A 288,358-nucleotide genomic window follows, 5' to 3' on the forward strand; every position below is an offset into this window, starting at 1 on the left:
AAAAATATTGAGTGCGTGTATGACGAATTCTCCATTCTTTGTTGAAACTGTCATTCTCATGACACAAATTCTGGCACATTGAATAGATAACAATGAATTAATAGTAAATTATACACTGTATGATTAACGCAGATTGGTGATATCTCTTCATTTTTACTGTGATAATAAGCTCCTCTCATTTAGGCTACATAATTACATTGTCAGCAGCTAAGCATGACTATCTTTTTGTTATTAACACATGAGATAAAAAATATGGAAATCTGCACTCACAAATGAAGGCAAAGAGCCATATATCTACGGAGATTTGTACTGAATTTGTGACTTGCATATATATTACACAGATTTAAATATAGGTGAAATGTAGTACAGCTGGTAAAGAAATACCAGTATTTTTAATGTTTTGCCTCTACGGTGACAAACCACTAACATCTGTATGTATCTGAAATTTGACTGTGTCTGAATATGAACAATCATCTTCCATCTGTGCCTGGATATTCTGACTGAACAAATACCTCATGAACACAAGCTGTATATATAATATTCAGTGAGGTATTAGTCACCTGTGACGTTTCCTACCTGTCACAGGCATTGTACACTTTCTCTAGCCCCCCACCCCCTTTGAGGAATGTGACAAATATGTGGGGGGGGGGAGCAATGATTTGGTATGAGTCAATTTCTTTTACAAAGAGACAAGGCACTGATCCACATGTTGTCTTCAAAATGAATGCAAAGGCACAATTACTGCTCGGCCTTCAGGAAAGACACGCCTTCGAGGTCTCTCATCTTGTGGCAGTTCTACACTGAGTCATCTGGCAGTGAGGAGCCAGGGTGAAGGGAGGGTGTGTTCTGAAGGGAGTCATTTCATAGGCTGTGAGGGGGGAGGGGGGGGGGGTGTCCTCGTACGGTGTTCAACAGGCAGCTTCGTCATGCTAAGGCATTTTAATCCTCCCCCCCTTCTCCCAGCACAGTAAAATAGGGATCACTTCTCATTAGGTCCACAAGACTTTTTAGCCTTGTATTTAGTGTATTCTGTCTGTAGTCTGAATGGGAATGTAGGTTGTGGTCAGGGCTTGGTTCAGCTTCTGGTCACTGTTTGATCCCGTCTGTAATGCTCGCCGGTCTGAATTCGCCAGTGTTAGTTGTTCTATTTACACTAATGGACTTTCACTGTCCTTCCCCATCCTCCAGTGGAAGCCAGTGAGCGTGGTCTTGGGGAGTGGGGGCGGGGCTACACTGCCGATAGGTCAATGCGATTGGCCGAATTGGTGCTTTTGTCCCACGTGTGCATCTTGGTGGGGCTCACTCCTGCCTTGTTTCCATTCATCTGTGAGGTCAAAAAAAGAAGAGAAGAAAATGGAAGTGTGTGTGAGTAAAAAAAGGGAAAGACAGGGGTTCTGAGAGGAAGGGGTGACAAAGGAAATAAAGTGGGAAGGGTTACAGTAAGCTTCCCTATGAAAATGAAATATATTGTAAATATGAGAGATAAAAAATGTGAAAATATATAAAATTGAGAAATGTGATGGTCAGCCCCAGAAATATTGCAAATATATTTGAAATTTTTGGAAAGTGGAAAAATATTGCAATATACCTAAATGGCCATAATTTACATATTTTCAATACATTAATTGAGCTAAAAATACATATTCTCAATATATTATTGTATGGGCTTCAAGAAAGAATTTGGAGATAGGGCATAGAACAGTGTTCAAACAACATGAATCTAATTTAGGATCAGGTAAAAAAAACCATGATGTTTACTTTGCTTAAATCCAGCAGAGATGTGACACAATTCAGCATACAGATGCTTTTTCCCTTCAATGAAACACCAGACTCACATAAAAAAAGCTCCTTCATGGAAAATAAATTAGCCTGGGCTTCAAATTCAAGCTGAAAAAAACAAGCTGCTTTTGGCAAATAATTGAGAGGTTTATTTCCCAACACATCCAGATAAAATGACACACAGTAGGACACATTTTATATTAGAGATTAAGTCCCCTTCTAATACTGGCATTCATCCAAGTAATTTTGGCTTTGTCAGATCACATGGACCTGTCTTTTAAAGGTTTCTGACAGATCACTCTGGCAGTGGTATTGGCAGATGCTACCCTCACCCTAACCATTTACCAGAATACCTTACTGTGTAAACTTGGTGCCCAGAGAACCATACCCCAGCATAAGGAATTACAGAGTGATACTTTATCTTCTTTGACATGAATACAAAGGATTTTCAGACTGTTAGAAAAACTGAAAAAACCCATGCCTTGGGCACAAGGACTTGCAAAAGTGGAGGAGGTCCTTTTGAATACTCACAACGTCTGAGTTGAAAGGCTTCACATTGATGTTACGGATGGAGCTGCTGGTGAGAGACCACACCTTGGTTTTGTGCTTGAAGGCAGCTCTGACCTAAAGTAATGAATAATTACATTTCACTCGATAAATACCAAAACAGGTCGAACAAATGTGTTCCTTAATCCCAGAAGTTTTCATGGATGAGATATTCCATTCAATACCAGACAGTTTGCAGTATCTAAATTGTAAAGAGGCTCAGTGAATACTGAGGATGAATGTTTAATCTCTGTGTTTACACAGCAAGGCCTTCAATTGTTAAGTCCATAATTAAATTTCTGAATAATTATATGGTTATTAAAAATGTGAATTAGGACATTCCTACTAATTTATTTTTAAACAGTCCCCTTTGATGTGGCAGATTTATTTTTCCAAATCAAATTAAACTAAATAATTAATGACCTTTGATATTCTCTGAGGTTCTAAGATGACTTTTTTCTTTTTAAGTCATTAATTCTGCAGTGTTGTACAACCCATTATTGAGCAATGCGTCACACATTCAAACACATGAACACAAAGACCACTGCATGAAAGACACACAAAATGCATGAAAAATGAAATGAACATTACCTCAGAGTTGAGAAGACAGTGGAACAGGAAAATGAAGAATCCCTTTCACAAAAGAGACAAATTCAAAGTCAGTTCCACTGAAAACACTATTTACAAGTTGCAGCTTTTCTTTTACATATCAAATTTTATTCTAAAGTTCACATAATTTAAACAAAATAAAGAGCAATCAATGATATAACAAATACCAGTCATTACTGCATTACTGCAAACAGGGATATAACTAGCCAAGGGAAGTTTTCCTGAGCAATTCAAAAAGCAGCATTTCATACGTATGGTCAATGCCATATTCTGGATATTCACCCCCTTACTGTGCTAAAGTGAAATGTAAAGCTGAAAAAACATGCATAAAAATCAGATATCAGGCAGTCAGTTTATTGCAGGTGGAAAACTCATTTCCTATTTATGGCTTGGGGGCAGTATCTTATCTACAGGCATTATCCTTGGATATTTCCAAGCCAAACATGACTGGAGAAGCCTTCCCTCCCTGGATAGTTGCGGTTCACCTGGTATGTTGCACGTATTTTACATTAGGCCTACATACCAACAGGAAACAGACTAGAACTGGTTCCAATGACCAGGTCCTTTATAAAGGCACTTTTATCAAAGCATAGGCTTCTTAATGAACTACATTACATTATTAGCCTTTTAGCAGGCACTCGTAACCAGAGAGATTTATGTAGGCTAAACTGTTACATGCTATCCATTTATACAGCTGGACATTTACTGAGGCAGCGCTAGGTACCTTTCCCAAGGGTACAGAGCGGGGAATCGAAGTAGCAACCTTTCGGTTACGACTTCTACTCCTTATCACTCCGCTACACTGCCATCCCAACTACGTGTTTTTTTTTTTTTTAATCCAGGCATTATATCCCAGTCTTGCTGTGTCCCCTGGGGTGCTGTGGCGTAAGCTTGCCTACCTGTAAGGAGTTTAACACAGCAAACATGTACTGGAAGAATAGGGAGTGATCATTAATGGCCAGCACCCCAAAGATCCAGGATATCCCCAGGATAGGCAGGAGAACAGCCACGGCCTTGGCGGTCAGTCTGAAAACACACACACAAACACACAAACACACACGTGATAAACTCTCAGACACTTTAACATTAACATTAACATTTGCCACAGTAGCAGTAACATTTACTGTGTGTCTGCCAACATACCATGTTCTGTAAGTAGTATGTCTTCTGTTCAAAGAGCCTTTTACTGTTACCATTAATTACGCAATTAATACCATTAAAGAGGACACAGTCCATGGTGAGGATGATATATTTTCACCATTTTTCTTTCATATAAAAATTACAAGTTTAGTGCAACAGTAGAAAGCAATCTGCCTTAGCATAGTGAAAGCATGTCCGTTATGATCCTTGTCCTCAGCTGGAGACAAAAGTCGTAGTGACGACACCGTCACCAATATAATGTTGTCAGAGCACAGGGAATGCTGCCAAGCATGTCTGGATTTTGGAGCAATATATATTATCCCCAGTACCTATATCCACTATGATCTACAATAAGGAAAATAGTATCTAGCAATGCTATGGCGTCAACATTGGAAAAAATAGATGGAGAAAACACATGCTTCTTTTAGAGTTCCCTCAAGAGTTCTCCACAGACTGAATACCCATAATTCTCCCTGCAAGTCTGCGAGTCACAATCAGCAGCTTTTTTATCTGCTGCCTGTTTCATTTGATTAGATGTGACTGTCTACTTAGCTCTGCTGTGGCGAAGGTGTGAGTAAGGAATCCCTTTAAAGTGAGGATAAAACACCAGACGGATCACAAACCTCAAGCTCGCCCGCTTGATCTGACAACAGGGAAGAATTCCTATGACAAATATGCACAGTCTCTGAAGCAGGCTGCATCCGTCATAACCACACTGCCTAAACAAATATCGCAATTCATTTGCTTCACCTGTAACCCAAAAGCATTTATTTCTCCTGTAGGGCAGGAGGCACGTGCTGTAGCCCTTGCTTTATCTGCCTCTGAGAGCTGAATAATTTCAGACACTAAGAACATTTGTTCTGTTTGCATTCCCATGAACCAGAGCTTCCTGTTTCTCACACCCCCCAAAGCTAGTGCTGTAACCCAGCTTGTCAACAACTTTTTAGCTAGAAAGCAAAGAATGAACAACCAACTTACTGTGACTTTAGCTTGGACTTCATGACAGTGCCTGCGCATGACCATATAAAGCAACTAATTTCCCAAAGAATATGATACTGCCCTCTGGCTTCCATGACAGCGAGCCATCAATAGCATTGTCCTGGTGCCTCACTATAATTTCATTATGGGTACCCTCATAAAAATGTCCTACAGGAAATACTGATTTACTTTACTTAAGGGGTAAGGATATGGTTTGTCTGAGGCCAGCTTGCAATACGCTGTTACAGGAGTGACAGATTGGCTGAAGGCCAGAGGTTTGCTATGGCTGCCAAATATCGATTTCCATCCGAAAGGAAATTAAATGTGCTTCAGCAAAAGTGCAGTGAAGCTCCGGCTTGTGAGTGAATAGTCAGTTTTATCCACGCTTCTAAAATCCTGTCCCACCTGGCTTATATCAGGACCGGGACACATTATTTGGCTTTATACTGTACCCTCTTTCACCTCAAATTGTACCAAAATGACTACAAAAACTCTTCCTGTGAATAAGCCACCCCCATTAGCAGCATGCAATGCTAACAGACAATATCTGCTATCAAAGTGCCAATGAAAGCCCACAGCAAGTGAGGTGAAAAGGTTACTGTGGCTGATTAGTCAAACATCAAAATACTTCCTTTAAATTGTGGTCTGGATCCATGCTCAGAACAATGATATTCAAAAGAGGCCAGCCTGCTTCAAAATGAGATGTGTGAATGAGTCACAGCATTCAATATACAGAACCAAATGTACTTTGTGAGGCAAACATATTTTTCTTTTTAAACAAAAGACAAAAAGTTACAAAGGAAACTGTGATTACCATGACAACGCTAAATTACTACTTTTCATGTTAAAAGGGGGGCCCGGAAAAAAGGCTGTTTTCAGTGTTCACATTTCCATTGAAAGAATACAAATTAGATACAGACCCAGTACGTGAACCCTCTTCCTCATTTGATCTCATCCAGGAAGGTAACAGCCAAAAACAAATTATTTACTAATTAAGTCAAGGACGGATGTCCTTGGATTAACAGCCTTTTTGCTACACCTACATTTATTCAAATATAGTAGATGAATTTTAACAGAATAAGAAGCCTTGCTGTTGATCAGAGGACAGGGGTATAGTTCTCTGGCTTTGAGTCCAAGGAAGGGAATACACCTTGCCGTGGGCTGAGGTTGTTGACCCCCGGTTTGGCCATCATACATCGGAAGAGCAAAAAGGAGGAGATGGGGAGGAGAAGGGATGCTGCAAATAGTTTACATGAGAAGGAAGTGGTGCGTGTTTTGTATACTTGACGATGAAACAGGTTTATTAATTGTGTAGGCATCTTTGTCTGGAGCTTCACTTGGTTACATCAGAAAAATTGTGTTTGGCAGTTCAGAGTTTTTGTTGAGAAAAAAGCTATCAAGCCCAAAAATCTGTTTCAAATAACACTCCCTTTTAGAAATAATGCTGCCAATATGTTATGTCTTAAAATTACAAATCCAAAAGATGTTTTTCCAACAATAATAATAACGTCTACCTTGAAACGTTGTCAAAAGAAAGTGGGAGACAGAAACTTTCAAAAACACAAATGCAGTCATCTTAAGTGAATGAGTCTTTCCCTCCCTAACTTTTGTATAATTTATGACTGTCTCCATGGTAATGTCTATTACAAATGTAAAGCAACATTGAGATTGAAGATGCAGTCAATACATTCTTAGAAGAGTGCATTCACAATACACTGTATTGAGTAGACTGAGGAGAGTTTTAGATGTAGCTGTACAAAACAAACTAAATGCAAATGGATTCCATTATCCCTAATCCACCATGAGATGCTATCTGATTGTGTGTGTGTGTGTGTGTGTGTGTGTGTGTGTATACACACACACAAAAGTTGTATGCTCAACTGCTCTTGACCCCAGACATAGATGTGCCTATGCAGAAGGCTTAAAACCACTGAAGAATGATGTTTCTATTCCTTAGTGTAAGGCTCTGTGCTAGGGTTTGACCTTTAAAAAGCATATCATGTACTCATAATTAAGTAATGGACAGGTGTTCTTGGATTTAAGAGACTTTTTGCTGCACCTACATTTATTCAAATCAGTTTCCTATGAAGTGTTGTTTCAGCATCTTCAGTTGTTTCAGAGTTTTGGTTCATAAAAAAGTCATTAAGTCCAAAAAGGTGTTTTAAATAACACCCTGAGCCATTTAGGCTTGCAGCGTGTGACACCGTTGAATTTCAAGTCCAAAAAGATGTTTCTGCAGAAATAACAATGACTACTATTTCTAAACTGTCAAAAGATAGCACAGATTCTGACAGTATCTTGATAGAATTTCGGCTCAGACTTAAGGCTCAAACAACATTTATTCTGTCCTTCCTACGAATGAGATCCATAAGAAGGGGTGTAATAGTGGCACAGGGCATTCACATATTTGAGGTACTCACTTGACTGCATTGGCATCTCCGTGCACCTTGTAGTTCTCAGCGCTGATCCTGGATATTATCCTGGTCACGGCAATCAAAATCCCGATGTTCACCTGTCACGGAGAGAGATGACGGAGGGCATCGGTTCCAAAGCACAATCACGCAGATGAACACAGCCATAAACTGGCCACGCCACATACAGAGACGGCCAACAGTGCACTGCTGCTGTACCCTTGGGCAAGGTACTTAACCCGCAATTGCCTCTGTAGATGCCCAGGTGTATGAACTGATAAAAAAAAATGTAAGTCGTTCTGGATAAGAGCATCTGCTAAATGACAATGATGAAATGAAATGCAATGTAACGAAAGCAGGTTGCTGCAGGAGGTGGAGCTGGGACATAAGCAGAGAGAACGCTCCCCCAGTGCTGTTAGGGGACACTGTGCTGGAGGATGTAAAGCCTTTTTGATGTAAGATGAAGGCGCTTTCTGTGATGATCAAAAATCCCTTGGTTATCACTCTTCAGAAACAGAACCATATTTATGAAAATTGCAAGAATTAAACTCGAAATATATATTTTTTGAGAACGAATAAGGGCTAACACTATCAGAAGTAAAAGCCACAAGTAAGGGCATTTCCTCAGCAAATGCGTAACTAAATGCTCGTCAGAGGCAAAATGACAAACTGAAGTTAATATTACGGACTATGAGGCACACAGTGAAAAGAGGCAGATAGAGAAAATATAGAATATCAGAGCTTGAAATGCGCTTAAAGGTTGCATTTCTGCGATGCAGAATATGTACACAATGTACACTGCATAAGCCCCCCAAGATAAGAGTGTATGATAAATAGCTAAATGCATAACATAACGGCATGGTGGTGATTAAGACTAGCCATTGAAAACATCTGTTATCGATATGCAATTGCGGAAGGGAGAACAGCCATTAAACTGTTGGCTCCCTTGCAGCTGGGTTATCTGCTTATTAAAGGAAAAGGAGGAAATAGCACATTTGTGATTCTATAACTATTACCTTACTGTAGACATTTTTCAAAGTCAAAGCAGAAAATAAGGGACCACAGGGTGGGAGGGCAAATACTGATAATAAATTGTACTATCAGGATTCTATATAAAAAATACAATATATAGGAATACAAAGAACAATTACATAACATTGTCTACGGGTTTTCCATAGACCACATCAGATAGCAGGCAGGGAGTTCTGTAATCGCAGCCAAAGACATATTTTACAAATTCTATCTCATTCTCATGAGCAGAGTTGGGAGGAAAGGGGGTGTAAATCACATGTACAGTAAGCCACTGTGTGCAGTGATCGGTTTTCCAGTGCAGTTGAGCTGTGGGTAATTGACCGCAGAGGGGAGGTCACTACATGAAGCCAGTCATAAAGAGGCCATGTTCGACTGTATGCGCCGCAGAGCTGTGTGACTAATATCCAAACGCAACTGCCTGATAGAAAAAGGGAGGACAGGGGAAACACTGGGCTGGAGAGTACATGAAAGAAGCAGCAAATGATGTATACGAACAGAAGGACAAAATAATGTACAGAAAAAGAATATAATGAAAGATAAAAGACATAAAAGAAAGAAAGAATACATACTATTAATAAACCATGCCACCAGAGGGGAAAAAATGAACCGGAAGTCTGCCTTATGAAAGGGACTAGAGGAAGGAATGAAGAAACCTCTGACAGTGGAAGACAGATTTTCTTTGGTCCTTCGGTTCTTTCTTACCACTATGACGAAGAGTGCAGGTGCCACGAAGGCCCAGATGGCTCCAGTCTCCAGAGAGAGCCAGCAGCTGTGAGAGAGGAAGGAGAATCACATCCAGCCAACAGAACTCTCTAACACACCATTACATTACGCACTTCATTTAACATTAAACAGCCTTGTAGAACGCAAAAAGAAAACTGCTCAGTGCTTTAACTAACGCGTAAAGATAAATGTGTCAGGAGTAAGAGCACATTTTAACTCTCAAACACTTCTGAAAGATTAACCACGCCTTTCACGGTGACTCTGCTCAAGAGGCTGCATCTGGCAATGGGCCCATTAGGGGGCGATGGTGCTCAAGTGAAACCTTCCCCCTCTTCCTATTCCAGACCTTAGCTAGAGGATCAGTACAATTTAACTTGAACTTTTCTACTGAGAAAAAAGCAGTGTAAGTGGGGTCTGCATGCAAGGTCTTTCCTGAGTGCACCGAATAAGAGGGTCTAAATCTTATGCTTGTACATGCTTGCCACCATCATACACAGATACTTTATTTATGCTTACCTGTTTATTCAGTGATTAGTTTAACCAGTACATGAATTTCTGAAAGGTAACACAGTGTAATACCCTCAAACCCCTACGCCCAGGCCTTGATAGTTACCATCACCATCACTCACCCAATGATTGTCTGATTGGTGCATATGCATATAGAGGACAACATTTCACAAGAAACCGTATTCAACAGTCTGACCTCATCTCAGTAAAGATCTCATTAGATCATTTCAGTGCAGATCTCATTGAATTGGCTGCCGAGCTTCCATGGCAACTGGGTCATGGTCTGGCCCAAGCAGTTCCATATAAGCTCTACCCTGACAAAAGGATGGTATCTTATTACTGCCCATAGATGATGCAATTTACTACTGAAGCCTTTGCAGACCTCCACTTCTTTCTCTTGTTTCCGTCTGTTTTCCAAAGTTTTGACTGCATTGTAATTGGTGTACAAGGTGAGTGTTAATGAGCTCATCCTCTCTGGAAGGTCTCCACTCAACAGAGGGAGTTTTCCTAGCCTACAGACTTATGTGAGTCCAAAAATCCCACTCTCAGCGCTGGTCTTCATTATCATCTCACCCGCCAATTCACGATGGCCCCATTTCCTAAGGCTAAGGACTGTGTTGAGAACAATGCAGACAAAACTCCAAAGCAGACATTTTCCACTACACAGCGTATAAAGCCAAAAAAAAACTTTCCAATAAAGCCTTGTATATAAATCTTGAGTTGAGCACAGGTCATTTTGGCTCAGCATCTTTAAATAATTAATCTGAATACTGTGGAGAATGGGATGCTACAATACTACTAAAAATGCTATTTCCCTCAGTTTCTTGGATTAATGAGCTCCTCTTACTCGATGTGGGAAGTCCTTGGGGCTGTAGCACCACTAAAGACAAAGTTTTAAACTTTACTTAAGACTCTGTGTAAAAGAAATCCTTGCTGCAACTCTTGATACACTGAAAAAGTTGCTCAATCGAAATTCCTCATAGATAACATACTTAAGTGTTGTCACTTAGGGTGTGATATCCTGAAAGGTATGTTTCCACTTTAAGTTGTAGAAACTATGCACGAGGAAAGAGACATCAGCCTTCATAGATTTGTCAATCGCAGTTTCAGTTATTAATGCCAAGGAGCATTCCATGTTCCTTGTTTCTCTCTCTGCTCCCCCAGCAAACAACTTCCCTTTCTGATTTATTTTAAATATTACAAATTACTTTACTATGTTAATAGTTATTTTCTTATTTATTGTATTTACCTTAAAATAAAAATATATTTTTTGTGCACATTAGGAACAAGTTGCCCAGTGTGCATGCGTCTGTCATTGGTAGAGTACTGTATGGCCAGATTTCTCCATCTGAGGGATCTCAAGAATGAATATGTGAGAATGAGTAGGATCTCCTGTATTAAGAATGCTCATGACATCAGATCAAGCTGAAAAAAGCAGCTGCCATCAATGGGGCTTTTCACACTTCTAGGATGTCTAAATAAAACTTTCCCAATATACAAGTACAAAAAGTTTTTTGTCCCTATAATGGCATGGCAACCCACTGATTTGCACTTGATTCATGGGACGTTTGAGAACAGGAAGCTTATACCCCACTGAGATGGATGGTTGTGAAAAAAGTTCTTTGGGTGTGGCTATGTCCCTGATACTTACTTCCCCACTTCACCGTAGCTGTCTAAGGCTGAGGTCACAGACACCACGCAGATTACCAGCGGAGATCCTGAGAGGGGAGAAGACATTCCTTTATTTAGGGAAGAAAATCACTCCAACCCTGCCTTCCATTTACATTACATTTGGACATTTGACAGACCCTCCTTTTCAGAGAAAGAGAGTCTGAGAGTTACCAGAGTTTCAGAGGGTTACAAAAGTGCAAGTAATGGGGCTACAGGAACATTAGTGCATACAGGATATGACAGACCGCATCTGAACATGTGCGAATCCACACACAGTGCTATAATAACCAGTGACACACAAAATATGTGCAATACCATGTTGTTTAACTTACGTCTTAAAAAAAATGGTGGTATGTACCCTAAGATGTTCAGACCTTCCTAACACAACACAGTTTTGGGGGGAAAAGCTATACGATCCAGAACATTCGCTACATCAGCTATAAATACACGCTTCAAAAGGCAGACCGGTCAGTGAGGTGAATGAGAAACCATACAACTGCAAAAAATCACTAGCCATTAGCGGGAGCAGCTGACCAAAAAGCCTGCTTCATTTGCCGTCGACCATAAATACGCAACGCCATTTTGCCAAAAAAGACCGAAAATCTGCAGGAAGAAAAAAAAAGAGCCTCCTCCTGCCAATAATCAGCAGAACATGTGGAGGAGGCCCTCTGTTCCCAGACCAGCTGCCAAGCAGCGTTGCATTCCTCCCCCTGCCCAGCGCGGGCCCGCAGAGACCCCGCTGAAGCCAGGCCATTCACACATTCACTCCATTTCACAATCAGGCCCCCACCGTGGAAGGCCTGCAGCGGGGGGGTTCGGGGCCCACAGTAGCAGGAGTTTCACGTAACCTGTGCAATCTCGCCGCACTCAGGTTAGCGGCCTCGCTCCCATCCCAAAGCCCCTGCCCCCCGCCTGAAAACCCCCTGCAGCCCCTTCGAGGCTACAGAGGCCAAATGTGTGTGCTTGTGTGTGTTCAGATTGCGGATTGGAACCAGATTTGGAAGAGATTAACGAAGCAACTGCAAAAAAAGCAAAATTAGAATCCTATTGAAAATATGTCTAATTATGAGTCCACAAAATAAGAATATTGACACTCGGTGATTATGCCTGCTGGCCAAATGGCAGAAATGGATGAAGAGAGTCTCATATTTGGTTATTTAATCAAAATGAATCCCTTTATGTAATTTTATTCAAGGATCTAAAATGCGCATGCAAGAATGTATTTTACAGTAGAAATATATATAAAAAATGCATTTAAATATATCACTTAACCCATCAAAGTATAAAATATTACATCAAAGACTTGTAATGCATGATGTGTAATATGGGACAAGCAACACATCTGTTGATCCATATAACACAGGTTTTAAAAGGTTCATAATGGGAGAGGGACTTGAAGTCCCTTTTGTTTTTTTTGGCATTGGGGTAGCTTCTGTTTATTTTGCAGAATGAACTCTGTTGACCTACAACATTGCAGTTTTATGTTATATTCATCATCAAGATAGTGCAGAGGAAGGCTCTTAAATTTAAAAGGATATATTTTGATAAGTTTAGTACTATTTTCCTTTCCCAAGGACTTACAAAAAATGAATCATTTTTCAGTATTATTCTACACGTTCAACCTTATGATGATATGGAGCATAAACATTTTGAAGTGATGGAAATGTGTGTCATGTGTTTTGAATGATGTAGTAATTTGACCCAATCAAAATGTTTTTATTTTTTTTCCTTTGGAGAACAAAGTGGAGAACAATGTTTTGATTGGTTCATTTAAGTCAGTGAAGCACAGCGCTTTAGAGAGCGAGCCATTTTCGTTTGTCAAATGTGACTTTAATTTAGGACCGCATGTTTTGTGTGATGCTGTGTTCAAACACTGCCAGTGATGTAAATTCGGGGGGGGGGGGGGACTTGGAATCGAGTAAAATGCAGCATTTATTAAGGCCTTTTTTTCAGAGAGGGCGAATTTTACTGAGACGAAGAGGAGCGAGACGAAAACTGGGTTTGAGCCAAATGTAAACCAAATGCAGAGCGTTTGCACATCTGTGCGTAGATGACTAAATTAATAAAACTTTCATTAAAAACAGCAGTAACCTGGAAGCCACACTCCCTGTGCCCCAGAGATTCACTGCAGTGCACTGTGATGACAAGGCTCCATCACACTGTTCCTTCTAAGCCATACAAACAAAAAGAAAAATATGAGGTCTTTCCACATCTGGATGAATACAAATTTCAGAACTGTTGCATAAGGTACTTAGTTTATTTAATTTAAAAGATAATCTTAATTAGACTAACATTCTTGGACCCTAAGAATATAGATAAGTCCTGTCCTTCTTTACCTCTGACATACTAAAGCCAATGCAACATGAAGCAATTTACTCACAACCAAAATCACTCTAGCTTGCTTCCTGTAATGTTCTGTATCACCTAGTGTAATCTGTGATTGGATATTGCTTAATTCTTTGATTGTCATATGATGAGGTGGTAGAATATCTTGTTATCACATCGTACACAGTCTATGTATACAGTTTGTATTGTGAATTAATTTCTAAATGTTACAAATATCTAACTCGCATGCAGCAACCATTAAACTGGATGACAATAACTCAGACACTTCTACGCCACTTTTGAAAGTTACAATGACGTAGGACAGACTTAGAACAAGTGCATCTATTTTGTTTCTAGACATACGGAAAAACATCCCTGGAGATGTACTCATTTTCTAAAAGCAAGTCTAGAACAAGGACCCCTGATCCTGTGCTTTCAACCTCAAGAGGTTTTCCACGCGAAACAAAATACCACATAAGAGAAGAAGACGCACAGCCTCTGCAGTGAGGAGCCCGGCTCTGTCTCTTGAGCCTGCGGCCTGCCTCTTGTGTTTCCGACCCCTGCTAAAACACGCTACCGCCAGTCTCTGTTGTACTGATGTGGGTCAGCCACCGTAGATAACCGAGTCCGTCTCATTTGCTTCCACAGTCCCTCCGCCGCGCTGGAGTAGAAGAAAGCGGAGGGACAGACGGAGATCAGAGACGGGTGGAGTGTCATCAAAGCGCGCCCGTATCACAGAACTTCTGAGGCAGGCTCCTGTCCAAATTTCAATGTTGCACACAACATCAAAGGCACCACAGAGTGTCTCACAGCTCAGCGGGTCCCAGAGCCGCTCTCCTTGCACATAATGGGCAGCAGTGTGGCACACTGGTAAGAAGCAGGGCTCGTGGCACCAAGGCTGCTGGTTCGAGTGGTGGGACACTGCTGTTGTATTCTTCGGCTGTACCTCAGTAAGCATCCAGCTGTACAGATAGGCGGCATGAAAAAACTGTACCCAACATATGCTGCTCTGGGTGTGAGCGCGTGCTAAGCTAGTGCACTGTACTGTAACATAATAGTGTATTCTAGAACAGTGATCACTGGAATTTAGTTCTATTGTCCAAATGTACGTGACCCACTTCTTTGTAAACTTTTGCAGGACTATACAACTGAGCTATAAAGAAAAATTAAACTATATGAGTGAAATAGAAGCAAGCACTAACAAGCCATTAGTTCATATTAAAAACCAGTTGTTACAAATGCTAAGATTCACTTTGTGATGTCACTCTTTTGCTTTTGGACCCACAAATGAAAAACATGTTTTTCTGGGTACTGAACCTTACTCCTCCTGCGCAATATTAGCTAAGCACCCCGCCTCACATACCTAATAAACCCAGCTGATTTATTGAAAAATTGACCAGAATGCAACACTGGGGCTTTAATGTGGAGGAAGCAAAGTAATATTGCCTTTTTTTATAAATAAAGGGCACAAATAAAAAAGCTGAATCTAGATTGATTCCAGAAGTTTTAGAGCAGGAGACTCAGGCAGCTTCCACCATAGGGCGTGTGAGGGGCGGGGCTTACCCCAGCCAATCCCGTAGTAGTAGAAGTGCTTGCTGCCCTCGGAGCCGAACACCTTGATGACCATGCTGTACAGGTGTAGCCCTTCCACCAGCATCCAGGCAAAGGCACTCAGGAAGAAGAAGTGCAGCAGGACGGCCAGGATTTTACAGGGAAGCTGCAGGGGAGAGAGAGAGAGATGAGTAATGCTTACGCACTCCAGCCAGGGCATGTAAATGATCAGATAATTAGACACAAACAAACCGCAGTTAGCAACCTCCTTAAATTGGCGTATTGTTCCGCGGTTAAAACAGCACCCCAGCCCAACACATTGTGCAGTGTGAGAAAGTTCGCCCGGTTTGGCAGGGGCTTCTGAGAGCAGCCTAATGAGTCTGGGATTCTGCAAGGGAGCTGACCACACTCGCTGCTTCCTCTCCTTAACAATGGCGTGTTCAGCAGATGCTGATAGACCTCATTATCTCATCAGGGCCCGGCCCCACATTTGACGAGGGCATTTTCGCCATTTGCGTAATTGCCGGGCCACCATTTCGAATCCGCGTCACGCTCGACGGCTTACAGCTCGTGTCTGGGCGTCGATTGGACGGAGCCTGATCCGACCTGGGGAGCGGACCCGAGCCCTCTAACCCGCCGGGGCGCACACAAGAAAAAAACGCGCTCGGACAGCTTGTTTTCCGCCCCGCCGAAAAAGCACAGGGGAACGTAGGGCGTGATGCAGATGGACGGATAACCGAAAGACAACACGAGGTGAGGACACGGAACGCCGTGATTCATGAAATGACCCCTGCTGCGCGCTAGGCTGAGTTCATTGTTTAGCACTGAGGTATGGGTGAGACGGACTGCGTTTCCACGGTTGCGGAGGAGGTCGCTGTGACGACAGGAACACAGCTCCAGATCCCCTCAGCCTCCACCGTTGCCCGGACAACATCTGCAGGGTAGCAGCGCAGCGTGGCGATTAGGGAACTCACAGCCAGGAGATTACGGCTCAAAAAATCCCATTGGGGCACTACTACAGTGCTCTTTAGCAATGTATCCATTGGATATCTGGCTGCATAAATGAATAACACATAAAAACTGAGCTATATCAATAATTCTTGATAAATGCATCCAGGGAAGTCATAATATAAAAGTGCCCTGCTCTTTATCTGTAGGGAGGCAGGGATAAGCAGTGTTATGTGGACACAGGAGGGGTAATAAGACCTCTCTTGCACTGGTTTCAAGAGCTGATCCTTCTATTAACCTATGTGAACTTTAAAGAAGTGTGAATGCAGCCCTGCGGTAGAGGTGGAACAGGTACTATCGGCAGAGGTTGCGCAGAAGTCATTCTAAGCGTTCTGTCTTTGTATCACCCCACCAGCCCGCAGGTGCTTGACCGGCCGCGCAGCAGTGGGAGGGCTTACCGTGCCCGGCTCGAAGCGGAAGCTGACGAGGAGCAGGATCTGGGCCACCAGGATGGAGAAGGACAGGTTGGCGTGGATGTGGTAGCGCTGGTTCCGGATGGTGCTCACGGATCTGCGGAACGGGACAAGGACGAGCTCCCATCAGACGGGCAGATTAAATGCTGAATACTTCATGAGGCCTCACATTAAATCTTAAAGACAGGATGCATCATTTCTCTACAGGGATAAAGTGTGCCGCTGCTGTGCTGCCCAAGGGGATAATTACACTGCACAACCTCGCTGTCGAAATCCGAGGCAGGACGTGCAGCAGTCTCGGGGTTTATAATTGATGTGATTATATTTGTAATTGCCAAATAAATGAGGTGTCCATGAAAAATATGACATGGTTGTAAAGACAGTCTGAATTTGGGCAAAATACAAAGATATAATAAAGTATTACTGAATAACATATCATTTTGCAGATAATTTAATTTGAATTCAATGTTTTCTTCCTTTTCTCCAATGCCCCCCCACCCCTTTTTTGCTTTAAATGTTAGCACCCTAATGTGAGGAGGGAAGGTCCAACCACCACAGAGAACACAAGTCTGGCAGGGGGGTGTAAATTCCGTGGCGCACAGTGATGATGTCACGAATACAACAGGACACTCACGACAGAATGGCAAAGGTCACCAGCGTGATGGCAAGGCAGAAGATGGAGATGGAGCAGCCTATGTAGCTGATGGAGGAGAGTGCTACCTGGTGGGCCTTGGTGAGCTACAGAGAAATAAGACATCACCAATCAAAATCACAGCACTCAATAATTACACACACTACAGAACAAATACAAGAAATATCAAATTGCAATTATTGCCTTAATATCCTGGGTCGTTTATTGTCTCTATGAAATTATATGCATTCTGAGCCTCTTTTAGCAGATTTATCACCGATGTTGACTGCTCATATTGTACTCACACATTGTAACAACACATTCTGGCCAACACCTGAAACTAACACAACCAATGCCAGATTTTATGATCACCTAAACTACATTTTGATTGCATTAATGCCCATAAACAACTGCAATTAACACTTAAAACCGCTCTGTCAGCCATTAGCCGCCCAAGTATTATCATTGTTTTGGTACATTGTGTTTTTGCAGTTTTATGTGGCAATGCTTGGCTGTTCTGGTAATGATTGATCGTCCTCCCAAAGTTTCTCACATTACCGTATTATTGCCCTGGCCAGATTAGCTCTGATTAATTAACTTTGATTAATTGCAGTTATTTGCTAGTGCCTTAGCCATAACAGTTACAATTAATTATCTCAATTAATTATAATCATGGTATATAGTGATCTTTCTACAATATCTACTTAACGTGGGGCTCTTTTGCTTAACATGGGGCTCTCAGATTGAACAGTGCCAGCAGCAACCACTCTATAGACAATTTTGGGTCTCCTGAGGTGCTGCTTAGGGCAACATTCAGGCCTCAGGTTTTAAGAGTAGATCTGGGTGTTGATCTTTGAGGCATGATGGTGTTGGAATTGACTGGTCTATAAACCTGCTTCTGCTCTCGACCTACAAGCTATAAGGAGGAATGGCTGGGTACACACCCCTCTGGAAATCCAGGCTGATTAGCTCAGCAGAAACACCGCCAAGCTGGTGATAAGTGAGTGATACTGCGTACAGGGGGCGTATGTTGGGCAGCCTCGTCTGGCCCTCTGGCACCCTGCCCTTTCGTCTGATGCTTTCCACTGTTGTCACTCGGGTTGTGCATGTGACTCTCACGCTACTGGTTGAGCGTTGACAGTACCCCCCCCCCCCCCCTTTTAGAGAAGCCTGTCTGTCCTGACCGTGACATCGGCGACCGTAACCGTGACCGTGCTAATGGCCATTCCTTTCCCCGAGAGTAACGTCTAGCTGCCTCGTCAGCCGGTTCCAATCCTTGCCGTGTCGTGTTTCTTGTAGATTCTACTTTAAGCCTCTGGGTGTTCTGTTGCTCAATGAGTTGGGTCGAACAACTGCATACATGTTGCTGTTTTTTCCCCTTTGGGGCTGGACCCAGTGTTCCCAACAGGTTGGGCACTGGGATTCCCCTGACTAGGGAGCCCCATACTGTTGTCCTCACACCTCATGTCCAGCACATCCCTCAGCATGGGGCCGTTAAAGCGCCCTGCGCTTGACTCTTCCACATTTATGGCCCTGCTGAAATTGAGATATCACCGAGGAGACATCCCAGCAGTATGAAATACTGCTCCTCAGGCATTACCTCTGAGAGAGAGAGGAGGGGAAATGTAACAGTCACAGCCAAATAACCTTGATTTTCTGAATGAGGGACACTGCCAGAACACCTCATCACTGTGAAGGGGAGCGTTTCCCTTCAAATATGAGAAACGGCTCTGCTTGATCACCTCTTAAATAAGATTTGATGAGGGCGAAGGAAGAATTTTCTCGTCCCATTTTTCAGCGCAATCAAATAATGTCGCGCATTATGAAAAACTGCTCCTCTGGCGATATCCTCCGCTGCAAGGGCCAAGCTTATTTTTCTAATCGCTACGATCTGTAAAGAATTAGAATATTACACTAGAAATTAAACTAAGCTATATATTTCATAATTGAATTAAATATTACTTTATAGGCCTCAAGATCAAAATCCTTTCCTCTTGATAAACATAACTGTTATTGACATCAGAGCCCTGTATTAATAAAGTGTTATTGGTAAGTAATTGAATTATTTATATGTAGCATAACCCTGTGTTTACTTCCAGATGTTTTTAAGACTGTCCATTTTTTCTCTACCAGCAAAATGGATGAACAGAGAGGGTTCTTCTTGAAATGCAGCAGTGGCAATGCGACCACCATCTTGGCATATGCGGGCCATTTCTATGAATGAAAGACAGCCTTTCTTGCAGTTTTAGCCTTCCATTAGCATTGACTGTGGACCCTTTCTCTCCATGCATGCCTTCTGGACCAGTATACCAGGTTAAAAAAAAAAAAAAAGTGAGAATTTTTTTTTTTTTTTTTTACTGAGAAAAAGTCCCAATCTGTGCAAGCTCCCTAAATATTTGCTTTGTACAGCAATCTAAAGGATTAAGTCTAAAGGGTTCCTTATCCTTAAATACACTTCCCTGTATGATAATTGTGTTTGTGAGAGTGAACTTGAATGAATATGGTCTTTTATGACTAAGGCTATTAAAAATGAAAGAGAAGGCTGCCATCGATGCATTTTAAAAAGACACAAGAAGGTCCACTTAGCCATAGACTTATCCCTTGTATTTTAATGGTGTCTATTCTGTTTCATCTTAGGAAATACAGTTTCTTTGCTTATATCTTGGTAAACTCAGGTGTAGGCAGTGTTAAAAGAAAGAACAGCTAATCCTTAACCGGTCGAGGGTGGCAGGGAAGTTCAAACACACAGCTGTTTTAGTATTGGTTAATAAAAAATGGACCTATGTTTAGCTCATTTGTAATACAAAAGGAGCCTGCATTGTGTGAGAGAACAATGAGTCTAAGGTGAGCTAAGGTGAGTAACATAAATCTCCCAGCATCCCAGAAATTGAAATGAGCTTTAAGCCCTACGGTCCAGGATATTAATCTTGATACTTTAATATATTGCTTAAAAACAAAATATGACACCATAAAAGCCTAAATTAAATGGGTTAGGATATTTTTACTCTATAGGGCAGTAAAATAAATCATATGTATATATATTATATATACAATATGAATATATAAATATATTTATACTTGGCATAAAGGATGTTTTTGACTATGTGTATCCAGAAACTGGAAGATACTAGAAGATGATATTTTTCTGAATTTTCTGGCTATAGAAATCGACTATGAGGTAACAGCATATTTCGAAGGTATCATATGTTACATATTCTTAAATACACATGTGAGAATGTTGGTACAAACTATAAGAACTTGCTTCCCTTATGGATTTATACTGATTTTGTATATGTACCCCATATTGAAATGTATGGTTATTTACATTAACCTCATAGCCTCATAGCCTTACCACTAGCTATATCAGGCAGGCTCTTTGTATATTTTTAAGTCATGAAAATTTAAGATTTGACAGTTCGTTCAAGGACTATTATTCTGCCTGAGTTGAGTAACTGTGTCAAGATGATTATGGGAAGGCTTAACATTACTCATAGACACTGAGCACCATCTACAGGACACCAAGGGAAAAACCCCTCGCCACACCCACAAAAGCTGGTTAGAATTCAAAAGAGACCAAGGGAGAGAGAGAGAGAGAGAGAGAGACTAGCAGAAAGAGACCATGCGAGAGAGAGAGAGAGAGAGAGACCAACAGAGAAAGAGAGAGTGACCAACAAGGAGAGACCAAGTACAAATGACTCTGTACTGGATTCCTGCCCTTGGCTGTGTTTCTCTCTCAGCAGTCTGTTTGTACTCTTTGCTCAGCAGTAAAAGTGTTCACCAGAGGTTTCAATGAGAACAGAACCCCCAGCCCCCGCTGTAGCTCCCCGTGGGGAGAAAGCCCATCTCTGGTACGGTTCTGCCGAAAAGGCTCCTGTCAGAGTCAGGGGTTGGGTATTACTGTGTGCCCTGCCCTGAAGAAGGTCAGTGAAGACCAATAAGATTGGTTAGTGCTGCCGGCCAACTCAGCCTGGAATTGGACAGGTTCTAACAATCCCATTTTTTCCATTGGCTGAACCAAACTGTGTTACTGGAACCTTGCTGGGCTTGGCTGCTAAAATGTGGTTGGCATTCTATTGTAGTGCCCAGGCTGTAATGTGTCACATGAATTTGAAATGGGTGAGATACACCTGTATACTCATATGCAGGGGAAATGACATAAGTTTACAGAGTCCTAAAGCTTTTGCTCCCCTAATGAACATGGGAAAAAGCTAAATTTTGTTAGAGTGATGCAATTTACAAGGAGCTTTAGCAGTACAGTTTAACAATAAAGAAATAAAGTGAGATGTAATAACATGTACAAGGTGCTCTGTAACTTACTCTGTAAGGAACTTCCCTTTTACCGATTACTGTTTCATTACATTTGTCAAACATCCAGAAAAAATGACAAGTAGCAGGTGTTATAATTTTGACTACATACCTTTCACAAATTAATTTTTAACTTTTGTCACAATAAGAACATATTTCAGCCTTTTAACTTCGCTCTTAGGCAAATGCCTAATATTAAGGAAAGCTCCCGGTTTTTGTGAGAATTTTCCACAGTGAACCTTCAATCAATTATTCATTGACATCTTCACAAATGTTTAATGTACACGGGCCTCATTGCTACAGATCAACTGATGCCCATTAACACATAGCAAGAGACAGGCATTTATGACCGTATAACACTTAACCATACAGTGTTTTATGGCATAAATGTACTGTCAAAGATAACACTTCTGGAAATGAGTGCATTTGTTTACACATGCCTGCCTTATGGTTTTTTTCTTTTGGCAGGACCTTACTGTGAGACTTCGGTTTGGATTCTGCATAAACTTAGACATGTGCCTTGTAATTAGGGCAACCTAAAAACAGGAGCTTTCCAGAAACGGCAAGCCGGGGAAGTTAACTTGCATTAGGAGGATGGAGGATAGCCACTAATTAGGGCCTTTTTTTGGAGGAAAGCAAAGCATCAAAGCTGAAGGAAACGATCGCTTCACTGAGCCGCGAAACAGCGAAGAGTTTTCTCCATCTCTTCCCTGGAAGAGACTGCAAAATATTGTGGAGATCCTCCAAGCATTTTGCTCCATTTTTGCCACATTTTGCTCAAATAGATCTGAATTATCTTGTACATGACCACCACACCCCAACACCAAATACCTAAGCAAAGATAAGTGTGTTCTGGATGTACTACGGGATTTGTCACTGATGGAAACTGATACATCTTCAAAGAGGTCCAGAGAGTTCATAAACTTTGTGTTCCGTGCAAAATATCCTTCTTAAGAAGTAAAATCCGACATGCTGGTGCAGAGAAGGGTTACAATAAACAGAAATAAAATTACCAAGTAAACAGGAACTTGAACATCAAACAAACAGGTTGAATTAAGAGTCCAATTGATAAATTTTTTTCCTGTAGTTGGAGCCAACTGGAATGGCATGTACCACACGGTATTACAAACATTCAGAAAAATAAATTTCTGAAATTTTTGAGAAAAAACAATGATTACAGTCTTAAACGTCCAAAAATGTGGAAGCTTTGGTAGATATAGGTGCAAAGAAATGAACAAAACATTTCGTTCTTACTAAAAATCAATATTAAACATCATCAGTATCAAATCATTGAAAAGCCACAGCTAAAACCCACTGCAAATATAATGGCAACAGAGAACACTCAACGGCATTGCAGATCATTCTGGTTTGTTAGGAAAACAAAAAACACAAATTAAATTTAATCCAAAAGACTACTTAATGTGTTATTTTCCTTGGCATTAAGCTCCCTGTAATTCTCCAACTCTGAGTTTAAGTTGTCCACGTTCAGATGTTGGCTGTGCTGCCAAAGTGGCAGTCTCGGTTTGGTCATTTAGAAGGCCTGCTGCTTTTGATTCAGCCATTCCTCTTCAAATAGGGACCAAAGCAAGTTGCACTAGCTTTTACAAAGATGCACACAGTACTCTCAGCTCATCCCTACGCTCCGAATCCTCCAGTTTTGATGGAGGAGTCCATGTTCACGGTTTTGTGAGGTGCTTTGGGGGTGTGATGTGACCAACTTGGGGCACGGTTGCAGAGTTGGATCAAGTGCATTTGAGAAAGTGCGCTACCATCAGAGGCTGGGGTACAGATAGAGTTGTGTGGTTGAAGGGTGGAGAGCACCAGTCTGTGAGACTGACACAAACAGCTGACCTCAGAACAGCAGGGATGCCAGAGCCACAGTCCCCTTACCATCAGCTATAAGAGCTGGCATCTGACAGCTGACTTCTCTCACTGCCTGTTCAGCTTCACTCTCCATCTGCTTTCACATGTATGCGGTTAACCCCCAATTATTAATTTGCACGGAGCCTTTCCTTTTTAGATTTGAAAGCATGAATGCAGACATGCATTACTCATATTCCGTCTTTAGTTTTCAGACTAAAATTAACATTACATTAGGCTTCAGTGCCTTCACATAAAATTCATATTAGCATTGTCAGAATCCCTGCAATGTCATAAAACTAGGCTTATTCACTACAGGGACATATTCAGGCAGACATTTTCCTGGCGTAGTGCTGGCATCAAGTTAGAACAAGGGGTTTGTTTGCCAGTAAGCTTTTTTCACCTGAATAATGCGCTATGTAATACTTGTCATGCTAGGTAGCTAGCTTTGGTAAAGTGATGGCAATGAGCTTTTCTTTATTGTTGCTGTTTACAATTGCAGTCATCTTTTCAGAACTTCATCTCCTGATGGTTCCTTTCTGAATCTCCACCACCCCCCATCCCCATGCACACGCCCAAAGAGAGAATATTATTAATAGGTGCATTATTTTTGAAGCCAAAAACCGCCCACTACAGACATAAATTGCATAATGCATTCCTTTTCAGCGAGCCTTGCATTACTCAAAAACAAATGTGAATAGACCATCAGGGCCGAGCTCTTGCCGACCCCCTTACAACAGCCTCTCATGTGGTTTCTATCACTCCTCTTGTCTAAATTCACAGGGAAAACACAGACTTGACTCTATATATATAGTATTTGCACATGGAAGAGGGCTTTGTAACACAATACAGCTCTTCCTCACTTTAAGCCTTTTCACCTGTGAAGGTTATATAGAGCGCGTTTTACAGGTCTTTTAGTCATGAAGCTTGTTTATATGATGTGAACACAGTGCTCTCCATCTCTGCCCAAGTCATCGGTTCAGTTAATACTCTGAGTACGTCCTTGAGAGAAAAAGAACATGAGATGAAATACACAGCAGAAATACTTCGGGGAAAATGGTCTCTGGACGAGACTGGGGCCTTGTGTCCAACGAGAGTCCCCACAGAACCCCAGGAAGCACACTTCATCATGGTAGACCACAGCGATTAAATAATAAACCGCTGCTAAAACCGAGGGTTTTTTTACTACATGTTCACAAATGGCCTGAGGGATCTCCGGCTTACACACTCGGGGGACTCAGCAATGCCCAAGCAACAGCGCCATCTAGCTCCTGTCTCGCTCCTCACTTCGACGGAAGAAAAAACCAAAGTATAGGTAGTGAACCTTGAATATATAGAAGTTAACCTTGTTTTTGGACTACTTCAAACCTGCAACCTGTTTAGATCACTAAATAACACTATACTGTCTACCCTGAGCACATGGTCACAGGAGTTAATGTTGGTGCACTAATCTGCTGAAGTACTAAATTAGAAAGACAGAAAGAATGAAATCAAGAAACATCTATGGCATTGCAGGAAAAGGAAATTGCCCACCTCTTATCTACACCATCAGAACCCAGTAGAATCAATGGAGCATGCTGTTTAAAAATGAACAAACCTCAAACACAGCAAAATGACGATACTCACGTGACAAATTTCGGGGACGAGAGAAGCTCTTACCTCCAGCGGCACCACTTGCATGAGGATGGCGAAGTTGGTGAGGTGGTTGCACAGACAGACGGAGTAGGACAGGTTCCCCTCGGACCGGACACAGCCCTCGTTGGACCACACGCCTTCCTTGTTGCTGACGGACGGCACACAGACAGCTTGGCTCAGTTCACGCCTGCGCGTCTAAGACTTCCAGATGCAGGCCCCCGAGCAAACGAGGCCTCTCCAAGACCGACTAATGAGGGTCAGATATCTTCCACGTTTTTTACAGAAGAAGATTTTCACGGGGGAAGAATATCTGCCTGTGATATTTCATAAGCGTGTCATATTTTTGGAATTGTTTTCACGGCCCACATGGGGGGAAGTGATGGAGCGCTTTCCCCCACCAAAATGCACACAGCAACATTTAGTGAATTATAGTGTTTTAAAAGAGGAATAAAAAGAGCTCTTTTTGTCAGAATTGAATTAGCTCTCTTAGGTTATTGCTTCCCCGAACACAAGGTCTGGAGACCCATTACTGAGTTAAAGATGTGCAGGATCTTCCCTGGATCATGTGGAAGACAGATAGCCATGTGCGAAACAGGCCAAAGTCCATATTTGTATTAAGATTAATGTATACTTCCCAATCAGTCATGATTCAAAAGTTTTATCCTTTCAGTGAACACCCTTGGCTTACTTCGATCCATGTGATAATGTCATTGTATCATCTATTGCTTTTTACATGATCATTATAACTATATCACTTCCTTTTGTGAGATAAGCCCCCGTGAGAACTAACCTGTAGTCCAGGAAGGCGCAGTAGAGGAAGACTTTGTTGCTGCGGTTTGAGGCGAGACTGTACTGTTCCTTATTCTGTAAATAGGAAATATATGTTATGATTTTGCTATTTTTTGGTCTACTTATGCAAATGGAAGCATACTTCAAAGCTCTTTCCAGACACAAGTTTTCATTCGTTGCTTACATTATTTCCATTAGTTTCCATCCCATCGTTGCAATAAAAAAGGCTTTATGCAGTGGTTATTCATCTTCTTTTTTCTTCAGGGTGAAGTCACCCTGTTGTAGCTTTTATGAAGCCTTCTGATGAAATATCATTTACAAAACCACCTCCAACAATGAAAAATTTCAGGACACAAAAATGTGATACTTTCTGTGGAGAAAAAAAAAATTCCTTGGTGCTAAAGGCTGGGATAGTTTTGCCTCCAAAGGTTTCTCGCTGAAAACACTGTGAGTCTGTAGGCACAATGGTAATGGTGCAGATAATGATGTTGACACCTCTAATTGTCAAACTGTGTCTCTGTTAACCACGGCCATGGTCCGTGGTGGTCTTCCTGCTCACATTACACTAAGGCAGCGTAATTAACCCCAGGAACCATTTCACTTTGAGCAAGTAATTATCTCAATTTAAGCAATTCAGAAATGGTTTGGAGCAAACGCAAGATGTCCCCGCAGTTCCGCGGTGGATTTAACCGAATTAACGATTTGCTGAAAGGATCGATGGGCGAAATTTTGTTCTTGGGTGGGGTGGGATTGGTGGGGGGGGGGGTTCTGTGAAAATCAGGTTAATTATAGTTGATCTGTAGCTCTGTGTGCTTCCTAAGCGTGGTCCTGAGGCCTTGCATTGACCCTACGTTTGACGAGTAGCACGTTAACTGTGTGGAGTTGCGGGGTGGGGACGAAACAGCAGCAAATCATCCAAAGGGGCCTGCAAATGGTACGCTTTAGTGGTGTCCCACAAATCAAAGGGAGACACTCTTGGCCACTGGGAGACTCTTGCCTCACTACACTCCCCCCACTGCGCTCCCCCCCCCCCCCCCCCAGCCTTCCCTGTGCTAACAAGACAGTTTGGCTCTTTTCTTAGCCCCACTTAAGTCATGGCCCTTTTTAGCTTCGGACGAATAAAAGAACGCACCCCTTTACTTTCTCGAAATTAACTGGTATTGCTCAACGGCTGCCGTGAGACCAATAAACATCTAACGCGGCCATCGCCTTTAAACGGATCATAAGCGAGAGTGGCGTATCCTGCGCTTTCTGAAAGGTGATTATTGCATTGTGTGCCATTGTAGCGAGACTCCCTACTGTCTTAGAGCATTTCATTTGACTATAACTCACTTTTTCCATGTAATTCCTTTAAATCTGATTTGGACTCCCCCTGGGACAGTGAGCTAGTGGTTGAAAGAATGTGAACGTGGTAATTAGGGCTTGGCCCAGGTTTTGGGTTAAATCTCTTGACTCTCCTGCTCCAATTTCTGAACAAAAACAGGATTTTCAAAGGGCTGGCGTATTAGGCTGCCCCGTTTTCCATTTTTTTTCCCTCTTTATATTCACAATGTCTTAATTGAGAAATTGGATTAAGCGCAATGTGAGGCGGTCTCTATTACCTTCTTCTGCTGGAAAAAGTGAGAGGGGGCGAGGGGTGCGGGCAGCAACAGCGGGATGCCTCGTCGTCATGTCTGCGGCCCCGCCTTTACAGAGCAACCCCCCCCCCCCACCCACCCACACCCCACCGCACCCGCGCCCCACGTCACATGGTGTCTGCGCTCTGCACTCCTGGACAGACGCTGTGTCGTAAGCGTGCGATTTGTGCCTACAGATGTAGCCCCAGTACAGACTCCGCGAGTTATACACACACGCGCGTTGTCAGCCCAGCAAAGGCCCTCTTTAAAGAGGTGCGAGGGACTCTCTGGGCAGTTTCACAAGGGCCCCGTGGGACTTAATAACTTCAGGTCTCTTGTCATGGCTAAATACAAACAGATGGAGGAGTAAACACTGAGCATTTCGTGACGGAGGACAAGAAATCACAGCATCCGCGACAAAACATGCCCATCGACACCTTTGTTTTTTCGCTGAAACCCTTGAGGGGTGTCATTGTGGGAACGACTGATTTTGCTCATCCAGACCGCAAGCATTCCAAAACAAAAACCAACGAGGGACCAAACGTGTCAGAGACCCATCACAAAGTCGTTTGTCACGGCGTGGCGGGGCTGAGAGGCGTCATAAAATGCCAATGCCGTGGCAGCGAAGGCTCTCGGCGCGTCTGACATTTCCACATCCCAGCGAACACGGATCTACGAGACCGAACAGAGCCCAGAATCCCCCCTTTCGCCATTTGAATGAAAGTTGATCCAGTTCTGCGTGTTACTGTTCTCCACTGCCCTTTGTCTCTGCCTCTTGCCAGGGAAGCGTTGCCTGCTCCAGGAGTTTATTAACAACAGAGGTCCTACGGAAAGGACTTGGAAATGACTTCAAACCTCCGTCAGAGAAAAAGGGAGAAGAGGGGAGGGGGTGGGGGGGGGGGGTGATCAACTCCTCAGAGCTCATTACACTCAGTAACAGCTCAGGGGGGTGGAGAGGGAGGTACGCCCTCTCCCGCTGCATCACTCACAGTCTCAGACATGATGCTATTCATGCGCTCGATTAAGTTTACAGTCGGGCTTAATTACAAGGAAAGGTGCTCGAGTGAAGCAGAAACCTGTAGGAGTATGAGTCCAACAGGACTGAAAAACCATGGATCGGAGGTACAAGCGTACAACCGCCCCGGGTCACAGCAAGTGGTTGTTTTTCACTGCTTCTCAGCCGGCGCTGCACGGGTTAAACGATGATGTCACTCATTTCAGCCGGGCACGGGATGGCCGTCAGTTGTGATGACTTCATACCTACTTGACTATCACATAGCTGCCCGTTGCTTAATGTCACTTCGGGGAGATTTTTCAGGCCCAGCGCGGCAGAGAATGTGCGGCATGCATTAGTAATTAGCTGCAGAGTCGTCTCTCCGTCTCTCGTCAGCACGCAGGAATGGCCCTCGCCAGCGGCCGCTGCCAACTGGCTGAAAACGCTCCAGCGCTGATACTGTATGTCTGCTCCTATAATCTCAGAGCAAAGCCGCGCGCTGCCGGTTCTTTTCACAGAGAGGACGCTGAGCATGATGGTAATGGAATGGCACATCATGGGTGGAATGTTCGCGGGGGCAACAAAACCACCCGCCTAAATCTCCTCTGCATTGTACTGCTGGTAATTTATCTGTAATCTATTGTCTTTGCGCCTCACCATTGCCACTTTTCAGACCCCTGTTATGGCTGTCAACTATAAAAGTCCCTGTGTAGATCATAGCACGTTCTATGCCTTTCAGTTCCTAAGGCCTCAGTTTCTTCAGGCTGTTTAATCCCAGCCCTGAACAACCAGCCCCACCTCTCTCAGACATGGCAAAAAGCAAGCAGGTGACCTTAAAGGAGGTCTGAACATTCTGTCTCATTCATACATCATATCTGACTATTTTTTATATTTATGTCACGGGTATCTCATCTCATTACAAGTCTAAAAACATCACTATGATTCTTGTTAACAAGGTGTAAGGGAAGAGGGAGGGGTCTGCGGGAGTAAAATGAGTTGGGAAATAGGGTACTCCAGTGGGGTCACAGCCAAGTATGGAAAGTACAACCATCTGGGCTTCAAACGAGGGAAACAACTATATAAAGTTGTCTGATATTGTATATATCTTTCAGCTGGAATGTGAAACCGATGTCCTGACTCACTGTAGTCATGTATCCCATGACACTCATTGCAAAGAGTAGGAGGTTCCCTGGACTCCTGACAGAAGTACCTGTCGGATCTCTGTCTGGCCATCTAATCATCCTCCACTTTTACTGGCTAAATACACCCCTCCATCTCTAGATCAGCTGATGTGCTTTGAGTCAAAATAGCTGCCATGGGATTTGTGAAAGGATATATGTACAGAAGTGCAAGCTATCATCATCATAATTACCAGATCATTTGTTATTGTACATTATTTACGTCATTTATTTTTCTAACAGACACCCACATCCAGCCGTTACATATCTTAAATAGCTCGGTTCAGCATCATCCATTTATACAGCTGGACATTCAGTGAATTGCTTAAGGGTACAACAGCAGCACGCCACCTGAGAATGTACTTTTTTTGGGGTACTACAAACCAAGATCTCCAGCATTCTCCATTGAGAGGTGGTTTTTGGGGTGTGGGGGGTGGTGGGGTGACGGTGGCCGACAGTAATCTGGCTCCCCTCAGGACTTCCTCTCTCTTGGTCCGGTGCTAATACTCCCCCCTGGACTGGACATGCAGCCTGCGGCTGCCGTGAGGCACGCCGGTCGACCACACTGAGGTCGGGCGTATTTTCAGAACCCCCGCCATCTAAATAAAGCGCGCAGCTGGCCTAAATTTGAAAAGGCCTTTGGAAGCGTCTCCTGAACACGATGAAGCAGAGATAAACGTAAAAATAAATAAAGGAGCACAGCTGTGTCCTTTTGCTGTCTCCACATGCTATGTGCTACGTCCTCTAATTAAAGACGCGAAAAAGACAGGGCTGTAATTTGCAGAGTTTTCATTTTTGTCCCCGGATGAATGTGGGAGAGAGAGAAGAAAGAGAGGGAGAGAGAAAGAGAGAGAGAGAAAGGGAGAGCGAGAGAGAGAGAGAGAGAGAGAGAAGAGAGAGAGTTGTCCTCCCTCCAGTGAAACATTGTTTTATCATCCGCATTCCCAGCACAATGCATTAGCAAGCATCGCCACTCAAGACACATGTAATTAGAGACATTTCCTCCTCTGAACATAGTCAGGGAACTTGTGGCGAAATAAACACACGCCATAAAGTGGAAAAACAAAATGACGAAGTCTCATCTGAACAACAAATGAAGTTTCCTTTCTTCTCTGTACGCGGGAGATCGGAAACGCGTAAACAGGCGATGGCGTACAGGGCCGCATCATCTGACATTCGGAAAAGTGAAAACACATGCACCTCCCCGAAAGAGACGTTTTCTGCAGTTTAAAATGAGCTATAAAAGGAAAGGTTTTATTGCTCTGCTTCGGGGACCTGAGCACAGAGGTGTAGTGAAACGCGACACGGAGCAGCAGACTCAGACCAAAGAAACAACAGTCAGGTTATCATTGCGGAGGCTTCTCGACACATCCCCCACCAGGGACTCATTAGGGACCTGTTACGGGTCCTCAAGGGCAGGGCATGCGTTTCAGAGCAGGGGGTCTGCACCAAATTGACTTGGAGTGACACGGAACCCCCTGCTACATTTTGGGGTCCAGAGGTGGGGGGGGGGGGGGGTCCCGAAACGCGCGTACGTGCGAGGGGGCCGATCTGGACAGAACTCACCGGCCCGGGTGAGGTCATGGCGTCCAGGGAAATGTAAGCCCGCACAGCTGTGGCTTGAGCGGGGCCTCGTAGGTAAGGCTGAGAAAACAGTAAAAAAGGCGCGGTGAAAGACATGTGGGAGGAAAACGAGGCAAAACTGTCGTAAGGCCGTCTTTTCCTCTCAACAACGTCAAGAGATCTCAAACTCCTTCGCTCCGTAAACAGGACAGGCGCTCCAGTGAGAAAACCATATAATAGAGATATTGAACGCCGTACACACAAGAAGGGATCCTTCACTATGAGCAATGCTTGGGTGTGCTTTTCAGAGCATTGAGAAAGTCAGTCTTGCTCTGTTGTCAGTTACATGTAACTAGGCAGAACTCGGGGGGGTGGGCAGGAAATTGCATTTTTGAGATTTCAGGAAATGCTGCAGTCTCTGCATTTCAGAAGAGGAAAGGACATTTTAGAAATACCAAATACGTGTCAGAGGCTCACAGAACTTAACTTAGGGGACAGAGAATTTAATGTACAGAATCCCAGAATTCCTGGCGCTGTTAGCAGCCACGTGACATGTCATGGACCACATCTGAATCTCCACAGCCGCATCAGAAACATACCATTCGGTCATGAGCAAGGAAGCACTAATATGCAATGGCAAATTGTATTCATCTGCCATCATCATCTTTTTTTTCTCTCTTTCTCAGGAAACGATTAGCACATTTTTTGTATTTCTCTTCTGTTGGTTTTGTTGGAGGTCGTAAAAGAAACCTCTGCATATTCCATGCTATTTTTAATAAGTGGGTAACTCTCCCAAAAATAACAGGGGAGCCGTAATTGCAGCCTGTAAAGCTGTCACACTTGCCCGTTTTGTGAATGGCATGGGGGTTAATGCATCGATGGCGAGTGGCCCTTAACCCCCCAGCATTTGTGGGCGAAAGTGGTGAAGGACTGGCAGTCACGCTGCCTATTGCTCTCTGTTCAATTGCACAAGCCACCACCAAGGAGGCAGGGAGAGAGAGACATGACAGAGAGATGAGAATGAAAGATGAGAAAGATGAGAGAGAAAAGTGGAGAAGAATGTGGAGAGGAAGAGTGAGAGTGAGAGTGAGAGTGAGTGAGAGCGAAAGAGAGAGGGGGGTGTTCTCAGAGAGAGTTCCTGGCAAAGGCTACATTGGGAAAGCCAGGCCTCCATCTGCAATTGATCAGCTTGCTGGCTGAAGTGAGAGAGCGCCTTACCCACAGGATTTGGGTGTGTTCTGGGAGTTATAAAAAGCCCCTGGCAATAAAGACTGGTTATTATTGTGGTAAAAATGACTGATACTAACTTTGGCTTGCTTGTTAAAGAAAACAGGGAAAAAAAATGGGAGTTTAGTTACAGCTCTTTTTTCAACCATCAACGCGTAACAAAAACAGTATACCTGTTGATTGATTTTTTTTCCGTTTTTATTAATTCTTCCAAGCTTCTCCTCTACCCCATTTCTGTACTTACTCTCCCCTGCTGCTGCTGCTGCTGCTCCAGCCAATCACATCCACCCTGGAATGTCTTTGTAAGGATGACAATAGACATTCAGTCAAGATTAAGCCTTCTTTACATCGACCTGACGGCCCCCATCTAGCCAGACCTAAGGATTGTCTGGATTTTATCACCATTCTTTATGGCACAAAACAAAGCAGACCCACCGGAGTGACATATACCTTCCCGAATCCACTCAGCCTGAGAAGAACAAAATGAACACTCATGAAAGCAAAGAGTCAGCCTCTTTGCTCTCACCTCCGCAATCCAGGGTAAGGGCACCAGTTCAGGTCAAACTTTGCACATACTTCACACCCCGGAGTCAACAGATGTAGGTAATTGTGATTGCAGGAAGGGAAAAGCTGTTAATGGAAGAGTTGTTAGAAGTTAGCTCAAAAACAGGTCAGTTTAATTCCGTAATTTAAAACACCAGCCCAACCATTTGCTCGTGATCGTACGCCGGCACGTACAAGACCTGCAAATTTGCTTAGACTTATTTTTAGGACGGGTGCTTGCAATAGTGCTTCCGCTCATTTTTGGATCGTGAGTGCTGAAAACACTGCTTGCAGCTTTTTTGTAATTTTTTTTTTTTTTTTGCTTCGCGTGGAAGCTCGAACGGTCCTCCTGCTCTCTGATTGGCTCAGCCCTCAAAGCCTACTTGTTGACAGCTGACCAAGATCCAGCATGTATCAGGGGAGACAGCTGCTGACTATGTCTGCTCATGACCAACCCATGCCAGATGTGGCAGATTTTTGGAGCTGGCCATCTGGTCACCTACAGTCCTAACAGTTTACAACAGCCTTTAGAGTGTGGTTTAAGGCTGACTTGTAAGAACGACTGGCACCATGATCATAAAGTTATTGTGAATACTGCAGTAATTAGTAGTTAGTAAGCCTCTAAACCAATGCTCTTTAATCTGGTTTCTCAACAATGCCCACTTAAAATGACCTTACAGCACCCCAGTAGTAAAAAGCTTTCAGAATACTTGTTTTTACACACTGCTTCTTTTCAAGTTGCAGTGTGTCAGTTTTTTTCTGACAGAATTGCATGATGGAATCAAAAACCTTTCTGGGAGTGAAATTCTTTAAGCTCCTAAATCCCTCCCACCTGTGCCTCTATGGTCCACCAGCTACAGGGCCGCACCAGCTGGTAAGTAGGGGAGCATGGCCTGGAACGTGCCACATGCCTTCATATGATTGGCTGATTCCTCGCCGCCTGACAGGTGGACACCCAGAAAGCAAAGGAAAGGAAGGGGTAGGACTACCCAAGGTTCTGTTGCCAATCTAGTTATTTTTTCACTACATTTAACAACTTTTCTCTGTGACTTCTTTTTCTGAAATCAACTGCAAGTGGGCTGGAAATCGATCCAGTTTGGACGCTTCTTTCTCATAAACACCAGTGTCAAAACTCAGACCTCAGCTAACAGATTGCTCCCTCCCTTTATATTCACATCATATCATCTATGCTAGCCATCATATGACATAATGATTCAGATGTGTTTGTGTGCCTATGCGTGTGTGTGCGTGTGCGTGTGTGTGTGTGTGTGTGTGTGTGTGTGTGTGTGTGAGTTTTAATAATAAGATCTGTTTCAGTAAAAAGCTTCCGGAATCAGCTGTCACAGAACAGCATATCTACATTGGATGCCTTGCTATATTTTTAGTATAATAAAGACCAAAAAACTTTGCGAGATCCACAAATTGTTGCAGATTAAATATAGAACCCAATAAACATTTTGAGAATGTTTTTGATAGCCAGGGTGAAATGCCCTCCTTATTACCGTGACCACCCCACCTCCTCCAACCTCTTTTGACCTTACTGCCCCCAATGAGTAGTCTTACCACCCACATTAAGAAACTCTAAACAGTTAAGAATCCAAAAGAAATTATGAACTATCCTTAACATCATATCTGTTTCTTCAAGAGACAGTTCACCTGAACTCCTACATGCACCATCTGCTACTTCCAAGCGCCTTTCTTATGAAACCTGCATGCAAAAGAAAGCTTTATAAGGCTTTAAAGCAAGTCCCTGCTTGTCAAAATCTTTTTTTTTTTAATCTGTTCGTTTTTGACACTAAGCAACACAGGCATTCCTTGTTGAAATCACTCTTTCCATTTCTTCACCTCATACCTCTTCTCTAAGGCTTTGAGTGCAGAGGCACCAGCTTGTATTTATATATGTATTAATGTTTAACTGTGAGCCCTATCCCCCCAAAATACACACACACACACACACACACACACACACACACATAAACAAGCGCACACACCCATTTCAGGGCAATAAATCACCATTGGAGCCAGGGTCCAATCAACACCCCAGGAGAATGCCGTGAGAAAGCTCCCAGAACTCAGACAGACCTGATAACGCCTCTCTGGATTAGATTTCGGATCACTCAGCGGAGCGAACTGCATTGTCTTTGACTTCACCGATACCACCCAAAGACATCGCCTTCTGATCAGATTGAGGCTCACATGAGGTGAGGCGCTTAGCAGTGTCACTCCGCGGTATCACTCTGCTAAAAGGGGTGACAGCTGGCTAAATGTATAGACCAGTTATGTGTTTGACCACTCCTGGGACAGCCACAAATCACCCAGATCCCTCTGTGGTGACCAGATGCAGTGCTAATCGGTTCCAATGAGTTTAAGAACTGGGTGGCTGGCCAGCTCAGCAGCTTGGGACACCACCAACTGAATTTCAGTTGCAAGTAAACAAATCTAGAGAAAGGAACTTGACAGATTTTGCTAGAATTTTGCTTTTCTTTGACAGTCTCATCACAAACCTTCCCTGGAAGTTTTCGGGCCACCTTCTTCTGAAATAAGCTGGATGCTGGTCACAAGTGACCCCCCATTTCAAGACCATGGAGCAGACAGCACGAGATTGATGGCATGTTGTCCTTCTGCGTTATAAATGGTGGGAGGCTCTGGTAACCATGGTGAGGTTAAAAAGGTTGAGAAGCATGGGATGTCTGACTGAGGTGTGTCGCTGGTACAATGCCCCTCCTCGGCTTTAATGAAGTGCCTGGATTTGTCTTTTCAAGCTTGCGGCCTTTGGGATCGCAAAAGGGGTCAAAATGAATCATTTTGCTCACAGTAGAGGGCAGGGGCACGGGACTAAGTGCCTGTGATTTGGGCAGACGGTACAGAGCCGAACACACAAAGACTGGAAAGGTCTCCCCCTCACTGTGTCGGTGGTTCTCCTTTTCTCACCGTCTGGAGGTTGGTATGCACCCTGCTGTGCCAAAGTGCTGGGAATTCCAAAAATAGTCCGTTTTGGCTAATATTCCACCATTCTCTGCCCTTAAAGACAAAACTACAGAATTGTGATTTTTTGTTACTCCGTTGTCAATGAATGTATATGTGCATATGCTCACACCCATATCAAAAATTCTGTCCCCTGGCTGTGTTTTAGAATTTGGTGTAAAACCCTGAATATGCAATGGCTTTAACAAAAACCCAACACAAGAAAAAAAAAACATTTCTGACACCGCTGCCAAAACGTTCCTCCTAAACATTCAGATCAGTGCGGAGGTCAAGCCAACTGCAAATCAATCTATTTTATGAGCACAACGTATTCTGAAACATTATGTGTGGCTTATTGAAAAGAAAAAAACAAAAACAAAAACGACAACACTCCAGGAAGAATCAAGTCGCATCATCAGATTTTTTAGTGATGAGGACTATGCTTTGCCCCATGCCGGTCGTTAATGAGGGTCCTTCTCTTGCCTTTCAGCCTATCGTAGCTTTCATCATAATGTGGGTCGTTTGCAGGTGACCCGCTCCAGCCAGCCCCCACAGCCTCCAGCCCTCCTAAGGAGGGCGATTCTTCCCTGGCATGCCCTCAAAGAGAGGAGAGTGGTGTCTGGTAAAACTAACACAGTAATCATCTAACAGGAATCAGGCCAGATAATTGCAAAGTAAACATTTCTCACACAAGGGAAAAAAAAGGAGGCAAACAAAACCCATTGCCATGGTTTCGGGGAGCCGGCATGGTTTTCATTTGAACAGTACGGAGCGTCTTTACTGGAGCAAGAAAAAAAGCCTTTTGATGGCGATTCATTTTAATAGCTGGTGAATATTTTCTGCCTTGTGGAAGCTCTCGTGGCAGGAGAGACACATTCTTAGGGAGTGAAACGGACTGAATCCGCTATGAACTGTGAGCCGCCCGTACAAAAAAGACGACACACGTTTTTTTTTTTTTTCCCCGTTGCGATAACTTTATAGCCTTGCGTCTGGTCGGATTGCCCTTTAGCTTAACCCCGTAATGTTAACTCTCCATAAAAAATGTGGGTCCAGTATTTCCTTCAATCATTTCAAGAATTCAGCCTCCGCCTCTGGTGATGTGCAGTGATTAGAGGCTCCTCCGGCTGTGGAGGTTGACGATAGAGCGCTGCTATCTCAGCTAAGGTAGAGATTAGCCAGCACCATATGCATATTTTTGGCTCACTTGCACGAATGCCTTCCATTTAGTGTTTCAAATGCATTTCCCATGGAAAACTGGCAAAATACACTCATCCCTCCTGAAAGCCCTGCCTTAAAGACAATCAAAGCAAAATAAAAATGCTGTCGGTGAACTGAAATATGCTCTTAAAAAAATAATAATAAGTCCGTGGTTCAAAGGTTGCTAATTGCTTTTTCTACCAGCAGATGACATGTTTTCAGAGCACAAAAAATATGTGTGTGGAGGGCAGAGGAATTAAAAATAGATTTCCATCCTGTGTCCTGGAGCGAGGGACTGGACTGAGCCTTAAAACACAGAGAAGGCTTTTGTCCTTGAGAAATATTATCCCTTTGACAACTTGGAAAAAAGAGCAGATGAGAGAAAGGGAGAAATTTTTAAGAAACACAGTCAAATTCCCATGGACCAGCCTCAAATTCCCAGCCAAAGCTGTCTCTCAGCTGGAGCTACAGGGAACGTGGGAGAAGGTGGGAGGGGCCAAACCCAAAAGCCATAAAACTACACTACCCCTGACTGCTTTCTCCCCAAGAACGGTACTTACCAGGAGGTGCGTTAGGACGATTTTTATGAGAGGGGCTCCTGACAGGTTTACAGAGAGGGCAGGGGACGGCTCCACCTTCAGGGAGATGAGAAAACTGGCGACCTGGATCTTGTGATCTTTGAAATCAGTTGCCTCGTTGATCCTGCAGAGGTGACAGTGACCACGCATCAGCTGTACGCCAACAGTAACGTGGTGTTATGATCCGTGCGGTAGCAGGAGAGTGGGACTTTGATACATCAGCCATTTCATTCATCATTCTGACTGCAAAGAATGTGTCTCCCGCTTCATTTCTGGGTCGACGAGTAAATGGCATTAACTTGTTAAAACATCGCCCTAACATCAGGACATTTTCACCCTGTATTCAGTTTGTGCTGTTATTGAGAAACATCCATCATCAAAGGACTTTACTGTCAAAATGCAATACATGCCTTTTTTTTAGTGGTTACACAAAAGTCATCACTGACTAATCCAATGATAATCCTACTTTTTAAGACAGGACCCAGAAAAGAAAGACAAAAGCAGGGAGCCCCTCCACTGAAACAGGCTACATTGGGCTTTCAAGGTTAGTAAAGTGGCTCAAAGTAAGAAATTAAGCAAATAGCTTATAGGTTACAAATTGATTAAATTGAGTACTGTAGTTTTGCCAAATTGTAAATGCAGTCTGATGGTACATATTATAACCTATCATGATAATTTGGTCTAATTACATTAGTATGTTTTTTGTTTGGGCTGTTTTGAAGGCTACCTTCATATTGTTTATTGAGCCTTGGCTGAAAGTCAATGACCTCCCAGCAAAGAGTGAGAAACCCCTTCAAAACGCTGACATTCCAGATTCTTTCACAGGAAACGCATGAACATCTAAACCAAAAAATATGTGAACCCCACATATATCTGTGTAATTATGATACAGTGACTGTTCTCTCAGCATTTCATCCACCATTCCTGTCTAGACTCTTGCTGTGTGGCCATCTAATGATCATTCATTTTAATTTGCTGAATAAGCCCCCCTTCTCTACCTGGTTGAGGTGAGTCACCCCCCCAATAAAAACATTCATTTTCTGTCAGCACTGCTGCATTAAGCAGCGTCAATAACACTGCTTCATTGTTAAGGAAAGGCTGTAAGATGCTATGGTATTATATGGAGTTATCTTGGTGAGTTAAGTCAAAATTAAGACAAATCATTCAGCTGGTCAGTTTCCTTCAGTGACCACCATGAATTGCTACGTTTTGGAAGTATAAGTTGAGTACCCCCTCCCTGCATATAAAATCACTTTGAAACCCTCAGGTTATGCGCCCCATATAAGTGGAGCCTGTTATGTTCCCAATGTCATGGCCAAGCATTGTGCATTCTGAGAGGCACAGTGCAATAACTGGGTTTCAAAGTGATTTTATATGCAGGGAGAGGTTACTCAACTCACCCCCCCACCAGTTCCTGCAATGGGAACAATTTGAGAGATGGTTGCCAGATACAGGATTTATCATATCCATCCGACACTGATAGCGTCAGGGTGGATCAGACTCAGAGAGGAGGGCAAGTGATGAAATGAGAGAGAAAGAGGAACTGATAAACACAGGCCCCCAGGCGTGCTCTGTACCAGGGGAAGCAGGGGGCTGCCGGTGGACCAGTGACTGTGATCCAGGCGAACAGGAAGTTGTTCCAGCTGGAGCTGCCTGCCGACAGCTCCGGGAAAGCTTAGAAGGAGCCCTGAGCAGGGATGCCACTAACGTGCACAATGTACAATAGACAATCCACTTTTCTAACAGAACTTTGCAGTTTGAAATGCCATTAAGCATCTTAATTACCATATTTAGTTATGCAGACCAGGTGAAAGACTCATCGTTACTTAGATGCAAGGGCGAGATTTGCTGGTCTCTGGGTGTTAAACACAACTAACACGACTCTAAACTTACTTGGTTTTCTGAGGGCTGATCTCTTTGTAGTAGTTGTGCATGGTGTGGTAGAACAGGCCTACGATGGTGGTTTGAGCTGTGGGAAACAGAAGAGAGAGAGAGAAACGTTAACCTTACCAAATGCACGGTGGCGGACGGTAGAGGGGCTGAGTGACTTGTGGCTCTTTTTTTTGCCTCGCTGATAAAACGCTCACGAGGAGGGGAAATTCATTAGCGCTGCCCCGCTGCTGGGCGCTGGCACTGAGAGACTAATGGGAGTGCTGTTTGCTCGCACCCAGGTGTGAGGGAGGGGATGTCCCTGGGCCACGTGTGTTGATGGGACATTATGCAACCCCGTGGCCACAACAGGCACGGCTTACACAACCCGGCACGACACTGGGGTGGGGGGGGCTATGCCCCAACATGGTGCTCCCACTTACACAGTGCTCTGACGCACACACAACGATAACACCCTCAGAACCCTGGGGATGATAAACAGTGAATTAAAAATGGTTTAACACACTCATTAGCTCTACCAGCTAGCTTGTACCTTGTCTGGCCAACCATTGAAACCTGGTCACGCACCGTTTCTAATATTGTTGACTCCTTATGGGTTTTTGCTTATGTTGTACTCTGCCTCACTTGTAAGTTGCTTTGGATAAAAGTGTCTGCCAGATGAATAAATATAAATTTAAGGTTAATGTAAAAAAGAGGAAAATTGTAGCGCCCTAAAATCATCATTATTGCTGTCGTTGTAGTATTCCATCATGATTTCAGGCATTGTGAAATCAAGCTGTGTTTGCTATTAACCGGACATTCTTAGATAAGTGACAACATGTGACCATTCAGAAATGGAAATACGTCATCGAGTCATCAGCTAAAAGTGGAAGGGAAATTTAGCTGACAGATCTCCTGAGGTTAGCTCAGCACTCCCGCTCCACTGCCCCCCCCCCCCCCCCCCCCCCCCCAAAAAAAGTATGAACCTTTCTACATCTTTTAAAACCTTGGAATTACCTTGGACCAAGAAAAAAACCTTGCTGCTTTCCATGTGCTTAATTGCGTTATAAAACCTCCACTGGGTGCCTTTAATGAAGTGGACCATGTGTCCAGGCTCAGATCTTAAACACTGGGTGCATTTCACCAGCGGCAACATTTATATTCCATTTCTGATAATGGCCTTTTAATGGATTATTAAAATTGTTCATTCAAATGTTGGGAGTAACAAGGAGCGATTTGGAGGCCAGGTGGAGCCAAGGGAATCCAACCTGAGAGCAAAGTCAAACAAACAAGAGTTTTAATGCTCACTGTAATTACTGGCCCTCTGCATTAAAACAAACTTTAACAAGGAGGGCCTCAGCAAAAAAAAAAAAAAAAAAGTAAATAAATGAGTCAATCTTATTTGAGCACATTCCTGTCTGATGGGACTGTTAAGTAGCTGAAAGTTTTCTCTCTCTCTCTCTGCTTATGCGCTCTCTCTCTCTGCTCTCCCTCTTCTCTCTTTCTTAATCCCCTTCTTCTTAAAGTGTGATTTTTACATCAGTTCTTTTTTGGGGAGGGAGGGAATGCAGTGTGTGGGGGGGGGATGCTCTGAAGATCGTTCCAGGTTACACAAACGAGCCACGGCGCTGCTGTAAACCCTGACGGGGGATTGCACAGTGCTATGTGTGGTTACCAGCTCCCCAACTAATGAACAGGACCTCTCTCCAGCATGCGTGAAAGAGAGACGTGCATTCCAGCACCTTCCTCCATGTTAGAGAGGGGTTTTTTCCTTACGCTAACAAACAACTGACCAATTACACTGAGGCCTTTGTCCATTGTAACCGCAAGAGGCTTTGTACTTTGTTACGTTTTATGACATATTTAGGCAAGAGTTACGTTTTCTTCAGCATTGCTGTTGTTTCCTGAACATTATTCAGTATTTTCAGGGACCGCCAACATCAGTTAATATTACAACACAACGTACCATAAAAACAGGATAAGCGCTTAGCTAAGACAACCGATCCCAATGGCACTGTAACATGTACAAGGTAACGTGCACCATTATGCTACAAGAAAACAATTATGCGTGTAGATGCCGGTATATCATTGGGGTTATCAAGCAGGCACCTCCCTTCATTGGCGTTTTCGTTGAGTTCGTTGAGGCCCACGACACCTCTGGAAGGCTCAACAGTTAGTTCTGGCTTCGCAGAACCACCCCCTCCATATCATCTCTCTCTTCACCTATGCTACCCACATGTGCAGATTGAATAAAAGCCTGAGTTTGCCTGGAAACGCACCCAAAGACAGTGACGTGCTAACATGTAGTGCTGATTTACATTGAGATCTGGAAGTTATTTAATGAGGAAAGTGAATTTAGCCAACATTCTGGCTGTTCCTCCTCTTGAGCAGATTATCAAAGCTTCGCATCCTGATCAGGGAAACCATTAAAAAACAAGCTATGTTTTGATGCACCACATGCACATATTTACAGAGGATGTCACGGCTTGCACCACAGTTGAGGGTGAATGAATCTACAGTGACTCAGGGCTACGGGTGGGGAAGTCGAGGTGAGGGGCAGGAGAAACAGGAAGTCAGCACTCACACTTCTGAGTAAAGGCCTCCCCAGGAACAGAGATGTAGTTCTTTCCTTGTGTGGGGAAGCGGTACAGTGGAAGGTTGTAGTTCTGTGGGATCTTCATCAGGGAGTAATCTGCGGGGAAAAGTGGGGGGGGGCAGAGGTTATTCTGAGGGTTTTTGACATGGTGCTTTCACCTGGATTCAATCAACATCACTGCTTAACCTTTACTTAACAATTAAAAGCAAATGTTACTTTTTTTTTCCTCCACAGACACAGTTTGGTAAGTTCAGCGATCACCAAAATGAATGGGAAAAATTGCATCTTTACTGAAAAAAAGGAAAACTCGTGCGTATTTGTAAGTCAAGTTCAGGGCAAATGTTAATTGAGGGGTTAGTGGCCAGAAAGACACACACAGAAATCAAGATTATGGGAATGCTGTGTGCTAGCTGGAGGGGAAGATCAGTGTTCTGTTTGGTGATTAACGGGTGGATCAAAGTTTTGACTTGTAAGGGGAAAAAAAGCATGGTTTCCCAGAAATAAACAAACATGGGTCAAAAAAACACATTACCCAAGGGAGGTTTCTGTTAATGGTTGTTGATTTTTTATCTTTCATCTGAATGCCAGAGACACTTCTTAAGTTGGGTTTTCCGCTCCAATCTTGTGAACTTGTTTTGTCAATTGCGTATGGTAATGCAATTCATTACAGCTTCCTGCATGTTCTCCGAGTTTCACAAAAGTTACTGCAGTGGAGTTCCATGTCACTTTTGTGCATGCGATGAAGTTTATGTCGGCTGACCTGCCACAGAGGACTTCCCGCCAATAGAAATGATGGACTGGGAGCTGGACACCAGGTTGGACACCATGTGGACCATCACTTTGTCCACTGTCTCGATCAGCCCGCTTACCATGGGGGTCGACTGCTGAGGACACAGAAACCAGTCAGGAGCTGTAATCTCAGACATCGCTATTACAGCTGTTAGTAATGTACATTACATTACATTATTGCCATTTAGCAGACGCTCTTATCCATTACGACTTACATAGGTTACAATTTTTACGTTACCCTTTTATACAGCTGGATATTTACTGAGGCAATTCTGGGGTAAGCACCATGCCCAAGGGAATAGCAGCAGTGGCTCAGCCGGGAATCGAACTGGCAACCTTTCAGTCACAAGTCCCACACCTTACCACTATGCTACACTGCTACCCCATAAATGAACACATACATGCAGATGTACACATATAAAAGAGAACTTTTTAGTTGCAGAGAAATTATGATATGAGTTTACTGTGCATTTGCTGGCTATTCCTACTAGTCAAATTCTGCTCTGGCTTTTCTTGTGTCGTTTGGCTGGAATGCAGTCAAGCGCTCAAACATCTGGGTTGGAGTTTGCTCATGTAAAAACAACTGAGCTTGTTCATTGTGTTAATCACACTGAAACCACAGCCTCTTTTCGAATGTTTCTCTCTCGGCAGGCATTCCCGTGTCCATAAATCTGTTTGCGTTGAGCTCACATGTGAGGCAGCTCGCGCTTCAAGCAGAGGTCACATCTCACTCATCCAAAATCCACAGCCAGCTTTTTCACCAGTCACAACTTGGACTCATTTACCTCCCCGACGACAGGCCACCCTGGGGAGGAGAGGACCTCTTCCACACTCTTCAGAAAGGCCTACGGCGAAAAAGCAAAAGATAGCATGGTACCTTACAGGCAGATTGCGTGTGTGTGTGCATGTGTGAGCATGTTGTGTATACGTTTGAGAGAGAGCATGTGTGTGTTTTGTATATGATTGAGAGAGAGCATGTGTATATTGTGTGTATGTTTGAGAAAGAGCATGAGTGTGTATGATTATGTATGAAAAGTGTGTGCATGAGAGAAAGAGCAAGTGTGCATATATGTGTGTGTGTGGGTGTGGGTGTGTGGATGTTGTGTATATCTCTTAGAGAGAGCATGTGTGTGTGACTATGTGTGAAAAAGCAAAAGTGTGTGTGAGTGTGTGTGTGTGTGTATGTGTGTGTGTGTGAGCACATGTATATTGTGTGTATGTTTGAGAGAGCATGTGTGTGTATGATTATGTATCAAAAGTGTGTGTGAGAGGAAGAGAGCAAGTGTGTGTGTGTGTGTCTGTGTGTCTGTGTGTTTGAGAGAGTATCTACGTGCTTGCTTATGATCATTACCAGGGTCAGGTTGTTGGCAGCATCCTGAGTGATGTTCTTTTTAGGCAAGCTGATGGACAGAGAATCCAGGAAGTCAGGCATGGGTACCGGTGACTCGTAGACCCGGGCCTCCTCTGGCAGGGTGGTGATGATGGAGTGTGAGGTTTCAGTGGGCGCATGCTGGAGTAGCATTGGGAGAGGGGGGGAAAACACTGCATCACATTCAAACTCACCTCAATCACCAACAACACGTACACACACTTTCACAGCCTCCAGGCCAGAGCTGAGCTTTTTACTTTGGTCTAACAGTAATGTGTCCTTTTCTTTGGGGGGGGGGTTAAAGCAAGCAACACGCAAAGCAATAATTCATAACATGCTATTAATAAATATTACAATTTCACAGAGCTTTGTGGTTAAAATTCCATCGACAGAGCATTAGCAGAAAGGTAGAGTAATAAAACTCGAAGACAAAAAGCAGAAGCAATGAGTTCCAAAGAGAAACTTTTAAGCTCTCTAAACCAAAAGAGGCATTCTCTGCTGCTGAAGAGCCTGCTCTTTACTTTTTCAAAGTCAGCTCCATAGCAGCTGTTTCATAAACAGTGCTGGACCCTCGGTACACAGTCAATACCCGCTCTTTTTTCCATTTCCTTAGAGAGCACTGTTTAGGAAAACAATCGTTACATAAAAATGAATTGTTTGTATTTATGGCAATTTAACTCAGGGCCTCAAGCCCCCTTCCTGCCTAGCTGCTGTGTGTCCTATCCTGGCTTTAGACCAATTAATCAGCCTGGGATTTTAGTTGATTGTTTGAGCATGTGACCTTAATTCAAGTCAAATTCTGCCAGAAATGTATTTCAGGGGTCTGCTTAGTCACTAACTGAGTGCAGCTAATTTCCTTACAAACCTAATTAATCCACCAGAGTATTTGCTGGATAGAATACAGACCTTCAGAGACAGTTTAAGTGCTCCTATTTGTTCCCCCTATCTGTTTTACCTGCCTTTGTGACCATTTATCTTATGACGCTGTATATCTTCTCTTATCTTACTTTTTACAATGTTTTCTCCTTACGTAATGAAAAAAGAAAAAAAAAGCAAAACAGGTCGGTATATTGTGGTATACCACGAACAAGGATGCCCTGTACAATTCATCAGATAGACAAAGACAGATTTCCATTAGGAAAAGATAAGCTATGTAAATATCCAGTGCTGCAAATCAATCCTTAAACTAGGTGGAGTATTACTTACAGGAGTATTCTCTGTAGAGGTTGTGGGGATTGGGACATATGGTGTCGTGGGAGCAACCACAGCTTCACCTGGGGGAGAAACACAAAAACAATACATTTGTTAATCCCAAACGGAAAGGCCATGATTCAGTCTAAATGTAGCGCATTTTATCTATAATTTTGAGTAAGGAGTTTAAGCATGCCATACTTCTTGCACAATTTTCATCACTTTTAGTGACCACTGGACTCAGGCGTTGTGGGAGAAAAGAATTAAAAAAACAAAAAAGATTGAATCTGGGCCCCCTCTTCCAGAGAGAAGCAGAGGAATGCAGACAACCACTGGCCTTAATATGCATTTTCTCCTGAATGTCAAGCCCCACCTGCTAGTAGGCTAATGTGATACGTCTGTCCTCTCTTGGACCTCAGCGCAACCGTTTTTTAAAAACCTGGAAGGTCAAGGGAGCACACATGGTCAACATCACAGAGCGAAAGTCATGATGAGAGCCAGAATGAGTGCTCGTCCAATGAAACGTCTCTCTGTGCCGTGTCTTATCTTTAAATCTTGCCTGGAGGAGAGAGGGCGCAACATCATGTTTGCCTCGGGCAAAGCACACTCCTGGATTAAACTCAAACGGTCAGGTATAAGTTCTCTGGAACAGTGGGCCTTCATCCCTATCCCTCGGCAAGACTGCAACTTATTAATTGATTTGGTGCTTTTTTATCATTTTATCATTTTTATCATTAAATACAGTAACACTTGGTCATAGAAGTAGTGTGGATGACAGAGTAAGAGATTCATGTGACTGATTGACTTCTTTTACAGTACCAGTCAAAGGTTTGGACACACCTGATTAAGATAATGAGAAACATGCATTCAAAGACACTTTGATCTAAAGACTTATGCTTAAATGCTTAAAATAAAATATAAAAAAAATATTAAATATTTTTGGCTATTTTGAAGAATCTAAAATCTAAGATATTTTTTAGTTGTTTATAACACTTTTTTGGTCACTGCATAATTCCATTTGTGTTGTTTCATAGTTTTGATGCCTTTGCTATTATTCTAAAATGTGGAAAATGGTAAAAAGAAATAAAGAAATGTGCATCCAAACCTTTGGTACTGTGTGTTAGGCAAGAACAGCCATTACGTTCTGTCCTACCCTCCAACACTTCCAACAAGTGACATCTGCAGTCCTCCATATACCCCAGCTTCGTATTTAGCAGTGGGTCCTTTAAGGTAGCAACAAATCAAGTCAACAAATGCTTCAGGTCTTCATAAGAACACATGTTTTGGTAGACTGCACAATCAAACATGGCTACACAGCCAGGGTATGAAAAGAATCAAAGCCCTATCTGGGAGTCTTATCCTTGGGCAAGGGGTTGTGTAGTCAGTGTTGACCACACCCCTGATACCAGGATTGCATTCAAAGAGTACGTCGTAATAGACAAAATGATCTGTTTTAGTCATAACAGTGAACTTCAGGAATGCCCCCTCTACCCATAACCCTGCCACCACAAAAAATAAACCTTTCCCTCTTAATAAAGCTCCTCTTTGATTCAAAAGATTAAAAAACAATGCAGCATTCCCCAGTGAAAATGATTCCAGAGAGACCTGTCCTTACAAAGACATCTGTTCCCAAAAAGCAGGCACATCCATATGACCTTATTAGACCAAGCGAAAATGTCCATTCCTATATTTAGGCCGTTTATCAAACTGCCAGCTTCAGTGCTCTGTTATTCTAATGACGTAAAAGTGTAACTACTGTAATATTATACGACCCCTTTGAGATTGACCTGCTTGAAATAGCAAAGGGACATTTACAAAGACTCCTGCACTTGACAAAAAAGATTTAAAAAAAAAAAAGAAAAATAATTATTTAATTTAGACAACGATTTTTGGCAATCGGACGCCTTCCCTTACCTCTTTAACATTAAGAGCCTATTCCTGTGTGTGCCACATACATTTCTTCAAAATTTATTTGATTCCTTGCTTAATTTGTACTTGCGCTCGACCCCCGAGAGAAAAACATCTATATTTGGCCCACTCCAAGGAGAGCGGTTAACTGCTGTGAATTAAGCACTGAGGCAGACCTCTGCCCTGTGTGTTCGGTGCTCAACCTGCATACCTACACTGATAGATTCAGCAGACCAGGGCCCTACAGTAGACTGCTATGTTTGGGAGTGTTTGTTTCCCAGTGCCAGGATACCGACTCCACCAGCCATCATTCAGCCTCTCGTCTCGAGCTCATTAATGCCGTAAGCTGTTAGAAACCGCATTAAAAATCCCCCCTCTCTAATCACCAGTGTGTGCACGACAGGTGAAGTCATGCGGAAATCTGGACCTTGTTACCTGCTTTAAGTCTACCTGTGCTTTGACACACTGAAGGCAGGAAGATTGAGTGCAACAGTTTTGTAAACTATCCGCATGAGATTTTATGGAAACACAGTATTGCTTTAATATCATCTTGACAGATTGGTTTACCTGGTGTGAGCCACACTGAACTAACAGAAATCAAACAGCAGGTGAGAATTACCATGCAGGAAAGTTTCTCATGAAATCAGAAAATTGGCAGTATAATCTTAATATAATAATATCTAGAAAACTTAAGATATTGAGCAGCTTCACAGTACAATCCCTTCATCAGACTAATACGAGCCAAATAAGAGTACCGCTAGAACCACATCAAATACAACCTTCACACTTTGATTGTATGGAAATTCATATCTACTGAATAACTTTCCTTGAGGCCAGCTTTAAACTTAGTGCAATGCACTCCATACCCTTAAAGAACAAATTTAAACACGTTACCTCTTTGACAGCAAAGTTTACAATGTTGTTTAAGTACCGTATTGAGATAATAACAGTCTTAAATCACTTTCGCAGAGCTACATACAAAGCTCATTACAGTTATCCTTGAACTGAGCCGTATGATTCTTGGAAAGAAATTAGCCTTGAGATATTTTACTACAGCACTACATTTGTGTAGGCAATTAATGCGATAAATAACATAACCTATCAGTAGACTTGCACTAATCCTGACAACATTATTTAATTTATTCCTCTACTAAATCAAACCAATGCATAGTACACAGACCACCATGACACTGTAGTATTTGTTGGACAGCATTGGTTAATTTGTAAAAGTATTTGATGGACAGCATTGGTTAATTTCAAGACAAAACAAACCATAAAGTCCATAATGTTCATTTAACCTTCCTTATCTTACTTTTATTGCTCTTAGAAAGGGGTAGAAAATCACTGCAAAGGAGATAAGCCATCACAAAGTTGAAAATTAGCAAAAATACTGACAGCACCTTAAATACAACAAGCTTTAGTGACTATTGGGTAATGGCCATTAATTAAATTGTTCTAAATACAAATAAATCATCTCACTGGGTGTCCCATCATACAAATTTATCATAGAAGAATTTTTAAACAGGCAAAGCATAGTTTCAAAGGTTGAACTTTATTCATATTTGACCAGAGAAAATAATGTTTCCTTTCTTTCTACCCAATTTCTCTTGTTTTTTTGATAATACAAAAACTATTTACTTTAATGCCTGACGGTTTCCTGGAGGAGACTGAAAAACCACAGAAAGAGACCCCTCCAAGAGCATGTATGGAAAACACATGTCCCTCCCCCAAAGTGCCTTTTTCTGTGTGACTCACTATCGATTTGCCAATGCTCCTTATTAGTAGTCAAACACAAAGTGATGAGGAATCAACATCTTTGTTACAATTTCAATTACAAGTCTTGGAACATAAGCTCAGAACATTAGTACATAAGAACTTTAATGACACCCAAGCTCGTCATGTTGCTTACAGTCTAAAGTGTATTTAGCAGTGTAAAATCTCATATTAAATGCTCTCATGTCACAAATAATTACATGTAGAGGTTTGAAACCATTGTAATCACTGCTTATTTGTACTTGTTCCAAGCCCACACACCTGGAAGTGTTGGTGGCAAGATTTTACCACTTCAGGTGAAACGCTTTCTGATCCTAACATAGTGCACAGTTAGAGTGTAATAGTCCGAGGCTACCCAACATCCTCATATGATGTATATGACCGAAGGAGCTATATAAACAATCACTGATGCTCTGTTTGCCCCTTTTCTGTCTTTATTTGAGGACATAGAAGCTGTAAAATGACACTCAGCTGTGAAATCAAGTGTGCTCATCTTTTCCCCTCATTTTTGGCAAGTATTCTACTACATGTCAGGAATAATTTCTTCACACCACTTCTCATTTGCAGTTCTACAGTCCAGATGCTGTACTGAGTTGATGATGCTTAAATTCCCTCATCTTATTTCAATTGACCCAAAAAAATAAAGCTCTAGAACTGGAGGAGGTGGCTTATGCCTGCTGGTATATGGCAAATTTGACTATGCTTTGGTCACTCGACCCCGACGTCTTAACTCTATCGGCACTAAGTAAATTTCCTGTTCAAATTGCACGTTTTCAAATGTCTCACATAAAAAGTAAGAAAGTAATTAAAGTAATTATTAACATGCTTCCATCCTGACTTTTTTGATGTTGTAATAAAGCATAGTGCTACGACCGCTGATCCCAGTGGTCTACACTATTCCTACATTTTCTCATTTCTAATTTTCCCCCAGAATTTTAATCCAGATATCATCACTGAAATTTTAGTTCCTACAATTTCCTGTGCATTTCATTATGTGTAGGGCTACATACTGTACTTTCACACATAGGTGTATCCATCTTCCTGTTTTAGTATTTCTATCCTTTCTGACCAGCCCTGTTCTATCTTGCCTCATATTTACTAAAGTTTCGGTCACGCTGCTCAGTTCGACAGTTTTACCCCATGGCACCACAAAACAATAAATCAATTCAATTCAATGTGAACTGACCCAAATGCCTCAAAATAATTTATCACCAACAGTCAGTCAATGTTATCTTTCCTATGTGTTTGGGAAACATTATGCTTTTTATCAGCTTTTCCGTGCAGCCATGACCTTCATGCCCTTCCTCACATCATCCCATATATGTAGCTCATATTTCCATGGTATTGTAGTCTAGAAGGTTATTTTAAGGAGCAGGGTTTATGCAAGGGAGAAGAAGGATTTATGTAGGAGATATTTAGAGATGTAATGTCTGGTGTAAAAATAAAAGACCTCTGAAATGAGAGGTAAACTTTTGCAACAGTCAATTGTTTTCATTCTTGGCACTATCAAGAAAAAAAAAAAAGATTTAACCAATATCTTAAGATTTTGTCCAAACTTCCAACCACCTTGCAATCAATGATAATTTTAGAATAATCAACATCAAATAACGGGTTAGTTCAGGCCACATTTTTGGTCTATAAGAAATTAGTTAATCTCCATCTGCTGTACAGGTCTGCAAAAGAGGTATTTTAAAATGTGAGTTATTTGCCCGGCTTATTGCCTTGTTATCAGTGATACACACAGACAGAATGTGGCGGGGCTCCAAGAGGAAATTACAGAATAGCTGTCTCCTCGCCGAAACACATCCATATGACGTCCATATCACACGAGAGGAAATCATCAACATCACAAAAATGTCATGAAAAAAAGAGCGCTACAAAGACAGCTTTCCCAAGCCTTCCCAAACAGCAAACACAAGCGGCCACTTCTGCTTTTCTCTCTGCCCTGGAGCTTGGCCTCCCTCTCTCCCGGGGGCCACCTTACCTTTCGCGGCCTTGTAGTACTGCCAGATTTCGTCTGGCGAGAGAGCCCTCTCCCAGATGACGAACTCATCGAAGGCCCCGGTCACGAAGTGCTTGTAGTTCTCCTCGTTGCCAGTTCCGATGACGAGTTCTTGGTACGGGTCCCCGTAGTTCTTGGTCACTCTGCCGTGGGGGTCGCTGACATCGAAGGTCCCGTTGACGTAGACTTTCAGGCCGTCCTTCAGTGTCCATGTAAACAGGATGTGGGTCCAGTAAGGCCCTATGACACAGAATATAAATCTCAAGAAAATGTTTCTTTATATATATTTTATTGACGCCACAGGCTTAAAGAGCTAGATTGACATTTCACTTATGATGCTTCACTATGATAAATCCATTGAACATGGTGAATTCTGTGCTCATTGAAGTGAAACTGACCATCTAAGGCTGCATCTTAGCATGTGAGAGTACTGAGTATTGAGACAACCTAAGGATAAGCTAGAGGTTTGTGTAACACTACACTTGACTTCAGCCTTTTCTCTGTCACTGGAACCTTATTTATTTCTCAACTACAGAAAGCTTTTGTAAGCAGACACTACCATAAGCGGAGGAAGACACAGGCTCTGCCGTTTCTCAATCACAGCCTTTATTTTAACTTTGACTTCTCTTCCACAGCCTGTGACCCTAGCCCCACGTTACCCCATCTTCCCTCCCCGCCTTGCGGCAGGGGGACCAGAGTGCATCCCCCCGGTTGTTGGTGAACACCACTGAAAGGCTTCATGGTGGAATGTGTCCGCCGTCTGGGAGCTTACATCAGCAGAGGCACGATCTTCCCTGCGGCTACTTCCTGCCCCCCGAGCTCAGAACACAGTCACGCGTCAGCCGTCTGGACCGACCCCGCCCAAACACAAACCATATGTCCCACCAGCACCGGCCCTCATCTTTGACTCCAGCTGATGTAAAATGTATATGTGTAGCGTGCATTTGGGTTACATAAGGCCAGATTGTTTCAAACAGTGTAAAAACAATGTCTCAAAGTATTTTGATTATTATTGCTTTTTTCTGAGGGATGGGTGACTCAAAGACATCATTATCAGCTTTGGTACTCTCTATTGGATTGAAACCATCTACACTTCCAGGAGAAATACAACAGCACAATAGAAGCCTTGATCACTTGCTGTCAGTAGTTGAAATATTGAAGTCAAGACAAATATCAATTTATCGAGTCATGGCTTCCAGCCTATACATTGAAGTCAGAAAGTGCAGAGGTTGAGTAGTTGCAGCACCGTGTGTCAGCAAAATGTTATTTCAATTACATCACGTACAGTCAATTTTGATTCTATGTGTCTCAATAATTTGACCGTTTATCTTGCAAGGAGCATGTGCTTGAAGCTTGTTTCAACTTCTCTGCATTATCTGTGTAGTTATCACAAAATACACAGCTCGAGCAGACGATATACTGTTATCGATAAGGGGCGGCAACATGGACTGGCGCCAGGAAGCCCGGCAGAGCATAAAACATCTACGCTTACATTGCAGTCATGCAAGGGTTGAACTCTAAATGCACAGCAATACTAAACAAGTGCTGCAATAAATGTCCACTTTGGTGCCCAGTGTGTAAGATAGGCAATACAACACAAGCTTCATGTTTATGATATGATAATGTGGAACATGATTTGAGCGAGAAATATGGATTTATTATGAAGGGTTCGACACAGGCATGCCAGACTACTGGAAGTCAGAAGGGTGTGTTGACTCCCCGCTCCAAGGTCTGGTTTTTATTAATCTAGTCACACACAAAATTACATATCTAAAATATTTTCAATATTTTTGTTTAAGGTTTCTGGTTGGGTATTGTTTTACAGATGAGCATTGAACATATACACTCAACGCCCTCCACCCCAGCAGCTATGTAAATTTCTACACTAGAATATACATTCAGTGTATCCACATGCATGAAACATGCTAACACTAGGAGAAAGGCTCAAATAAACAGGCTACAAATACTGCAGCCCCCTTCCCAGGAATTATCTGGACTTGTGTACAGACAAACTGTGGATGACGCAAAGAGCTATTTCATTTTGGCAACAAGACAAGGTTTGACACAAGCCCAAGAAAGCAGTACCTGGAATCTTGATGTTTGCCTTCCACCTTTTGGAATCTCCCCGAGTGTAGAACTCCACATACCCGCCGTAGGCGTTGGCATAGACGGAGAACCCATTGGAGATGACTTTACCCCCAGATGCTATGGCAAAGCGTGAGCTTGCCTCCTGGTTCATCCAAAAAAAGGAAAACGTGATTCCTGCGGGGGAGCAAGAAAGATTTACTAAAAGGCAAGAGAATTTCACACTTTAGTTTAAAATCCAATACATCAGTTTAGTCACACTTGACATTAAGGTCACAAAATGCAAAAAAAGGCCTGAAAAGAAACGCATGTGAATGGTGAATTCAGATGTTTGGTCTCTGCATTCATAATACAATGGCTGGACTTGGAGCCAAGACCCAGCATTGCCTCATTCCACATTTTAGTCTATCGATTTATTATAGTAATTTGTTGATTAGAGAGATCAGAAAAATCTGACTAGGAATGCATCTGGAGAATCATCATGTTTAATCATCTAAAATCAAGCATGATAAACACGCAATTGTTCCTTTGAATTTGAAAAGGAAAAAATGACATGAGGTCTGTAATTAAGCTCAGAATAAACAAATCTACTGATAATGAAAGATGAGACACAGCCTGTACAGCAAACACTGTGTTAAGTGATAAGTGGGACAAACCCAGCACAGTTATGAACTCATAAACAGTATTTTTGCACTCTCTGAGGCCCATTACCCACACTTCCCTGGGGAAGACATGAGTAGGGAAGGGGTATGGAGGTGAGACTCACCTTCAGGGCCACACATGGTCGGGTCACTGATGCAGGAATTCTTGTAGTTCCCGAAGTGCAAAAAGGTGGCCCCTTTATCCCCATTCAGATAGATTCCTTTGTTAACCATTCCTTCTACAATGTCTAAAGGTTGGAAAAAAAGGCCAGGGAAAATTTATTTTGGCCGAACATTTGACTGTTAGGGTTCAAAGCTATTTGACCAATAACAAATATAGCATCTACATAAAAAGAGGAGATTGCAGGTTAAGATTGAATTATGTAAGGAACTAATTCACTGAGTCATAAACTGTAGTTTAGATACACTTATCACTAAAACCATTTAGCTGTTCAAACCATTAGAAAGCTTGCTTCACAGAAAATAAACTCTGAAAGAATGTAGTTAAATTTATCTCTGTATTTTTTGATTGGTAGGTTCCCGTATTTTAACGATCCAAATCCACAACACAGTATATTCAAACCAACAAATAATGCTCACATGAATGAATAATGTCAGCTGAACATCGACAGAACATACTGGCTCTGAGTTTACCATCTCAGAGAACCATTCAACCCTTTCATTACCAAGTAACCAAAGGATTTTTCATATGACATGGTAGTGTTACAACAGACAAAAAAAAGTTTCCTTTCTAAAATCAGTCATTTCAACTGCCTACAGTTTTCTGTTAAGCACTGATACTTTACGTGTCTGGCTGTGGTTTTTTCACAAAATCAACAAGACTTTTTTTATTTTTATTTTTGGAGAGGCTCAGTGGTTAGCCTATTTTTCCTCCTCCACTCATGTGTACAACCTTGACACAATAGAATTTCTGTGAGTATTAAAACGAGTCTAATTATACTGAACTCCAGGCGTATTTTCAAACCCTGCTGTTGGGTGCTGTGTCATTAGAGCTGCGGTCTCGGTTTAGTGCCCTGGCGAGGAGCACAACTGGATGGAACTCCCAGTCAAAGAAAGACCAAGCAATTCCGAGGGAGAGAAATTCTACGTGTTTGGGTGGCAGCACACAGCGCGCTGACACGTTAGTGTCGACGGGTCGGGCTGCGGCAGGAGGGAAAAACAACATCCCGGCTGGCCGAGCGGAGGGGAGAGAGGGAGAGAGGGTTTGGAAATACTCCTTGGAAAACAGACAGCAATACAAATGCCCACCGGCACGACATACGGTGGGACAGAGGCCGCTTTGGGCACAGGGCGCAATGTCAACGGACGAGGACGATCCTCACCTACGGTTGCGGAAATGTTAGTGTAGGCAGAGTCATTGGTATACACAGAGGAAGTGTTATGGGAGGGAGGGAGCACAGTGTGGTTGTGGATTCTGAGAGCTGGACGGGACATGAAAAACAAACAGACAGACACAGGAAAAACACAGGTGATTCACATGAACATGAGCAGGAACAGCGCTGGTGGTGCAGTGATGGCAGACACAAGAGACGCCGGCCTGGTGACACATAGATCTGGGAGACAGACAATGTGGAGGAGACTGGATAGGAAGGGGAGTGTAGGGCAAGACCTGTACACAGTGCTCAAGCTCCTTTCTTCAGAGGGCACTCTCATTGTTGTGGTAAAATTCACCTAAAAACCTGCTGATTTTCTCTTTCTGTTCAAGCACATTTTAAAACTGGCCAAAAGCCATCTCTTCTTCGAAACCAAGGTTTCTACTGACTGACTGATTTAACTTTCTTACGCTCATGCGACATTGTGGCAACGTGCTGAAGCCGCCGAAGCATCACAGAGAGGCTGTGGAACCGCCGTCTGCTCCCTTACCAATCTCTCAGTCGCACAAAATTTAAACATCGGAGGTGCGAGCAAAGCTATGCAGAAAGCGAAATAGCTACTTTAACAGCCAGATGACTGATCGGCAGTCTGCTCAAACTCTCTGGAAGGGTTCTTGATTCCGTAATCTCTTGATCTCAGTTGATCTGCAAGCGCACATGGAAAAACACAGAGGCCCCGCGATCCCACATATTGAATGCGGCATGCCTTTCTGTTTCCAGCGTTTCTGGCATCTGTGTCCGTACATTTCCTTTAACTAATCTCCAAAGACTCAAGCCTCAGCGCAGACACGCATTCAAAGCCCTTCTTTCTGGTATGCATCTGCAGGACTGATATGTTTCCAAATCCTTTATTCAGAGAAAATCAAGGCACTAAATGTGTAAATAACATCAGTTATGCTCTAGCGGCAGTAAATTGTAGCTGCTGCAGGCATCTAACATTCAAAATACCTCCTAATTAATTTCACCAGTTAAGTTTTCAAAAATACAAAAACATGAACACTGACATTGCACACTCAACATAACATGGAGTAGCTGAGTGCTTACAACGTACACATCATCCAACTCTTCTACTTTTGTAACTTTAATTGTATCTTGGATTGTATATGGTTGTGTGTAATATCTGGGCCCATTCAATTTTGAACACTGCATACAGGTACACTGCAACAGAGGAATTGAATGGCATACCAGGGTGTGAGGTGAGAAATAATAAAAAAAAGGCCATGCAGACAGGGAGCAAATACAGAAAATGTGCTCTATTCTTTAGCATACACCTGTTCACATACTTATATTACTTCCATTAACATGACCTGTTCTGTTTCCAATCTGGTCCCACAGTCCGTGAATCCCATCCACGGCATCCAGGGGCCAGTAGTGTGAGGCCGTGGCCAGCACCTGCAGGCCTGTAGACAAAGCTGATCAGTAATAAAAAAAAACGGACAGCGCGGCGTGGAGGGACGTGGGTTGGGGAAAACAAAGTTAACATATCCAATTTGATTACCGCGTATTACACTGAAAAATGATGCGGACAATCGTGACAAATTAGATTCTTGTTAAAAAGCCACGGGTTATATTTAGGGTTTCACGGAGCTATGCCTGCAACGTTCCGTCTCTTTCTAAAAACTTCATCAAAGCTCTGACCCGATACTTTAAAAATGTGATTGCGAAACTTTAAATATGCATAAATATGTATTTTAAAATAATAATGGACCTGCATATTAAATGTGTACCTACAGCAGAACGCTATATATTGATCAGACAAAGAAACTCATTAAACACATGTGAGTGTTAGATGTCTACTTCACTATTCCCTTGTCTATTATGGCAAATTAGCCAACATTAATATCTGTACTGATCTGCATTATTTTATGGCATTATCTTGCTCCACGAAATGGCACTTTTTATGACCAATAACTGAAATTCTACAAACCATAATGAGCAGTTTCTGTTAAATTTTAAGTCCGCTGTAGCATCTACTTCGAAGCATCACAATTTCTCTAATGTTGATATCTAGCCAACCAACTACACCTGTTAGCTATTTAACGCCTATAAAAATTCAATAAAATAAAAACACGTGAAGAATAAAATTAAATTCTAAGGAATACAGAATATAAATGTCAGTCAATAGTGTAAGGAATTAGACGTTACTTTACCTGGATGCTCTGACGGATGAACAGCTTCACCATGAACCTACAGAGAAAAAAGAACAATACATATTTAAACATCGCAACGCTTAACAATACACATAGTCTATACTGTATTTTTTACAAGCTTCAAATCATTATCATTACCTGAATTAAAATCACAAACGTGGTCAGTGACAGCACTTTGTGAAATTGTTCCATAGCTTGTAAATTAGTTGCGACTGTATATCGAGGTTAGAACTAAATCCTTCGTGCACAGTAGATCCAGAATCGGGCGCGCATTTTCACCTCGAAATAAGTTCCAGGTTGTGAGAACAATTCTGAATAAAGTTCCTGAATAAATGGATCGATTTTTGAACGATCAGGTCAAGATACCACTTAAGCGACAAAATCTTAGTCCCAGACTCAACAGTAAATTCTATCAAGCAGGATCTCGAAACTTTCACATTATCATTTGCAGAAAAACTCTTTGTGATCCTTTGTTACGGTGTTCCCAAAGCTTGTAATCCACGGTTATGAAAGCGAATTCTGGATCCAGCGCAGCAACTGGCTGCGAGCCTTGAGCTCCCTGTGATTCTTGTTCGTTGCGCTCTGTACAAATCTTTGGTAAAAAGATTTCACTAGCCGGGCGCTGCGCTCTCGGACAGGGTGTGGGAATTCAAATTGTGATGTCATGTTTTTTGAGGAGTGGGAAAATACTGTAAGGTGGAGCTAAAAGGCCATCACATCACAAAGGAGTGTGACTCATCACCGCTACCACCCAAATTCTTACTGTGAGGAGTATTGTACATGGCAGAGGTAGCTTATGGAATAGTGTCGATTTTTGGCATAGTTAATAGTGTTCATGAAAGACTTGAAAAGTGAGTAAAATTAAAAGGTGTCATATGTGCACTACCCTAAATTAAAAACAATATCAACATAATGTAAAAGCTTCTTGTGCCTGTTAATTAATGGACTTTCAGAGAACCTCCACATTTCAATTTGACATGGTATTAATGAGTAACACCGACATCGCCCTGTTAAAGCAAAACTGTTTTGATGATAAAAGGTAGCCATGCATCGCCATTTTTAGCTCACCTAACTTAATTGGTCACAAATATAAGCAACAATGAAATCCATTTGATAAAAAAAAAAAAAAAATCAATTTAAGACAAACAGGTCACGCAAGTAGTATAAGGTGTTAGACTATTAGCCAAACTTTAAAATCCATAAAACAGCGCAAGCAATAGACTGTGGGCTGTTTCATCAGATGTTAAGAGAAACAGCATAACCATATGCCATGTAGGTAACAAAAGTACGAAAATGACTAATATTCTTGATGAAGAAAGCAGTGGTTTTTTTAACAGCTTCAAATTCAAATGCGACCCTATTCACGCGCGTTAGGCACAAATTAAATGTGACCAATGCTGTATCAGAACCGGTCATTTTTCGAGCTCCATTTCAACGCCCCCTTGTCTCAGTGAAGCCATATTCCCTCTGAGCTTGAAGCATGAGGAATATATTACAGGTATGGTAATTATTTGCATTAACTAAGACATTTTAGTGTTCAAATAGTCCAAATACATTTTTATAAAACGTAATTGCTAATGCATTCAGGCGTAACACGAATTTTACGTGCATAAAAATGTAGTTGTGACTGTTACAAATGGAACTACAATCATAATGAACTTTAATGTGAAATAGCCTAATTTATGTATTGCGAAACGTTTAATTATGCTAGTGTATCATAGCTAAAATCCAGACAATTTATCTTCCCGTATATAAGCAAGTTGAAACCCACACATCTCCCTCTTTCAGAGGGCTTACTCCACTACTTGCTTCATGTCAAACATATCGAAATAAGCGTCAACACCATAAATCTGTTCCACAATTTATACGTCTAATAAGCGATGGTTTAATGTGACACCTTATGGTGAGTTTGTTTTCGACATAACGGACTGCCAATATCAGCCATGGTTTCTTATTAACCCGTCTGTCCCCAACTAAATTATGAGTCATATATTAACATTAATTACTTCCATATATGTACACTAAAATCAGAACTGGGTTATGTATCGATGTATTTACGCTTTTACAAATAAACTATCACTGGAACTGGGACGTTTTACAGCCAATCGAGTTCAGCGTATAAGTAGGTAAACAGTGACATCCCGTGGATTGTACAAGCACTACGTTACAAAGACATCTGTCTCCAGCGTTTATCCTATGACTAAAGTGGACCTGGAAGCAATTTAACAGCTGAGAAATCTCAACATACACGACACAACGATTTATACGAAGAATTTCGTATGAAACCGGCTGTTAACCATCATGCTGTTCTGCTCCTCAGTGAAATTTCGAGAAATTGACCTCACGTTGTCAAACGCTACAAAAAACTTAAGTCAGTTAACGGTAAGACTTGTAGGAGTTAATTTTAGACTGGCCAAATGAAAATCCCTTTCTGTACATTACATACATACATACAAACACACACACACACACACACACAGTGTGTGTACACTTCAGTTGGCAGTGATTTGATCTCAAGATTTATGTTGGTATTGCAACAGCTGTAGGTGGTCATAAAGTTCTCCAGCTAGATAGATTTGGGCTCATTTCCCCCACAGTGCCTTCCATTAACATGTGTCTGCAGCTTGCAGTGTCGGTAAACTGCAGTCAACTGTCATGTGCCCATAAATCAATCCCCTCCAACACCGGAAAAACTAAAAAAGGTCATCCAAAATCCAATCCAAAAGTAGAGACACTGTACACTGTACAGAGAAAAAAAAAATCAAAGATTAATGCCATGATAGATGGACAGGACAAAACAGGTCAACTGCAGTTTTAAACCCACAGACCCCTATTTACTCTGTCTGGGAACATGATACTGAAAGTATAGGACAAGCTTCACTTGTAGCCATTGTTTACCTTCACGTTTAGTTACAGAGACTGGGATGATATACCCACATGCAAAGTCTGCAGTCACTCAATTAACAGATTTAAACATGAATAGCCTCCGTGAGATAAACAGCATCCAGACCTTCAGAGGCAAATACTTTTCGAAACAACTTTATTATGACAAAAATGGAAATGAAGTGCCACAGATGTGTACAGTTCATTGCAAGAGGTTCATAAATTATCGATATGGAAGAAAAAACTAAACCCAAAAAAAAAAGAAGAAAAAAACAGGATAGCTGCAGTCCAAAAAGCCTAGTAATGCAGGTCCAAAAGAGAATGAATTTGATGTTTTTTTCACCTGTTGTCAGCCAGTCACACAATCACTTTCCTTTCACCCAAGCTCTTATAAAGCACATACAAAACATTGTGTTCGACTACTGTGGGACAGGACCACGCTGAGTCCCACGCACTCCCACCCTATGCCTAAACCCCGCCCCGCTCCACACACAGCTGCCTATAAAACTAGACGGCCAGTGGCAGGCTCCTGCCGATTCACAGGTCATCCTCGTCGTCTGGGAGGGCAGTGGACTGGGCCACCTGTGGAGAGGTAGAGGGCCTCGAATTAGTGCAGTGTCAAACAGGCCAAACAGTAAAATCCCATTACGCCATTAACCAAAGCCGTGTAATCAGTTACAGAAAAACCCAACTCCCCTCTTTGCTAAGGATATACATTTTAGTCACAGGAGCACTGTGTAGCTTGCAAGACTACTCAAATCCTGCTCCATTCTGCAAACACTGTAGTAAACTCCAGGCTTGTAAATGGTTCATAGCAAAGGGACGTGCATTCGCTTGCATTTAAAGGCAGGGAAATCATCAGTTGCTTATTTTGAGTTCTTTGATTCCAGGAAGTCTGCAGAGAAACTGCAACTGGAACCTTTACCTGTTCAGTTCATTAAGTATGTGTACTTGTTCATGTCAGTATTTGACCATGAAATCACTAATCGATTACTTGGAAAAGTACTGTCTCATCTTGCAGGACCATTCCCCTAGATCAGTTTTACTACAGATAGATGAATTAAAGGAAAGGTCTACCCATTCTTACCAAAACAGGTTAACAACTTAATGCAAAGTAACTAAAGGGATTGCATTGCCTTTTCAGCCAACAATGGCTTCTGTACTGGAGCAAAGGTAGTGTCACTCAAAAGTTTAATTTTACTCAAGTCCCTCCTATTGTCATCTTGCATGCAAAAAATTAACTACAGTTCAATAGAATCTGGTCTGGTTCCTGCATGATGTACTGATGTTATAAAGTGGAGTGAAATCTCACCGAAATCCATTTCAATTCAACCCGAGTGACACGAGAGGTGATGAACAATGATAGGAACTATGATAGAATTGATGAGAATGAACTGACATGCACAAAATACAATATTTGCCTGGGTGTACTTTGGCCGACACTGTGGAGAATTCCTTATTGGATTATGAAAGTGACAATGACAGAACCATTAAAAGGAGTTCATTCCATAATGGCAAACTAATTGAAATTGTTCAGGCAGCCTAGAGGTAGTGATGGGAACATCCAACATTTATGTAAAGGCTGTGCTTCCCAAGTGTCAAAACCACATGATGGAGCATGTGTGAATGAACTCCTTTCCATTAGTGTATCATGTTAATGGCTTTAATGCTGTAGTGCCACTGAGTTCAGTTAAAGCTAAAGCCAAGGGAGTCATCTCACAAAGTGTAGGACTGCAAAGCAATCACCAATTCAACAGCATTTTTAAAATGACACTACTCAACCATTAAGGTTTTCAAATGATTTAGCAGTTAAGATAGCTCTGAGTGTGTAGCGATGTTCCTCCCTTACATCACCAATTAGCACCATGTGAATGCTCATAAGGTAACACTTCAATATTTTAAGGATTTTGCAAAAGCAAGCATAATGTAGGTATGTTGCTTGTAAACACAATTGTTTTAACAATTACCACAGTAGGCTAAGCCAATTCCAATGATGCAAATTTATTGTGTTACTAGCTATTCTGTACTTATGTTCTTGTTCCTTCAGTGAAGGCATTTAATGCATCTTGTAAGTCTCTCTGGGTAAGACCATGTGCCAAATAAAATAGCCTAGCTGTGGTCCAAACCTCACAGAGCTCAAAAAATTTTATGCATACAAAAATAATCGGGCCTGCTAGCAACCGAAAAATGTATCCTGCAATTTTGGACTTAGTAGAGGATGATCACTGCTGTGCCACTCCCAAATATGACCATGTAACTTAGGCATTTTTTCTCCAGCAGAGAAATCTCACAGAAAAACAGTAGCTGCAGGTTATATTCACGGAGCACCTGCGCAGTTCTCTAACGCAAGTTACGTAAGCCTCACGTGTCCCATGCGGCTGAGTCTGCCATACCTGTAGGTCGTCCTCGTACTGTTTGGCCAATTGTGGGTCCATCACCACCTCTGGGGGCGCCAGGGCAGGCATGGCTACAAACTCCAAATTGGGGTCACCGATGAGCTTCCGGGCCAGCCACAAGAAGGGCTTCTCGAAGTTGTAGTTGCTTTTGGCAGAGATGTCGTAATACTGAAAACCGAAAAGGGCCACATTAGAGACTAGCAGAGAGCGCAAGCATATTGCATATTAAGATAGTGTGCTTGGGAGTCCATCCACTTACCTGAAGGTTCTTCTTTCTGTGGAAAACGATGGACTTGGCCTTGACTTTTCTGTCTTTGATGTCTACTTTGTTTCCACAGAGGACAATGGGGATGTTCTCACAGACTCGTACCAGGTCTCTGTGCCAGTTAGGAACGTTCTTATACGTTACTCTTGATGTGACGTCAAACATAATAATCGCGCACTGGGCTGAAAGAGGAACACAGCATACATTATCAAAGGCTCACATCCAAGCATCAAAATGAACATACCAGGAAACTGCGTCAATTAGGGCAAAGCAGCTGATTGTTACTGAAAGCAACCATTTCAAGAACCACGTAATGTATAGCATACTCATTTACATTTATTCATTTGGCAGACACTTTTATCCAAAGCGACGTACAAGTGAGGTAGAGTACAACACAAGCAAAAAACCGTAAGGAGTCAAGTAATATTAGAAGACTCGATATACAGTAGCTAATGTTTATGTTGTTAAACGAACAGCACAGACTTTACCATGTGCTCTGGTATCCTCCAGTGTTCTGCAGTGTTGACTTTAATCAAGTAGATTGTCTTAATTATTCAGGTTACCTAATACCATTAGAAAGAGATGACTGGGTTTCATTTTTGTGTGCTGGGAGCTTTGCATGACTCCAAGCAATAGCTGTCAGAAACTGACAGAACATTCTATAAGGGAAAACAGGTTGGTCTTGATTTGGCCTGAATACCAGAAGGAATTAATCATCGCGAGTCATACTTAAAGGGTACACCATCTTATCTTTATTGCTAAAGTACTGCAATTTCCCTGATAGGTTATTAGGAGCTAATTAAAGCTGGTAATCAATTGAAGTCAGTCATGTCAATATATCAATGCAAGACATTTATTTGCTAGACTGCTATTTACATGTTATTAATATGCCAAGCATTGGCAGGCCTCCAACTCTTGGAATTGTTGTTGAGCAATCAAGTGAACACTTTCAGCTGAAATTAAGCAAAACGTAGCACAGATGTTAAGCCGGCAAATTATAAACCTATTAGACTGTAGCCACCTCTGAAAGTGACATCTTAAGAGTTTAATAGCATGTTAAGAGTGAATGTAATATTCAAAGGCTTATGTAAATGTGTCCATTTACAGGATCCTGTGTTCATAAACCTACATTTGCCATCTTACCAACAGCCAATCAAGTGCATCACCAACTTTTCCATTTGGTGACCAGGCGTGGGAAGCATGTGTGAAAGGCTAGCCATCTGTCAACAGACCACACTTGTCATCAGTCGTAATTAATAAAATTGTGTGGCCAAGAGGACAGCACAGTTAAGCAGTCAGTGAGCTGCACTGCTGTGTATCAAATTTGGTTCGAGATCATGCTGATATTTTAACTGGTTTATATGCAGGGCCTCAGCCAGCACTGTAACATTGCACTCCGCTGATGAGGATCAATTGAGGTGAGGAGCAATTCCTGTACTAATGGTTTGAGCAGTTTTTAAAAAGTGACCGGCTCATGATAAACAATTAAGGCTCGCTTACAAAATGTAATATGCCACCAAATGGATACAAAGATGCATCATTTAAAGAAAAGCTTTTAGAATCTGAACATTGTGTATCTCTAAAAACTCGCCCTAATTACCAATGCACCTCACAAAGTGCCAACCGACATGCTGGGATAAGATGATTTCTACAGATCAACACTACCCTGGGTCCTGGGACAGCCTTAAAGGCCAATGAAAGAAACACAGCTGAGAAACTGAGCACTACAGCCTTTGTGGATTTATTAAGGAGACATCACATGAACAAATGCAAACAGGCTGGGTGCCATAATGCTAATGACAGAGACTCCAATTAATGCAAGTCAAGTGAATGTTTAAATGTAGCTAAGGATATTACAGCATTGCAGTTGGCACAGTGACAGGAATTTGCAAGGGGAAATTAAAATTAGGCAATGCATAGTGCACATAAAAACACAGAACACTTCAAATGTGAGGTGTGAGGAAGTGAGGACAATTCTCAATTGAGAACATAACACTTTATCCATTCAAACGCTTAAGAATCGTTGTGCTGGGCAGACATCCCTCAAAAGTACAACGCGGTGTATCAAAAATACATTAAATATTTTCCATGACTTCCCAAGGGCAGTTGTAAAATTAGCATTTTCCATAACTTCAAGATGAAACTGGGTAATTACAAGGACTGTGGGGAAGCCAGCATTCACTGCTTCAACCCCAGTTCAGCTGGCTTCTCTGCAGCTTCAGCATCAGATGTACCCATCAATGCACTCAGCTGTGCACCGTACAAGTAGCGGAGACAGACCTTGGCTTGTAACCAAATGGTTGCAAGTTTGATTCCCAGACAGGGCTCAGACAGCAGACTTCAAGGACTCAATTCACCTCTCAGAACTGACAGTGACTGTATTTTCTGTGATTATTTTAATGGTGAGCTGTGCAAGTGCCCCTGAATAAGACGGTTATGACAAGATAATAAGATAAGATAAAATTACCTTACCTTGAATGTAATACCCGTCACGCAGACCTCCAAATTTCTCTTGCCCTGCTGTGTCCCACACATTGAATGAGATAGCTCCTCTGTTGGTGTGAAAGACAAGAGGATGGACTTCTACACCCAGGGTGGCTGAAAAACAAAATGGACTGCAATGCATGACCTCACCAGCATAAATCAGTTGAGAATGTAGCTTCCAGCAGGCACACAGCCACTGGAGTCACTTTAAAAAGCGCTCCACTTACCGACATATTTCTTTTCGAACTCTCCCGTTAAATGACGCTTCACAAAAGTAGTTTTACCAGTGCCACCATCTCCAACCAGGACAAGCTAAAATTAAGACAAATATTAGGTGATCCATAAGAAAACAAAAAGGAAAGAAAGCAACCCTGATACTGAAAGCAACATGTTATTGGGGTTTCATTGTGATGCATAGCTCAACAGCATTCGAATTTAGACTGGGGGCAAATGCAGCTGCTACCTTGCATGAATTGCTTTCATCTTAAAAAAGGTACCCTACACACACTCAAATGTTTTGGCAACCATCTGAAGTGTCAAAATGCACTTCTTGCAAGTGTACCCTCTTGCAGGTCATCGCCATTGATGAGGTACTGTGTATCATTTCATTCTATGCACAAGTACGTTGGACAAAGTTGCTTGGTTCTTGAATATTATTATGCTTTTACCCTATACTATTAAACAAGCAATACCAGTAGGCTCCATTTTAGGTAGCTGTAAAAAGCTAAAAATACATAATACCACAAAGCTTACCTTAAAATTAACTTGAGGCTCTTGCGGCACTGCCATGATTTAAGATTTCGCCTGAAAGCAATTAGAACAACCCCGCGTTAGAGCCTTTCCAGCAGAGTTAATGGACACTGGCTTCTGACCCATCCGGACAAAAACGCAAGCGTAGGGGTCTGTCAGTTCTGCTTACATCGAAATCTATGAACCGGACAACTTGACACTGTAATCTCCATTCATGGCGAGAACAGGGGCGAGACAATTGAACGGTAGAACCACGTGTTTTTCCCTATGAGCTAGCCGTTCAGCCGGAATTACTAGAGCAAATCATCTTCAGTTCAACATAAAGTACTTGACAGCTGAAACTATGCAATCAAATATTTCACTCATAAGTTCCTCGGGTGGAGTAGCCACCCAGCTAAAGCAAATCAGGAATTTCATTTACATTACATTCATTTAGCAGACGCTCTTATTCAGCGCGACTTCCAGCACAATAGAATATAATATATTCGAGCTGGATACATTACAACAGTGCCAAAACAGGCTAACGGCAATCCCAGATAAAGGCACCACCAACCCAACTACACCATAGCTGATTAAATGACTTGACAATGTCATCTAACGTTTTATAATAAACGCAGCTATCGAACGCTTGCGGTTTACTCAAACACATCAGTATTCCAGCGAACTGACTGCCAGCTGACACCCTGGGCACTAGGGACGGTGGAGGATTTGGTTAGCTGGCTACTAAACAGAAGTTCTGACAGGTCGGTTTTGATAACGTTAGCGAACTCGATCTTAATGAATGAAACTAACATGCATCACAGTAGGCCCACAATGGGCTACCCGATTTTGGAAGACAGCAGTGGCACAGCAACGTCAGGCTTGCCATACAGTTGGCTGGTGAATGAAGCTACATTTGCTTCCTCTGACCATTAAACGGAAAGACAACCTGTACAATAATAATAGGTAGCTTAGCAGGTTTTTTCCCCACCTAGCTCACAAACCAGACAACTCGCTAAGCAGACTAGATTACTATTCTGCAGAATGATTGCCAGTTAGCTAACCTCAGCTTGCCAGTTGGTCAACTAATTGTTATTAACATTACTAACAGAATCAGCCCTGCAAAATTGTATTGGGTTAACTTGTAAACCAGAGATGACTACCACAGAAGCAACATAAGTATCAAGTCATCTTGTTAAGAACTACAAGGAAGCATTAAATTTGATTATCTGAAGTTGCAATCTCATTGTCGCCAAAAAGCCCGCCAAGTGGTTAGCCAACTTAGCTAACAGCTAGCTGGGTACCGCTGAGAGAAAGTAAGGACTTTGTGACATTTAAAGCTTGACAGACAACGATGAAAAGAAAAACATTGGCCTAATATCGCCACACTGACCAGACACATGCACTTAACATATGATGATTATTAGGATGTCTCTGATTGATGACGGATTGTTGTTCTCCCACTTGCTTACCGTAACTTTCACTTCCACAGCCTTACAGGAATGTTCTAAAGAAAATGGCTGATGCGCGTTTTAGATACCGCACACCCCTATCACGTGTCTCTGTTTTTCCATGGCAACTCGCGGCAAGGCTGGGGCGTTTGAAACCAGTCTCCACCCATAATATGGGCAGAAACGGAGATTCGGGACCGTGTTTGATAGGCTGGATGTATTCTGACGTGTTCACATGGCAAGACAAAAAGGCCCGGAAATTCTCTATGCTCTGGAGTTCAGATGCGTTGGGTGATTGATGGAGCGGAGCTTTCAGTTAAGTAGGCTACATCTGAGTAAAATTACGAAAAACGAAATTACTCAGTTATCAGAATGCTGCATGCTTGGAAATTCGTGTTTAGGTTTAGGCAATCATTACAAACAAAAGAAACAAAACAGAAAATGCGCCATTATCTAAAGAAAAAAAAGGGCTACGAAGGAGATATGAGGCAAGTAAACAGCGTATTACACGGAACATAGTAGATATGAGGAAGAAGACAGGAAGAAGCATATCCGGGAGATAATGCTCAATATGATCATTTTGATGAAAGCATTGTTGATATTAAGGTTAGCATTCAGAAAGCTGCAACGAAAGTTAGATAGAGACGAGCGCAAAGAGTGAAAGGGATACCAGTGGAAAGTGTAGTTAAGGTGAAGGAACCTCTACTTTTTCAAGAGTTCCAGCGTAATAATTAAATGCATTTTTGCTCGTGCTCCTGACTTTTTTTGAGAGCCTATAAACAAGTTTAATGGTTGCGTAGTGACAAGACCAGAAGGCTTTAGGTTCTAAACCCATGTAAGACATTACGACCAATGCCTACGACTGTGCTTGATCGCTAAATGTCCAGCTGTATATATTGAATGGAAAAGCCATTTCATCCCGATTAGTGGCGCCTACTAAACAAATAATATGCAAGTAGCTGGAAAACCAAGTGACTTCCTGTCTAAATAATTAAAACCTCAATCTATTATAGCAGCGTTTCCCAAACGTCTCCTGGAGGATCCCTTGTCCTGCATGTTTTAGATCTCTCCCTGCTCCAACACAGCAGATTTAAATGATCGGTTTGTTATTAAGCAGCTTCAGGAGTTCATAACGAGTTGATCATTTGAATCAGGGATGTTGTAGAACCGGGGGACTGGTGGTGTTCATACACGTTTTGGAAAGTGCCCAAGGACACAATGAGTTTAGTATTTTGCGTTTTCATAACTACGCTACTTTAATAACTACACAGAACACTGATGGCTCACAGTTTTCGATTTGGTTTGAGCTAAACGCCGACTATGAACTAGCCTAATAAAGGCAGAGAGCTCCTGAAACGCTTAAGAATTCTGAAATACTGTTGCAACCAAGTTATCACAAAGAAGGCAGAAAATCAGAGTGACACAGGATTGTGAAATTTAAACAGATTATACGGGCAAATCCAATATTTAAGAAACAATGCTGGAATGCACAATACTGACATGAGGTGGCATCAGCGAGCTAGAAGCTAGATAGAACTTCCATACCCGACATTGATAAAATATTGAACTAGCCTATGCAAACTCATTTTCGGGTATAGATTTAGACTCCTTGCGATCTGGCACAGCGAGACAAATTTATGTATATACCAGCCTATATGCCAACCTCAAGTTTATATCATGAAAAAGAAACATTGCTATTAAACTATTTTAGTAGTAACAAGAGGTAATTGTACGGTCTTATAAAACTTTTGTTCAATTTGTGAATAGGACACGAAGTGAAACGTTTAAACATCTGACAGTAAGACCATAACAAAATGCTTACAATTTATACCATACCGTCTACTTTCTTGTCTACACATCACAAGCTAACATCTGTGAACCTGTATGGACTTGTGGTGTTTCAAACTATTGTGTGCGTGTATTCAATGGGCAATTGTGGCGCTTTGGAATCCCTCAGAGGTAGTCAAATGATTAAGATTAGTCCAGGTTTGTCTACCATCTCGGTGGTGGCTTTCCTTGCAGATAGGCGTTGCCCGTAAGTGCTGATGTAGGACCAGATTCTCCAACCACAATTGTAGCCATAGCATAGCCATTATAAACTGAACAGCAAAGCAGGTCCTATATCAGAATTTATAGGCAACTCCTGTCTGAAGCACAGCAGCTAAGTAACCACCGGTTTTGGATTATCTAAACTTCGCAAATGAAACTCCGGAAGGCGTCGACAAATGCAGCCGTTGTTACATATTTAGCAGGAATTTAAGTCATTCAAATCAAGTCTTGACTGCATTCTATGTTTTCTGTATGGCTTCCATGTGGATTGAAATACAGTGGTTAGGCTAGGTGACAAGCTAGTTCATGTATTCCACATTATCAGCTGGCTCCGTTATTTCTTGTAGGTACATGTTGATGACAAGCTCCTATGTGTCATGAATGACTGGCTTGTAATGGTCACATCGTTGCAGTCTATCTAGTTTCCGTATTAGAGCGCTACACAACCCCACAGCATCAGTACGAAATTGTTTTAATTGAATACACCCTTTCTCCGGTCTCCACTGATGTGATGGTGTGTGTGGACGATCGTGAGCGTGAAGAGGCGTTTCCGAGGCCAAGCCGCAGTTCAAATTAGTTTTGAGGAGTTGGGAGGCTGGCTAACCGTAAGGGAAGACACAAACCACGGAAAGCCCCAAGCATTGCTGCTCATCCTTGCATAGTGAAAAGTTAACGTTAAAATTCAACGTGACAATCGCCGTATACAACAACCGATGCGTGTGGATACATTTTCAGCTTCATTCTGGGGGACAGTACCAAGACATTGGATTACATCGTGAAAGGGAGTTAACGTTAGCTAGCACGCTAGCTGATGTTTTTTTAAACCAACTTTGGTAGGAAAAAAAAAAGAAGTGTGATGAGGGACCGGTTGGCCGACTTGACAGCCGTAAGTGAAGATATATTCTTCCTCTTTAAATTGCATAAAGTTGCTACTTTGCCAACTAAGAAACATTAGCTAACTTCTCAGTAAAGTCGATGCCCTGTTTTCATCAAACCGTGACATTATAGCTAGCTAGCTGGCTAGCTAGTTGATCCTACAGTTGTTACATTTTTATGACGGTCAGTTGTCCGATAATAAAATAACTAGTTAGGTCATCAAATTAACCATAAAGCAAATCATTAAAATGAACGTTTGTAAGTTTAAGGATTATGGAACGTAACGGTGTAAATTCGCGAGCTAGCCGTTAGCTAGCTATACTACCGGGGTGTAGGTCTGGAGCTACGTTCAGGGTGGTCAGGGAAAAGACTAGGTAACGTTAGTTAAGTAATTGCTAACGGGAACCAACGACGAATTCGAGCTGAGAATGTGAAGCTTTAACCACTTTCTGTTTTTGGATAATGTTAGGTAGATAAGCTTTTGTTTAAGTGCCTAATCACGCAGAATGTTGGCGATGTAATTGTAAACTACCTTTCAGTTTAGTCAATTTTGTAAGTAGGAGCTACCTAGTTAAGTTGGCTAACTACTCAACTGAAGGTAGCTACTTATATCAAACTGCCACCCAAAACGTTTAGTTAGCGTTACTTACTGAAATTGAGTTGGACAGGTCTCATTTCCAGGGAGGACTGAGAAGTTGTGCGCATTTTTAGGTGTATTGTGAGTTTTTGGGCTTGAGGACACTTTTAACTATGAATAAAAAAAAAAACATGCCAAGTATGTCTCAGTTTACCCTTATTAAGAGGAATTTGAGAACAGCGCCAGTTTTTGCCTTCGCATTTGATGGTGACGGCATTTTCATCCGGCAGCTGGCTTCTTTGCCATTATGCCAATGTGCATCCGGTGTGCAGCTGAAGTGCTCCGACATTAGCTATTTCTTGAAATGATTCAAGTTAACGGCATGACAACTCGTGGACTGAAACAACGTCGTGGTCCCAAGCCCGAGAGTCATACTTGATTTTAGCGGATTCTGGTGTAGGGTCGGAAAGCTGTATCGACACGAATATCTTTACTTCTAATATGGAGATGGGGGATCAAGTCAGCTTTCTACAAAAGAATATTTGCACCAGTGACACTTTACAGTAACGTTACAGTCATTTGGATCTGTGGTCCGGCGTGTGTAGAGTGTTACGGAATAAACATTCCTGCTGTGGTTTTGCGGGGGCAGAACTTCCTACTTTTTTAAATGTGCATAGCGAATTTGTCTGAATTTGTCTGTGTAGTTGATGGTGGCATACCACGGTGTGCAGCGTGAATGTCTCACTAGAGCGTGTGGACATAACGTAGTGTTTTTGACAGGCCTGGTCTGTTTTCACACTGAAGCTCTGGGAATGCGTTTGACTGTGACACAAAAGTTGTTGAGGGGCAACTGAACAACGCTGACGTGCTTTTGATTATTTTGTATTCCTTAGCTCAGCTAAAAAAATCGTTACTCTGGGTACAAACATTTGACTAGGCACACTTAATATCGAAGGATTTATGTAGACATAGTTACACCACATAATTTGAATCAGCCAGGAATAGTGTAACTGCTTTGGAGGTTTAGTGTTAAGTGCCTCAGCTGTGATTCAGTGATACTAGCAATCTGGTAACCTAATTATTGATGTAAATAGTACATCCATTTAAACAGGCATGTTTTTCTCTTACCTTTGTCAGCAGATAGTTAACCTCACCTCACTTTCTCTGCAGTGGTGACCATGTAGTTCCACTGACATTCCAGATAGTTTTTATTATCTCTTAACTCTGAACAGCACAGCCTTTACTTGTAATGCTAACATCACAATCCATTTCAAGCAGCCTTTTAAATAATTTAAATGTGTGTCCTGCACACTAAAATTTAAATGGAATCATTGGAGCTGTAAACTACGATGTGCAGTTTGGATATTGCTCATTATATTAACTTTGCTATGGGATTTGTCTGGTGTATGTAAAAGGCTACAAACCAGCAGTTTGGTGGAATGCTTTCAGCATTGGTGGTGTGAAAGAGGTGACGCAGCAATGCAAACATTGTAGTCTTCATTGCAGTGCTGGCATTTTGAGATTATTATTGGTATGTCCTGATTCACACAATCAATATTGGGCATGGGTTGAGCTGAATTACTGTCTGAAATTATTTAAATATCAAATACTTAATATCAAAATATCCACCTTAAAGGCAGATGAGGGTGTGGTCAAAGGGGATTTGTTTTCCAAATGTGCATTTCCTGGATTTTTCACAGAAAGCAGAAGAGGCCAATTTTTGATAGTCACAGGAAATTACCCTTGTCTTTGCAGAACAGTACATATGAGGAGGAGGATGTCACCATTACACTTGACAAAGATGCATTCATGGAGGGATTCTTCAGGAAGGTACGTGTGACCTTAAGTGTGGTGCCTGTTTGTTGTTTGTGCTTGCTGTTGTTCTCTTTATAGTGGTGCTGTTGGAGAATGATGCATGATCTTGTTTCGCAGGTGGAGGAGGTTCGAGGACTCATTGATAAGATCTCATCCCAAGTGGACGAGGTGAAAAAGAAGCACAGCATGATCCTGTCAGCGCCCAACCCTGACGAGAGTAAGTGGGCAGTCACTGAGAAATCTCCCTAAATACACACCTGTTCACAGCTGCTTGCTTGTTCTCCCCTGATCTCACCTATTCAAGCATATACACTTCAGTTCAGAGCCAATCACACCCAGCCACTCCTGGTCGAACATATTTATTTTTCCACTGTAGGAACCGATTGTGTACAAATAGCTTTCTTAGTATTGTATGAAAACAGCCAGCCAATGTATAAATCAAAGTGCTTTAGTCGAAACTACTCTGTTCAGCACAGGAACAGCATGACCATCCTGTGCTGGTGGAGGTATGCATGGGCCTTCTCTCCTGCGAATCATTTGCATGAAGTGCTCAGCCAATTAAAGAGTGAATGAGAGCTGCCTCATAGTAATGCAAGATATTCAGTAGTGATTGAGACACCAGTGTAGTCTTGCCTCAGTGTAGTATTTAGTAATCTAGTTTCTGCCGTGCATCTTATTCTTTAGTTAATTGCCCAATATATGCTCAAAATGAAAGGCTTCGTGGGCTGAGCGGCCTGCTGTTGTCATTAAATTTCTTATGTCCTGATAGTTATCCTGGCCTGGCTGTAATGCATGCAAAGTAAGGTGGACTACAGCATGTCTGACTGTGATATGCTTTATATTTCTGGAATAATGTCTTATATTTATCATATTTATTTTCATGGTTAAAGAAGAAACACTGATGGATATGTCAAAGTAGTTGTAAATTCTTGAACAAATACAAAGACATACAGGAGGTATGTACACAGAACTCAATTATTTAAAATGCCATGTCGATTTTTCTTGTTAGCTGAAGGGATAAATATAGCACATGATATTCAGACCCACGGCTTTAAAGTGGGCGGCTGGAGGAAAACAAATAGCCCTGACTTCCTGCACAGCATTGTCCTGTGTCAGGAAATGTCATATCTGTCATAATGCAAATAAACTGCAGAGCAAGGAAGCCTGAATAGGAAACCGCCTCTGACCAGGTTCCCCTTGAGATGACCGGAGAGGCAGGGAGGGGCTCTGTTAATAGTTTAACTGACCATTTGAGCACAGTGCATTTAGAGTGTTGGCATGTCGCTAACAGGGAAAAGGTTCAAAAGAGACACACCTAGTGTTACATTGTGCAAAGTCACTTCTGTGTTTTAGTATAGTCCTCGTCAAGTATGTAGGTCTTTATTCAGCTCCTTTAAGGAAGTTTTAAGATATTAACATGAGTAATAGTGGGAAACCGAAATAAATAGGAAGTAAAACTGACTAGGATCAATGGGGATTTATGTGGGGAGGGTTGTGTGTGTGTCTGTCTGTCTGTCTGTCTGTCTGTTTTCCCTTGTGTGTATGTGTGCATGTTTGCCGCTGTTTTGTGTGTGTGTGCGCGCACCTGTGCCTGTGTCGTTTGGTTTCTTGGTGTGATAACATGTGTGTATTTGTGCGTTCCAAGCAGAACAAGGCTGCAGCTGGCCTTCTCAATGGCCAGTTCCGTTCATTGCAGATCAACTGCGTGAGCTGGACTTGGCAAGGCCCGTCAGGCACCTCCCTAGGACTGAGTCCCACACACTACATCACCAGTAAAACACTCATTCCCTGAGAGAGCGACAGCGCTCGCATTGATAAACCATTCAGTTATTGGTTTTGGGGTTTTTTGGTAGTTCTCTAAAGGCCAACAGTTTCACCCTTTCAGAGGAAGTGTGATTTTAGTTTTGATGCAGTCCAGTTTGTGTCCTCTTTTGTTGGCAGAAGTGAGACATTGATGCAATTGTGGTGGTGCTGGGGACTGTCAGCTGTGAGAAGCTGGTGGGAGGTGTGTTGTCTCTGAAAAGCTGCCTCAGAGAGGTTGCTAAATGCACAGCTCAAGTGTCCATGTTAGCCATATTGTATGCATTTCTTTTTAGTAAGTGACACGGGAATTGTGTACCGCGCTGCACAGGCATATGACGAGAGAGTCTAGTTCTGTGAGCACCCGGAGCATGGATATGTACTGTAACTTCAGAAGTTGCTTACTTCTAGCATATTAGTTAGAGAGGGTTTGACCAAGTGATTGACCAAGTGAATTCTTAGAAAATATTTTACAGTGAAGGTGAATTGGGGATTCCAACATACAGTACTTTGACAGTAAAAACACTTGTTTTAAACACTGGCTGAGCCCTATGGCCCAGTTATCAAACCGCCCATTTCATTTGATGACAGTGGCCAGATGCCCACATCAGCAGAATGAGGTGGCTTTGTTCTGCTGGGTATGGGGTTGGGTAGGTCGGCCAGGATCCCCTCGTGGCTCCACTCTCAACACCTGCGCCTCTGTACACGTTCAACAGCTGTCATTGCGGTGGTGACGAGTTTAAATGCATAATTGGCATCTACTGAGGTTGGGTGAAAAGGGGTAAAATTGAAGAAAAAGAAGTTACTAAAGAATGCATTGGTGAATTAGGGATCACATTGCTAGAGAAGGATGAAAATGACATGGTGGATGTGGACTGCATCGCTGTCATAGGTACCAGTGGATCTTAAAAGAGACAATGTGAAGAGACTTTGTGTTAACCAACACTGGAGATCAAGTGGGCTTTCTGACAATGTCTCCTTATGTGCAGCCCCAGACTTTGGGGAAACATTGGTATTTGGATCCGAAAAATATGGGCTTTTTAGCATTGAACTACATCCAGCCTACAGCGCCTCAGTCATCTCTCTCCCTCTCTCTGTTCTCACTTCCAGGGACAAAAGAAGAACTCGAGCAGCTAACCAGGGAAATCAAGAACAATGCCAACACCGTGAGGGCCAAGTTAAAATGTGAGCCGAGGAGCACGCCTGTGTCAGTTTTTATGTTTAACCCCCGTCCCGTTGCAGTTTGGTTTAAAAAAACAGCCAAGAGAGAGAGCGTGGCACACCCTGCCTGGCATGGTAGAGCAGAGCCTAAGGGTTGAGCCGTGCCGTCATTGGTCACTGATGGATTTACAGAGCACCACATAATGGAGGGTGATTCAGCTGTTGTGCTTTTCGGTTCATGCCATGTAGAGGAGGTCCTTTTCCATAAGCAGTCTTATTTTGTGTAGTATAGATTGCTCACAGATTAATGCAGTGACTAGAATGACTCTACTCGTTAAAAGCAAAGGTTACATGTGTTTATCAGCTGCCAATATGGAGAGGGTTGAATCAAAATCTTTATTCAGATTAAGTCAAATTAATTATTTGGCCTTTGTTTAAACAGCTTAGACTCTAAACCTTGTACTTCCAGTTTGTGTATCTGTTCAGAGCACCATTTCTAGTGGCATGGCTGTGTGCAGATCAATTACCAGCACGACCTTTTTCAGCTTCAGTATGGGAGAACCTTTTGTGTTGGTCCACTAATGGAACAAAGCCTCTTGAGACATTTAGTGTTGATACATCATGTTGTGCGCTGTTGCATTTTGACTTTGAAGGAGGAACTGAAAAAAATACATTACAGTCCATTTAAATGGTATGCGTTCAGCTGCTGGGAAGTATGACACAATCCATTGAAATGACTAATTTCCCAGTTATTGATTGTGTTATGATTATGATGCCACATTATGATGAACACATTCGTTTGAATGTGTTCCCTCACAGGTATGTTATAAGAAAAGTTATCAGGGGGATTATTTTTACCAGTCTACTGGAAGTGCAGTCTCGAAGTGTTTTTGGTTTGTATTCATAAAATTGTATCATATTTAGTTCTGCATTGTCCAGAGAATTGCTGAAAGCAGTAGTCTCTAATAAAACACAGACTGGTGACTGCTGTTTTACAGAAACAGAAACAGGTTAAGTTACAGATGAGCACAGCTCTTGTAACAAGGCTGTCGTTTCTTGGGACAAGAACAGTTTACGGCGTAAGTGGGTCTTAATAGCTGTCAGTGCAGTAATTAGGTCTTTTTTTTAATGACTAAGCACACCTTCAGTTTAATTAATAGGCTCAGCAGGCAACCTTGATTGAAGCGTGCCATGCGCCTGGTGGAAGAGTAATGCATGGGGGGGGATGCGTTCATACACTGTCCTAACAAGAGGCCCGTTGTGCTTCCACAGCCATGCAGCAGAACCTTCCCCAGGACGAGAACGCCAACAGGGCCTCTGTGGATCTCCGCATTCAGAAAACCCAGGTCAGGAAGCATTCCCCAACAGTTGCTTGTGTTCATTGTTCTTTTGTTCTTTTGTTTTTTGTCGTTTTCCTGCTCCAGCAGTTGTTGGTGTGCGAGTACAAAAACAACACGACCTTCTTTGCTTTTGAATACTGTGTATTACTGTGTGGTATGACTGTGCATATCCTGTTTTCACTGAATGTAAAGCAAGTGGGACCTCCATCCCTTTTTGCATGAGTGGACTTTAGCTATGTGGTGTCTTTTTGGATTGCTTCTGGGCTGAGATTTCTCCCTCTTCATCTCCTCTGTTTTCCTCTGTCTCCATCCCTCCTCTGTTTTCTTCTCTTTCCCTCCTTCTCTGCCCCCTTTCTTCTGTTTTCATTTCTCACTCTTCCCCCTGTTTTTCTCCTGTCCCCCCTCACAAACTATTCTTGCACCCCCTCTGTCACTTTCTCTTTGTCTCACTTTCTTTTTCCTTTCCTCTACTCTTGGTCTCCCTGTCCCTTTCTCTCTCTCTCTCTCGCTCTCTCTCCCCCTCCCTTCCACCAATGTCTCAACCTCTCTACCATACCCCCCCGCCCCGGTCTCTGTCTCCCTCTCTCTCCCTCCTTCTTCCTCTCCGTCTCTCTCCTCTGCCCCCCCCGTGCTCCTCTCTTCCTGCCTTGTTTTGCTGACCCCCAGCACACCGTGCTCTCACGGAAGTTTGTGGAGGTCATGACTCAGTACAACGAGACCCAAGTGTCCTTTCGGGAAAGAAGCAAAGGAAGGATCCAGAGGCAGCTGGAGATCAGTGAGTGGACTGACCACGCCCAGGGTTCCCATCCTCCAATCAGGACCCTCTCAAACAAACACACAACATCCTCAGTGCCCCTTCTTTGTGTCCCATTGCCACAATATTACAAGAGTGATCTGTAATTGATACGTAAATTTATTGAGCATTTACCAGTCTTACCATGTACCAGATTATCTCAAAAGTGCTCAATTGGCATGTATTAGCACACTGTACTGCTGGTACAGTTAAAAAATGATGCGGTGACAATGGTATGATTGTAAATAATATAGGCTACACTTTTCCAGTTGAAATGAGAGAATGGTTTTATCTCAGCATGTTTTGTTGTGGTTGTAATGGGACGTCTGCCCAGTGCATCTCAAACTAGGATGTCATAAATAATCATCAGAAAGAAATTGTAATCACCTCATCCCTCACTTATAAAATGACTAATTTTTCCTGTCTTTGTATTTTGCTTGAGTAGTTTCCCTAATTTATTAGTGTCTCTCACTCACATCCATTAGGGCCTCTTCCTTTGTTTTCTTGTGGATTACTGCATGATCTGGGGAATTGATTCTGTTATTCTATCAAATCTACTTTCTGCAAATTGTCAGTATGCCAAATGGCCATCCAATACAAAACGGCGTTTTGGGGGGAATCACTTTGAAGTTGAATAGGCGTGGTGGCCTAGACAACAGGCGTTGGGGTAGTAAGAAGCTCTCCTTCACCCTGAAGAGGTGTTGCGGCTCTCTGGCTGTGTGTGTGAGAGCTGCGATCGCTGCAGGCCCCTCCGGGATCTCCGCGGCGAGGAAGCCGTTCCACGCCCACACTCGGGGCAGAGGAGCCCGCGACAGGAGACACCTGTGTTAGTGTTTCCCTGGAAACGGCGGGCAGGAGAGCCTCCGTTGCTGCGGCGGTCTGGTCATGTGACCTGGGGGAGGGGGGGGGGGGGGGGGATGTCCACAGCCGGTGCCGCGGGGCTGTGTCTGGCAGGGAGAGTGACTGGGGGGGAAGGGGAGAGATAGGGAAGGGTGGTGGTCATAGAGGGTCAAATTTGTCAAAGGATTTGCTCCATGAAAAGGCAAAAGCAAAAATAGAATTACTGGGTTCAGCGCTGTAAAAGAGGATCCTAGGTCAAATGCAAATTCAGAAGTAAAATGATTAACACTGTTGCGGCTGTGATGGTTGAGAACCCACTCCGTGAAACAGAAGGCAAATTACCATTCCAGCACCGCAGCTGAAAAATGGCATACTACAGCGTGTGAATGAGCCAGACTTGGGGAATAATGTTGCCTTTGTGGCTGTGAAAATGAGAAGGGACAGGGACAGGAGAAGCCGCCGCACACGATTAGCTGCGGGAATGCGAGGCACATGCTTGGCCGCCTGCTCGCGGACGCTGCCACTGGCTTTGTGCTTTTTTTTTTTTTCCTGTCGCTGCGGCCCGGATTCCAGCAGGAAATTCTTGGAGATAATCTACAGGAAGTCACCCCCTGAGCCGTGCAGTTTCACAGCCTCTCCCTGTGTGCATCACACGCTAGCAGTGTCCGCCCCTCCAGACCCCGCCCCTTGCCGCCCCCCCCCGCCCCCCCCCAGCGCACGTCTGCTCGTGCCTCTCAAGAACCGATCGGAGATCAGTGCCGCTGGGTGAGACAGGGGTAGCATGTGAGGGAGAGATATGGTGACATTAAATACAGCGGTTTAACGCGCACCTCCTTGTCTTAGTTTCTCTCGGCTGATTTAAGGTGTGTTCGGAGTTATTTTCCCCCATTTAACATCCACCCAAGCCTCTGAAACCATGTTCCCTGTTTTCCGGGTGGGTGCAGTGTTACTCTTGATGTCAGTGGGTGGAATTTTAGCTGTCACTGCACACTGGGCCCTGTAATTTGTGCGTGTGCGTGCGTGTGCGCCACAGGGCCTTAGCAGCTAGCCGTGCCACAGAGCCTCATTGTGCTACACATTGTTGTGCTAACCAGAGGGATCGTGGGCACTGCAGGGGGAGGAGGGCTTGTTGTGAATACACCATTCACCCCCTCCCCCCCCCCCCTCCCCCAGTCCCATCCCCCAGGGAACACAACAGCCCCATCTCAGGAGCCTGCTGTAATGTGTAATCATGACTGCATTTATAAGAGGATCGCCCTATGGTTCCTCACGGGAGAATGGCACTGCTGTGTTCATACGTGAAGAGCATTTCTTGTCACTCCGTTGTTTAGAAGTTCCGCTTGTATATTGTTCTTTCCCCTTTAGTTCAGTTTGTGTATTGTTCCTTTGTTTCTGGAAGTGGTAACCCCAGCTGAATCAACATGGCCCTGGGACCAGATTGTGGCTGCCTTTCTTTATCTCCCTCAGACACACATGCACACAGGCGTGCGCACACAGACACTCACACACACTTATGCACACAGAAGGGGTTGCTTACCTTGTTTTTTGACAAAAGCGTCCAGTTAGATGAGCCATTCTATCCTTTTCAAGCCATTGTTACATCACTCTGCTGTCTTGGTGGAAATTTGTACCCTTCTGTTTGGTCGCTATGTCAACCTTGTGAAATTTCTGTCCTTGGCATGAATGAATGTGCATTTGTGTCAGATGACTTTGCCTCGTTCCTGTGGTAAATTAACTGTAATAATCTGTTGAAGCTGGAAAAGTGACCACGGACGAGGAGCTGGAGGACATGCTGGAGAGTGGCAATCCGGCCATTTTCACATCTGATGTGAGTCTGTGAGACCCCTCAGCCAAAACCAGATAAACCAAAATAGCTTTAAAAGTACCTTTTTAACATTGTGCTGAGCAGCTGTACAGTAGTCTCCTTACAAGTTGGTAGTGCCCCCTTGTGGAAGTTTGTATTTAAAAAATGCAGGCTTTTATCTTAAGAAAACAGATGGGCCCAAGGCAGTGTTCTTGTGTGTTTCTAAAAGCATATTGACAGTAATAGGACTTGTATACCCTTGTGACTTAAAAGACGCTCTCTTCCATGCAGATAATCTCAGACTCGCAGATCACTCGGCAGGCTTTGAACGAGATCGAGTCGCGGCACAAGGACATCATCCGCCTGGAGTCCAGCATCAGGGAGCTCCATGAGATGTTTGTGGACATGGCCATGCTGGTGGAGACCCAGGTACCTGTCGCTCCTCTGAGTCTTACAGTCTGCCTAGGCTCAACTAGGCTTGGCTGGTCCTACCAAGTGACATAACAATAATGTTTGTCTTGCCTTCAGTACTGGAACGGGTTTGGTACACACTTTTGCCAGGTTGGTTAAATTGCTGTAGTGAAGTCCAAAATTTATTTCACACTGCTACCAAAACGTTCTTAAAGAAACATAACCCGAGAAGTTGCCAAGGTGCACGTAGTGTTGGTTTGGCCCCTTGGAGGTAGGGACCATGTGTATTTTTTTAAATCTCCATTTCAAGTTTTTTTTTTTCCTTTTCCTGCTAAAGGGGGACATGATTAACAACATTGAGAAAAATGTGACTAATGCGGTGGAGTATATCGGCCACGCCAAAGAGGAGACCAAAAAGGCTGTGAGATACCAGAAGAAAGCTCGCAGGGTAATCACCCCCCCCCCCTCCCCAAAGCACAGCACGCCCACCGATGGGTGTCCAGCATGTGTATGTGTGTGTGCACCCAAACATTGTACCCATCTGGACTGATCTGGTTTCAGGCAGCTGTGTAGCATCTGCTCAGATTGCTGAGGTGTCGGAACAGTCTTATCCACCTTGCATCCACCTTTGAGTAAAGTTCCAAATTAACGCTTTTAACCAGTTCGGCCAGAAAGGTTAAATGTCTTAACACTAGTCTGCGTTTATATGCGACCCTGTGTAAGCCACAGCATAACACCCGTAGCAACTGCTTTTTTTTTTTTTTTTTAACAGTTTATCACATTTGTTGTGATGTTGTAGTGCTTCTGAGTTTTGCCTTGCATCTGTATGTGAATATAACCCTCTTGATTTTGTTTTTGGCAGAAGTATGTCATAATTGCTCTTGCTCTGCTGGTCCTGCTTGCTCTAATTGCACTAATCGTCGGCCTGTCCGTGGGACTAAATAAACCCCCTAAATAAACCCTGTGTCACATGCTGCTCTAGGTAACTACCACGCCCATCACCTGACATTACTCACTAGCTGCTGAGGCAGCTAAGTTTTCAAAAAGTTTCGCAAAAAACGTGTCTGGTGGCCCAGAAGAGGCTTTGGGTTCAGCATAGAGGCAATGAACGCTCCACTTTACTCTGCTGATATACTCTAAAGTTGGATAACACACAAGCTCAAAGACAGATTGCAGGCTCTGCCTGTGTAAATGTGACCGACGACATGCTTCAGACTCACGCCTCATTGTCATTTGTTGCCTCCTTTGATCCATGTATTTGTCCACGTAGAACTGAGATGTGCTGTCATACTTACATAGTGATAGTATTGCCTAATGCATCTGTGTACGGAATAATGCATAATTCCAACTGATTTTGCCTCTTTGTCCCATTTCTCCTCTTTCCTTCTGTGTCCTATTCCTTTTTACAGAAAACCGTTTATATCGCTATTTGTGTGGTAGTTGCTGTCATTATTTTAGCCATCATCATTGGGACGACGGTGTCGTAGTGCTCGCCCCTCAGCGTTGCACCTGTAACCGAAGAAAAGAGGACCGTCAGGGACATGTCCGCCACCAGAGGACAAGACGGAAAACGTGTATGCAAAGACCCAAGCTTAGCATTATTGTCTTATAATGAATCGCATGCATCAGGTAGGGTGCATTTTCCCGACACCCATGATATTTGATGATATTTGAAACAATGGGGCTGATTTGAACCATCACTCTTCACGCTCAGCAGTACCACCTGACGAGGCCTTTTAGTTTTGTGTTACACAGCAGTCACTCCAGTTTTTTGAGTATATATTAGTTTTTTCCATAGAAAATCTGCAGACAGCTTGTCTGGCATTACAAAATGCCTGCCAGCTTCAGTCTGTTGCTTATAGATAGAACCCTGCTCTCTCTCTCTCTCTGTCTCTGTCTCTCTCTCTCTGTCTCTCTCTCCCAATACACACATACACACTCACACATACACTCTCTCTCTCTCACACACACACACACACACACTCCAGTCCTCAGATTGCTGCTATGAATCCTTTCCAAAACAAATGTGTCACTTTTGAGTTCATCGTGTCCTGATTGGGATTTTCTATGTCACTGAATCAGTTCAAAGTGTCCTTTTGGAAGAAATGCTATTTCATGGAATCACTGGGACACAGACAGACCCATTTTTGGAGTCTCTGCTGTGATGTACTGTACAGGCCAGCTCTCCAGTGGCCTGTCTTAATGAATGTGTCACCTTTCTGCACTTCAGCACTCTCAAGCCTTAAAGAGAACCCTTCGACCTTTGCCCTGTGCGTAACCCCAATTTGTAAGCTTTAAATCAGATCTTAGATCTTTGTTCATATTGTATTAAATATTGTTTTGTAGCCTGTCTTTTATTAGTTGAAGTGAATTTGACCTGTTTTTGCACAGTAGACAACTAATAGTTTTGATTTTTTAGTTATTATGTGTATGTATTTGTGTTGACAACTGTGATCATGACCAGAATGTGCCTGAGAACTGACTGAGTAATGTAGAGTTTTAGCAAAAAAAAAGTGCAGTTAGCTTTAGTCATTTCATTCATGATGTACCTCCAAGAAGCACATCTTAAAGTCTTGTACAATTTTCCAAGATTCCTTAAATCCTAAGAAATGTTTCAAAATACCTCACAAATATCACTGGATGGAAAGTTGTTTTTTCCCCTCTCTTAAGTGTAATTAAAAAAAAAAGAAAAAGCTCTGAGCGGTCTTGTGGCATTCCATGAGAGAAGAATGCAATCTGAGCCTCCACACTGAAATGCAGCATATTAAATCAGAGTCTCAGCTCTGTAGGAGTGAAATTATTCGTATGTGAAAATGAGCAACACTACAGGTGTTGGTAATCGCACATTTTACATGAACCTGCTGAGGCTTAGTGCTGTGATTGGTCTATGTTCTTACCCGATTTCGCAACTGACTTTGTGCCTCTAGACACTTCTCATTATTTAGATTTCTGTTGCCTTAATAAAAATGGAATTTAAAAAGTTAGTTTTCCATGCTTTATTTATTCTGTTCATTGTGATAGCATTAAGCAAAACAGCGTAAACATCCTGGATTGTCTGAATATGACCAGTGAAACCCCTTTGGCTTTTTGGTTGGGATTATTTAACTCTGCTAACGATGAAGTCGCGCCTCTTAGCCATTGTGAATCCAGTTGTTCATTATTATTTTTTTATTTCATTGTTATTATATTTTTATTTTCATTTTTATTTTGATTTACTTAAACCCTCTGGACAAGGGCCTCATATCCTGCCTTGTTTATATGTGACATTGCTGACTGAATCTAGCAGAAATAAACAAACCAAAATATAAGATGTGGCTCATTCTGTTGATTTTAAGACTGTCATACCTCTGTACTCAAGGCAGACTGAGCCTAACATTTGCTCTAAGCCATACTGAGGGATGAGGAAGGGAGAGGAAGACACATTTTGCCCTCACAGGACTGAACACTGCAGGTTTGACATGGCTGCTGTAGCATGTGTCTAAAAATATTTATCTGAGGAAAGACCTGACTATTTTGCATGAGCTAAAAAGAAAGCACACAGTCTACACAGTCATGGTGGAGGATACTGTGACTGACCTGGAGCATACATGTTATTTAAAAAGGGTGCTTTTTAAAGTGTAAGCAATTACTACCTCCATAGTACGTATGTTGTTATTTTATACAGTGTGTCATGTCTTTTCCTTAATTGCTACTTTGTGGCTCCTGGAATGAGTTGTTATCCATTTCATTGTATTCTTGGACAGTTCCATGGGTGCATGCAGCACAATGGGTGAATGTAATTTCAGTAAAAAAAAAAAAAAAACAAACAAACATAGTTGTTAGAGATGTGATAATATTTGTGCTTGAAATAGAACTTGTTTCACAGGATGCATTTAGATGTCCACAATGATGGGACAGGCCCTTCCAGGGGACTGTGTGTCTGATCACACTGGCATTGTGTTGTGTTTTGCGGCCTGGCTGTGGAAATTGTGGTCTCCTGTGTATCCCTGCTCTGGGTTCTGACCTCGGTCTGTCCTGTGCACTGTGCCAGACCGGGCACCACGCGGTATTTTTAGACTGAGCCAAGGCCTTCCCTGAGCGCCAGGGCACAAGAGCAGGCTTGTTCGCAGACCGCAAAGGCGTCGATCTCCAAGGCCGTTCTTGCTTAGAGGAATCGCGTGGCGTTTGCACGTATCCTGTGTTTTTATGTGTGTGGCAAGGCAAGGACCGGACCAATGAGCACCTCCACAGAAACCTCCCCCAATTACAGCCCGTTCAACTATAGCATTTTATTTTACGTTTTAAGTGTTTCTTGGTATTTTACTTAAATGCATTCTATACCCAAATCTAGAGATTACTGTGTGTCTGTAACTCCATAGTAAATCAATACAGATTTAGGATTAGGCCTAAAAACCATAAAAAAGTTTATAATCAAGGTTTCTAGTCATGGATTTGAATATTTTGCCAAAGTGGGAAGTTACAACAAAGTTACAACAAGATAATCCCCTCTTTGGGATTATATGTGAACCATATGTGGACCTTTTGCTTTGCACTGCAACCTCGCAGCGAATATACCACACCTCTAGAATTGCTGGATGTTGACATCAATTTCTGAAGCATGTCTTGGTGTCAGGAGCGTCTTCACCCGTGGCAACCGAAAGAGCAAGCAGGCAGAAGGGTAACTGCAGGGCACCAGGTGGTCCACTCGGTCACATTAAAAAAATCATGTTCTACATCACTCAGAGGAAGAGCTCAAATCTGAGTCTTCACTGTGAGTGGTGTGAGATAATCCTGTTTTACAGGATAGTCTTACCTTGGTTTGGTTGTGCATTTCTGCTGAGCACCACGGGCTGAGACAGCATTTCTGCCCACTCGGCCCGGCCTTGTCCACCTGTTACAGCCCAAACTCTGGCCAGAGCAGCCTGAATCTCAGCCTGCATCTCCACAGGCAGGACTTGCAGGTATGTATATATAGTAACACTTCCTACACACTGTTGGCCTGGTTAGTCACCACCTGGCAGACACTTCTAATTCCATGGCTGAAATGCTCGCTTTTAATAGATTTCCGTGTTGACTCATGGTTGGGTTCGACAGCAAGATTTATATCCTTATTTGGGCCCCTTGATGGAAAGTGTTTTATGGGCTGTGTATAGTGGACAGTTCAAAACTGTCACTAACCTCAAAACTGAAGTTGCAAACTGTGCCTTTTGTACACTGTAGCGACTTGGGGTCCAGCTAACTGATAATATAATTTTTCAAGTTTGTATTTACATGATTACATGCGTAATCATGGTGGTGGTGTGTGAATCATATTGAGCTTATGATTAATTACTTAAACTGTTGTCCTAAAAAGCAGCAACAGCATTATATTGTTTTGAAGCAAGCGTACTCTTAACGTGAAATATTTAATCATCAACTGCAAGTGATAAGTGGCGCTGTCTCTCTGTTGACATTGTGGGAATGTGCCATTTTCTCTGTGTGTGTCTGTCCAGTTCTTCGGTGCCATATGGCTACACAGCAAGCAGTGCCCGCCACAATAACAGGAAGGAGCAGAGAGGAGAGTGGGCCAGTGCGTTCACTCTCAAACGCTCGCGGGTGTCGTTCTGATCAACACACGCTGACGGGGACGCGCAACGCACATGCAAAAACACATGCGCTTGCACACGCACCCACGATCTGCAGGGATGCTGGACGAGGCGCCGCACGGTGTCCTCCGAGAGGGAGGAGAAGGAGAAGTTCATCATGTGCAGTTTGAATGCTGACGTTTTGTTCCAGCACAGTAGGAACAGCCTTCCTTTTCACATTCTTTTACTACTGAGGAATCTGTGGCCCAACTGTCCTCAGCATACAAGGGTTATCTGCAGAAATGCTATGCAAGGGACTGGATGAATGTGACCAGCGGATCAGAGAGGAATGATTGACCACCTGCTTTCTGGTAAGAAACAATCAATGATGTGGACAATTGCCACAGAGAGAAAGCTACTTTAGCCCACCAGCTCCTGAGCAATTCGCTGCATCCTTCTGAGACACTGTGTTCGTCCTTTACCAAATACCTGCATAATCAGATTTGGGGAATCTAACAGGCATTCAAAATCGGTTAGAAGTACTTGTCTCTGCAGCTGAGATATCTGCACAAGCTTGCTTGCCCACTTCTAAGCAGATGAAGCCAAAAAGCTGTTGTGCATAGAAACTGTGAATTTAGCATTCTGTAGCAAAATAGATTCACCAGACCAGTGGACGGGATGGTCAATGGGCTAGTCAAAATGTAGAACACCTCATGTGGACCTCTACCTCCTGCTGATTCGGGGATTGGTGTTCCTTTACAGAAGTATGCTACATATTCTGATAGTATTATCAGTTACTGCCTGCATACTAAAACAGAGTTTGGCCATATTAATTCAATTTATAAAATACTCTTTTACTTGGCACGGCCCAGACATGTACCATTTTAAAAAGTTGTCTGAAATGTCAGCAAAAATATCATACAATTATGTTTTAATCGGACATATAAATGCCAAGGGTGGAGGGGGGAAATTATCCGATTAAGAAGGACGGTTCATCAGGTGTGATATCGCTGGTGTTGAGTGAACAGTTTTGTGCTTTGTTTTTAGTCTGCCCACAGATCGGGCTGTTCAGCCACTTACTGAAGAGTTCGCGAGGATGTTCAGTGAATGTCCATAAAGCATGCATCTTAGCACATTCCCAAAACATGTGAAGCACTGTTCCCACAGAAGAATTTGGACACAAAGTACAATTAGGACTTGAAACTAGTCCCATTCTGTAAAGTTTGTAAGGAGTGGCATAAAATCTATGGATTATCTTGAAGTTGATCAACTGGTGGCTCAAATTTTGAGATGTGTTATTTACCAGTCTAGGTGAAGGGCAGCTTTACTTAACTCCCTGTCACAAAAATTTTCAACTGGTAATGTTTTACACTGCGCACTTATGAGAGAATTGTATATTTTTGTAACCAATCCCCGAGAGCACTGGCTGCTGTTAATCCAATCTGACATTGGGTGGGTTTGTATTTGTGCATCAGACGGAACACCACGTGCCTTCATTGATGATCGCAATCTTAAACAAAGAAGAAATTAGGAGCCTGGGAGGTCAAACATTTGCTGTAATTCCTGGAATGAATGAAGGCCACTGTCACCATATATATTCTCCAAAGTGTTAATGCCCTGAGATGCCCAGGGAGTAAATTTGAAGGGTTCACCTGCTGTTAAAATATGTGGATTGTTCCAGAGAGGCGATAGTTTTTGATATTTAGGCATATTCCTAAATTCTCTACTTTATTCCAAACTAAAATGGAGTATGATATGATGTATGATGATTTTATAGCCATCCTTAAAGTCATCAGACAAGGACAACACGGAGGGAATTGAGTTGTCAACATTGGAGAGAAATAGCAGGATATCATCTGTGTAGAGAGAGATAAAATGTTTAGAACCATGTATAGTGATGGGGGAAATGAAAGGTTGGCATTTTAATGTATATGTGAATGGTTGTGCTGTTGTTTTTTTGTCTCATCCGAAGATTCCATATGTGTAATGATCAATATCCTTATTAACTTAAAAATAAGATATCATATTGTGTTGCCTAATGACCAAATCAGATATTTCTCCACTTTTGTTTGTTTTCTCTCTTTTAAATTGTTTCAGGCTGCATTTTCATCTGTGGAACTGTTACATCTGTGCTGAACATGCTATTCAACTCTTACCTGCATTTCTACAGTGAAGACAGGAGAAAATGGTAAGGGAAGGATTAATTTGCCACCAGGGAATATAATGTAGAATTAATCAAGAATATTATGGAGCCACACAGCCATACAGGTATATATTACAGAAATGTAGCTCCAGAAAAGAAAAACCACAGACAAAATTCAAGCTTTTCAATTAAATTACTTTGCTGTGCATCTTTTTTGTCTAAAAATATGCCATCAAGTTAACCCCAATTAACATTAAACTTCAATGCATGACCAAATGCAATCCGTTCTCATAAATGCCCAAAGATTCTGGCCATGCCTGAACATGCAGGTACAAACTCTAGGACCATTCGAGGATCATGCCAATTACTAACGTGTTGATTATTTCAATGCTGTCTTTTTCAGTGCCATCTACTTCTCAGAATGGTAATTAGAAAACCAAAAATCTCATTATCATGTTGTTAACAAGTCTTAAAATAAGTGTGAAATACTGGGAATTAACACTTTTTTTCCACTTCATAACCGCATTATAAGGAATAACGGGCAGCAGTTTCTCTGCAGCCTTGGCCACTGACATTGTTTTATATTTATTCACTTTGTCATTGATGGAATTGCTCATAACTTGAAGGCACCGCTGATTGGATTCTCTGTCACCTGGACCCCGCCTGTCGCCTTGAGTTTTTTCTCTTAGCTGTGGATTTACAGTGCTTCAGTGCAAATGATGGGTGTAGCTTGTAATGTCTGCTTTCCTGTCTGGCTCAATGCAGGAGAGGACTATGGACCATGGTGGTGATGACAGCAAGCTCTCCGGGAAGTGTGACTGTGGTCCACTATATACTGTGGGTCTGACCCCTATGCTGTAGTGGACACATAGGAGAAGCACAAGTAAGTACTGGGATTGATGGCATTCACTTTGTACGGCTGTTCTACTTGGCAGAGCGAGGGGTTAGGAATATGCAGTTAGAAGTCTCCTGAGACTAATCTGTGAGTTTTTTGAGGAGCAAGAGGCATTAATTACTGTCTCAATCAAGTAAGACTAATGTAAGGCTGCCTCAGGGACCTAATGCTCGCCGAGCATGACAGTATGATCTTCAAAGGCGATTTAGCTTCTTCGCTCAGTTGTTGCAAAATTGTTCAGTGGAGTTGAAGTCGAAAGCTGTGAACGCAGCGTCGATGTTGTCCATGAAATAGGCAGGGCTCTTCATTAGGATCTAATCATTTCCTTTTCCTCGTGGTTGCTATCCTGTTGACCACAGACAGAGTGCCATGGAGAAACTATGCTCCTAGATCCAGCCAGTAAAGCAGGACACACTGTTTTTGTGTTTTTTTTTTTATTCCAGTTTGTGAACATGATTTAAAATGTTCTTCCGCTCTTCTGTTGAACCGTGATTTGCTGCAAGGCAGGCAGATGTTAAACCTGGTTCCGCCTTTGCGCTGATGACATCACTGTCAGGGAGAGCAGCACCACTGTGACAAACTTGAGGCAGGTGCAATCAGGCTCACACCGGGGACCATGGGACCTGAATTTGGGACAATAACGCAGGGGGCATTTGTCTGTGGCATATTACAGCTGAGCATTGATTTGATACTGTTATAATAGTGCCTCTCTCTGTGTATTGTGCTGCTGCGAAACCACACTCTCTCAGCAATAGGAGACATTTAATCGGTTTGTCCAAATGTCTGGTCTGAGGTTGGGGGGTAGCTACCTGTATGATAATTGACCTTTACATTGGCATGGGATGAGCCTGAGCCAGAAAGGTCGTATAATACAATCTTTCTTGCAAAAAGAGAGGCAATACCAAAAGAGACAAGAAAAGCCAAATGAGTGTTATTGTTGCTGAGCTATGAAGACAAAGAGACAGCAAATCAAACAGATGATGCTGAAACCCCTGAGAGCAAAAAAAGGACAGCACCAAATTAAGTAAGTTGAAAATTAAACCTCATTCCTCTTTATATGATTACAGTTGTGTTGGCTTTCCCCTCAGCTGCATGTTATACACCTTGGTCCTCTCTCTGTCGGTAATGCAAAACCATCTCCACATCCACCACCTCTGCATGAGTTATGGGTATTTGAGTGAAGATTTCATGTTCTGATTTGGTGAAAAATACCCATGCACCCTTCCCTTTAGATCTTTACCTGACATCTCTCTTAGGCTTAGGGATGGCTACATCTGTAAAATTACATTTTGAAGGTGTGATTTTTGTATTTCAGCTATTTCTCAGGTACTCCAGGTAATAGTATGTGGAAAAGAAAGTGAAGGTGCAAAAAAATAGGTCAAAACAGTCCAGCTAAACTTTTCACTTAGAATAAAATAAGTGGTAGATTGGGACTAGCCAATCATCAGGGTTCTGTGGTACTTTTTTCTCCCCAAGAGGGCCCAGAGTCCTACTCTTTAAGGGGGGCAAACTGGGAGATATAATAAAATACTAATATGGGATACAGTAATGTGTTAATGTAGATTATAATAATATGTATATATATTTGACTTATATGTGACTGTCACCTTTATCCAAATCTGCATGTGAGCGATTTGAGACCTGTCACTGTCTATTGTTTGGCTGAGGAAAGCTGTGGGGTTCATACTCTTTAGAAGACTGGAGTGGAGAAACGCTCGGAAAAAAAACAGATGCTGGAGATGGTTCTCCCGCATTAGGCTTTCACGGGGAGTCAGCCACGCGACATGTCGTCCTGTAAACCCAGACAGATGGACCGTAATGCGGGCGTATGCTCTCCGCAAACCGCTCTCCGCAACGCGCTCTCCGCGGGCCTCCGCGTTACATCTGTTTTGTGTATGAATTTATAAAAACAGTGAAACTGAGTTTCACCCATAAACTAGGTTCAGGCTAATGTTGCTGTCACAGTGGGGTGTCGGTCAGGACACAGGGTTCCGGAGTTTAGGGTCCAGAGTCAGGTTCCGGGTTCAGAATTTTATTGAGGATTTTCGTGGAGTATGTGTGGAATGTGTTGTTTGTGTGTGTGTGTTTGTGTGTGTGTGTGGTTTCGTGGGCACAGACACACACAATAACACAATACAATTTTGTCTCCCCAGTTCTTCACCCCACAGGTATTGGTGCAGTATTGAGGTGGGGGAGGTCACCACTACTTTTATATTGTCCTGTATCCTTGGCCCTGTTGGGGTTCTTATTGGTGGCCAAAGGATATGGACAGGTCAGAGGGCAAATGGTGACCTGGGAGCCGTCCTTGGGGGTGCGTGTACATGTCACTGGGTTGGCATGTACAATATAGTCATTATATATGATAATATTTCACTTTTTCCACACAATTTTAATTAGTCAGCACTACCTCCAAGAACAATTACTTGTGTGTATATGTGTGTGTGTTCATACAGGCAGTAGTGGGTGTATTTTTATTCAGCGTAGGTTAATTAAAAAGGTTTACTGTATCCAAGGAAATAGATACTAAGTTGTTGTGCTGTTATTTGCATATCCTCAGCCTTTCACCCAGGTAACGCAAAGGAGAGCGAGTGCGCTTGTAGTCGGAAAAACAAAGCACATGTTAATTTTTTAAGTTTTGCTCACCTTACAACCAGCGGAGCTGTGCTAACGTGCATTACATTAACCACGTAATAATAAGAAGAGAATCGAGAGAACCGAAAAGAGATGGTGGCAGAAATGAAAATAACACAACCGTCTTTCACCCTTCCACCCTACTACTTTCTACTTTGAAACATTTTTCATACATTTAGTCAATGGTGACGAATTTGTCACGGACTAATTGATAGACTGATGGATTATTTATTAATTTATATTTTATATTCAAAACGCACTGATGCTGGCGTATGAGACTGCTATGCGCGGAATACAGGACAACGAATTATGAACAGGACTGAACGATGAAAATAAATACGGGCAATGTGCTGTGTTTACAGGCTGACCTGATACTCAACAAGTAACTACTGCACACCTACTGCTCCAGGACAGCTAGCAGCTTGATGAATGGAGAACTTCAAAGGGATACTCCGCGTCACCCGGGTCCTCCAGCACCCACAAACGGGGACATCAAAATGATGGAAGAGGGATGCCAAGAACTGACGGTGCGACTGGGATCCTTAAAGGTAGGTCCGGGTCAAAAACAAAATTGTCCGTTAATGTGCCAACTGTCGATTTACTCATAGACGGTAGTGCTACTTAGACAATATTAGTACATCAAGATGCAACCTTAGCTGGTCGTGCTTCGTTAACCATATTTAATCAGGGGCCACGCTTGAATTCATATGTGAAGGTGGGCACCCTGGATACGCTGTTTGAGGTGTGAGCAATTGCTGTGCAATTAATTCAGACACATCTGGCATAAAACATTTAGCGGTGGCGATAGCAGGAAAAAAAAACTTTTGTAATGACTTAATGTACGCCTTTCCACGTGAGATTGAAGCTTCTACCTAATTTTTCTTTTAACTTCACTTGGTAGAAATTCTTTTTGCGGCACGAAAGCAGCGCTCACAAAAGGGCAACAGTTCCACCTAGTGTTGATAGCTTGACATCGCAACGTGTTTCAAAAAAGATTCTGTAATACCTGGTGATGGGAGTATTGTGGTCTCCAATTTTCACTTTATAAAAGCACGGAGCGTAGCCTGCTGTGGAATGTCTGAATTTTAATATTTTTGCTTGTCTTGAATCAAAAAATATCATCAGAACGAAGTTTTTTTCATGTGTATGGTGTACTCCAGATTTGTAATAACATGTTAAATTTCATCATTAAAGAATAAAGCAAGGGAGATGGGGGTTTAGATTTTAGTAGTGCGACTAGGAAAAGCGGGCCACGGTTCGCTATTTGCTGTCTTTCCCGCACACTAACAATGTAATCCGACATTCATTGTTATGTAACTGAGTGGAAAACACATATTAATCATCCCTGGCCAACAGCAGCGTGTCACAGCTTAGACATAGTCGGCTGCAGCCGACCACGGTCAAAGCACATTGGCTTAACACATCGGCCAAACATGCTGAAGGCAGAGTCATGGTATGTCCGACCACCGAGAACTAAAGCCATCTCAAACGAATTAAAGAGTAATTAAGTGTGAACAAGAGAGTGTAATCGCGTGCTCTGTTTGACGTGGAAGTAGCCTGTAAAAGCAGCTCTCGCGTCCAGTTGGGGCTATTACTTTGGAAGGTGATGTAACCGGCGCAAGGGCTGAGCTCTTACGCGTGCATGTTTCTGTCCGAGGCGCAGGAGGTGATGGGAGGTCAGAGGTCATGCGACGTGGAGGAGCTGCTGAAGCAGTCCCAGAAAGAGCTCCTGTGGATCCAGAGGCAGCTGTCCATCATTGCCGACCGGAGCTCGGCGCACATGCGGGCCAAGGACAAGGTGAGCTGTGCTGTAACAAGCCCCTCTGCTCTCACGGCTGTGGGTGCGCTAGCCTCTACGCTCTGTAGCGTCTGCTCTCCCTCCAGAGCTATTGCATCATCGCTGGGATGCTAGGCTTGTAACCAGAAGGCTATAGGTTCAAATCCCAGACAGGGCACTGCTGTTGGTTGTCTAAACATGTTACTTAAATGGACTTGCCTCAGTAATTATTCATCTTAAACTTACGTAGAGAATATGCAAATTTAAGTAATGCACATTGGTAATAAGGTAGTCTGGTAAGTGAATCAGTTGTAATAAACAATAATAATTTACCAGGGATGTCACTGAGTCCATACCTTGTATATGACGATATGCAGTGGTAGTTCAAAATTATTTGACAAACAGTTAAAAAAGAACATGTGCAAGAGCATGACACAACATGATTTCAAATGAGGGCAAACAATGGTATTCAAGATTGTACTGTGAAAGGACTCAGTAAGGTTTCAGTAAAGTAAAAGGTGTGAGATTCTGAGCGAGTGGAAGAAGTCATCCAAGGGCCACGGGTGGTTTAATAAGCTTATGGCCTTAAAGTACCTTCTGTTCCAGATCCAGTCTCTTCTCCACCATGGGCCAGTTCAAAGTGACCGGTTATTCCGTCATTCTCAGAATCATGGAGTAGAGTAAAAAATGAGATTCCGGTCAGGTGAACTCTAACCCTGAGCAGAGGGGCCTGTTGCTTGTTTAAAGCACATAAGGAAAAGAAGTAATCTGAAATGTAAATAACACTTGGTTTGTAATTTTCCATTGCATTTTGTGACCAAGCTTAAATATGAGCTTACATTCACAAAGAGGTCATGAAAATGTATATCGCCTTTATATATGGTAAACGAGCTGGAAATCGCTAAAAGCTAGAACTAGAACATGAAATTGTGCTTCCGTAATTAGCAGGAGGAGGAGGGCTTCCCCTAGTAGTGTTGCTATTTAAAGAAGCTGCAGTTCCGTGTGCCAGTTCCATTTTGTGCCAAATTCCGGTACGTTCATCCTTTGATAAATATTCACACCTTTCGGCTGAACTACTCCATATGATTCTCACAACACTGTAACATTTGTTCTGTGTGTTATAGCAGCTGTGAATCAAGCGCTTATAAAGAGGAACCCATCTTGAAACAGGGGCAGTTATGCATATGGCATATACTTCGTTACTGTTGTTTTGTGGAGGATGGTATCGAAGTACATATTTTAATGGTCTGGTGCCTTTCTGTAACGGAACCCGAAGCTGCATGCAATGTTGCATCATCATGGCACACCCTGGAATCTAAATTTGAAACACATTGACTTTTTTTAAGTGCTCCGAAGATCAATACGCGGGCCTTTGCCGAGAGGCTGCATTTGTGCGCTCAGAGCTGATCTGGGACCTGTGGTTTACCAGGGAAGAGGGTAGAGTGCTTCTCCTCTTTGCCACCTTTTTGATGTTGTTTTTAAGGTAAGGCATAAGGTATAACACCCCCCATCACGATGCTGATGTGAGCTTTGAAGGCGGGCGGCAGAGTTTGACCTGACGGGTCTTTGATCAGAAAGCCGCCCACGGAACATCAAGGCTCCCGGCCCCTCTAACACACCATTCCAGACAAAAGGAGTGCAGTACATTCAGGGTATGGAAGATCTCCAGACAAGCTCTGCAGTCTTTAGAGCACACTGCAGCACAAAGTTTCTCAGAGATATTTTCACACCCACTTCCATCACCTGCTTCTTTTTCACCGTTTTGAAAGTCGAAAAGAATAATTTATGTGTTTGTGTGTTTTATGGAGGGGAAGAGTTAGGGCAGGTATGCAGATCTCATATTGAGATTAGGGTAATGTCAGCTACACAGTTCCTCAATACAGTGCTTGTGAAGCTTTCACTGGAATAGGCTACATTACAGTTTTTTTTGGAGTGGGAATGTTATTACCTCTAGTGTAACAATGATCTTAATTTGGTCAATTCATTTGATGAACTGCAGAATTGAAGACACCATTTTATTAAGTAGTAAACTATTGCTTTGTACATTTTGTAAAGCTTTTCTTCATAGATATTTTATAAAGGAAAACAATAATTCTGTTTTACCTTGAAAATTAGCACCTTGAGCTAAGATTCAAATAAATAATGTTTCAACCAGCATTCAAAATAAATGAATATAACACAACAAAAATGAACAAATCTACACATAAACATCAGTACATTACTTTGTTTGAAGAGAGACACACTGAAAACCTCTCTAAAAGACACTTTTTACAGTACTCAGAATAACCGCTCAAGGCAAAAGGCAGGTAGAATTAACAAGTGAGATGAAAACAAATGGAAAAATCCAACAGGGTTACCATCTCAGTATCTAACAATACGTGTCACCTTGACACATTAAATCGCAGTATGCCTCTGTTTGTATTGCGTGCAGTTGCCTGATTCCCTCCCCGATTGGACAGTTCCCACCGCCCATCACTTTGAGCCCCGCCCCTCCGGTTTGTGCTGTGTGCGATAGACTGTGAGCGGGGGAGGGACTGCCATCAGTCTATCGCGATGATGTCGCAGTGCCGGGGCGTCGTGTGCCGGCCGTGGAAAAACGGAAGCTTTAAAAAACGGGACCGGAGAGAGGTGGAGCATCCCAGAGGAGGCAGAGAGGGAGGGAGGGAGGGGGGCCACTTGAGAGAAGAGCCTCTGTGGTTGCTAGGCAGCGGAGCGGAGGAGAGAGGAGCTGTATTCGGTTCCCTCTGCGTCCCTCTTCTGAACTGCACGCGGTGCTGCTGATAGCAGCCGATAGTGCTGTTGCCTGCAGAGGCACCTACAACACATTAGCTCTGTGCCCTGATGAAATCTGCCCATGGGGGGGGGGGGGGGGGGGGGGGGGGGGGGGGGGGGGATGGGGGGGGTGAGAAAAAAAAGCCCAGGGATGGTCCAAATAATCCCTCTTAATACCCTTCTGCACTTGATTTCCTGATCTGTGATTGGACAGAGGCAGGGAATATTCCTGCCAGTATTTGAGGAACTGATTGGTCTGCCCAGCTGTGGGGAGCCAGAGAGGTTTCAGGGTCCGTTCTCAGGGGATGCTTGCGGGGGTAATGACCTATGAGGAGGATGGGCAGGCAAAGCAAAGTACCCGTGCTGGTTCGCCGCACCTAAACACGAGCAGGACAGGACGGGAGAGGAGGGAGGGGACGAAGGAGAGGGGCGAGCCAAAATAAATAGGACCTCATTTGACCTTGTCAGCTTCGATCACGGCTTTTTTCAGCTTAGGGCAGAGGAGGGGTGGGGGGTGGGGGAGGACTGACGGGGGGCAGGATGGGGACGGAAAGCAGGCAGGCAGATCAGGAGTGTTTTGTGAATAAATCTGAGAGCGAGATGGCGATAGACACCGATTAGCGGGAGGGAGGAAAAGAGCCATTTTTGAGAGCGCGCTCTGCAACCGGGCGGCCGCGTTAAAAAAAAAAAAGCGCCGCCTCTGCGCCTGCCGGTCTTGCGTGTGCGTGAGATTGCGTGCGTCTGTGTGTGTGAGTGAGTGTGTGAGTGAGAGAGAGAGGGTGAGAGAGCGAGAGCGAGAGAGAGAGAGAGAGAGAGAGGGAGAGAGCGTGTAAGCGCGTGTGCTCTGCTGCACTGCCACCGTGTGAGCTGAAGGATGCTCTCCTCGCTGCTCCGGAGCTGCTTGGCTGGACCGCTCGCCGCCGCTCGCTAATGAACCATTTTGAAGCCCCGGCAAGGACGCACGCAAGCAGAAACGCCGCGACTCCGCCGCCCCGTCCGTCCTCTGCCAGGCGGTAGCATGACAAAGTAGGATACGGCCGCCTCTGCCTCCTGCGCCGGCCGTTCCGGAACAGGGCGACTGGGGACCGCTGCTTGCGAGGTAACTGTCAGACTCCTTCTGCCACGGCAAGCCGCACTGATTCCGCTGCTGCAGAGAGCGGGCTCCTAGCACTGCTCTGTTTAGACTCTTTAAACCTGCTGCTGATGCTCTGTAATTCTGCAGGACACTGTGCGCGCCTGTGTGTGTGTGTGTGTGTGTGTGTGTGCGTGTGTGTATTTGGGCTCTTAATAGATGTCCTTCGTACTTTGTGTGTGAATCATGCTGTACTGTAAAGGAATTTTTTGTTTTCCACCTTCAGTCCTTCCTCAAAGACAAATGGCAGGGTCTGGGCTGTTTGTAGTGTTGCAGCAGCTGGGCCAGGCTGGGTGAATAATCTGGAGTCTGTTAGTGCATGCGTGTGTGTGCTTGTGTGTGTGTGTGTGTGTGTGAGCGAGTGGAAGTGTGTGTATGTATGTGCATTCATGTTCATGTGTAGTTGTTTTTGTGTCTGTATGTGTTTTGATGTTTGTGTGTGAGCGTCTGTGTACCTGTTTTTGTCTGTATGTGTATGTGTGTAGATGAATGTGTCTGTAGTCGTGTGTGTATATGTGTGTATACGTATGTGGGTGTGTGTATGCATGCATGTGTGTGAGCGTGTGTGTATGTATGCATTTGTGTGTGCGCGCGTGCGTGTGTGTGTGTGTGTGTGTGTGTGTGTGTGTGCGCGTTTGCACCAGGGGGATAAAGTGTGATACACTGGCGTGCCCTCGGACTCTCTGGGCCAGGATCAGAACAGCACGTTTTAAAGCGACAGCCCCTTCCAGGAAGCGGAGAGGGGGCAAGCAGAGGAGGGACTGGGGGTTTGTTGTCGTTGCTGCACGCGTTGCCACTCAAGGTTGCACACGGGGGAAAAATGATGCAATTAGAGCTGTCGCTCTCGCCTGCCCCCCCCCCCACCCCCGCCCCCACAGCGTGCAGCAGCTATGAGGCCCTGTGCTCCCCTACCTGCCCCAGCTGACAGGCCGTGGGGACCGGCTCCGCACGACACCGTACCTGTTTGAATGACTCAAACAGTAATGAGCACTTCTGTTGCCAGTCTGGGTTTGTGTGGGGAAATGTTTATGCAGCGGGTGGCTGTGTAGGTACACCATGCAGTGGCTGTCAGTACACATGTGTTGGATGATGCAGTTCAACAGAGCCATGCAGGCTTCTGAAGTACATTACATTATAATACATATATTCATTTTGCAGATGCTTTTTTCCAGAATGACTACAAGTGAGTACAGCACTAAGCTAAAGCCATATAAGGAGTCACAATATTAGAAGTGCTGCATGACCAAGTTTCAATAGCTGCTCATTGCATTATAGTGCAGTATTGGTACTCTGACCATTGTTGACTAGTGTTGGCCAGATATTATGCTGTTCAGTGACATTGTGATATACGGTAGTGTATGTACTTAACAACTTCCCATAGTTTTCTAGGCTGTCTAGTCTCTAGGTTAGCTGGTTAACTTGTGGTGATGCTTGAATGGTGTTGGACACTTGCAGGTCTGGGAGTGTTGGCAACCCGATCTGTCCCTGTTGCTTATACAATTTAGAAGGATACACATCTGTTCTCTTGTTCTGGAAGTTGCTCTGGATGAGAGCATCTGCAAAATGCATGTAACATAATGTAGTGTAATGTGCCCAGAGTACAGAGATCTGCCATCAAAGTGAAGCAGCAGTGGTTGTGACAACAAGAGTGGTAATTCAGTGTGCTGATGTAAGGTATTTTGCTGAATGATAATTATTTCAGTGGCTGTGAGGCTGTTGCCTCTTTCCTGCAGTGATGCTCTTCCCCTCAAGTGTCGTGGAGCTAGAATTGAATGTAAACACCGTGTCCTCTTCAGAGCGGCAATTACGGGAACCCAAACCCCAGGATGTTTGACTGTTTCACATCTCCAGGCACCGCGTGACAGGATTTGTTTCCGAGCGTCTGATTATTTCTGTTGCTCTCTGACCGGAGCGGCATGTCGAAACAGATCGGCGTCTGTGCGGCGCCACGTAAAAAACGGGCGACCGCCGTACGGACACCGTTACGTCATTCGGCGTCCGGGGAGCGGCCAGCCGAAACCCGCCAGCAGTGCCGAGGCCTGTCCCGCTGACCGGTCGAGAAATCTGTCTGTGGCAGAGAGCGTGACAGTGTGGGGGTGGCAGTCTGCAGGCAAGGGAGATGGGGGCGGCAGGGGAGTCGTGGGAACAGGGGAGCACCCCCCCCCCCCCCCCCACCCTTTGACCACAGTTGCTTGGAATCCATGAAGCGCTTGTGATGCAGGGAACCCGCTGGCTGAGGCATGTGACTGTCCTGCCATGACGGGAGGTTTTAGTGATATGAACAGCAGGCTCTGTGTCAGGATTATGTAACAGTATCTTTGGATTGGAGGGGGTGGGGGGGGATCTCTGTGAGGATTGCCTCAGACATCAAAGTGAAAGCGTAGATTGGCGATTCCGACCTCCTCTGCAGATTTAACAAACGGAGGTGTATGAAGAAGGCTTTTGAGAGGGGTTCTCCACGCTTTCAAGAAAATGTGTTTTACTGAGTCGGCTAACGGCTGATTTCGCTTCGGACTCAGACAGTCTGTTTATCCATGAATTATAAATCTGATTCATGCACACAGCAAACGAATCCCCATGGCTCCAGTGCCAGGATCAGGATGAAACAGAACCTGTACGTGATCCGTGTAGCAAATCCAAACTATTGGACTGTCTCAGTCTCTTAAATCTAAGATCTGGTGTCAGCTCCCAAAATGAAATTTACCATTATTGAAATTTTCAGCAACAGTCTAATGACTATTGTAGATGTGTGTGTGTGTGTGTGTGTGTGTGTGTGTGTGTGTGTATGTGTTTGTGTGTGTGTGTGTATGAGTATGTGTATGTGCATGCATGTGTATGCGTGTGTGTGTATGTATGTGTGTGTGAGTGTGTGTGTGTATGTGTATGCACGTGTGAGTTAGATTGTGGCTCCCTAAGCACGTGTAATGTAATGTAAGAGGATATGTTCTGTCCACAGCCTCCATGTAGGCAGTTTAGTTGAGTGTGTGTGCGTGGATGGGAGCAGGCCCCAGAGACCGTGCTGTTGGCGGGTGCGTGCAGGGGGCCGGCAGCTGCTCTGGTGGTATTTGCTGAAAAACCCGGGCTTGGGGGCCATCCAGAACTGATTTATTTGGTGGTGGGTCTCCACTCTTTTCACAGTGATGTACCACTGGAGATGCTCCCCAAATGCTGAAAGAGATGAGCAGTGTCGCACTGCCATGGAGTAACGTGGGCTAGGCTGAACATACTGATTTCTGTAGTACCATGTTAGTCATCCTGTACTGGCCGCTAAGGAGAACTGATTGGACATCAGCAACTGATTTCCTTGAAACTGAACATGTATTAGCTCTGCAGCCTTGTAATCTGAAGGAAACTTCTTTCATGCTTGCAGGATTTATCATGGCTTTAGGGGTAGAGTTGGGTAAATGATTTGCTGTATTAAAAATGTATTTTAAAGCTATTTTTAGATTATTACCTTGAAAAATTAATAAACAGGCTTTGCTTTTAAATGTTGAGAATTAATTATGTCAAATATTAAATTAATATCTTTTAAGTTAAGTTCTTTGGTTTAATTACTTGTTATTTGGTCAATCCCAGGGTAAAGGAGTGTCCAAGGGTTAGGGTTAAGGTTATGGTTATGGAGTGCTGTGACTATCATCCTCCTCATACTCAACTATAATATGTTGCCTGTTGGATGCGAGATTGAACAGAAAATCCAAAAACTGTTGCAAAAAAAAAAAAAAAAAAAAATTCCAAGGCAGGAGAGAAGAGCATAATCACTAGGCAGAGGGTCTGTGTCCTCACCTGGCCTGGATCTGGGGCTAAGTCCTCTATCATTCACCTTAATTCGGTCGTGTTCTGCCAGTGCGACCAACATGACTGCTCTAGGTTAATCCCACCGACCCCTCTCTGGAGTCCATGTCGGGTGCCTGTGCATCCCTGAGTAGTGCAATTCAGCTTCCCTGCTACCCCCCACCCCCCCTGAAAAAAACCCCCCAGAATCCACCACTCACTGGCCTTTTCAGCCCCCTGGGACCACCTACTTATTTCACCCACTGGTCCCTTTCCTTTTGTAGACTGTGTGCAATGAAAACGTCCAAAAGTGCAAGGAAAGCAGATGACAGTATCAGGTTTTAAGTGTGGTATTGATATCGATATGAGCATGGACCCCATGTTTGCCATAGCTGCATAATATTTGCTATCTGTCCATTGCTAGGTGAAGCTCATTCCCCATCGCTGCAGCAGAACCTAAGCACACCACTGGCACGACCTCTCTATAAGCAGTCGAGTGCCAGCCCTTTAAGGGTGGAATGCTGGAACAGGCTGCTCGGAATCTTCTGCGAGGCGGATTCATCCAGAGCCCCGCGGTTCCTCCGGTTCAATTTGTGTCACGGCGTCATCAGTCCGTTGATTGCTCTTAATGAGTGGCGCAGTCCTGAGGAGGACCTCAAACAGAGAGGCAAACGTTTGGCTGATTGCAGCAGGGAGTCTCTGCGTTGGACTAATAGGAATTCGTCTCTGCATGGCTATGTTCCCCCAGCAAAAAGAACGCTTTTTTTTTTTTTTTTTTATTATTGCCTGTATCGTTGCAATTATGTATTCATATGAGACTTGTAAATGCACTTTCCTGCAGGGTGTGCAGCACATTTTTTATTGTAACTGCGAGGGTTCTAATGCCGCTATTATCGCTATACAGAGCGGTTAATCACGCGCAACCATGTTTGTCGATATTTTCAACGGGAGAGAAAGAGCAGAGTAGTGAGAGCTGTGCCTCCAGCTGTGCTTCACCCAACACCGTGAACTTTGAATGGGGGGAATTTTCCCGATTGTACTCGGTGAGATCATCGTCTTTTAGTAGCCAGCGTCAGGATCTCCGGTGAGCGTTGACACTTTCAGGCCACGCTCCTCTCTGTAGTTAATTGAGTGGAGCTGTGGGAGTCTTTGAGCCCGCAGCCTGTAGCCTGGCCTGGCGGTATGTGGGCATCGACGGACCAAGCTCTCCAAAGTTCAAAATGTTTGACATTTCCTAACTGCTCTAGGTGACGTGTGAGAGCGATCACTGCCAAAATGATAGGAATATTACATTACATTATGGGCATTTAGCATATGCTATTATTCAGCGCGACTTGCATAGATTAGTTTTTTACATGTTACCCATTTATACAACTGGATATTTACTGAGGTAATTCTGGGTTAGGCACTTTGCCCAAGGGTACGATAGCAGCGCCCCAGCGGGGAATCGAACTGGCAACCCTTCGGTTATGAGTCTTGCTTCTTACCACTATGCGGCATTGCTGGAGAAATGTGATTTCTTTAACAAGATGGCAAACAAAGAAAAACCAGGATAAAGAGTTTATTTTGGAGAAATTCCTGCTGAGGTTGAGGGCAGTGCAGTGCATTTAGCGTCTTCACAGACAGCTCAAAAATATCTTCTCACAGCCTGTCAAAATCATAGAATAATTTTTTTGTGAGAAAGTTAGCTATTGCTATACTTAACAGTAAAAGTATATGTAACATTGTCTTGCTTTCTCAGCGCTATTCAGATTAGATCATTTAGATTCTGGTGCCTTTAACCCGAAAGGCCCCCCGATTCTGAATCCTCAGCATATCTTAAAACTGTGCGTCCACTCTACTGACTGATGTGCAGTGCTTTTAGTGTGTGTTCATCAAACCTGTGAATGCCCTGTTATCTGCTGTGAGTGCGGGAGGTGAGTTCTCTAAGGCCCTCTGGCGTGGGGCTGGTGGTGGCCCTGGTGTTTGCTTCTCTGTTCCGTTCAGATAAGCGGGAACGCATCCCCTCGCTCAGACTGTGATTGGGCCTTGCAGAGAATAACCAGGCCTCTGCATCTCGCTGCACTGCCAGGCAACTAATGGGAAACAATTTTCAGATGAGTCAGTTTTGCTGCTTCCTGGCCATGTGCCCTTGACCGGAAAATGCAGCAGAGATGGTAATCGTTTTCTGTTATATGTTTAACACGAAATGTGTCCAATAAAGGAATGAGAAAAGAGGCCATCTACAGTTTCTGTGTCAGAAGATAGCCAGCCAGGCAGATAGACTAACAGACACACACACACACACACACACACACACACACATATGCATACATACACACGCGTATGTGCACACATGCATACACGTTCTTTCACCACACATGCACACATGTGCAGAGATGCGTGCACAGGCACACATGTGGTCATAGCTGACCGCAGCTGAAACTGACCCATTCTGACACTGCAGCCCTGTAGTGTTTTTCAGACTGAAGTGAATTGGCTTCTTTTAGAGGGGAAGCTGGGTATATAAAAAAGTAAAACTTTGCTGGGTAAAATCAAATCTAATCTGACAACAAACAATAGCATTTAACCTTTAGTCCTGAAGAGGAGGCACATTTGGATGAGATAACCTTTTGGATTAAAAAGATCTGATGAGACAAAGAGCATTTCTAATGTAAGAATAAAATGTACTGGGTTTATATTAGTTTGCCTTTTTAAAAAAAAAAATAGAATGACTAGGCGGAGCTGATGCATGGCAGAAATCCTGTAAATTATAAAGGTAAGATGAAATCGCAACTCTTGATGTATGAATAGCTTTTTATAATCAGCACCAGCCTCAGTAATTAATATTGGCACATGCAGTACATCAGGCCTGGAGGTATGGGGCTGACAATGCAGATTTTTCAGCAGTGCAGAAGCAGTCAACTTAGCTGTAATCCTCTTATAATACACGAGAAACCAGTGAATCTGTCAGAGCTGTGATGGAAGTATTTATTTGCTCGTCCGCAGTGTGTACGAACTGCAGGATAGCGCTGAACGTGGGAACAATGGGAGAGCCCCAGGAGGCGGTGAGAGATTATGCATATTCATAAAACTTCCCAGTGTCGAGCTATCACAATTATTATTAGCTGTCACCTTAAATAATAAGTAATTTTCTCAGTTTTTTTCTTTTCTGCAGATGGATGGGAGGCCTGATATGACAGGAATAACAGTTATCTCTATAATTTATCCAGCGAAAGTGAATATATGAATGGCACAGCTGACATAAACACAAATACCCACCACACCAAGCTAACAACTTTCTGTGTGATAAGAGATAAACTTTCCCACCCACAATTTCAACCACTTAGTGTAAAATCTTGATATTGGTCCAAGGTTAGTTGTTACATTACATTATTGGCATTTAGTAGACACTCTTAGCCAGAGCAACTTACATCAGTTACTATGTTATCCATTTATACAGCTGCATATTTACTGAGGTAATTTGGGGTTAAGTACCTTGTCACAGGGTACAACAGCAGTGCCCTGGGGAATTGAACCAGCAACCTTTTGGTCACAAGTCCTGTTCCTTAACCACTATGCTACACTGCCACCCTTGTTGTAACAAAGTTGTGAAGAAGAAGAGTGAAGGGTGGGAATGAGGTAAACGTGAAGAGGGAGAGTGGGAGTGGGGTATGTGTCCTGAAGAGGAGGTAGGGGTAGGGGCAGCAGTGTAGCATACTGGTAAGGAGCAGGACCTCTAACCGAAAGGTCGCTGCATCGATTCACTAGGGCACTGCTGTTGTACCCTTGGGCAAGGTACTTAATTGCCCCAGTTAATATCAAGCTGTATAAATGGGTAACATGTAAAAATTGTAACCTATGTAAGTCGCTCTGGGTAAGAGTATCTCCTAAATGCCAGTAATGTAATAGAATGTAATGATTGGGGTACAGGTGAGAGGGAGGGTGGATGTGGGGTATTGAGGGGAAGGAAGTTCATAGACAGACATGCCTATTGGGGGACTGGGGACAGTGCAGGGTAGGACTGAGGGCAGGGGAGGTGGCAGCTTTCTGCAAGGACTCTGCATGCTTGTGCGTGGCTGCAAGTTCTGGCTGCGATCCAGGTGTGATTACAGTTAGGATTTGCATTGTAATGAAAAAGCTTATCTCTGCAGGTTCAATCTCTCTGTCTTTGGCACAATATTGCTTTTACGCTGGGTGCTGACTGTATTGTGCTTGTCAGCCCTGCCGTGACCATGTGTAGGTTGTCCCCTGATGCAGTCCCTTCTGGATAGCCCTTCCAATCTACTCTGAATAAGAAGGTAGCTATATCATTATACAGTATCTATATTGTGGACAACCAAAAAAAGCCATCTGCTATGGGAAAGCTATACGATGCAGTGTATGTTACCACTGCATTCTGCCAGTACTTGTCTGTACCTTTAACTCATTGCCCTTAGACTTACAGTACCAGTCAAAAGTTTGGACACACTTTTCATTCTTTTTTTTTCCTATTTTCCACATTTTAAAGTAACAGTAAAGACATCAAAACTATGAAATACCACAGATGGAATTATGCAGTGACAAAAAGTGTTATAAATAAATCAAATCTATGTTATATTTTGCACTCTTCAAAACAGCCAAAAATATATTTTTAATTTTTTTTTTTTTTTTTAGAAAGAAATTCATAGATAGGTATCAACTTCCTGATTTATATTTGCCTAAGAAACAAATTTCAAACATTTAAGCATAAGTCTTTAGATCAAAACATCTTTGAATGCATGTTTCCCATTCTCTTAATCAGGTGTGCCCAAACCTTCGACTAGTACTGTAATTGTACTTAAATTGTACTTAATTTTTTTTTTGTCTCATTACCTCTGGTGACAGTTTAACTCATTGATCTGTGTTTGAAGAAAACGGGTAGCGCTTGTGAGTCATGGTAAGGTTGATTGGGTTAAGCTGCACTCAGCAGCTTGAAATCAGAGTGAGCGATTGCGTTGCTTACATTGACCACCAGCACGGTTTTACATGCCTCTGGCTGAAAGTCAGGAAGGTCTGTTTTCTGTGTTTTAGTTTCTGGTTCAGTAGATACATGACGTCTGATGGATAGTAAAAGGCACACCAAGACAGACGCATGTTCTGTCACAGTTACCATTTTTTTGATGCGTTGCAAGTATTCTTTTTCTTTGATGTGCATTTGAGAAAAGGTCCACTTTACGTTGTTTTGCAGGCTCTCGCCTGCTATCCTCAGTTCCAGGTGAATTGGACATACTATATGCCTTTTTTTCCGATTTAGAGGTTGGCAGTGGCAACGATGCTTGTTGCCAGCCTGGGCAATTTTGAGAGCCTTTAATTAGCTGAATGCTTTTCCTTTTAGTTCAGAATGGCAGTGTTTTGTTCACAGAATTAAATTAACAGATGCTCAGATGCACAGAATTAAATTCACAGATGCCAACCCATGGTCTACCCGAATGCTGTACATACCATGCTTCCTGTTCGTTTCTTACATTTTTCTTAAAATGTTTATTGTATATTGCATATTGAAGTTTTAGGTTTTGCTCCTCAGAACCTAAATCAGACACAGTATGTGGTTAGTCTGTTTATGAAAGATGGTGCTTATATAACAGTGCATCTGTAGATGTGGTGAATTATGTTGTTTCTAGTATCTATTACGGGTCTAAAGTACAAACCTTTTTAATGAGGTATTAGAAAGGTTGTCAACAAATTTTTCACACTTTGTTTTTGTGTACAAGGACATACATATTTGCCAACACAGTGCTTTCATAAACCCACCTCACACAGTTAGCAAACATCATAACAGTCTTTGGTGATGTCTTCAAAGCTATGCCAACCTGGCTTTCACTGATTGGCTGGCTCCGTCTGCTAAGCAGGAGTCTCACTCTTCAAGGTGCAGGAGCTCATGGTAATTGCATAAAGAAGCTGTAATAGGCTAAATTAAATTAATCCTGCCCCGGGTCAATTGAATTAAGATAAGAGAACATGATATGCCCGGTTCCTAATTTGACCCCGTGTGCATGCACATTTGCAGCTGAAGATAAATCTGGTGTGCAGTCCATATTTTCAGTAATATTAACAATTAACAACGCAGAGCTAAAAGAGCTTCTGCTTAACACAAACAGAACGCCAAACATGATAGGGCCAATTTCCTCATCTCGAGCTGAACAAGGCTATTAGCATTCGATCCTTATCAATCTGACTTAGTTCAAAGTAATTCACACCCTTTCATGGGGAAAGTACTTTCTGTGCTAAAATGAAACTGCTGTTACATTTATGCCTTTTCACACATCATACGCCATCCCCCCCTATTTAATTAGCATGAAATTGGTTCGTGACGAAAACGCGGCTGTAGGGAAAATAGGAAGGGGATCTTGGAAATCCAGCAGGGCCGAGGTCTTCGGCGGGACATTAATGGAACAAGCAATGTCAAGTGCAGCCGGGTAAACATAATTCCACTGCAGGACCAGTGTGGAGGTCTTATGCGTCTCCAGCTCGTAAAACAGGAAGCAATGATTCTGTTTCATCACCAACCTGAGCATTGTGGCACTGTAAGGGAATTAGCCAGGCCCAAAGCTATCTGTTGGAGTATTTCTGTCCGTCCCAGACCTTTGGCTGAAAGAAGCAATCTCTCACAAGCTGTGATCAGATACTCCTGCTCCTTCTCTCTGTGTTCTTTTTTTCTGTTTGTGTATGAGATGTGCGCATGGGGAACAGGAGTGTCCAGCAGACGGCCAGCCAGCTGCTGGGTGTTGCGTAATGAGTCTGGGCTGTTATGATGAATGCGCTGGCTTTACGAATTGCTGATGACTCACCGCTGAGGAGAGCTGATGCACCAGTGCTGCTGCTGACCGCTCCACATCTTCATCGGAGTGCGACATGGAGGAGATTTTACACAGGCGTTCCATCTTGGTTGTTTCATCACTGTTTATCTGTTAAGGGGTAACTATGACCTTTGACCTGACCCTCTGTGTGTTTGTCTACCCAGAGTAACTAGGATTACATTACATTACACTACTGTCATTTAGCAGACGCTCTTATCCAGAGCAACCTACGTAGCTTATAATTTATACAGCTAGATATTTACTGAGGCAATTGTGGGTTAAGTACCTGGCCCAAGGGTATAGCAGCAGTGTCCCAATAGGGAATCAAACCAGCAACCTTTCTGTCATGAGCCCTGCTCCTTATCACTATGCTACACTGCCCCAAGGATGAGGTAATTCAGTGCTTGGGCATTGTCTTCATTTTAAATTAAATTATAGTGGTCCTCTGACATTTTGTTTGGTCCGTGTAATTAGCATCAGAACATCATGTTATGCAATGAGTCACCCTGGTTGCCTTGCCTGGAGAACACAGTCAGGTATACGCAGTTCACTGTTGTGCTGAAGTCGATGGGAATGCAGATATCATTGTTTGGTGATGCATAAAAGTACATACTGGATGTTTTCTGGATGCTTTGGCATTTCCTCTTAAAGCTGTTACCACTTGTAAAAATACCACTATTCCTGATTTTGCAAGCCATTAAAGTGATGTGTAAAAGGACATCTGCACTGCATTAAACCCCACTAAAACCTGACTCCTTGGCATGACTGGTCCTATACAGGTGGAGTGTAATGAGGGAACAATTGATGAGAGATCATGACATATAATGGCAAGCATGTCTCTGATTGTATGTTTTCATATTGACCGGACATTTGAAGCAGCATAGTGTAAAAGGACTGCAGATAAAGGGAACCATGATCATATTGTTGTGCATTTATATGAATATAGATAAATAAAATCATATAAGTTGGCAGAACAGGCAGCCATCCCTTCAAGAAGCAGGTGGCCTCCCTGGACTCACCATTGGTAGCAGGGCATGGCTACCAGTGTTTCATTTCTGTCATTCACACACAAGTTTCCTTGATCTATCTATGTTGTTCCTTTAATGATGGTTTCCCCTGAGTCTGCCACAGGTCTGGGAATAAATCTCCATAAATAGCTTCTTAATAAGGTGAGGGCAAGCAAGTATTCAGAGGATGAGATTCTGGACAGTTTCATGCATGCGCATGACTATGTTTAAGGTTTATATTTCACGCTGAATTGTTCCATATACTAAGAAGTCTTATATGAGATAACCTTTCTGTTTGCCTGTTTGGACAGGAAACATGTTTCAGATCTATTAACTGGAGTTGAAAATGTATTATGTTTTATGTTCATGCAAGCATCAATAGTAATGTCTTATTCCTCAAGATATTAGAATCTGAAGATGTATCTATAGAATGAAAAATGCAATGGAATGGGCTGGCCAAATACACCAGAACTGTGGAATGTAGAAAAATAAACTCCATGTCAAGTAGACTGTTCTTTGCCAGGTTTCTAAAACGTTGACTTTACTTAAATTCTAAAATTGAGTATGCATGTCTTTACCTTTGCAATAGTAAATATACACATGCAGTCTAAACCGAGAGTGCACTAAATCACATTAATTTTGCTCATGCTTCGAAAATCGCTTGGCCTAAAAACCCTGCTGCCAGACTCTTTGTACACTTTGTGCTAGACTCTCCTAAGACTGGCTTACTGTGCAGAATTTTAATTTACACTCATTTAATATGTGTCCATGTCCAGAACTAAGAGGCTGCAGGCAAAGGGGAGAAAGAACGCATAAGAAACGGCTGACAACTGCATTTGACAGCTACATATATATCTATTCTACAGTCCTAAATCAAGTCTTCATTTGTGGGTCATGCATTAGATTAAATTTTTTAAAGATTTCCCTTTTAATCTGGAGGCATAGCCTAGAATTTTTTAGTCTATGCCTAAATGATACAGTAGGCCCAGTCTGACTGAGGCCACTCAGGGTGCACCATAGGTTCACTTGCTGCTGGAGCTGCAAGGAGGAGGTTTTTATTCCACCTGCCATGTTGTTCATGGCTGAAAGAGACAGAGAAAGAGAGGGGGGGGGGGGGGGGGGGGGTAGTCCCTGCAAACTGTTTCAACTGGTTTTCAATTCAAACGGTCGCTAATTTTAGTTGTACAATGACTTTCCCCCACATCAGCTGCTCCCTCATGCTTCTCATTGCGAGTGACAGCCCAGCTCGCCGGAACCAGGGAGGTGAAGTGCAGGAAAAACATTCAAAGTGAAGCCCAGTCACTTTGACTCTTCCAGCAGCGGCTACGGCGCTCTCGCTGACCGGCTACCACACTTCAGTTCTGCCCAGACCCGTACCGCGCGGTTCAAGAGCCTCACCTATTGTGCGAACTCATTTCAGTATGTAGTGGCTCATATTCATACCCATTGCCATAGAAAGGAGTAAACAGTAATTAATGACTGTGGGCTGCCGTTGCTGAAGGGCCTCGTAAACCCAGTGACATATTAGCAATTGAAATCCATAATGGCTTCTGCTTTAACTCCTGGAGTGGTATGGCTAGATTAAAATTTAAATGGCATTCAGCCCGAGAGCATATAATCAATAACAGTGAGCTTTCTTTGCATTGACTATTAGAGTCGCAGTGAAGTGACTTTAGGGTTCTTTTATGCTCACCTACTCCACATTTTACCAGCACAAATCTATTTAGGAGTGTGTGAGGTCAGAGCAAAGGGATTTGATTATGGAATGGAAGAACCTGACTTGTATGTAATTGAAGGATTGCATGACCTTTAACTAGTTGTGTGTATGTATGTATGTATGTGTGTGTGTGTGTGTGTGTGTGTGTGTGTGTGTGTGTGTGTGTGTGTGTGTGCGCGTGTGTGCGCGTGTGTGCGCGCGCGTGCGCGCGTGCATGCGTGCGTGTGTGTGTGAACACATGCATATATGTGTGATAAAGTAATTTGTGATCACAGATGATTTTATCCAGATGACATCAGGAGGCCTGGATGCAATGAAAGGTCGTTTGACTTTGATTGCATAAAATTCAAGATACTGCAGCTACCGTAAAATAGCGAGAATACAGAATAATTACATTTAGCAGTAGGTGTCTTCTGTGAACCTGGTGTTAAATTTGCATTGCAATGTAGCATTCTCATGTATATCAAAGGTTTAGAGTTCCTTTAAAATAAGCAACACTCAAGCGCCTTAGGTATAATTTGACAAGATTGGAGAGAGGGTAGGATTTTCATATCATTTTAAGGAAGACTTCCTCCCTGTTATAGATTTTCCCCTGTACTTGGGGAGCACATCTCAACTGTACCCATATGGTAATTTATTTTTGAATTTGTGAAGCCTGAAATGCACTGTTTTTTTTTTCAAGTATACCAAAGAGACGAGCCTGGTTTTGAAGCCCTTTGTTCTTTCTCATTTCTCTAATCTGGCGTCAGTTTCAAGTCTCAGGTCCTCTTTTCAAAATGGCAGTGTGATTCACCTGATCACAGTGGTTTGTTACATTTATACTGACATTTGGATCCAGGTGCATTTTGGTCCCATAGACAGGGAGAAAAGAGCTTGAAGAAGCTGATGTCAGAACAGTGGGGGAAAGGTCTTTTTCTCTTCTATCTAAAAAATCCTTACAAAACAGTACAATGAAAGTTTTGAGAAAACAGTTTTATCTTTGGTATGCATAGGTTTGTGGCTGCAAATGGAGGAGGCATTATATATAAATGATAGTGTCTATTGCTGACAATGATGTTTGAGTGGCTCCCCCAAGGTATTGACAATACCTCATTTCACCACTAGGTGGACACATCTTAATATTGCCTGTTCGGCTTTTGCTTAAATTCACTCCCTGTAGCTTTAATTTACTGCATGATGTCATGTGGTGCCACTGCTGTCTACTTGTAAAGCTCTGATTATGTAATTGAATTTGTGAAATTATGCTTTTATGAAATTATAAACTTATAAAGAATGGGAAGGCATAGTGTGTCATTAGATGCCTGTGAATCAAAGAGGCATATTTTTCTGTTGCATCCCCTACCAGAGCAGATCAGATGAGCATTCTGTGAAATCAGTAGTTGATCTTAGTTTGTATTTGCATAAGTGCCACAGTCATGTTTTGAGTGTTTTCTTCGGTAGGAATTTTCAAGTGTATCCAGCACTACTGCCTTAGGAGAGCATGCAAATGAGTTCAACTAAAGATAGATTTTTTTTCCCCCCTGTTCACCTAAAGCCATTTTTATGTGCCTTCACTTGCACGTAACTGAAGTCCTTTTGACCACAGTGGACTGAACACTTCATTTTGCCTTGCAATATTAAATCTGGAAAATTGTTTTAGAGAACAAAAAAAAATACATATAATATGTTATGTTCTGTTTTGCTGGAAGTTGCTCTGGATAAGAGAGTTTGCGAAACGCATGTAATGTAATGTAATGTAATAGGGACTGCCCCTGGTTTTACATGGAGGGCCATGTCCAAATAAAGAATGAAAAGCATAAACAAGGAAAATTAAAGGAATTTGCTTGATGATTTTACCAAGCTGGGAATATCTTTGCTTTTCTCTATGTAAATTACTGTATTAATATATTTAACAGACAAGCCATTTGCATGCAGGGTCATATCTGAGTGTTTTTACAGTGAATGTGATCTCAGTAACACACAGGTGACTGAAAGATGTCTATGTCAAATCCCCTGTGCTTTGAGAATGCCTTTTATTTAATTTGTTGCTTTTTTATCAATTAGAAGTGGTATACCAATGGCGTCCCTTTGCTGTACCCTTTCCTTCTAGCTGTTCTCTCCTTATGAATAGGAAAGGGAGTCGGAGGGGAGAGGGGAGGGAGAGTAACTCTTCACCTCTCCAGCTTGTAAACTTCTTGTGTGGTTTGAGTTGCATCATTTTCTACAAAAAAATCTACAAAACAGACTGGACCAGTATTGCAATGCTAGCTGGAATAGTATTTGACTGGTACGGGAATACAATATAGTCCTGTTGCGTACTTATACCCAAGCAAAAGCCATTAACCACCATAATGTCCATTTGCTGTGCACGCGCACGCGTGTGTGTGTGTGTGTGTGAGAGAGAGAGAGAGAGAGATAGAGATAGAAAGAGGAGTACAGAAATATCTATTCCCTTTTAGCTTGCGGATCGCACAGCCGGGAGACTGTGCATTATGGAAGAGTAACATACATGTTGAGTTCCCTGAGTGTCACATGAGGCAGTGAGGCAGAGCTGTAACCTTTTCCAGTCGTATGCTCACGCTCCACTCCCCCATCGAGCCCGTAAGGAAGAACAGGGGCTAACGCACGCTGTGAGGAATCGTCCATACTGAACGTTTTTGGATGAGCAAAATGTGGCAAGACAGCCAGAGGGGTCACTGGTGCTCAGATTTACTGACTGCATTAAAAATAAAACACGATTCATGGGACCATGACAGAATGTACTTTACGCAGGTGCACTCACACAATCTCACACAATCTCACACACACGCACGCACACACACACACACACACACACAAGCCCAGCTCCATTACACAAACAGACATGTGTGGAGACCAGAGTGGATGCAAACCGAATGACCATGAGCGAGGAGACAGAGACGCCAGCGTATGGACCGATGTTCTTAAAGCAAGGTTGTGCGACGGAGAGTTTCCTTTCTCATTGTCGGACAAGGACAGCCTCAGCCCCCCAATGTCAGCTTGCGTTAGGAAGGTTACCAATCACCCGCCTGCCAGGGGGAAACAAACACTAATTGCTTGTTGGCCTCGGGTGGGTGTTGTGCAGCTGGGGACATTCAGCTAAAAATATCTGCTATTCTCGTGAGCAGCAGCCGAGATCCCACTTCAGCATTCAGCACGGCGCGGCCAAGAAGGTCATCTCCCGGTCATTTCTACAAATGTCAGGTCAGGGTGCAAAGGACTCCGCGTGCACGGTGTGTGTGCCTTTTGTGTTGACCTGAACGAAAGCCAAAACAAATAGCACACAGTCTAAAAACTCGGCATAAATATCATAGGTTGGGCTCCGTACATACTGAAGTACTAGCAGTCCTGACAACACTTTTTTTTAATGTTGAGGAAAAGGTACGTGTTTGTTTTTGTCTGTCTGGTCCACTTACAGGTCAGGAGCTCTGTTACACACAGGAAGTGTGAGTCCAGAGCGTGACCAAGCTACCTGCTGACACAGGGCCCCTCCCCCTTCCCAGGTAGAAGGGCCCCTCCCCCTTCCTTCCAGGTAGGAAGGCCCCTCCCCCCTTCCAGGTAGAAATCATACAGAGAAGAGCTCCCCAGCCTGGCTTAAGTTACAGCCCCTGTGGAGTGACACAAAGGCGGCAACTGGTTCCACCTGGCTGGGGTCATGAATAAATAAAGTGTTATGATTCCCGGCCTCTTCCTGCATGCGGGGCAGAGACGGGCGAGCGTGAAACGGCGACACCGGCACCGGGAGATGGAGAGCGGATGCTGTTTTGCCACGCCGACCCCCTGTGCTCCTGTGGGTTTGTAAGTATTGGGGTTGGCTTTGTGCTCAGCTGTGCCGGCGCCCGGTTTAGAGTCCAAAGGCCTATTTTCGGCATAGAGGCAGAATAGATGCAAATGAGGGAGGGAGGGTGCTGCAGCTGCCGCCGCTGCTGGCAGATTCAGAAGAGTATCTGCTTTACGTGTTGCGAGCGCGTGGCTGTGATGCGAGTGCTGAACCAATGGATCGTTCTGTAACTGGCTGACTCTGCACAGACGGATACATCTCGAAATCCGACTCGTCGCTCTGCGCAAACGCACACCTCGTGCGTCTCCCGGGTTGTTGTTGACGTGTGTGAGCTACGAGTGTGATGTGCAGACATATTCTAAAAATTGATTAAGACTATATAGCAGGGGTGCTCAGGGCGTGACACCTCAATTGGATTGGATGAGGATGAGTCATGAGATGATGCTGGCTGAAACCAGTAGGGTGCATTGCAGCCCATAGGTGAGGGCTGAGTGCACTGCCTCAACTCCCCGTCTCTGACACTGACACCTACGTATCATCATCAAACTGTCATTTATGCACTTGGTATTGAGTCATGTCTTATATTACCTCTCCCCGCTTCCATTTCAGCCTTGTGAGTGGCATTATTCCTGGAAAAGTGACAGACTGACGTCTGTGTCTGTGTGCGCGCGTGCGTGTGTGTGTGTTTGCGTAGTTAAACACAGATCCCCGTGTTTACTCTAGGTAACCAGTGTGCACCATGCCGGGCAGGTGCTGTGGTGTAGTGCTTCCTGCTTTAAGAGCTGAGGCACACAGCCCCCGCGCTGGAACGAAACAGTAAAAAACACTCGGGGGGGGGGGGGGGTGGGGAGGTGCGCAGGGGTAATAAGCGGGTTGCTTTTTCCCACTCAACCCACCAGCTGGTCCAGGGCTACACAATAGACCAGCAGCGCTGATGGAAACCTTCTCAGGCAATCAGGGGCTGGCTAGTCACCGTGCAAACAGGACTCGGCAATGACAGCAATAAAACCATGTTATTAAAGAGCCTGCATTAGAAGGCATTAGAAATGTGTTGTGCAGTTTAACCCTGCAACCACTGCTTGGTTTCCTCTGCGTGGCACAGCCAGGGATGGATAAAACAAGCTCTTGGTGGCTGTGAATGTACTTTAAAATCGGGGAGAGAATGGATGAGAGCTTCTTCCTTTTCTTTGCTGTGTGACTGAATGGTGCGTGTCCATGTACACTTAAAAGGAAAATTACTGTCAGCGTTTTCTTGATCAATTTGATTAATTCTGTCAGTAAACATTTCAGAAAAAGGTTTAAAAATACTTTTAACCTCACTTAAAACATCATGTGTTAGTGTGTGTCTTGCTACTACATGCTCAAAATTTGGAATGGCCTTTTAGACCTGGCATCTCTGGGGTTACAAGTAAAACCACTGTCTTCAGGGAATGTTTGTTATTAAGAAATAATAAGCCATAATCATTCCAGATATTGGGTGTTTTATTGCATCTGTGACGGTAATAACAGCAATTTTCTGAGGGGACTGAAGAGCCAGGACTGACACTTCCTGTCTGCCTCTCTCTCTCTCTCTCTCTCTCTCTCTCTCTCTCTCCCTCTCTTTTTTTTTCCACCAGCTGAGAAATGAAGTTCTGCCCCTGCAGCTCCCTGGACTGACACCACACAATGTGGACCGCTTCCGGCTGCTAGAGGACAAGAACCGCGCCCTCAAGCTCGAGGTGGTGACCCTCAGCCAGGAAAAGCAGCAATACAAATTACTTGTGAGTATCAGGCTTTTTCAGAAAAAAAAAAAATAATGATAAGACCTGTTTCTGCTGGTGAGCGTGGCTTTTTCCCTTTGTCCAGAGGGGGCTGAGTGTTCGGATGTGCTGATATGTTGGAAGGCGGTAGCAAGTGTGTGCATGACTATGTCTGCAGCTGCCTATGTGTTGGCTACTGGCTCAGGATTTGAACTGTCGGTTTTTGCAGAATATTAGGCAAAGAGTTTTGTGTCTGAGAGGTTGGGCTCAGACACCCCAGCTGTTGGGTGGATGTGCAGTATTTCCTTGTCGGCACTATGCAGAGTGACTGCTCGAGGCAGGCACCATCGTCCTTTTGCCGGCTGCAGGCTTGTACCTCGCTGCAGAGGCCCCGGGTGAATCCCCAGGCTTCCCTCTGTGGCTCTGGATCAATATGGGAGAGTTGAATCGATTATCTCTCAGCTTCTGTGCATCTGTGGAAGTGGGATTCGAGAGCCGGGGGGGCTCTCCTGGGTCTGCCACTCCTCGGCAGTGACGCTCGTGTTACCCCCCCCCCCCCCCCCCCACCAGTGAGGGGGCCAGGCAGGGCGGAGCTCATCTGTGGGCACTCGCTGTTAATTTACGACCCCCACGCGCATGCCATCCCCCCAGCCCTGAATTGTCAGCATCAGCGTTTGTGTCAATCCGTGACAGAGCGCCGGGCCTGGCTTTCAGTCCTGGGGCAGCGTAGGGCGAAAGTGACTTCTATGCCGATGGTGTGATCACATGGGCAGGGTGAGTGTGTGTGTGTGTGTATGTGTGTGTTGGGAACAATGTGGCGTAAGCAGTGTGTGTTTGTAAAGAGGAAGGTGTGTGTGGGTTTAGTTTGTGTTCCCAGGTTGGTCAGCAGTGGACTGCACACAGCAATCAGTCTTGCTCTGGTTGCTATTTCTTGGCAAACAAATCTTCCCTCTTTAACTATGGCTCACTGAACAATTTCTTTTTCGAGTTGCGAACAACCTCTTCTGTGTCCAGGAACTTGGCAGATGACAGCTAATTCCTGTAGCTTCAGTGAGTAAGACCAGGCCTGGGTGTAGAGATGAGATCTGAATGTTTATATAAAGCATATTCACCTCCAAATAACCACCTGCTCAGGTAACCAGCACACTCTGTGCCTGTTTAAGTAAACAGTTCTATATAGCTTAGGAGTAGAAGAAACACAACATTAGTCATTTTTATCACTCAGAAAGCCTGGATTTGAGCCTTGATCGTCATATGTTATCATCTTTTGCGTCCTGGATCACGCCCTGTCAACAGCCACACTTACACAGCAGCAGCGGTCACACAAAGCAACAAAGCTGTGCCCTTTTACCTTTTAGTTGCTAGGAAACCGGCACTTGTGAATCAAGCATACTCCCCTGTCAATAAGGGGTGGAGGTGGGGGGGTTATTTTTCAGCAACGCTCAGTCAACAGAGGAGAGGGTGGAGATTGGGTTGGGAGGTGGGGGGGCAGAGGAGGAGGATTCTGGAGCTGTCCTCACCTGAAGTGGCAGAGCAAAAAAAGAACCAGACAAATGCTGGAAGCTGTTGTCCTGGCAACGGCAATTACCAACTTGCTCACACGTGAAAAAGAATGAAACGGTTGCGCAAAACTGACAGAGCGTAATGGTGGGTTGGTAACAAGCTCCAGTCGCTTAGCGCTCATTTATCTAGATGGAGATTTTAAACAGCGAACCGCAGACAGATGTTTACCAAGGTATCATTCCTCATGTGCAAGGCTGTCTATCCTCATAACACTGCAGAAAAAGCCGTAAAACATCGCAGTCAGCAAACTGCCGATTGAAGTTAAGAGCTTTCATTGGGCAAGTTGTTGGACATGGTATAGTTTTGACCCTGTCTTTTGAAGGTGCTTAATCCGAAAGGAGAGGTGGTGTTTTGTCGTAGTGTTCAGTTGCTGCCGTTCCCTCTTGTTTGACAAAACCAAAATGCTGTCAGAGGTAGAGGAATGGGAGGAGTGAACCGAAGCAACACAAATTCAGCAGGAACCCAGCAAAAGCATGAACCTAAAGCTACATATTGTATGCTTGAAGCTCTGTTGAAGGTCGTCTTATTTAATGGGATTTTCCATGGTCAAAAGTGCGCAGATGTTTCATTTATTTCTGTTTGTGTAGTCTTTCTTCTTACCTAACTTGTGCAGGGCTCTGGTCATGTGGGGATGTTTTCCTTCATTTTCCTGGTACCTCTGTGATATCATAGTGACTTCAGCATCCTATATAGCTGCAGTACAAAATGCTCAGTCCTCGTTCAGAAGCTCCCTAAATGCCAGCGTGTGTTTTGACGATCATGAGTTTTGCTTTGTCTCAACAACACAGAACAGTAGAGTGGCAACACTAAAATATTAAAAATTTTCATCAATAATTAATTGGGTACATTATATTATTAATGTACTTGTAATGTACAGTCTTTTGTGTGTGTGCGTGTGTGTGCTTGGTGTATGTGTGTGCGTGCGCACGGATTGAGCTGTATTTAAAATGTGAATAACTTGTGAATAATATGGTGGGAAATTATATATGCGTACAAATGCTTCTGTCTGGGATGGCAGGAGTGTGGAATTTATGAAGCTCTCCATCCATTCTGGGAGGCTTACAAAGAGACAGAGGGTGCAGCTCCACCACCAACAGCCTTAGAGCGGAGGGGATGGGGAGGAGAGGATAAGAGAGGGAAGAGGAGTCTGAGAAATGGAGAGGAGAGGAGAGGAGAAGGAAATGTGAGGGGAATAGAGAGAGGAGAGGAGAGAGAGAGGGAGCCTCCCCAGGGGCTTTCAAGCCCCACATTACTCCCTATGAGGACCACGGGATCAGCAGTAACCTGTGAGACCCACAACCTTATTGACTGGCACACCACCATTACATTACATTATTGTGATTTAGCAGGCACCTCTTATCCAGAGTGACTTACATAAGTTACAGTTCTTAAATGTTATCCATTTATATAGCTGAATATATACTGAGGCAATTGTGAGTTAAGTAAGTACAATTGTAAGTTAAATACTTTGCCCAGGGGTACAACAGCAGTGCCCCAGTGGAGAATCAAACCAGCAACCTTTCAGTTACAAGGTTGCATTACTGTAACATACCCCAGTGACCCACGCAACTCAAACACACAGAGATCTGTGTCCCTCATTTGCAACAAAACACCTGAATATCCCAGATGTTAAATGTCAGTGAACAGCTTGCCTTCATTATGGGCCTTCACACCAGCAAACAGATACTGGTCTGATTGTTCTTATTCTCTTTGTCTTGGCGGGCACCAGTGTGGTGTAGTGGTAATGAGTCTGACTTGTAAGCGAAAGGTTGCCAGTTTGATTGCCCGCTGGGGCACTAAGGTTGTACCCTTGGGTAAGGTGCTTCACCCTAAATCGCCTCAGCAAATATCCAACTGTATAAATGTGTAATATGTAAAATATGTATGTTGTATTTTATGTCTGTCTTGTGTTTGTGTGAACCTTGAGTCTGACAAATAAAGGTGATGATGATGATGATGATGATGATGATGTAACCCATGTAATTCACTCTGGATAAGAGCATGTGCTAAATGACAATAATATAATGTAATGTAAAGGTGTGATAGCAAAATCATACTTTAGACACCTATATGTACCCGTGTGGTACATGCAAAGCAGTTTTGGAGGTTCATATGTCTTTGAAATATCATGAAATATAGATTGCAGACTGAAGCAAGAGACATATAGAATTAGCAGGCTAATGAAATGTAAACAAAGCTATGTTCTGTTATGCATGAGTCTATCATATGTGCTCATATTACTCACTCATTCTTGGCCGCATCACTCCCTCCAGTGTAAATTTAGTATGATAGCAAAAAAAAAAAAAAAAAGAATATTGGATCTGGATTGTTAACTGGATTAGCCTGAGACCAGAACCTGGTCTTTCAAAGTATTGAGCGAGAAAGCAGCTTATGAATTCAGTCATTTGCACTCTGTATCCAGCAGTACAGAGGAGAAAAAATACTAATGATGCTATTGTTGAATCGAAAAATAAATCACTGCTGCTGTTGGGATTTCTCATATTCTCATTACTTCTCCCTCTGAGTTTAGTATGCAGGGTGTGTACTACTGACTGTGGTGTTGGTGGCAGCTGGTGTGTCTGTGCTTAATGCAAGCTCAAGGGTGGTGTTTATGTGCTTTTGTGTATGTGTATGTGTGTGTGTGTGTGTGTGTGTGTGTGTGTGTGTGTGAGTGTGTGTGTACACGTGCACGTGTTGCCTGGTGACCCCGCAGGATGGAGTGTGGTGAGAGTGGTCTCTCGGTGACGAATGACCTTCCGCGTCTTTAAGGAGAGCAGTATTCCAAGCGCAGACTGGTTCCCCTGTGCCTTCGCCATGTGAGGGGGCGGGGCTTGTCACACACAGTGCCACCCCCGGTGACACTTCCCTTTCCTCCAAGGGGCAAGGAGTCAGCCCCACACACCTAGAGAACCGTTACCAGCAGCATTGGACGGAGGCTGGATGCCTTGCTAATAAAAAGCAGGAGAATAATTGCTTATGATTTCAGGCAATAGTAAACCGCACAAGATGCCACAGTCCGCGAGGCACTCGCTCATATGCAGAGCTTGCATAATTATGAATCTGCATTTTTTTTTTAAAAATGAAAGAATAGAAAGCGGAGAGGGGAAAAAAATGGCTGATGTGCTACTGCCAGTGACATCGCCCGTGGGGTCTGGTTATTTATGTTCCTGCTTTTGAAGCACCCTCGTCCTTCTCTTTGATGTCTCATCAACGTTACATGAACGTTGCGCAAGCGGCTTGGGATGGCTATGGATGCTGTGTTTTCACACGTGCGGCCGTGCTGGCGGGAGAGGGAGGCGCAGTTGGGGGGCAGGCCTCCATGTGCTCATGGTTACATCCCCCCCCCCCCCACCCCCCCCCCACTACACCCGCCCGTAATGAACTTAGACCCCTGCAGCATCCACACCACAGGCTTCTTTCACTACTATAATTCAGTTACCCCCCCCCCCCCCCCCCCCCCAACACGAATGAGCACTCCAACCACGGATACAGTCGCCCAGAATTGAGCAGAGTTCATGTTCATTTATTTCCATATTTTTGCTACATTGAGTCCAGAATCAACTTTACTGAACTCTGATTGCCATAGTTGGATCCATAACCCCGACCCACTGTTTGCATTTTGGAAAGAAGTATATTTCACAAATTACACATAGACGCCAGTAGTAACTCCCAGATAAGCCTGTTTCTCATGCACACTTGCCCCCCAGGGCCTGTCCTTATCCTTAGGCCCTTGCTGCATCACTAGCTCCCATACCCAACTCTGAACTTTAAATGACCAGCAACAGAGCTGAGGGAAAGGGCACGAATTATGTCTTTTGTTCGGTTGTGAGTCATTGGCCGTTATTGTCTGTTTGTAGTATTTGTTTTGAAGTATCAGGGTTTAGGAGAGGTCAGCAGTGGGTTAACGATGCTCTGTGCTTTTGCCCATGTCAGCACAATCAGTTTTTCGTTTTCAGACTCTTTCTGCTGTTCTCTGCGTGGTACACTTTAGAGGCACAGTCATTTTCCCATCATGCTCTTTGTGGCCTCCTGTAAGATGGAGGTCATGCTTTGGAAGGAATAAGATGTTCTGGGGTTGAAGCGTTACGCGATTTTTGGATCCTAACTATGAATTCCTGTAATGTGTGCTGTAAAATCTGGATTCAGGATTTCCCAGTGAAATTACAGTGATTGAAAAAGAACAATGCATTATGAATAGGACATAAGTCGGAAATAAAGTTGCACTAGAAGGTTTGTTGGTGAAAGTTGAATTATTCCTCAAGAACATTCTCTGACTGTAAAGTTGTGCTCTGTTGTGGTCTGTTAAAATATCATGGAAAAAATAGCAATTAGAGTATATGTAAAAAAAAAAAAAAAGAATACATGTACGTGTTGAAATCAGATTTCTTCAGCCAGTATGTTTGAACTGTCCTTCAAATATTTTGATAGAAGAAATTGATGATTCAATATAAAAAATATATAATCAAAATCAAAATATGATATTACATTCTCCTAATGATTAGATTTTAGTTTTTTAAAAAAGGTGGTATTACTTTACAAAAGCTGGTATTATTATTATTATTATTATTATTATTATTATTATTATTAAGCAGTCATTATTGTCATCCGATGCAATATATTTCCTATAACTTTAAACTGAAATTTTTCATATGAGAACGTTTACGTATAAATCCAGTGTTCTTGGGTCAGCAGCAAAATGGGAACACATGATCATATTATGTATAAATATGCAGTTGGGCAGTTTCCATCACCAGCTTATATTATTAAATGGGCTTTTATTGATGGCCATCTTATCATGGTTTTTATAGATGGGCATCAGCATGGTGTTGTTGCAACATCTGGTAAAGACTGCAGTTAAAATTTTACATCACCATTGATATATCCATAAAGAAGATGCAGTAGAACCTCCAACCACAGAGGACTGTTAATGGCTTTGGTTTGGGAACGGTTGCAGTTGTACACAAAGATGAGACGAGAGAGGCCTGGCAGCCATGTTTCCAGCAGCCTGTTAGTCACTCCATGTTAAATAAGCTGTGTGTACTTTTTTAAGGGAACATGGGTCAGAGGGCAGATTTAGCTGGAAGGCTGGGCCTATTACCTTTGAATAGATGTTAATGTGCCTTGGCAAAAGGGAACATGGGGAAAATGACCTCCCCAGTGTCTTTGAAGCAGGTGTATCCACATGAAATGTCATGCCTCACGTTAGCATCGCCTCCCACCCCCCCCCCACCCCCTTTCCCCTGTCCTCACTGACACAGCACAGGTCAAGTTATCCTCCACAAAACCGCTTAAAGGGAATATTTGTCACTTTGTAGATAATGTGGTCAGTAAATAGATTGTAAGTACCATAAGTGTGTATTGGGTGGTTGCAAGCAAACAGTGATGAAGCTGCATCAAAGAGGGCTGAAGTTAAGGCTGTGGTTTAGCAGAGGGGCCAGGGTTGGTGCTAACTGCACAATGTGTAAGCACACAAACTCCACATCCACGTTAGGGACTATGTAGCTACATGACCACTACACAGCGTCATTACATTTTTGGTGGGAGTGTAGCATAATGATAAGGAGCAGGGCTTCTAACTGAAATTTTGCTGGTCTGATTCCCTGCTGGGGCACTGCTGTTGTACCCCAGGGCAAGGACAATAACCCAGAAATGCCTCAGTAAATATCTAGCTGTATAAATGGAGAACATGTAAAACTGAATCCTATGGTATTGATCTGAACAGGAGCATCTGCTAAGAAATGACAATATAAAAATAATTAATTTTGATGTAGAGAGATTGCCAATTTAATATTAAGTTGTATTGGAACACTGTATAATGCATTTCTGAACAGCAGAGAGAGTCTACAGAAAGATACAGAATTCTACACTCATGGTCCCTTTGGAAGCCAGGCCGTTACACAGTGCTCTTTCTCTTTCCCAATGCATGCGGAAAAGCAGCACGCTCCAGGTGGGACAGGCTATCTCTGTAGGGGGCATAGAAGGACACCTTGTCTCTGGGCGTATACAGTACGTAACCCTGTGTAATCCAGAAATGCCACCCACAACCTAACTTGGTCTCCCAGACAATCTGATCTGAAGTTGTTATGCGACACCCATTGGGACATCATATTGCTTTGCTCGATCACAGATCAGCATCTCACATTCAAAGTAGGGAGTGTGCAAAACTGTACCAAGGTGTTCTGTTTTGTAAAGCAGCTACCTCTGGCAAATGCGTGACTTGCCTTCAAATGAATACAAGGAACAAGCAAGATTATGCACAAATTTAAGAAGTGACTACATTTCCCTTCATTTATATGATTTCTGCTTTGAACTGACTGGTCCTCAGTGTACATTTTAAGGACCGCTCTCAGAGGCTGTTTCTAATTGTGACATGCATGAAATACTGTTCAACATTCAGTCCTGAACGTGCCGTTTAGTTGGAGGAATTATAGAAAACATGAAATCACAGACGAATGCAAAAATGAACAGTGAAACAGAGTAGCATGTGTATTGCTGCCAAGTCATACTAGCTAAGTTTCTATTAAATTATGTTGTGTAATGTAACACAAAACATTTGAATAATGAATTTCAATTTCTGGTATCAATTGCATATAAATGAGAAATTCTAGAAATGTGTTGTTTTTTTTTAACTAGCCAAAGCTGTTCCTTTCAAATAAATGCCAAGAGATGTGATGGTTAGCCTAAATTTCCAAATTAGTGTGGCCCGTTAACTAGAATACAAGTGAAATAACATGAATTCTGAAGAGGCAGAGAGAGAGAGCACTCTGAAAGACTTGAAGGAGATAAAGCGTGCAGCCGTTCCCACTAAAGTTTTCTTTCCTGTGTTCCAGCACACAGCTTGACACAGTGCTGCCTATTATCACCATTCCTAGCCATGCCGTTTGTGGCCTTAGAGTAGCCTACCGGCGCAGCAGTCGGTTGGAGCTTTTGTCTGCACTCAGCCAGGCCGGCACAACACCAACGCTTTCTTCTCCGCCCGTCCTCTCGGAAAAAGAGAGGGTGGGTGCAGAGGCTGATAAAGAAGCTTGCAGCTGCTGGGAGCACCAGCAATGCAGATAGCATTCAAGGAACGCTTCTATAAAAGCTTATCTGAGAGCCATCAGACAGCCGCGTGGACCTGCTCCCAGTGTCTCCCTGAGTCAGAGATAGCCCCCGCCAGAAGGCGCAGACGTACAGTGCTGGTAGCCCGCTGCTTACTCGGGGAGGGGCCTCTGAATTAGGCGACATAACAAAAGAAAAAACACTATTAGAGGAGCGAGCGGATGTCTCCACTTGCTATGGCATCCTGTTGAAGCGGCACTGATTTCTTTTCTTTATTAAGTTTTATTTTGTTTAGTGTTATCATTAAATTTAGATTCAGTTTTATACTTACCAGTAGGACGTGATATGTTTTTCAGCTGTGGAATTTCTTCCCCACACCATTTTTGGATTGAGATGATCCGAAGAATTTTTAGAATTCTATAACTTTTCTAGAATGTGCATTATTTTTTCCTTTTTGACTTATCTCTTTAGATGAGGACAACAAAATGTAATCACAAGAATAGGTGTTAGGTACCAAACCCCCAGTTTGCTCCATCATATCAGCACATGGGTAAAAATGCAGAGCTGGTGTGTATTGTTTAGAGGGGGCCACCTGTCCTGGGACACCACAGGTGAATTCGGTCACAGCTGTGCCCCTGAGGACTTGACCCCTCTTTTGAGGGACGGGTAAATCTGTGGAGGGTCTGCGGATGAGTAAATCAGGGCCTCCTTCTTCTGCCATGTTGTCCCGTCTCTGTCCGCCTTAACTGAGGGGGGGTTATTGAAATTTCAGTCCGCTGGAGGCTCCCTTTCTCACCTTTTAGTGACGAGTCCGGCCTTTAATAATGTAACCCGTTTTAACAAGATCGTAAAACGTTCATCTAATTTTTATAAGCCTGTTAGCCGAGTGACAAATTCGAGCGATTGTGGGGGGGCGCGCGTCAGCGTGCTTTCCCTCAGAGGACCGTGAGAAACAGGCGAGGGAGCCGTAAGTGCGGCCCACGGTGATGAACCTGCTCGTGCGCGCCTGAAATACGGACCGACTCCCCGGGCGAGATTGCCTCGCTGGAAACTGATAGTGTTTGTCGGCACTTTCCTCACTGGGAAGCGCTCTGCCCCATAGATCATCCCGGGAATGTGGAGAGAAGAGATGGGAAGGGGAGGCGTGATGTGCAGTGAGCGGATTCCTTTTGCATTTTGATAAAAGTTCGCATGCAACTCCATTAATTCCAATGCTGAGGATCTGCTGTCCCCCACAGTGTGCTAATAGCGTATAGATGTAGCGTAACTTGCGTGTAGCAGTGTGTTGTAATAATGTACGGCTGGTGCAGATCCTTCTCATGGCTCTTGCCAGAACGACCCGGTTTTTCAGAGGGAGATGAAAAAGAAGTAATAAACATGCATTGATTTTCCGGACCACTTTCTCAGATTTATGAACTCGGCAAGCGCATCGATACCGATATTCGACACAAAGATCCAGCCGCGTGTGAATGCATGCATATGTGTGTGTGTGTGTGTGTGTGTGTGTGTGTGTGTGTGTGTGTCTGTCTGTGTGTGTGTGTGTGTGTGTGTCTGTGTATGTGTGTGAAGAGATATGCAGTGCTCATCACACGCACACACACACACACACAAACACACACATATATATATATATATGCATGCATGAATATGAACATGTGTGTATTTCATCTTTTATGCTGTTACTCTTGCTCTTACTCTTTTATGCTGTCACTCTTGCGGTCTAAGGAGACTGATGCACTTGCACTGTCACCTTGGCCTGAGCCCAGCTCCCCTGCTGACAGACAGCACGATCCTTGCAGGTCATCAGACAGAACAGGACGTCACAGTGAGACTGAATTTCCAAATCGGTAGCATCCACTTTTACACTGTCAGAAGGCACGGCGCTTTCAATCTAAGATTACATAACTAAATAATTGCTTGGAGAGGCTGAAGGGTGGCATACAGCACAAGGTCATGGGACTGACTGTCATATCATTCAGGACACAGACACTGTTACTATATATAATCATAAAATTGAGCGATTTAACGTCACTGGCATGGCAGTGGCTGGATGTAGGTGCAGCATGATTAGTGTGCTTTTTTTCTGAGGTATTTACTAAGAGGAGGAAATTATCGGGGCCATATTCATGTCTGCCATGGTCTTCATCCTCTGCTGCTGTTTCTTCTCCTTCTCCTTCATCTTTTGTGGTTCAATGGAGTTTAATAATTTGAAATTGAGTGTTCTCTTTCTTTTCAACACTGAGAGCTCATTTCAGGTCAAGTTTGTTAACACCCTCAGATGCATGCATTTATATTACCTTTGAAATATTTTTATTTGTGTGTGTGTATGTTTGTGTGTGTGTGTGTGTGTGTGTGTGTGTGTGTGTGTGTGTCTGTGTGTGCGAGTATAGGATGGGGCATGAGAGAAAAAGGAAAAGATGTGTACTGCACCTTTTCCAAAACTTGTTTTCACCGGGTGTTATGTGTGTCTGTGGTAAGCCTACTCTGCAAAATACATGTCCTAGAAGCTGTGTGGAGGGCCCTGGTCTTTGAGAGAGAAGAAATGGTTCTGATTTTTTAATTCCACCCCAGAGGGTATTTAGCTAATTGAAGTCCTCATATGGGATGATGGCGAAATTGCCTGTGATCCAGGGCTCAACCAGACCCTGCTGGAGAAACAAAATCAAATCCATTCCATCTCTTGGGGATCAGAGTTGACTCACTTGAATAGCATCGATCGGGCAAGCCCTTCCGCCGAAGGAATGGAAGTGCGTTCACCAGAGGACACGCGAGCAAATGCAGAGATTCAAGGCCCTGGCCCCAAGACCAGACCGCAGTTTGTTTTTTTGTCTTTTTTTTAACCTTTCCTCTAACAAGTAGAGGTGGAGAGGGATGAGTCACAGCAAAGTGAATTGCCAGTATTGAACTGCAGCTTGATGTCTGTTTTAAAAACAGAAAGAAAAAAAAGATTTCAGGGGAGAGAAAGAGAGGGGGCTAAGTGACATCACAGGAGATTTGTGAAAAGCAAAATAGAACAGAGTAAAAAAAAAGAGAGCGAGAGAGAGAGAGAGAGAGAGAGAGAGAGGGCGAGAGAGAGCTGAATTACAGCATGGTTGGCAAGGTGCCACAGCCCTGACTCTGGGACTTTACACCTGGGGCATGCTGGGAAAATGTGACCACGGTGGGGGAAGGGCAGGCACATTCTACAGATGGGACATGACAGCTCCAGTCATTGACAGATAATTCTACTGAGAGATGTATTCTACTGGCATAGTCAGTGAAAGAAACATTCTACTGGCATAGTGAGAGACACATTCTACTGGCATAGTCCATGAGAGATACATTCTACTAAAATAGTCAGTAAGAGACGCATTCTACTGGCGTGGTCACTGATGGATAAATTCTACTAAAATAATCAGTAAGAGATGCATTCTACTGGCGTGGTCACTGATGGATACATTCTACTGCTATAGTTACTGAGACACGTTCTAGTGGCAGTTAGTTCTAGGTAGTTAGTGAGAGCTACATTTTGCTTGCATAGTCACTGAGAGATGCATTCTACTGTCATAGTCAAGGAGAGATATATTCTACTACCATAATCGCTGTTACGATTGTGAAAGTTGTACCTAGATTGTAAAAATAGACCATTAGAAATAATGCATCGTTTTACTAAAACATGCACGCTTCTGTCTTCTAACAAAGGTCACCTTCACTGAAATGTCAGTCATTGGTGTTTCACAATAAAAAATAACAGAGAGCAGTCATACATATTTGATGTGGAAGTTAATTGCATATTTGTTGTTTGTTCGGGGATTGTTTTCCCTGCTCCATGGCTTAGATATTATTAGACTGTGCGTGTTGGCAACATTGTTGAAGCACTAAAACATGTGCAATTTACAAGACCACAATTGTGTTATTTTGTAACACAGTACAGCTGTGTATCTGGTGAAGAAACCGCTAATGCATGTCAACCCTGTGCTTTAGCAGCGTCAGTGGCTTCCCTATGGTTCTGTCTCCGTTGTCAGGGTGACGGTTGCATTATGGGTGTCTGGACAGCGGGCATTAGAGAGTAATTCAATCAAAGGGCTTAGATGGCAGTTGTGGACTTCTTGTGAACTCCGGGATTGAGTTACCGACTTCTCCGGGCTGCGCGGAGCATTCATTATCCGTGCGGCCAGGGTTCTGCTCGTCTCCTCCGCTGCCGAGACCTGCTCTGTGGGTCACGGGCCCTCGTCCGTCCTCGTCTCTGAGGCCATGAGGGAGTTGGGGAGTCTGCCGTGCTCGGAATGCCTGTGGGAGAAGGTAAGGAGCAAGCGGAGACCCGGCTGAGAGCGTGGCTGCGAGCCTGTCCCGGTAATCAAGCAGGGGGCTGTCACTTTGATGCCGTAATCAGTCAGGCTTGTGCCGGAGAGGCTTCGGCAGCACTCTCTGTGCGCGCGCACCCCTGTCTGCCTCCAGAAGAATTTAGGGGTGGGGGGTGGGGGGGCACAGTTTCATTCACAGAGTTCTTTCACAGAATCCTAAGTGATTTATGAATTTGGCATCTACGTGTGTGTACTTTCAGTGTTATTGTGGGAGTTGGTAGAAAGCTTTTCTGTATAGCTATTGATAATTTAGTGAGCATTTTCAGTATCTTAAGTTTGTGAAGTAATGGAGAAATAGATTCAGGTGAATGCTTACAAAAATTATTCCCATGTGGCGTTATAGATGATTACATGACCACAGCTGTATATGTACTCAGTGCTTGTAGCAAGTGGAAAATACTAGCAGTTGATATATTCAATACTTTTGTACACAAACCCCTATTTACAACTGTCCAAAGAAACAACAAAATGCAGGAACAGGGCATTTAACATTTAAACAGGGAAAAGTGGAATATTTGCTCTAATTGCTCTAATGCAAATATGAGGCTCTGTAAATAATATGAAGGAACAAGCTCCATTTATTTCCAGAATGTTCAGAGAGCAGAGCAAAATGAAAGACAATGGATACTGTAGTATATAATAAGCAAGAAAGGAAGTGGTTCATGCCTTGTGTCTGTAGCTCCCTGATTGGAGCTGGATTAATCTTACTGGCCGGTTACAAGTACTTACCGCGCATGAATGGAAAAGGTGTAGAATACCTTTTTGCATGGGTCTGTTGATACTGAATGGATTCCAGCATTTCTCCACCACTCTTACTATCGTTGTGAAGTTTATGTAAAAAAAAAATAAATAAACGGGTGGTAAAAGCCAGCAGAAACATTTTGCCATTGGTGGCAAAATGCTTGCATTTTGGTGGAGGGTGGTACAACGTTTGTAAGCATATACGCTTCTGTACCGGGAAAATATGTACTACATGTATATTCCCTTCATTCAGTGTTCCAGTGTACGCTATACCCTTTCCTTTTTCATCAGCTTGGGTGTGTTCAGACTTTTCAACTGAGCTTGTCTACTTGGCACCTTTTAACCTCTGAAGGATTTAGATGGACTTATCTTTGAGCACATGTAGCTTAACACCGTTCTCCCCCCGCCATGATCGCCCGCAACACAGAGGCTGCGATGCAGATCACTCTCCCACCTGAGCCACCCACGTTACGGTAATCTGACCCCTCAAGTCAATGGAAAGTCTGATCCTTTGCATCTCCACGGAGAGAGAGAGAGAGAGAGAGAGAGAGAGGTTTCGGTAGGGCCCACAGCGCCTGAGTACCTGATAAGAGGCCCCGAAGCTATTATGCAACTCTGCGTTTGCATACATTTGCCCCCCCGCCACCCCCGATCATGTTTCCCGATCACTCCTCATGAAGTCATTTTGGAGTGTAAAATTTCTCATTTGGACAGCTGCGGCGTTCAAGAAGTTGTGTGTTTGTGTGTGTGTGTGTGTTTTCTTCCTCTCCTCTGCAGTGCTGGTTGGAGCTCGCCTTTTGAGTGCGCCAGGAGTGGAGAGAGGGCCGGAGGGTTTCCTCATCTGCATCTCCCCCCCCACCCCCCACCCCAAGTTTGTGATGACTCACACTCAGGCACTTCCTGCAGACAACATATCTCCCAATTCTGCTACTGAGAGGAGAGATGAATAGAGCGAGAGAGTGAGAGAGACGGGGGGGGGGGGGGGGAGAGAGAGAGGGAGAAACGGCAAAAGAGCATCAGAGAGAGAGTGCTGGATAAAGATGGAGCAAAAAGAGAAAGAAGGAGAGATGAAGGAGAGGAGATGAAAGAGGTAGGGCTCTTCCATCTTTTTTTCTCTGCCTCTGCATATGGGTTGTGAAACACAAGAAAGGCAAAGGATCCTCAGAAGCAGGAAAAAAGTAACTCCACAGTAATTCCCAGATAGCATCACATGTTCCTGGATTACGCGCTGGCAAGCGTGGGCTTCACTTTCCCGAGGTGGGCTTGTGACGCATGCACTCGCAGGGGCACATTCTTAGCTAGGAACCAGAGGGCTGCCTCAGCTGTGCCGTGGGGCACACCTAATGAAATAACACATTGTGCCATTTGCAATGGCTGCATCAGCCAGCTTACAGGCATTTTATAGCGGTAGAAACCCACCCTCTGGGCCATTCTGGCTGCTGAAATACAAACGTCCTATTATGATTGACGATCACGGACGCGAAGCCCGACGGGCAAGGATGCTACATCCTAGTGCAGAAAAAGGGGCCAAGACTGCATATTTGAGCTTCTGCTTGGCCTTCACCTCATTCAGCAAGCATTTTTGGCCTCTTTTTTTGTGCATATTTATTTTTTAAACATCTAGAATGTCAACCTAAAAATTTCCCTTTGGAATAGAGAGAATTGCTCTTTTTTGGCAATGACCTTTCTGTAAGACATGCCCTTTGCTGTATATTGTTTCCTTTTCCTGTTCCTGTGGCATCCTGTGGCATCCTTTCCACAAGCCTTCAGCCCCACTCTCTCTTGTGCTATCAATATGTGTCCTCTTCACCACAGCGATGACTTGACTGGCTACCTATTCTTAGCGCATTGTGTCAAAGCAAGCCCATCTCACCCGCCGCATGTGCTCACTAAAAATAACCCATTTTACCCAGAAGCAAAAAAAAAACGCTGTTTCTCCAATGAAACGCGGGCCGAGCGCGGCCGCCACCCCGCAAACAGCGACCGGCCCGGTTATGCAATGCCGTGACTCCTGCGCGTGTGCTGCGGCCGGGAAATCTCCCGCCATCTCCTCTCCTCCTCGGAGTCGCGGGTGGTTTTACCCCAGCCGCAGTAACAGGGTTTCCTGGGTCCGGCTCCTTTCATTTTCGAGCCCATTGCTGTGCCATGTATGCATCTATTACGCACGGACAAGGAAGAATTGGTTGCAATTGCACTGCAAAACATGTGGACATCTTGTCAGCACCATGACCATGTCTCTGTTTTTCAGGTGAGCAACTGTTTATCTGTCTATTAATACTTACTGCAGTTTACTTACCTTTGGGTACGCTTGCTTCATTCACACATGAGTTTAAATATATGTACATATGTATGTACATACTGTTCCTGTTGTTGAAAGTATGAAAATGAAAACAGCATTGCTGCTGTTTTGGCAGCAGGTATTTTTCTTTTGATATTAATATTTGTGCTGTTGATGCCTTGCGTTGTTTGAATGGAAAATCACTGAACTGTGAGGGTTGTGCAAAGATGAAGAACGATCAGAGGATCTGCACTAATTCAATTATGGGGCAATGAAACCACTTTGAATTGATTAGGCCTATTCATTTAGCTTAATTATTTCTTTCCATTGCCACTATACCAGAAGGTTCCCTGCTTTATGAAGTTCTTCACTGAGCATGCTCAGTCAGCACTGTGGAGGGAAGAAAGCAATGTGATTAAGGTGTGGTTATCCATCTAGACCAGACTTATCCTACATCCACTTGCGTACAGTTGACAGGGACTGAGTGAAGTCATAATGTCAGTGATATGATGGCTCTTAAGCAGCTTTGTGTAGTAGGTAAAACACTAAACCCCTGCATGCAAACATCAAACAGTAAGAGGACACTGTCCAGATACAATGGGGTGGGAAGGGAGGTAGTCTGGGCAGAGGGAGTGATGGAGAAACCAAACCAGTGGTGTGTCACACCTGAACCGGTGTGCTAGCCTTTGACCTTGTGCAGATGTGGTTAGAAGGGCCACCTTCTTTGGTGGAAGAGTCGCTCGCTTGGCATTATGGGTTGTAATTGCTAGGCTACAGCTGAAGAGTTGCTGTGGTGACTTGTTGCAGCGGCGCGCTACTCTCTCCAGCTTTTATTTATGTTGTCAGTCTCATCCTCCTCCACCATGCATGACTCTCAGATGAAAGTGGATACAGTTCGGTATCAGAGCCAAATATATGCGCATGAATGCATGGATTACTGCATTATAAGGAGTTTAGTGATCTTGTCTCTGTGTGCGTGTGTATGTGTGTGTGTGTATGTGTGTGTGTGTGTGTGTGTGTGTGTGTGTGTGTGTGTGTGTGTGTGTGTGTCTGTGTGTATGTGTGTGTGTGTATAGGATAGGGGTCTGCAGCAAAAAAAGAAAAAAAAAACAGGCATGAGGTTAGGCCTCCTCAAAATGTTGGCTGGCAGCACCACGCGGACGAAATGAGAACAATTGATTTTTTAATTACAGAGTGTCCAGAGCAGGTAGAGATGAATGCAGTGGGGTCCGGGAAGCAGGCTGCTGGAGGGGTCCGAGAGGAATCACCAGCACGCAGCTCCTGACACCTGACAGCTCTGGAAACCCTAACGGAGTTTTCTCTCAGGGTGCCCGGGCAGCAAGGTGGAATGTTCCAGTGCAGCGTGATACCTGTTTGACCCGCACCAAACTTCTTCTTCTTCTGCTAGGATCAAATTACAAAATCACTGACGATGCTTACTGCTGGCGTCATCCTAAAGTACGGCCTGTCCTCCAAGTCTGTCATCTTAGATTTCAAAAACGGCCGGCGCGCTGGGTTGGGCGAACACATGTATCAAATCTTAATGTGCTGTGTCTGCTTGGTATCATTATAACATGAGATGACATAATCTGATTTTAAGTAATGGCAGAAACCATTACGTATCAATTTATGCATTCATTTGTGTGCATTGCTGCCTTAATGTGAATGCATTGCTGCCTGATAGCTGCTCGCTGTGACAGAAAATGAAGGAATACAGTTCATATGTTCTTCGTCCTCTCTAATGGAGAAGTGTTTGAGAGCCGGGGGAGGGGGGGGAGGGGGACAGAGTACTGTTCCTGCTCAGTAATTCAGACAGCGCCTGATTAGACGAGAGGTAATTGAACGATGGGGCGTACCCGAGAAACACTTTGTTCCCCCCTGAAAGTCGGTCGGTCGGAGCGTGCCTCTGCGCAGAGCCCACCGTGCCACAAAAAGTTTCCCTTCCACCAACGCTGAAAAAAACAGAAAAGAGGAAAGAGGCGAGGAAAGAGCACAGCATCTCATCTGCCAGCGCTTGCTGAATCATCGCTGGGGGATTAAACTGCTAATCCAGAACAATTACGTGCCATGGGGAGGCGGTGGGCCCTTGTGGAATCGCCTCCAAGGCTGAGAGGGGCGTGGAGAAACACCAGAGGTTTTCTCACCCTCCCAAACCCTTATATGAGCTCTCCTCCGCTCCCCTCAGGTGTCAGAAAAATACTTCCTGGGTCACAAGGTCGCCCTCTTCCCAGAATCCAGTCTGGCACTGGCAGCTGGTTCAGGGCAATCAGTTCAATAACACTGTGGACCCAAGTATGTTCACTAAAGTTCATGTGCACTTATAAATTTCCATTTTTAAGATACCATGGCAATAAATGACAAATGTTTTGTAAAGAATTCTAATACTCAGACATAACTGAATCCTGTACAGTTCCTGTAGAAATTAAAATCAGCTTTTGTTTTTGATTGGTATGAAATACTGTACAACTGGTAACCTTTTGTCACTTCAAAGAACTTGTCTTCTGACATGATCAAAAAGGTTGCTTTCCTGTATGATCTTATTACCTGCGTCTGCAGTTTCTTTTTTTCAGAAAGTCTAGTTGTTTAACTAACATGAGACTAAATTTCTCAAATTCATTCATCAAACTAAAAAAAATCCTACCTCAGCCTTTTTGATAGATGGCAAAATAGAGCTAGAGAACATAGCTATTGTGAACAAAGTTTAATATCACACTGCCAAGTATTACAGTACAGAATCAACAAGGACTGCACTGTAGTAGCTTCAGAATTGGACTTGGTTTCTGGTGAATTTTTGTTGGCCTGCACTAAAGCTGGTAATCTGGTGGACGAGAGGGGACGTTTTCAATTGTCATGTTCACGCAGAATGAGGACCGCTGTTGAGCTGGCTTGTGGCTTCTCCATTGAGTCTGAGGTTGAAACAAAGAGCAGCTGTCCCCCCTGCCACGGGTAGCCCACGCATCCCAGTGGCTGCAGCAACACAGCATCGGCACCACTGATATCATGTAATCCTCTCACAGCCTTTTCACACAACAAAAGAGCCACACATCTGGAGGTCTCCAAGCGCATTTTGTGTACATTTTAAAATATTATTATTGTTACTATTATTATTGATGATGTCGAAATGAAATAATAGCGCTGTCCTCCAATGAAATCAAAAACGTGAAGGGTTGGAAACGTAGTTTGACACACTTCCTCTAGGTTTTTTTTTTTTCTTTCTCTCTCCCTTCCTCTGTCTCCCTCACTTTCTCTCTCTCCCCGTCTCTGTCTTACTCTCACCCTCTCTGACTCTCTCTCTCTCCCTCCCACTCTCTCTTGCTCTCTCTCTCCATCTCTCTCCCTCCCTCTCTGTCTCTTTCTGTCTCCCTGTCTCTGTCTCACTCTCTACCTCTCCTGGTCTTTTTCTTTCTCCCTCCCACTCTGTCTCATTCTCTCACTCTCTCTCCCTGCCTCTCTGTCTCTCTCTCCCTGTCTCTGTCTCACTGTCTCCCTCCCCTGCTCTCTCTCTCTCTCTCTCTCTCTCTCTCTCTCTCTCTCTCTCTCTCTCCCCCTCCCTCTCTCTATGCAAAAAGACAAGGACTTACTTGAAATGCAATTAGTCCAGTTGTCTGTTTGCATCCTGTCAAAAGGGGCCAAAGAGGAGGGTGGGAGAGGTCTCCGCAACCAAAGGTCGAGCCCGTCACTCACCTGCTCCGTATATCACCCTCCACCATACAAGAGGAACCCCATGCCAGCCTCTTTGACCATCAGAGGTGTTTGCATAAAGCTCGGCCCAATCACAATGCAGCAAGCTTGCAAGCGCCCAACGCCTCCAGGAAAGAGAGATTCCTCAGATCAATACAAAGCTCAGAAATACACAGTAATACACAGCTGAGTTCATAGATCTCATAGATCTCTGCACACAAGTTCGCTGACTGTAATATCTCAGGAACTGGTAACAGTCTCTCGGGGTGTGTAAATAAATGTGATAATAAGAAAAGAATATGTATATGCTTTTCTTTATACAGTATGAATTGCACAGCAGAGATGTGCTGTAGCTTGTGGACTTCAGTACTGTTGAACCATGGAGAGATGGGAGACTCATGGCCCATGCTGTTGATTACAGTACATTATATTATTGTCATTTAGCAGACACTCTTATCCAGAGCAGCTTACATTGGTTATATTTTTTTATATATTATCCATTTACACAGTTGGATATTTACTGAGGCAATTTTGGGTGAAGTACCTTCACCAAGGGTACAGCCACAGTGTCCCAGTGGGGAATCGAACCGGCAACCTTTTCGATTACGAGCCCTGCTTCTTACCACTACATCACACTGCCGCTGATTAATCCTTCACTAACAGGAGAGGAAATGGAAAAACTCAGAATGAGGGTCGACCTTTGATTCACTCGCCATCGGGGTTAACTTTATGAGCTAATTGAACATCCATTAAAACCTTTATGATGATCCTGGACTAAAGAGTGGCACTTCAGACTTCTCCCTCCAGACGGCCCGTCCAATAGGCTACCGACTGCTATGTGAGAGGCTGGGTATAAATTGCTCGTTGACGTTAATTGTCTTGTTGGTAGTGATTGCGTGGGCCACACTGTGTGTTTTTCAGGTGAAACAGATGGCCAAGGAAGCTGTCTGGCTTTAAGTTTTTTGTGGAGTAAATGACTGGTCCTGTGTCAGTCAGTTCCTTGGGGAAGGAGGTGTGGGTAAGATCCTCAGCCTTGCTACTAAGCTTGTCTGTCATTTGTGATCAGCAGAAAGGTTTACCAAGTCCTCTAACTGAAAGTCATATTTTTTCCCCTTTTTACCATATCCCAGTCAACACATGCTGCAATGTACTTTCAGCGTTACTATGGGGTCATTGTAAACCCATTATGATGTCACAGGATTGTTGTAAGAGCATTACGCTGATTGATTCAGAGATGTGATATTGTAACAGCTGTACATACTGTGCTAACCTGTGCTAGAGGTAGATTGAAGCCACCATACAACTGAGAACCACTTTGCAAAATACCATAATCAAGGTAGGCCAGTTCCATAAATAGAGATTATTGTAATGTATGACCAATAATCTGTCTTATTTAATGAATGGCTTGGAAAAGCAATACATTTATAATAAGAGAGGTTCTTTCTCGAGTGAAATGTGCGCTTTGTTTTTAATCATCCCACTGTGAGTACACCTTTGATTCCTCTCTGTGTATCTATGACATGTAAGAGTACAGTCAGTCCAGAAATAGCAGTGCACACATACAGAAACTGAATTAAATGCGAAATGTTTTCTGATTTCAAGGAAAGGAATCACAATTGAAGGCCTCATCTACACCGTATATACTGGCTGGAACATCTTGTTATCCAGCTCCTCTGTGGACGGGTGTTAAATTGGTGCAAAAACATTGGTGCATTTAAAAAAGCAAAAAAAAAAAAAAAAGTAACAAACCATGTTACTGTCCTATCCTTCACACCACATTTTTCTGTATCCCCCAATGGACATAATTTTACTTGCAGGAAGTGCAGCATACAGGTGATTGCTTATTCAGTTTGGGAATGGGTTTTTTTTTTCCTGTGTTCCTGTGCCGGCTTTAGCCGGATTGCTGTCAGCCGCCTGTGAGTCTCCCCCTATGTGCTAGCTCGGGCTGTGGTAGATAATATAGTGAAGGCTTCATTTCATTTGCTGATCCACACATTCTCCGCTTTGCCAAGCGTGATCTGCTCGTACATTCTGCAGCACCGTTCTGCTTTGGGTGGTACGTCTGGCTCAGTCTCTCCTGTTACAGAGCGTGTTCATTTCGTGTGGAATATTAGAACTCACCTCAGAGATGAGGGGGCAGATTTTGTGACGAGCGATAGACAGGGAATGACAGCGAGGGTCGTTATTTGAGTGCGGGGGTGGGGGGGTGAGGGACGAGACGGAACGGGGCGTTACGTGGCACCGCAGAGACGGCGGGCTACGGTTTCCTGCGCACGTTTGTTTATTTCTGCGACGGCGCAGGTCGCCATGCCGCCCCCTTTTTCTGACCGTTGGATAAGGACCAGTGAGCACATTGACAACTGCGTGCTCAACTCAAGCCCATAGGGCTGTGCTGTTTATATGCTAATGCTCGCCTGTGACTCTGCAACGTCTCTTGGCTTTCCCCAGGCTCTGGAAGCACTGCGCATACAAAGCATTTTATAATCTGCATTTAAACCGCCACGCCAGACATCCCTACCTGAAAAGAGGCAGAGTGAGCATTACTGTTTCTCAGGGCATCCTCTGCTTGTTAGTGTGCTAGACAAGACAAGGGGCGTGTTGTCATACCTACAAAAACCAAGCAGCCAGCTCAGTGGTGCCTCTTTGCCCGGGATTTTATATAACGTTCTATCTAAAAGCTGCAAGAAAACGAAAGCCAGGCGCATCCACAATATCCCCGCAGTTCCAGGGCTCCATGTAGTGGAAAATAAAGCAATTTGTTTTCAATTGGGCCGCAGCAGGGAAGGCTTCTCAACACTTCCTGTCGGCAGTGTGTGTGACCAATGAGTCAGCTGTGTGTGTGCGCGTGTGCGCGCATGTGTTGTGCATGCGTGTAAGTACTTGTACGTTCTTACATGCATACATGTGTGCCTGCATTTATTTGTGTGGTGTGCACATTTTTGTGTCTGTGTATATATGTGTGGGCGTGCTTGTGTGTGTGCTTTTCTGTGCGAATGTGTTCATGTGTGTGCTTCTGCACTTATGTGTGTGTGCATTTTTGTGTGTGTGTATGGGTTGTATATGCGTGTGTGTGTGCATTTTTGTGTATGCGTGTGTTTGTGTATGTTTTTGTGCACTTGCGTGTGTGTGCCCACTTGTGTGAGCTGCTCTATTGCTCTGTAATCGCATTGTGTTGTACAGTGTATGTTCCGCTGCATTAACTTAATTACCCCTGCTGCTTTCTTCTACTTTTTAATTTGGGTAAAGACGAAAGAGGAATAGAATATAAAGCGCATCCTGGGTTCGGATGGGAAATCAGAACATAATTGTTTCCTCCACCGTGAAATGAGTCGTAAATGCTTTGTAAACGTTTAAGCTGGAGACTTGCGAATCCTCCTTATTTATTTCTCCTGTCCAGTATCTGTGGAATCCAGTGTCCAGCTTTGTGTTACTGCAGGTGTCTTTGAGACTTATTATGTCATTCACCTTGATTTGATGAAGGCATATTCAGCTCTGGATTCATTCATTATTATATTTTTTGACAATCAGTCCATCAGTCAACTCCGTTTACCTTCACAGTAGTGATAACCTCTAGGCTTTTGCCGTGCGCAACGCAGAAACATGTAAACGCTTCGGATTTAACCTCAGTCCCTCAGCTTCAACCTCAGCTGCTTTTTTTTTTGCCAGTGACTGCCACCATCGCCAAGATTCTTTTAAAGAGCGTTATTGGGCAGAAAATCGGAGGGGAACGGAATTACATGTCCATCTTCTGGTGGAGTAATGTGATTGTGCCGCCTGCGTGTTGGCAGCGAGGGATACAGACTGTCCCTGTTCGCTTGATCCGTGCGCTGATAGCAGGCAGCAGATCAGCGTCTGGGCTCCTGTGCCCATGCCAGGTCCCAGCAGGCAGAGAGAACGGCTCTTTATCCCTGTGATCTCCCCCCGAGCAGCACCTGTCCTCCATTAGGGAACCCGTGTTTCCATCCCACCGATGCCCCGGCCTCCGCCCAGCACGCCGCACGCACCCCACCGGCTCCTGTACCCCGACAGGTGGGAAACAGCTCCGCGCCGACGACCTCTCACCTCTGACCTTTCGCCCCACGGGCAGGTCTTGAGAAAATACGGGTATTGTGCTGAGACACCCGGGATTTGCCCAGCACTGCCACAGCTCATTCGGACCAGATCTTAGTTTGGGTTAGTCCTTCTTGCAGTCACTGACCCCTCCCTCTGTAGGGTTGCTTCTTTTTTGTTAACAGCCCTCACTGTAAGGCAATATGGCTCAAATCGAAGAGCAGCAGGGCTTTTTTGCAGCTTGGAGATTGTGTGGAGTGGGGTGTTGCTGTGTGCCACAAAATCTAAGAGCCAACGTAGAGCTACCAGGGGGGTGCCATTCTAGGCAACCTTGGTCCTTCTTCAAAATGACCTGAGGCCAAAATCCAGTTGACCAGAGGTTGCATTTATGCAGCCTACTCCGTCCTTGGATGGAGTGGCATGGCAATAGCCTGAGATGGTAACGTTACAGCTCAAGATTTAATACCTATATTTTCATCTGACTCAGCATGTTTTTTTTTTTTTCCAGTCTGTCACCAACGAAATTAAATACAAGACTCTTTTCTAAATAATACCGTCTGAGCTAAACGAGCAGTATCCTGTGCAGAATCTACGCAATGGGTTTTAAATCAGCAGGTTTCATTTAGGGTCAATAAGCCTGCAGGGATTTTCATAGTGGGAGGATCATGATCACTTTTAAAGTCGCTGTGCTCTTTTCTCCCCCCAACACCCCCCCCCCCACCCACCCACTTCAAATCTCCCACGGCAACGCGCTACTCACTGAACTGACACACAATCAAAGGGAGAAGTCTGCTGCTGCAGCAGGCAGAGGAGCGCTCACCTTTAAAGCCCTGACACACTCTCTCTGTAGTTAGAATGCAAGATGGCGAAATGTTGAAATAGCCCAGAACTGTCTACTTTCAAGCAAGGGAACACATTATAATAATGCAGAATGGAATAACCTTTTTCTTTTTTTTTTTCTTTTTTTTTTCCAAGCGAGAGCAGGAGAAAGCATCATATTAGAACACAGGCTGCGAGGCTGAACTTCAAAAGCAGCAGCTCCCGTGACGTGAATTTTAACATTATCCGAGGCCGCTGTCAAACGCAGTGAGAGCGGGCAGGAAATGGGAACCGGGTATCTGGAGAGACAGTCACACCTCTGTGGCTCAACCGGTGCACGCCGCAGTGTACAGTGAGCTCGATCCAGCTGTCTGTAACCTTATTCACACGGGACTAGGGTTCATGACATCCCCCAAGGTATTCATTGGCGTTTTGCTCACCAGGTGTCACCCTATATTAATAGTCTTTATTTTTTCACTACTTTGAAGAATCTAAAATATAAGATTTTGGATTTGTTTAACACTTTTTTGATCACTGCACAATTCCATTTGTGTTATTTCATAGTTTTGATGCCTTTACTATTATTCTACACTGCAGAAAACAGTAAAAATAAATAAAAGCTCTTCTATGAGTCGGTTTGTCCAGACTTTTGACTGGTACTGTAAATGAAGTGTTAAGCGCAATCTGGCTGCAGGATTCAAAGGAGGGGAGGGTCTGTTTTCACACATACCACACCCCTGTTAGCTTTCCCTCAGGTGGGGCGCCATTTTTATATAAACCACCTAACTGGCAGGACCTTCTCTGAGTGACCAAGGGGTCAACAAGGCCAGGTTTGTGGGTTGTCATATTGTGACGTAACTATGTAGCCATTTGTTAAAGTGGGGCGCTCCCTTAAACATCCTTCCCACCATTATGCCAGACCATTTTTCTTTTCTGTTCCACCGTTCTGCGTTTCAGCACATCTCGGGAAAGCCTCCTGGGGTTTTTGTTTAGTTTCTAGCAATCTGGGGTGATTCGCTGCTGAACATCTGTTTGGAAGCTGTTTTACCAAAAAAAAAAAAAAAGCTTCAGAAACTGCACACAGCAAAAACACAAGCCTGCTTTTAAAAGTAAACATAAACACATATTTAGAAATTGTAAACAAACAGAACTTTTCTTGCTCTCTCTTTTTCTGATTAAACAGTACACATGATATTTTTAGTAGCTATATTGGTTGCTGGTCATTTCTTGTTTATCAGAGTTTTTCATGATTGAACATTATCTTACTAGTCAAAATACAAGCCTGTAAGGCTTCCCTCAGGTCTAGCAGTTACAACACATGCTACATTTACTGATAAATGAGTGGAAATGCTAATAATAATAATATCATTTCAGTATGTTCTGTGGCTTGTAATAAATTCTAACCATAATGACAGCCCTATTAAGGGGCATAATTTATTTTAACTGCATTTATAAAATCCCATTAATTCATAAGTGCTTATTGATACTTACTTGCTAATTAATGATATATTCCTGTATTTTCTGCATCTCTTTCTTTTGCATTGAAAGTAATGTGGCCAGTAGCAGCAGTCACCTGCTTGCACAGTCCTTCTAGTTTTCTAAGCTCTTTTCATTGTAACTTAATTTCTGTGCATCATTATCGTTACATATACACATGAGCATATGTCCCCTTTGAGTCCACTGTAGTGGCTTACACCTGCTGTGTATAAGGGAAAGAGTCTTTTTACTGATGGGGCAACCTACCTTCTTTACTAATGTATTCTATAAGATGTGGCCTTCAGCTGCTGCAGTGGGCTGAGTTTGAGGGACAGATCAAAAGGAACACAGGAAAGAGGCACAGTGGGAGAGCATGCTACTGTATTTGAGAAGATTACACATGGTAATTTGCCGGTTAATGGAAGCTGGGTTGTCTTCACCTTTTTCCGAATTTTGGTTTTGTCATCCATTTAGGCTGTTTCTCACCCTCAGTTTCATTTTGGCTAAAGTACAAGCTGTGCCTGAGGTCTGGACTGATTGCGTGAGGTCTTGCACGCAGCAGAAAAGGATTTTATTTTGATTTTTTTTTCTGATTGCGTGCCCATCCGATTGTGGGATTTTGGGTCTTTTCTGTGCGTTTGGTGCAATGGGTCTAATGTGCAAAGGGGATGGCACTGTGTTCCTCTGCCTCTTGGAGGCCTGCGTTGCCCATTTTTTGCTTCGTAGCTGCATCTGATCGCGTGCATATTCGTGAACACGATGTCATGGCTGCCCTGTTCAGTGCAAAAAGAACACGGTGATATGCTCTGTGTCCTCGTGGCATCAGCTGGGTTCCCTCTGGTCCATGTGACCTGACACGATGGGAATCATGGCCACATTGTTCTATCTTTTTCCTTTTTTATGTTAAAAATAAGCCTCATGTAAATATATATAACTGTTTTTTTCTTTGCCTAGAATATGTGCATGGAAAAAAAGGATGATACTAAATTAATAACATCTGACGTGCATACATACATACATACATACATACATACATACATAACAAAATCAGAGTTATCAGAAACAATCTGTTTTCCCAATAGGAAGAGTAACGTCTGCAATTAAGAATATGAAACATGCACTGCATTCCTTTCCTCTGTCTTTCTTTTCCTCATTTTTCTGTGTGGACAAAAAAAACCAGCAAATTAGCATCTCAAAGCCCTGTCATACCACACTGAAGGTGATATAACAAGTGGTGTTAAAAGTGCTGCAGGGCTGCCAGCCTACCTACAGCAAATTAAATCCATACCCTCAGCATGTGAAATGAAGAAATACTGTAATGGGTAGGTCTGCTCTCCGTTTTCAAGTGTGCAGGTTTTTGGACACTACAACAGGCGGATCCGTGGCCCTACAGATTAGGGAAAAACATCCAATTTACAGCAAATTCATTTCCTGATTATGGTAACTGCATGTGTGCACCCCCTGATGTATAAACCGCAGCTTCGTCAATTAGATATGAGGCCAGGAAATGGCATCCATACGTTAGGCTGCCTTTTATGTTATGATTTGGCTCGTGACCCTGACGCACTGGCAGTAACAGAATGTTCTCTTCTGTCACAGTGATAAACTGCGAACACACACACACACACACACAAACAAACCTGTCTTGGATACATATAAGTGTGGAGTGCTATACAATAATTATAGCAGTACAAGAATCTTCTGTGTCATTTCCTCTCAACTAAAGGCTGTTGTCTCTTGCTAAGTTCTAAGTTTAGATTCATGCTGCACCCCATTGCATTGATGCCCGGCTCCTTGTGACATGCGTCAGGTAGCTGTCCTCAGATGAAACGTTCAGTCTTCTGGCTATAATATGGCCCCTCTTGCCTCTGATATAAATAAATAAAGTCTCCTTCTAGAAGGGGACAATATGCGCCACGGCTGGAGGCCAAAAACCTGCAGATTTTCTCATTACAGAATTGCTTTTGAGTGTTCCGCTCAGGAGGAGAAGTTTGTGGAAGCTTCTGTTTATAAATCCCGGATAGTTCTCAATTAAGTACGGTTTCATAGCAGCTCTGCGTGTTTTATTATTGATTTTTTTTTTAAAGGCTTGTTTCCTGTGGCATGTAAAACATATTTACGTGCATTAATGCTTTTAATGAGTTCAAGGCAATGTTTGTGCCGTTGAAACCTCGCTCTGACCATGTGTATGAGATGGTAGGGAGCCCAGTGCAATACAGCATCAGCGCATACAACCGTGTCACTTTCACTGCAAATCAGTGGGGAGATTTTACCCCCACTGGCACAAGAGGCTCACGTGCCCTGTAATGATAGCTGACTTCACCAACATTGGCTAATAAGCTGTTTACACACTAAGGGATTCTGTAGTTGCGACAGACACACTGCAAGAAAGAAAGGGGTTAACAGGACAATAGTTTGAAATATAAACTGCATCACCAGGTACCAGATGCGTATCAATGCAATTACTTGTTTGATTGCTAGCTTCTGATCACTAGAAGTGTGTGCATTTACTGTACTTTGTGTGTGAGTTGTGGTATAAGATGGGGAGCGACATCATTCCTAGCCTGTGTATGGTTCCGGGGGGGGCTCATCTTAGGTGTCGCTCAACGGAGGAAGGGAGATACTGTTCAAGCTGTAATGTAGAGAGGACACTGTACCATGTAGTGAGCACAGGTCAGTGTATCAGTGGTGTATTGATGAGTGTGTGCACTGCATGTGCATATATGTATGCGTGCGTGTGTGCATATGTGTGTGTGAGTGTGTATAGTCATGTATTTGCGCATATGTGTTGGCTGTTTGTGAATTTGGGTTATTTCATGCTATTTACTGCACAATGGTTGGGTGTATGAGTACGTTTCAGTGGGGAATAGATGTTACACAGTGGGAGGCCTTTCAGTCTGTGTGTGTCAATGTGGACTTGATGCTCTATAATACTGGGTTGGAATACTGGGTGTCCATGAATATCATGAATGTATCCATATCTGGCAGGATATGCCATGCATGCAGTTTCATGTGCACACACACACACATGCTCTCTCTCTCTCTCTCTCTCTCTCTCTCTCTCTCTCTCTCTCTCTCTCTCTCTCTCTCTCTCTCTCTCTCTCTCTCTCTCTCTCTCTCTCTCTCTCTCTCTCTCTCTCTCTGGCAGATAACAGCCAAATTACAGGCCAGGGCATCCTGATACTGTTTGAAATCCCCCTCCCAACTCAAATCTGAAAGAAAATCACACCCAACGACACAATAAAAATCACACAGTCAGTCTATGAGTATGATTTACATATCAATGTACATATCTGTGCTTACATGAGGTCTTACATGTCCTACACCACATGCACCCATGAAAATGTTACATTCACATTACCATTATTGTTTCACTTTATTTCACTATACACTATATATTTAGTGAGAGCTGTTGTTTGGATTGTATTCCTGTTGGCAGCAGCGCGTACTGTGTCAGGCTGGAAACCGAACATGCTGAGGTTGTTAACTGAGTCATAGCAATGTTCATAAACATTAATGATGGCATGCTCAAAGTCTCTGCCACCCAGGGTGCCTTCTGTCATCGCTGGTGCTCAGAATCCTTAAATGTTCTTGCGCACACACACAAGTTTAAGGAGATCTTCCGAATGCTCTCAGTCTTCATCTGGTAGTCTTCTTCTTGGAACAGCGCCGGGAGGCAGGCTTCCTTTTTGCTGGTGTTTTTCAGGAGTACACCTGGTCCCTGTGAGATGTCTCTAATGTCTCTGCAAGGTACAGTCTGTCCAGCTCACTGAATAACCATGCAGAGGACTTTGTATTTATGAGTACAGTGTGTCACACACAGGAGTGTATATGTCCTACATGCAGCAAGCATTGTGTCTGTAGTAGACACAATGTAGTTTTTCCTCTTTGCATTGTACCAGGGTCTGTTGCACAATCATTACACCCATTTTTCACCATCTCTTATTTCTAACTTTGTGGCAAACCCAGAGCTGGCAGGTGTTTGTTTGGTGTCCATGGACGTAAGATCCTGGTCTGAAACCGCTATGAGTGGGTCTGGGGATTAGCAGAATTAGCACTGTGTCTTCTGCACGATCCCCAGGTAAATAGCATTAATCAAGCTTTCACCCTAATTAGCTACACTTTTTTTCCACCGGCTCCTGTCTTGCATCTGCGTGACAGCAGTTGGGGAAGGGAGGGGGAGGGGGGAGGAGAAGGAGGAGAAGGGGGTGGGGGGACGCGGTGGGGAGGGGTCAAGACTGAGGAAATCCTCCTTCCGAAAAAAAAAAAAACACACCTCCCACCTCCCTCTCAGACCATCCCCTCATCTTCCCTCCTCTCTCCTCGCTCAGACCCCCAGGGGGACAGGCGGCGCGTTGGCAGGCGGCAGTCAGGCGCTGTAAGGTCAGCCCCGGCAAATAGTGGGAGATTAATTCTGATTCCGCAGCATGCCAGAGTCCCTGGTCCCTGGTGGAGGCTGCCCCATCGCTCGGCTACTGCTGCCGCTGCTGCTGCTGCCGCTGCTGCCTGCCTGCACGGGGGAGGAGGAAGAGACCAGCGCCGGGGAGTTGCTGCTGCTGCCGCTGCTGGCTCCTGGCATTTTACACCCGTAGAAAGAGAGAGAGCGGCGGAGCGAGGGAGAGAGAGAGAGAGACAGAGAGAGAGAGAAAGAGAGAGAGGGGAAAGGAGGGAAGACGTGCAATCATCTCCGTCAGAATGCTGCAGAGCAGGGGAGCTTAGACGGTAAATCCTGCTCTCTCACTCTCTCTCTTTTTCTCTCGCTCTCTCACTCTCTGTTTCTCTCTCTCTCTCTCTCTCTCTCTCTCTCTGTCTCTCTCTCTCTCTCTCTCTCTCTCTGTCTCTCTCTGTCTCTCTCTCTCTCTCTCTCTCTCTGTCCCTCTCTCTCTCTCTCTCTCTCTCTCTCTCTCTCTGTCTCCAGTGCTTGTGTGAGTACCCCGGCGTGTGCTTGCTGCATATGAGCCGGGTGCCATCGGTGTTGCTTAGGACGCGGAGGGGCATGACAGCTTGTGGGGAAGTGTTTCAGAGGGGGACAGAGAGAGGGGGTAACTGCAGCTCGGGAGAAAAGCTCTGCTGTGAATTCAGCGTGCCGGGCTGTCGGCATCATCCCGGTCGCTTCGTACCTCAAGGGGGGGGGGGGGGGCATGGCAGGCAGAGAGAGAGTATTAAAAAACTCGGTGTCCGAGCCCGCACGCTGACTTAGGCTTTAAAACAGATATCTGGTTATGTAATTCACTCTGCTCATTTCAAATGAGTCCCAATCATTTTCACTGCTGCTGGCAGGATGGTTTAAAAGGCGTGTTTGACTGCGTGTATGTGTGAGTGTGTGTGCGTGTGTGTGTGTGTGTGTGCATGTGTGTAAGTGTGCCTGTGTGTGTGCTTGTGTGTGTGTGTGTGTGTGTGTGTGTGTGTGTGTGTGTGCGTGTGTGTGTGTGTGTGTGTGTGTGCTTGTGTGTGTGTGCGTGTGTGTGCGTGTGTGTTGTATGTACGGTGTACTGAAGCCACCCAGGTAGAACAGACACTGTGATGTTTGGAATGCCAGGGAGTCCCGGTCTGAGGTGAGTCACACCTAAGACTGAACACCGATCGATTCGTCCGCTCTCGTCCACATCCGCCCCTCGCCCGGCGCCGTGGAGAGGCGGCGTGTAGCAGGCATGTCGCAGCTCAGCTGGTTTAAGTGCAGCACGGGCGCGATTTTTGGTGGCCCTGCACCAATTATCAATTAATTATCAAGTCAGATCAGAATTAACAGATAATAGGATGTTGCGGAACAGTGGGGGGGTCAGGACTCCTGTGATCCGAGGAGGAGGGTGTGTGTTTGAAAACAACCATATGTGAAAGTGAGAGAGCCGGCTGAGAGGGACATGCAGCATGGATTTCGATGAGACAGAGGCGATTCTGGAAGAAGACAGCTGTAGTCAGGCAAAGACGGGGTTAATGACCAGCACTGTATTGGATTGGGGCTGGGAAAGCATGTCATCGCCGGTCCTGCCAGATGGACCGTATTGATTTGTTGGAGAGTCGGGATTCTTTTGTAATTGATTCCGTAAAAACAAGAACTCCTTATGTCTAACATGCCACGTGTTTCCAGTCAAATAGTGCATTGTATCTGGTGTCCTTACATCGGTCCAGCTGTCTTTATTTAAGTCATTAATGTGAAACAACTATAGTTGGGGAGAATGGTTATTCTGATCATTCTGACACTTGTCAGCACGTCTGAAGTATGCATTGTTAATTGCAATGTTGGATGTTGCTGTGACAGTTGCTATAGGTGACATATGCACACGGGCATACAAATAAGTACCGGTACATTTAATATATGCTAGGATTGGATGCAAACGGACCATTTTGTTTTGATGGATTATTTTGACAGTTTATGTTGACACATCATGGCCTGGAGTAATGGTGGTGTTTTGCCGAGTCACTTGCCATAGTGTGTATGTATTTACGTGTGTTATTGCAGATGCTTTGCTGTGACACTCTGAACCACACTCTGGTACGGTTTCATTGCGAGCGGCTCTGTTCAAAATAAATTTATTGATTTATCGATTGATTGATTGATTGATTGATGTAGCACCATTGTCAGCTCTACCCCTAAGCCACAGTCTCTGTACTTTATTCAGCCAGATAAACCCCTGTTATTGGCACATATGTCCCTTTGGTTCAAGATTATTTTCTGAGAATGATCTAAATCTTTTTTAAGATTAAAGAGGGAGGGCTATGATAATCCTGCCCTCCTCCTTACATTGATAAGCATTATAAACTGTCCCCAAAAGAAATTTGATTGCAAACAGTTCTGATCCTTTTTGTGTTAGTTGTCAGAAGCTTGGTTGTTTTGCCCAATTTAGCTGAGATATAGGGGCTGGGTAATAGGCTGGATAATAAGTAGGGGCTGGGTAATAGGCTGGATAATAAGTGCCATATTTCAGTAATCAGAAAACCAACTATCCACCTGGATCTGTCTCACCTGTTCACCTCCAGAGCAAAATCAAGTTTTACACAGCCATGCAGGATCCAGTCCATAAATGGAGAATAATTACACTGGTTACACCCATCCAGACAAAATGGTTGAATGGATTTGAGACAGGGTTAACAAGATCAGCTAGCAGTGACTTTTCAATCAAAGCCTATGTTGTAAAGAATTCAGATGTAATTCTACACCAATGATAGAAGGTGTTGCAATGCTAGAGTAAGGTTACTGTCAACCTAGCATCAGGTCTCTACTCTGCACAGCATCTGAGATACAGAATGCTGCTTAGATGACTTGAATTCACATCAGACAGAACACTGCGGCCAATCTTGTACTTCTGCATCCTTAATCCAAACACTCTAGCTAAGCTCCATGGACACAATTTGTACATTACGGAAGGGAACCTTAAAACAGGCTTGTGAAAGAAAAAGGCGTCCTGTTTCTCAGAGAGCCGGCCTCTGAAACAGCAGACAGTTGTAGGATTATGTTCCAGTGAAGCACGTTTACAGAAGACGAGAGAGAGAGTGAGAGGGAGAGATAGGGAAGAGGACGCACACTCTCACCCTTGAAATCCCAGGCAGGCCCACTTCCCCACCACGAGAGATTAGCGGTGAAATGGCCTGGGAATGAAAGGAAGAACGTCTCCTCTCTGGAGGCTAATCCAAATGTTTTCAGAGCAGATAGCGGCATGAAAGAAAGACCAGCTGAGTGAAGGGTACAGCCCGAAATAGAGCCAAACACATCTAAATATACAAGTGTGAGCCGCTGTCACGCCACATGCTGTGCTTGTGTGTGTGTGTGTGTGTGTGTGCGTGTGTGTGTTGTTCAGCTTTTGCTCAGTTGTTCAGGAAGACAGGTTTGAAATTCTTCTCTTTTCTGTTGGTGCTGGAGGTCTGGCAAAGAAGTAACCTTGTATCAGTTGTGGTACCTAAATTCTGCACTTTCAGATCTTTGTGTTACTGGACATTGAAGTGCAGCCTCAACATTCATGTGACTTTTAATGTAAGAGGTGTGTCCGTCATGTGATTCAATACAAAATGGGCTGGAGACACAGGTATGGCGGACTAATCATATGAACGCAGCAAATGAGCCCTCATTTATGTCACTGATGACCGGGACAGCTGCTGTACTGACAGAGGTTAGATGTGACATGCTGTGACAGATGGTGTGAAGGAGGCTTCTAGGCTGGGGGGAAGTGGGACAAAGGCCTGAGGACAGGTCAGAGACCTTTTCACACTCACCCCTTCCTGCCAAATGAAGAGCTGAGAACAGCAGGCTGGTTGTTATGGTAGCATCAGTTGGATGGCCTCACACCCCCCCCCCCCCCCCACCCTTTAGTATGGAAAGGTGTGCTACTCCACTCTGGGGACAATCCCTGTGAACAGACAGTGTGTCTGCACAGCATATCTGACCAGGTCTTGGTGACCCCCTGGGGTTTGGGCATAGCATAGCATAGAGTTCCTGCTGTTGCCTCTTAAGTTGTCATGTGTATGGGTGTAATGTAATGTAAAATGCAGCCAACATGTTTTTCATAACATCTTAACAGTTCTATGGTTTGCTTTCTTTTACTGTAGTTTTATTTTTTTTTAGCTAACAGTTTAACTGAACTGTTTCATGTTCTGCTACATAAGGCTCCCTGCCATGTTCCCCCATGCGGCTGAATGCTGCAATGCCTCCATATGATGTGCAATTAGACACATGGTGCCTAGCTTCCCAGCAGCTCCTCATGGGCCCATCGCCTGTCCTTTTCCTCTCAGCCTCCTGGCTCCATCATGGACACCGCCATATGCACACTCGCAGTGCATGATGGGATATCTGTCTGCTTTGTGCACATCCACAGTGTACTCCTGCACCATCTTATACATGACTGATTTTGGTCGAGGCCTTTATTCCCACATCCATCTTGCAAAGGGAGCATCAGGGTTTCACTTAGAGGCACAGCAGCCAGAACAGCAACTGTGCGTCATCAGTTTGTGCGAGGGGTTTTTAGATATGACGTTGGTTGTTAATTCAGAAACAAATGGGCTTCAGTGGCTTTTCAGAGGTGCATGGGTAACATATTCACTGTAACGCTCAGTGCAACGCCCAAGCAGACCTGCCCCCATAACTCCTGGCATGAAATAGGCGCACACACAAGACGCAAAGAGCCCTTTTGCAAGGTATTTGATTCGCTCGTGGTTAATGTTGCAGAACCAGTATCGAAATAAATAACCTGCCCACCCACATACACGCAGACACACACAGACGGCAATAAACATAAATTGATGGTAATGATGTAGGGGGTGGGCGGGACCTGGCAGGAAATGAATTGGGTGAGGAGGCAGGTCAAGGTTGTCATCATCCAAGCCAACCCCAGCATAAGATTGGCTGTTCCTCTCATCCTCTCTTACCCCGCCTCCTTCTCATCTCTGACTGGCTGCTTTAACTTGCCCTCTCTAAGAAGCCTGGGGTCAGTGGTGCTCTGATGTCAGACTGTGTCTCAGACACCTCAGTTAAAACAAACAGCCCTTGATGTTACACAGTCCTTTGGATTGTTAACAATGAAAAGACATTTGAATGTACAGTACAGTACCTATCTTGCAAACGGGTGAAGTAAGAGAGAATTGATTCACTGGTTTTTATTGGAGGAAAAGGGCACTGGCAATTCTAGCACAAGTCAGTGTAGCTGACAGCGCAAGTGTGATATCAGCCCAGTATGAGCCGATGAACACCCATGGGCCATTGTTTGCTGTCAAATTTGGGCCTCCCCTGGGAGAAAGGTTCCATTTCATTAGAGAGAGCGGCGGAACATATTGACACAGATGAAATCCTTTTTAATTCTATGCCACTAATCTGAACGTTCCCAGCTGTTCTCCCTCACTTCCTGTCTCACTTGTATTACAAACGCATGCATCACTTACTCCAAACACTCAGAATGTGGGCAGGGGGGATGTGGGAAGAAATGAGCCTAGAAAAAGTAGTTCTAAAGCCCCCTGAAAATATGACAGGACCTTGAATGGGGGGGGGGGGGGGGGTGCTTGCATGTGAGGAGGTGCTCGGGGAGATCAAAGCATGGCCCGAGGAAGGACTGCATCATTCCAAGGTGACTGCTGTCACCCAAGAGCATGTTTGAAACCTGATTTCCCATCAGGACACTCACTGTCTGCACACCTGAGTTTTCCTACCATTGCCTCTTAGGCTGAGGTCTGGCACATATTGACGCTTGGGCCAACAGTGGGCAGAGAGAGAGAGAGAGAGAGAGAGAGAGAGAGAGAGGAGGAAAGAGCAACCAGTATTAGAGAGATAGTAGGAGAGAGATGAGAGAAAGAAAGAGAGAGAAAGGAGGAAAGAGAGCAGAGAAAGGGAGAACAGGAGAGAGATAAGAGAGAGGGACCTGAACAATGGGCATTGGTTATTGGCCAGGACCACTCTGTAGGAGTTCTTCAGCGTGTCTCTCAGTGAGGTTAGAGAGGCATTGCCACCCCCGTGCTTCTGTGTGTTTGTCTGTTTGTTTGTGTGATGAAAGATGCCGCACCGGGGTCAGCCACAGCGGGGAGGGGGGGGCCGCGAATCTACCGCCTACCGCCGGCCACCGAAAACGCTGGCAACAAGCGCCTCGCAGCATGGCACAAATGAAAATCTAATTAGAGCATGACATTCTAACATCAGAGAGAAAAGGTTAATCTACCTGCTGTCTGTGGAGGGCCGAGCGAGAGAGCCGAGCCATTATTAACACGAGACAAGACGTGGATCATGTGGTCTGTGCGCCGCTGGCCTGAGCAATCGGATTTTCTTTTATCTCATTTGCCGTGATTTATCAAGACCTAAATAGAGTGCCGCTACTATATATCATGCAAAGAGTCATTCATGAACCATCTCTGTCTTGTTTGTAAATATTAGATTTCATCCCATCTTAGCCAACACATCAAAATAGCGTAGCCGTTTAGTGTGATATGTTTTCCATGCTACTCTGTGTGTGTGTGTGTATGTGTATTGTTTAGAATGAATTTGGTGTGTCCCAATCAGGGCTTCTCAAAATGGGATCTGAAGTGCGTGCCTTTCAGTGATCTGATATGCTGCACAGAGAATTATGGGTCTCCTATATATAGACACCTGCTAGATGGCGGTGAATTAAGTTGGCTCCAGTCAAATGGGTACACACAAATTGTCCATCATGGAGGGCTTTTAGTGCCAGAAAAAGACAATCCATCAACAGCACATAAAAAGTCAAAAGGTCAACATCTTGCCCATCTTTTTTGTCTAAAAACACAGAAAACATTTGGATGTATCTTAGAACCAGAGAGTGGAGGGGTAAGAACAACGATGTTTGGCCACCTACTTCCAAACAGCATTGATAGGCTTGGAAAATTACATGTCTCCAAAGACTCCAAAAAGCCACAATATGTGATGAATGAGCATTTGCAAGAGGGTTTGATTGAGAGCTTCAGAACCCGAATCTGAGACACACTTAGCTTGCTTTGAATGTTGACTCATCATAACTACTTGCTTTAGCCCCAATGTTAATGTCCTGACCCTTCTCTCATGTAGATAAAGGGGCAGTCCCAGTCCTGTTGGATACAGCTGGAACTCTTTACAATCAACCCAAAGCGCTAACAGATTTTTTGTCTTTGTTTTGTCTTATTTGCTCTGTGCAGGAAACAGAAGTTAACAAAAAAAGGAAGGAGTGTGAAGCCCTTGAAGAAGAGGTGAAGATAAAGAGTCAAACATGTAAGACACTGGTAAGTGCTGAAAGACTCATGCTTCACCTAGCTCAAATGTCCGTTCACGTGTTGAAATACACCACAGAACTGACAAAAATGTCTTGTTCTACTGAGTCGATTTACAGTTGGAGCCGGCCAATTTACTATAATATCTTGCAAAAAATTGACTTTTTTTTACTAGGGTGATGCCTTTCTGTTGTAATATTTTTATACCAGTGGACACCGACAGATGCATAGCCAAGCTAAAAGATCCTTGTAAAAACTCACAGCTTCATCAATGAATGTGCAAAGTGCCCAGCAGCGGAAGGGTCGGTTGAATATGGAGTATACCCAGCTCAAATGGCAGTGCTGTCAGTGGAAGCAGGTCAAGGCCTTGCGACAGTGCCCCCCCACCCCCCTCCACCCCCAACCCCCCCTCACTCACGTGGGGCTCTCTGTCTCTCTGCATCCCTGGGGCACGTTCTGAGAGAGTGCCGCAAATGTCACTTTGGCCCCAGGGGCGGCCGGTGCTCTCTCCACAAAGGAAGAGAGGAAGAAAAAGGCAAACAGAGAAAGGAAGCAAATATTGAGAAGTTAATCCTTTCTGACTGCGATGGCAGCCCCCTCTAAAGCAAGGCTTTCTCTTTTTTCGTTCACTTTTTTTTTTTGGTCTCTGTCTTCTGTTTGCAATTTGGCTGTTGCATTTCTTCAAGCCAGACAAGGAGCTTTAGTGGTTCTTTTTAAATTGTCAGTTCCAAATTGAACCCTGAAATGGTGATTTCGACAGACACATTTAATCTTTAACTTGTCATGTTGCTGAGGATAAACGTGTTTACAGAGACAGAATGTCAAAAAAAGATGTGGATGCCAGTACAGAAAACAAAGACCCATTATGAATACAGATTATTCCCCAAAAGAAACAGCAAACTCTTTCAGATTGGTGTAATTGCATAATTGGTAGAGATTGAAATGTTATTGGTCTCAGAAAGAAATAGCAATGTCTTGTAGTGTTCCTGTAACCTGGTGAGCAGCTTGGTGGTATGTTTTCTGTGTGTAGCCCTGCAAAGAAAGTGAAGAAACAATTTTGGACCTTTATTCAGGCTGAGTTTGTTGTCTCAGGCTTTCTGTAGGGAATTCAAACAAGTGTTACTTTTTACATGTCTCATATCTTATGTAACATTTTGAATTCTCGTAAGACTCGGTGGCCTCTGTTTGTTTTGAAGAAGGATGCCTGGTTTAGAAAAGTGGGTTACAGAAGTGATGGGACTCTGCGCTGTGCATCTGTGCTTCTGCTAAATCATGTCGTGGAAGACCTGTGCTCTTCGGTTTGTTCCATGTTTCCTCCATACAGCTGTGCTGTCAGATCGAATACAAAATGGCCTGATGTGAAGGCTGCAAGCCAGTTAACCCCAGCTATATTTTATGAAAGTGACGTGCCAGTTAAACTGCAGAAAATGGCATCGTTGCCATAATGCTGTAGTCCACAGAGAAATGTGCGAGTACTGGCAGGTGCTTAATTTCTTTTCCCGATCTAATGTGGTTTTGTTCAGAACAATATTTTGTCCTTCTCTTATTGTGGCCAAATAGCACTGCTGACATTTTAAGTATATGAAAGTATATGAAGTCAGATATTAGTGTTTTGGTTATATGTCCTGTGCTAGATATGGATGCTAATATACAAAGCCTTACAAAAACTCACACAACACTGAGCACACCACCTTAAGGCTCAATGAGGTGCATAGTTCTAACAGAAGGATGGGCAATTCCAGTCTTCAAGTGTTAAAGTCCTGTAGATTCTAGAATAGTCTACCAATTAGCAGCTGATTAAGAGCTGAAGCAGCGGGCGACATGAGTTCCTGTCCTAATATTGACTTTAAATAACAATTAACGGGTGAATTGAAACAGAGGCCAGTCGGCCCTTTGGCCGCCTCTAGGTTGCTGCTTTCTTCACCTGCTCAGATCAGACCAGCGCCCCGCACAGCGCCGTCTGCTATTTAGACACCAGTTCCCACGGAAAACAGCCTTAATGGCTTCGGAAATATTGAATGTCCTCCGACCTCCCGTCCCTCATCAAAGCCCTTCTGCACAGTGAGCTGTCATTAACGCGATCTCTGCTGGGGGTTTTTTAGTCCGAGCCACGGGAGAGGGTGCGTGTCGGGGTAAAAAACTGCTTACTGCGCTGCTGGAAGCCACACGCTGTTAGCCGTAGCCCGCCAAAACACTCTGGCGTTATTGCTCTATTATGTGTGTGCGGTTAAGTTCCGCCAACTGGACTAGCGCGGAACCAAGCAGGAAGGGGTGTCAGTGAAGCAGGCCACACTGTCAGAGGTGGGGGGGGTCCCGCTTACTCGCTCTCCACAGAGGCATTGCCACTTGCTGTCCCAAAGAGTCCTCAGTCATTAGCTTTTTATGTTATTGTGCTGTCCCCCATTCCCCTCTGTGCAAATGAGTCGTGGTTCACCACTCCCCCAGGGGCACGCAGCCAGATGGTTTAGTTCAGTAGTCGTACAGTTTACGGCGAGAGCATCACTATTACACTGTCTCTCCTCCTACTCCTAATGCCTGTCTTGCTCGTCTGCTGTTGTGTCCCTTTAATTAATCTAAATATCATTTAGGCAGGGCTGTGCCATATACGACACTCGGTAGTTCCTCTGGCCTTTAAGGGTTCTCAGAAGATAATGTCAAGTGTTCATCTATAATTGATTAAAAGGCAAGAATATCGCAGCTTTGGAGAACCAGGTGGGTTTGTTCAATGAAGGTTTTCCCCGTTTGGGTTAGCAATATAGCAGCATGAGCATGGATAGTCTATGTTATGGGATATACAGGTCCTTCATTCCATGTAGAAGGTACTGGGTGGTGATGGGAAGCTCTGGTGCTGTTCATATTGCTATTCTAGCTATGGATGTTCTGTTCTAGGCTATGCACCCTCAGGAATGCTTATAACGAACCAGAAAATTGAGACTGCATCGCCTGAGACAGATTTTTCAGCATGAAGCATGAGCGGACTATCTGCTCAATATATAGAAAATCTGCGGTACAGTTCCTGATACCGCACGATAAAGGGCAGCAGTGTGATGGAGATGTATTGTTGTGAGAGATTCATCCTGATTAGATCTCTGCAGCGAAACGAAGTGTGAAGTGTGACGAAAGGTGTCGTGTGGGGCGGGCTACTGAGCGATGAGCGATGTTGAGTAATTACTGACGTGGAGGAGGAATGTCAAATGATGAGCAACACAGTGTGGATGAGCCCTGTGCCATGAAGAGCTTTGTAGTGTGATGTGGTGTGATGAGTAATTAGGCTGTTATTTTGGTATTAATCCGTATTAATCTATTAATAATTAATTTATTTATTATATTGTTATTCGTCTGTGTAAACTTGTTGATGGTCGTCTGCTGTGTACCTAGTGATATGCTTTATTTTCTCAATAAAAGGAAGAGTTCTCCTTCACGTTATTTTTGTGTATCTTGCGTGCTTTAACCTAATGTAGTGTGATGAGTCATGCTGAGAATGAGGCTGACATTGAGACAATGCCCCATACAGAAGTATCATGAGTTGAAGCTTGTCACAAGACTCCAGGGACTTCAGTCGACTTTATACATGATTCTGGAAATTCTAAAAGGTGCACGCAACCTTGCTGTTCTTGATTTGCTCCCTTCCAAGTTGTGTTTTTCGTGGTTTCATCAGCGATCAGAATATCTCTTGAATATCTCCTTTAAGCACAGTAGAATAAGTCTGTAGAATAAGTGCAGGTGAGCTGTATCTCGAGGCGCTAAGACGAGTCTGAAATCGTTAGCGTGGTTGGAGTAAGGCGGTAAGGTAGCTGCAGGAGACACAGGTGAACAAACAGAGACAACTGTCCCCACTCTCATGATCTGTCTGGTCTCAGCTGTTCCTGAAGGGCAGAACTGTGCGTGTGCGTTTAGATCAGGCCTGATTTTGTTACCGTAACATGCCAGCGGTCATGCATTGCGATCTTTCCGTGAAATTTCAGTCTGTCACAGCACATCACAGGACACAAGGTGGACAGGAACGTGCACACATGCTGCGTGACTCTGCTGTTTGAACCCCAGGTTCAGGAGGCATCTGGGGTGGTAGTGTAGCATAGTGGGTAAGGAGCCGTGCTCATAACTGAGAGGTTGCTGATTCCTCACTGGGGCACTGTCATTGTACCTTTGGGCAAGGTACTTAACCCACAATTGCCTCAGTAAATAACCAGCTGTTTTAATGGTTAATGTCAAAAAACTCTATGTTAGCCTATGTAAGTTGCTCTGGATAAGAGCATGCGCTAAATGACAATAATGTAATGTAATCTGCTCTGCCCATGAGTGGTACACATCTGAGCATTTTCAGTGTATTTGCTGTTAGATATTTTTTATTTTGTTTAGTTTTTCTTATACCACGGAGGGCCAAAGCACACGCACTCGCCGGGTGTGGCGCCGGGTCTGTCTTTGTACGGCGAGGCGTCCAGATTAAGGCTCTGCCCGCAGCCATCTGGCTAGATGAGGCCGCTGATTGTGACATTATCCTGCCACAGGTAAATGGAGGGCACTTTGATCACTTCACTTTCACTCCTTCTGTGCTCTGCTGCCGAGTTGCCAAGCTGTCATAGCAACCAACTCTGCTCTTCAGCAGACAAATAAGGAGCTGTCCATCTCAGCACCGTCATGTTAAGTTGCTTTTTTTTTTCTTCCAGTGGCAGCAGGGGCTTTTACCAGTGCAAATGTTTTTTTTCTTTTTTTGCTGTAAGGAGTTCATTGTATAATTACTGCCCTTGCCTTAGTTTACTTCATTAGGCTGTTAAAATGTTACAATGCATGTCACTTGCTTATACTGGCCTTTTTGGTTGTCAAGGCAACTATGGACATGCTTTGTCTCAATTGATTTGTCCCTCATAAATACAGGCAGTATAGAAAAGGTTCTTGCCGGTGAGCAAACTCACAAGGAGAACGTAGATGCTCTTAACGAGTCTGGTGACAAATGACTTGATCTCAGTGCATTAAGACCTTGTCCACTGTTTGTTGTTTGATCATAGCACAAGCAACCTTCTGCTCACTCACACCCACTAAGGATACACATAGGTAGGAAGCCGTTGTGTACCGTTATTATTATTATCACTGTTATGAAAAGTATGTGGCTGTATTGACTGTAAGTGAATAAGAGAATCTTTAATTAGCAAGTTCTCTTATCCACTTAGAGCATACTATTTAATAGAGCAGGTTAACAGAGCAGTAAAAGCCATTATACAGAGGATTGAACACAGGCATAATTGCATACAGCAGGTACAGTAGGCATAATTACATACAGTGAGTTCAAAAACAAAAGAGTCATTGTAACAGGCTACTGTTACTACATGGAGATATCAAAAACCTGTGTTAATATTATGTTAGGACTTATGCTTAACTCAACATAATTGTTAGCATGTCATGTTTTGACTGTTCAACGTAGATACATATTTTGGTCTGCTGATCACATACATGACAGCATCATAACAAATGTAAAATACAGTAAATGTACTTATAGGATGAATAAAAAAAGTAATTTTACCTGTAACGCTTTATGTTTTTATCAGAATAATAGAAAAAGGGCTTAAATACTCAAATATTATTATGATGATTTTTTCCGGTACCAGCAATCTGCATTTGTGTTACACCTATGAAGAGTGTACATATATAAAAATGTGTGCTCTGAAATCCAAATCTATCTTCTCTCAATTTGCCACTCACGAGGGAGGGCGAGATGGAAAGAACGAGTTAAATGAGACCTTGGGGTGTAACATGGCAGAGAGAGAGAGAGAGAGAGAGAGCACACTCCAGAATCAATGTGTGTTTATTCTCCAAAAAAAAAAAAGAAAAAAAACCCCGATGATTGAAACTGCAGCTGGCGCCGTTTGCGGCGAGGAGAGGTCTCCATTTTAATACGAGGCAGAAAGGCCCCTGCTTTCATCTCAGCGCCGCCAATTGAAGAGCAGAAAAGGCGTGCGTAGGGAGCGCCGGGAGGCCGCCGCCTTCAAACGGGACGTAAGGAAATCGTTTTTTTGCCATGACCGATGGGGGCCCTTACGCTCACCGTACGTGTGCGGGAAAAGGCAGAAGGCACAGCAAGCCCTTACAAATTGATATCCCGCATTCCCACACAATTTATTACTGAAAATTAGTAACATCCGGGTCAGTGCAAAGGAGAGCTGTATTTACAATGATTTTGCCATGAATTTTATTTTTGAAGGGGATTAGGGGGGTATGTCACAGAACGAACATTTAAAAATGCAGATGTTGCTCAGTTGAAATAGTGCTGTTATACCGACTGGAATTGCACACACATAGTTAACTGACCACATGTTATACCTTTCTTCAACATGGGAAGACTCATGTGCTTTCAGGAGCGAATTCAAATTACAGCATTTCCCAGCTGTTGTAGCACTCGTTGAACTCAGTTTCCTAGCACTTTCGGGTTGGTCGGTGGGCTGCGAGGATATTTATCAACTTTATGTCGCGAAACAGATTCAGGACATGTAGGCCCGCTATTTAAAAAGCATACTGGGGGGTGAGTTCTAAGGAGTAGGCCAATTACCGAAACCGTACCGCCTGGACCTGTAACATCTTACTTAGCTCGCTCCCGGGAGCCCCTCCGGCCGTGCCCTGTCTGCCCCCGCTCAGTCCTGAGCGAGCCTCCGCCAGGGCAGTCCGCTAATCCAGCAACTCTCGCTGCACCGGCATTGTAATCTCTCTCATGGCCGGTGAATTACTTTCACCGGTGGGGGTTGAGGGGGATGGGGGGGGGGGGGGGGGGGTGTCATTCTGGGACAGAAACACTCTGTCCCAGAATGACACCTGCGTACGGAAAATCCTGAAAGCACTCCCACGGAAAGTCAGCACTCTCCTCCTTTATGAGTCTCTGCGCACGATGAACAAACAGCAAAGAGCAGATGCAGGGCCAGGGGCTATTGAACAGGGTGGGAGTCAGACAGCCATGTCAGCTCGCATTACTCTCCTCTGGACGGCAGGACTTGCAGAACTGCCCCCCCCCCCCCTCATCTCGCTCACTCCGGTACAGTGTCAACATTGCACTGAATTTAAATCGTTGTCATTATTTCTCCAATAGCACAAAATGCAGTGGTACACTCTGTTTTGTATACAACTGAGATTATTTTTTCTTGCAGACTATAATTTTTTTTTTTTGCCTTTGCCAGATATATGATGACCTTTGATATTTGTTCACATTTAAAATGCTAACCTTGTCTTGAATTTATTTTACCATTAACATAACCTGTCCTGGGCTGATAAAATAGTGGCCATTCTGGGTCTTGCTCGTCACGTACTTTGATTTACATTGTATTGTCCTTCCAATGTACTTATGAACAATGTATTATCTGTATCTCATTGTAAATAGATAGCAATAGATTATTTAATAAAGTCTCATAAAGACATTTCTTCGTATAGCATCATTTGTCTAAGGAACATAAAATACAGTTATGTATGGCTATGCTCAGTGCAGACAACTAGCATCATTTTAATGAAGCACAGACGTAATGGCTGTTCGGTTTGAAAATTTTAAGGTCATCAATGTGAAATTAATTTTAAAGGATCAGAACAAGCCAGTGTCTCAATTTTTAGTTTAAAAATATCTTGTCGTAGTTTTAGAATCCAGTCTCTGATTTTAAATCATATGAAAAGCTGATCAATATTTTCCATGGCTAAGTAAGTAAATAAATATTATAATAAAATTACTGAGGATGGTAACTCACACAATCCTCCTATGTGCTAATTAAACTGTGTGATGATTACAATATGTCAAACAGAACGTGATTTTGTGTGATTTTGGATTGGACACTGTATTGGCAACCCTCTGCTGACAAGTTTAACAGGCTCTTTAATGACCCGTGAGTGAGGACTTCCACAAAAGAGGATCCCCTCTCGCCTTATATGTGAGCTCCACTGTCCGGAAAATGTTGACAGTTCTGCTATTCTAACTGTATTGCTGCAACTGTACCGAGAGTGGAGGGTTTCAATAGCCTATGTGTCATACCAAAAATGAACCCAAAAGCAAGTATGTAATTAAAGCAAAAAAAAAAAAACAAGCGACTTTTCAAATCATGACAGCCGACTGTCAGGGAAGCAGAGGGCTGGAAGTAAAACGCCGGTAATGAAGACCTAAATCGGAGATGCCGTTTAATACACAGTGACATGTGGATTATCTGTGTGAGAACAATCTACTCAGACATGTCCACGGGATTGGTGAATCAGCATGTTGGGCCAGGGAACGCGCTGCAACGGGAGAGGATTGCACCACATAATCAACTCGGCATGGGAGTTATCGCATTTCCACGGGAAGTTCAATTGCTCTCCTGCATTACCTGCCTGGTAATTTGCCTGCCTGGGAGCGAGAGATTGAAGGTTTGGCCTCCATCACGTTCTTTTTACTACACTGGGGGTTGGGGGGGTAGAATGGTGACAAACTTTGTGGCATGTGTGTCGGGGGGGTGGGGGGGGGGGGGCGGTGGTGGGTAGAGGGGGGGTTCACTCAGATAACCAGACCGGTGCCTCTTTCTTGGATTTATAAAAGCTGGAGGTCTGTAAGCACTGAATTGGCACACTGCATCCTGACGCGCTGTAAAGAGAGTCAACCGGATAAATAAATGATAGTAATTAAAATGCACGGCTCCGCTTCCCGAGGCCGTTTCATACGTGCGGCCTCTCGCCGCCTCCGGCTCTCGGAGGCGATGCGGCGAATGAAAAAAGTCTGAATTGTACCATGTTTCAATATAATTGCATGTCAGTGCTCACTGGAAGCCCTGTCGACGGTCTGAGGGAAATCAATAACGTCCTCCGCGTGGAAACTGAAGGAGGAAAGATTGCATGCTGGGATATTCCCCAAGTGAGTCCCTGTGGGAGCGGAGAGTTGGAGTGCAAAGGTCAAGGGGGGGTGGGGTGGACGTGTCCGAGAGGAAGCAGCCGTTCATCACCCTCAGTCTGATTGATCATATAGCATAAAACATTCATGCAACACCAGGCAGACAACACACCTCGCCTTTTTACCTTTCGGATCAGGACGAGGGCCGGGTTGCAGTGACACCAACAGCACTCTTGGACCTAATTAATCTGTACCGCAGTTGAAATGTATTATTTACGAGGTCCTTTTGTATCCCCAGCCTTAATAGCGTATGGTTTTAATGACGTCCCTCTTGGCGAAATGCTCCATATTTATTTGTTTCCCCAGGCGCGGGCTGTAGTAATGACTCACTGTGCAATGAAGTCCAGCTGCCTTTGTAAGCTCATTTATTCATTTTTTTTAATGCGATTGACAGCCAGAGCTGAGCCCGCATAGCCGAAGTCGTAGCAAAATAATTATTGGAATGTGAAATACGAACTTGGTGAAGCGTGTTGTTTTGTACATAGATGTTTCCTTACAGACCCATAGACATGGCTTGATTTTTATTGGAAATGCACGGTTGGGTCATCAGCACTACCTCACTAGTAATGTTATAACAATATAACAATCCCGCACTACATGGGAAATTTTCAAGGACAGGATAACAAATTAGCTCTGTTTTGTGTCTGCATCTGTATTTAAATGAACATATGTAAATTCTACCTTGCCACTGATGTCAATCTCCAAACAGTTGACTTTATTTTTACCCCCCCAGCAAGCAAATTCCCAATGTTTTGATCATTCTGCAGTCTTCTTCAGGTAGCTATGTAAAGGTCCAGGCACTGTGAACATGTTTACCTGCTTAGCAGCAAAGTCGCACACCATTTGTTGTCTTACTTTTCAGCTTTTACCTCACACCTGAAAAACTAATGGATGTGCATATGTTCCTTTTGAATTTGCATCTGATTTATTTACCAGCTGCGACTGGCCCTGAGTGATTCCAGGCACCCAATGAATAATTGAATACCTTTCAAATTCTAATTAAGAGTCTATGTGTTCCGACCCAACAGGTACATTCTGAAATGTGTTCTTCATGCCTACGGTGTGTAGGCAGTGCTAATCATCGGCCTTCCATGTGTGGCAAAGTTGTACATTGTCCTCAAACAGTGAAGTCACAGTTTGTTTCCAATTAGAACCTCCCCGCCTACCACATTGAACATAAATAACATGCATTAAAGGTGTACATTTTTCAGGAATAGCAATATGTCTGCTGAGACAGCCCCATAAAATCAATGTTGTGCCACAAATGGAAAAGGTGTACTTGATCTGAAGCAGTGATGTTTCTAACTAGAAACCCCCTCCCCACCTCCTATAATGTAAAGCTCTGAGGAGGAGCTGAGGCTGCTGGGGTCTGGTAAGAGATCTGGAGCCCTGGGACTGGGTCGTGGGGCTCCTCCATCTGAGTTCTGCTCTTCCCCCTTGTCTTCCTCCTTTCACTGATACATTCTGGCCCAGGCCTCCTTTCTGCCAGGGATCTATCCCTTGGTCCCATCTCTCTTTCAAAGGTGTATCTCCCACTTCACATCGCTGGTTCCCCTACTGACCTCTCCCTCAGGCTCTGACCACTGCCCTCTCCCTCTCCACAAGCACATATCAGGCCCCCATTACAGGGACCCGAGGGCCCGCCTTAGGCAAACTCAGTGCGGGCTGGGGGGTCAGTGCCGAATTGAATTGATCTCTGGGAGTGGTTTGTCAATGCAGTGGTATGTTTGCGTGAGGGAAATTGGAAGTGACTGGAGGGAGCTGAAGCAAATTGAAATGACGATGAGTTTACAGGGAGAGGTAATTGAAAAAAATGGAACTGATCCCAGACCTGTCTGTCTGTCACAGGGCCCGGGAGTTCCACATGTGCTGTGACACTGACGTGTGTGAGCGTGTGTGAGCGTGTGTGTGTGTGTGTGTGTGTGTGTGTGTGTGTGTGTGTGTGTGTGTGTGTGTGTGTGTGTGTGTATTCTCCCTGCGCTTGCCAGCTCCCTGTAGCTCGCCATTGCTTACATCCATAAAGCAGACATCTGAGGAGCAGTGCAACATGCCCATCTGCCTGTAACCGCACAAGTACATGTGTTTAAAATAAGTCCTCCTGCAAATTCAATTATGCACGACAGTCGTGAGTAGACAGCATTTGCTCTGGTCGCTGTTGTTGCTCATTTCGAAGTGTGCATCGCAACATAAGGCTCTCCTGTTGACACGTGGAATTGCATTGGCAGCACGTCACACAGATGTTGATTAACTGTAATTAAGTTTCCTGTCCCTGCATTGCAGATTGTCTTATCTCCCACAGAAAGACTTGGGGGAAGAGGGGGAGGGTTGGTGAGGTATACACCAGGCTGCACATCTTTTAGGCTCCACTGATTTTCATGCATCTTTCTAAGCATATGATCTAAAAAATAAAACAACTTTAATAATGAAAACATTGCGGCTGAATCACATGCGTAATTTCCTGTTGCAGGAGCGACGGTAAGTTAATAGCCGATGTGCCTGACCCTCTGACTGTCTGTGAGATATGCTCTATATGACAGTCAGAAGATCCAGTGCATACATTAATACATCATATCAAATTTAATATTCTTCCTCTTTGTTCTAATGTGTGTTCAGAAAGAATGATGTTTAGTAGGAATTGGTCCAGCTGCTAATTTCTGATTTGACTGCGCAGAGGGGGTGGAGTGGGGGGTAGTGGACACTGCTGGTCTACTGCACTGTAATCAGGGTGGCATGATATGACACACAATAGCCACGCCCACCAGCCACACCCCTCTGCTGCCGGATGGGCACAGAAGCACAGGCAAAGACAAATAAATGGCAGCAGCTGATCCCGGGACAGCTCTGTGTCTGTATTTTGTTTTCCAGCCGAGCTACAAGCCGAGCCCCCTTTGAGGAAGCTCATTCTAAAAGACATTGATTATCCACATCCCTCTGTCTGCTAAATATCGGAGGTACATTGAAATTCATAGAGCGCCCTCTGGGAAACCTGAGAGTGCTTCTTGATTTGAGCTGGCCACTCTGTATCAGCTAAACAGAGATTTCTACCTGCAAAAAAAAAAAAAAGAGAGAAGTTTTCCTTTCCTGGGCAGATGAGGGCGCCACTTTCTCTGTGTTATCACCAGTTCCTCTCCATGAATTATGCACGGCTCGTTTCTCGCTTTAGCGGAGTCTCGAGCAGGTCCGATCTGGAGCTCCTTGGGATTATGAGCTTTGTTTTGTTTGTGTTTTTTTTTTCGTTCCCCTCACAGGAGGCTGAGCTCCACGATGTCCTACAGGAGAAAAATCGCCTGAGTCTTGAATTGTTCACCCATAGCCAAAAGGCAGCGCAATATGACCAGGTAAGAGTTGGCCTCCAGCGCTTTATGGATCAGATAATGAAACACTTGTTTCAGTTTGTCACTGCCAGACAATTACCTTGGGCAGATAGCTCTGGGGTATTCCATTTTCAGAGGAGTCTTCACCCCCTGCAGTAGCTGTTGCCATTTATGACACCCCCGTGTATCTGAAAGGACCACGGCAATCCTCTTTTCTTTTTCTTTTCTCCCACGAGACACAATTGACTTTTTTGTCCTTCTGTCTATAGATTCCATTTCTGTTCTCAGAATGGTTTCTTGTCCAATCAGGTGATGTTTTTGTGCGTGTCCCCATGGTGCCCTGTTAGAGTTTGCCCTCTCAAGCTGTAGAAAAAAAGGCTGCATTTATCTGCCTGGTGCTTACGGGTGCATAGTTGCATTTCAAACCTAAAGCCTGATCCATACTCTCTGCTACTCCTGAGCCTCAGATTCTATTATAGCGGTATCATTCTGCTGTCACCCCACGGATCTCCCCGTGTAGCTAACACGAGGGAGAGGAGATGAGCAGACACAGTCCGGGGAACGTCAGCATCGATTAAAAAAATGGCAATTTCCTGGAGGATTAGAATCGGGCGGTATCGGCTTCACACGATTGGCAGGCATCAGCTGCCAGTCTGCCGACAGCGTGCTGGGGGGAGTACGGGACGCTGGGTAATGGTGTCTTATCTGGAGTGCGGGCTCTCAGACAGCACCATCCATCAGCCGGATCAAGGGGCAGGATATGAGAGCGGGGGCCAGCGAGCTCCGGACATAGCCCTCCCCCCTCCCCACCCCAGCACCTCCTGTTCTCTGATCCTTATCTTCCCAGCAAGCCCATCAGAGCCCTGCATGGGGAACGGAGCTTCAGATCCAAGCCTGCCTCACTGACACCCCCCCCCCAATCTTTTTCCTCCACAATCTTTCATTTCCTCTTTATTCCTGAGCAAACAGCCCCAGCCGCTCCCAGACGCGGTACGCTCAAGCGCTCCCGTTGTCGATGTTGTTGTTGCAAAAAGGGTACGTCCTTCCTCATTAGTCATTTATGAATGCGTGCTCGCATCGCTCCTGAGAACAAAGGGGGGGGTCGCTTTGACGCAGATGCGCAGGTAGCCCCGCGCCAGAGCTGAGGTGGCAGCCGTAATGGGCCCGTCAGCATTCCCGACGAGGCAGGTGGTGCCGGCTGCGAGAGAGACGTCTCATTCAAGCAACACAGAGTACCCTCCTCCCTACTAACATCACGGCATCGGATGGTACTGAGGTACTGAGATACTGGCGGTCAGAAAATGATGCACTGCAGTGATGCGGGCGTAAGACCTTTTCATCTCTTGATCACATCTGCCCTAGAGGTTTGACTGCATGTGTCTTGCACCTTGGTTCTCCATGCCGGAGATAGACTGACAGGAGCTCTCTATGCCTACTAACATCACGTCATCGGATGGTACTGAGGTACTGAGATACTGGCGGTCGGAAAACCACTCTAGAGTGATGTGTATGCTCCTCTATGCTGTGTAGAGGTGACAGTGTATCATAGTGGGTAGGTGCAGGGCTTGTAACTAAAAGGCTGCTGGGTCAATTCCCCACTGGGGCACTACTGCTGTAAGTGCAAGGCACTTAACCGAGAGTTGCCTCAGTCAATATCCAGCTGTATAAGTGGATAACATGTAAAAACTGCAACCTATGTAGTTCTCTCTGGGTAACAGTATCAGACAAACAGGTAGTGGCAGTCAGAAATTTGCCCTACAGTGATGCAAGCGTCAGATGATCACCACTGTCATAGTGGGTGACTGCACACGTCTCGCACCCTGGTAATCCATGCTACAGATGGACTGACAGGGGCTCTCTATGCCTACCAGTGTCACAGTGTTAGACAGGTAGGTAGTGGCAGCCAGAAATCTGCTCTACAGTGATGTTACATTACATTACATTATTGTCATTTAGCAGACACTTTTATCAAGAGCGACTTACATGGGTTACAGTTTTATCCATTTATACAGCTGGATATACAGTAAGTATATATACTGTGTGGACACAGGACCTTTCCATGTCGTGATCATCACTGTCGTAGTGGGTGACTACACGTGTCTCGCACCCTGGTCCTCCTTAAGCAGAATCGGGTGCAATTCTCAGCCCACTGCAGCTGGGCTGGAAATAATTACAGCACGAGTGCTGTGATTGCCGGCCCTTAATCACCACCCATTAATAACACAGCTTTATTGCTATACTTCTCTGCAATGCCCAGCAGATGCTCACTCATAGCTCACCAAGTTCCCATTCCCCACGTCGTGTCACAGAGGAAAAAAAAAGATAAAAATTCGAGACATTTGCCAAAATGCAAAGCGAGGTTCTTTTTTTTTTTGACCCGGACAGAGAAGATGGACGGGTTCGCAGCGACAGAAGATGGATGTCGTTCTCAGAAGCATGCTCCCGGATCGGAACCCGGGGATCGGGAAGGCGTTGCGCGCGAGAGCCGGCGCTGGGTGCTAACGAGGCCGCTGACGTAAAAGAATCCCGGGCGAGATGTTCGCCCTGTCCGGCGCGATGATGAGTGGCCGATCCCCGAGCGAAAATCAATATGAGGAATGAATAGCCTCCCGTCTCCAGGAAAAACAATATCTCAAAATGAATGAGGATCATCGCCGAGCCTGAATCGTAATGAGCGCGGGGTCTGATACAATACCTATGGCGGGGCGCGAGATATTTCACATCTCCGGCGCGATCAAATAAACAGGCTCCTCGGGGTGTCCGATTTGATCTGGCTTGTCTCTCGCGGTCTTATCCCTTCACTGCGCAATCTCACGATGGCTCCTTAGTTTAATATGTTTGTTTGCCCGTCACCGGCCAACTGTCATTTCATGCCTCCGATTAGAAGCAATGCTCGTGTTGTACTGCGAATGCTGGTTGCTACAGATTTCTGCATTTGGTTCCATCCAAGACCAACATGTCCAGACCAACTGATTTGGTTTGTTTATCACAGTAGTAGCCCCAATACCCCCCCCCCCTTCCCTCCACAGCCAGGATTGCTCCAATAGAGACAAACCAGGCTGGGATATTTACTATGTGCAGTAGTGCAGTGCAGTATAAGGACCCCAAAGGTCTTTATCCACAGCCCAGGTGATCCAGGGAGGCAGACTGCTCCCTTCAGCCCCACAAAGGCGTGTGCATCCAAAGGAACAACTCTTCTTCCACCGCTGTCTCCGCAGGTGAAGTCAGACTATGATCAGCTCAGAGAGAACCTTGTCGCTGTGACTCAGGAGAGAGATTCAGCCCTGAGGGAGAAGATCCATCTCCAAGGCAAACTGGAGAACCTAGAGCAGGTGCTAAAGGTAAGCGCACCGCGCGGCTCCACGCTCTGTAACAACAACGTCCGTGGTGAACAAAACTGCGGCGAGGAGGGTGGGGGGAGGCGGGACCGTCAGCTCAGCCAGTGAGTGGGACTGCGGGAACGGCAACAGGCGCCGTGCAAGATGGCAGGCCGAATGCAGCCAATGCCTGGGCAAGGGCAGGAGAGCTGGCAGGTGACATCAGTCAGAGGGGGCCTGCTGACTCGCTGTCTGAGGGTAGGGAAGCCCAGCTTCTCATCCAGTGGTCTCTCAGGAGCCTGTGCAGGTTGCCACAGCCAGACATGACTGGAATTTGCCGAGATGCTCAGCCAGGGGTAGTATGTTCTGCGGATGCGGGCTGCAGTATCACTGCGGCCACTTGGTCCCCCAGACAATTCAGATACATGGTCTGCACTAGGACAGCCATGTACGAGGAGAAGAGGAGCACCACTTGTTCCATGTTCCAATTACATTATTTATGTGCTCAGCAGACAGCCTTTTCCTAAGTGACTGACACGGCAGTGCATTTTACACTGAGGGCAAGAAGGGCCTTGATTAGGCTGCTGACATTTAATCATTCGAGAATTCTGTGTCATGTTTGTTTCAGGAAACTAATTGCATGCCCATGACCAATTCATTACTATGCAAATGATCTATCCCAAACCCTCGGTGAGCACAACTGAGACACCAGAGCCTACGAGATGCCCGTTCATTGTATGGGGGCGTGTAGTGTGTGTGTGTTTCTGTGTGTGTGTGTGCGTGTGTGCGTGTGTGTGTGTGTGTGTGTGCGTGTGTGTGTGTGTGTGTGTTTGCTTGTGTGTGTGTTTGTGTATATGTGTGTGAGTGCTTAAGTTGTTATTCACAAAGGTAAATGCCTGTCACAGCAGCTAAGCTCATCCTAAGCTCCCCTTCCCATTATAACTATTGTTTCAGGTTTGTGAAACAGTGTTAATAATGGAAACTCTGCAGTGATCTCCATTGGAATCATTTCTCAAAAAGGGTTCATCTCAGTAGAGATGTTACTATTTATAAAGCGCACAGCTGGAAGCATAGTTAAAATGTTATAGCACCAAGTCACATCTTTCTAAAAAAAAAAACAAAGAACAGATAGTATTAGAAACAAAAAAAAAAACATTCCCCAAGTGAAAATCCTATAATTGGTGTGAACCTCGGTGTCAGTTCACAGTCCTGGAACAGAATATTATGTGAATTTTAGCCAGTGCTGTTATCCAGTTACACTGCAAATCACACACTTATTTTAGATATTGTTTTTTCATTCCTCAAGAGAGGAAGAGAGTCAGATTTTTTTTTCCTTTTCAGAAAAATCTGCGAGGCTTGCAAGCCATGTTATTTATCTAAATGAGTGAGATTAATATCTGAAAGTGGTGGGAATTAAGAGACATTTATGACTGAAGAGTGTTGGTTTCCCTACAGTGAACCAAACAGTCAACTCACCAACATGAAAGTGGTGAAAGTGTTGATGCTACAGTCATTGCCCATGCTCTCTGTGTTAAACATCAAAGGAGCAAACACTAATATTCAGCAAGAGGCAGCAATTAGTGAACAGCAAATAAGAAAAGAAAAGGTGCATCTCTGGTCCTTAAAGCTACAGGCCACAACAAGGTGACATTAAATGCAAGTCCACTCAGTTTAGTTGTTACCTGAAAGTTGTTGCAGTACATGCTCGCTTAATGTTTATTCAGCATGTCAAACAATTCAAGGAGGAATAACAAAAAAATAGATAAAGGATCATTATTCTGGAGATATGTCATTTACATCCATCTTGTACCTTCTTTATTCCTGGGGGAACAATTGGAATATTTTCTGGGGTCCTGACTGGCTCAGCCGGGTTAAGGTGCGTGTGCTGTCCCCTTACATCATTAATCCAAACATTTGCTGCTTTCATTATCAGTCACCACTTTAATGACATGGTGCAATGCTGAGGGTTGTTTCTAAGAGAAAGGTTAGCCCACTCAGCACTCAGAATCCACCGCCCCCCATCCACCCCCACCCCCACCCCCACCCCCATGTGTGAATGATTCTCCGAGGGGATAGCTGGATGAGTCATGATGCTGCCGCCCAGCTATTCTGCAGATGCCAGTCAAACAGCCTGATGATGGCCTGGTAGCCCCTCATTATGACATCATAAGCAGTGGTCCAGCGGCTCTGGGAAGGTATCCTCCCCCTTGCTCTTTGCATGCACTCAGTTGTTTTTCAGAGTCCCTTCCTGCAATCATCTCGCCCCCGTGACCCCGAAACCAAAACGAGTCCATCGTTGATGGAAATTTCTAAACCGAGGCCTTTAAACATACTTGGCGTTACGTTCTTCTCAGGGATGATCGATGCGGATGGAAAAGATTATGAGCGCGAGACTGCCCCACCCATCGGAGTTCTGCCGATTGCAGTACGCTGTGTTGAGGCTGGAGTTTTCATCTGACAGGTGCTACCACGTACTGTACCGCAAAGCTTCGCACCTCCCCTGTCGAAAGCCACCCTGAACACACCTGCGATGTGTCGTAGGGTGTGTGAGAGCAGCAGCACTGACCCTGTGAACCACACACCGGCGCCAGCCTCCACTGTGTGAGGCTGTGTGGGAGGGCCCAGGACACTCATCCCACTAATAATCCTCTGCCCAACTGTGTGTTGCCTTCCAGTGCCTTGGGAGAGGAGTGAGACCTGCAGCTGTGACTGGCTAGGAAGATTGGAGTTTATACCTCCTGCCCCCCCCCCACCCCCCCAACCACCCAAACCCCTCCTCCCCTCCTCCCTGTGTTACATTAATAAGGTACCACTATATCTGCATCCACGGTTTCCCCTCCTCTCCTTATGAATGCCTTTTTCCTCGGCTTTGCCTCCACTGCCACACCCTTTAATGGCTTGCCGCCACACAGCACGTAACAAAGTGCCCCCCCCCCCCCCCCCCCAGTGGATGAATGTGGATGCGCATGCTGGGATGAGGTGCTGGTTCTGGGGGGGTGCAGCTGATCACCAATAAGAATGATGACCCTTTCCTTATACAAAGCTTGGGACTGCTAATGATAATTAAGACTGTGTCCTAACAGCATGAGGTCAACTCCCAGCCTTGCTATTCTTTTTCTTCTTAACCATAATGCTTAGATTTATGTTTCTGATCATGTTAAAACAGAACCTTTGCATTTCAGGGATAAGGACAAAAAAGTTAAATTTTTTTAGTACTTATTCCTTTTACGTTGGAAGGTTGGGCATTTGATTTTCGGGCTTCAAGGCCTTGCATTCAATCTTCCATTTGTATGGCTTTACTTACCATGGGAGGCCACTAACAATGAAGTAGGCTGTGGAGTTTGTGCACCCTTTCAGCGTAACTAAAACCTCAGTATTGATCAAACAGAGCCAGCAATGCTTAAGGTAAACCTCTTAAAAAGGCCTCTGAGAAAAGGCTTTATTTTGTTGCGACAAAGAGGGACAGCAAACTTTACAAGCTGCTGAAGCTTTTGATGAGCTCAGCAAAGCGTCTCCAGTCCTTTTCTGTGTGCCCCATTCAGAGATGCATTCAATACCCAGGTGTTCAGTCATGTTTGCTGACAATTTCTTTTTTATTTCTGTCTGTTCGCCGCTGCATTTTTTTTTTTTTGGGGGGGTGGGGGGGGGCAACTTCAAAAGGCTATGGTGACTAGTTATAGCTTAGGGGGACATTTTTTTGTGGTGTGCTGTACAATTTAAGTTTCAATTCAGTCAATTCAAGAAATGCACTGGAATTCAATTAATGAGTTGAAAATTACCCTTAATTGTCTATGAGAAGCTTTGAATTTGTGAATTGAATTTCAGTTTGTTTCAATGAAATGACTAACTTGAAATAGAATTGAGCCCACCTCTGCTAAATGTCAGGAAATTGTTTGAATAGCATTGTACAAAGAGCTCCCTTTGACCGTTCACCTTCTTGAATGCCTCTCTGTTTAATCTGAGACCAGGATCCTGACCAAATGCACTCAGAAATGAAAAGTAAGGCCCAGCATGTGTGGACACAGAAACGCCGGCAACGCTGCCCCTCCAGGATGCCTTCTGTTGGAGCCGAGGGGTGGGAACTGTGGACAGGGGAAGGGAGACGGGGGTCAGAGTACTGGAGATGCGAGGGTCCTTTTTTCGGGGTCACAGGTTGACTAATGCCTGCTGTTCTGTCCCCCCCCCTCTCCTCCAGCATATGCGAGAGGCTGCGGAGAGGAGGCAGCAGCTAGAGTTGGAGCATGAGCAAGCCTTGGCTGTTCTCAATGCAAAACAACAGGAGATTGACCTTCTGCAGAAGGTAAGGTCCACCTCACTGCACCAGAACCACTCTGTTGGGGTGGGGGGTGGGGGGGAATCAGGGGAACTATTTCAAATTCAGTGGCCATTGTGTAAGCGCCTGCTCAAACCCGTAGCTCAGGGTTAGCTCACCCAGGGGTGTTCCAAGTTCACACACAAGGGTTATTCAAGGTTTGCTTCAGAAACTACTTAATCCTTCCACACGAACACACTCAATTACATAATTTTATCAATAATTAACCAGCTAAGTGAGTGAATTAGCTTGACCCCTTGCTTGAGGTGCCTAGCCTTTCGCTGTTCAGAAAGGGCAGGAATATCTGCAGCACTGTGGCACTCTGTGCCCAGGGTTTGGCGCCTTCGACCCGCTCCGCAGTCCGGAGCCATAAAGCTGTCAGTGACACACTCATGGAGTAGGGATTATGAGCGAGCGGGGCTGAATGTTTGTGCAGCTCGCTGAAACGCGGGTTCTGAAGATTTGACATTTCGTCTGCGTCTTCTGAAAAGGAGAGGTACGACAAGGAAACGGAGCAATTACGGGAGAGTATAAGCACAGCTCCCGAGAGAGCACCTCAAACGGCAGCTTCGTCTCGCTCGCAGAACTGAAGGGGAAGTCATCGGCTCCAGAGCCCGTGTTTCTCTACAGGAACCAGTTGTAATTTCCTCTAACATTTGCTGTGAGTTAGAGGAGAGGAGGCTGTCTTTTTTTCTCATTAGCATTAGAGTATTTCACTACGGCTCGCTTTTTCCTTTGGAGACAAAAGGGGATGCTTTTTTTTTTCTTCTTCCTCTTAAATTAATCGCTTGTATGGTGGTTGCGTGAAATTAGAAGTACGACAGATGCTATCTTAGCCATGTGGAACAGAATTTTTCTTAACAGATGTTCTGAGTCAAATCAAATAAACCAGGGTACATTATGTTCTGTTTTACATTTTATACAGAGCCTTTAGTATAGTATAGCCAAGTCTCCTGGAATAAATTTAATGTAGACAAAACTGCAGCGTCACGGTTTTCTTTTGTGACTTAATAAGGGTTTTTCAGGGACAGACCCATGCAAATGGTCCACACTACTTCAAACATGCGTCGAGCTCGAAGCCTCTGTACCAGCTTGCTGTGATAGTCATTTTGTCATTGATCCAATCTAATTGGTTTGACATTGTTAGAAGCTTCACAGCTTGTGAATCTGCCTCTGTCATCAGCAGCGACGCTCCAGCAAACTCTTGATTCCATTAATTTGTCGTCATCACAGAGCTGTGGAACAGGAAATTAGAATCCATTAAGTTCATCACGCAGCCATGGTCGCGAGCATAACCAGTTTATCTAGTGTGACCTGGCACAAAGAGGCTGTCTCTCTGACTCCAAAATGCCTGTTCAGAACCAGCAGACTCCAGATGGGCTTTAACCCCTAACTTTATGGAAGTTGCGGTAGATCATTTTCCCCATACCACTTAGTCATGTGACTGTTGAGGACAGGTGTAGCTCTGTTTGAGACCAGGTAGAGGGTTGAATGTTGGTTCTGTTGCCAAAAGCCTGTCCTGTTTGGGCTTTCTTAGAATCTCTCAAGTGTGACGGTCCGCAGTGACGTGCAATGCACAGGTTGTCAGATCAATCAGCCTTCTTCCCCTGCCCCCCCCTTACCCCTAATCCAGCACCCCATCACCCTCCACACCTCACGCCCCGAGTCTGTCATCCATCTCCCTTAACGAGCATGTGGAGTGATTCACACGATCACTGCCTTCTACCTAGCCCGACTCGCACCCAGAAGTGCTGCTGATCAATGCTTCTTATTATCACTCTCAGTCACCAAGGAGGCTGATTTATGCCGTAATGTAATGCGGTGCCCATCCCTGGCTGGGCCCAGAGCTATCCCGCAGCCAGGTGGTCTGCGGGGTCCAGTGTAGCCGAAGCCCCGCTCCGAGGTGGAAGCTCTAGTGTGCATCGTCAGGAGGAGAGAGAGAAAAAGACAGGCTATGATTAACCCTTTTGCATGTAAGTTCTACAATATTTCCAACTGCCCCCTAGCGTGGCTTATTTCAGCTCATGCACACCTGCTGTTTTAGAATTTGGTTACAACATCAGTATTTTAATAACTCACGGATTATTAAACTTCTCATCATTTTCACTGCTGCATTTGCTATACTTTCTAACATTAGATCATTGTTTCCTCAAAGCTAACATTAGCTAGAATTTTTCGGATTTGGGAGTCAGAACTGTGTTATGCTGCTTATGTTGCAACTTATGTTAAATAATCACTTGCATTTTTGAATCATTTGCGTCACTTGTAAGTAGCCATTCTAATCTAGTGTTCTAATGACACTTGTTTGACTGTAAATTGCAGGGAGTCAGGGACCACTCTAGAATGATCGCTGCCATTTGACCATATGCGCGAAAGGGTTAAACAAGGTTCTTCCCTCTTTTGCTCCTCAAAGTGGACATTTCATTCTGAAGCCATTTCACAATTTCCAGAACCATCACCTAGGATATTCCTCATCCTGACATGGTGAAAGACAACATGTATTGTGAAGGACAGGGAGATGTTGCTGGCAGAGCCAAGGTGGTAATTGTGTTTTTCTCTCTGTCTTGAACCTCGTTTGAGGATCCTCCCGTCTTACAAGCAAAGCAGAAAATGAGACTCGCCTCGTGTCCCTTATTTAATGACATGACCCCGTTTTCACTCTGGATGTTTTCCAAAATAAAAAAATAAAAAGGATGTGCAGTCATTGACAGAACCTGCCACGTCTTGTTAAAAAAATTCTAATAAAAAAAAAAAAACAGCGCATTCGATCGCGATCTTTGCTGTTCTCGTTTCTTTATGCTGCTTCTGTAATTATTTTAATGACATGTAAATGATGACATTTATATAATTGTGACTCCGCCTCTCTCTGCGTTGCAAAGGCTCAGGTTGAAGCTAAGAAGGAGCATGAGGGAGCAGTCCATCTATTAGAGGTGAGTCCAGGAGGGTTGGGGGAGTTTGGGTGTGCGTATGTGTGTGCTTGTGTGTATTGGGGAGAGGGGGAGGGGGAAGGGGGAAAGTGGGAGGGGGCATGTGAATTAAGCAGCAGTTGGGATGCATGCTGCTGAAGGCCGTATACCAGAGACTGCATGTCCCTCTGCCAAAGCTCTTTTACACTTACGGCTGGGTCTGCTAAACAGTGAAGCGCAAGAGAACCTAGCGACCAGACTGACAGAAAAGAGTCAAGTAACGCTAACAGATAGTTAGTTTACCAGCCATCATTCCAGAAGGCAGGGATGGCTAATTCAGATGTGCCAGCTTTCACTTTACTTTAGCATTTTCTGAGAACAGATGTCCAAGTGGCTACATGGGTAGCAGTTGCACATTCTAAAAACTGTGCATCCAGTGTGTTGCAAGATGGGGTGAATTGATTATGTATTTTGTCATTGTCTGCAAATTGGCACAGTTTAAGGGCAGAGCATTTCTGTTTTTCATTTTCATCAAGTATTGCTTGGCTTTCTTTCTCATTTTCCAAAGAACTCCTTAGCATGGCTACCTGGACATGGAGTACTGCATGCCATTATTAAGAATTTCATTGACCCAACTGAAAAATATAAAGAGTTCATGTTAGATAATTGTATAGAAAACAAATTCAGACACTTCTAAAGCATGAAAGCTTTCTGAGGCATTAATCACGTTGTTCATGTACCACTGAAATATTTAATGGATTTCTGCAGGATTTTTAGCAGGGGCAAAAGAAGAATTTGGTCCTTCAGAAAAATTTGGGTCGTTCGTAATTTGCATATGAAAACCTATATTTCGAAAACAAACAAATTTTGTGAATAACGAATTTCATAGCAACAGCCAAGCTTTTCTTTTCCCCCTTCTGAGCTGTGTTCTTGCTTACATAGACCTTCATAATTCTCGTTGCCTAAACTATGTTTGGTTGATAAGTAAATATTTTCTATTTTATTTTAGCATTTATCTTTATAAGCTATATATCCATATCTCATATTGTTTAAGTTATTTTGCATGACCAATTGAAAATCGTTTAATTTCTCTTATTGTTTTAAAGATGTGTAAGAGTTTGAGTGTTCATATTTGTAATTGTGCTTTAATTTCTTTTCTTACATCTCTTGTTGCTGTGTTATCGCTGTGTGTTTTATATACAGAACCACTTGGACAGCATGCAGGTATTTCAGAATTGTTTTTTTCCCTAACATTTTCATTTCTCTATATGTAAAAAAACTGGACAAATTCCCCCAGTTTATTAAAGCTTTCCTGGAGATGGATGCCTCATGAAGTTTTTAGAAAACAAAATATTGGAATTATTTTAATGCTTTGCTAATGTTATGCAGTCATTTTTGTTTCACCATTTTTTTATTTGTCAATGGTTTGTCATTATAAGCTTAATTTATTTTGGGGGATATGGTGATTTGTGTTATTGTTTTAATGATATTACTTTATTCAAGAACTGAAAAAAAAAAAACATGTCACAAAATTTACCATGGCAGAACAAAAGACCATTCTGGCCGCAAGGTATGGACCGACATTTGTGACGTAACCTTGTTCAGTGTTGTTGTGTGTCTTGGCACTGTACGTGTCCTTCACACACAGATGGCAAGAGCAGAAACAACTTTCAGTTCTTGAATGCGGTACATGCGAGGTCTGTGCATACCGTTATGAGACAGCGCGCTTCACCCAGCCAGCATTGAGTCACGCATGCCGATATGAAGTACACCGCATTAGCTGATTCCAGTGCCAACCAAGACATACAGCATTATGTGTACCAGGAGTCCCTGCTTAGGGGGCATTGCAAACAGTAGCACAGCTTTCTTCAGTCTTAGGGGTGCATCATTTCTACACTGTGGGAGTTACATTGTATATCTAGATTATTTTCCATTTTGTGTATGACAATTACATTTTATCGCACCATTCACCAGGATTTCTTATGTGTGAATGATGCACCTCATATGATAGCATGATCTGGAAACAACCATTTAATGCATCAGGAGTGAGACAGAAACAATTGGAAACACAATATATTTTTGTGAGACTTGACAACTTAGCCTTTGTGCTAGTCATTCCCAGGAACCTATTTGTCATGCCAATTTCCAAATTCTGTGTTTTGCAGCTACCACCTGATAAGGTGCAAGGGGTTTGGTACAAAAAGACCTTAAAGAAAAAGGAATGTTAGAGGAGGAAATATATGATATCACATCTGCCTCCTCTCCTATTAAAAAGATATGAGGCATTGGAGGGATACACCCAGTTTGCCACAGAAGCACACACACTCACTGTTTCCTTGCCAACGTTTTTTTCTATAGGGAGTTGCCCACTTTAGTGAGCCTTTTTTAGTCTTTTATGGACAAAGTTTGCTACTGATGTAGTTCATTTTAAATTAAATTTCAATCCAAGCCAATTAATAATTTTAATTGCCTTGAATTGTTATAGTGGCAAAACAGACTGTTCTTACCAGTGAAAAGAGGCAAAATGAGAGAAGTTGTTCTCTGAATGCACGTGCCATGAATGATTTAAGAACACCTTAAAGAGCCCTGTGCACTTCTCCCTGGTTGTTTTATAACCAGAGGGACTTCCACTGCTTGAATACTGTAGCTTTACCTCAGTCGGTCTGGTGGGCTTTCTCCCGAGGTAGCGTTGCATGCGCTGGGCATGTGTTTTACGAGGTCGCTATTTGTTATACACTGGGTGATCTTTGATGGTAATTTTCTAGCCTCGGTGCTAATGTACCAAGCCATTGAATCATGCGTGGAGATTGGAAAGGTCACCCCTCTTGTAATGGCATGCTCACGCACTGCAGAACAGCAGCTCGTTTGCATGGAAATCACCCAAAAAGCTCAAACAAATGCTGGATAAAATGAGAAGTTTCCTCCCCCCCCCCAACAAACGCAGCCAACCGATTCCTTCAAAGTGGCACCATCCAGGATACAGGAAGTGACCACTGTGGACGGAGCAGGGTGGTCTGTAATCTGATTTATGTAGGTGGGCACCCCCAAAATTCATTCTAACAGTGACACATAATTACTTTTTATGAGTGCATAGTTTTGATATTTTTGAGGTCCTTGTACAGTAGTAGACATTTAACACGTTTGGACTTTGTGAGCACATTTCAGGTACTTGTATGCCATGACAGGACTGTTAGTTTCCAAGCCAGACCTACACACATTACATTATTGCCATTTTACGTTACACTGGCAGATCACAATGTTAAGATAAATCCAACAAGCACAAATATGCGATGTGTTTGGCAAACATTTACATCTTTGTGTGTGGAAGAGAAGATTAGATATACATGAGAGTGGGCATTAAGTTATAAGTGTTCGTTGTTAGAAATAAAGTAATCTAAGTTTAATGTAGACAGTGATTGCTATGTGATTGCTATACTTTAATATTCAAATTGATACATTCTCCCCACACAGTGAAAGGCAGAGGACATTGTCCTTTTAACTGGGATTACAGTTAGGTATTGGAATATGAAAAAAAATCCAGCCATTGTTTGCTTTATATTACCCGACAGCTCCCTGGTATTAACCTTGGCCCTAACCTTCTTGTAGTGGTGAAACACAATAAGGAAAGGCAGGGCTGCCATCAATATAGAAAATCCCAGCTGTCTGACGGTTTGGAGTCAGCGGGCTGCGGGGATTCATAGGATAAGGGATTAGGCGGGCAAATGTGTGAGCACAATGTGAACAAGACCGACACCACCCAGCTAATATCTCACAGATATAGAACAATGACTTCCCAATCAAATCCCCTGATCGACTTTTCAGTATTGCATTTCTTTGTAGCCTCTTGGAGCCTCTTAGACAAGAGTAGACACCCTGTCTCCCGGTAACCAAGGCACACGAGGCAGGCCAGTGACGTAAGCCGCAGACCCCAAAATCAATCATTATGGAAAATAATGGACGCCTGGAGTCTTGTAGTAGGCCCTCACTCTTATCTCCCCTAAAGCAGGCCAGTGAGTGGGAGGCCTGCTCCTCTCATAAAACCAAGGACCTGACTGCATGATTAAATACTGTTATTAATTACTATTGCAGGCTCTTTAATTTATTTATTTTTTGTAAAACTCACGATGACTCTTGCCTTTATTTTATTATGTCTTTGCATTGAAGTTGAGGAGCATTCCCCGCGCTTTGAACACAGTGCAGTTTTTGGTATGCATACCTCCTCTTAGCAAGAGGCAGCTCTATAGCCTCATGTGCAGTAACTGTAGACTTGCATGCGATCAGCGTACTGCCGATAGATTAGATGTAAACAGTTTTATTTATATCTGGAAATGTACTGCCTATGCATTAGCAATTTTTCTGCACTTTCTGTTAGATCAGATTCAGGCTTTCAGTCTCTTAAATCTAGCGTACTTTGATGTGTTTTTGTAGTGTTGACCTATGACTGCTGCTTAGCAAGCTAAGTGCGTAGTGGCATATGCATCTGGGGGGTGGGTGTGTCTGATGGTTCCCAGTGAAAACCGCCCCCCTCTGTTATGTCCCTGTGTCTGCGGCAGGCCAAAGTCAGAGAGCTGGAGGAGAAATGCAGAACGCAGAGTGAGCAATTCAATCTCCTGTCCAAAGAGCTGGAGAAATTCCGCCTGCAGGCGGGGAAGTTTGATATACTGAGCACCAACCCGCTGACCGTGTCAGAATCCCCCGGGTCCCCCAACAAGTCCCTGTCCCAACTCCTCAACGGACTGGCCGCCCCCTCTGGGAAAGGTGAGCCTAGCTTTCTCTCCTCTCAACTCATCAATACTGGGATTTATACTTACAGTACCGATCAGAAGTCTGGACACACCTGATTAAGATAATGGGAAACATGCATTCAAAGACATTTTGATCTAGTGACTTATGATTAAATCCTTGAATTTTGTTTCTTAGACAAATATAAATAGTGAGGTTGATGCCTATATATGAATTTCTTTCAAAAAAGAAAATTAAAAACATTTTTGGCTACTTAGAAGAATCTAAAACATAAAATAGTTTTGATTTGTATAACACTTTTTTGGTCACTGCATAATTCCATTTGTGTTATTTCATAGTTATGATGCTATTATTCTAAAATGTGGAAAATAAGTAAAAATAAAGAAAATTGTGATGTTTAGGCTTGTTACCTTAAATTATTTGTCAGACGTGTACAACATTCAGTTTTGTCATGCCAAAATGTGGACCTCCAGGATAGAGTAATTACTGCTGATCTGATGATCCAGCAGACTTAAACAGGCACCATTGTTCTTCATTTAGATACAATGCTTTCCTGTACCATTACTCATTTGAATCCCTTATTTTATTGAACGATGAGTCATCTTCCTTGTATGGCTTATGTAACATGCATAGATGTATCACAGTCAGTTGCCTGATTTTTTTTAGAAGCTGTTATCAAGCTATCATCATATTGTTGTTTCAAAACTAGGAAGGCATTTGGGGACATCAGACCTGAGCAGATCCATACATCTTTATATGATCTAGCAATATAATTTTGTCATTAAAAACTAATTCTCTGCCACACAGATTCCACAGGGCCCTATATGGGTAATATAGCACTCGTTCTTTGGACATTATGAAATGATACACAGTACTGGGAGAATAAATATTTTCCAGACATGGCAATAAATCTGAAGTATATGACCCAGCGTTGTGTAGGAGGTTTGGCTGATCTGCTTGTTTGTCCTCAGGCAATGAGAGTCCGGCGAACAGGTCGGTAATATCCGAGTTCATCCGACCGCTCCAGATCAGTGGAGACAAGCCCGAGCTCCTGTCCGTCAAGCCGACATTCCTCACCCGGAGCCCGGCTGGCAGCCCCCGGCAGGACTTTCTGTCAGAGGTGCGTCCGTCTTGAACCCTTCGCCACGATGTACACAGTCCCTTTGAGCAGTACTGAAAATAAGTCAGTCAGAACCCCTATTTTCCCAGGAAGTACGCGGTTCCCTGGAGCAGTACTGACAACGCATCAGTTAGGACCAACTTTTTAACCAGGAAGTTCACAGTCCTCAGAAGCAGTACTGAAAAAATGCATCAGTTACAACCCACTATTTTACCAGGAAGTTCGTATTCCTCGGGAGCAATACTGAAAGTGAGTCAGTCAAAGCCCCCTTTTTACCAGGGAATACACAGATACACAGTCCCCAGAAGCAGTACTGAAAATGGAGATGGAGTCAAAATCCACAGGGTAGAGAAGGTGTTGTTCCCACTGTCAGTGTTTTTCAGAATCTGAAGAGTGATTGCATCTTTCACAATGCCTGATGGGATTTCTGAAAAATGTTTAGAATCCTCCGCTGAACTGGCCTAATTATCAAATTGACTGGGTTGACCAGTAGGACTTCGCACAGTGTATAGTGGCTGTCTTCACGTCTGATTCACATTCGCTGGAAATAGCTTGGAGCTGACAATGTCGAAAAACATGTCTGCCGCGTCTGTGCGTCAGCTTGTGAAAGCCGAGGTCTTGATATTCTTGAGAGGCGGTAATGAGAGAAGACACAGCGAGAAACTCTCGAAGTGCGATTGTAAGCATGCCACAGAACTCGACTCCCGGGGTGCGAATCAAGCAATCTGCAGCTTGTTGCATTCGGCCTGTTGTGATCCCACGCCAGTCAGACTGAGATCCTCTGCTGTTAGTCCAGGCTACTGACCAGCGTGCTTCTCTCCTTTCTCCTCCAACCGAGAAAAATTCCCCTTTTGAAGTTTGTGTGGATAGCATTCGCTCGCGCTTACTTCTCGCCTAAAGCCCATTTCGAGATTAGCTGTTGTCCTTTTATTTACTGGTGGCTTGTTGCAACACCAAGTGGGTGAGCTGGCATCCATGTTGATGGAGCAAATTGTTTGCTGTACAAATGACCACGACAGTGTTAGCCAATGTCATTGGTAGCAACGTGGCATGGTGGTAAGGAGCAGGGCCTGTAACTGAAAAGGTGCTGGTTTGATTCTGCACTGGGGCACTGTTGTTGTACCCTTCAGCAAGGTACATAACCCAGACTTGCCTCAGGAAATATCAAGCTGTATAAATGGATACCCTGTAAGAATAGTTACCTATGTAAGTCGCTCTGGGTAAGAGGGTCTGATAAATGATAATAGTGTGAAGTAATCTAATGTAATGGCCAGCTGTAGGATCAGCTGCAGCCACACAGCATCTCATTTGTTGTAACTGCATTCACAAGCATGTCCATGCCTGAGCAGGGAGTGTAAGGCACAAACACACTGTAGTCTGGGCAGACACAAAAAACAAGCTAATGGCTTTTTTAAGCGGAATTTACTTCAAACCCTGAGCAGAGCAGAAATAATCTTCCACAAGAGTGGGTTCTGCAGTTCCAGGCAACCCACGGGCGATGCTAACATCCCACTGTACTTCTCACAGTACAGAGACTGCCTTACAACTGTCTGTAATGGACAAACTAAGAAAACCAAGAGCCAGAAGCTCACCACGGTATACAGTAACTGCCCTTATCTGAGTTCATGCTGTAATGGGGAAAGGGAGCGGAGAATTATATCTGAAGAGCAGAGGGACGGACATGAATCAGTCCGGCTGTTTCCAGCATCTTCTATTTAGGAATTTGCATGCATTTTGCAGAGTTCTAACCGTAATTAATATAGTTAGTCCCACATTAGTCTACCCTGCATAATGACTCTCGGGGATGATACCGGCCTCTCTGAGTGGAGATCTGCAGTGGCCCTGGTTTCCTCTCTGCCATTGCTCCGAGACTAATAAGCGTGCTATTTGCAAAAAAAAAAAAAAAAAAAGACTAAATCATTAGATTACACAGTATTACCCTGTTCCTGTGCAGACTGTGCTGGCCATGTAATGAGACAGTTATCTTTTAATACACAGCGGGGTTTTCTTTTTTTGGCTTTCTCTTTCTCTGTCCACCAATACGGACATGACTCCTTTGCCATACCTCTCACCGGTGTGTTTTGAGGTGCGGAGAGAAAGAGGCGAGGAATTGTGCCGGGGGTTTTGATGCGAATCAATATAAACAATTTACGGAGGCAGCTTAGCCCTCGCCGCTATCGGGTTACCTTCCCATTTTGGTTTTTTTTTAGGACCGTTATTGAGCTCCAGGTACGTATCGTGTAGTCTCGCGCTCGAGACACAAACAAATCGTTAATCATCAGCAACCTTGCTCCGTATCCTTCGTCGCCTTTGGTTTTTGGTCGATGGTTTCTCTTCTTCGCCTTTTGCGTTGATTTGCATGTAATCTGATGGGCAGCTACACAGTCGGAGCCCGGCACACTTTGAATGCTAAACAGAGGCCGCGCGCCATCAATCAGAACGTTGTCTCCCTCTAGTTGCACCGTAAGATAACTGCAAGATCAAGCGTTGTTTACGCTTAAAAACCAGACATGCTTAAACATGTTAGCACCTTGAAACATTTATGCGTAGATAAATATGCATGAGCATGTCTGGATTTGCTGAATTCAGCACTTCAGAATGTTTCACACTTGTCCTATCAGTCGCCTCCCTCATATTACGCGTGTACCTGCATACCCAGTGCTTTTTTGTGGTTCTTAACTGGACAGAAGCTGAGCTACTAATCAGTTAATGACCATTGTGAAAATGTAGAAATTGAGTGGCTGAAGCTGGATGGGCCGTAGGGCCGGAGCTTATGCTGACGTCTGTGGCATGAAGCATTCTTAAGATTAAAGTGGACAAGACTCTCGTCTACTGCAGCGCCTTGGCTTCCTGTTACTTCTGTGGTAATTGCGCTGCCACTCGTTAAAAGAGAGACGCAAACTCCCACACGCCGCTTTGTGTGGGTGCCAGTTGCTCAGAGGTCTCGAAGTTTGTGTCACTTTGGGTCAGAGACCGTCTTTTCCTCCCTGGGCTGTTGCTGTTCAGTAGAAACAATGCTGCGACTCATCGAAAGGTCTTGTTCCCTTTGTGCAGATGGACAATGAACTGAGCTCCACGACCAGGTCCAAGGCGCGGTACACGGGAAAGGTCCGTCTCTGCGTCGCCCGGTACAGGTGAGTGTTTCCCGGCTCTGTGACTTGCCACCCCAGCCACGCGGCGGCCCGCTGCCTGATGCGAGTGCGCCGATCTCCCTGACAGCTCCGCTCCGACGCCCGCCGAACGCCGCGTCCCCGGTACCGCACTGCAGCACAGCTCTCACATCTCCTCTCAAACACATCCGCGCTTAACAAAACAGCCCCTGCTTATTTCCTGCCCGGAAACCCTGCGTCTCTCGCTCATGCCCTAATGAGAACGCCTGGCGACGGGACCTGTTATCCGCAGTCAGTGTCCTCGTGTTGCTTCCCAGGCAACCGCATATTGCGTTGCAGGGCCAGCCAATGCAAATCAATAGATCAATGGATCCGTTCAATGCTGTGCGAAGGGGGGGGGGGTGGTATATCTCTGGCTGCACCTGACGAGAACAAGCGCATCGAAAACAGTTGACACCTGAAAGTGTAGCATGTCATTTGGGAAGGTGCCCAGCTCTGTCAGGGAGAGATGGCCTGCGGGATTGAAAGGGTTAACACTGCATACCACTGCAGTGCTTCTTTTTTTTTCCTTTTCTTTTCTTTTTTGAGGCTCTGCAGTCTCGCACCAAGGCTTTTCCCACCCCGATTTATTTAATCTCTAAATAATGATGCACTGCCTGGCTACCACCAAAGAAAAATAAATTGTCAGCAAAATAATTGCAATCCCCTGGAACAAAGGCGAGCGTAATTTTTATTCATGAAACACAACTCCGTCCACCCACACTGTCCACCCACACTGCCTCTCTCTCTCTCGCTCTCGCTCTCTCTCTTTCTCTCTCCGTCTCTGTCTGGAATTTATTTTTAATAACGTGGTATTCCAGCTTCACTTCAGCGTACACAAATATCTCTCCTCTGAGCAGAGTCTGGTAGACTGGGGATAGAGTGGTGTTTGGGGGTCTTGACTGGGCTGGGCTCAGAGTAAGTCTCCTATGCACCTCCATCACTCCCATGCAATAAAAAAGACAGATTGTTGGAAAAAGATCAATGAGCATTTCATTATACGTGGCCCAAGGCTCCAGAACCAGGCAACTCTTTTCACTTAGATTTATTTCTACCATAGAATTTAGATTTATTTCTTCCATAGAATATCCCCCCCCCCTTCCTTTTTTAGCAATCTGGGATGGACTGTCTCAATTCCACATTGAAGATGAATTAAGTAACTAAGCCTTTTAGATTTGTAATACTTTTGTTTCATATGCTCCCACAAAGCGACAAATCACTTCAGCCCAAACTCTTTGTTGGCCTACAGATTGTCTTGGTAAGTTTGCAACACTGCTGCTGTACTCTTGAATCAAGCAACTTAAGTGGTACTAAGAAAAGCCCCACTGTACAAACAGGTTACGTCATGTATCAGATGAAAAAATGTAATTTGGTTTGACAAGTGTCCTTTGAATAAATGAATAGTTGCAAACAGTCTTATCCAGAAAACATTTCCATCAGTACATTCACATCTGAGTAACATTAAAGATGTTCTGGATAGCTACAGTATTCTCCTTTAGTTTTCAATGCTGCTTTTACATGTTAAAATTCTTTTATATTTCCTGTCATCAGTTATAACCCTTACGATGGACCCAATGAGAACCCTGAGGCTGAGCTCCCCCTTGTGGCGGGGAAGTACCTCTACGTCTATGGGACCATGGATGAGGATGGTTTCTATGAAGGTCTGCTATCTCCTAGCAACTGTTTTATTGCTTCTGTTAATCTTAACATCACTATCTAGGATTTCCCATTGCAAAACGTTCTACTCCCCGGGCACTAAATGACATATCTTTCCACAAACAATGTACGGCACATAACTGTGCATTGCATTGAGGTGATAGGGTTTCTATACACAAGTGGAACCAAATAGCTTGGTATTGTCTATGTAATAACTAATCTGCCAGGAGACTAATTTATTTTTAGCTTTATTTTTAACAAGAACAGACAGAGGGGGATCATTCCATGTGAATTTATCACCCTTGTATGATCTCTATGGACATTTTTTTATGCATGGAAGAAGGCAAATTAAATTTTGTTTGTGTTTATTCATGCCTTGCATGAGCAAAACAACTTTTGCACTTGATGGTGGCAAATCTAAATAGTCAGAGGGAAGCCCATTTATGCTCATTTTAACATGCTTTTAGGAATGCACCACACAAATCAATGTTGACTTGCTGCATTGAATATGAGTTTAGGAATGCACCATACAATTCAATGTTGATTTGCTGCATTGAATATGAGTAATATGGTCTAGGATGAGGTCATTTTTTCCTTTTTCAAGAGGACTTTAAAATTTTGCCATTTGCCACCATTATTTAAAAAATTTGGTTAATAAATACAAAATTATGATTAGGAACAAAACTGTATGTACAGTCATTATGAAAACATCTACTTAATTAAAAATCAATAAAAGTATAGTGTTAAAACATGGCATGTATTTTCAAACAATGAAAACAGAAATGCAGCATGCATACTGTGTGGACATTTAACTGGGTGATGAACATGAATTGTTAAGGCTGTGAAAGAATTGTGACTTGTATCCAAGTGAACACAGCTCACAGTTAAGTGCTAAGCAGCTAATGTAATTTAACACAGTTCATAGCTAGTGGGTATTTGTCCTTTATCTCTTGCAAGGCTCCCTTTACCATGAGGGCCCTTGAGCCTTTTCTCCTCATCTCTGAAGCCACATCTGTCACTCTGTCCTCCTCAGGAGAGCTGTTGGACGGGCAGAGAGGCCTGGTCCCCTCCAACTTTGTGGACTTCGTCCAGGACGAGGAGATGCCTCCCTCCCAGCCCGGGGACAGCGGTAAGGAGTCGGGCTACCTCAACCACAGCGGTGTGGGCCTGCAGAGCGTGGGCGTAGGCCTGGGCGTGGGCGCGGGCGGCCTCTTGTCCGACGGCAAGCTGGACGGCCTGGGCGTCGGCGGCGGCAGCCTGGGGATGGACCTCCTGGGGTCCTGCAACAACGGGACGGGGACACTGGACGTCAGCATCGACGAGATCGGCGAAGACATCGTGCCTTACCCCCGCAGAATCAACCTGATCAAGCAGCTGGCCAAGAGCGTGATCGTGGGCTGGGAGCCGCCGGTGGTGCCCCCGGGCTGGGGCACCATCAGCGGCTACAACGTCTTGGTGGACAAGGAGGTGCGCGCGAGCGTGCCCTTCGGGGGCAGGACCAAGTCGCTCATCGAGAAGCTCAACCTGGCCACCTGCACCTACCGGATCTCCGTGCAGAGCATCACCGAACGCGGCCTCTCGGACGAGCTGCGCTGCACCCTCCTCGTTGGCAAGGACGTGGTGGTGGCGCCCTACTACCTGCGTGTGGACAACATCACGCAGATCTCCGCCGAGCTCTCCTGGATGCCCAGCAACAGCAACTACAGCCACACCATCTTCCTCAACGACGCCGAGTACGACGTGGTCAAGGCGGGCAGCTACAAGTACCAGTTCTTCAACCTGAAGCCCATGACCGTTTACAAGGTGAAGGCCGTGGCCCAGCCCCACCAGATGCCTTGGCAGCTGCCCCTGGAGCAGAGGGAGAAGAGGGAGATCTCTGTGGAGTTCTGCACCCAGCCCGCAGGTCAGCGCCCCCTTATTGTTCTCCGTCTGACTCTCTGGCTGCGCCTGCTTCCTGGTTCACCTGTCACATGGTCACATCAGAAAGATGAAACTCACATCACGCACTTCACCCAGCCCATGTGAGCTCATGTAATCATTCGGCGATATTGATCGTGTGTTCCGGATCACCGCTGAAGTTGTGAGCAGACGGATAAGATAAGGAATTGGCTGTCGGGGTTTTTTTGTCTGTGACATCGACATCAGATCTCTTTGGAAATTCAGTTTATGTGAAAGGGTTGTTCCTACGCTATTTGCAATCTGCATTCTAGATAGATAACATGGTTATCTAACAACTGCAGGCTTACAAGCTGCTTCACGTATGGTCAGATTCTCCCTCTGCTTCTGTGGGCCTGAATCTGACTGTGTGGAAGCTGATAACTCCTTTGCTTGACCCTGATTTACACCTCGGTGGCCCCAAACGGCGAGATTGTAAACTGGTTCGTAAATAATGCCTCCAGATTTGTCTTCTCAAAGTGCGCAGCCGTTAAATGTAAATTAGATTAGCCGGCTTTACAGAATATTAGCTTTTTATCCCCGGGGGGCATTCCCGTTGATCAAAGAGGGCAAATTAATTCACAGACCCCCTCCGTGGGATGCGAAAGTCAGAAAACAGCTAAATCAAAGTCCATGGGTTGTTTCTGCTGCAGTCAAGACACAATAGTATTTCACATGCGCATTTCCTGTATGCAGCAATGCTACACTATGGATCTCTCGATCGGTGTGTGCTCTGCAGGATTTCAAGGGTCTTTAAGTGAATCACAGGGAAACGTTTTTTTTTTAGCCCAACACTGATTATTCATCTCAATTCAGTTGCGGGTTAGTGCGTTTGCAAAGCAGGCCCTTCAGATTGTAGGTGGCAGTCATTCTCACTTAGACTTCCTGGAGCTGATGTTATTCCAAGCGTACACCGCTGAGAAGTCCTCTTATTAAGATATTCATCTTGCAAAAAGGTTTCTGGCTGAACAGCACCAGGCAATTTAAACGGAGTAAATGACTTGCTCTGGTTCTGACAAGCTCTATACCTGTTATATTAACAGGCTCTGTACCCCGTACAGCAAACATCTCAGCCATGGGCCTCTTTTTCTTTCTTGCTTTCAAAATGTGTGCCATAGCCCCCAAGGACTCCTCTGTTCCAGCTTTGAAAATAAGCAGCGCGCTCCGAATAAATAAATATATATCCGACGTGTTTCCCGGAGTAGGCGACGCAGATCGTTAGAAGGAGAAGAGAGGTGGGATCAGTGGAGGAGAGCTCGACGCGCGATGCTTAATGTGTGCAAATAATTTGTCTCGCTCACAGGGATCCTCTCTCCCATGAGACTCCTTCTGTTCTGTAAAAACCGGGAGACGCTCCAGTCGTCGCGGGCGGGGACACCCCCTTTAAATCCACACACAGACAAATTCACAGTAATATTTACATTTGTTTATGCGTGGCTGATGATCAAATAGAAGAGATATTTTTTTATGGGGGAAGACCGTGTGAAAAGACACTCCACTGAACTCTAGTATTCGCCGATACCTCAAGGACGGAATGAGTCTGTTAAAGGTTTATTCTCCTCGTGGGCTCACTGAAATCTCACAACATGGTGTTTTTATACTGTTAGAGTGTTAGAGTTTAGCTGAAGGATAGATTCTGTCAGTCGTTGCAGACTTTTATAAATACAAAAACAACATTTATATTTTGTATTTCAGATTGCACTGACAGGATTTCTTGTTTGTATTGTTTTACGGGGAAGACCTCAGCAATTATCTGTGTAACTATCCATCTTCAAACTGTGCTAGAAGGAAATTAATAGCGACCCAGATATGTTATAGTGAAAACTGCATATCAGTAATTATCTTAAAAACAAAAGCGGTGCATAATATGCTTTCTACCTACTGTAGCTAGCTGTGAATTTTAACAAAGACTGTTGTTAAATTAGGTAGGTTGAGTTAATTCTGCCTAACTAGCTGGCCTTGATAAATTAGCTTTAGAACTGGAAATTTGTTGTTATATCCCCTGGGCATGTGCATCCAATGCCCCCATCAAAAATTCTTGGTTGAAAGTACTGCCAGTAGCATTTGCGTGGTTGTGCTATTATTTTTCTGTTAATGGGGCTGTTGTCTGGAGATGAGCCTGTTATTTAATATGTCGAGGCTAGAATTAAGAGATCTGTCTGCAGCTATAGTTTTGAGATATCAAGCTTTAATGCTCTAAAATTCCATGGTATGTCATTACACAATATGTAAAAGTGGTTTCAATCCACTGTATAATACAAGGATGATACAAAGAGCATTATTTTCCTATAACAATGCATTCTAAGCCTTCAGTTTAGTGGGTAGAGAAATGTTTTCTGTGTTATCCACCCTGTGCCTGTGTCATCCTGTGTGTGTGTGTGTGTGTGTGTGTGTGTGTGTATGAGTTCTCCATCTGAGTAATGGATTTGTCTGCATCTATTTCCTGCCATTTTGGTGAAGGTCTCATCCATTCCATCCCCAGAAGAATGTATAGGAAGTATTACCATGAGAGTCTTAGGGTATGGTTTTTCACTGTTTAAGAAAAACCATCCAGACCAAACCAGTGCAGCCATCCTCTGTGAATCGCACATCACTGGTCAGGTTTTCACCTGTAGAAAGACCACAGCATTTGTTTTGAGAAGGGAATAAAATCTGATTAAAATACACTTACAAGCTTGTTTACAGAAAACATCTGTAATAACAAGTTTAATTATTATATGGTCACAATCTGCTCTTTTAATGGAAATAACAAAGTTGAGAGATTTAAATTCAGTTTAATGAGTCATCATCCAGAATGGAGCCTGTTTTCTGTAATTTTTCTTTTTTTCCACTGTCTTCCTGCATGTGTAGTATATATTTGTTGTGTGTGTGTATGTGTGTGTGTGTGTGTGCGTGCATGGATGTGTGTATGTAAGTCTGTGTTCAGGTAGCTTGAGTCATTCTCATAAAGCATCTCAGGGGGCAAGGTGAATTCTTCCAGAGCGCTAGTCATTTAGTCCATGTCTGTGGTGAACTGTCTCCTCCTATAAGACATTATTGCAAAAGCAGAGTTATGGAGCTGAAAGGGTTGACAGTTACAGAGAGAGATCCTTATTAGAAGATAAGCACTTCCTCTGTGGGAATGGACCATTTGCGGCAGAGATTCTCCCCACTGAAACCAGCTGCTCTAGCAGTGTTGTGCGGGTGAGTCTGGGGGGAGCAGGAGTCGTCCTGGGAATATGTAGTTTGATAGCAGCTAACATTAGGGTGCCTTCACCTTGCCTTGTCACACAGGCTCTTGATAAGATAAAGACAGCATCTGAGCACCTTTCAATTACGGGGGAATTGATCTTGTTCCTGTGGATTAAGCTCTGAATGACATGATCCTCTTTGTTTCCGCCATGTTCTCCTGGGTGACTCTTTCGAGTCCAGCCTCTTCTTGGGTCTGTGGCCAGGTACTCAGGTGCAAAGAGCAGATAGGAGACAGCACACTGTAGCAGATCTGAATGCGTTCAGTAAAATCGTTTAGCCCCATTAGATACAGCTACCCAGGCATTAATGAAAAATACGCTGTCCCCTGCAGATTTATGTCTGTTAATCAAATTATCAAACTGACTTCACTTAAATATTTTAGTTACACACCTGCAACATACATTAGCTACACCTCCTACAACTACGTACTTGCAATTTTACATTCAGCTGAGCGCATCAGTGGTAAATTCTACCAGAGCAGAGCTCATAGCATTATTTTCTTTGTATATTCCATGCCGTTCAGCTAGGCATAGCTACCAAGACACATTGGATCAGTATCGAAAAAGACAATGTAATGACAGCAATGTAAACACTGCCACGAGTCCTTGTTTGCACGTGTGCTTGTGTCCACTTCCTGCTCAGCAAATACCATCTGAACACAAAGCAACCGGTAAAAGCAAGGAAGCAGCATCACACAGGCATTTGTCCAGCTCCATTTTTATCCTGGAAAGCCCTGTATCGTCCCTGAGATCATGTTATAGGATCCATACGTTAATCACTTAATCCATGTAAACATGCAGATTAAGATGCAAGGCTTTATATGTAGTGTGCATGTAGTCGTGCTGTAGTCAGTGTATCTACTGTTTTAAGCCTTTTGGTCCTAGCTATTTTTCTAGTACTGCAGACCCACCAAAACAAATGAAGCATGAAGGCATATGAGGAAAAAAATATGGAGTCCAAACTATTTGAAAACACTTTGCAGTGCAATTTGATGAGACGACGGTGTTCTGCTCCTGATATTACCTGTGTGGTTCGGATGTAGAACCTGACAGATCAATTTCCTCTCAGACGCCTGTTCATTCGAGGCCATCCTGCATTAAGATTATTCTTTGTGACAAATGAGGACCTCCAAGACAAAATGAATCAGGCAGGGGTAACGCAAAGATGTGTGGAAAGAGCTGAATGTTCAAAAAACATTCGCTGCTGAGTTCGTCTCATCTAGAGGCCGCTCTCCTCTTAAGCTCCTAGCAGTCATATTTCTACATTAAAAAAAAGAAGATATATTGATGAATGTATTCCGACAGCACCCACACAGGTTGTCCCGAAATGATGCTGAGCCGGCAGCTGGCTGCGTCTTCTTGCTGTTTGTCATGGCCCTGCGCAGCCAAAGGCCTGTCCACGGCTGCAGAGACGGAGGCTGGACTGCGCAGATAGGCCTCACTCAGTAGCCCCTCAGGGAGGACTGGTGCATCCCATGCATTTGAAAAGCTGCGGGCTGCCTGGCTGTGGTGGATGCTTGCTGTAAAGGGTCTGTGTGTGTGTGTGTCTATGGGAAGATGTAGACAGAGATGCCTTGGGCAACAGTGTGCGGTCTTGCAGAGACAGTAACCAAGGTCCAGGCCCTGCTAGTCCCCGCAGTGGAGGGGCTGTCACTGGCAATGGTGGCGTCTCACAAACGTGGGAAGAGTCTCATATATTAGCAGTCTGTTGTGCTACGAGCACGGGGAGAGAGATAGAGAGAGAGAGAGAGAGAGAGAGAGAGAAAGAGAGAGAGGGAGAGAGAGAGTGAGGGAGGGAGAGAGAGCATTTAGAACAGGCAGCTGCTGTGTCTCTCACAAACAGTTCCAATGCTGTGGTCAGCTAATGATTAAACAATGTCCTGTGGATTGCAAAGCAGTGGTTGTATTGGCTTTTCATTAGGCTACATAAATGCACACACTCACAAACACACAGCCACACGCACGCGCACACACACACACACACACACACACACACACACAAACACAAACACATACACCCAGACACTCATGCACATGCACACACATGCATGCACGCTCACACACACTCACAGCACTGCAGTCTGCTAATATATGCATGTAAACATGCACACACTTACACAAGTACATGTGTACACAAAAACACACACACAGCCACACACACACGCACACACTAACACGCACATACACACAAACACGCACACATGCTCACAGGACTTCATGCTGTTAGACTCAGAAAGGTATTTTCTATTATTATTCTAACTCCATTCACTATGTGTTGGACTAGACCAGATACAGATGACATCATTTGTATGCATTCTCACTTGAGGAGTAGTTTCGATGTGGAGCTGGTGTTGTACCTTTAAGGTTGGTGGTCGAATTCCCAGGCTAGCCATTGTACCCTGCAGCAAGGTTCTTGGTGTGAATTGCTTCAGTGAGTATCCAGTGCATAAAACGGTATGTAAAATGTAAGTTCTGTCGACCTCGATAAGGGTATCCACCAGGCTAATAATAATCCTGTTTGATCTCACTTGGCACGTGACTAGAGTGAAGAGAGAAATGTGAAGGTGGGGGGGGGGGCTGGGTGTTCAACTCTGTCAGGTAACTCGGGGTGTGGCCTAAAAGAGCAATCCAAGGGGACAATGTGCCAGACACATGACAGGGGAGAGGAGTGACGTGGTGTCGCTCTCGCTCCCCTGACCTCCGTGCCCTTTCAGATTATTCTTAGTTCCAGTTTGTCGACATGTTTTTGTGTCTCTTTATTGCTGACACCATTTGAATCGCCTTGCACGAAATTTGCCAATTCGTTTTCGCATCTCTCTTTTGTTCTTTGTGAACCAAAACTCAGACGCAAAAAGCAAGATCAATTAGCATGTTCGATTGCTATCCGCGTTGGTCTCTTCCGTACACGACGTGCTCAGCGATGACTGGTAATGCTGGAAAAAAAAGAGGCCTGATTTTATAGATCCCAGCATGTGCATAGCACACGCACTCCAGAAAAGACAAACACAGACACACAGGCACATTCAAACACTCTGCAGCAAGGTAATGACTGATGCACCCTCTTCCACATTGTTTCTGAAGTCTACATTTCAGACTTCAAGTCTAATCACTGCCACATGCAATCACAGGGATTTTGCAATACCTCAGTGCAGAGCCATTTTTTCCTCATAGTCTGTGACCACTTGCTGTGACCAGTAAGCTCTGAACATGCTGTGTGTCTGAAAAAGCCAGAGGGAGGGTGCAGTCCCATGTAAGATTACATTGTTTGTGTGTTTGTGTGTGTGTGTGTGTGTGTGTGTGTGTGTCTGTGTACTGTTGTTGTGATCCCGCTGATGTGCTGTGTCTGGTGCCTCTTGCCTCAGGACCCCCCTTCCCGCCCCAGGAAGTGCAGGTCCAGTGCGGACAAGCCGCAGGGGTCCTCCAAGTCCGCTGGAAGCCCCCCCCACTCACCCCCAATGGAACCTCTAATGGGGCCAACGTGATTGGCTACGCAGTGTGCACAAAAGGACAAAGGGTGAGCCACCCCAAGCCAGAGTTCTGCAACACTAGGAATGCAGAGTCGGAACACTTTGAATAATACAGTTACTGATTGACTCTGGCACCGTTGAATGTTGTGTGATACACCAACGCCCTCTGCTGGGAAAGGGTGGTTCTACAGCAGCAATGAGTCAGTCCTTTATTTCTGGGACCCTGTAATGCTTGGGGTTAAAAGTAAGAATTTAAGGACTTCTTTTTTTTTAAATCCTGCCAAAGTGAAAATGATCCTAGGAATGTTGCAAAAAAATGGATCTTTTAAAAATAATTTAAAAATATAATAATTTAATTTAATAGTCTGAGTGTCAACAGTATTCTGGTCTGTATAATATTTTGCGGTGTCTGATAAATGTATATTAATCAAAAAATATTTAACCATACACTTAACAAAATTGTAAATTATGCACTTAGTGAAACCATCTGTGTACTTACTGTAGTACAGCCACAGATGGACATTTTTTTCCATTCGGTGGAAAGGCTCTTTGATTTCAGCATCTGTTCATGCAGGTTGCGGGCTTCCTAAACCATTTAAAGCTGAAATGTAGATTAATATGTTTTTGTGATACAAAACAGTGCTACAGTTTCAGTACCTCTCTCTGCCTTTAGGGGCACTAACCTTCATGTGTAAGTAACACTGGATATGTCTGAACTGGAAAGTCAATGTGATAGTTGTCAGTGGACCTGTCTATTTTTCCCAGATTGCTGAGGTCATGTACCCAACAGCAGACTATGTCACAGTGGATCTGAACAGAATCCAGTGTCTGGAAGCCAGGGAGGTCATTGTCAGGACGTTATCAGCACAAGGGGAGTCACAGGACTCCCCCGTCGCCACCATTCCGCACAACCTCCTGGTGCCTCCGCATCCGCCCCCCCATCCGCCTCCACACCCGCACCCCCCACCGCACCCGCAAGCCCACCCACCCCACCTCCAGCCCCACCCTCCACCCTACCCGCAGACCTATCCCCCGTCCCACCCCCAACCCCAGATCCACCCCATGCCCCACCCCCAACCCCAACCCCAGCCCCAACCCCAACCCCACCCCCCACCTCACCCCCAGGTGCACCCCCAGATGCACCCCCAGGCGCACCCCCAGCCCCTCCCGCAGCCCCTCCCACAGCCCCATCCCCAACCCCAGCCCCACCCCCTCCCCAAGCCCAAGCCATTAGCAAGTGCCAGAGAGCCAGAAACCAAAGAGCAGGAGCCCGGCGTGGCTCACCATGGCATGCGGCTCAACCAGCCCTGGGAGCCGGCTCGCCCCCCCTCGCCCCTGCCCCCGTCACATGGACACACCCTGGAGCCGCCCCACCTCCAGGGCCGCCGCTCCCCTTCTCCGCAGAGGATCCTGCCACAGCCTCAGGGAGCCCCCATCCCCAACACCGTGGCCAAAGCCATCGCCAGGGAGGCGGCACAGAGGGTGGCGGCTGAGAGCAACCGGGTGAGTGTAGTATAGCGGTGAGGAGCATGGCTCGTAACCTAAAGGTTGTTGGTTTGAGTCCCCGCTGGGACACTGCTGCTGTACCCTCATGCAAGGTACTTAACTCATTTGCTTCTGTAAGTATCCAGTGGTGTAAATGGATAACATGTAAAAATTGTAACCTATGTAAGTCACTCTGGTTAACAGCGTTTGCTTAATAATAGTAATATAATGTCAGTCCCTGCCCCCCTGCTCTGGCCTGCTGGTTAGATGGATTCAGTGTTGAAACACATTGCACTATAACAGCCTGACAAATCACCAATTAAAACTAAGAACATGATGGCTGCCGGTTTAACATGGATAACAGTGTGTTTTTCAACAACACAGTATGCAAAGAGCTCACAGAGCTACACGGTCTGTGCTTTGTTCTGAGTCTAATTTCACTCACTGACACAGTAAGTGTCTCACATCTCACATAGAGTGGCACACTCTCAGTGTTACACAGGTCTTTTACTGGCACTGCAGTTCAGCATCCCTCTATTTTATTCCATTTGCTGAGTGCCTTTCTCATGGTGACTTACATGGTTTTACATGAATGTCATTGCACAGCTGAATATTTATTGAAGCAGTTCCAGTTAAATACCAACTGGGGATTTCAAAACTGCTGAATTGCTTTTGGAGAACGAGCCGAGCTTCTTATCCACCATTCCACGCTGTCACTCACTTTTGTAAACGCAGCCAGATTATTTCATTGCAGTATGATGTGACACAAAATTCATATCGACCCAAATTTTACCAATGTCACACAATCAAGTTTTGAATCAGCATGCGATTGTCGCAGGTTATGCTTTATCGTTCTGATTTTGCAGGAAATCAATCAAGCTGGTATTTGATTGTGTGTATGGGGTTGCTTATTTCCTTATTTTACTTTTAAGGTGGAAAAGAGGAACATCTTCAGCGAGAGGAGTAACGCCATTCACCCCCTGAACTCAGACGAGGAGGAGGAGGGGTACGAGTCGCCCCACACCAGGAGGAGGGGGGCCTCTGTGGACGAGTTCCTGAGGGGATCGGAGCTGGGTCGGCAGGTAAGGCCCGAAACTCCACCCAGAGTGGGCGGAGCTGTCGTGTAGCTCACACTTCACAGAAAATCAAAATCACATACCCGCACAGATGCTGATATTTGGTTCACTGTACAAGTAGAAATAAGGTGACATCCTGCTGCCAAGAGACAGCCAATTCACTGTCACAGCTGTGACTCTGTTGAGTAGGCTATGAAATCTTGCAGCCATTTGGTGTCTACAGTACATCTTAACTTAAAATAGTTGTATTATTGTACTGCTCTGGATGACAGAGCTGTAAACAGCTTCTCACGTTGTCAAAAAATGGGTGCTTTATTCTGTGTCATCTCAACAGAGTCTTCCCACATCAATAACAAATGGAGCTGAATGCCCCTTTATAACAGCAGAGTACTGAACAGAGTTCAGTTTTCATTGTGACGGCATTAAAAATTCATCTTTATCACATCTTTGTGTTTATAGATGGTATCAGCATTTGTGAGGCCATTGAATTTTTAGTCGTGTTTCAGCTACACTCTTTCATTTTGGGAATTGCTTCATAGCATAAAAGAAAAAAACAATTTGAGTCTCATGTGCAGTATACTACTTGTATAGCTTTGATTTGGTAATGATTGCTGCTTCTACTGCCTTTGGCTAAGTATAAAGACAAGTTGCCCTAATTATAAATATTCTCATTAGCAAGTCAATGAACCTTAATAAGTTTTAATTGGACACAGGCTGCATTGCAAATTGAGAACTTTGCTGAAAGGCTATTAGCACTATTTAAGTAGATTTTATTCGCCTTGTACCAAAGTGCTGTGTGTAATGTCATTTTAAGCACTCACTAACAGGTAGGAAGAAGTCTGCACAGTTGGAGTGATTTGTGTTGGTAATATTAACCTTGATTATTTTACCCTGAATGTTCTGATGAATAGATTATAAATTAATTACATTGTCAGGGCAGATCAAAAAGGGCACTTAAATACATGAAAAATGGACGTGTTCTGTGTCTAGTGACATAGAAAAACAATAAAATGCTGATCATGAAATTAATATTAATCTCCAGAACAATAAAAATATATTTTTGAAATACAATAAAATGATCTCTTTTGAGTGACCAGATTAAGAGGGAACATTTCAAATCTGACGGCAGCAAAGAAAAAACGGTTGTGAAGGTAAAATAAGGCTTCATGAACTACAAAATGGGTGGAGCTACAAAGTGTTACTAGTGACATACTTATGTGAAGCTGTAGTCTTTTGCTATGAAGAGCACAGTCTCTTGATTAATTCATAGCGGTCTGTGATTACGGAGTTCAGAAATCCTCGCTCTCATTAATACAATGACCTGGTGGGTTTAAAGAGAACTGATTGGCTACACCCTGTCCTCAGCATTTTGCTGTGTGGAGCAGAGTTGTTTTGATTGGTGCATACAAGTCAGTGATTGTGACATCATATGGTACCTCCTCCCATTATGGAGCTGGGGACTCATCACTGCAAACAGGTGTGTATTAAGATGGGATAGTAAACTGCATAAAGTGGAGAAGATGGCTGACCAGCTGTGCCTCCCACCAGCCGCACTACAGCCACAGCGAGGAGTACCAGACGGAGAGCAGCCGGGGCTCCGACCTGTCGGACATCATGGAGGAGGACGAGGAAGACCTGTACTCCGAGATGCAGCTGGAGGAGGGCAGGAGGCGCAGCATCAACTCCCACAACACGCTCAAGGTAAAGGCTCAGCCGCGCCTCCTGGGGGGTGCTGCACTCCGAAAGGGGGAGGGGAGGGGGGGCGGGTACCGGAGGGCTGGGGGTGGGGGGTTGGAGTGGAGGTTTGCGGGGGTTCCATCTCGCCTGCAGCGGCCTCTGCGGCCTCGTCCCTCTTTCCACTTCCTCCATGGACGGCTGCCCGTAGCCCTGCTGCCTCCTAACAGAGCCCTGTATCGCTGCTTTGTCATTCAGAGCATAACACATCCTGACTGCATACATACAGCATATGCACATGTGCACACAGTCCTCATGTGTTTATAAAACACTGCTAAGGTGCTTGTTGTGTTTAAAAACACCATTAAGATGCTTGTAGTGTTTTAAAACACCATTAAGGTGCTTGTAATTGATCTGTAGATGACTCAACGTATGTACAACATGTACCCGTGTGATGTCCCTATTGAATGCTGGCAGAAAGTCAGGCAGTGAATTATTCTCAGTGGTGCAGTCCAGCAATGCAGTGTATTTGAATATCAGGGGTATTGACTCTGTTGTAAATAATTTAAAAGGATTTGCCCAGCAAAGTGATGTGCTTAGCGCAAAGTGAGCGCCGAGATGTGCCATCAACTAGAATGCTCATGACATAATGAATAAATACGGGAATCTCATTTAAGTGAGTCTGCTTAAATGAAACGATTATTCACTTTTTTGTTTGCGTTTGTCTCATGTTATTCCTCGTTTGTGTTCAGCTCTTTTTTGAGATGTTAGATGATTACTTTTTGGTTGTGTGTAGCCTGGTCTTCAGTGAGTAAGATTGCAGGGCACTTTCAAAGGTGTAGCAATCTTAACAAAAAAAAAAATGTAACCAAGCGGAGAACTCAAATAAACTGTGACACTGTAGAGAGCACTGCACATAATTGCACTGACAGAGGAATCAAACAGGAACCAAAGGCTGTGTAGACATTTCTAGCAATGATAACAAAAGTAGAAAATGAATACCTTTGTATCTATTGACAGGACTTTTAGTATGAAAAATCTCCGGTTTCGACTTCCGAAATGATTCGTCTAGGTAAACCTTAGTCTTATTTCTGCACCCAATACTAACGTTCTTTCCACATTCTGGCCGGAATTTATAAGCCATCAACCTGACCGTGCCTTCGTCAAATTAAGAGCGTCTTTGTAAACGGCGGGTCGATGTCTTATGAAACAACCTCTCTTGTGTCCTGAAAAAAAAAAAAAACAAAAACAACCCATCTCTTTTTCTGCTTTCTACTCATTTTTAGACTCACGTCATTTTGTCCACCAGCTCTGCTTCTGCGTATGTTCACACTTTTGTTTTTATCTGCTCCCCACCCACAGTATCATATATCACAACTCCATCGCCGCTATGCTTGCAAATAACACTGGGGCAGTAATCTGTTTATACCCATTCATATCATATTGGATATGAGAAGTGGATGGCCTATATGAATTAAATATAGATTTAAATGAATCAGTCTAAAATAAACCTAAAATGAATCAATCCTCGTAGTGTTGCATCATACAGCATCTCTTAAGTGGAGACGCTGGTGCAGTCGTTGTAGCAAGTGGGTGATTATTTCTGTAAATAGGTTTATACTGGACACAACATGATAGGCTCTGAATGGATCACACCTGTGAATAGTTTCATAAGATTATGCAATTATGCAGTTCAGGCGAAAAGCTCACAGCATGAGCGAAATTGTTGGCATTGATCGGATATCAAAGGGGCTCTTTTACAGCAGGACAGGACCGGATACGGCGAGACGCCAAATAACACGAAAAAGCCTGTGAGGACAATTTGTTTAGTTTCTGAAACTATGTGCTGGAAAACCTAGGCAGCTTTGAAACTGTTAGAACAGGAAGTAAAAAAAAGGGTACTTAGTCGTTTCTGTGAGCGTGCTGCCCTTATCCCTTTTGGGTTACTCTCCATCTGCTCTCCCTGAATGTGCTTGGTCTTTTTTACTCACTGTTGTGTGTCTGTTTGCTTTCTGCATTTCTGTGAGCTTGTCACCGCTGTCGCTGCCTTCCTCACATTTGGCACAGCGAGGATTTCGTTTGGCAGATTTTTTTGTTTTCTTTCTGTTGATTTAGAGGTCTTGTTGGCTGATTTCAGATCCGGCCCGACCTTTTAAATCCTCACCAGAGCACATCCTCAGCGTTGTCACCATTTTCTGTTGTCCTTCCTCCAACAGATTCCCGTTCGAAGCATGCCATTTCCCTCACGGAATGAGACTGCATGCATTACGTTTTTCGCCATTGCCTCGAATAACTAATTCTGTCTTTATTTTGTCTTTTTTTCCCATTTTATTTTTTATTCACACACTGTGTTGTGTCCTGCCTGTTCTAACACCTTCAAAAAAACAAAAACCAAAAAAAAAAAAAACAAAACAAACAACAACAACAACAAAAAAAAATCAAAAACAAAAACTTAAACCAATCGTTTCTAACAATGCCAAACTAACCGACCCCAAACCCCGCTGCCAAACGGCCCAAATGGGAATGCCCCAAAAGGCCTACTATAGGCGTCACGATTTTGTGGAGGAGCGTGACAGCTGGGACCTGCAGCGGGAGGTGGTGCGGCAGCGGTCCCTGCACAGCAAGCGCCTGCACAGCATCCCGGAGGTGGCGGAGGAGGAGCTGGACGGTGGGGAGGCGCTGGGGCAGCGGCTTCGCTTCGAGGAGGCCCGTCCCGGCACGCCTCGCGCCCGCTGTCGGACCCCGCGGGGCTACCACCAGGAGTCCCGCCAGCACAAGCACCTCTCCCCCGGCAAGGGCTGCCGGCGGCTGCAGCGCCAGCGCTCCTCCCCCCGCTTCCCCGACAGCCGGCCCGTCCCGGATGACCGGGGCCTGGCCCGGCCCAGCCGGCAGACCACCAAGAGCCCCGACAGCGGCCTGGACTGCGGCAGCGAGGAGGAGGGCTCGCTGGGCACCCGGGGCCACGGTCACGGCAGCCCCATGCGGGGCCCCGCCCGTTCCATCCACTGCGAGGGCCCCGCCGAGCGCCGCGCCCTGGCCAGCGGCCGCAAGCGGACGCTCACGCGTCAGTGCAGCGTGGAGGAAGACTTCTGCGACGTCCCGGCCTCCGCCGCCACCACCAAGACGGTCCACGTGGCCGACCTGCGGAGCCAGGAGCTTCGCTGCAGGCCCGGCAGAGAGCCCGCGCACAGGCGCCTGTGGGCCGAGGGAGCCCAGAGCGAGGGCAGGCTGAACGATGTGGGGAAGGCCTATCACAGAGACTATAGGGCGCACTCAGTGGCAAAGCTCAACAGGGGGAAGGAGGAGCCGCTGGTGTGTGTGACCTAGACACTCATCTGCTTTACATTCGCATCTTCCAATCAGTAAAATCATTCCTTTTTCCCCCCTCTTTCTTGGTGTTTTTATGGGTTTCTCTTTTTCATCGTTTGTTCTTTTCGTGCAGTATTTTTTGGCTCCTTGCTGCTGTGCATTGCGTCATTGTGCCAAATCTTGACGACTTCCGTGTTTCCTTTTTCTTTGTAGTTTTTAAGTTTATATGTTCCTAGAACGTGCAGTGATTATTATGATTTTTTTTTTTTTAAGTCAAGTATTTTTGATTACCTAAAGGCCATTTCAGAAAATGCTTGTTTCTTGTTTCTGTTGGAAGAACCTCCAAAAAAATAACGGTAATATACCAACGAGAGAGTGGTCCAACCATAATAGTTTCTCCCTGTGGTGCGTAGGGGGTGCTGTCTCATAGGAAGCCCCTGGTCCCAGGCCAGGGGGCTGCAGACACCTGGGAACTCCAAGGGCAGTCCTGCCCTCCTCTCCCCCAGGGCTCTCTCTTCCTCACCTCCTTAACAATCCCGCCATTCCTCTACTCAGTGCAGTGGTCTAACCTTGTGGATATTTTGCTGTTGTTTTACCCAAACCAGGGAAAAAAAAATTACACAGCAAGTCTGGGTTTGGATGTTCTAGAGTTATTGCTGTTGTACACTTTGAATTGAAACTGCAGTGATTACTTTGTGTTTCGTTGTTAGGTCATTACTTTGAATAGATGCCACCCAGTGCTCCAGGGTTTGAAACATCCTGGCCCGCTCGCTATGCTAGCGTCTGATCTCTCTCTGCTGTCGGCAGATCTATGATCTATGGTCCTGCTGTGCACCTACAGGAGGGCTGTGTTTTAGCATGCCTGGTCTCACCTTGCACACGAAAGAGGAATTTATCCTTCCCCCAAACTGCTACAGAAGGAAAACCGACTTTTTTCCCCTATGGTTACTAATGATCGCGTGTTGCTTGCTTTCATTTGGATCATGAAAAATTGTGTTAGTCATCAGCTTGGTGGTGGCAAACGTTGTTACCCCCCCCCAATCTCCGAAACCACGGTGGTCAGTCGTTCTCTCCTTTCCCCCGGTCTTCCTCTCCCTCTTTCCTCATTTCCGCCTCGCTCCACCACAGATGAGAAGCGTTTGCAGTCTGCAGCCTTGCTGGGACAGGGACTCCAGGCTGAAGCCATTATGGTTGCGCCCCCCCACGATCAGTTCCCTGGGTGACAAAGCATCTCTCCATCCCCCTTTTTCCTCTGTTTCTTTCACTCTCTTTTTTCCCCCCATCAACCAACAGACACGTGCAGAACAAAAAACAATAGCAATGGTCTTTAGCTAAGCATCCAATTCAGCCCAAAGCTGATCCATGTCTCCGTTGGGGCTTTCATTTGGTTGGTTTATTTGTTTGTTCTTCTTGGTTGGTTTCGTTGGTTTTTTTTGCCTCCTAATGGTTATAATTGGAAATGACATGATTTGTTTGGTTTCTTATGGTTTTTTGGTATTGTTTTTTGGTGGGTGGTTTCCGCAGCGATGGGCCGGCAGTGGGCTGTAACGTGCACCTGTGTCTCTCCTTTCAAGATTTTAGGGAACTCCCCCTCCACGGGACGCTCGGACCGGCTGGACCATTCAGGGCGGACTCTGACCCACGGGCCCCCGCCACAGCGCCGGCCAATGATGGTTCCTTCCATTGGTTAGTGCGGTCACCGCCAGAGGGACGAACACCGGTGTTGTGATTTCTTTTTTGTTTTATCTCATGTGTTCCTTTTACCCATGTGAGCTGGACATCTCTCCATAGAAACATGATCTTAGATCTCCATAGGCTTTGAAGTGTTTTACTGCCCCACCCCTGTTCAGAATCATGCTCATACCTGTACAGTGTCCTCTCTCGAAACTGAATGTCCCTTGGGGGGGGTGGGGGAGAAACCCAAAGAGTCGCTTCAAGGCCGGTAGGGTGATGGTGTTTGCATCAAAAGCAAAAGAAAAAAAAAATGAAGAAAATTAACTGGTACTAAGTGAAACAATGAAAGAAGTACACTGTTGTTTTGCAGCTATGAAATCATCTTCATAAAGCCAGATAAACGTCTCCTGAAATGGCAAAGAAGGACACTCTCCCTTGCTTTTATCCTTACCCCTGTCATCATGGAGAGTGCAAGCATTGCTGTTTTACAGTTGGTCACTCCGAGCCCAGCCCAGCTCCTCCTAAATCCCCACCCCTGCCCCTGCCCTGCCCCACCCGGCCCTGCCCTGCCCCACCCCACCTCGCCCCACCTCCCCACCTCCCCTCTCAGGAAGACCAGATGGGCCCCCAGAGTGCAGTAGGACATGCCCCGGGCTGCGAGGTGGAGTGGGCGGGGTCTGTGAATGTAACGCTCTGATTGGTGTCTTCTGTAGAGATCACCATGGAGAGTAACAGTGAGGGGAGTGAGGGGAACCTCTCACCTGTCAAGGAGGATGTTTACTATGGCAGTGTAGCTCGGCGCAGGATATGGCCTCAGCGAAGTGTGGCCTCAGATCATCGATATGGTATGTGGCGTGGCTCCTTTCTAGAAAAAAAAAACAAAACAAGAACAAACAGAAGAGAAAAAAATAGTGTTAAAACATGCTAACTTAGTTATTCTAAACTGAAGTTGATTTATTTTTTTTTTTTTAGGGGGGGGGGGTGGGTGGGTGCGAATAGCTAGTAATTTCGCAGCAGCGATCTCCGCCATTTTGTTGAGATTTCAGTGTCATTCTGCTGCAGTGTGTGCCGACGGGGAAGACAAGATGGCCGCTTACTGTAGCTGCAGAATGAGTGTTCCCTGTATGCTCTTATCCTGTCCCGAACCCTCCTGGATACCTTTTGTGAACGCCTCTTTCCTTCCGACCCCTCAAACCCCCCTCCACACCTGTCCTTTCCCCTTGTTTATTTTGCATGACTGGTTGCTTACAATGAGGGGGCACACTCTTTCAGATGAGTAAGTACACTCCTGTCCCTAGAATGGTGTCCCCTCGATTTGTTGAAATAATACTAGCTGTTCTCTTAAATCACTCTAAACAACGCATCCCTGGCATTGCGCTTAAGTTTCAGAAAGTATGACTGATGCAAGCAATCTCCATGGAGTAGAGTTTTACAGTACCAATGCGTACATCTTTATAAATTCAAACTGAGCCTGGATGTGCAGTTCAGGTGTACTCTTGGTCATTTCTAATAACCTTCAGGCCTCAGAGCAGTACAGATTTCTCTGAAAGTTTACAGGTTCATTTCCCGGGTGGAGGACTGCTGTTGTACCCAGCAGCAATGTGCTTAACCTGAATGTCCTCAGCTTTAGAAAAAGGTATATCAAATAGCTATAACTATAATTCACCTTGGATGGAAAAACTATAAGCCTGTAAGCATTGTACATCACCCTAGATGAGGCAATATTTTACTGATTATTGGTACAACATAGTTATACTAATCATTATCAGAGGAGAATTAAATCAAATCAAGTGAAAAGCAGAAAATATGACATTGGGGACACCATAACACGAGTCAGTAGGTAGACATGAGCACGCGAGGAACGGTGCTGTTGGAAGGTGCTGTCCTGCATGGTGACCTGTGAAATGCATGGTCCGTTCCTGACAGATCTGTTCGTCTGTTCGGTGCTTTGCTTTATGACGTCTGTAATTTTCCCAGTAGCCACCGGTGTGTGTTGTCTTGCGGTATAACTGTTTTTTTTTTTTTTTTTTGAGAGATGCACAGTACCTCCTTCTCCCTTTCAGATGAATATGATAACTTTCCTTTGATATTAGCATGAAATTATAGTCTGTTTACTGTAATGGCAGTCCTGTTAATGCATACAGATGCCTCCGCCGAAAGAGCCTTTGGATAAACGGAGAACGATGCATGCATGCTGATGAAACGGTGAAACAGTGCAGTAAAACAGCAATGTATGTTTCCCCCCTTCCCCTCCCACCCCCCTGCCCTCTTCATATGCATGGCCGCTGGCGATCTCCTGCATCCCATATCTTTGCTTGATATTACCTTGCTTTTTTTCTTGATTATCTCTAAATGTGACAGTGAGCAAGGCGTGCTGGAAATTCCAGCGTCAACATCACTTACGCTAGCCTGTATACAGAGATGCGCAAAAAAAGGACACTTAACTTTTCTTGACGCGCTGTTTGTTCGTGATCAAATACCCATGTCGTCTTTGATCACGGAGCGCGGAGCTCGGAGGTGATCTTCGCGAATATCCCGCTGACATCGACTACAGATGAATTTTGACGGATGACGTTCTCTTCTCCCACCCACCCCCCAACAAACGGCATATTAAACGATTGATTTTCCACTTTCCCTTTAAAGCGAGGCAATCATGGGCGGCAACGCGGATAGGCAATTTAGACAGAATTCTCGCAGACTCTTTTTCTTGCGCACTTCTGCTCGCTAGCATCCTCCCCCCCTGTCAGCTGCTTAAGTGACATCTTCCTCCCAGGCTGCCCCCCGATGGGCTGAGCGGCAGTTGAAAAACACCAGCGGCCGCTTCTCTTCCTTTGTTCTAGACGGCTACGGCGGCCGCGACCGGCACTCCCCGGAGTACTACGAGGAGTCGGAGCCCGAGGACCTGGCTCGGATCTTCGTGGCCCTGTTCGACTACGACCCCCTCTCCATGTCCCCCAACCCCGACGCAGCGGACGAGGAGCTCCCTTTCAAAGAGGGGCAGATCATCAAGGTCTCTGTCGCGTGTAGCAACACACGTTTTTAGCACTCGTTATTAGCACTTTGCCGCGTCGGAGCGGCGAAAAGTTGCTCGCGTTTATACATGGCCCTGTGGTCACGAACAATACAAATACAGCAAAACTAAATAGTGTACATGAGATTTAATGCTTTGTTTCTAGTGCATATTTATGCAAACCGACTCCAAGTATGGTGGGCTACATTTAATACACATACTGGCAGCAAGGGCAGCAGTGTAGCATAGTGGTATGGAGCTGGGCTCGTAGCCGAAAGGTTGCTGCATCTATTCCCCGCTGGGACACTGTTGTGGTACTATTGGGCAACAAGGTACCAAAGCCAGAATTGCCTTAGTAAATATCCACTGTATAAATGGATAACATGTAACAGTTGTAACCTACGTAAGTCGCTCTGGATCAGAGCGTCTACTAAATGACAATAATGTGATGTACTGCCAGCAGAGGGTGTGAGTGAACTGGCAGTGTGATGTTTTTTTTTTTTTAACTGACCAACCACTCGTGTCCACCAGGTGTATGGGGACAAGGACACGGACGGGTTCTACCGGGGTGAGATCTGCGGCAGAACGGGCCTCATCCCCTGCAACATGGTGTCCGAGATCCAGACGGAGGACGAGGAGATGATGGATCAGCTCATCAAGCAGGGATTCCTCCCTCTTAACACCCCTGTAGAGAAAATAGGTAACAAGTCACGCACAGTACCACTCCTCCTCCTTCTTTCTCTCTCTCTTTCACTCTTTTTCTGACTTCGGAGCAGCTCTCTCAGCATTAGCTCCTTACTGCCCTTTCTCAACCCCCCCCCGACCAAAACCCACCACACAACCCTCTGCTTTTAAAGCTAAAACATGCTGCCAAATGCTGTCAGGCAGGTATGATGTGCACCCCACACCAACAGGGGGCAGCATAATAGCAGTTAATGAGCCACTGCTTAAAGCTCTTCCTCTTTATCATTTCGCAGTCAATGTCACAAGTGCCATTACTGCCAGTCCTCATTATAAGTGTGTGGAGGTGCTCTTGAGCAAAGCCACTTCAGTGAATTTAGCACAGGTTTGCAGCTGATATCAATTTTTATGAAACAGGATGGTTGAAAAATTGTTTTGCTCAAAGAAAGACATTGTATGAATTGAAGCTGTGTACACACACACGCGCACACACAAACACACACAGAGATGATCCAGGTACAGTTAAAGGCTGATTTTGATATTTGCTGCCTCAGGTTATAATAGTATAAATATGCTACCCAGTGTCTTTATGTCCACTTGTTGACTAGGGTAAATGCATAGCATTAGAGGATTAGAACACTAACATGTTTAGTGAAAACAGGCCATGTGGCCCATGTAATCTTGCCTGTGTGGTAACTTTTACACTAGACACTTTGCAGCTGCTTTTATGCAGAGCTACTTAAAAAAGCAATTGTGGAGACAAAAAAAAACTTAAGAAAACATAGACCGGTGTGCATACAGCACTGTGTCATTCCTTGTCATGAACACTCTGCTAGGTGCACTCTATTCTATGGGAAAATGATGATTCTATATGGCCTCTTCTTTGCCTTGATCTCTCCAGCATGTATGATATGCCTACGGTGTGCATTTCCCTTTATTTCTAGTTATGTTCCTCAGGGTGTGTGCAGACAGCAGGATGTGCTGCAGGTTACTCACTCGGTCTTAGGCCTCTTCACTCTTCTCTCTTGTTCTGTTTTGTTTGGCTTTCCTTTCCTGTGAAGTGAACTGCGATCGTTTCAAAGACGGCCGCTCAGTAAACCGCAGGTCCCGAAAATCCAAGCGAGGTCTGTGCTTCTTTTCCAAACTAACCTACCTTCACATTCACTCTTCATTTCCTGTTTTTTTTCCATCTGTCTTTCCTCTTCTAATCCTTTTTTTTTTTCTCATTAAAACCTGTGAATGATTTTGTCATTTCATCTTAAAAGGTACCTACTAATAACTGGCATGCCTGTATGTTAGGATGGTGTTCATCAGTGATTTTTCTCATATGATGTCCAGTGAGGTTGCAGGTATTCGTTCTTATTGTGTTTACTATAGACAGACATTAAAGATGTATTAAGATTTCAAACCAACATAGCTTTTGGTTCATACCGCCAACATGACCATGGATGGCTCCTAACCACATCAGGGAGACCTTTGGAAAGGTCATCCACAGAGGGAAAGCTTGGCTGTACACCTGCTTGATCAAGAGGGAACACTGGGCCAGTATTAAGCTCTAACCAGACCTCTCTCTTTCTCTCCGTGTCTTATTCAGAACGGAACAGGAGGAGCGGAAGACAGCACCCAGTGTCCACACGGAGAATGGTGGCCCTCTACGACTACGACCCGAGGGAGAGCTCCCCCAATGTTGATGTGGAGGTACTGCAGGCACTCATCGATTACTACCCCTTCCCCCAACTCACTCCCCACTCCTGCTTTAGCCACCTGCACACACGACACTCAGAACTGCTGTTCTAACAAAGATATGTCACTCAATACTTTTCTATTTCTGTAAATATGAAATTGCAGTTCATATGCAAATACTTAGTTTAGTTACTTGGTTGATTTACTTAGTCTAATTTGTGAGTTTCCATTTTGCCTGTGTCACAGTCAAACACTTTTATTTCCCTGCAATTTTCATTTGTTTAAAGTCTGAAATGTTGAAAACTGAATTACTTCATGTGTTCTTTGGTGTTTACAGTGTTCTTAGTGTTTACCATTTGACATCCCGGTAAACTGTGAGAGAATGAAGAGCTAAATACAGAAGCAAAACTAACATCTGTGGCCAGGGAAATCAATTTTCTATGTTATCCTCATTCTCCTTTGTTACTGAAAGCAATGACACTGAACACAATGGATATATTAGGCTCAAAGGGCCTGCAGTCAATATGAAGTGGCCTTTAGGGGCCATAAACACCTGAAGTACCACGTTTTACTACTTTCATTCTTCGATGCCATGCTAGGTTGTGTTATGACTGTCGTATAGTACCAGGATCCTAGTTTAATTTCATCTTGTGTGTGCAGCTACATAAAGTATACGTATAATGACTCTCTAAAAGTAGAACTGTATAGTGCTTTGGACTGCTGCATGTGTACAGGGAACGTGTTCAGCTGTGATGTATGAGAATGGCTTCAAACGTCCACATGCTGGAATATAGAATAACAGAGGCTGTTCAACATACAAACAGGAATAGCCCTTTTTCCACTTTCTGGGGGTCCAGTGATCAGCAAACAAGAATGGGTGCCAAAAAAGAAGCATGATTTTTTGGCACCCATAATCCAGAAAAAGGATCTGTTTATTGCATTATTCCTTTTTTAAGGGGAGAGACCTGACTATCTAAATTCCATAATTAGCCCATAGCTAAAGGCAGATGTTGCCACAGTATGTTTGCAAAGGCTGCCATTTGCTGCCAGTACACCTTACTCTCGAGTTTCACCACCTTTTACCTCTGCATTGGTGCTGCCACAGACAGAATATGGGAGGCTGGACCTGGAGGTGAGTAGAGTAGAGGATAGGTCCTTAGTTCCCCACCCCCTGCTGTTCTTAAGACCGTACTCAGTCTGTGGCTGAGCTCCTTCCCCCGGTTTGGATTGTGTGTTGAGTCCCCAAATTCTGAATTTGTGTGCGTGGCAGTGAAGGAGGGGGCGTTGGAGGGGGCTGTGTTGCGTTGATTGTGTTTGTGACGATGCAGCCCTCAAAGGTCCCACATTTGGTGTGTGTGCGCGGCGCTCACAGTGTGCCGGGGTGGACTCGCCACCGCAGTATAAAATGCATCTCACTCGTCCAGCAGTGGGAATAACAATTTTATACTCCTAAAAACCACACAAATGGGCGGAGCTTTTTTTCTTATTCGCCTCCGGTGTGTTTGTGTTGTTTGGATGAAGTGAAGGCACCCTGAACAGACTCACGATGGAGTCATTTTCCCTTTCGTTTTGTGGAGTGGAGCAGCCGATTGGATGGCCGAGCGTGCCTGATATTTCCTGTGTTTCTGCCGCAGGCCGAGCTGACCTTCTGCGCGGGTGACATCATCACGGTCTTTGGGGAAATTGACGAAGATGGATTTTATTATGTAAGTACCTGTGGTGTGCTGGCTGGGGTGGAGATAAAGACCTGGGCAGAACCACCTTTCTTCCCACACTTCCTCTTCCTCTCGATTGCTATTTTAGCCTCATCCAATTATTTGGGGAGCCTGTTGTGCATGTCACTGATCACCTGGGGCAATTTGCAAAAACCTGTATGATTATCATTCTACATGAACAGTATGGCTGGTCACAGCAAAAGGTAATCAGGTGTTCATTTCATAGTGTACACATCACCGCTGCTGTAATCTGTAGCTCATATTTCACATTATCCATCCATCCAGCCGGATACTTTGTTCAAGCAGTTCAAGGGTTAAACACCACTGCCCTGCCAGATTACACTGTATTTAGACTGTATTTTATTTTATGTTCTCTTTGGGAATACCCAAACCATAACCGAGCAGAGAAAGCAATCACGTTTCAGAATCTTATTGGGATGGTGGGTATGCCCTCCGTCAAGTTACGACACCCAAGAGTTGGGTCCGTTTTGTGGTTTCCTATAGAAAATAAAAATGAAAATAACTAAATCTACTTTGTAACTTGCTGTTTTTATATGCTAAAAACTGCATATCCCACAGGAAGAAAGGTACTCTCTTCACAGTCCCGAAACAAAATTAAGGAATAATTTCAGTAACCTCTTCTTAATGCCTAAATACTGTGCTAAACAATGTTTATATCCATATTACCAACAACTGTTGAGCAGTTTATGGAGAGTAACTCCATTTTTTGAAAATGGGAAATATATTAGTTCTGTACTTATTAGTAACCAAGAGGCCTGTATTAATTTTGCCTTTAATGTGACACATGCCTTGTACTTTATGATGTGTGTCAAGTTTTTAATATTTTTTTTTTATTGTATGTCTGCTGCTGGCAGCAAGCAGGGTGTCCACTCTGATCATCAATCATGAATATTCTATCCCATTTTGTTTTCTCATCTGTTGAGCCCCTTTGTCTGGAGTGGAACACTTACCCCTAGTACAGAAGACTGAGGTAGATTGTGACACATCTGTGGAGCTGCTGCAGGACATGTTCTGCTTTCCTCTCCCCCCCCCACAGGGTGAACTCAATGGACACAAAGGTCTCGTTCCCTCAAACTTTCTCGAAGAAGTGCCTGACGACGTAGAGGTCTTTCTCACAGACACTCCATCTCGATACCCCCAGGACGCTCCTGCACGGACAAAGACCAAAAGGGTACATCCTCTTTCGCAGTATTAGCCCTTTGTCATCCATTTGCTGTTTTGATTTGTTTACCTCGTTCTTTATTTCCTTTGACGTCCGTGTTCGTGTGTGGAAAGACGGCTCATTCTGCGACGGGAGCTCAGAAATAGTCACCGCAATGTTAAAAACCCATGTTAAAAACACAGCGACGCAAACTCCATTGTACTTGACAGAAGTACATAAATGTATATATTTATGTTAAATGCTTAAGGTGGAAAAAGTATGCATTGTAATATTCTTAAATGGAAATATTCATAAAGCATTCTTTAAAAGGATAGACTTAGACATAGACATGTAGTCATTCATAATCACGTGTGAGCACTCAAAAGGCATTTTATTTGTTTGCACAGGGAAATGTGTGAGTTCAGCATTGTAATAAGTGCTTTATGAATATAACCTGCATTTGACAGAAAATAGTAATTGATAGAACAACTAGTTTAGATGTACTGGAAGTTAATATTCCATGTAGACTCTGTCGTAAAGCATGTCTTTTACTTCAAAGGCTTGAAACTATTCGTAGAACTTTTACGAAACTAAATATTACATTGCCTATTATATTTTTTGTATTTGTTCCTGAAGGCTTTGTTTTTTTTACATTGCGTAAATTATAAAATATTTATATTTGAGTAATATAAAGAACAAATAAAGATATTGAAAGTAGTTACTTCAGTAATTTCAACGCTAGAGACTGTAATAATTGTATGTGAACAATTTGCAAATTAATATGTTTGCCTATCAACAGGTTTCATCTGAGATTTGTATTTATTTGTTTGTTTTATTATGATCCTTATGATTTATTCATATTCATAGTGCGGATTATTGAAATGCCATCACTGCATTTTTTTATTTCTTTTCTCACCCGCTTGGCAAAACAGAAGAAGAGTGTTCATTTCACACCTTAAAGGCACTGTTTCCGTCACGTAAGTGAGCAACTGAGGATACCAATGATACGCTCTCCTGGTCTAATGCAGATGACGTGGGTACGCTTAGCTTCCCGCTACTCCACACAGACGCACACAGTTACCCCCTTTTATTGTTGCTCGTTATGTTTTTATCGCTAACGATTTGTTTGAAGTCGATCAAGTTTCAGAAAGGGCTGTCCTTATTTCCTCAACTCTTTGAGAGCATGCGCACACACACACACACACACACACACACAAAAACCGTTCTGCTTCACCTTGACAGAATGATATACGATTGTGGAGTTTGTTTTTGGTTTTATTTGATTTGATCTTTTTTTTTTTTTTTTTTTTGCACTTTTTAAACCCAAAAAATGGCTCATCAAAGGTTGGGAGTATTGTGCTGACTTGAGGAAGAACGCCCTGGCCAGTGCATTAGACAAGAAGTATGGTATCTTCAGTTGTTTCTCTGGGTGTTGTAACATTACAATGTTCGTCCTTCATGATAAGTATCCCTGCTGTAATTCATGGTAAGCTAAAAGGCCATTGTTGCACGCCAAGATTGCCTCCTTATTGTTTGCAGTTTATTACACTATCTAACATTCTATTAAGAAACCTTTCCCTTTCCTTGAAGTAGTGCACCCCGCCACACTTAATTTAGAAAAAGAAAAAAGGAAAAAAAAATCTAGCAAACGACTGGAAAATTACAGACCAAGTAAATCTCTCATCAAGGTTTTCATGTAAGTGCAAAAGAATGACTGGATTAATTTGGCTCTGAAATCGTCTTCTCAGTTAGCCTTCACAGAGTGGGTGCTCCAAGTCTTTATCGCCTTGATTAAGTCGTTTGTGGGGTGCACTTTTTCGCTGTCACTTAAGGAATGATGCGAAATGGCAGAAGTGCTACTAACAATTTTTTTTTTCTCATAGAAAATGACATCAGTTAGGTTTTTAAAATTCATCACTATATTAACATGAGAAATGGAAAACCTTTTTGTTTTATTTGCTTATTATTTAATTTGATTTAACTATTGTTAAATGCTTGCAGACAGATTTGTAAATAAAACTTTTTTAAAGCAGGTTGAATTGGTTCCAACAACCTTGATGAAGTTACCTTGGTGAAAAGTGATTAATTGCATCAAAACTGGTAAATTAAATACTTATCTCCTCTCTTCATTATCATACTTTTTATTATTAAATTATGTGCAGATATTCCCTAAAAATATTCATTTGGACTCAAAGATGGGCGTAACTCAAGCTAGCAGCTACCGTCTCATGTTAATGCTGTTTATGAGGGCACCACTCCTTTCTCGAGTGCAATTGAAAAGAAGCCTTTTAGCTCATGATTACAATAAAGGAATATTTAGATATTAGATGTTTCACTGTAACCTGGTTGTATATAACTGCTTCTACACTTAAAGGGAGAATTTGAAAGACGTACACATAATTGTCATTTTCTGTGCTTCAATGGAGAGTGATCTGATACTGTGTTCAGTCTCTTGTTTTCAAATCGGAAGAATTACCTTTGAGCTCGTCCTTTGAGCCACCCTTAAAAGCTCAAGCAGCCTGCAGAAAGTATGACACAACTGTATGCTAAATGCCAAAGTGGAGACTTGATTAAACTTGCACTGGACCTAAGACACATACATTCACTCTTGGGTCCGGGAAGTGCTCTGGCTTTTCCATGGGGTAGCATTTAAACAAGCTTGATTGACATCTGCTCTTTACATGCTGGGAGGATGGAGGGGGAAAGGGGGTGTGAAGGGGCGCTTCCCTTAGAACATGGCATCTAAACCTATGTATGAGAAGAGGCACTTGGCTTCCCTTTGAGGGAGATGCACACATGATTCCAAAGGTATGGTGGCCTGCTGAGACAAAAAAAAGTGGACAAAGTGGAGGGAGTAGGGACTGGGGGTGCGAGAGAGCTGGCTTTGTAATCCCCTGAACTGTCCCTTACGGGTCTCCCATTAGGTTCCCCTGGAAAACACTGGCCCGTCCAGAAGAGCTGCATCCCCCACTGTGCGCCAACATCTCCCCGGCTCCGGGCCCGCCACCGTGGGGCCCGGCAGTCCCGTCAGGGGCCCCCGCGACTTGTCCTCCAAAAAGAAAAAGGGACTACTCTCCAAAGGGAAGAAACTGTTGAAAAGACTTGGCGCCGTGAAATAACTACTCGATATACTCAATGAAGTATATACCAACTGCATACACATTATGGAAAAATTTGCAATTCTTCCATTACTGTAATTTAAATCAAATGGAAAAAAATAGCTGTCAAAACTAGGATTTTCATGACAACTGTCAACTAGTCAAGTGCTGTACTCACATTTCTCTCTCTTGCTGTGAAGCACAGCTCATGTTTGGTTATGACTGTATTACCGAGTTCGATCTAAATGCAGGGACTTTTACGGGCGATGGTGTAGTACCAGATGTCACGATTTTTATGCAACCTCTCCAGTCAAGTATGTTTATCGTTAGCACAGCGAGGCAAAGCAGGGAATTCGAATGGTTCAAAATGTTCTCTCAGTTTTGAATGTAGTCAGTATTAGAGGGCATCACAGTATTTGTTACCTCTATTAAAAAAAACATTTTAAACTCAGTAAGGAAAATGTAACACCCCCCCCCCTCCCCTGACCCATCATCACTGTAATCGTTGTACTTTTCCTCCAATCAGATTGGATGGTGGACGTTTACGGCCAATGACTGACCAGGATCAGTGGACAGCCTAAAGTAGACTGTAAGCACTGTACCATTTAGTTGTTCTTCTCCGCCACTACCCTGGCCTTGACATAACAAACTGAATAAACCACGGGTCATGCTCATCTCTGCAGTGATGGAGCCTGACCTTATGAAATCTACCTGAAGAAGAAAAAAAAAACTTCTAAATTCCCATTTTAAGAGTGCACCATTACTTTGCCAAGAATTGGTCATTTTTTTCTCTTCTTACATTTCAAAAACTGCACATCTGAACCAACAGGTTTTCAAGACTGCAGTCTGGCTTTTAAGTTAAAAAAAAAAAAAATGGATGCATCCTGTCACTCACGACTAGTTCATCAGTATTGAATGGTCATGAAATGCCTAGTTGAAACCAGCCTCCATGCATTTGCCTTATTAATGCACAATGGTTTGTATTTTGTCCAGTAAATGGAGCAGGAGTAGTTTGTATGTACTGTGTGCATTCATGTTAGTGCATTCCTTTTGAGAAAAAAAAAGAAATGTAGTTTCAAGTTATGTGATCAAGTGGTGTGGTACTAACTACATTTCCATGTGTATCTGGTTTCATTGGAGGGGGGAGGGGGGACCTGAGCAGCTCCCTTTTTAAATCAAAGTTGTCTAGTTCGGAAGTCCATGTTTTCACCAGATTCTGCACAAAAATTGGAACACAAGCTTCTTTTCTAGCCATTGCATTCATGGAGAAAATTCCTGTCTTGACAGGCAGAAACCAGTCCCATCTTATTTTTATGAAACTTTCTGCATGTTCCACATTGTCAATGAAATTGGAAGGAAATGTCTTGGTCTTTTTAACCCCAAAATATGTATAGTTCAGTGAATGAATGACGAAACATGTTACTGGCTATCATGAAAACACCATCAGGTTTGCCATTCTTGGGTCCAGACTGGTATGTGAAATGAAACCTTTTCCCTTCATTTCTTCAGCATCAAAGCCAACATTTCATGACTTCATGTCCCTTTATCCATTTTTTAAAATTTTATCACCAGTCTATTATTTTACCTCATTAGGAAAATCATTTAACTTTCTTTTTCTAAATGACAAAAACCCCTTAAGGAGATTAGAACCGAGACTGCCAAAAATGGAATGTATAAAATGCTGGGTATAATTTGCATAGTTGTTCGCCAAAACAAAAAAAAATGCATTTGATCCATCATCCAGATAGATGTACATGTTTTCCAAGTCATAAATACCATGAATCAGTGATTGGGCATAGCTTCTATACATTGTTTGAGTGACTCTCTCTTTTTGTACTTTGTCCATTTGTAAATTGTTTTTAAATGTTTATACTTGATTTTCAGACTGCCTTTTTTGTAAATTAAGATTTATAATCAAACAGTGCAAGCTTTCCCCATGGTGTCTTCAAAAACATGTTTAAAAGTCTGCAATTGTGTGCTAGCTTTATGAATCAAAAATAATATATATTATCATTGGCCTATATTTGTGGTTATCAAATACTGTGTGGGTGTGCATGTGTACAAATTTTTTTATCAAAATAAATTTGATATTTTGTAGAATGTTTGTGGTGCCATCTTTCCAAACACAGACTCTCATTCAATAAAGCATTTATTTTCAACCAACAGAACTTGATCAACTCAAAAGCCCTCTTCCACATATTTAAGTCAAGAATTGACTGTCATTCTTCTTACCAACTCTTGCTTGGTCAAGTAACTTCAACCACAAGGATAACTGAGAATAACCTTAGTAATGATGAAAAGCAAGCAGGGTCTACAGCAAATACCAAAAAAAAAACAAAAAAATACCAACGACATGGCAGCTGTGCCATTAAATTTGCTGGCATTTTGTGCCCATGTATGACCCAACAGTGAATTTAGACACAGCTGGCCAGGCAACTTGGCCAACAATAGTTTTACCTGTAACACCACCACTGCTTTAACAATACTACTACTTTAACAACTATCTGGCCATCTGCGCATGTGTACTCACAAATGTTAAGGCTTACATCAGTGTTCAGTTAAAGTGATGTGGATGTTGACGGGATCTGCATATCTGGTTACACTTAAAATGCCGGTAACTACTCTTAACTGGTGACATTTACATTTGTTTCAAGAAGCTAGCTTCAATAACCCGTTCACTGTTGGACCATTTCACAAAAACTTTCACATCAGGTATTTCACATACCAATTGCAGGCTAAGAATTTCTCAAAACTGCCATAATGGAGTCTTTAAAAGAAAAGTGTACGTGTGACAGATGCAAAGAACTGGATAAGAAAAGCTAATTAATGTCAAAGCACGTCACCTCCGTGTTGTGAGGCACTGAGACTAATCTAAAGTCTCAGTGCCTCACTAAAGGCTAATCAAACACACAAGGGACAACCACCAAACAAAAGTCAATCGGGCAACCACTTGTACTGCACTTACTGAAAGCAGCCCCGATTCTAAAGAAATGCCTATCTTTGTTGACCACAATTATTTGGAACACCAAGTTTGACACACTGATGCAAGCCTTTTTTGTTTTTTGTTTTTTTTACAATTTCACACGATTTCCTTTCAAATAACTTGCGTAGTCATTAGGTTTCAATATTTTGGGTCTGAGTCTTTTTTCACAAATTTTTTAAGCCTTAAAGGGACAGTCTCCAAAAGAACTTGACATTGCAATAACAGATGCAGGAATTTAAACAGCAAGTTGGAAATAAAAGTTTTTTGCATCAAATCACAAATCAAACTGGACAGTTTGGATTGAAGAGCAAACACGAAATCTAGAATCTTAAAATAAAAACATAGCTTTGGTTGTTAAATTAATAAACATTAACATTAATGTTTTATGTAAAATTTACATTAACTTAAAATAAGTGTTCCTTTAAGGAAACCAAAGTCAAACTTGTTCTGTGGTACAGTGCTCTCCAAATCCCAACGCGGAAGTGCAGCCTGCTGTCGGCCCTTCACAGGTAGTAGAGGAAGTCATCCAGGTTCATGTTAGGGCTCCTGTGGATGCTCTGGCCCACGAGGAAGGCCAGCTTGTGGGCGTACTGGCAGGGCGCGGGTACTCGGATAATCCCCTGAGCCACAGGAACAAGAGAGCCGTTATATCCCAAAGACCCCAATCCACTCACCTGGGCTGTCTCCCAGTGCACCCCCCCCAGATTTGAGGGGGCAGTGTGTTTGGTTTTAAGCCTCAGAAGGTGACTGTCAAAGCAGATGGCTCATGTTAGCTTCGGGGCATCGCTTACCTGTGATTGGATTACATTTCTGCTCTACAGCCCAATCACAACAGCTAAATTTTTACCTTTCCTGCCCAACCCTGGCTCCTAGCTTAACAGAACAGTGCTACTATTAAACAATTAAATTTACCAAGCTAAGAAAAATCCAACTAACCTGCTTTATCATTAAATATTCAGTATTAAGTACTCTTGGCAACTCCTTCTGACAAGCAAACCCTGCAGACATCTTCTGCATCAGGACTTCCCTTATAAACGTCTGCAGCACAACTGGCTCCCTCCCACAGTTCCAGGGAATCTGCTACACTGAATTACAGCTTCTTCTTCCTCTCCATTTCATCCCGCATCTTTTGCAGTTTACCCTGCTTCTTTAATGCACTCTGAAGTGCTCGGAGACAGCTGCTTCACAACGAAGGACTCGAGTTTCATTAATAAAAACTACTTAGCAAAGCGCTGTGAAATGAAGTCAGGACATGCTTGCGAGCGTGCTCCAGCCCTCCTGGATTGCACGCTTTCATCGCAGTAGTGCCAAACGGGAGAAGCATCCCCACGTGCGCAGGTGACATGGCTTACCTGCCAGTTGTAGTACATGTGGCAAAGCTTGTAGGTGAGGCGCTGCATGTGGTCTGGCTTCAGGCCGTTGCTGTCAAACACCACGTTGTAGTGAGTGGGGGCGACGCTTCCCAGGCGAACGGCCTGGCTGACGATGAAGAAGTCGTACCTGAGAGCGCACGACGGGCCGTGTAAGAGGGAGAGCGCGTGCGCGGTGAGCCCTGACCTGTCCTAACCTCTGGCCAGCGTTACCTACCACTCGGGGCGCGTGACCTCCGTGTCGATGACCGTGCCGGGAGGCGGGTTCGCCAGCTTCCCATCGATCCGCGCAAAGAACCTGGTGCTGATCCGCTTCTTCACAACCACCACCGAGAGCTTAGGCCTGGGAACACACGTGCACACCCGCACTCACATACACACACCACACGCCACATCCAGACGCATTCATACACGCACGCACGCACGCACGCACACACACACACACCACACGCCACATCCAGACGCATTCATACACGCACGCACGCACACGCACACACGCATACACACACCACACGCCACATCCAGACGCATTCATACACGCACACGTACACACACAGAGCAAACACACCACATATAAACGCATGCGTGCACATGCACACACACGCACACACGCACACGCGCGCACACACACACACACACACACCACATCTGTAACAAGCTCCCCTGACAGGCAGCCAATGCTAAGTATTCTGCATGGGGTGCTACAGTCTCTCACATGTAGTCTTGCCCCAGGGCCCTGAGGCATTCCATAATCTGCGGGACCTCGTAGCTGACCACAGTCTGCAGCATGCCGTCCCCCACGCCGTCTCTGTACATGATGATCCGGGCCGGCAGGCAGTTGTTGTACTTGAGCCAGGCCTTCAGAGCGTCTGGAGGGGGGAAGTGACAGTGCGCTAAGGCTAACGCAAACATGTGCGCGTGCCGCTTCCAGCTTCAACTTTTCTGACAAAAAAAACAAACAATCTCGGGACTGCGACGCGACTGGCCGGACTCACCCTGCAGCGCCACCTTCAGGCCGTCCATGATCTCCTGCCCACGGTCCTGCAACACGCACCTGGAGAACCATCTGCGGGACAGCGGGATTTCACTTGCTTTCCACATGCTCAGGAATATGCTACACATGTTCCGCAGTTCAGTGTGTAAACCCATCCAACTGCTACAACCACAGTACTCTACCATATCACCGTTAATCTTTCAAGACATATTAAACCACGCAATTTGTCAAACCACCATTGGCAAATATGAGCGTAGCCCCCGCAAATCTCTCCTTGACTGCATCTCCCCCAAGGAAGTTCCATATTGAGACAGAGCTGCAATCCCACCTTGACATGCCCTGGTTCAGGCTGGCCACCAGGGCACCGATGGACCTCTTTCCGGCAGACGTGTCGTGGTAGCAGTCGATCCCCACGATCATCAGGTGCTTGAGCTAGAGAGGAGGCAGAGGTTACAGAAGCGGGGCGCACCTGTGATGGAGAAGGTTGCGGTCGGCGCGGGCCTCACCGGGATCTCCACACTCCACAGCTCGCCCCCCATCTTGCAGTTCATTTGCAGGGCGATCTTGGTGGCGATGGTCATGAGGGCCTGGGGCCGGCTCAGGGTGCGAGCCACCACGCACTGGCTGGGCGTCGGACACTCCACGCACAGGTACTTCTTCACACAGTCGTACTTGTCTTTGCGGTTGGTGGGGAGAATGACCACCACCTGAGAGACGAGAGCTGTTAGCCTCTGTGTTCAGAGAGCATTACAGGAACTGTGCTGTGTGTGTGTGTGTGTGTGTGTGTGTGTGTGTTTATGCCAGACATTCCAGAAAAACAGCACTATTAACCTCTTCATTCAGAGCACTGCAACAGATTGTCACAGCAGCAATCTTGTGGATAAGAAATTAGAACCTCCGGTGTGTATGTGGGTGGGTGTGTGTGTCAGACATCAGAGACTATGTTGGGCAGTTTTCAGCACGTGACAGTACAACTTTCACTGTAAATACTAATACTGACAAAGCATTAATAGATTACATCAAAATTAAAATGCTTGAATGACTTGTTTTACACTTAATGGATCAAAATGGTAAGGCTTTAATTTTGACTTCATAATTGACACCTTTAAAAATTTATCAAACATTCACTAGGGCAACCAGTTTTTGTGACATACGTGGTTTATTACTGACATAATTACTGCTATTTGCTCATGCTGTATATATTTTTTTTCAGCCACAATGTGCTGAGGAAAAAAAGTCACATCTCTTTAATGGTCAACTAAGCTGCTGAATCCCAAAGACATTAACTGCTTCATTTGCAAGGACAGGTGCATGTTTAGCTTGCCGCTTTCTGTCACTGTGGAAGCAGGTTTTGACGCTCCCACCACAAGGTGGCAGTCTCGCTTTCCACAAGGCTGCACAAACACCTACCATCCGAGTGCCTGGGCCTACGTTGTGCTGCAGGGCCCTCAGCAGAGAGTCCTGCCTGTCTTCATACTCAATCCTGCATTGAAATAAAGCAACTTAGCACCTTTCATCTCCTTTCATTCAAATGAACATAGTTCTAGTTACGATTAGATTTAATGTTAAAACATTGTCATTTATCAGACGTTCTTATTCACAACAGCTTACATAGGTTACAGTTTTTACATGTTATCCATTTATACAGCTGGATATTTACTGAGGCAATTGTGGGTTAAGCACCTTGCCCAAGGGTACATCAGCAGTGCCCCAGTTGGGAGTTGTAAGCCCTGCTCCTTACCATACTACACTGTTGCCGGGGGCATCAAAAGGAGGACTTCAGATATTTCTGCTAGCCTTACCCGCTCTTTAATATACAACAGGCAATTCTTGACATTTCCTTGATTGGACAGCAAGTCTCATTACAGACTTTGATAAAAGGACAGATTGATTGCATGTTAGCTTCCTTAAAAGTGCAGGCTGTGCAAACATCAAACTGGGCTTTCATCCGATTCCTGTACCAGAACAAGTTCCCGAATAATCTGCCATGGCAATACCGTTAAATCGCTCCAGTGAGAGGATCTCACTCTTCAAGCGTGGCTTTTACTGCGGTTATAATCTGTTCTCTGAACAGATCCATTTATACCCGCTCACTATGTTTCAGGGTAAGGCGTTTTTCCAAAAAAAAAAAAAAAAAAAACCTGAGACGGTACAAGCTTGGTTATGATGCCGTGACCAGTCCCCTAGCTCCCCCTAGAGGCTGGTATCTCACATGACAGCCCTCTGCATCCTGATGCCCAGAGGCTGGGACACTCTGCCCAGCGTCTGCAGCAGGGACTGGGCCATGTCGCCGTTGCGTCGGGTGTAGAACATCAGCCAATTCTCCAGGGGAAGACTTCTGATCAGAGGCAGTCCCCTCATCTCCTTGGACCAGTCGGCAGCCCACGGGTTATACTCAAACTGGTAACCGGAGAGAAAGAGGAGTGCAAGGGATGGCAAGTGCAACGGCGCTGGAGCACGTCACCGCTTAAACTGACAAACTGACCCCACCCCCCGGTGTTACGCACCGTCCTCTGACCCTGCACAATCCTTTCCGCAGGCAGCACCCGGGCCTTCACGCTGACCAGCTTGTTGTCAAAGTTCAGGCCCCAGGTGTTCAGCTCCGCCTGAGCTTCCGGGTTCCTGAGGCACAACCGAAGCGTGTCAGCGCGTGCGCTCTTCCCGGTACCATGCAGCACCGGGACCCGCGGAGCCTGTGAGCGTGCACGCTTTCACCGCATTACATTTACATCACATTACTGGCGTTTAGCACACGCTCTTATCCAGAGCCACTTAGAGTCGCTACCCGCATTAACCATTTACACAGCTAGATATTTACTGGGGCAGTTGTGGGTTAAGCACCTTGCCCAACGGTACAGCAGCAGTGCCCCAGCAGGGAATCAAGCCGGCCACCTTTTGTTTACGTGTCCTGCCCTTTAACCACTATGCTACACTGCCGCTTTACTGACAACTTGTTACAAATACTAATTAGCAACACGGTTGTTTTGACACTCACAAATTAAAATATGTTTTCAGGAACACAAAACACCTCCAACACATTTCATTCACAAAGGCTGCTAAACAGCGCATCTCTCTAGAGACACAGCTAATTAAGCGGTTTGTACAAACAGACTATCACCATGAACAGTACGTTGTCAGAACCAGGGATAGAAACCAACATCAACTCCCTTGAAGTTTTAAGATGTGCCCTGTGTCAATATTACCATTTTAGATAGCATTTCAGATTACAATTACTCTAATCAGAAATGTGTCACAAAACCACACGAGACAATGACCCTTTATTTCAACATTCTCAGCGTTAAATGAATCATACTTATGGATGCTGCTGATGAATCTGTTGAGTCGGCTCTCCCGCTGTTCTGGGGTCAGTCTGGTGTGGGACGAAAGGTCCCTCATGATGCTGAAGTCGCTGTGCATTTTGTCCGTCAGTCCTGAACCACGAGGTGCACACAAACAATTCCATAGTGCCTGCGCTGAGCGTTATTTAAAGATGGGCTGGGTTGGACCCGAGAGTGCTACGTCACCATGGTTACCTGTTAGGTAGCATAACTCCGGTACAAGCAAGGCCGGTCCAGGGGGCGGAGCTCCAGCGGGCCCCCTTTTCTTGACGTAGCTGATAAGTAGTGCCTGGTTACCATCAGTGATGTCTAGACCATATTGCTACGGAAAGTGTTAATATGTCATTGGTTTGGCCAGCGCTATTAGGTATCAAGAGACTGGAAGAGACTTTCAAAGTCGTTTTGAAAATTACAGAAACCTGGTACTGGTCAAGCAACTTCGATTATCACAACCAAATTCAACCGGACAGATTCAATACCTGACAGAATTACTCACTGATGGCAATATTTTAGTTCTGTGGATTTTAAACTGTTACAACTGTATACAGGTACTGATGGGAGAGAATTAATGAAACCACACGTTTTCAGTGCTTTGTCCCAATCACAGTGCTTTTGAATGGAAAATAACTGATTTTGATTCATTCATACATGTCTGTGACTGACAGCAAATCACGGTTCTATCCATTACAGGGGTCAGGAATCCCCCCCCCATCACTACATACAGGTTAAGAGGTGAACAAAGAGACTGCAATCATCCAATTTTCTTCAGCCAGTCAAGCAGGAAAAATGGGCTCCACAAATGGAGGACCAGCCCTGCTGTAAAATTTCTAACCTTGACCGCTGCAAATGGTGTTCCAATAAAATGGTGTTCCTTTTTGCTGTTGCTGACCTGATAAAAACTCATGGAAGCTGTATCTTACTAACAGGTGTCTTCGAAAACAAAAACAAATTTTATACAGACCAATCATCTGAATTAAATACCATACAGGTAAAGAGGACATCTCACTGTCTTGTAGTAATTCCTGAAGGAGATCTCGGTGTCTCCTCTCTTGAAGGTGTTATTTGGGGTATGGTCCCATGCAATGTCATCAATTCGGTATGTTTTATTGTTGTACCTCAGAGGGGAAAAAAAGCAGAGCAAGTTTACACCCAGCACAATTCTAAGAGCGTATAATTACAGGTGTTTTTTTTTTTGGGGGGGGGGTATTGATGTGAAAATACTATGCACTGCATTGTCATTTAGCAGACACTCTTATCCAGAGCAACTTACACAGACTATAATTTTATCCATTTACACAGCTGCATATTTACTAAGGCAGCAGTGGGTTAGGCCTTCCCACTGCGCATTTCGACAGTCTGTGAAACGTTTAAAATTAGCAACTGAAACGTTAAAAGTTCCACAGGTATCCGGAAAAACCTTAGGGCCTGCGTTTTTGAGGTGGTGGGGGTGGGGGGGTCTCACTTGGTGAGCACGATGAGCCCGACCAGCTCCTTGGTGCAGACCTCGGCGAAGCGCTCGTCGCCGCACTGCTGCCGCAGGCTGGACATGAGGCTGAGCACCGTCTCGCTGCGCAGCACCTTGTGGCTCACGTCCGTGCACAGCATGATGCTCGACTCGTACTGCAGGATCGTGGTGGTGAAGCCCGGCCAGATGGTCAGCCTGGATCGACAAACCGGGTACTGCTTTACTGCGATAACGTAAAAACCGCTCACCCGGGCCTACTTACGAATTTCACTGAGGAAATTCTGGGTTAACCCTTTCGTGTGTACGGTCAAACGGGTGTGATTAGAACAGCTATTTACAAGTGACGCAACAAAGCAACATTCTTTCTAAACCCACTGCTTTTTCACAAAAAATTGTTCCACAAATGCAATGGATTTATTTCTCAATGCAGAGCCACATAAGTTGCAACATCAGCAGCATAACACAGTTCTGACTCTCAAATTCGAAAAATTCTAGCCAACATTGGCTTTGAGGAAGCAGTGATTTAACGTTAGAAAGTATAGCAAATGCAGTGGTGAAAACTGAGAAGCTTAATAACACTAATGAAAACGTAACATGTGCTATACATAGCATGAAATAAGTCATGCTGGGGGGCAGCTGGAAATATTTGAGAACTTGCGTGCGAAAGGGTTAAGTACCTAGCCCAGCGGTACAGCAAGAGTGCCCCAGCGGGGAATCGAACCAGCAACCTTCTGGTTACGGGGCCTGTTCCTTACCAGTAGGCTACGCTGCTGCCCGTTTTCAAACCCTGCTCTGCCAGGCGGCTTCGGCGCAGGGTGGGGCTTCGTTACAAACCTGTGCTGGGGGATGTTGAGGGGGTCGTTGGGGTTGTAGTAATGGCGGCCGATCTGCTGCATGTTCAGCATCCGCAGCACCCTGTGGGACCACGCACAGGGGAGTGTCAGCGTGGAACTCAGTAATTCAGTGATGTATTGCGCTGAGAGCTGCCATGAAGCGTTGGGGGGGGGGGGGGGGGGGGGTGCTGACCTTCTGAAGATGATGTTGTAGAACTGCAGGCACACGGGCGAGGTGGGGGGCAGCTCGTTGGTCAGAGTGACGGTGATCTGCACCTTCTCGCCGTGCCTGGTCTCGCTGTGCAGCACGGTCTCCTGCACGGCGTGTTCACAGCATTAGTACACAAAGCAGAAACGCCCTTTTCCTCAAAGCCGCTCCCTGTGAGCCACCCGCTTGCTCACTAGCTGTCTACACATGTACAGCCTACAGGTTTTCCACCATCCTTTATGGCGTATCATGACACATGCACACTTCATACCACGTGTACCTTCTCAGGGAGTGAAATGAAATGGGGGAAATGTGGCCTGCTGTTGGTAAATGTGGTGGTTTATGGCATTTCAGACACTGAACAAATGCACTTCTATTGCGATGGAAGTCACTCTGGATAAGAGTGTCTGCTAAATGCATGTAATGTAACGTAACGCACATTTGTAAGTCGCTTTCGATAAAAGCGTCTGCCAAATGAATAAACGTAAATGTAGCGCCATAAAAGTATCAGTTGGCACACGTTCAGCTCTGATGCGACCTGGGGCAGCTTCCCGGGGACGGAGAGGATGAGCAGTCTGTACCGTGTTGTGGAGTCTGATCGGGAGGAAGAGGATGGCCCCGTCGAAGGTACGCGCCGTGCCCAGCGTCTCCTCATGCATGAACAGGAGTGCCGAGCGCAGACGGCGCGACTCCATCGGGGGGTTGAAGTCCACGTGGTACTGGTAGAGCACCCACTGGGGCCGGGACACGATGCGGAAAAAGTTCGCCCGCAGCTCGATGGGAGACCCCGAGACACCTTAAGGAGAGGTCGGGCATGTTACAGCGCTCTAATTTCACAACAGCGCATGCAAGCATGCACACCCACGTGCACGCACAAACATACCTGCAACCCCTCAATAAAGCTCCAAACCGGAAACCTGACTCCTGTGTTCTGACCAACGCATCACTGCGGAGGAAATACTCTCCTGAACTTACTGTACGGGTGAAACTGCCCCCCCTTCCCTTACCGGTCTTTGACTCCTTGACGTGTTCCATGGCCTGCCTGGTGTTAATTCCCGCATCGTGAAAGTCACGGCGACGCCCACCTCGTTCTCCAATCTTCACTTGCTGGAAGCCAGCAGAAATCTGAAGGACAGCTGTTATAATACAGCAGAAAAAAATAGCTGTGTCCATGTTAAGCATGAAAAGAAACCTGATAACCATCATAAGGAAATGCTGGTTCTTTCAACACGCACTGGGGATTTCCACTGCTTAAGGTTCCCCTTCTATACTGTTAATCAGTCCCACACCTCTCCTGCATATTTCTCACGCAAAAAAATTTGTAAATTCCCCAGACCTCCAATTCCAAACCTTTACAAAAGAGGTTTTACTGAAAATATCAGAGCATATTTTAGAAAATGACATGACCCCTATGGTATCTACAGAGATCGGGAACTTGCACCTATTCTAACTAGCACCTAACTTTTGCTTTGATTGGTTTTGCTTTTTGAAGTATGTTGGTGTACCACCGACTATATTCTCAGGAGTGCATTTTGTCATTTATAGCATTTTATTGGCACTGCAGAAATACAGCTCTTAAGTGTTATGTTTTAAGTGCCTATTTCAAAAATTTTTAATTGCACAGTATTGCTTATTTTTATTCTTAGTGTATGTTAAATATTTAATTCATATTTATAATTCAACACCATTTAGTTATGCCCTTGAATAATAAGTACAAATGCAACTGTTTGTGGTGCTCCTGTGGTTACAGTAAATGCCTCCATTTACAGGTAGTGTGATTTTGAGTTGCATGTAGTGCATAAAAGGCAATGATGTGTGATACAACTTCATTCCAGACAGCTAGTTACTGACAGCTAATAAACTACACAGTTCCCTAAACCTGAGGAGGTTAAGGTTCTTAGGTTAATTTAGCCATTACCCTGTTTGGAGGGGGGGGCACAGCAACAAGCCATCAATATTCACACCAGCTATAGTTTTTTTAATTCGTTTACAGAACAGAACAGGCTAATGACAGCCAACTACCTAAAAAATATGCCAAGCAAATTGGCTGTTTTTTTTTTGTCTGTGAAAGAACTCCGTGCTCAGTGCTGAAGCTACACTATACTGCTCACACCAACTGCAGAATTTAAGCAAGCAGTGCCCCCACTTCACTGAGGAGGAAGCTTGCACTCAATTTCTGGAAAACTGTTATAAAAGGACCTTAAATTGGTTTGGAATTTATTCTCCCTTTCTCTCTCTGACTTTTACCTACTTTTTACAGGCTTTCTCTAGACCTATTCAAGAACCCTGCACTCAACTGCTCCTATTAAGCTTTTGGCTTTGGTTCTGTTGCTACTGGTAGTGTCACTTGCTTGACCATTATTAAGACTATTAATATGTAATGTGTGAATATATAAGCTTCCACACTTTTTACTAAATAGTGCATCAGTTCCCAACTTTCACTCTCCTGAACTACTACAGTTTCTGCTAGCAATGTGTAATTACAAGATATGTAGGAGCAAGGCATGGCTATGCTTAAGAAAATATGAATTCTGAATTCAGCACATACAACACTTTTAACTACAACCTTTATTGCAATATTCTAACTAGGATGTAGCCCTGAAAACTGACTACAAATAAAAAGACAAAAAAATAGTTAAAACTGACTGATTTTGTGGCTATACTTTTTAAAAAGCGTAGTTCATGTTCATAGTTCATCTCTTCGAGGTCTAAGCCAGAAATGACCGCACTATATACATTTAGGATTTGACAAAACATCTGTAACATGAATGTACAATTCAATTCTTTTGATTTTCAAACAATGTGTGGGTTGCTAGACTAAATATCTGAATAACTTTTTTAGGCGCTACAATAAACTTCACTCCTTTCTACCTCGCTGCAAAGAGATTTGCAAAATGAATCTCACTGAATATTATTCATGTTACTGTGTTGAGCTCTCCTCCATGAAAACTAATGAGATTACACAACATATGTCCTTTATTATTCTTCTTAATCCTTTCTGTTGAACAATCATTTGAAAATGTATCCATGCAGTCAATTATTAATTTGTTTACTTTGAAACGTCCCTCATTTAAACGTTATCACCAAAACAATTTAAAACAAACTGTGCTTAATCACAAGATAATGTGATGAGTTATTTTTTTCTGCCAGACCTAATGCTCAGTCTGAACAGTGCAATGCCGGATGCACTGACTGATCCAACTCTACCAGTCAAACTGACAATCAGGGAATGTGGCATGGTATTTAATATACTTTACAACTCAGAAGTCTCTACAACTCCAGTAAAAAGTATTTTATCCACACCATTCTACACATTTACACACAGCACAGGACTGGCATCACCTTAGGCAGAAAAAAAATCCAAAAAATTTCCAGTCTGCACATTTGAGAAGGGTGGACATTTAACACTGTATTACTGTTGATAATATAGCTTTCAATAAACATATGGACACTGAAAAATGTGGATAACATGTAGCTATGATCAACTGTGTCCAAGTATATCGCCCAAAGACATAACACTATCTAAAAAGATCAACTCCCTGGTGCCATCTTAATTTTCACTTATAGGTTGCCAGTTCCTTACAGCTGACTATACAATAGTCAGCTAGTGCAATAGCTACAAATCAATCAGGCAGTGCAGAAGTCACCATGTACATGACGGCTAGACAGCTACCTACTTAGGTATCTGGCTGCAGTCATCCCTTCATTTACAACAGCCGTTAGTCAGGTACTAGACGAGTAACTACAGTCATCTTGTAGGTAAGTAGCTCGCTGGTAACTACTGTAAGGTCTAAATAACGTGACCGCACGGTGTAAATTAAAATTAGCTATTGCTCATTTCTGGTACAGTAGGTAAACTGACTGACTTAGATAGCTACCTTCCTTTGACACTGCACCAGGTGCCGTTTTCTGCCGGCCTCGCCCCACAAGCTCGCTCTCAGGCTGCGGTTGAGCTGGCCGCGCAGACTCCTCGGACGGGGGCTGGAAAACACAGTTAAACGTACAATGAACATCCTTTGGCTAAATAGGTGATGGACCAAGTTACCGATAAATGATCAACTGTCTACATTTGCTTCAATGAACAAGGACTTTTACTATGACGAACTATGAGACGTTGTTAGCTGACTAGGTTTGCTGGTTCTCACCACCCCCGGAGGCCCGGTCTCCTGTCCGCGGGCTCGTCCCCTCGACCGAGCTCTTGCTCTTCCAGTCATCCTGAAAAAAAGTCAAACTAAAATATGCTGTTATGTTACAAATTTTCCTGTCAGCTTTCCGACACTTATGTCATGCAATATGGCCAAAAATAGGTACCCAACGTTGTGAATTTTACACCAACTGAGATCACACGTGGTTAGGCCGCATAACTTAGCTAAGTAGACAGTTAATATGCTAACAACAAAATTTCCTTCAAATTTTGGCAAGCATGTTAGCATAGCAAGCTAGCCTAACATGCGTTCACCATCTGTTTTTCCCTCTCTAATGCAACTAGAAAGGAAGGCTTTACTATAATCTATAGTAGGTCGCTGAGCACAGTTGGTTGCGATAGCTACCCAATTGATGCTTTCTTGCAAACTCGTCTATTAACTAGTCATTAAATATAAAAAGGTAGCATGGTAGATGGATGTAATGATTGGCATTAAGTTCTCCACAGCTCTATATATTTCTGTATCGTTAACATACAACTTACACAACTCTCAAGTTCAAGTGCTAGTACGTTCACAACCTGCCTCGACCTTGCAAACTCTCAACTAACTGTGCAAATTCTACCTAATTAAATCCACACTCGCCGTGGTGCAGTGACATAGTATCCCTACGCGTGTATATAAACTGTAGTACCCTATACAAAGCGTAAACGAATGTCAGATATTTTCCAGATTTAGATTCAATATTGTATATTTTGTTTCACATGAATACACTTCCGAAAATAATTAAAAAAAAAACAACACACCGTTTGCCAAATTAGTTTCAAAGTTAACCTGGATCTACTTTTTGGAGGGATACGCTACAGCAAAATTATTTTTTCTAACTGCTTGTGTACAAAATCTGCAAAGTGTTGGTTTTCCACCAGATGGAGCCCACAGAGTGGAATGACATGGATTTACCGTTAGTATGTCTTCCCTCTCTATAACTGGAGAGAAAAACACCAAAGAAATAGGCTACACTGAGTTTTACCAAGAAAGGTATTATACGAGTGGCGCGACTAACCACGTAGTTGTACCAAAAGTGTTTTCTGTACTTGTATTTGTCTATGCATTAATCAAAACACGTTCTCTTGATTTATAGCTTTTCTGTACTTTACAATTGTGTTGTTTGTTTCAGTTTCTGAAACATATTATTATTATTATTATTATCAAGTACAGGCATTTTTTCGATTTTGTGTCGGTTTGTGTCTATAGCAAATAGTATATGAACTAACTTTGAATTGGTTCGGCAGGTTTTACTGTTACGTACAGCTTTGTTTTTGTGGTTTAAACAAATCGTAGAGTACTTAACCGCTTTAAGTATGCACTCAGCCTTACAATAGAAACGAATTGCAAAGGAGAGCTATTAAAAACCTTTTTAACGTCTTTCTACACGTCTCGGATTGTGTCATCCTTGAGAAAACTATTAACTGGGATGTTGCTTTTGGGGGTTACTTAAGTGTTACTTGATCTTTTGTCAGGAAGAGTATACCGAAGGCACCTGGGCCTATTATATGAAACTCCCTCTGCCATTAAATAAATACAAGCCGACGTTATTTGTTGAAAAGCCGCTGAATGTAATAATAGGATAGGAATCGCAAAGAATACTATCTCGAAGACGAGACAGAAATATGTGATGCTCTGACAAAATATGCAGTAATTGGTTATTTGTATTTCTTAAGGAGTGACGTACAGTGACGTATGATTGCGCCGGATATGGTTTATTATGCAGCAGTTTGTATTTTGTAAGCAATGTCTACTGCAAACCGCGACTTACATGTATGACCTGCCTCGAGTACATCCGCAGAGACACGTGGAGAGTTGATTTGATTTTTCATATCAATTACATTACAAACATATTTACCACGCACATTGCTTTTGTAAGTCATGTTACGGAGAGAGAAAAATCATTCAGTGTGGCAGAGTAATAAAATATATAACGCAATTGTATAAATACATGTATTGGAAGAAAAAAGCTAATTGTGTGTGCTTATTGTAGCCTACACCTTTAAGCCCTGCAGATTCACCATTGCCTGTGTTTTGCAGATAGAAGTTCCCCTACTGTGCCACGCTTGCTTGTTTAATCATCGCCATGTGTTTTGATGGAAACAACATCAGTGGACCCCAGAACATCCAAGTTTACCGGGAGGCAAATAAATCAGCACGAGCGTGAATTCTGAGTGGATTTTCCTTCTTATTTCTCCTGGAAGCACGCAGAGACGTAGACCTACATCTTCATGTGTGATTTTACAGAAATAACACAGACATAGCTGTTCATTCTGGCTCTTGCTCTTGAAATGTGTAGGATTCTTTTATTAATAGGCCTGCTCTGTGCCGATTATTTACGATCCGATGAGTTTTAAAAATGACCATTTAAAAGGTGTGATGAAATAATCGTGATTTCACAACACTGATATTAACAAATTTTTTGTTGCAATTCTGCTGTGCTCAGACTTGGGAAAGGCCTGGGAAATGCCTTTACTCCTGGGATTAGCCTGCAACTGGTTTAATCTGGTGAACAAAATATCTCTACAACGTTTTAGTTTCCATGAATTTCTTTTCCACAGTTCATTTTTGTGATTTTGTGACACTTTGGGTTCAGTGACCATCTGGTGTTTGCTGATCCTGGAGGATTGTGGGTTCAGTTCCCAGCTAAGCCACACCAAAAAACCGCTAAAGTACAATTGCCTTTCTGGTCGCGCACAATTTAAAAAGATAGCCTAGTTTTTTTAGGGTAATGGCCCTGTGACAGAGTGTACTTGTACACCAATCTGTTTCTCACCACTGAATCCGAAAGGCTGCAAACCATTGATCCCTATCCAGGTCGTTTTATGAGCCACCCGGGCTCAAACAGGCCGCTTACAGTGTTATTTACTGATTGTGTGCTGAGACCTGTCTTAAACTGTAAATCGAAGAAGCCAACAAGTTTCCTAAAGAGCGCGGTGTGCCGTCCCCTTCCTCGTTTCAGCGCTCCTGCTGACTTTGATGAAAGATTAATGATTCAGATGTTGAGGATTCTGCCGCAAAGTCACAGATTTCCTCTCTCGTGCAGTATTACGAGGCCCAGATTACGAGCCGCCATTTAATTTTTTCCCCCTCTTCCTCCACCCTCCCCTCTCTCACCCTTCATCCTTTAAAAAAATATTCACTTGGCACCTTAGAGGGCATTCTAAGGAAGATGTACGCAAGTCTTTCATGTCTGAGATCTAAGACTGATTAGAGATTCAGACCTGAGGGACAAGTCTGAGAGAAATTGCACCAGTCACTGTTTACCTGCCTGAAAAAGAGAGAGGGAATCAGTGTCATTGAAATTAATGCTGGGTTTTAACAGGAATAAAAGATTTTAACAGAGGAGAGTTATTAATTTCCGAGCTTTCCAATTAGCCAAAATGCTTCTCACAGCATTGTTTCCCTTTTTTTGTAGATTCAGCTGAAATTCCTTTTGATGAACTACAAATCCCATAAATCTTTGTACGCTTCAGTGTGTGAGGAGAAGACATCAGAAGCAATGCACATCACAGGAAAAAAAGGTATATCTTGTTGTAATTGGATTACATCTTTATTTATGTTCACAACTGTCTGTTGAGAATCGTACCATCACTGTTCCAGTAAGCCAGGTGAAATGGTTTATTTTTATGCTTGTTATTATGTATTTTTTCATGATATTTTTCATTTTGATTTTTTCAGAAGTTTGTCAGACTTGAAATATGCACAGGTAATGCAGCAGTTTTAGGTGGGCTAAACAGCACTGTAACATGCAAAGTTCTTTAATGGAGGGAAAGAAAACCAATTACATGGGCAACACAAACTTTTGTACCATAACCCTTTCAGCAAGGGAAGAAATAACAGCCTCTTAGAAGACAAACGTGATGGTGTTCTGTTCTCCTGGGGCTTTTGATGGAAATTGCTTCTCCATTTACAGTACTGACGCGTTTATGACAGAGCTATAAAATGCAAATGAGAAATAAATACTCTATAGAATGGGCCAATGCAACACCTGGAGCACTAAACTCAACCCCCTCTGGCACCATGATGCTGTAAAGCGCTTTCTCTGAATGGGCTGATGGACCCTATTTCACCCACAGGCCCTTTGTGTCCTTTTGAATAGGACTTGGCTGGCCCCACATGTTACCTCATTAGACTACTGTCACATATCTGTGTTCAAAATGCAGCATTGTCAATCTATAATGAATTTCTGTTTCTGTTCTCGGTACGATGAGAACATCATTGTAGCCATTTGTGTGTTTTTGCCTCACCTGTTCAGAGAAGCTGAGATTCTCACACTGTCTGAAAGAGACAGGGTTTTTATCTTGTTTGACCATACCTCCTGCCTCTGTGTATTTGACAAGCATGGCACTTAAATATTGGGAAAGCTATTAAATTAATCACTGTAATTCTCTCTCAAAAGCTCAGGAGCAAAATTGCTGAATCGGTGCCCCACTGTCCTTTCAAATTACCTCTCGTCTGAAAATATGAAATGCCGGCCTTTAAAATTTAATGGGGGCAACAGAACTATTTTGAGATGAAACGTAAGGTAATGACTACAAAAAAGAATCCCTCAACACAGACAGAGGGTCCAGTAAAGAGAAAAGGCATAGTGTTTGCCTCTGGTATTAAGTGTTGTAAAAAGAAACTCATCCATAGCTTAAGATCAAGCACAGGAGGCAGCAATGCAGGTCACACATCAAAATGACATTACAGCGCATTGTGGCCTGAGCCTTTCTGTGCAGATCTGTGGGAACATCAGAAATGCCATGGAAACATGTCTCATGACGACTGTGTCTGGCCAATCACCTAGCTTGTTGTTAACATAGTGAGATAAACATCCTTATCAGCAAATGTCCATCTTTAAGACTCTGTGATCCCTGGATCATCTGTGATCACTGGAATGTCCAGCAATTTAGCCATTAGCTTGCAGGTAATGTCCATTAAAAAGGTTGTAATTCCACGTATTTTCAGGGAATGACCGTTTGATTAAGGAATACCGCTCTGTTTGCCAGATGGTACATTCATCTGTTTGACTTCCCCAAAGAATAAATGAACATAGCACAACACAAGGACATTACTGATGCGTCCATCATGACAAACATCTTTAGTACCAGTTTGCCCATGAACAGGACCTATTGTCGTTAGACTCTACGTTTTGCTACTGTAGCTGCTCTGGCACAGATCAGATATCAGGCCAGCTCTACCTTTGACCTTTCTTTGGAGTATCTTGGTTCTCATCCCCGTGATGTTCACGGCTGTTTTGCATGAGAGCTTGTGCTGTGTTTATCACCCTTCACAGTCAGCGTTTCCTCCAGAGGCCAGGCATTTCTCGTCCCCCTGAAGTCGTCCTTATATCTCCTTGGCGGCTTGCAGCCTCTTTCCACGCTTGCCGCTAATCCATTACCGAGATTCATCTTTTAAGATCCTCCTTTATGTTATTATGAGAAAGGGAGACATCACATGAGTTTGAAAACCCACACTGCCAAAAAGAGATTGTAATTTCTCCAGTTCTCTGTTACACCAAAAGAAACCACAGAACCCCCTCCCTTTTTGTCAATGGTTCATTAAAACTTAAGTAAAAGGCTTATTTCTTCTCTTTTTGTGTGTGAATTTGAGCTGAGCCCATTTGGGGTTCATCTTCAGAAAGATGTCTATCAGCACAGTCTGTATCTTAATTAAAGTAATTATCACCTTCTCGTGTCGCAGTGTGGAGCTGTTTCAAAAGACATTGTAGAGGAGGCATCTCTCACTCCGTCCACATTATTATGCGTATCGGTGCCTTCTTGAGAGTCTTTCCAGGCTCCAGCACACTTCTTCGATGACATGGAGCATCTGAATGGACCACTTTACATTTATAAGGCCACTTCATACCTAACTTTTAACTTATCATTTAAACAACCACAGTTTGTTTCTTGAAAGGATACATAATTCTTGACCCTTGATTTTTGCTGTATTTGGCTCTTATGAGCAGTAAGACCTAAATGTATTTTTTTTCTGAGGAGCGAGCATTTTTAAGGAAGCAAATATGCAGTATTAGTTCATGAATCTTCAATGTCATATTTTTTTTCTGTGCAGTAACAGGAGGGGGTTCTTTAGAACCAAGAAATAAGCGATGATTAATAAGAAGCTGGTATTTTTTTCTTCATTTGCATTAGCGAAAGAAAAGTCAAAAGGAATATTAAATAAGTATGGCTTTTGAAAATAGTTTTCTTACTCGTCATCGCACCTTTTATTGGAACGAGATAAGCCACTGGACACATGAGAACCTTTTGAAAAAGTTTCTTTTCAAACGTCGCCCCCTTCCCTAAAAAAAAAAAAAAAACAACAAAGACAAAGACCAGAAAGAGAGAGTGAAAATGAAAGAAAGAGGGGGAGCAGGAGAAGAAAAGCAAAGCACTGAGCGAGCAGCGGGCTGTGCAGGAGCAGGCGGTGAAAGGTGCCCCCCTGCCAGGGAAGCTGATGAATGCGTTTCAGGCCTCAAGCTGGGCCTGCAGCTCCCAGCAGCCTGGATCCCACACTTACACTAATCAACCACTGTGAGACATCCATTCCACACACAAATGAGAGGGGCCAGGAAACAGGGGGGCTTCAACAAAGACCAAGCAGCTTGCGTTCTTATATAATAATAATAATAATAATAATAATATTTCATTCCAGTAATAATTCAAGTAGTAATTCCAGTATTAGTACTAGCAATAGGGCTGATGTGGTACCAGTTATCTATTATTATTTAATTATTACTATATCATTATTATTATTAACAATAGTTAGTATTTTAATTATAGTGGTTGCAGGAGTATGAAAAGTAGCCATAGAAGATGCAGTTGTATCAGTGGTAGTACTGCAGTGATAGCTGTAATAATACTAGTAGTAGTATGTAGACTTCAACATTTAAATAATGTAAATGTTCTCAATGTCACCTGCTTATTGTAGTAGTAGGAGTAGTCAAACTAGTTGTAGTTGGTATCATTGTCATGTAAGCGGTTGAATTAGTAGTCATGGTTTTAGTAGTGGCAAATGGACTAGCATTGGCATATTTGCGCAGTAGCAGATGTGAAGATCACCATTCAAATATTGTATTTACATGTCCACACATTATCACATGCTCAGTGTAAATAAACTGGATTCATTTATTAGGTATCAACATTAAATGTTCAACTGATTGGACAACAGAATTAATTTTTGGTATTTCAGCATGACATTTAAAGGACATTTTTTCTGTCCAATGGATCAGTATATTGGAAAAGATTGTGTCATGGTCTCTTTAAATAAACATTAAACATAATCTCCTGTAACTTTGCATTGCTACAAGATCCCTTCCAGCATGTTTACTTGGCATCAGGATATCACTGCTGTACCACTGTACCCGGATTTGTTTGTTGATACAATTTAGAGAAGTATGTCGCTTTCAGTGCGGAAAGTGTCATTTTGGTCTGACCTTATACTTGCAGTAAAAATAAACATTAGCTTCCATTTTTGTGTGTGCATGCGCATGTGTGCGCATACATTTGCGATAACCCTGTTTGTACCACTATAGATGAACAACCAGAATCAAATCAACTGTCCTGACCGCAGCGGTATGAAGCTCCGATATTTGATTACAGAAATAGAACAAGAAGGAATTTTGAATAATAAGGGTACCATGGCATGGTATCAGTAAGAGGGTTATGAAAATTAGATTACTCTGTCGCCTGCTGTGGAACTTAATCTCTTCAGCATCAGTGAGATCCCTCTGCGCAATGGAGCCAATGCCTTCACTGGGAGGCCCTCCACGCCCTGTCTCCGTCGCGTTGGGGAAGTTGTTTTCACAGTCCGGACAGAATCGGCAGTTATCAGAAGCACGCCTGCGCTTTGGAAATCCTACCTGACCATGTCGCCATTAAACCGTAGTGATACCAGCAGTTTCAGCCTCTTGTCTTGTTTAAGTTGCCGAGGATACACCGTTGGTTCTTAGACACGGGAAGGCGGTGCAAAGCAACTGCTGTCACCAAGCCGTGAGTTCTTGTTCTTCGTTTCAGAGCTTAGGCACGATACAAACACGAACAAAATGGGTTCCATTAAAAGACGTGGGCTGACAAAAGGATTCATGCATACTGCTGGTACTTCCAGCAAGCGGTGTGAATAAGTCAATGTTGTTGTTTTTTGCGGCCTCTTTCCTGTAATGGTGGCTGTCAATAACCATCTGCTTAGTGGGAACAGTTTGCAGTGCACAAACGGTCCCCGCTGCTGCCAGGTCTTACTTTAACTGACAGGAAACACATGTGGACGATCATAAAGGCCCTAGATCTCCATCTCTCCCGCCCTGAGAGCTGGCCATCGGGTTTGTCATTGTTAGCAGACCGATAATGCGTTTTAATGCGCGGGTACCACTCAGCCGAAGGTTAAACACTCCAGCACACACCCTCTGCCAAATCCTTTCACGTGTACAGCAATCTCTGCTAAGAGAATGTGACCGAACCACATCAGTGGTGATTCATCTTAGTTACCTCATGCAGGCGAGACACGATTTCCCCTATCTTGCTTTCTAGATAAACATACATGAATGCGCTGCTTGTTTAGCCATGTTACGTTAATTCTGAAGAAAAAAAGATATCCAGGTTTGGGTATCCATTTACAAAGCCTACTCATCCCCCCCTCCTTCAAGTAGAGCATAATCAAATTCTGAAATACTTAAATACGGCAGCCTTCCCAAGAAGAGGGAAAGCCCATGGAAACAGATCGCTTTCCCCCCTGATAAACTGAAGGGTTTCTGCCTTTAATCTTTAAAAGCCCTAAATAGCACCATTATCTCCATTTACTGCCGCCTTGACCAAAATTAAGGAGCGTCTTTGAACTAATAAGTGGAAACAAATGGGTGCTGAGATAAAGATCCTTCAGGAAGCTGATGACTGAAATGGACACTGTGAAATCACCCCCCCCCCCCCCACCCTTCCACACAGGCATAACGGGAGTGGAGGTAGTTCTGCTCAGAAGCAAATGAACACTCTCCATGTGACGTTCGGATGCTGCGAACCTGTACAGAAATTCATTCATGTAACCATGAGTGGCATGTCACAGACCAGAGGACTTTTTCAATAGGTTCATTAAATAGCCTGTCTGTGTGTGTTATCCGAAAAGTTCAAAGTCCTGATATCCGTGGAATGAAAAAAAGCATAGAAGATTTTTTAAATGTATATTTGATTAACATTAAACAGAAATTAATGAAGGAATTAGTGATGCTTTTGTTAATATATTTATTTATTTGATAACCAATTCTATGGTTGACCTTGTGCTGTCATCATGACCAAAGGCCATTGAGGTACCCCTTCCATTTATTCATCTAAAAAGAGATTATGAGCCCTTTTTACATTCAATGCACTTACTAAGAGTCCAATTCAATTAAATTTTTTGAGATGGATGGAAGCTTTGAAGTTTAGGCAATGAGCGTAAGAAATGGGGGCAGAATTTTCTTTTGGCTAAGTATTTTTAAATGTACATACGGGGGGACAATTTGGACATGGTGTAACGGCAGAGAAGCGATGGCAAACTAGTGTTTCATTAGCTCCGGCGTGGAATCGTCATGCACCTGGCAGCAAAAGCCCAATTTATGTCAAGTATTTTAGTCTGAGCTGACAAATATCCTCTGAACCCACAGTCAGCAGTGCATGCTGGCAGGCCAATGGGAGGATGAGTAATCGTGACAGACTTCAGATATCAGTCTGCCGTCAGGGTGTCTTGCAGATTAGCCACACACTGGGGGAAAAGGGCTAGAACTTACCAGCCAAGTCTGGTTATCGCTTGTGCTTTTATGGAAATTGCAATGTGGAAAAATGAGACATTGTGACTGTTTTCAAGGTGCCTGCGCAGGAGCTTGTTTTTTTTTTTTTTTTCCTGCCAGATGCCCTGAGCGTTACTCCTTTTGAACTTTTCTTTCGTCATTTTCCTCCCTGTTTCACCCTGTAGGACAAGGCTGCAGTCGATTTGTGAAGCGATAGGACGAGCAGCTCCGTCCAGCTGTACTGGCCATCAGCGTTTGATTTAGAGCCCTGGGTCAGCAGCCACAGGCCCTGACCGTGTCCATCTCGGCCCGATATGGCTTCGAGGTTCCCGCCCCGAAATGGGCTGCGGAAGGGTGGCTGTGTGAGGGAGCATTAGAAAAGTGCTCTTTATCTTGTTAGTCTTGACTCGCGGGGTAAGCGTTCAGCTCTGAGCGTAGGCGACCGCCGAGCAGATCGCGCCGTCCCCTGACAAAAATCCCGGGCTTCACACATCTGCGTTTTACGGAACTGGCGCCGTCGCAGGCCCTGCTGGGACAATGGCAGGAAAGCGCTGCGTTTCGCCGCGTTCTCGTGTCAGGACTTCAAAACAGTTCTATTAATGTTTTCTTCATCAGAGGAACCCCAGTGGCCCCTTGAGAAATGGACAGAAATACAGTGGAATGTGTGCACATGCGCACTCCGTTTCGCAGAAACCCCCCCACGGGGCAGAAAGTTTGGGGAGCCGTGACTCCACCTGCCACTTTTTTTTTTTTGGCGGTGGCCCTGAGGCTGTTTTTGCCCAGCCAGAACCAGCTGCACACCGAGCTGAAACCAGCCCGGGAAGAAACGCAACACTCTGCCACACATGCGGGAGAGCAGGGCGAAGTTCTCTCTCTGTGTTCTCCGGCACGGCCTTAAAGCGCTCAGAAGCACCGTTTCCTCTTCTCTCGGAAGCGGTGTTTGTTGGCATTTGGCGAAGGGCGATCCCTCTGCTGTCAGCGGATAAAAAGCTCAAGTCGTGTCTGTATTCTCGGCTCGTCTGATTTGGAAGTTGTTAGTTGAAAGGAGGCAATAGATAAACTTCAAGCCCTCCCAAGGTTACAGGAAGTGAAGCAGCTACAGCTTTTGCAGCACAAGATTCCATCAGTGTTGGACAGCAGTAACTTGTGCTACTGCAGCACTAAGGATTCTTTTGTGTGGTTTATTCTTTATGCCAGTAAACTCTCTGTTAACTGCGCTGACTAATTTATCTTTCATTGTTTAATATACCTCTCCATTTCCTATGTCATACACGTGAAGTGGGATGGGACACCTTCCGCTCAGAATGTGAGCAGCTGCACGAGGAAGAGGAGACCTGACCTCCTACAAGAGATATTCACGATTAGTCCGTCTGATGTGTTTGTGAGAAGTCCCATACCCACAGTGAGAACACTGGCTTGGGTCACACAGAGGTGGACTGTCTGCAGCAAGGCAGCAAGATGGTTACACCGAGCTGCGTGCCGTGATGAATGTGCAAACACGAGCAGGCGATGCCGTTGTCCTCCGCGTGAGAGCCCGGGAGAGGAGGAACTCCGTGATTGGAGGAGTCATTGTTGACCAGAGCAATGTCCTGCAGAGGGTCTGCCCCCCTCCGAGCTGGTCTCCGAGAGGACGCCATGTGATCTTTTAAAAGTCAACAAAGAGACCGGCCACAGCTGGGCTGCGGGGGAACACAGAGTGGGCGCGTAGCAACACCCTCCTGCTGGGCTCACCGTGAGCGGAGCGGCATTCACACACGCACGCACGCTCGCACACACACACACACACAGGCGCAGCAAACACATGCACGCGCACTCGCACACACGCATGCACACACACACAGGCGCAGCAAACATATGCACGCGCACACACACACACACACACACACAGGCGCAGCAAACACACGCGCACACACACACAGGCGCAGCAAACACATGCACGCACACACACACACACACACACACACACACACACACACACACACACACACAGCTTTTGATTAGTCATGAGTCCCATACTCCTGTACATTTTACAGGAAAATGTGTTACTTGCTGTCAGTGCTTTATAACAAGTAACAGGGAATCCTCCACAACAGCCCAGATTTAATTACTCAGAGGGTCGAAAAAAATTGCAGGGAGACAAGCTTGGAGTGATTTTTTCGGCCCACTCTCAGTTCGCCGTTCATTTCGGCAGCTTCCATCCGCAGCCACCGGCAGGCACATTCACGGCAGCCCCGATGATGCAAGTGTGCACCCTCCCCCCCCCCCCCCCCCAAACCCCCATGTGCACACCCCCTTCCTCTCCTCCTAAAAAATTTGACAAAGCCGCGACACAAAAGGAAGTGCCGCTGATTTCATTTCCACAAAAGATAAAGTTGCTGTTCGCGTCGCCGAGGCTGTGTCGGGTTTGAGGCTGAGCCTTCGCCCTTTATGCCTCTCCTTATCCGAAGCATGGCTCAGAACAAAGATGCATTGAAGCATTTTCTTGCAGCAAGGATCTAATAAGGAGGGGGGTGGGGGTGTGTGTGTGGGGGGGGGGATAGGAGGGGGTGTGGGGGGGGGGCAAAAACGAAGTGAGCATCAAAGGAGCAAAGGCACAGCATGACGGGCATCGGTCTGAACTCCCAACCTAAGACACTCAGCACGCTCTTCAATGATCCCTCTTTAGAGCAGTCCTCGGCAGTAATTAAAACCATCATTCCCACTGATACAGCATCTCATTAGCAACAGGACGTTCTTCTTTTATCCCCGTTTGTCCCAAAACATCACAACTCCAGATTAACAAAGGAGAGCCACACCACAACATACTTTTGTAAAATATCCAGGCCAATTAAAATATTTAGCGTTTGGCCAGGGTGTGTGCAAGCTGCTCCCTCAGTCAGCCCTCGAGAAGCAGAAGGGAAAGACCCTCGCTTGCGGTCAGATGTCCCGTGATTCGCCCGTAAATCTGACCTTTTTTTCTTTAGCCCCAGAACCACCGTTCTGATATCTTATATCTTGAAAGCCGGAATAATAATATCTCCATCTTTTCAAGTTCTGAGAGTTCCAGCCGCAGTGGATGGCGTGGTGTTGGTTTTGATGAGAAAAAAACAAAATGAAAAGAGCAATAGCAATTACAGTCCCTCTGTGCTTGGTGGAGCCCTCAAAGAGCCTGGTCGCTTTTAATTCAAAGTGTTCCCAAAACTTCAGAGGCCTCACTTTTAAATGACATTTAACCGACCCACTGTGACCAGCATCTTAAAAGCTCACTGATGACTTCATAGATGAACACTTCTGAGATGGAGCCAAACATCCAGTACACGGACATGCATTATTTCTGGGCACACCGGCTGCGGAGACACGAGCCGTACAAAACGGTGTTGCCGCTTCCAGAACCAAAATCAAACTGATGCACACTGCGTGCCTACTGCAAGCACACATATCTGGAACAAACTGTGGAAAATTGTGAACAGAGCAAACATCTGAAGCTCGTGGAGTTAGTTTTCCGAAGACCGGTTTGAATAGCTCCAGCACTGTGTATCTGTGGTCAGATGGATTGCTTTGGCTATAAATAAAAAGAAAATCATCTTGCCGTATTTAATCCTGTAAGAGGCATGACTAAGTCTGAAATACATAGGACTGGGTGAGTATATGAAGGCCCATAACGCTTGCAGCCCCTTATATCGGCCGGTACAAATACAAACCTGAATCACGATTTCACATCCCCCATGGAAAGTGCTGGGTACCATGTGAGTGTCATACAGCAGAAAAAGGGTTTTAGTTGTTATTTTTTTCCTCCGCATAAATCAGTTACACTGTGATTCAGCTGTGCATGGAACCAAACTGAAACCTTAATCCACAGCATGTTATTAACCTACTTGACACCCCAGCCAAAGCATTCTGCCGCCTTCAAACGGCAAGCGGGGGAAAAAAATGAAAAACAGAAGAAAAAGAAAAAAGTTAGAGGAAAAGAGGAGGGTGTCACTACCAGAGGAAGAGGACCGCAATCACTTTGTGAAGCAGATCGAGGTCAAAACGATGAGGCGTGGACAGTGAGCCATGAGGAAAGGAAATCACGCTTGACTGGAATAAAGCTGAGGTAAAGAAATATGTATGTCAGCATTCCCGCATTTTGTTGTCTATCATTTGAAAGTCTTATTTTTTTGTTTGTCTTTTTTTTTAATGGAATGAAAAGCCATGCATATTCGGTGTCAGTCTGTTTCCAGACAGTTTCAGAATGATGGGTCGGCAGCGATACTAAGCTGTCATATTCACATCATGGAGGTGAATACATTTGTGCCAGGTAGAGAGCATCAGGTAAAACGAGAAGTTCCCGCTGAACTGCCTGTGAACTCGTGGACAGGTTGTGACACTTTTGGCACAGCAGACCCATCATCTTCGCTGTAACAGCACAAAAAAAAAAAAAACATCCCCTCGGATACAGTGTACATGTTAACTTCCGCATACTTTGTGGCTGGCAGAGGTGTTCCATGTCTCTCTAAAATATTACCAGTGTCATATATTCAATGAAAGACATCATCATTTCCATGTCATCTGTAGACATTTTTTCTTTCAGTATGCAATGTAATAAAACATGCCTCTCCCTCAGATTTAATGATAAAGACGGCTTTCAGTGATGGCAATTATATAACCGTGATTTACGACAGTACTCAAAAGCTAGCACTCTTTCTCTTTCTGTAGGGGTGTGTAGGTGGTTGACTGCTTTGTGCTCTGCAACAGGAGAGAGAAAGGGGTCGTGAGGCTGAATCACTTGATGTTAAATAATTACCTAATGAGTCCATTGTGCTGGTAATTAATGCCTGATCTGATTGTTCATTAACGCTTTGGGCAGTTTGTGCCCCATACATCTGCCCCCCCCCTTATCAGCTGATCTGTTCAGCTCCAATTAAATAACAAGGATTCCTTCCCAACATCCCCTTCACAAAGAAGTGAGGCTGCCATTAGACGCAGAGAGATTGCTCTCAAGCGGAACAATGTCTGTGCCCTCGAGAGGTCAAGAATCCGGGAACGGGGTTTACCGAGCGGTCTTATCGAGGCATCTCTGGCATTGGCACGGGAGCAGTCTCGTACCCGCGCGTCTCTGCCTGCATAATTCCCCCTCCGCATTTTCCCCCTACCTGCCCACCGTACTGGATCAGCAACAAAGAGATTGCTTGATGCGGATCGTATCTGTCCTACACAGGTGTGATGAGATTAAGCGCTCCCCTATTGCTTCTGTCAGTAAAACTAAGGCTGGCGCTTCGCGTTTTCTGGCAGTAAATAATTGTGGCTTTTGCCTACCAGTAGCGTGGCATATTTGATTTACATTTTTAATGATGCACTGTGGCAGAGGTTCAAAAGGAAGAGCTGCTAAAAAATCTGATTGCCTCCAAAAGCCACTGTGAGGCAAAAAAAAAAAATCCACCCGTTTCAAGATTTTGCTGTTACATATCAAGGATAAACACAGTGCCCCCCCCCCCCCCCCCCCCTTACAATCCACACAACCCCCAACTAGAGAGGAACAGCTGCCTGACTGTGAAGAGATGAAATTTCGAGTGCAGCTTCGATGTCATAAAAAAGAGTAACCCAAAATATACCCCCCGCCACTCCCTAGAGCAACTCTTCGTCCCAGATTGACACACAGAAGAAAAACGAAAGGTTTCAAAGAGATCCACTGCTCTCTCCGAATCGCTTTCCATTGTTTGTTTGCGTGTGTGCATGTTTTTTTTTATTCTTTTTCTTACAGAATAGTTTGTTTTTGCCTTTCCCAAAATCTTGTAGTCCTGGTCTTCCATTTCCTTGCCCCCATTATGAGTCAGAGAAAATTAAAACTGAACTACAAGCTGGTTCCCAGCCAAACGCCGTTAACTGACTTTCTCTCTCTCCCTTTTTCTTTGAGAACCCTTTGATGTTAGCAGGGGGGCTTGTGCACTCTCAGTGATGGTAACGAATGATACTTTAAGCGATTCTTTTTTATCCGGCTAGCTTAATGAAAGATTAATGGGTTTGATATTTTTCCTTGTTTATGTTTTATTTAAAAAGTAAGCCATGGTCCTTGGAACCTGTTAAAAGCTCCTCGGCAGCCTGTCTAATGATTTTATGGATCAGTGAAGCCCCCTCTCTCTCTCCTCTCTCCAGTATGTGTGTAAAAAAAAGCATATGTGGCGATTGTCTCCCTCACAACTGTAGAGCCTCCCCATGGGCAGTGCTGTCCTGATACACAGAGTTCACCAGTGTAGCAGCAAAGACTCATGGGTGTTTTTACAGTGTATGTGATAGATGCACTTCAGCTTTAGCTGAATTTTGTCTTATCCTTTGTGTCTCGTGGTGCCTTTCCTCACAACATAGGCTTGGTTCTACAGTCAAAAAACAAAACAAAATGTAAATGTCATGCAAATCATGTCGCATCTGGACAGAGGGGTCAAATGACATGCTTGATGGATGACATCAAATTTGAATGGATTGAACCCAGGCCTCAGAACAGTTTTCATTTACAGGTTTCACAACAGCTGCTCAATTTTGTACGGAGCTGTTTTCTATTTTCTTACGGAAATGGACACAAAGTTTAAAGCGAAGAATATGTTGGTATTACCCTGCCTTGCCATCCTAGTTCTCACCCTTTTTGCAGACTGAAAGATCCTATTGTGTCCACCCATATGGAGCCTGGCTTTTTCCATACCAATAAAACAAATGCCTCTCCACAAACACTTACAACCTCTTCCTTTTCCATATTAAGTGCCTGAAGACTTTATGGGAAGGCCTGGGCTGTGTCTGATCGCCTGCTCAAACCTCTGCTTGAAGCTGACATCCTGTATGCGGTTTCACATGGTCCTCGGTCCCTTATTATTTGGAACATAAAAAATTACGGTTTCTCTTAGAGTTGATCTTTCACATATATTGAAATAATTCAAAGTGGCAGCAAGTAATAGCCAAGTGATCTCCGTCACATTTGATGGTGTTGTTTTGTGCCTGGTGTGTCTCCTGCAGTGTCATAGCCGTGCAGTGGTGGCCACTGCTCTAGCCCCATGCCTGCAGAATTTAATATTGTTCAGGCACCATTATTATTATTATTATTATTATTATTCTTAGTGGTGGTGGTGGCTCTAGCGGTAGGTATTTTTATGTGAAAGTATTTTTATGTGAAAGGATGCAGTAATGCATCCTTTCACATAAATTGATATGAATCATATTATTTTCATATTTTTCTGTAGGTGATGAGCAGATTCTGAGCAGATGGCTGGAATCAAAATGCCAAGAGTCACATGGGTAAGCAGTGTTCTCAGATTTTGGGATATGTTTTTTCAAAGCCTGCTGCTTTGAAAAACAGTTTTACTGACTTGAGACTCATAAACCATGTCATATTTATTTGCCATTTATTATTTGTTTAGATTATGTGCTATCTATCTATCTATGCAGATGAATAGATAGGGGGAACTATCTAAGTTTCTATGTATCAATCTTCATAGATACACAGATATATACATATATCAAAGTCACTAGGTAAAATAGTATGGCTGCCACAAGGCAACTGATTTGTCACCGATTTGTCACTGATTTGCAGATTTTAGCTATGAGGGCATCTTCCATTGTACAATGTCTTATAAGCTTCACAGCAGTCTGGTATTTAGTTCACCTTATAAATCTTCTAAACTGCAATGTATATCATATATACTGTGTAGGAGTGCTAATCTACAATGTATAGGGTGATTTAGTGATGGGCGCAATAGGCTGTAGCTGATGCAAATATGTTTTTTCTGCATAATGGTCCCTTTAAAGGCACTCCACAGTCTTAATTTGATGTGTTGTCCCTTACCATTGAAATCATTTGCATCCGTTCTTTTGTATCTCAGATCTATTTCTGGCGATAATGAACCAGCGCACCTCAAAGTGTTGCGTGTTCCCGGGACCCTCAGCTCTCTGTACTCTCTTTGCAGAATCTGTGTTTGGCTTTGGCTAGGCAGCATACCTGGCTTTTGTAGAGCAATCAATTCCACTTAAGTACATGTAGTTTTCCCATGAGGTTATTTTTGTTATTTAAACATTTTAGCTTGAAAGGACTCTCTACTTATCTTTTCCCCCCGAGGGCCCGAGTGATTGGCCACATATTACGCATTCACCCTGTGAAAACTCCTAGAAGTTGCGCAAGAGCCCACAGCAGGGGAAAAAAAAATAAAAAAAACAGTGGAGAGACCTTTCCCTGCTTATTTTGGTGACAAGATCTGAGCCCTCTTTGGAGAAACACTGCATTAATAAAAAAAAAAGCACTAACTGTAACTGGACTATCAAGTGATTTTTATGCATTTTTCTGAATTTTGAAAATTGTTGAAACATGTGATCGTTGACATCAGCATTGACGACTGTTATCTTTCTGCTCTGTGCATCCTGAAATTTCTCACTGTTTTCTGACTGCTGTTGCCAGGTGCCAAGGAGCATTTGTTCCTTTAAATAATTTACATCAAGAACACAGCTGACAAAGATAACAGATGCTGGCGGTTTCTTTGCTGATTAAAACTTCCTTGTTTCTCATATTCTCCCTAGAAATCAAATGAAAGTGTTTGTGTGTGTATGTACGCACACACACACACACACACACACACACACACATACAGTAGGTGCTTTCATAATGGCTTTTATCACAATATTCAAAAATCAAGGTCAATTAAGAGTCAGACTCACTGAAGCATTATCATTGCTGATTGCTGTACAGATCACAGGAATAAACGTCAGTGACCTGTTAGCATGTCCTGGACAATTAGGAAGATATGTTGTGGACTGGTGCTCTGAAAATGTCACACCAACAGTTTAGGTCATGTCAGCTGAGCAGCTCCAATGTCTGGGCTGGTAATGGCCGTCACTTGGAGATTACCCAGGCAGGAAATAAGCCACGGTGCTTATCGTCTACATAGCAGGGGTGGTAAAAAAACAGGCAGTAGACAGTGAGGTCCTTGGCTCATATCACATACCAGGAGAGAAAGACTTTCCAAATTAGAGTCAAAGAACAAACTGCCCCCCGCCAACTTCCTCTGCCCTCGTGAGTTTCTGTTGTCGCCAAATTATCTGTTGATGAAAGCGTAATAGGCATTCTAAGTAAGAATAGCCTTGAAAAGAGGACAAAGCAGAAAAAAGAACAAAGAATGTGTTATTGAAAAGATTAGACAGTTAACTGTAGGCATGTTAGAGACAGATATTTCTTTCTTGTCTAAATGATGTTGTGAGATACTTTTGAGTAACTGGCATTTCCTTTGAAATGGAAAAGATCATACAACTTATGATGAGAATCATGGTGAGCCTGTGCCATGCTTTATCAAAAAGGAATACGGAATGCCGCTGATGCGCCGGAATTCTAGCAAACACAACATCCGAGGGAGGGGAGAGAGTAGGAAGAGCGGGAGAGAGAGGGAGAGAGAGAAGGCAGCGCATGTGTGCGGTTGTGTGCGATAGAACAGTATGTGCATGTATTTGTGTGTGTGTGTGTGTGTGTGTGAGAGAGAGAGAGAGAGAAGAGTGTCTGCATGTGTGTGTGTGTGTGTATGTGTGAGAGAGAGGAGAGTAGAGTGTGTGTGTGTGTGTGTTTGTGTCTGGGTGGGGTGGGGGGGGGCATGAGGTGTGTGTATGGGTCGATGGGTAGGTGAGCATGTGTGAGAGACAGATCAGAGAGACGAAAGTGTGACAGTGAAAGAGGGATACGTGTAGCATTGAGTGTGTACATGTATGAGTGAGACAGAAGAGAGAGCGAGACCAGGGTAAGAGTGTGTGTGGGAGAAATGTGGCGAGAGAGAGAGTGTATGTATATGTGTGTATGAGAGAGAGCAAGAGAGAGAACTGGGTAAGAACTCAAACAAGACAGGAATGGAGGAACTGAAGGAAGGGGGAAGAGGGCGGTGCACGTAAGTTGTGCAGCTTTCAAGAGAGGCAAATCCTGTTCCTTTCACAGTCTATAGCAGGGAGCTGATATTGTCTCTGTAATGCCATGTCTCTGTTCAAAGTGTCCTCCTTTATTTAGTGGAACAAATGATGTGTGAATATAATGATAATAAAAAAAAAATCCTCAGACTGTTTGAGGATGCAACGACGCTGCCAAACGCACGACTTTAATGTCCTTTGTCAGCACACTTTTCTCTCCTCCAGAAATGTGCAATTCAGCCTTTTGTCTTAAGTCGCATGAGAACAGGACCTATCATAGCGGTGCACCTTACGGGGTCGCTGTTAGGGTTAAGGGGTCAGCTGGCCGTTCTCCAACCCGCTTTGAAGAGCCTTTCAGAGTTTGTTAATGTGTTGGACTCAACTCAAGTGGACCATTGTCTGGGGGTGGGCAGGGGGGGTGGTCAGTATTTTTGCCAGCAACTGTGAATGAGTGATTGGACAATTACTACTGTTACTAACACTACCACAGTGGTTGAGCAGATTGATTAATAATCGGTTGTCAGTTGATCATGAAGCACCTTAACTCCTATTTCCTAAGTGTTAGCCTCTTTAGAGTATGATGTTACATTCACTTACATTAGATTAATGTAATGTTATGACTTCGTAACGTTCATTAATGTTTTAATACATAGATACATTACTGAATGTAATGTAATGAAATGGAATGATATGATATGAGAACCATATTAACTGAAGGAATGGTCCACATTATACCTCCAAACATTCCTTGCTAATGCTTTCATGTATCTCACAAACCTTGTCAGTATAATGTCCAGGTAACAGTGTGCCTCTGAAGATGGTCTCTCCCCTCATAAGGCTGTCCGCCCTTCAGCCTATGTTTGTTCCTGCAGGCTGGCGCCGCTGAACTCAGTGTTAATGTTAGGGTGCGGGGGTGCACTGGAGGTCGGCTCATCAGGCATGCCCTCCCCCCGCCCCCCCCTCCCCCCCTCTCCGGGATGGAATTGTGAACTGCACGCAGGAGAACAGCACGTCTCTGATTGGGCGACTCCTGTCAGAGCCGCTCCCGCCTCCAGGGCAAAGCCTCGCTCCGCTCTGATTTATGCTCCTACGGGATAATTACCGAGGTGCCAGCTACGGGAGCTGTCAGGTTCACCCGGGGTGAAGCCGAAATTGCAGAGGCATGCCCCACGTCAGGCGCGTTAGATAATTCAGGAGAACTCGAGATCTTCTCGACTCGATGCTGAATCACGTAGCCGCGTGCGTCGATCTGACATGAGGTTTGGCAACATACTTGTCTGTCAAGATGTCATCGATGTCTGGCAAGCCAGAGTTGACGGCATCAATCAGTAAGAGTTACATAATGAGTAAAACAATATGGATCTGTTAGCTCAGTACTTATTTTTGGACGGATTGTAGTCGTCAGCAATCCTTTTAAAGCAATTGTGTGAGTATGGATGGTTATAATATATTATTGATATGAGATAAAAAATTCTTGTATTCCTTGTACAGAAGAAAGTAACCTGGATACCTAAATAAGATCCATGAAGGAAACCACGATAAAAGAAATGAATAAATTACTGTGTGTGAGTCTGTGTCACCTCCCCTGGGACCAAAGAGCCAGGAAGTTTGCAGAATAATCACTTCCGCCTCTGAGGACGAGCGGAGAACATGATTGGCTGCCAGTCGCGCCCCCCGCCCAGCCCTCCTGTACTCCGATGCAGATGCTCCCAGCCGCCGAGGAGGTAAGCCCCGGGGATTCTGGGAGCTCACACCCACTGACAGTATTTCTGTCTCTTTGTGAGAGAGGCTGGTCGTGTTTTTCTTTGTGTGTGCGCGCCGACAAGCTCTGCGGGGAGATGGCTGTTTTGATCCTTTTCCCCCGTAGAGCCGGGGCCCGTCTGAGTCGACATGGTGGTGACTCCGGCTCGGCGGGCTTTGTCTGCGAAAGGGCGGCCTCCCTCCCCGGGACTCTGAGAGGAGCACGGGGGTGAAAGAAAGCGCCCACATGACTGTGACGAAGCGCTGCTCGCTCAGCGTGCTCACCATGACAACCTCGCGGAGGGGAACAGGCCGGGGGGGGGACCCTTCTGCTTTTCCACGGGGGACAATGGGGAGAGGCGAGGCTGTCTTAACCCCTGTGACATCCCCGTTGTCACCGGGTCAAATCCTTGAATATCAATGAACTGACTCTCCCCGTTTTCACCCCCCCAACACCTCCCTGGCCCCTCCACAGTCCCCGCACTCACATGCAAGCACTCCTGTGTCCACTGTGACCTCTCCTGACCAGAGCCTTCCACTCACTTCATTCATCTCAAAAGGGTATTTTCTTTAGAGGAAAACAGCCCTTAATGGGTGCACATCCATCTCTCCTGGCTTCACTCTCAGTGCGCTGTCCCTGATAAGAGGCAGGGGAGTTGCGGCGGCAGAGCCAGCCTCCTCCTGAAGTCCCGCCCCAGTGTGTTACCAGGACCCGGAAGATCAGAATCAGACACTCTTTAGCGGAGTTCTGCTGGTTGATTTTTTTGCCCTTTGATAGAAACTAACCTCACCAAGTGCCATGTGGGCTTTTGGAATTGTTCTTCAATGACTAAAGGCAGGCAGAGGCATTGTATGTATCCACAGACACACACACAAACACACACACACACACTCACAGACACACGTTTGAAAGGACATTAGCATCAGAAAAGGTGAAGCTGGGAATGACAAGAATTTGGAAAATGTTTCCAGCAAGGAGAACTGCGTGGAAAGTCAGGTTGAAGCAAATTTTTTACAGAAAAGGTACGGGGAATGCGCCCTGGGTTACAGGGAGCACCAAGTGCACTTCTTGACCTTCCTTCCAGTTTCACAGCTGTTCCGCAGACAGCCTCTAAGTGGGCCCATGTTTTCCATGCTGTTGGCGGCTGAGATAAGAGGATGCTGACCTGCCCTCTGCAGATTGCCTATTCCTGCCCTCGGCCTCATTTTGATTATCAGGCGTGGGCAATCTTGGGCACCGTTCAGGAAGCTGAGATTTCTTTCCCCGGTTCCACTGATTATTCAAAGAACAGCAACGCTATCAGAATCTGACACATTAAAATAAAAAAAAACAACTAAAAAGGCATTTGTACTGTGTGGGTAGAGATGATTGCCCCAACCCAAATGGTTTCCAGTCAAGCTTTCTGCTTTAAAAAAGTTTGGGAAACTGTTGTAGACTGTTGAAAAGGCGTCAGATGTTGTGCGTACTGTATGTGTCCTGGAAGTTTGCGCATTGTAAACGCTTTTGAAAGTTCTGTAAAAAGCACAGTCCTTTTTTGTTGCCTGAAATGATTTGCATGCCACCTGATTGCATCCCCACATAACCTGGACACCAAAGGTATGCAAAGCGCGGGAGAGCTACGTGACCCGCGCTGCGAATTAGCACGAGACGCTCGAGGAACAAACCCCCCGCGAAACGGCAGCGCTCTACGGCGTCCCATGTGCAGACGCCGACACTGCCGAGCAGACAGAAAAGCATGTACCGCCGGGGTGCAGCTGGGTATTGCTGAAAGGGGGCCTCTTGTGAGGAGCTGTGAAGTTTGTTGAAGCAGCGTTTCGGTTCGGGGGAACTCGGTGACGGACAGTGTCAGCACGTCGCAGCCTGCCAGCGCGGGCTCCGGAGAGACGTCGCGCTCTGAGCTTTTCCCTGTGTTGTGCTGTCACCTGTCACGCAGATAGCGCGCCGTCTGCATTGCAGAGGAGTCCTCCCCGCCACCGCCGCCGCCGCGGTGACAGGACTTAAGTCGGCGTCACGGCAACGCTGATTCCTCGCCGTTTTTCCTACCTGTCCCCACAGTCTCGCTTCCCAGCAACGGCTGCAGTGACATCCTCTGAAACAGAGTATGGACAAGGTAAATTCCTAGGTCTGTATCAGCGCCATTAAATACAGAATTACACCATGGTATGGGGCAGTCATACCCGCTCAAGATTGGGTCTGGCACAAACATTAAATCTGAAACTGTATGCAAAGGTAAGCCCAGTATCTATTTTTTCCAGAGCTGATACATGCTCTGACAGTTGATTTTTGTAGTCTCTTTTCATGCGCTCTCCCTTTTTTTTTTTTTGCAGAATCCATCTTTTGAGTTTGCTGAGAGCTTCTTTTAAGGAATCGTGTCTTTGAGCCACAGGCATTCTTTCCTCGGCTGTGTTTGCGAGCCGCGCCAGCCTCCTGGTGAGCTCGCCCACTCTCCCCTGCTTTTCTTACACTGAGGCCTGTCACCGTCAGTGGAGCCATCACAACATCCCTCTTGCTTTTCCAGACCACAGTGTCCCTCTCGTAATCAGAGCCCAGCACAGCGCCCCCTACAGTCAGAGTCAACACCCTATAGACACAAATACGGATTTTAGCATAGAGTGGTTCATTTAAACTGACACTCCCCATCAAATATGGAAGCACAATGAGGTCGCAGTTATATAAATGGGACGTGGAAGTTGATTGCATACACATGAATAACGTACATTACTGGTGTAGTAAAAAAAAAAACCCAACAAAACAGCAATATTAAAACACTTCCTGAGTCCCTGATAATGCACTTAAATCCTAAAATCTCTTTGCATCAAATATCTGTCACGTAACATCCAGCTTACCACTCAAATTCCAAATGAGAGGAGAGAGGCCCTTGGATGTGTGTCTGTGTGTTCATGGATGGAAGATACTCACTTTTGAGTTGTTATTTAGAGACATGACAGAGAGGGCTATTTCATGCTGCTCTGCAGCACCAGCTTCTCTGTCAACAAGAAGAAACGCTCAAACAAGGAGGACTAAGGGATTTTATAAAATAGAGGCTGTCTTGCTCACAGAAGCTGACACCAGATGTAAAGAGCTTTGTGTGTGTATGTGCATTTGTGCTAGGAGGTATATCTGTGGAATTTGCGTGTATGTTGTTAGTGTGTCTGCGTGTTTACGTATGAGTGTGTGCGTATTCAAGTGTGTGTATGTCAGTGTTCATATGAGTGCACGTATTCATGTCTTTATAATACAGTATGAGTGATGTGTGTCTGCGTGTGTGTGCTTATGAGTGTGTGTGGTGTGTGTGTCTGCATATGTGTGTGTACATATAAGCATGCGGGGCATGTGTATATATTTGTAGTGTGTGTGTCTACATTCATGTATTAACTTACGTACATGTGAATATGTGTGGTGTGTGTCTGCATGTGTGATGTGTACATATGTATGTGAGTGTGTGGGGTATGAATATGTATGTGTGGTCTGTGTCTCTGCGTGTGTGATATGTACGTATGTGTGTGTGAATGTGTGTGTATACACATACAAGTGTCTGTGTGCGTGTGTGCGTGAGAGGAACCCCCTTCCCCAGCAGCGGCAGTAATGAGATCCTGGGCACTGGAATTCTGATGGGTTTTATTATCTGAACACTTTGCTGCGAGGATTAGGAGGGTGGCAGATTAGAGCGTCACAATCCTGCGCTGCTAAGTCGCCATGGCGAAAACCTCGCTTCCAGCTGACACCAGGCTATTCACCTCCCCCTCCGCACAGAATCTCAAGTCACCCTCCTTTGTGGCTTCCACTCATTCTGCCTCATTTCAGCACATGGGTGCCATGAGTATTAGTTACACTTCTCCCTTATTTCTTAACGCCGCGTTCCCGTCTGACTCTAAATGGCCGCTTTCCGTCGTGATCAAATGCAACGTGCGTGCCGCGCTCTGTCATAAACTTCCTGTTCTGTTAAATCCTGCAGAGTTAACGCTAATTGTTTTCCCTGTTTGGGATGGTTTTTTTTCCTTTTTTGATTGCACAAGGGAGATGCTCGTTACCAGCAATTATCACCAGGTTCTTCATGTTAATGTCCTCTGTGTGTAATTTTCACAAAGTATATTTGAATTTGGAAGAATTTGGAGAGATGGAGTCTCTAAATGACTACATGGAAAATTAGTAGACTCTCATTTAAATCTGCACTAATATCTGTGCCAGGGTAATGTTAGCTATTATAAGTGTGCTTTGTTGCTTGTAACTGTGTGTGTCGGTGTGTGTGCGCGTGTGTGTGTTGGGTGTTTTGTATTAGAATCAAATATTTAAGTTGCTGCTACATGTATTACTATGTGAAGGTGCAGATGCTTTGTGTTACCTCATGCAAGGTAACTCATCCTGAGAGAAATCTCCAAGGAGATGCAAAAAAGGGAGAAAAGAAAAACAGGTTTATGTAAATAGTGCTCTCCTTCTGCCATTGATTCTGATCCCACAGTGTAACCACCACAGAACAGTAACGACCAGCACTCGTCACCGGTTCTGTGGAGGGACTGTCTGTTTGCAGAGGCTGTGAAGTGGGGGGGCAGGTTGGGCAGGGGGTCAGGCCTTTTCCTGTGCACTGTAATCTGCCAGATCTCTACCTCCAAGTTGTTTGTTCCCTAACTGGGAAAAAATGCAAATAAACATATTCAGCCCTCTGAACCCCAGCCACTATCAGACACTTGTTTGATCAGGAGTGGGCCTTAAAGGCAAAGTGCTATGTATTTAAAAAAACGACCCTCCCCCCAACCCACACACATATATTGGGAATGTGGTCATTGTTGTCAGTAGATGGATCAGATTCTTATGTAATTACTGTCAACTTTGACAATCAAAGGGTACATTTACACCAGCAGCTCAATACAAAGAGATTCGTGGGTTGGGTATGTGTGTGTGTTTTGGGGGGGAGTACTAGTGGATCATAGCACAAATAGTACCGAGTATTACAAGTCTGCAGCTTGTGAAATGTGTTGTCTAAAACCAAGGTCAGTATCAAACGCCTGCATTTACCATTTAAATTGGCCCTGTCCATCCACGCTGCGTCGTGCATCAAGCAGCCCTCTCTGATGTGGCGCCTGTGCACATAAGATTCCACAAATAGCGTGTTCGGCAAGGATGTGAGGCTGTTTGGCAGGGAAATGAAGCAAAGCAAATAAGTGGATTTGCTCCATAGTGATTCAAATGCATTTCTGTCATGCGAGATCCTGCTGGAATATTCAAAGCACTCCATTATTATATTGTCCCCCCACGCCTCTGTGCGCGTTGGACTCCAGCATATTCCGTTGTCGCCCCTGACTGCATCAAACCGAACGGCCCATTATTTTTCTGTTCGCCATTTTGGCTTGTAAAGGGTTTTTGTAAGACTTATTGTGTTCGGAAATGCGCGGTGAGTCTCAATTGTGGTCTCAGGCCAGTTTTACTAACAAGACTTGAGACACTGAGCATGTTGGGAAGATTGTTAGAATTTTGTCTGTGCAGCATATATTGTCGTAATTTTTATTATTTTTCCAAACAGGTAGAATAATACTTTTATATATTAGGTATTTTGGAAGTATCTTTACCCACATGAGCTGTTTTTTTCTCTTCATCTCTTCATGCATGTTATCACTGTGAGACCTGAAAGGTCCAAACAGGGACTCGCCTGAAGGTGTGCTGTGTGCGGCTCCTCACTCACCATGCCCCATTAATACCACAGGAAACAGTGATCGTTCATAAAAGTAACTGCTGAAGGATAGAGAGACCTGCTTGGCTCAAGGTCAACACCTGGGAAGGTGACTGTCCCAAGTGTTACCTGCGTGAAGTGTGATGGCAAAGAGGTGGTGAATTCCAGATCTGTGCAGCTGTTAACGCTAAATGCACACACTGCTGGACTCTGCTGTGCCCTGTGCTCGACTGCCTGCTCGTTTGTCGCAGTGTCTGTGACCTTTCACACGTTTGCTTGCGGATGCAGTGTCTGTGACATGCAGTTCAATTCTGGGAAGGTTTCAGGGATAATTGTGCTTGAGTTAAACTAATGTGATGATCATAAAGATGCTGCTTGTTTTTAGCGATGGCCAGACGCAAAACTCCCCCTTTTTCTGCAACCATCACTAGGTAAACATGTGGGTTCCTGCTGCTGGCGTTGGGACACAGCGCCAAACCACCAGTCGGAAGTGCTCAATTTCATTTCCTTTTTTTTTTTGGATATTGATCATCAAATGATTTACATGCCAGGGTTGGGGCTGATGACTTCAGAAGCGGACACCAACCGGCTTTCACGTTGAATGGGCACGTGATAACACACAGAGTGAACCTTTTCCTCCAGTCAGTCCTGGGGTCCTCCTCCCGGGAGGTCTGAGAGAGAGGTGAGCTCCACACACACACACACACACACACATACACACACACACACACAGAGCAGAGCTGAGAGCAGAGAGCAGAGCACAGGCAGGCCACGACTCGTAAACAGGTGCTGCAGGAGTCGCAGTGGATGAGGGCGCAGGCCGTCTTCAAAAGCCTGATCAAAGGAGCCAGCCCCAACCGCCAGTCAACGAGACGGGCTGATTTATGTCACCTTGTCAGTATACTTTATAACTCTCAGCAGCAGCGAGCTCACAGATATACCAAAAGGTTCCGGTTTCACAGACTCTCCCCTCCCACCCCCACCCCCCCTCAACCCCACAATGCATGCTGTGCTGCAGACACTGAAGTTTCCTTTATTTTCGTTGTACATATGTATATATGTACACATAGCTCCCCATGCCATGACTTCTCTTTGTTGAGAAGTTCTGATCAGTTATGAAGCCTTTAGGTCAGCTTGTGTAGCTTAGCCCTGATATGGCCGGGTCCTAACAAGAAAGCAGTTGGCCGTGGTGTTGATACAGGAAACCCGCACAGTGAAAATCCAGTAAGTGTGGAGAAAAAAAAATATCCCTGTCAGTTAAACAAAATCTAACAAAAACAAATCCAGTGTCTCTATCTCTCCATCTCTCTCTTTCTATCTGTCTGTGTATCTCTCAGATACATTTCCAAGGGAACTCTCCTCCTGTTTTAATTGACTGAAGAGTTAAAGCTGAAGCCAGCGGTGGAGCTGCTGGGAAGCAAGCGGTTAGCGGGCCGCGCAGGGGGACCCTGAAAGAGAGGCGTTGGAGAGGAGTGGCCGTCAAGCCCGGGGGGGGGACGTGGATCTGAGGCCTGCCCCCCCCAAGCCAGATGCCTGCTGCCAGCTCCCCCGCCAAGACGGACAAAAAAGCCACGTCTCTGGGCTCAATCGTCGGGACCCACCGGGGGGCGAGAGTGGGGCCGCGGTACCGACAGCATTTAATGAGCCCCTTGCCCCATCTAATCATTGTGATCCTGCCGAAATCCCCTTACAGTCACACGGCAAAAAAATATAATAGCAGTGACGTGAGGCAGGGGGGCTGGGCAGCCATGATGGCTCAATGGACTGGGTAGCGAGCTCATCGTAGCTTTTTAACGCTGGAACATCCTAAAGGGACGTCCATGCTTGTGTGTGGATTCTTGAGTGTGAGATCCTATCCAATTGGCTGATTCAACAAAAAGCGTCAACAAAGTGTGAGGGAGACATGTGACCAATTCATGCTCCTCTCTGCTGTTTTTTTTTTGTTTTTAATCTGCAGCTAAAGCACGTTGAGACATTGAGCTGGATAACCTGGGGAAGGAGGGGATGGGAGGGGGGTGGTGGTGGGGGGGGGGGTGGGGGGGGGGAGGTCTGTCATTTATATTTACAACCTTCTCAGACACCTCCGGGGCTGTAATCCAGGTGGCCTAGACTGAAGCCCTCCGAAACATTCACATTTTTTTTTGCAACACAAAGTATCTATAGACGCAGCTTGACTTTGATTCGGCTACAGTGTGGCAGTGAGTCATGTGTGTTTGACTGTTAAAACGGGTTTGGCTGATGTTGGAACTTGAATGCCCTGTGGGAAGAGCACATATTTAGACTCATCCTGCAGTGTTATTGTACCAAGTGTATATTCTTTCATTCGCACAGCCGGCAAGTCTGCATAATGTTTGGTTATGTTTAAAAGTGTAAAAAAAAAAAGGTGTTTTGCCTTACTTTTTATGTATGTGATGTCTGATTTTCATGTTGTTTTTCATTCCTTCTAAAAAAGTTTGAGTGGCCAAAAGTGAAATTAATTTTTTTTTTTTTTGGTTTAGGATTCAACAGGGAGGCTATGACTTGCACAGGGCGGCTCAGAAGCCTTTGAGGGTTATTGACATCAAAAGAATCAAGAGAGAAAAGGTGATGTATTGTGAAAACACGAGCAACATTTTAACAGTCGTTGTTTTTCGTATAAGGAAGGAAATCTTATCATATGTTTTAGAATAATTATGAGCTGTCATCAATGCATCTCACTCATCTCATGCATTTTAGCTGCCTGTTGTGGCAGAATTGAAGACATTCCCTTCTGACTGGTACAAGCGCCTCAGGAGGAGACTGTGGGCCAATCAGTGTAGAACAGGTTTATGACTCAGTGTACATAGGGTGTTGCTGTGTTCTAGTGGCTGTTCACTATGTACATTTGCCTTGAAGATCCTCTCGCTGGCTCCAGTCAAAGTTACAAACATATACACGCAGGCATCTGCACCGCCAAGGAAGAAGTTGCTCCACAGTTCACAAAAACAACTATCATGTGACTTCCTTCACAATGCCGACACCTTCTCTCAGCACTTTGCCGTTAATGCCTCTGAGTGCCTCGCACAGACCTGTGATGTAGTTGGTCCATATGTTCACCATCACTTGAGAGGGCCGAGGTATGTCAAGGCGGAAGAGTTAATGATCACTGAAAACGCATAAAAGCATTAAGTCTCATAGAAGCCCATAAAAACTCAGACTGTTCTGATGATGACAACATACAAATATGGTGAAGCATTTTAAATGTAGTTTTGTATGAACAGCGCACAACTGACTTGAAGTTTATTAATGTTGTTTGTATTTCTGTTATTTCTGCGGTTGTTCTTACATCGCTTTTCGAGTGCTGATTGGTCAAGCACAAGATGACCACACTGGATCTCCAGAAGTGTTAAGAAAATAAAGACAAGTTTAGGATGGGGAAAAAATTCAAGAATATTAACATTTCAATAAGAGCTTGATTTTCACATAGTAATAAAACATTATGACTCCATATTTAAAGTCCCTCTAGTCAGAACTCATCCCTTCCTTATTTAAAGCAAATCAAAACCCAGACAGCTTGAGCTTGGCACAATCCAAACTCCCATAATTGAGGGTGATGTTTCATTTACAAAACTGTCCATAGGGCCAAATCTGTGAAGATCACGTGACCCTGGGATTTAGTTCTGTGCCTTGTGGTGATCTACATGCCAACATCATGAGAGATAAAACTTTAATGGCATGCAATATGTTCATCTGTTTAATAAGATCATTTCTAGTAATAGGCAATTAACTATAAAATACCCAGACACAAGATGACCTGTAATCACAGGAAATATGAGGTAAATTTGCAAAAGGTAAAAAAAAAACACACATACTTAACAGCATGACCTAGAAAGCTAGTGTAGGAGGCGTCCAGGTGACTAACTGAAGTCTTAATAATCTTAACAGATGCTGTTAACATGACATTAATGCATAATCATATTTACAAGCCCATTCAGCACAGCTTCATGGGTTTTATTCAACTAGATACCTAGTTATTGGAAGCCATAACAGTCATGTTAGTAGTATGATGTAATTATGTGATAGTTGATAAATCAGAGTTTTCAAACTAGAAGAAGTAGGCAAAGTTTAAAACTACATGAGAGCAATGCTTTTTAGACAGAGATAAACCAGTCTTTTGTCTATATTGTTTTTGCATTGTTTTGAATAGATGGAGGCCTCAAAAAGGCTATATGGGATATGTCAGTTATTTTGTGTCTTTTTAAGAGTCAGATCTCTTTTTTGAGCATGAAATATACTTTGCTATGTATATTGTTTTGTAACAAAACCGGATTTGACAGTGAAATAGATGGCATTAACCCAACATTTTGAAGAGGCAAAACAAATGTTCCCTGTCAAAAGAATACAGGTGTTTCAACAGCAAAGGCCCAAAGGCCCAAAGAACACAGGACCCGACCTCAAGTGATATTTGCACACACAACAGCGGCGGTTTTCTCTTCAAGATGAGGCACGCAATAGTGTAGGAGATGCGCTGCATTGTTTTATACTGTATGTACATTTGACTTTCCCAGGCTTAGGGCCCGCTATTCAAAACAAGGTCTAGTCACATTTCAAAGAGCGCTTCATAATGTAGGCACCAGATGTGTCTTTAGTAATGTCTCCCAGCGCAAAAAAGAAAGAAAGAAGGACAAAAATAATGCATTTGTTTGTAATTGTCCCCACCTCAATGCCAGACCCCAGAGAGCAGTATAATCCCACCCTGAATGGCTGCTGGATCATTGCTCGGACTAAGCCCGCACACATACAGCGGTTTATTTATTTTAGTTAGCGGATGTGTTTGTCCACACTCACCAGTACGGTCACGTAACCACTCTAGCTTCGCCTTGAACTACTAAGTTAATGAGTTTTGGGTCTGACACCAGTGAATGCTTCCTGTGGTTCATAAAAAGCAGGGTATTCTCCATGTATTCTTATTAAATACTGCCTTTAACACTTGTGTACCCAATGCAAAGGAAACAAACTTAGTGGTAGACTGCTGAAGAGGTGGCAGGATAAATGTTGCAAAATTTTGTGCCTTAGCTGTGAAGCTCGCCTGAATATTCAACAAAATTAGCAGGACTAATCCAAGTATTATATGCAGTACACCTCTAGCCCATATGAAACATACATATATAAGTATTTCTGAATCTCTATCTGTAAATAAATGTTGATGCCCACATAGATGTTTTCATTGCAATGAAATGCATAACAGAACAATAAACTGAGTAAACTGAGAGCATGAAGATATTTTTCTGTATAAAAAAAAATCATAACAAAAAACCGTAACAGGTTAAACAAAACATGAGCACCTGCCCTCACAGAGTTATTTCTTTTAGGGGTGTAGCTACATGCTCAGTTACACTGCATTACAGTGTAACTTTTATGTAGCACATAAAGCATAAGTTTTGGGAGCAAAGAGATTATTTGAGTGAAAAGTTAATGGCAAAAAAGTAAGGAGTATAAAGCTCTTGTTAGTGCATTTACACTCCAGACACTGTCAAAAGAAAAAGGTACTTGAATCAAAGGCTACACATCAAAACTGACCTGATTTGAAGTTACAAATAAATGAAAGAAAAAAAAAACAGGAAAACAAAACCAAACAAACTTTAAAGGCTTGATTTCCGTATTGTTTATATATGGAACATGGAAGTGAATAGATTAATTTTAATGGGAGTGAAATTTGAAAGCCCAGCTCTCAAAAGTGGTCGGTTCTAAAATAATAATAAAAAAAACTGCTTTGTTCATAATCTCTTTGATGTCATCAAACTTTTTTTTTTATTATTAGTCATCTCCCCTCTCTCTAATAAACTGCCTCAGAGTGAGACTCTGCCTTAGCCAGCTCCAGTATTCCCACAATGCTCTCCAACCAACAATTAAACACAGCTAATCTCCCCTTGGACCAGGCTGGGCCAGGGTTTCCAGCAAGCCAGTATACTTTAATCCTCTGCATGAGTACATCAGCCTGTGCTTTACACTTCCCAGGTTCCAAACTTAATCCTGCCAGGTCTTCATATACATTCATGTCCATGTCAAGCTTAGCCAAACTCAATCTAGTTTCGGGCATGCTTCTCAAGATTACTGTTTGAAACACGACGGCATAGAAGAACATGCACACACAAGCACACACGCTCCCAGCACTCACATGCACCGGCCACAATGATGTGCGAAATGCCACATTTGAGACTCATGTTGGTATGGCTGATATTTCCCCAGCGATAAAAATATGCTTTGGTATGCTGATCGAATTCTCAGGCACCTGTCAAGTACATTTCGCGTGAACAATCGGTGAGTCTTGTAAATGTGTCTAAAGTTCTTTAAACACCCCAAACCATCTCAAACCTTCAAAGTGCATACTCAACAAATGGTAAATTTGAAAATGGAAAATGAATTACTCCACACATAGCTAAACATTTCTTAATCCCTCAAATAATCTGTCAATTGAAATAAGCATGTTTCAAGGGATATTTTCATATGGAAGCAATAGTGTGTAGATACATTTTCGTGGTGAATTTACTAACTTTCAAACACACAAAAAAAAAACTTGATTCAAAATATATCGTAATAAAAATATATACCAAATCCATAATGACAATATTTAAAACTAGAATGTTTTATTTATTTCTTTATAAAATAATGAACTTTTTTGTTTTAGAAATATATACAAACGTATCATTGTGCTACAAAAAGCACACAAAAAAACTGACAGAGGAAACCTGGCTGTACAAAAAAGTTTTGCGATATCTAGTGCTTGTTGATTTATTTATGGCCAGAATGTGCTTCACAATAGGCAGTCCATACGCTCCTGAGCGCTTTTCAACTGCTGCGTTCTTTCTTCACATCAGTCCAAACATGTATGACACTGCCTTGATTTCCATTAAAAAGCCACAAAACGCAACACTAAAGGGCCTCCGTCTCCCAGACCATTCATTCCCTTTGTCAGGGGGAGTCCTTTCATTGTCTTTAATCTGTTTCTACAGTACTTGCGTCTTTTTTGTCACTAAGGAAAACATCTATTGCACATTATTCAAGCAACCCAGTGGCACATCCAAACTGTTTATTCCATTGTCTTTGTCTCAAAACAAAAACTTTTCTCTTTTTTTTAATACTTTAGTTTTTTTCAACAGTTTGAGAACCATATTATTTTTGTAAGCAAACCGCTGTCCTCCACATGGACATGATTCAAAATATGAAAAGAGCATCCTGCTTAATGCATTGCATTTTCTTCAATTAAATTTGCATAAAAAATAAATATGAACCTTTAACGTTTCCCTTTCTCCGGCACTGTAATTACCAAATTTGATCAAAGTCAGAGTTTAAAGTTGAGAGACTAATATAGCTGTGATTCGAGCTGTGTGTTCAAGAGAAACGGCTCAAACACAGGTAGGAGGGGGCCCAGTGGGTTCATACTTGGTGTTGTGCCCTTTGAGCGGAGGGTGAGGCTTGAGGCAAGGTCCGCTGCTGGTGAAGACACTGGCGGGCTTTCTCCTCGCCCTCTTCTTCAGCTTTCTGCTGAAAACATTCTGCCAGGACTGAAGGGTCTTGGAAGTCCAGATCCACATGCCACTGGTGATGCCCACCACCAGCAGCATGAAGATCTTGACCATGAAGATCTCCACGGCCGGGATGGAGCTGGCCATGAGGCACTCCTCAGAGTCCTGACCGCCGCCAGTGCTGTCCCTGCATTTCAGCTCCCCGGCCACCACCTTCCAGTAATCCATGTTGAGCCTCTCGTAGAAATAGCAGGCAATGACGCAGGTGGCGGGCACGGTGTAAAGGACGGAGAAGACGCCGATCCGCACCATCAGCTTCTCCAGCTTGTCCGTGTTCTCCCCCTCGGTCTTCATGATCTTCCGGATGTGGAAGAGCGCCACAAAGCCCGACAGGAGGAAGGAGGTCCCGATGATGAGGTAGCAGGAGAGGGGGATGAGCACGAAGCCCGTCAGGGCCTTGACGTCCATGCTGCCCACGTAGCAGACCCCCGTCAGCTCGTCCCCGGCCACCTTCCTCATCACCAGGATCATGATGGTCTTAATGGCGGGTATGGCCCAGGCCGCCAGGTGGAAATAGCTGCTGTTGGCTTCAATGGCCTCGTGGCCCCACTTCTTCCCCGCTGCCAGGAACCAGGTGAGTGTGAGGATGACCCACCACAGGGAGCTGGCCATGCCGAAGTAGTAGAGGATGAGGAAGACGATGGTGCAGCCCGTGCTCTCCAGCCCCTCCTGGATGATGTAATCAACCCCGTTGTCCCTGTCGCAGGCGATCTTCTCCGCCCCGACGAACAGGCGGATGAGGTACCCCACGGAGTAGACGCAGTAGGACATGGACAGGAAGATGATGGGCCTCTCCGGATATTTGAAACGCTGCGGGTCGATGAGGAAGGTGAGGACAGTGAAGGCGCTGGAGACGAAGCAGAGGATGGACCAGATGGCGATCCAGATGAGCGAGAACTGCTTGTCGCCCTGGCTCCAGAACACGTCCACCTTGCCGTGGCACCTGGGGGCGCACGACTCGCTCTTGTGCACGTAGTGGAACTTCCCCGGGTTGCTGCAGGCCTCCCGGTTGCCGCTGTCCTTGATCTGGAACTCCTGCCCGCCGTTGGGCCGCTGGGGCCTGAAGTCCGGCGGCTGGGTGTGCGCCCCCTTCGGGGGGTCGTCCGTCTCGTTGTTGGGGGCCTCCATGCACAGGTGCTTCGGGTCGTTCTTGTTGGGGAGCCTGGAGCAGTCCAGCGAGTCGGGCCAGCGGAAGCTGAACTGCTCCATGATGGGCGAGCACTTGAGCCTGGCCTGCTCACACATCACCTTGCAGGCCGGGATGGGCGCTGACACCTGCTCCGTGCACATGGGCGCGTACAGCGAGCACAGAAAGAACTTCAGGTGGCTATGGCAGCCGAACTCGATCAGTGGGGCGAACTCGTGCAGCTTGATGGCCGCCTCCCCCTGGTCCTCGTGGCCCATGAGGTTAGGCATCCTGGTCATGTTGTAGCCGATGTCCTTGCACAGGGGGATCTGGATGTGCTGGCATCTCCCTTCCCCGGGACGGTCCGGGTCTATGGAGCTGATAGCCACGCAGCCCCCCGCCGCAAAGGCAACAAGCAGGCAGAGGAGGCTCAGCTTGGCAGAGGAGGGCATTGTCTTGTCAGTGTTCTTTCATGTAGTGCTCCTCCAAGGCAGGTAAACTAGGTGCTGTTAGCCCTTTTTCCAAAAAAAAAAAAAATGTTGCCTTGTTGTTTTAACTTGCACTTCCTCCAGGTAAAACAAGGAAAGCCACTGCATGCACGTTCATCTACGGGTCCCAAGAATAGCAGGAAAGTAAAAAGAAGAGAACATAAAACTTTGCAGAAAAACAGTCCGTCAAAGCAACATTATGTTTTCCGGTGAAATCGTTAATTCCTTTGATTTAAAGTATAATAACAATTCCACGCAGTTCGGAAAATGCTAATTTAAATTATTCGCATTGAAAACAAGAGCTTACCATGAGGCACCACGAACTGTCGTTATTCAGTACAATGCTGAACATCCGAATATGCCAAAGCAAAGATGTACCCACGGTATGATAAGTGTCCTTCCCGTCCAATGTGCTGGAAGACGAATAATCTGCTAACCCCCAGACGTCTCTCTCACAGGGAAGTGTTCTGATCCTTTAAAGCGGCAGAGAAACCAGACTATTTCCAAGTAGACGCATGTAAGACCAGGCAGACACTTTCCGTTTCCAATCACGTTATTTAAGCAGGCTGTCCTGCCACAGTCCCGCTGCATGAGCGGAGACGAACAGTCCTCTGAAACTCGCGCAGCGACTCAAATCTTTCGGCAAAAAAATGTCATCCAAGCCGTTGTTTTCCTCCACATGCGCCTCGTTCGGGTGCGTTCGCAAGCTATATTTACGCGCTCGCAAAACACCTCTGCGAGATTAACTTTACGTTTGTTGCCGGCAACACTCCGGAGCGAGACCGACTCAACGCGAGTTGTTGGTTGCACTGCAGGATTGAGCCTGCCTTCACCACCGTCCTGGACTAACCTGCCAAAAGATCCGCCTTCAAAGACACCTATTTTGCATAAGAAAGGTGAAACTGACACGGTGATTATTTTCAAATCGTGCGGAACAGGCAGCAGACCTCCTTAAAAATCCTCACAGCCTTTTTACATTGTGATCACAGCAAAGTACTCATCGGCCATTTGTTCCCTTTTCGACTTAAAAAAAACTTTCGACTGATCTAAAAGTGTTAGAGTTTAGCACGTTCCATCGTAGGTATGAGCCAAACGTTGTCAAAGACAACCAAATGGATTCAGTGGCTCTCCATCGAGATGTTTATTTTTTCTCGACCACAATTGACGATTTTCACGGTCGGGGCATTGTGTGGGGAGAGTGAGAGAAAGAGAAGTTTCTGTCTCCCCCCAATATCCCTCACAGTTTAGTGAGAAGAGAAGGAGGTGAAATAAATGGTGTTATATCCTTTTTTCCCCCCACACGGGTATACCTTAAATGTATGTAATCATTCTTTCTGGCGAAAGAATCTTTGTTTATATTATATGTGCTTCAGACCGTAGTTAAATTTTATACAAAGAATGAATGTTGCAGTGTGCAATACTAGGTCTGCAATGAATAACAAAGTTATCCAAAAGATCCCAACATAACCTCGCTGGGACTCTTGGAACCGACACTATACACGGATAATATCCGATGATCCCGTTTTGTTTAAGTGTATCATTCCCTCTTATCTGTACGAAAAAAAAAACGAAGAAGAAATAAAGTCTGGGCGGGGCCAATTTTAAAAGGAGCAATCTTTCATCAAAGAGCATTTGGGAGTTCGCCAGCTTAGTTAAAGCTGATAGGATTTCCTTTTCTGTAAAATAAAAGCAACAAAATTAGAATGCTCATCCTGCCTCTTGATTCCCTTTTTCTTTTCATACACTCCGACGTGCTGTGCTGATACGAACTCAAGATGTAAAAAACAGCGTTATTATTCTTTGTAAGAGATCAGTGTGTATTAATCCTAGTTTAATTGCCAAGCTTCCACCATATGTAGACTCTCTTGCACTCGTCATTGAGCTAATTCTGAGTCCACTGTTAATTACGTGTTCATTAGGCGAAAAAAGACCAGCGTCTGTCAGAGGCTAGATATATTACAATTTGCTTTAAATTGTATGTTTCTTCCTTCAGACGCTCCCCAGGAGACCCACATATTTCTTAGATGCTAAGACTGACTCACCCACCGTATTTATAGTTTCTTCAAATATTAATCCATTAGGCACTTTGCATATATCACATTACTCCTCAAAGCTGCGATTTGTTCAGCCTGCATTTCTTTTTTTGCGCAATTAAGCCCTTCTAGAGCAGGAGATGTGCTAAGCCCTGGAAAAACATTGCCCATAGAACAGTGCAGTTGGGGGAGACAAAGCAGTTTTTTCTAACCTCTGTGCCACTGTTTGGTAACTCATCTATGTTTGTCAAAAGGGTACCTGTTTGCTGTACACCTCCATGCTGGTGACTTCCGGACCACAACAATCAACTGGTGCATTGTCCTTGGTCCGGTAGAGCTCTCACAGTGTCGAAATAGATTGCAGCCCAATGGCCCTCATGTGGTATGAATCTGGATACACTCTATGTCATCTTTTTTCCCAGTTTTATCAGTTTTTTATAAGTGGTTTGTGATGAGTTTGCATGGGCACTGAGGAAATACTGTATACTTTCCTGAGAATTCATTTCATTCAGCCCCACAGTAAAACTGCAGTTCTTTTAGATGTGGAGCCTTAAATAATACAAGCAGGTATTCTTTAATATTGTAATTGATCCTTACCCATTAGCCTTGAATAAGAATCAATTTCAGGAAATTTTGAAATGAAGGCCAGAGTGATATCCTTAGACAATCAAAAATGCAACGTGACTCCTATGAATGCAACACAATCAACGGCTCCAGACTTAGAAGTCTGTGCCCATCTCGTCTGAGCGAAATGAATTGTGCAAATCAAGGCAGACACAAACGGAGGAGGAACTGCAGAAGGCTGCCTTAATCTATGGGAAACAGTTTTTTGTTTTATTTTTTTTTCCCTTCTAGTTTCAATCGTAAATTTTCCAATGAAGACAGAAGAGAGTGCCTGGAGGGAAAACTCAAGAGACAAAGCCACTCCAGTCTGAATTGGAGAGGGTCCATCTGCCTTTCGCTCAGCAATCTGATGTGGCCCAGCACTGGGAGTAAAGAACTGACAGGACATACCGCACTGTGGGCCTGGTGTTGGCACTCATTGGCGAATATCTCATTTAATGTGGCAGTAAGTCGTGTTGAGGGAGCCATTGTTTCTCTCCCCATGATTCACGACGCCGGTGACAATGCTGGCAGATCGAACAGAGAACGGTGAGGTTGTCGAATGCTGCCTTGGAGATCCTAAAGATGCCTGGAGGAACATTCCCCAGAACACTTACCGCTGGGTTGTGTAAGCGCTGACTGCTATGTAATTAATATGTCGATCTTTGTCTGTGAAAACAAACAAGAAAGGATAGGAGAATGCCATGCATTAATCTAACATTGGCGCTGTGTAATTTGCCTGCCTGTGCACTGCCTCCCATTGCCAGGATTAGGGTGTGCAGTTCCATGCAGTAGGTGTCATTGCCAACGGCATTGTGCAATTACTTTTACTGGCATGGGCTTCCAACATCCCTTACCATAGCTGGGACTGTGTGATTCTGTTGAGAGCTGTTATTAGTGCTCCTTTGAATTCTTGAAATGAGTAACCGAGCTGACTGCGTGAGACTAAGTACTCTTCGTGATCATGTAATGGAGAAAGCTCGTGGGAGTTGGATTTTTTTTTTTTAATTGGAGGTTGTCGGGTCATTTCAGGTTATTTGAGAAAACGTAAGACTGGTTGGAATATAAAATAAAACACACCATGGAACTGCGTAGCAGAAATTCTGATCACAGAGCGTGCTGTCCTGCTGTGATGGCGGGTACCGACACGTTTGACCAGCCGAGGGAACGATCACCAACTTCGAACGCAGGGTTGACACGAGGAAGTCAGAGGTGACTCAAGGAAAAAAAAAAAATCAAAGCAATTCCTGTCTGTGATAAAGTCAGAGAATGGAATTCTGCCTATGTGACATGGTCACCTTGAATATTCAAACAAGCCTTGATCAAACAATTTCAGAAGGCTCCTTCTATGTTTTCCTGTTCCACACTGCATCCCAGCATGATCTGCTGTTGACTGGTCATCGCTCTGAGGTGCACTTAAAGTGTTTCCTGTGTATTTTTGAACAATTTTAGTCAGTTGGTGATTCTTTGGTCGAAGGCCACACAACCACCCTTCAGTCTTTGTGCAGTAAAAAGAGAGAGTACGGGTCTTTAAAATGGCGAGAAGGTTTGTTTGCGCCATAGCCCCTGCACATTTGAAACCCAAACCAGTCGACCTTGAGAATTTCCCTCCGCTGGGGAGATGTGGCAGACCCCAGGGCTCATGTGCAACGCTGCAGACACCAGATCCTTTGCCGCTCGCTCACATTACCTTGTAAAACTGTTTAATAACGTGATTTATTTCCAGGGCTTGCCACGGTCCTTACCCATGGTGAAATTGGGATCACAAGTAAATAGAATGCTTTTAGGGCGTTTTTATTAAGGCTGCTAAAGTGCTCTTCAAAAAATGTCAGAAATGTGCTCCAGCCGGTGAGGATTGTCACTCTAGAGCGCTTTGAATGGTTTGCTTTGTGCTTCTTACCAATGATGTTCCCCCTGTTTGATGCGTAATATCTGTACTTTGTTCCTAAATGTCAGTGCAGAGTCAATCACCTAATGGGATCCACCTGTTTTCCATATAAAAGCCACAGTGTCATTTACATGTTTGAGACTGATTGGCCTTTGTTCCCGAAGGCTGGAGTTATCTGGACGTGCCTCGATCTGTACATTTGTACATGCATTGGGCTTTCATGTAAACAGCCCTGTAAAAATAGCCGCATGGCAAAAAAAAAAACAGCTGACCCACCAAACTGTTCCCCCCTCTCTCACAAACAGGGTAACCACAAGTTTTCAGAAGCGGAGCTGATGCTCAGTCTCTTCCGTGTTGACGTGGAGGGGAAATGACAGCTTAACGCTGAAACCCATTATTTAATGTTATTTCTTCGGCGGGCCCCGCGACGGCAATTGCTCCTACCACTTACCGATCACCGAGCTTTTTGGGAAACGCCACCTGACACCTTTAAAAGCGCACATCCACCCCTATTATCTGTCTGATTGCTCGTTTAATGAAACATACAAGATAATATTGTCACACTGTCTAATGAAAACACACAGGCTGGTTGGTTGTTCTAGCTCAGTGCCTTTGTTCCTGTTTTTTTTTTGCCTCCCTACTTTTTCTCCCACTCTCTTTTATGATTGTTTTGCTGGTCATGATGATCTCTCTTTGAAAGGGAGAAGAAAAGAGAGAAATCATTGCCGCTCAATCTTTAGCATCAGTAGCCTCCGTAGCTCCTGCTCTCTCTTTTATCTGGTCTTTTTTTTGTGGTCTTCCTCCCCCCCTCGGGTTTGACACACATGCACCCCCCCCCCCCCCCCACACACACACACACACACTCTCTCACACACACACGCACACGCACGCACACACACACACATACACACACACATCAACTTTATCTCATCTCTCCAACCACAACAACACTATAAAGAGGAAAACAGTGTTCCATCTCTGAGAAATCAGTAACTGTGAGATAATTCTGTAACTAATAAAGTGAAAGGGGCCCTTTGATGGCTCAAGCTGAAAAGATATTTTATTTTTTGTGTGTGGGATTTGAGATGTGCGATTCTATGGAGCTAGCTGGCTCCCCTGCTGCTAGGCTCTGGCTAGAAGCTGGCCCCCCTCTGGCTAATGTTATGGAGAATTGGAGGAATTTTATGGCTGTCTTTTCCCTCAGCCCCCTTCTTTCTTTTGTTCCCCTTTGAAGAATGACTTTAGACATTTTATTTACATATTTAACCATGGATGAAAGAAAAGAGGGGTGAAAAAAGAAAGCTCCTAGGGCCCTTGTGGGAATTTTGATAAGTTTAAATTAATGGAAATCTTATTAGCTATTTTCTAAAGAATTTTAAGCTTGTGTTTTCTGTTTGAGAAGTTTTTAAAACATTGGTTTAAAGATGAATGTTGAATAAGTAAAAACAATAGCGTTACCTATGTAGTGGGCATAGCAATTTAGTCTGAGACTACAGACAGTTCAGTCTGAGCTGAACATTTTTTCCCTCGTTGCTTGTATCCCTGTACCAGATAGGATGCAGGGTGACATAAAGTGATACTGGAAAAAATGAAAACTGCCAACCGCAATTATTTCTCTCGCACTTTCACCAGATAGGAATGGCACGGTCCATCTTTGGGAGCAGGCAGGACATTTCAGACATATTTTGTATTGTTGCCAGAGAAATAAAGGGCTTGTTGATTAAAGGGACAGGGTGGGGCGGAGGTATAATCGTCTTACGGGAGACCCCCTCCTAGTGTCATTCATGACCCACAATAACCAGAAACAACATGCTCCGTTGGAGGGGAGTCTATTTATCCAGACACTCATCACATGGTCCGGGCCTCTCTTGGTTCATGTTCTTTTTTTTTTTACTTATTTATTTCTTCATCTCCTAATCATCGTTTGTGTGGGAAATTGAAGCATTGTTTAAAAAATGAGTACAGTGGGAAATTTGTTGTCTTTCTCCCCAGAGAGTGGGTAAACATTTGGGATGAGCAACAGCCTCTTGAAAAAGAACCTTTGAAAATAATGAGTTGAAATGAACCAAAAGGGGCGGGTAATTGCTGTTTTTTTTTTTTTTTTTTTTGGTGAGAGATAGAGAGAGAGAGAGAAAGATAAATGTACTGGGCAGACAGTTTTCTTCACACACGAAGTGTCCACAGTTCACATGTTAAAGGCAAGCTTGAGCCTCTGACCTGGAGAGGGAAGGTTGAAGTAGGAGCTGAAGCAGTTGCCATCTCGTTTGTCCACTGGAGCTCTAAGTCTGTCTGCTGGAGCAAAATCCCTCGAATATGCTTTCCCTTTCCAGCCTGTGCTCTCCTTTTCTCCTGATGCATTTCAAATGAAAGCGGTTTAATAAGAGCATCAGTTTTAGCAAAGGGTCAGACGATTTGAGGAAATGCATATGAATCTGACAATAAATTATTTAAGAGCCCAGCAACATCAAAGCCCTCAGTATTCTGTGCACATACGGTTTTAATAGTTCAATAAAAAATAACTTATTAATGAGTACTAATTTGTCCCACTCTTCTGCCTTTTTTTCCATGACACAAAACTGAGCGAAATCAAATTCAGAACCACAGAAACCTACTTTTTTTATATAGTCATTCACAGTTGAGACAGCGTTGGGGGACATAGTGGGCACTGAAAGTATCTGTGTGCCAGCAGATTAAAGGAGTTTAACAAGGTCCCTGTCCTGATTTGGAGTAATGTGGATTAGCTGGTGAGGAAACGGTGTGATTTTACAATGCGGTGATGTCACCCCCGCTCACTGTCTGTTTCTCTCTCCCAGCTTCCCTGTCATAAACACTCCAAAACACGGAGCCATGTTTGTTGCAGATCCAATCAAATTGCTTCTGGTGCTTGCTTTGAAGCTGCAGCGTAGGTGTGGCAGTTTGTTCCTATGTCAGATTCCCCTGCCCTCCTACTTCCAACTGGTCACTATCAACCAGCACCTCACAAGTAGAAGGTTCATCTCTCTGTCTGTTTACCAGGCTGGTGAGAACCCAGTAAGTGATCCGCATGTCAAATCTGTGCGTGAAAACACATTCAAGACTTTATGGGAGGAAGGGAGACAAGGAGTTGTTTAGTCCTTAATGAAAGCACTATATATATTTTTTTAAAAGAGTGATTACAGTAAAGAGCTAAGAAGAGCAGGAAACAAAAGGTAGAAGGATGGACAAGAAAAAGAATGAAAACAACTTTAGTTCCTTCCATTGGAAAAAAGGGCATTGATTGAAATATTACCCAGGGTCCTTGTTGGGGCACTTGAGTGTGAATTGCAAATCAGGAAGACCCTCTCTAATCCCTCTTTGAGTGGCTGGCCTGGGATCAGTGGCGTCTGGGGGGACTCCCCACTGGTTCTGGCTCCGGAGGCGCCATTCAGCTGGGCTGCCTCCCCTCGCCATTCCCACACTCCCACCAAACAGCGCAAAACAGGCTCGCACACAGGCACCCTCCAACCAAATTAGATTAGACTTCTCTTTCTCCACAGCACGTCGCTGGCCTTTTCTCTGCCAGGCCTTTATCCTCACTTTCTTTCTGTCCTTAAAAAAAAAAAAAAACTCCATACAACTTACAAAAAAAAAGCCTCAATTTTTTTGAAAGAGACAGAAAAGGAAGACGGCAAGGTTTTTTTTTTTTTTTGAAAGTTTTCTAATTGACCCGGGGTAATTTCATAATTCTCTTACCCCATTGTCAGCCTCCCGGAGTGATGGACTGCCTTTGGGACAGGGATGGGTCGGGGGAGGGGGGCAAGCAATGCGGTGAGAACTTGGCCAGCTGTGTTGCGTATCAACCTGTTACTTTAATGAAAACGGGAGCCCTGTCGGGCAAAAAGCAGGGATGTCTTTATACAGCCCCGCACCGATATTGTCTGATTTGCTCTGCTCGGTCATAAATCCTCCCATAGAATGAGTGCAATTAATTTGCGACTGGCTGGGAGCTACAGTCTGCCATTTACTATGCGTGTCTGGTTTACCCCAAACACCATTTGCATTGTGGATCTATTTTTAGTGCCGGTGCAATGCACGACTAGTGTAGCTGGAACGCGGATGTTGGTGGAATCGGTTGCATAGGCACACCGGAATCTGTTCCAGGGTGTGTGCAAACAGTGCGCATGATCCAAGGACACTTGACAAAACAAAATAAAAATTTTGACCTCTCTTTATATCTCATTTCCATCTTTTGTTCACCTACAATACTAAATCTGAGATTAGCCGTTAGTTTTGGCAGTGTTGTCAAAGTAGCTCTTCAAAACAGGATTAACAGCAGCAGCAGCATCAGGGTCTCTTCCGCAATAAAACCTGACACAGCTAGTGCACAAATTCAGCCAGTGACCCTTATTTTATTTGTTTTACTTATCCATTTACAAAGTTAATATTGGCATTGGTGGATGATATGAAAAGAAATTCAACACTAAAGATGATCCTCAGTCAGCAGGACACGGATGGCTGGTGAATCTTTATCACTGCATTGGGCCGCATCACAGAGACAGAGGCAGAAAGTGCAGTTCCAATTACACATGGTTATGGAACTTTTCGCACCGTCACTCAAAATCTTGCTTTGACTTTTGTGAGGTCTGGCATGCAATGCCACATTTGAGTGAAAGGTGAATATTAACACCCAAGTTCATTGTCAGGTGCACGACCAGCCTACAGAGATGGCACGGGACACATTCACACTGTGTCGAAGAAAAATCTACCTTAGAGGTGGTTTGAGGCCACATGCTCTGAGCACCTTAGATAATTCAATGCAGTGGCTTCAGTTGCCTCCTGAGGCTCAGCCATAAAGGATTGCTGCTTATTGTTGCCTGATAGCTCTACGTGTCACCATGTGTCTGGGGTGTGTGGCGTAGGCTGAGAATCAACGGTTTCATCTGCTGGTGTCTCCTTCCAAGAGAGGGTGAGACAGAAATGTTAACTATCCCCTAGCCTTTGTTGTTGACACCATTTCCGAAATCTATAGATTACTGGAAATAATGTAAGGGACAAACAATCAAAAGCAGTGGGTGTATCATCCACTCAGTCAGACACAGTAGGTATTTCTTGTGACAAAAGGAATAGTGGGTAACAAGCAATGCTCCTCTTTGTGGCATACACATACTTATCTTGGTAATGCAAACCATCACCAACAGACATATGTAAGGCTGGCTCAACGATGCCAGTACATGTGTGATGCGCAAAACTGTTTCCTGGATTTATAACGGCTTGGAAATAGTAGCATTAGCAGAGAGGCTAATTCCACTTTCTGTATTTCTCCTTCACACTCCCCTCTTCCAATCACTTAAGAGGGAGGTGCAGACAGACGTTATTCAAAGTAGCAGTCACTGTTCCTGAAATAGATCTTCACAGAAATCCACATCCAAATACGATAATGTAACATCCACAACGTCATCAAAGCTTTTGTCTGTCCTTGCCCTATGTGTCTTATTAACTCTTGTGTACAGATTTTTTTTTTCTATTACTCAATTAAACTAGCACATTCCTGGTGTCTAGATGGTTTCAACCACCATGTTCTGACCACCATCTGACGGTTACATAAACCTTTGTCTCAGTGTGTTCAGCCACACAGCAACATAAATCCAAAATATCAGCTGGTTTCTGAACAAAAAACAAAGAGAAACAAGAAATAAACAAGTTGACCGCTGCGTTCACAGATCTTCTTGGGCTGCCGGGGGTGCGTGAGAAAGCGCGGGGGTGCCACCTCGGCGGGCACTGTGGTCCGCCGCCCGCTCGGCCGGCTCATCACGAGCGTTTCATCTGCCCTGTTTTATCTGCTTCCTGTGGAGGATGGGAGTGGGAGCAAGGAGAGGAAGTGGCTGGTCGAGCAGGGGGTGACCCCGCCATGCGACCCTCATTCCTTTTCCTCTCCGGTTTTGTCCCACCCCATCTGTGACTTGACAAAGTTACTCCCAAAAAAAAAAAAGGAGAGATAAATAACCCCTGCAAGTAAGATCATCGCAACCTGATTTATTCCACTATCTTGGGGCATTTCAGCTTGGTGTCTTCAAAAAAAAAGAGGAGAGAAAGAGAGGGGGGAAGGAGATTAAAAAGAAGTGATTTAGCTGACGTGAAAGTTAAGCCGCTGTCAAGTGCTATCTTACAGTGCCTAGAGTAAGGCTGTCTTGGATTACAATAAGGGACAGTGTTATGAGTGTAACAGAAGTTCAGGGGTTCACTTGCTCTGCGATTTTGGGGAAAAACCATGCATGTCCGAACAAATCCATTGAAAGGTAACGCATACAGTCTGCGCCTTTGAATCACAGGTACTCTGCATTGTAAGTTATAATCTCAGTTTAGTGTATTTATCTTTTTTCAGTGCTGTGCTTTATAGTTGGGGATAGTTGTCATCCTTTACATTATGTATTCATATCCCATGGAAGAAAATGGAGGATGAATAAATGACAAGGTAAGTGGTTAATTTTGAAAAGAGCCCTGGATTAATGCAGACCATGACATAGTTTGTTCCTATTTTTCAAACTGTTTGTGCCCCTATTTACCTGCTTGAAAAGTCTTTTTTTTCCAGCGCGAACACTTACATGCACAAGACTATACATATGGCAGGCCTTAACGCCTGCCTTCAGTACGAAGCCTCCTCATGAAAACTTCCATTAAGTTCACTGAGTAGCCGAGCCATCCGAACAGACAATCTGTGCTGCAAATTGAGATCAAAGGAAAATTAAAGCTGACTCGTTCAAAGCCAGATAAAGTGTGTGAGCCTCCAGCCATATTTTCTGTATTGATTTCTTCCCTTTCTCCCCCCTGTGTTCCCTGGGACTTCTGCAGCTCTGCACGAAGCCCGGGCTGAAGGGTTTGAAACGGCATGCCAATGTGGACAAAATGCGGACATGGTAATGCTGGGTAAACACGTGCAGGGGTGGGACAAAGAAGTGCATGCATCGCTGCAAGCGATGCCATTCGCTGCCTGCGTCATGTGACGGGTGAGTTCCGCCTCTCAGGCCAGGTGGTGGCGCAAGCCTCATGGTGACCTCTGTTCAGGCAAGGCCTTGCACAGAGGCCCTTGTACAGACATCTCCATTCATGTGCGTCTGCAGTAACAAAATCTACCAGTACTTCTCGCAATGGAGACCTACCAAAAGCCCGTTCTTTGACTTTAACAAATTTAAGGAGACAGTAATACATATTGGATTGATACATTTTAAGATGTGTTCTTTTGTTTTCTTTAGGGCACTGTTCTTCATACCTTGTTTCATGGCTCTGGATAGGCATGTAAATGTACACATGTAAAATTAAGAATAGGGCAAAACAGTCTCTCTAAAGCCATTCTGTTCCCTTTTCCTCTCTCTGCCATGATCAGTGGTCATGCTGTTAGCATAAAAGATAATGGAGTAATTGCACTAATAACAACCACAATGGTAAATAATACTATATAGATAACAGTAATAGTAAATATTGATTTGTTTCCTTTTGTTATTAAATGCATACTGCTGGCTGATACTAAAAAAGCGTTTGGTGTAGCTGTCAAGGTTTAAACTGGAAAAGACTGGATAAGAGATAATAGCCAAGGCAATTGGAATGGAGCTGTCTTCTGCTGCCTATTAGCTGAGATTTTTAAAGGAAGGAGGAAAACTGAAATTTTCTGTAGCGCCTTTTCACCAGAGGCATGGAGCTTTTCTTGCAAGGAACCACATGTGGAGTCTCTTTTATTGAAGTTTGTTTAGATTAGTGAGGACATTGAAGTGTGGTTTTCTGAAACGTTTTCTTTGGCAGTTGTTATTTGCTTAAACTCCAGTGGAACAAAGAAGCTAGTCTGAATCAAGTCCCACTGACAATGTACGGCAGATAAGTCGTCATATTATTTATTTATTTTTATTCTGAGACGTGTCAGTTTTAATTAAAACGAAATACCTTAAACTTTTCGTCCCCCAGAAATAACACAAAAACAAAACAAAAAGTTCCTTTCATGAGACTAAAAATCGGGATAATTACGCGCAATTATAAAAGCCGGTTGTGCTCCAGGTCGTCGGCGAGGTGTGAAGGGATGAACGAGCGCCGGGGATGAAATAAACACGGCGTCGTTAGAAGTCGAGGGGGTGATTGACATGCCTGACGGTGATACCTGGACGGCTCCACTCCCAGGTATGAAGACAAGCCGGAACAGTCAGGGCTTGGAGTCGTAATCATTGTCATCATCAGCGGCGCTGTCATTTATCCCAGCACGTACACTTCAAGCCTACAAGTTTGTCATAATATTCGCTCTACGTTTCCATTCCAGCTCAACTTAACTCTGTCTGATGTACCGGCTGCTGAAAAAAGCGTTTATATTATTACTAGAGTAAGACTGCTTAAATTCTTCATGTCTGCAAATAAGACATTTTTGCTATTTTTAATACATTGCCGTTGTTCTTATTATATGCATTAATCCAGTCTGGCTAAAGTAGAAATTGCTGGTTACACGTCACATGGAAAGTGACATGGTGACATGGAGGCATTGTTTTAGGATAACTGGGACATGGGAGCTACTCATTGCATTTTTCTTTCTTGAATTTCGCTAGACTTGGCATTCAACAGGTTAAACCCCATTCTCACCTATGCCCAGTCACCTCTCAGACTAATGTGATGCAATGCTTATGCAACAGTAACTCAACTGTGTCACGATTAGTCATGAATGATCATTTTATCAAACCGGTACCAAAAACTAGTTTATTTTTCTAAGGATGTTCATGCATAAATAGTGACACATTTCTTTTGATGTTCAGCGTATTAAGAAGTTGACCGGCTACAGGCAAAGCTGATAGCACTTTTAATGGTGAAACCCCATCTATCAGTCAAAATTGTACCCTACATGCACACACGCAAGTGAGTGTGCACACACACCCATACAAACACACACACACACACACACACACACACACACACTCTCAGGTGCATGAAAGTTCACATGCACACACACACACACATACACATCTTTCTCTCTCTCTTTCTCTCCGTCTGTCTCTCTCCCTCTCTCTCTCTCTCTCTCTTTCACACACATACACACACACACACACACACACACACACACACACACACACACACTCACACACAGAAATGCACCGACACACACATCGAGTCATGTTAGATCTAACACCTGGGCAGGCTGGAAGGTGTATGAATCAAACTGAGGAAAACGCCTTTTAATCTGTTCAGGTTTTGTTTCATAGCTGTGAGCACTCTTACCTCATTTCTGAAGCTCCCTCCACAGACTGAAGGATTACTGTATCTTTAGGCATTCCTCGGGCTCAAATATCAAAACAGCGCTAAATAACCTGTCATTCTCTTCCCCAGAATACAGTGCTTCATACGTGTAGGAGCTTGTGGGCCATTCTTTGTAAAAAGAAAAAAAAATGGAAACCCACAACAATGACACCTCTGAGAAGGCTAAGGCATTTAAGCAATTTCCGAAAATTGTTTAGCATGGCCTTCTGAAATATTCAGTAATTAAAAACAAAACCAGTGCTTATTATCGATAAACTGGCATAAAACAAAAACAACCATAGAAAAAACAAAACAACTGGGGAAACCTAACTAGTTTAATAAATGAGTCTCACAACAAAGGCATCGTGTCCCAGAAAATGCCTCACAAAAGAGACACCTGGTCTTTACCCATATGTCACCTCCGCCACACGAGTCAAAAATATGACTGGGTGGAAGTCTTGTCATTTAAATCACAGAAACTCTTCTCCCCCTGGCTCCTGAATACACATGAAATGAGAGTGCCATTAAGCGCTTACTTTTGTTTCAGAATCCCATTAGGAGTGGCAGGTCCAGCATTGCAGCGAATTATTATTTTATTTCTGTGCAGCAGTTTTCAAAGCCAAGGGAGAGGAGAAAAAAAAACAGTGACTCGATATGACATCATGTCAAAAACAAGGCCCTATTCAAACTATCTTTTGAAATTTGTTTTCATCTCAGAAGTGTGTGGTACTTTGGGGAATGGCTGTTTTTTTCCTCTATGATTAAACAGCATAGCAGAACAATATGCTCTGTTCTGTTATTCCTCTTTCTCTCTCTCTCTCTCCTTTTCCCTTTTTTCTTCTGTGTTTGCTGCAGACGTGGTTATTGCCGCTTCTTCTCACCAGGGTGAGAGGATGTGGGCTTATTACCCACAAACACCTTTTGTTGAGGGGATTTGAAAGCAATTTTAAGGATGGAAGCTCTCGCATGAAGTCACCGACTGAGAGAAACGGAAAAAGGAAGCAGGCACATTAAATATTCAAATAACGTTTGCACGCCTTCTTCTCTGAAGCAAAAAAAAAGCCTGTTTCAGGTTCTGCGCGGGTGAAAATTAGCCCGCCGGTGGGTCGTGAATGATGACCTCACCAAGCTGCTGAGAATTATCCAGGTTGGAGACCCTCATTGCGGGATAAATAAATGATTCAGCTGATTAGGCACTGGCATGTGTATAGTGGCAAGGTGCCACTGCTACGAGCAGGTGTTTAATGAAGAAATGAAGCATCAGCACCACTGTTTGCTCTTTTTGGAGTGTTCGGAACCACTACAACAGGCACTTGAACCCTGCATGCACCAGACCAGGAGACCAGTCAGTGAAGGGGGGGGGGGGGGTCTGAGAGCTCTTGTATGTTCCTTGGGTTCAATCTCCATACAACAATAACCTGCTGGTGTGCCTGGATCCCACAAAGAGAGGCTTCCAACTTTCAAAATGATTGCTTCCAATTACAATTCTGTTTCATCTCCGCTACAGATGTTGAGGAAATGCGCGCTTTCAAGATCCAGAGAGAGACCAAAAGGAGTAAACAAAACTTCTGTCATCCCCCTTTGAAGGGAGCGTCAACCGCCGCTGATGGTCCAGGTTTGTGTGGAGTGAGCAGACTGTTAGCTGTCTAAACAAGGTGACAGCGGCCCATTAAAGTTCAAACAGGGAGCCAGGAGCGAAAGGTGACGCTCGCCTCGTTTCCTGCGTGATGAAATGGCCTCGTCGTTGCCTCGTCAGTGACAGCTGACACTGTGGTCTCCTGACTCAATCGCAAAGGACGCCGCAGTCCTCCCCGAGGACCCTCTGTTCCCTGCGTCCTAGCCAATGGCAGCCCTCCCTGGGGTTCTGACACCCAGAAGAGCATTCCGGAACTGAGCCATCCCCATAAGCACCATTTGGTTGGTTCTTTTCATGCAGCACTGACATCCTCTGTCGTCCAATGACGGATGATTGTTTAACCATCTCAGCGCCAAGATCACGCCTGCCAGCTGAAAGAGCACAGTATGGAGGGGACAGGTGACCAAAGCCTCTGTGCACTAATTGCAATGTTAGTTGTTTTTTTTTTGGGCTGGTTGTCACCCAAACGTGACGTATGGCTCAAAGGAACTGTGGCACAGGTTGCTGTCTCTTTGTAGGATGCGTTGACACATGCAGCTAGAATTGCAAAGGACCATTGATTACTCTCCCCTTTTTGAAATCTGAGGAAGGCAACCGAGGTTCAAAAGGTTGTTTTCCATTTGCACTCTAGGCCCCACATATTGGGCCCAGCTCTCCCGCTTAATCGCACGTGCAACAGTAATCGTCTCGTGACTAGACAAGTTAAATAGAGGTGCCTGCTTTGATGGCCATTGCAGATGCACAGATCCACTGACCTTAATGCCATATAGAGGCATCAGTCTAATCCTTTTGCCTGCTATGAGAGAATTTAAGCAAGGAGTGGGTGTTAAAGCACAAAAAGTGAAGAGTTTCTTTTGCAGTGTGAGCCAACCGCTGTGGGAGTGGGCCCCTGTGTTTATCCTTGCTCAGAAATTACATGTAAGGGAGCAGCGTAACGGATCACACGACGAATCAAACGGCAGTTTAGTTTTGTACCCGTGAACAGCTGGAGGTGGGAATTCACTCTTTGCTCTTAACTTCAGGATCCCAAGACAACTGCAGATTTTTGTATAGGAACGCAACCTTAATGCTGCAAAAAGCCCCTTTCAAGATCAGGACATAAGAAGTGGCCCAACCATGGTAATGATTAGCATAATGCAGTGCAAATGTTAAGGTTGATCTGGCTCGGAAAGGGCTGAGCTTCACTAAAACACATGGGGGTCATTACGGCGGCGCTCTGAAGAGGATCATTTTTTTGGCAGCATATGCCAATTGTGCGGGGCTGGTCGGGAATGGACATGCAATGAATTATGGTATTGTGTAATCAATACATGTGGCAGCAATCAGGCACATGAATAATTAATGGTGACCAGAAGTTCTCAGCAGAACTGGCCATGCCTGTCCTCTCCATCTGCCCGGGGTCATAAGGGTTCACTCGTCCAATGAATGTGAGATATATGTTAATGGATTTACAATTCTGTGATTGACTCTGATCATCTCAGACACAGTCTTCTCAGTTTTCCTGTATGTCTTTCTCCCCTTGTTTAATGCTGACTTTGGAGTTGGCAAAAGAGTAAAGCTCCACTCATGACTGCACCTTCTATAAACCCCTGGTCTTAGTCAGCTGACCTAAGACTCGCACTGGAGCTGAAGAGGCCCTTTACTGGCTGAGCAAGTTGAGAGCCCATTTTCATGACCTTGTATCTTGTCCATCTATGATTGCTTATTATGATTATTGCTTATTCTGGTTGGATTTGAATGTTCTATTTGGAAGCTGTGGTATAATATTTGGAGGAATCCAATGCGGTATTGTGGCTAAAGTTTGCTGTAAATGAATCTGTTCCATAAGTTGTTACTGTATGGGTGGATGTTCCTGGGACAACTGGGTGGCCAGTTTGTACACGACCCAACATGACGGGGATATGAACCCTCGAGGCTATCACTGGCAAATCAGTCACACGATTCAACCTACTTTTACCTGTTTTTCCTGTTCTCTGATCAAGCACATCGATCTTCATCCTTAGATCATAGAATCCCCGCACAATTATTACCACCACGTTTATTGTGTTAAATTTTATGTCTTGTTTTCACTGCGTTCCCCTGGAAGGAAGCTGAAATCCCCAATGCCGATGTAGTTAGTCACAAACTAAAGAGCTGTTCTGGCAAGAGTCACAGCGCACAGCGGAGACTCAAACCAACTGAAATAGAACAATAGCCCTACCCAGTACAGCCTCTTATTGCTCGTGGAACAATGCAGGGCTGGTGGCACTTTGCCATCCACATAAGAGAAATGGCATGCTCATATAGGGCTCTGAGCTCTTTACTGTTTGGTCCTCGGTCTTTGAAATGGCTGGAACAAAAAGACACACAAAACGCAAAGTCCCAGATGCCTTCTTAAAAGTGTTTTAGAGGAGGCAATTTGGAAAAAAGAAAACGGACAATGCTGATGGTTCTAAACAGATCATCCTTTTATTCCGCACGATCGTAAATCAAGCAGGATGTTTTCAGCTCGCAATATGCATCTCATAAAGTACAGTAATTGCCACTCATTACAACATAGGCTTGAAAGAGAGACGTATACACACATGGGCCTTTCGGGGAACAGCCGCACGAGAGGCGGACGCCCGGCGACAGCTGTGTGAGTCTGTGGTGAATTTTTGCGTTTCACTTCAGAGCATTAAAAAGAACCTGTCGTGAGACAGACAAACTGACTCCAAATCAGACTGAGAAGAAGTGTTCGTGTTTATCCTTATCCAAGTTTACTGTTTTCCGCCTTTTAAATCCGATTTGTGCATCAGTGTTTCAATGCAGCATCTGTTTTCCCTCAAAAAATCATAAACTATACAGTAAAGCAAACAATGTAACAATTATGACAAGACTTGTCAAAACCAAAACTAGTCTTTTTCTCATTTTGATACATGACATTACAGAGGATTGTGTGTCATACTCAATGTAAGTTTCAAATAATTCTCTTAGATAACATATAACACTCTTCCAACTTCTTCTTGCAATACTGTAGCAGATATTGTTGCATCAGGAAAGTTGAGAGAACCTCTAGAAGTATAGTTGTCACCAATGATTCATTTGCTACCACATAAAATGTAGAAAGTCACACCTGTTTTTTTTTTTTTATTCAAAGAAGAGCTCGTTGAAGAGCTTCTCTACGATTTGTGTCGTAGAGAAGAGAATGCCTTCAATTCAAAACACTCTTTTTGTTGCCGAGTTGGGTGAGAGGAGGGTCAAGTAACCGGTACTGTGACTTCACAGAGAGGCTCTGGATTGACTTTAATGCTGTATTTTATTTCCAGTACCCCATATGTGGACCACAACTCCAGGTTTTTTTTTGTTTGTTTTCAGCTGAGTTGGTGTAGCGATTCCCTAGACAGGGAAACTTGTTCAAAAATTAATGCAAAAGACTTTGGTTCATGGCCATTTATTTATTGGTTAATTTATTTATTTGTATATTTATTGTTTATTTGTTTGTATTTATTTTGCAGGGCTTGGGTTTTGATGTATACACAGAAGCAAATTAATTTTAACTTTACTGTAGGACAATGGAGTGACCCGTCCAATTCAAATCTACATTAATATGAGTGGTTCTTTTGTGTTTATGGAGTGTCTATTGCATTGTATGGAATAATCTGGGTTTGGACACATTTTTGTGTTGTGCTGTTTCATACAGCAATGCAATGTGGGATTGGAAGCCAATGGATCAAAGGTAAGTGAGGGGGTGATTGCTGTGAAATATGTGTTTTGTTTGTCACCAGGTGCCTTTGATCTCATCTGAGGGGAAGGTGCCATCACCCTACTCTCTCACACACACACCACACACACATACACAGACATACACACTCCAAAACCAGTCATTCACTCATGCCCTGTTGGTCAATATCTCATAAACGGCCCTTCACACCCTGTTCTTTTGTAGCAGGTGGGAGGCCTGGTGCAGGCCCGGTCGCTTCATGGGTGTCTTGAGTGTCTCTTTGGCCCAGGCCTTCTCAGAGAGAAAACTCCAAGTGAGGGCCATGCTCAATGCTGGGCTTAGATGAGATGACAAATGTGACCCAAGCTTGCCTCGACTGTATTTCCTTGTCAAACGAATTCCTTGTCTCCTTACTTTCATTCCACAAGTTTGTTGTTTTTTCTTGAAATGCCATTTTTGTCTTTTCAATTCCTATTCGGTCATTCCCCTTATGTCATCAGATTGGAGACTTTGCAGCATAACCCCTTCCTACACAGGTCAAATTGCTGCTTCCTACAGA

General features: G+C 44.1%; 6 protein-coding genes across 31 annotated transcripts; 2 read left to right on the top strand and 4 right to left on the bottom strand.

The window, feature by feature from the left end:
• Window positions 1–1,180: 1,180 nt before the first annotated feature.
• adgrd1 (adhesion G protein-coupled receptor D1) lies at window positions 1,181–58,028 on the bottom strand. Of its 4 annotated transcripts, none has more exons than XM_036527462.1 (26): window positions 57,679–58,028; window positions 57,541–57,577; window positions 56,674–56,790; window positions 55,340–55,438; window positions 54,122–54,244; window positions 53,356–53,532; window positions 51,253–51,510; window positions 45,603–45,670; window positions 44,379–44,537; window positions 43,813–43,872; window positions 42,999–43,119; window positions 42,227–42,334; window positions 39,667–39,742; window positions 37,756–37,897; window positions 25,915–25,988; window positions 25,149–25,272; window positions 17,328–17,431; window positions 16,679–16,790; window positions 15,285–15,438; window positions 11,377–11,443; window positions 9,198–9,264; window positions 7,473–7,564; window positions 3,834–3,960; window positions 2,917–2,958; window positions 2,311–2,403; window positions 1,181–1,324 (listed from the first exon to the last, which is right to left on the bottom strand). In XM_036527462.1, exons 1-26 carry the CDS (start codon window positions 57,730–57,732, stop codon window positions 1,229–1,231), a joined length of 2,751 nt encoding a protein of 916 aa, XP_036383355.1. In that variant the 5' UTR covers window positions 57,733–58,028; the 3' UTR covers window positions 1,181–1,228. The 4 variants fall into 4 exon arrangements, with proteins under 4 accessions (XP_036383355.1, XP_036383354.1, XP_036383357.1 ...); XM_036527461.1 differs by having other exon boundaries at window positions 42,999–43,122; XM_036527464.1 differs by lacking the exon at window positions 55,340–55,438 and having other exon boundaries at window positions 56,698–56,790.
• A 2,682-nt stretch (window positions 58,029–60,710) lies between these two features.
• Window positions 60,711–67,816, bottom strand: LOC118776722 (GTP-binding nuclear protein Ran-like). Its single transcript, XM_036527247.1, has 7 exons — window positions 67,770–67,816; window positions 66,322–66,372; window positions 65,796–65,880; window positions 65,557–65,682; window positions 63,079–63,266; window positions 62,817–62,987; window positions 60,711–61,005 (listed from the first exon to the last, which is right to left on the bottom strand). The coding sequence occupies exons 2-7, from the start codon at window positions 66,355–66,357 to the stop codon at window positions 60,961–60,963; spliced, it is 651 nt and encodes a 216-aa protein (XP_036383140.1). The 5' UTR covers window positions 66,358–66,372; window positions 67,770–67,816; the 3' UTR covers window positions 60,711–60,960.
• A 2,449-nt stretch (window positions 67,817–70,265) lies between these two features.
• stx2b (syntaxin 2b) lies at window positions 70,266–83,147 on the top strand. 2 transcript variants are annotated; one of them, XM_036526982.1, is made up of 10 exons: window positions 70,266–70,683; window positions 73,006–73,080; window positions 73,183–73,282; window positions 75,976–76,050; window positions 77,299–77,372; window positions 78,033–78,141; window positions 80,754–80,827; window positions 81,095–81,232; window positions 81,552–81,662; window positions 82,077–82,395. In XM_036526982.1, exons 1-10 carry the CDS (start codon window positions 70,654–70,656, stop codon window positions 82,170–82,172), a joined length of 882 nt encoding a protein of 293 aa, XP_036382875.1. In that variant the 5' UTR covers window positions 70,266–70,653; the 3' UTR covers window positions 82,173–82,395. The 2 variants fall into 2 exon arrangements, with proteins under 2 accessions (XP_036382875.1, XP_036382876.1); XM_036526983.1 differs by lacking the exon at window positions 82,077–82,395 and adding an exon at window positions 82,624–83,147 and having other exon boundaries at window positions 70,268–70,683.
• Window positions 83,148–86,785: 3,638 nt separating this feature from the next.
• On the top strand, window positions 86,786–219,062 carry rimbp2 (RIMS binding protein 2). Of its 19 annotated transcripts, XR_005004911.1 has the most exons (34): window positions 86,786–87,128; window positions 88,855–88,945; window positions 89,666–89,783; window positions 92,789–92,974; window positions 94,084–94,224; window positions 116,794–116,937; window positions 154,510–154,593; window positions 166,711–166,800; window positions 169,995–170,117; window positions 174,289–174,393; window positions 177,285–177,335; window positions 178,515–178,535; window positions 181,476–181,517; window positions 181,865–182,069; window positions 183,026–183,174; window positions 186,229–186,308; window positions 187,875–187,984; window positions 189,013–189,882; window positions 196,507–196,658; window positions 197,377–198,114; window positions 199,029–199,178; window positions 200,721–200,873; window positions 203,382–204,158; window positions 205,730–205,841; window positions 206,543–206,674; window positions 208,670–208,839; window positions 209,371–209,539; window positions 210,582–210,644; window positions 211,115–211,218; window positions 212,838–212,909; window positions 213,976–214,110; window positions 215,013–215,057; window positions 216,114–216,180; window positions 217,005–217,078. XR_005004911.1 is itself a non-coding variant. In XM_036526068.1 (33 exons), the coding sequence occupies exons 4-32, from the start codon at window positions 92,852–92,854 to the stop codon at window positions 215,037–215,039; spliced, it is 5,292 nt and encodes a 1,763-aa protein (XP_036381961.1). In that variant the 5' UTR covers window positions 86,786–87,128; window positions 88,855–88,945; window positions 89,666–89,783; window positions 92,789–92,851; the 3' UTR covers window positions 215,040–215,057; window positions 217,005–217,083. The 19 variants fall into 19 exon arrangements, 18 of the variants coding, with proteins under 18 accessions (XP_036381961.1, XP_036381962.1, XP_036381953.1 ...); XM_036526068.1 differs by lacking the exon at window positions 216,114–216,180 and having other exon boundaries at window positions 217,005–217,083; XM_036526069.1 differs by lacking the exons at window positions 216,114–216,180; window positions 217,005–217,078 and adding an exon at window positions 215,425–216,107.
• A 1,602-nt stretch (window positions 219,063–220,664) lies between these two features.
• On the bottom strand, window positions 220,665–232,583 carry piwil1 (piwi-like RNA-mediated gene silencing 1). 4 transcript variants are annotated; one of them, XM_036526765.1, is made up of 20 exons: window positions 232,518–232,583; window positions 232,248–232,335; window positions 229,377–229,505; window positions 228,951–229,165; window positions 228,355–228,476; window positions 228,163–228,243; window positions 227,326–227,523; window positions 226,870–226,978; window positions 226,059–226,185; window positions 225,839–225,956; window positions 225,033–225,147; window positions 224,738–224,925; window positions 223,936–224,008; window positions 223,032–223,232; window positions 222,854–222,957; window positions 222,527–222,597; window positions 222,247–222,400; window positions 221,749–221,874; window positions 221,514–221,661; window positions 220,665–220,781 (listed from the first exon to the last, which is right to left on the bottom strand). In XM_036526765.1, exons 1-20 carry the CDS (start codon window positions 232,581–232,583, stop codon window positions 220,665–220,667), a joined length of 2,550 nt encoding a protein of 849 aa, XP_036382658.1. The 4 variants fall into 4 exon arrangements, with proteins under 4 accessions (XP_036382658.1, XP_036382657.1, XP_036382655.1 ...); XM_036526764.1 differs by having other exon boundaries at window positions 232,515–232,583; XM_036526762.1 differs by having other exon boundaries at window positions 232,245–232,335; window positions 232,515–232,583.
• A 34,270-nt stretch (window positions 232,584–266,853) lies between these two features.
• fzd10 (frizzled class receptor 10) lies at window positions 266,854–269,529 on the bottom strand. Its single transcript, XM_036526566.1, has 2 exons — window positions 269,046–269,529; window positions 266,854–268,856 (listed from the first exon to the last, which is right to left on the bottom strand). Exon 2 carries the CDS (start codon window positions 268,700–268,702, stop codon window positions 266,945–266,947), a length of 1,758 nt encoding a protein of 585 aa, XP_036382459.1. The 5' UTR covers window positions 268,703–268,856; window positions 269,046–269,529; the 3' UTR covers window positions 266,854–266,944.
• Window positions 269,530–288,358: the final 18,829 nt, after the last annotated feature.

This window comes from Megalops cyprinoides, chromosome 4 (assembly GCF_013368585.1).
Source record: "Megalops cyprinoides isolate fMegCyp1 chromosome 4, fMegCyp1.pri, whole genome shotgun sequence".
Classification (NCBI taxonomy): Eukaryota; Metazoa; Chordata; class Actinopteri; order Elopiformes; family Megalopidae; genus Megalops; species Megalops cyprinoides.

Coding starts and splice junctions, on each gene's coding strand:
- adgrd1 (XM_036527461.1), bottom strand. CDS start 57,732: ATGGAACAATTTCACAAAGTGCTGTCACTGACCACGTTTGTGATTTTA. Junction 25,273..25,914: donor TGCGCCTTCCTGGACTACAG/GTTAGTTCTCAC, acceptor GCCGTCCGTCAG/CAACAAGGAAGGCGTGTGGT. Junction 1,325..2,310: donor AGCCTTTCAACTCAGACGTT/GTGAGTATTCAA, acceptor TTGACCTCACAG/ATGAATGGAAACAAGGCAGG.
- LOC118776722 (XM_036527247.1), bottom strand. CDS start 66,357: ATGGCAGTGCCGCAAGAGCCTCAAGTTAATTTTAAG. Junction 62,988..63,078: donor ACAGAAAGAAGAACCTTCAG/GTAAGTGGATGG, acceptor TTCGGTTTTCAG/TATTACGACATCTCTGCCAA. Junction 61,006..62,816: donor AGTACGAGGACGACCTACAG/GTATGGCAGACT, acceptor ACCTCTCCACAG/GTGGCCCAGTCCACTGCCCT.
- stx2b (XM_036526982.1), top strand. CDS start 70,654: ATGAGGGACCGGTTGGCCGACTTGACAGCC. Junction 73,081..73,182: donor TGGAGGGATTCTTCAGGAAG/GTACGTGTGACC, acceptor CTTGTTTCGCAG/GTGGAGGAGGTTCGAGGACT. Junction 78,142..80,753: donor CCAGAGGCAGCTGGAGATCA/GTGAGTGGACTG, acceptor AATCTGTTGAAG/CTGGAAAAGTGACCACGGAC.
- rimbp2 (XM_036526060.1), top strand. CDS start 92,852: ATGAATGGAGAACTTCAAAGGGATACTCCGCGTCACCCGGGTCCTCCA. Junction 182,070..183,025: donor GGCCGCCCCCTCTGGGAAAG/GTGAGCCTAGCT, acceptor GTTTGTCCTCAG/GCAATGAGAGTCCGGCGAAC. Junction 198,115..199,028: donor TGGCGGCTGAGAGCAACCGG/GTGAGTGTAGTA, acceptor TTTACTTTTAAG/GTGGAAAAGAGGAACATCTT.
- piwil1 (XM_036526761.1), bottom strand. CDS start 232,583: ATGACTGGAAGAGCAAGAGCTCGGTCGAGGGGACGAGCCCGCGGACAG. Junction 222,958..223,031: donor TGTGGAGTGTGGAGATCCCG/GTGAGGCCCGCG, acceptor CCTCCTCTCTAG/CTCAAGCACCTGATGATCGT. Junction 222,598..222,853: donor CTGAACCAGGGCATGTCAAG/GTGGGATTGCAG, acceptor GCTGTCCCGCAG/ATGGTTCTCCAGGTGCGTGT.
- fzd10 (XM_036526566.1), bottom strand. CDS start 268,702: ATGCCCTCCTCTGCCAAGCTGAGCCTCCTCTGCCTGCTTGTTGCCTTT.